Source organism: Cololabis saira, chromosome 8 (assembly GCF_033807715.1).
Source record: "Cololabis saira isolate AMF1-May2022 chromosome 8, fColSai1.1, whole genome shotgun sequence".
Classification (NCBI taxonomy): Eukaryota; Metazoa; Chordata; class Actinopteri; order Beloniformes; family Belonidae; genus Cololabis; species Cololabis saira.
In genome coordinates this window covers 27235518-27487900 of record NC_084594.1, presented here as the reverse complement: position 1 = coordinate 27487900, position 252383 = coordinate 27235518, and the positions used below count along the sequence as shown (strand labels likewise).

Here is a 252383-nt window from a genome sequence, read left to right as displayed (position 1 = left end):
GGGCCCTGGCTGCTGGGGTTCTCCCTCCTAACTGGTGTCTCATGTCCAGTCCTCTTTCCCTTCATAACGGCACAATTGTCCAGTAGGATACTTGTGACTTGTTTCCACTCAAGCTCATAAGACTGCATCTTGTAGTTCCAGCATAAGTGCTGAAGCATTGGCAAGATTAACTTTTCTGCTTACCAGATGTTGAGTTACTCTGGCCGTATAATATATATATATATATATATATATATATATATATATATATATATATATATATATATATATATATATATATATATATATATATATATATATATATATATATATATATATATATATATATAAATATATATATATATATATATTTATATATATATATAAATATATATACAGCATATACACACAGGCTATAAATGGTCATTTCTGTCACAGTAATCAGCTTTTAAAAGCACATTAAGAAATACTTTTGCACCTTTATTTTTTACAGTTTAAACATGCTTTGCTTCACATTTACAAAGACTGCATATCAGTACAAACTGTTAACGATACAACGCAAATAAACAGATTTTGCACACCTCACCCTGTATTTTATTTGTCGCCTCGGGCGCCACCTGCTGGAGGAGGCGCCGCTACAACCCCTCAAAAATAAATACATGAAATAAATCAGGATCATTTTCGGGCGGGGGGGCGGATGGAGTTTCAACATTGTTTCATACTGATTTTAGCATCTTAATGGTTACGGTACGGTAGGGGGGCTTGCACCCCGAGGTATTTGTATTTTAATGAATTTTATTTGTGGGTCTGCCGGGGTGTGCAAAACGCACAGCTTTTAAACCTCTTGTGTATTAAACAGTGCTTTTTTTTAGGCAACGACCGCCATTTGTTTTAATCTATCTATCTATCTATCTATCTATCTATCTATCTATCTATCTATCTATCTATCTATCTATCTATCTATCTATCTATCTATCTATCTATCTATCTATCTATCTATCTATCTATCTATCTATCTATCTATCTATCTATCTATCTATCTATCTATCTATGTGCGTGTCTATATGTATGTACTTTGTGTGTGTGTGTGTGTGTGTGTGTGTGTGTGTGTGTGTGTGTGTGTGTGTGTGTGTGTGTGTGTGTGTGTGTGTGTGTGTGTGTATAATTTAGTTTTTTTTGCATGCTACGCTTGTAATTTCTTATTTGTTCTTTTTGTTACTTGATTTTTATTTCGTACTCAGGGCATGCATGCATGTAGGCCTATGTATGTATGGAATTGTTGTTGCACATTGTATTAATGTGGTGGGGTTTTTTTATTTGAGGTGTGTTGGGTTCATATTTCTTTTGAATATGTAGTCCACTCCCAGTGTCCTAGCGGTGAATGGTTGGTGTCCCAGCCGTAGTATGACTGTCCTTCTTCTTGCCTGTGTTCTTAGAGATTTAGTTGCAGTAAAATAAATGGCATGTATGATGCAGACTGGCTGCTGCGGTCTCTTTATTGGAGCCTCTGCGTACTCTGTACCTTCCTAAAAGTTACACTCTGTTAAACTCATCAAGTAGTAATAGTTTCTTGCAGCTACATGTCATGCTTTAAGAGGTAAATCCACAGGTGAGACAGCTGGAAGCAAGTGAGTTCTGTGCTTGCATGTTACAGGACCATTTACTGAAAAGAAGCACATTTTATTGTTCAGATTTTATAACTATTGTTAACATTATTACAGCTACTTGTAATATTCAAAATACTCATCATAATTAACAATTGAGTACTGCCGTTTTGAATTTCAAAAAGGATTCAGATTACTTTATTCATCCCAAAAGGGAAATGTGTGTGTGTGAGTGATTTATTTTCCAAAGGAGAATGAAGGAGCCATTAAAATCACTGAATTGAGATAAGCAAAGAATCTCCTAGAAGTCTCAAGTATGACTAATTATTCTGTCTCAACTATTTCTCCTAGTGAATTTTAGGAGAAACATTTAAGACAAGATAGAAACTAAAATGAGGCAGAGATGAGAATCTCAAATTTGTCTCCCAAGCTCTAGACGAGCACGCTTTGAGCAGAACATTTTTCCTTTGGGGCAGCACGGTGGCTTAGTGTTGCCTCACAGTTCTCAGTTTGACTCCCTGGCCAGGCGGGGGTCTTTCTGTGTGGAGTTTGCATGTTCTCCCCATGCTTAAGTGGGTTCCCTCCAGGTACTCCGCGTACTAGGTTAACTGATGATTATAAATTGCCCTTAGGTTGTCTGTGTATCTATGTATCCCTGTGATAGACTGGTGACCTGTCCGGCCTCTCACCTGTAATGAGCTGGGATAGGCTCCAGCGACCCCCGTGACCCTGCACAGGATAAAGTGGGTATAGAAAATTGATGGATTTTTCCTCTGGGCAGTCATGTTTCTAATGTTAACCAAATCTAGACAGCTTTGGGTATAATTCAGACATTCACATGAGTTACATGCATCTCATCCTGGTCCAACTGCAATGTTTGTGTCCATTTGTCCCCACGTGGAGGCTTTTAAAGTCCATGTATGTAAGGTGTAGCTCACACACTGACTCAAAATTGTCATTTACATGCAATATTACCACAATTTCGTTTAGAGTCCAATTACGAATATTGACAGTATTAAAAGTCGTGTCATACTTTATAATTATGGTAAAGGAAGAGCAAGACTAATTATTCCTACTGTGGGAGCTGTCAGGACGGGATCTCTCCGGGGGCAGCAAAGTGGAAGCACTGACTTAATTTCGACTGGACACACACATTATCACATTATGGGATGGTTAACAGAGCAGCATCTATATAATATATAATATACGAGTGTCCCAGTCGAAAATGAGCCAACATCTGCAGCAGCTGCTGCGGTGTCGGAGCTTTCACTTTTGTTTTTGTGGAGTATTTTTCTGAGCCGGTCGCAGCGGTCAGTCATTGGTGGTGCCGGGTCGTGTGTGTGTGCAACCATCGGCTCTGAAGCGAGAGGTACAGTATGCGAGCGAAAGAAACGTCTTTATCGTGTTGCAATTACATTCAAACAACGACTATTAAGCCGGAATTGTGGTTCCGCGTTAAATCGACGCAGGCCCTACGCCGTAGGGTCGGCGTAGGGTACGCGGGGATGCGCAACGTACGGTGCGCGTCGCCGCGTACCTTACGCCGTAGGCTCTGCGTTGGTGTAACGCGGAACCATAAATTAAACTTTAGAGGTCGTTCGAACTTTATCAGCGGCGTTACTGACGCGAGTCCAGTTTCAGGATTCAGTATTTACTGCCATCTGCACCTCGAGGTGGAGTGGGCATTTAAAATAAGCGACATCTGTGTGGTTGCTTGTCTATGATGATTATGTATATATTTGCTTTGTTTAACAGAAACAAGAGATGACCGATCGATCACTTTGATCACCCATGTGAGCCTATGGACTTGACTCCGTCGGTCCATAGTGAAGTTGGTGGCACTAAAAGGGCTATTGCACTGTTTTTTTCTTTCCTTTTTCTCTTGGGTATGTAGACCAGTATTTAAGACCAGGTCCAGTTTAAAAAACATTATTCTTTGAGTGATCAGATCCGAATTACAATTTATTTTTTTGCAGCTAAGTTAATATGAAGCACTATTGTTTTAAAGCCTGTATTTCTGTCAACAGCATCCATGTCAATTTTTATGAATGAAAAAAAAAAAATGTATTGGTCACAACCAAAGGGTCAGGGCTGAAGCCTCGGCCTCGGCTCTTACATTTCAAAATGTTCTTTTGTCTGACATGTTTGAGACATTTTCCTTATATGAAATACAACAAATGAATAATAGCTAACAACAACAAAGAGCATATGCATACATGCATACCTATCTTATGACGTACCTACACATATATCCATACATGTACATACATATACAAATATACAAGCACATTACATATCCACATACATATTTACACTACACATGCTTACACTTACATAAATGCATGTATCTGTACACACATATGTTAAAAAAAGGATTACTTAAGTGTTTATCAAAATAATACTCAATGTACCCATTCTTTTGTTTCTTTTCTTTATGACATTATTCCATTACCCGGGAACAAGTCTGTACTTATCCATCATCATGTCTTTATACCTTTTTTAAAATTCAACACATTTCTGCTATATTTTAATTCTTCCGGTAATGCATTCCATAACCTCACGCCACAGACAGAAATGCACCTACTTTCACAACTGTATTCCAGATTGGTTGTTTCCTGTTGAATTGGCCTCTGAGGGCATAACCCCCCCCCCCCCCCCCCCCCCCCTCTCTCTCTCTCTCTCTCTGAACATGGTTTGTATGTTGGCAGGAAGTAGATTTGTTCTGGCTTTAAACATAAGCAAAGCTTTTTTCTGATCTATCAGGGCCATGAATTTGAGTGCTATTGACTTGATGAATAATAAATTGGTGTGATCATAAAAGCCAACATTATTCATGATTCGTATTGCTCTTTTCTGTATTGTACAAACTGTCTGTAGTTTATTTATTTAACATTTGCTTAAAGGTCTTTCTAAAGCACCTAGAGACAATTTGTATAATGATATGTGCTTTATAAATAAAATTAAATAACATTTGCATGCATCAAGATGTCTTTACTTTTTGATTATTTGACTTTTGTCTATTTACTGTTTGCTATTTAAATCTGGGTACAATGAGCGAAAGAACTGGAGTCAAATTCCCTGCCTTGCATTTTCAAACTTGGCTAATAAAGCTGATTCTGATTTACTTTTTAAGTTCCTTCAAAATAAAAACAAAAAGCTTGGACATTTTTCTCATCTTCTCAACTTTAACCGTTTCATGATGTCCATGTTTTCATGTTTTTGCCAGGCACATTCTAATTGCCTGTGTTTAACTTACTTTTTTCCACGTTCGCACACAAAAGATTTCACAAAATCCCAAAGCATATTTATATAGTTTAAACTATCTAACAGACAATGAAGTCCAGAACTGATGAGCCGGTGTATTGTGATTTTTGATGTGTCAAAGGTGGCCTAAATGCTTAAAAAAAAAAAAGGAAAAGTGGAATAGTGGGAAGTTGAACCCAATCAGACACTACAAATCGGAAATCAACTTCAGCATATATTTTGTTAGATACTTAAAACCCAGTGATATTACTTGTACAGATATGTTAGAAATTTAGTTGCTCCTCCTTTAATCCTATATAGTTTTTTGGGGAAAAACATATTAAGGAGTCTCAGTATTAGGCAAATAAAACCTCAGATGAACAACATGTTACTTTTTTTCAATATGCTATTATTGAAAAATTAAAAAAAAAAAAAAATGTTTTGTGGTGTGCACATTGAATATGAGCTTTAGGTTTGGTCGTATGACCTGACATTTTCCCCATAGACCATAGAGCCTGTCGTTAGTTTATGTTAATTTTGTAATTCATTCCCTACTTCTCAAAAGTATAAGCTTGAGCATTCATACATTTCTTCATACAGGACTCAGGTATTTTGATGTCTCGGAGATATATATTTATGTATTTAACTGCATGTATTAAGATTGCCAGACACTGTAATATCATTAACAACTACTATCTTACAAACACAATTTTTTGATTTATATCGAAAAGGTAATAAATGTCCTACCTTGTTCTTTTTTGTGTTTTCTATTTCTATTTTCTGTTGAGGCGTATTGAAATGCACTATGTTGCAAATTTCAAGAGTAGAAAAGTTTCAAACTAGAAGTGAGTGTTCCCTGATCCACGTCTTTAAGGGCCATTGGCCTGAATGTTTTTACATGTTTTCTTGCTCTGATGCACATGATTCAGATGAATAGATTACCATCAACGCGTGAGCAAGATCAGCAGAGTCTGATGACACCTTTTATGTGAGTTAGGTGTGTTGAAGCAGAGAAACTGTCACATCCACTCCAGCTCCATACCTGTCTTTCACCCTCACCTGCCTCTCTCACCTGCCAGCTCCTCCTCCTCATCTGTCACTATGGTTTCTCCCGCCTTCCACACCTGCTCCGCATCTGCAATCAGCCCTGGGCTGCTTCTTAAGCACCCCACCCCCCAGCCTGTCGCTGCCAGATTGTTCTTCGCATTATGCAAGTCTTTCCAGCACTCACCCTTGAGCTGATCACCCGGTTTCAAGCCTGCCTGTCCCCGACCTGGTAATCACCTCAGCCTTCTGTCCCCGAACACGAGTTCTGCCTGAGCGTCTCTGGTTTCTGTCTGGCTGCTCCCTGGGGTGCTCAGTGATTCCTCTGACTGATCGGCGTTTCAGTTCCTGTGTTCCAGCTTCCAGATCTGCTCAGCGATCACACCAGCTGTATTCTGGTATTCGCTCTCCTGCCACTCTGAGCGTTACCACGATCCTGAGTGTAGAAACAGTGTCACAGAAATGTTTATTCATTCAATAACAAGTCAATATTGGTTTGATTTATCACCATTTCCACTGCTTCTGATGTCTGTTTAGGATGTGATAGAATTGGCATAATTGCACATATATTGAATGGAAATTATTTTAAAAGCGGACATCTTTAGCTGGATACTTCAGGACTGAAGCCTATTATACTAATCTGGTGTTTTCTTACATTTTCAGGGTTGTAAGGATTTATGCCAGGGTGCAGATGAAGCTCTACTGTTTCTCATTAAAGTGGTCTGGTTGTCATCAGAGAAGAAAAGCACATCTATAGAAGTCTCTGCAGACTAGGTTTAATAAAAACATAAGGAAACTGGACTGCTCAGTTACAAGGATCTTGACAGACAGTGGTGATAAAGAGTAAACCTGCTCCAGGTGCAGTATACCATAACTCTGTTTTAACTTTGGCATTGATACAGTCAGGTCCTAAGTGACCATCTGATCACTTACCCTGGCTGTGTTTGAAACCATGTATTGTGCAGTGGTTCTCAGTCCTGGTCCCCAAGCGCCCAAGCTCTGCATGTTTTAGATGTTGCATTTCACCAACACACCGGTCCTCATTAGCTTGGTCTGCACAACTCTGTAGATGACACCGCTACTATCATTGTGTGCTGAAGCAGGGTAGCATCTAAAACATGCAGAGCAGGGGTTCTCGAGGAGCAGGATTGAGAAGCACTCTTAGTGCTTACTGATTTAACCAAAAGATAGTATGCAGTAAAACAACCACAGAATCAGCAGTATGTTATATTTAGTGTCTTTTCTTCTTTTGAAGGACTGAGTGATCTTCAGGAACTAAATTGTCAAACCACAAGAACTGGTAACGCGGTGACAATGTCAGTCAGTCTGGCACCTTTAGAGCCCACTTGTCCTGACTTGTATGAAGATGAGTCTCAAGAGGGTTGTTGCCTCACAGTGTTTCATTTCTGGTATGTGAACCAAATCTACAAGGAAAAAATGAAACGCATCGAGAGAAAGAATGGCGTTAAAACTGTAGCACAAGTCAAAGTGACATTTGAAACTGATGGGGAAGATGGAAGCCCACGTAAGGCCCTTTCTGAGTTTGCTACCCTGGTCCGGAGTAGCTTGGCTGAAGTCAAAAGCTCAGTCATTCCACTCAAGTTCGTAGATCCAGATCAGTGGAGCGATGCAGTGACAGTCATTCGAAAAAGCGAGAACAAGCTTTTGCTTCTTCTGTCTTCAGAGGAAGTTACCATAGGCGGGCCAAGCCAAAGTCAAGAAGCCTTCAGTGCAACCTTAAATGCAATGCAGAAAACAAATACCTCTTTGCAAGAGTATAAACTTACACCTCAAGATGCATCACTGAAGACAGGCCCAGCCATCAAAGACCCTCCCACTGGTGCAGGACTGACCACGCGGGAGAGCTGCTCAACTCGTACACAAGTACCAACAGTCAAAGCTCAGCATAATGTGGACTCCAATATCAACCAAGACAAAGTTGACATTAAAGATTCCTATCAAGGTCCTGATGGGAATGGCTCTAACAGTCCTAATCATCAATACAGAGAGACTACCACAATAGCCAAGCGTTACATTCAGCCTACCAAATCTATTAGTTTTAGTGGCTCACTGAAGCATCTGACCGCTGGAAGAGAGAAGCCGAGTATACTTAGACGGTATAACCGTCAAACACTGCTAGTCCCCAGAAAGTGCCCAGAAAATGTCAAGGAGGGGGGTCAACAGCAAGGGGGGAGCAAAGATGAAACCTGCCCTATATGCATGGACCTGTTTACCAATAAGAAACAACTGAAGTGTAAACATGCGTTTTGTGAGGAATGCCTGCAAAGCGCAGAGAAATTCAGTGGACCCATCTGTCCTGTTTGCAAAGACGTGTTTGGTGTGATGATTGGAGACCAGCCGGAGGGAACGATGACATGGAGGAGGGATGCTGCATCTCTTCCTGGATTCGAAGACTGCGGTCACATAGAAATCGCCTACAATATTCCACGTGGAATACAAACGGTACTTTTCTTCAGTATTTCAACATCTGTCACCTACCAGCCAGGGAACCATTTTTATGAAGTTTAGAGTGTATTAGCCACAACTACAAAAAAGGTTTTATCTCATGGAATTATTTAATTGACTGATTTAATTAGATTTCTGAACTCTCTAAATAGGGTAGGGAATGTTTCTTTGACGAAAAATTGCCCACATAAGTTTTACACTCCGTAATCCTAGTGAATCCCTCATGAATGAATGAAGTAAATAGGCTATGCTCTGATTGGCTCTCAGCAGTGTGAATGAGCTGTGTGCTGATTGGTTGGTTTATCAATGGAGGCATCCATTGTTCAGTAATATGTTTGAGCCTGTTTCTGATGAGGAATCAGGTGTTGAGGAGCAGCCAGAGATTGCCACACCTCCACTGTACACAAACGTTTTCATGTTGTGATTCAGATTTGCTACTTTTGATGGAGTGGATCAATTTAAAATTCAACCACATCACTGTCCCAGTAGACACAAGCAGGCTGCAAGGGATCATACACCAGAGGAAAACCTGCTACAGTCACATTGTTTAGTGTTTTATGAGTATAGGGGTTCACACTCAATACAGCTCCTAGAGCAGCGGGCCTGAGCCTTCCCCAATGCAATGATGCAGAGAGGGATGTCAACTGTGACTGGACAACGCCCTCATGCTGGATGCCTTCATTTGAATAAAGTTGAGCCAGCCGAGCGTCAAATTTCCAGATTGAGGCTCGAGCTAAAATGCGTTGCAGTTCCTTGACTGACCACTAGAGGGTGGCTCCAAAAGAGAGGCAATCTCCATTGACCTCCATGTTGAAATGTTCAACTTTAGAGCAGAAATAACGTATTTACAGCCTGGTTCAATAACTATTTTAATATAAATCATTTCATTTCATAACCATGACAATTTTGAGTGCTGAATATTTTTGTAGCTCGCCAGGAGTTTATGTAAAGCAATAAATGTATTTCTAATATTATTGATTGACTGTCGGCTCAGCCTATGACTAGTCATTATCAGTTCCTTATCCGTACTCATCATGCCAACGTGCTTGGTGAAGCAACCAGCCATTTGTACAGATCCAGCGTATGGTTAAACGTGACTTATTTTTCATTTTATCCCTGTGAACACGTTAAAGGAGCATGAGGCAGGATTGAGGCAGGATATGAAAAAAATTTGTATACGTTTTAAGTTTTCTAGTAATAATGTCAGATGAAGCGTTCCAAACCAAAACGATCTCTCCGTTGCCTTGAACAGGCTGTGTGCTGCAAAATGTGCTGCAATTCCGGGCCGGAATTTCCCGCGCTGTCCTGCGGATGTGACGTCACATGACGCTGCATGCGCGTTCTCCCCGTTCTCCCGTGCCGGCTTCGCTGTTGGCTGCAGTACCCCCAACGGCCGTCGTGGCGAAGGGTGGCGCTAGAGAGTCTCATTTCTTAAAAGGAGCCTCATGCTCCTTTAACCATAACCTCTGCTGTAAACGTCTGCCAGCAGGTCTGCAGATATTTTTGGCAGAGATCTGCCGAAGGAGCAGGTAGCCAAAGCTAACTTTGATTGACATACAGTGTTCCTGTCATTTTCCCACCAACATGGCTGCGCCCCCTACGAAGAAAAGGGCTGTAAAACCGCTCTTTAGAAACCAGTGGGTCACGTGACTTAATGCTTCCATCGTTTTTTACAGTCTGCGGGCTAGACTGTCAGCTAATTTTGGAAGCGTATCCAAACAAGTCAACGCAATGTGTTGTGAAACAAATCGCAGTATTTGGGTCTGGATTGTTTTTCAGCTGAATATTTAACTTGTCTGCTTTTGAAGGAAGTGACGATGGGATTTGAGTTTCACTGCATGCCCATTTGAGTTGTCTTTATTTAACTTTGCCTAGGTTAAACCTTAAACCAATGGGACCTTTAACAGGAGCAAGTAGCTACACAGAGAATACAATTCAGTCTAATCCTCAACTATCTTCATAGGATTTGGAAAATGGTTAAGGGAAAAAAAAGGTTTGATGCCAGGAACCCATTAAAAATACATTTAAAGAATGTCAGAGAAACAGAAGATTTCTGGAGCATTTTGTAATCAGCAAATTCATTTTGGAAAGGTGATTGTGGCAGCTACAAAGGAACATCTGTCCAACTCTTTAGTCTGTCCAAGAAAGGATGGCTTGTGGCTGACCATTTTTTTTCCGAACAGCACGTCTCGGTAGAGTCATCAATAGTTCAAAAGGAAAAACAATCTCTTTTTAAATATACAAGTAACTCTCTGTTGGCCTTTTTCACCGCTGTTCATAGATTTGCAGAAGGAGATTTAGGAGGTTTTGTGCAATTAACAGAAAAGGTGATATAACACAATAGTGAATAGGCCTCTCCCAAGTTCATTTTGGTTGTGTTGTCTGCAACAAATTGAAATGTCTATATAATTTCAGAATGAAGGCCACAGAAGATACTGTACACTTTTCTTTCCACTGATTTGGGGGGAGTAAAAGTTCAAATTAATTAAATAATTGATTTCAGTTTTACATTGCATTTTAGAAAATTTTTCCAACTTTTCTAGAATCAGGGTTTGTAATTTCTGACTGAGCTGTCAGTAAATGTCGTCTTCCATTCTCCCCGCGGCAGAAAAAGCATCCCAACCCGGGACAGCCCTACAACGGCACTGCCAGGACGGCATATCTCCCAGACAATAAAGAAGGCAACAAAGTGCTTCAACTGTTGAAGAAAGCGTTTGACCAGAGGCTGATTTTCACAGTCGGGACATCCATGACAACTGGGATTGAGAACCAGGTGACCTGGAGTGACATTTCCCACAAGACGTTCATATTAGGAGGACCGGCGTGGTACGGTAGCTCAGTGGGATTTCGTTGTCATTTATCTTCTTTGTCAGAGTTAAATTTGTGGAAAGTTTTTCCCATATGAATTTTCTTTTCTTTCTCCACAGTTTTGGATATCCTGACCTGAACTATATAGAACAAGTCAAGAGGGAGCTGAAGGCCAAGGGTGTTGAGTGAATTTGACACTGAGTGAAGTCAAATATCCTTTTCATTCAGATTTATTGAATATTATGCTCAGTATAAGCAAAAATAGGAAAATACCTTTTTATCTTTCTTTCAGAAAAATAATTTTAAGCATTTAAATGATTTTTTTCTCATTTGCTGCATCTGTTGCAGCTTCTCAAACATTGACGCTTTCATGATTCTGCTTTTGTAACAAATTATGTCAGTCAACAGCTGACAAAGGCTTGTTTTGATAGTATCATTATTTCATGTTACTTCATCACAAGCCTTAAATGGTGCTTGTCATTACTGTATTTGAAACATGTCGTGAATATGAAATGCAAAAGTCGATTGATATTAACAAATTAAATAAAATAGATTAGACAAACTAGGCCATATATTTTATTTTTAGTGTGAAGAATTAAATAAAATTCAAAATAAATGTATGCTTTTTTTAAGCATAAATGGTATCACCTCTCGTACGTCCAAACTTTCCTTTGGGCGAATGCCAAGCGAAAAAGGTTTCTTGGAATTCACACGTACCGGTAATTCATATCAGTAAGGGTTCCTGTGATGTGCACTACGACTCCTACAAGAATTTGAATAATGTTGGTTCGTGTCTTATCTTCTTTTTTTTTCAAATTCTGTTTATTGATTTTCATTCAAATAACCAACATACAAAACATTCATAACAACAAGCTCAACCCCCCCCCCCCCCCCCTCCCCCACAAGGTCCTCAGCAAAAGTACTCGACAGAAAATATGTGAATACATAAAATAAATAGTAATAATAATCAAAAGTAAAGAATAAAAGGACTTAACTCAGGTATAAATACATATATACATACAATACAATACATTTGTCAATTGCAATTACAATTAGCACATTTCCTGTATAAGAACAGCAAAGTCACAAGAAAAGGGGCATTGAAAATAAACAGCAATTAACTGTCATGTAATCTTTGTTCATGAGAATCATTGGGTAGATTCTCCATAAAATGTTAAAAGGGTGACCGCATGTCATTAAATTCTTCAACTTTACCTCTTAGAATGTATGTTAGTTTTTCTAATACTAGACATCTCTTTTAACCACTGAGTGGAATTAGGACTCTGAACATCCTTCCACTTCAAGGCTATTACTCTTTTGACTTGTAACAAACAAAAATCTATGAGCTTTCTTTGCATTTGCACCAAAATCTTCAGGGTATATATGTAATAGACATAATCTAGGTTCAACAGGAATTGTAAACTCTGTTAATCTTGAAATCAGGCAAAGAATTCCTGGAGTTTCTTACATTCCCATATACAATGAAGCAAGGTACCTCTTTCTATGTTACACTTAGGACAATTGTCTGGAATGTTGGGATTAAAATGATTTAGCTTAACGGGAGTAATGTAGGTTCTAAAGAGCCATTTGTCATGTGTTATCTTCTAATATTAAAAGTAGTTTTATTTATTGAAAAGTTTTTCTTTAAAATGCATGAACATAAAAAAATATGGTTTCAGATGAATGATCCTATATACTGTTTCCCTAACGAATTATTAAAACTATTTCCTATAGTTTGTATGAATGGCCTATTTATTCTTGATGTCCTTTATTATTGTACAGTGAAGTTTAAGTTCTGGATGGAAATGTTGAAATCTTGGTTTGGAGTCTGGTCAGCTCTTCTTACTAATATGGAACTTTACCAACAATAACTTAACCAAAAAGAGAAAGTTTTGTCCTTTCTGTATTCTAAACTTATAGTGTTTTTTTTTGTTTTTTTTTTTTAAAGTTGAATGGACTTTATAGTTTTTGTTTTTCCTAATATTTGCACTTTTACCCAAAATATTGTAGTATACATATGGTTAATATACAAATTACTAATTCTATATATATATATATATATATATATATATATATATATATATATATATATATATATATATATATATATATAAATAAGTGTGTGTGTGTGTGTGTGTGTGTGTGTGTGTGTGTGTATATATAATTTAGTTTTTTTTGCATGCTATGCTTGTAATTTCTTATTTGTTCTTTTTGTTTTTTGATTTTTATTTCGTACTCAGGGCATTCAGTTTGGATGGCAAAGTAAGAATTTCTTTACACAGGGAAACGTGTACTGTACTGAAACCTGTACATATGACAATAAATGCTTTGAATCTTGATGAATATTGAAAATAAAGAGCAAATCTCAGCTTTGGTACTGGGTGTTTAGAATTTATGCAGAGTACAATACAATACCAAGCTATCAAGGCATTCTGGAGCCAAATGTGATGTTCAGTGTCAAAAATCTAGGTCTCATTGCAGGTCAGGTTGATTCTCTTCTGAAGCTCCTCTCAGATTCAGCTGTAGTCACATAGGAGTTGTGATGATGATCTTCAGCAGAACCACAGTCTCTGAGAAGGAGTCCTGAAGATTGTTCCCCATGAAAAGCAATTACAGAGCCACAGAACTCATGATTGCTGTTGAGTCCCAGTTCAGTTTTCCACTTGTTCAGCAGAGGATAAACCTCCATGGTGGTGTTCAGAGCTGCTTCAGGGTTGTTGTACTGCTGGAATCTGTCAGCTTGTAGCTTGATGGAGAACCGGTCTTGTGCTCGGCCTATAATTGTGTCACAAACCTAAGGCAAGACAAGGCAAATGTATTTATATAGCACAATTCAACACAAGGTAATTCAAAGTGCTTTAAATTGACATTAAAAGCAGTAAGACATAATTAGACAGTAAATAACAAATAAGATTGAAAAAATTAAGAATAAGATGATAAGAAAAGAAGTAAAATAATAAAAAGCACAAGCTGTTAAAAATAAGGGCAGTAGAATACAGCAGGTAAGTTTAATTTAGGAGTACGCTTGAGTTAACAATGTTTTTAACCCTGATTTAAAGGAGCTGACAGTTGGAGCAGACCTCAGGTCTAAAACATGAATGCATCAATTTAATAGAATATGGAGATGGGTATAAGTCACTTTACAATATAAATGTTCTAATATATAAAAACAAATTATTTTATGAATTGTGTGTTCATTTAATTTAAGAGAAAATGCAAATGCACGTAGCACCTCTATAAAAGCAGACTATTATACATGATCTATTCTAAGGCGTGTTCCCCACTTTTCTGCACAATATACCAGTACGATTAAAAACATTGTAAAAGACCAACACCAAACATTTAGCTTCTATCTCACCTCTGTAGCTTCCTCTGAAGGTCACCTGAAGGTCACCTGGGCCCAGTGTGGGCGTGTCTTTGCCAGCTGAGATACACTGACACTGTTCTCCAGAGAAAGTAGGGAGGGAACCTGAACAGCTTTACTTTCCAGGTAAAATAACAAGAAAGGTTAAGTTCAAGCATCAGAAGGAATAACACAATATCAGAAATATTAAACAACACATATTAATTCACCTGATATTTTGTATGTTGTCTATGAACTGCTGCATGATTCCCTGGACAAAGACTGAGTCGATGGTCGATTGATAGCGATGTCTGGCTGATCAGGTCCAAGCTGTTTCACGTCAAGTTTAATTTCTCTTTCACCATTTTGCTTCTTCCTCCATTGTCCGTCTCCAACTCCAACTCACTCTGCTGTATTGTGACAGACAGACGTGACGTAGCGTAGTTTTGGGCAGGGCTGCGCCCCAACAAGCTCCAATCTCTTGTATTAAGAGAGGCAACTGCACGTGTACAATTTAGAACGAGTCTATGGACAAAGATTCCTCGCCCGGGGAGGAGACACGTGACCAATCAGTATAGACAACATAGATGAACATAAAAAGCTTTACTCACTAACTATATACTATATATATTATCTTGCTCATCTAAAAAAAATTATAAACATATTTCAAAGTATTTTATTCTTTTTCTTTTCTTGTGGTGAGTGGTGGGGCCCTGGCGCGCTCTATAGGCCAGCCGCCACTGCAGGAGTCTCATTTATAGTTACAGAAATAGCTATTTTTAGTGATTACTTCAAAAGATTGTACATTAATTGTACCAAAAATGCTGGGACCTGCAATCACTTGATTTATAGCTACCACAAATCACCACTGCGTTAATCCGACTCTTGGACCTGCAATCACTTGATTTATAGCTACCACAAATCACCACTGCGTTAATCCGACTCTTGGTTTGCGCAAACTGTGTTTTGTCCTCTAACCCTTCCGGCCGAGCCACAGCCAGTCACAACAGTCTGTTAGTAAAATGAATGCAATAAAACATATTTCTGCTGTAGAGATAGACACTTAAAGGGGACATATTATGGCATTTAATGTATATTTTAAACAGGCCTTGAATGTCTTAAAAACAATCTAAAGCTTGTTTTTTCTACATAAATCAGAAATCCAGCCTGTGGGCCCTGTCTCTAGTTTTACCGCTTCTAACCCCTTTTTCTGCGCCTCATTCTAAGGGAAGGGGGGGGGTATGAAAAATGAGGCTCTGTGCTGATTGGCTCCCTGAATGACGTGTAGCAGGGGAGGAGAATAAACCTCGCTCCGCCAGAGCAGCCCGAGCCTGTAAATAAATCACAACACAAATGGCAACTTTATTGTTAAAAAAATAAAATATGAGTTGTATATAAATTACATTTATGCACTATTTCAGCCGGATCTGCCCGGCGGATGCTGAACGCTGCCCCGGAGCCACGCCAGGCGCCCGGCGCATGGCTCCGGGGCGCATCGCCCGTTAACGGTGATCAAACCGACAGATTTCGCTGAAAATCTCAGAGGGTGAAGCTGGTCCAGCCTGGGACGGACCCCAGAAATCCCTGCTCCCAAAGCGGCTGGTAACCTGGACAATTTAGTCGGACGGACCCCGCTTTGGGGAACCAGGAAGTCGGGAGGAGCAGCGCGCATCACCGTGGCTTTAACCGGGGAATGTGACCGGTTCCGACCGGCCGGGACCGCAGGAACCGGCCTGGACTGGTAGCAGGGACTCCCGGGGACCGACCAGCGGAATTTCAGCCGGATCTGCCCGGGCGGATGTTGCGCGCTGGCGCTGCAACCCCACGGCGGGCGCACAGAGCGGCTCCGGAGCGCATCCGCGGCGCATCGCCCGTTACCGGTGATCAAACCGACAGATTTGGCTGAAAATCTCGGAGGGTGAAGCTGGTCCGACCTGGGACAGACCCCCGAGGACCCAGCTCCCAAACCACCCGGGAACCTGGATGATTTAACCCGGATCCGCTCCGCCGCGGCGCCGCGTCCGACAGGCTGAAGGAAGAACCGCTCCAGCCTGTGGAGAGAGCTGGTAGTGGGCGTGGTTTCAGCAGCGGAGGAGACCGAGGGAGTGGTTTGCATTTTGGTGACGTAAAGAAAATGCACAAATCCAAACGGCTCACAGAAACCACATGACACTGGGGGACTCTGTAAGGTGGGGGAGCAGACCTTGCAGATTTTCATGGGGTATCATCTTTTCTGTGTTGGCAGGGTGAGGGGAGACCACTTTATATATGTTAAAACAAGAAAAAACGTGTTTTTCATAATAGGTCCCCTTTAAACACGGAGGTCAAAGGCAGTTGACTTGCTTTGGAACCAGCCCCAGTGGTCAGTCAAGGAACTATATTTTTTTCTCACTTCCTTGTTGGCTTCATACTGGAAGCAGCAACATGGAGGGTGGGTGACTGTCTGGTTCCACCCATATCCACACTAAAAAGGAAATACATTGATTAAATTGGAAGATGATTTCACTTTTAAATGTGCTCAGTATTTGAAGAAATGTTCTCCTCCACCAAGTGATAAGTAAATGCCGATTTCTTTATGTTATAACCAAAATATAGACAGAGATATTACCTTGAAACATTCAAGTAAAATGAAAAGCAAGCAGATTTACTGTATAGCCTAATCGTAAGATACAAAAAGTTCAGTATGCTTCATTACATAAGTGTAAAGTAATATCAGGAACTGATCAAACTAGTAAACATATCTGTGAAAACAGGTTTATTTGCTGTCAGTGACGCAGCTCGATATGCTGAACATTTTCACTTTCGTTTCCTAACAAGAGTCGACGACGCAGCTGCCCCGGTGAGTCCTGCGCAAACACGGCAAATACACGGCTAAATTCCGCATTTAAGTTGGAATTGTAACAATAGTTTAGGCTTTAAGAATTGTTAGAATACTCGCTAAGAGCCAAGGACGTAAGAGAAGTGAGAAAAAAATGTGTATATATATATATATATATATATATATATATAAATAAACAATACATAAATACATTCAATTCAGTTCAATTCACACTTTATTAGAGACACATCTCGAGGAGAGGTCCATAGTACCATAAAAAGAAAATAAATATATATATATATATATATATATATATATATATATATGTGTGTGTGTGTGTGTGTGTGTGTGTGTGTGTGTGTGTGTGTGTGTGTGTGTGTGTAGCCTATATGTAATCATAAATGAGCTCTATACCAACTATCCCAACTGTCGCTGCTTACGTTAATGTTTGCTGTGTTTTAAAGGAAGAAGACGCTTAAAATGGCTGCATTCCTGGGGTATATCATGGGGAATAACCCGGGGAAAGAACCAGAACCTATGGATGTGGACGGCCCAGAGGTGTCAGTGGACAGCCCACAGGTGTCAGTGGACAGCCCACAGGTGTCAGTGGACAGCCCACAGGTGTCAGTGGACAGCCCACAGGTGTCAGTGGACAGCCCACAGGTGTCAGTGGACAGCCCACAGGTGTCAGTGGACAGCCCAGGACAGGTATCAGTGGGTTTAATAATTATTCATTGTTTATTCATCCTGTCCTCTCCTTGTTGTTGCAGAGTGTGCAAGGTGCAAGATTGTGTAAAAAGCACCACCCTGTAATAAACCTGCTGATTAGGATAAAAGGAACAAGGTCAACATTGTAATAGTTAACTTTCAGTTAACTTTCTCTGGGCATTATTCTATTATATTGTTTTACTGTCAACAGTTATTTATGTAAAGTTAAAATAGTTGCTGTTGAACTATGAAGTGAAAAAAACTTCTAAAAGAAGACTATTTCCAGTAAGTAAGTAGTAGTATAAGTATAAGCTTTGAACAATATGTTTTATATTTTATTACATATTTTCAGGATGCGACGGCTTCAGCAAAGGATACAGATGAAGTTCTACTCTATCTCACCTTAAAATGGTCAGAGTCTGATGTGCAAAAAAGAAAGAAAACAAGTCTAGAAATGTCTCTCCAGACTTGGTTCAGCACCAACACCAACACCAACACCAACAGACTGGACTGCAAAGTTAAAGAGGTCGGGAAAGACGGGAGTGCTGTGATAATGGTTAAACCTGCTCCAGGTGCAGTATGGCTGTTAAAGTTTAGATATTATTCAAACAGATCTCGTGTATCAAATTGATTTTAGTATTTTTCTTATTTTTAAGGTGTGATTGATCTTCAGAAACTGCACAATCAACGTCTCAGCCTGAGAGATGTTCCCCTGGTGACCATTGTGTCTGTTAATCTGGCACCATTAAAACCTGATGGCCAAACTTCAGGCAATGCTTCAGTGAGCCCCCGTCCTTCATCGGTGCTTCAATCTGTATGTCCTCTATCATAGATCATTTAAATATACAAAGATAATGCATATCTATCAACTTAATTGATGTGTTTTTGTTTAGGGTAATGCTGTGCAGATGGTGGATCATAGTGATCCAGGTTCTACAGCAGATCACACTTCTGATGAGGACAAAAAGAACCCTCTAGACAATTGTCTCCTCCCAGTGTTTCATTTCATGTATATGAGCAACATCTACAAGGAAGAAATTGCAAGTATAGAGAAGAAGCATGGAGTTAAAATGGAGGCACAGGCCACTGTGACGTTTTCCTCTGACCAGGAAGATGACCGACAAAAAGCCCTTACAGAGTTCACAAACCTTGTTCAGACGCGCTTATCTGAAGTCAGTAGCTCAGTTATCCCAACCAAGTTTGTCGACTCAGATCAGTGGAGTAGGGCACTGAAAATAAGTCAGAAAAATGAGAACAAGCTCATGCTTACTATGTTTTCAGAAGAAATTACCGTATTTGGACCAAGCCACTGTCAAGAAGCATTCAGTTCAACCTTAAATGCAACGCACAAAAAAAATGACACTTTAGAGGAGGAAGACCCTGAACACCAAGACCCATCTTTTAAGATAAAAACGACCTTCAACGACCGTCTAGCTTATACAGGGTTGACCATGGAGGAGAGCACCGGGAAGCTGCTGACTACGTCACTGACGAACATGAGTGATTATGATTATTCAGAGACCTCCAGAGGACCTGGGCAGGATACGCGTTCAACACAGCACGCTACAGCACGTTCAGGAGAGGGAGCGACAGCAGGAGACAGTAAAGATGAAACCTGCCCTATATGCATGGATCTGTTTACCAATAAGAAACAACTGAAGTGTAAACATGAGCTTTGTGAGGAATGCCTGCAAAATTTAGAGAAACACATTGGACCTATCTGTCCTGTTTGCAAAGATGTGTTTGGTGTGATGAAGGGAAACCAGCCGGAGGGAACGATGACATGTAAGAGAGATCCTGCATCTCTTCCTGGATTTGACAACCGTGGTACTATAGTCATCACGTATCGGATTCAAGATGGAATACAAACGGTACATTTCTTAAAAACCGAACATGTACCAGTTATGCATTAGTTGCTGTTTTTGAGTTTTTAGCGATGTTGTTAGGTCGTTCATTCCTTTATTCTCTTTGGCAGGAAAAGCATCCAAATCCTGGACAGCGGTACACTGGTACTCAGAGAACTGCATATCTCCCAGACAACACAGAGGGCAACGAAGTGCTACAACTGTTGAAGAAAGCGTTTGACCAGAAGCTGATTTTCACAGTTGGGGAATCCAGAACGACTGGGGTGGAGAACATGGTGACCTGGAATGACATTCACCACAAAACAAGCACGTCTGGTGGACCGTCGAGGTAATATGATGTCTTTGTGGCGTACTTTCTTCATCAGTATTAAATGTGCGGGAATGTTTCTCATGTTAACCCTCAAACATCTTCTGCTCCTACAGATATCGATACCCTGACCCGGATTATCTCAAAAGGGTCAAGGAGGAACTGAAGGCTAAAGGCATTATGTAAATTTGACATCAAGAGAAGTCCAATTTGACATTTATGCAAATATATTTACTCAAAAGTTTATGTTAAATGACTGTAAGTAATGATCATAATAAATACTTCACATGATCTCTAAGGGTTGCTAACTATGCAAGAAAAACTTGAAGGTGGGAGTAAAAGGCCAAAAAAAAAAGCTCCTGTGTGTTGTGACTGTAGCATATATTTGGCTGTAACTACTGAAATAAAAATGTAGCAAATAGCTAGAGGTAGGCTAGTAACCTCAGAAGACTAGATTCAGCCGAGGAGAACACGTATGATGCACAATGAATGACACAGAGGCAGATGGCTTCAGTTTAGGTACCTTGTATTAGAAAAAAACACAAATTAAAAATTACTCAAACGTTGAAAAATAAATATGGCCACGTAAAAAATAAACTTTCAAGTATTAGAATTCAAATGAACAAAAAAATATAAACAATGACTTCAGCTTAGTTAGCTTATGTCAGGTGCACCATTAGTTTCAATTCTGTTCTGTTCCACACTGTTTACTCAAGTGTGGAATAAAAGAAAATACATCAACTCAAAACCATCCCAAAAACAACAAAACAACCCACCAAAACGTAAACAAATTAATGTGGGTTCCCCACTCAAAAAATAAAGTTCACTGTTCAAATTAATGTGGGTTCCCCACTCAAAAAATAAAGTTCACTGTTCAAATTAATGTGGGTTCCCCACTCAAAAAATAAAGTTCACTGTTCTTCACAGTTCTGGTCCTCAGCACCGGTCAAAGCAGTCAGTCAGTCAATTAGTCAATCTGGGTGCTGGGTCCAAGCGTTTGGTTGAGTGAATGGGGCAGAAGAGATGAATGGGGGGGGGGAGTTTTGCTGCAGTGGCCTACCGCTGTGGCAGACACAATTACTGTTGAGTATGATTCCTGGTTCCTCCACGTGGACTCCTGATCACTGGATTCTGGAATAGCTCACCATCCGGGATCACAAAACCTGGCCTGGTCAAACATAAGGCCAGAGCTCTTATTACAGGTTATCATTAACACAGAAAATAATTATTTGCTGGTCATCTTATCATCCATAAATGTACTGATTAAATAGTTCAAGCATTTAAACTAAACAGTACTTGCGCACTGAATGTGCGTTCCTCACGCAGCATCAGCTGTTACCAATCAGCTGATTGACACGCTGCGTCAACATAAAACAAACATTTTAACAAAAGACCCGGTAATTAAACAAACAAAACAAACCAAAACAAAACATGCCTTACTGGAAGTGCTAAAGTTCAGGTAACTCAGTCATTTGGAAAAAGAAACTAAATGACTAAACTTAAAACACAACTCACCAATTCAGGCAGTCAAGTATTCACAGGTTTCAGACTTCGACAACCTCCCGACAGCCAGTGGACAATCTGCAGTTGGCAACAAAGTGGCTGTTAACCGTCATATAACACTTTATTGTGAAAACGCCAGCAACCGTTTACTAACCTGCAGCCGCTCCGCTCCGTGCATCAGCTCCCATTCATCCACAATGAGAGCGTCTGCTTCCTGTAAATAGCGGAGCGGCTCAGCTGATTGGCTGAACGCTAGTCACATGACGTCACACTGACGGGGTCTGAATGAGCTTGAAATGAGTTTATAAATATAAAACAAATATATATAAAAAAATATAAATATGAAATAACTGCTCATTTAGCACCTGGGTTACATCCTCCCCCTCTAAATCCATGCACGTCCCGTTGCATGCTAAGAGGCTATACTACATGGATCTTTGAAGTAGGAAAGGACTTGGAACCATTACTGTCACTCAAGGCTTCAGCGTAGGATGAAGACAAACTTTGGAAAAGAGACTGTACAATATTAATTAAAGGATGGCCTAACTGATGGTACTGAAACCTCTCTGGTTGTTTTCTGTCTCTTTGTGAACGTCTGAGGGAGCTTTCAGTCTCAGGGGTGTCACTTGGATTGGTAACAGGTTCAGTAGACATGTCAGCGGGGTCCAATACTAGTTCTCCAGGCACTTCATGTTCAGGTAGGTTTTCGTCGAGTAGGGTATCAGTGGGAAAGTTCTCCACAGAGTCAAATAAATTGTTTTCCTCCACAGATCCAGGTAAGTTGTTTTCCTCCACAGATCCAGGTAAGATGGTTTCCTCCACAGATCCAGGTAAGATGGTTTCCTCCACAGATCCAGGTAAGATGGTTTCCTCCACAGATCCAGGTAAGATGGTTTCCTCCACAGATCCAGGTAAGATGGTTTCCTCCACAGATCCAGGTAAGATGGTTTCCTCCACAGTAATGGGTTCAGGCAGATGCTCCGCTGTGGGCGGAGGGCCCAAGGGTGACGGTGATGAAAGTTTGGATGATAGAGAAGCAGGGTTGACAGCTTTGGGGGTATTAATCTCCTCTTCAGCATCGAAATGCCCTCCCACAGTAAACTTAGCTGTCGGCTGAAAATGACTTCTAGAGACCCAAGTGTTGAAAGTCTCGTCATCACAAAAGTCTAGATCAGCAGTGTCAGGTTCATAGTTGGCTGAATGACGACGTGTGCGTGGCCGGCTGACAGGCGTAGGCGGAGAGAGTTCTTCTGCTGTTGTCACAGGGAGGAACCCGCAAGGAAGAAGAAGGTCCCTATGCAGGGTGCGTTTAGGGCCGTCTTTGGTTTCCGGACATACAGTGTAGACTGGAAGCTTTCCAGCCCGCTTGATCACAACATAGATGTCAGCCTCCCACTTGTCCATGAGTTTGTGTTTGCCACGGATACGCACATTTCTGACCAAGACCCTGTCACCCACATCCAGTTCTGAAGTAGTCACCTTTTTGTCGAATCTGACTTTATTTCTTTCTGCTGATTTCAGAGCATTCCGAGAAGCTAGTTGGTAGCTTTCTTGCAACCGGCTTTTGAGATTTTGCACATATTGAGAGTGAGATTTGGGCTGATCTCTCAAAGGTAAACCAAAAGCTAAATCAACAGGAAGTCGAGGTGATCGTCCAAACATGAGCTCATAAGGAGTGAACCCAGTTACCTCATTACGAGTGCAGTTATAGGCATGGACCAAGGGCTTCACAAACTCTCGCCACTTTGATTTCTGCTTATTTTCCAAAGTCCAACATATTGAGCAATGTTCGGTTGAATCTTTCAACGGGATTTCCCCGAGGGTGATATGGGGTGGTTCGAACTTTCTGTATTCCAGAAACTTCACATAGTTCTTTAATCAAGCGAGATTCAAAATCGGGCCCTTGGTCAGTGTGCAACCTCTCCGGGATACCATAGTAAACAATAAAGTTATCCCACAAGCATTTTGCTACAGTCTTTGCTTTTTGGTTGGGAGTGGGAATAGCTACTGCAAACTTGGTGAAATGATCAGTTAACACAAGAATATCTTTAGTGTTGCTGGTATCGGGTTCAAGACTGAGAAAGTCCATGCACACTAACTCCAACGGACGGGTTGCTTTAATGTTCACCAGTGGAGCTGCTTTCTCAGGCAAAGCTTTCCTGCGTATACAGCGATCACAGGTCTTGATTTTGTGTTGCACAGCTGCTGCCATTTTGGGCCAAAAGAAACGTGTTCGGACAAGATCTAGAGTTCGCTCTATGCCCATGTGACCCATGTCATTGTGTAAGCTCTGTAAGACAAGTGCTCTCAGATCTTCCGGTAGAACAAGTTGATAAGAAATTTGTTCCCCTTCTTGCCTTCGCCGATACAGAATTTCATTCTGTAACTCAAGCTTGTTCAACTCCCTCAACAGAAGTGGAAGTTCGGGGAGTTCTGTCCTTACAGTTGGAGGGATCTTTTCTCCAGATTCCATTTGGAAGATGATTTCACGAATGCATGGATCAGCTCGCTGTTTTTCTTTGAGGTTGAGATGGGATAACGATGGAATGACAGGTAAACCAGTCAGATCCTCCGAGACATAACTGTCCGGAATTGCAGCTGCAGAAAGAGCAAGAGACTCCACCAGTGTAAGACTGCACTGACTGGAGACAGAATCAAGATTAGTTCTGACCAGGCAACCCTGGCAGATAGCATCGACAACATCTGAGGAGAGCACCTCGGTGGAATTGGCATCAGCCAGGTGTTCCTGAGTGAAGCGATTTATGCGATGCTGCTCTTTCCGAGACTGGCTATCATCCAGGTAAGTCCCATGAGGTTTCCGAGAGAGTCCATCAGCATCAAGATTTTGTTTTCCAGCGCGGTACTGAAGTTTGAAGTTGAAAGTTGACAGAGCAGCCAGCCATCTGTAGCTGGTTGCATCTAGCTTTGCAGAGGTGAGTATATATGTGAGGGGATTACTGTCTGTGACTACAGTAAACTGACCTCCATACAAGTAGTCATGAAACTTTTCAGTCACACTCCACTTGAGTGCCAGAAACTCAAGTTTATGTGCGGGATATCGTGATTCACTGTAAGACAGACCACGGCTGGCAAAAGCAATAACTCTCAGCTTTCCATCCTGCTCTTGATATAAGGCGGCTCCCAGCCCAGTAGTACTGGCATCAGTATGCAAGATGTACGGTTGCTTTGGGTCTGCAAACCCAAGGACTGGAGCAGTGGTGAGTTTGTCAATGAGAGTTAAGAAAGCATCTTGACACTGAGAGGTCCACCGACCTTCAAATGGCTGCTTCGGATCAGGATACTGATTGCTTGTCCCTTTAACCTTTGCAGTTTTTCGCAGTGGTGGATAACCACGAGTGAGTTCGTTAAGGGGTTTAACTATGACGGCGTAGTCTTTAATGAACCGTCGATAGTAGCCCGAGAAGCCTAAGAAGGACTTCAGCTCTTTCAAGTTTCGGGGAATTGGCCAAGTTTTTAAAGCATTGACTTTTTCAGGATCTGTTTCAACTCCATTCTCAGATACCACATGCCCTAGATATCGAACAGACGTCTGAAAGAACTTGCATTTCTCATGTGACAGTTTCAATCCATACTCCTTTAACCGAGTGAGTACTTTCATCAGCCGGATTTCATGCTCCTCTAGAGTGTCAGAGAAGATGATCAAGTCATCCAGAAAGACCAGCACTTCCTTCAGGTGTAATTTTCCCATGCATTTTTCCATCAATCGCTGGAACGTACTAGGTGCATTTGTTATGCCCTGTGGCATGCGATTGAACTCCCAAAAGCCAAGTGGAGTAACAAAGGCTGTCTTAGCCTTGTCTGCCTCTTCCACTTCAATCTGGTAATATCCAGACTTTAAATCAAGCACAGTAAACCATTTGGATCCTGTTAATGCTGAGAAAGTTTCTTCAAGGTTGGGTAGGGCATAGACATCTTTCACTGTTTGCAGATTCAACTTTCGGTAGTCTATACATAGACGTACAGCTCCATTTCGTTTTCTCACGACCACGATGGGTGAGGAAAAGGGTGACTCTGACTCTCTTATGACACCAGCCTCCAACAACTCATGAAGGTGCTGACGCACTGCCTCAATATCATGAGGATGAATAGGCCGGGCCCGATGCTTGAAAGGAGTGTCATCCTTTAGTTTGATGTGATGCTTTACTTTATCTGTACACCCAACGTCCAAGTCATGGTGAGAAAATACCTCAGGCATTTCAAGGAGCTTGTTGGTGATACGCTCCCTCCATTCTGATGGCAGTGGAGAGTCACCAAAGTGGAAGTTCAAGTCTGGCTTTGAGGGTTTCTCAGGAGCAGGCAAGTTTGTGACACTGTGCTGCAATATTATGCTGTGAAAAGCTCCAAGTTCTGCAATGACACTGAGGGATGGAAGAGTAATTGCTTGCTCTGTCTCATTAGTGACCATAACAGGTATTTTGTATGGTGCAGTAGAAGGAAAAGTAACAAGACAACTTTTGACACAAAGGCCACCAGGCAAGGATGACTGAGTGGGATGTTCCACCACTGTCCACCGGTCTGTCACAAGAGTATGAACTTTGGCTAATCCCTCAAGGATGACACTATGGCCGGCAGGGATGAGTATCGGTGTCTTGCTCAGCATCCTCACAACTCCCACATTGCCCTCTTTGTTCTGCTGGTGCCGTAATTCAAGCGTTTTTAGTAAGGCTTGGTAGCCATAAAGACTGGGCTGCTGATGTGTAGCGTCGCCATCAAGATATTGCTCATAGAGCACATCCAAAGTGTTTGTCCCTATCAAGACTTGAGATGGGGTTTCAGGGCGCAAATCTGGGACCACAAGAGCAAGGGTTGGTACGTCAATATCTGCTCCCAGAAAGTCTTTGGGAAAGCCAACTGTTAGCTCAACGTAGCCCAAATATGGCACAGACTGTCCAGCAGCACCCTCAACCTCTAACAGGTTGTTAAGAGGTTTTACTGGCTGATCTGACAGGTAGTGGTTGTAAAAAGACACTGGGACTGTAGTGACTTGAGAACCTGTATCCAAAAGGCAGTTGCGGTCAGCACCAGCTATTTTAACGACAGCTGTGCATCTTGAACCAACTAAACCTTTAGGCAGTTTAACAAGTGGGTGTTTTACCATTGACTGCTTATTAGCACAGCGCTTGTGCTGACTGTTAGCAGGACATTTTTCATCAGTTCCAGTCCCCATTCGTCCTGTAATAGGAACTGTGGTTAGTTTAAAGCACTGTTGGAAGCTGAGGGATGTTGAGTATCCCATTTGCGACACTTTTCATTGAATTCTCTTCTTTTTTCTGCAACTAATGCAGGATTTGGCTCACCATTGCACTGAGGTTTGATGTGGCCATCCTCCCCACACCTGAAACAGTAACCTGGTTTTGGTCTGAAAGTTGGAGTTTTCTGGGATAATGGCACATGTTTTGCAGATTTTTCAGTTTTTGGTCTCTCAACCTGCTTAGGATGTGATTTTGAAGTAAAAGCAGGTTTGGCATTGTGCTGGTTAGCTGTAAGAGCTGCTAACTGGCATTGAATATCTGCCATTTGCTTTGCCAATTGCTGGGTAAGTGTCGTTAGTGCAGCATAGGCTCCTTTCTCCTCTTCATCATCGTGAACAACATGACGATGAGATGCTACTTTCTGCTTGGTAACACCAAGATGTTGCTTCATGCGCAGATTTTTAGCTGCTTCACGATCTTCTGTTCGGAGAAGCAGTAAAAGTTCAGCAAAAGAAGGGGGGTTTGCTTTCTTTTGCTTCAGCTGAAGCTCTGAGATGAGTGAGTTATCCCAACAGCCTCTACAAAACTGATTTAGCAGATGTTTATTAACTTCCCTCACAGGTACACCACCTCTTTTCACAGTAAGGTTCAAAGCTACCTGCAGACGCTGCAAATAGACTGATGGCTTTTCACCTGCATCTTGGAATGTATCCATGAATTTAGCATACAACTCGTCACCATCTTGAACTGTGCCAAAAGCTGAGTCAAGTTGCTGTAAATATACAGCAGGCAAAGTGTCAGGACTTAAGTGCTTGACAACATCAGCGGCTGGTGGAAGAAGACTTTCAAGCAATTTTCTAGACCGCTGAAGATCTGATACAGCAGGGTCTTTCATAAGTAAGTCAACACTAGAACGCCATGTATCATAGGCCCAATCCCAATTCTCCTTCACTCGCCCTTCTTTTCTCCACTCGCACTTCTTTTCTTCCCTAAGCCCTAAAAAAGAAGGGGGAGATTTTAGGGCACTTGAGATCTAGGGCACTTGGCCCAGGTGCCTGTCCCATTTCTCCTACTCCCCCTCGTTTTCATCCCTAACCTGATCAGGAAGCAGAGAGCCAAAAGCTGTTTTAATTTCAGCTGTAGCGCTGTTAATATGGCACTTTATTAAGTTTGAATATTTTTTCAGGTATAATGGTAACCTTAAGATCCCCAACCGGGGCTCAGTTTATCCAAATAACGCCTGTTAAGAAATTTGACCCGATGTTTTCGGAGATGAGAAGAGCCGCCGCCCCCGGGGAGCAGCCTCAGCTCACAGCCCGAGAACAGACGTCTCCGCCGGGTCAGGCTGCTCCGTCAGCCCCGGGAGAGACACTCTCTCCCGGGACGCAGCTCTGTTGAGAATCACGCCGGCTGAAATAAATCATTTAGGAAGATGTTGGTTTAATAGATGAAATCTAACAGTTGTAGCTACGCCTGTTAAGAAATTTGCTCCGAAATTTAGAGATTTCTGTCTGCCGGGTCCGGAGCTTGGGTCCGCGTTAAATCGACGCAGAGCCTACGGCGGAGGTTGCGTAACCTCCGCCGTAGGATCTGCGTTGGTGTAACGCGGAACCATAAATCCCTTTATTCTGGCGTGATCTTCCGCAACTTTATCTGAAAGTGTGTAAATTACCCAGATAACAGCTGGATTACTTTGTGGTTTCTGAAGACTATTATATCAGAAACATCCAAAACAAATCTGACGAGTCACAGGATTATTTCTCTCCATTTCTCTGAGACCAGTCTGCCTGTTTGCCTTCGGTCGGCGAGTCAAATCGACGCAGAGCCTCTTTTTTTCATACCCCCTCGCTCGCCAAGTCAGCATCTGAAATCCCTCGATTTGAAGGGGCTATTCTCAGCCCCTAGCCCTCGTTATGCCCCCTCCCCCTAGGTGAAAAGAGGAATTGGGACACCACTACCTTCACGGGAACGCGCAAAAGTTAGGGTTAGGGAAGAAAAGGAGGGCGAGGGGGAGTATTGGGACGCACCCATAGTCTGCTTCCTGTGGAGGCCTCTGTATTTTGCCTGAAAAAACTCGAAGTCTCTGGGATGAAAGCATGTGCATAGAGGTATCTTCGCTCTTTACTATGTGCTCAACGACATACCGTTGGACTTCGGGTGGATTGACGTCATCAGCAGCGATAGTGTTAGATTTTATCCCAGCACTTTGAGCTCTGGGCAAGGGCTTGAAGACTGGATGGGCTGCACTTCCAGGAGAGATTTTCCAGGGTGACTGGGGTGGAGATTTAATCTCTGGGGCGCCGCCCTCCTCCTCTTCCTCCTCCTCCTCTTCTTCTTCAGCTGTAATGGCAGGTTCAAGAGCAGTGATGGATTTACTGATGTGAGACATCATGCCTTTAAGAACTTCAGCATAGTTCATGCCACTGACTTTAGCTAGTTGCTTCAGGTCTTCAAGATATGCTTGAGTCTTTTTGTCTCCTTCCCTCTCAGCATACATACTCGACAGGTCTCTGATCTGATAAGTATTTTTCCCATCTTTAGTGACAAATGTGTACGGTAGTAGGGACTCTAAGGTTATAACAGCAGTTCCTGAACTGTATTCTACAACCCAGTTTTCGTGAAAGTCGGACTCTATTGCATCCACTACTGTTGCTCTACCAATAATCCCATATTGTTTCAGAAAATCTATGACCTCTTCTACGTCAGATAGATCCTTAGTGTTTCCACTGACCAACACAGCATTAGGAATTTTAATACCAAGGTTGTCAAATACCTCCATCTTTTGATAGTGTTCTGACTGAATAAACTTACTGCTTATTCATAACTGTATTGTGAGGGTATCTTGATCATTGCACATCATAACTGGTTCTCCTGGCTAGCTCACCAGAATTGTGTAGCATATATTTGGCTGTAACTACTGAAATAAAAATGTAGCAAATAGCTAGAGGTAGGCTAGTAACCTCAGAAGACTAGATTCAGCCGAGGAGAACACGTATGATGCACAATGAATGACACAGAGGCAGATGGCTTCAGTTTAGGTACCTTGTATTAGAAAAAAACACAAATTAAATTACTCAAACGTTGAAAAATAAATATGGCCACGTAAAAAATAAACTTTCAAGTATTAGAATTCAAATGAACAAAAAAATATAAACAATGACTTCAGCTTAGTTAGCTTATGTCAGGTGCACCATTAGTTTCAATTCTGTTCTGTTCCACACTGTTTACTCAAGTGTGGAATAAAAGAAAATACATCAACTCAAAACCATCCCAAAAACAACAAAACAACCCACCAAAACGTAAACAAATTAATGTGGGTTCCCCACTCAAAAAATAAAGTTCACTGTTCAAATTAATGTGGGTTCCCCACTCAAAAAATAAAGTTCACTGTTCAAATTAATGTGGGTTCCCCACTCAAAAAATAAAGTTCACTGTTCTTCACAGTTCTGGTCCTCAGCACCGGTCAAAGCAGTCAGTCAGTCAGTCAATTAGTCAATCTGGGTGCTGGGTCCAAGCGTTTGGTTGAGTGAATGGGGCAGAAGAGATGAATGGGGGGGGGGAGTTTTGCTGCAGTGGCCTACCGCTGTGGCAGACACAATTACTGTTGAGTATGATTCCTGGTTCCTCCACGTGGACTCCTGATCACTGGATTCTGGAATAGCTCACCATCCGGGATCACAAAACCTGGCCTGGTCAAACATAAGGCCAGAGCTCTTATTACAGGTTATCATTAACACAGAAAATAATTATTTGCTGGTCATCTTATCATCCATAAATGTACTGATTAAATAGTTCAAGCATTTAAACTAAACAGTACTTGCGCACTGAATGTGCGTTCCTCACCGCAGCATCAGCTGTTACCAATCAGCTGATTGACACGCTGCGTCAACATAAAACAAACATTTTAACAAAAGACCCGGTAATTAAACAAACAAAACAAACCAAAACAAAACATGCCTTACTGGAAGTGCTAAAGTTCAGGTAACTCAGTCATTTGGAAAAAGAAACTAAATGACTAAACTTAAAACACAACTCACCAATTCAGGCAGTCAAGTATTCACAGGTTTCAGACTTCGACAACCTCCCGACAGCCAGTGGACAATCTGCAGTTGGCAACAAAGTGGCTGTTAACCGTCATATAACACTTTATTGTGAAAACGCCAGCAACCGTTTACTAACCTGCAGCCGCTCCGCTCCGTGCATCAGCTCCCATTCATCCACAATGAGAGCGTCTGCTTCCTGTAAATAGCGGAGCGGCTCAGCTGATTGGCTGAACGCTAGTCACATGACGTCACACTGACGGGGTCTGAATGAGCTTGAAATGAGTTTATAAATATAAAACAAATATATATAAAAAAATATAAATATGAAATAACTGCTCATTTAGCACCTGGGTTACATGACCGTAACAGAAGAATGAAACTTGTATTTAAATGTTATCTGATAAAACATTATGCATTAACTGATTTACTGGTATTAAATGTTGAAATTACCCAACACAAACTTTTACTCCAACAAAAATGAATGATTCTCTTTCCAGAAGAAAGTCCGAGCCTTCATGCATGTTGTACTATAAAAGCTATGTGAAATTTTTCATAAAAAAAGGACTAATCAAAAACACTTGACAGGTAAGCAAAGGAAAAACTTGTTAACGCAGTTACATTGAAGACTTGTACTTTTCACATGCATTTAGATATGACTGATGCATTTCTGACAGAAGCAGCATTTTGGGACAGAGGCTGAATGTAAGGACGTTGTCAGGGCGACCAGAATGGCATCATCAGCAGCAGCAGGGCACAGAGGAGAACAAGAGATCAGAAAGAGCTCAAGAACAACAGAAAACTGCTGAAGACACGATGAACATAATGCACTTCAGACTGAGTCGTTACAAAACAACATACAGACTTTGATTCTCGAAAGGCAGAAAGATAAATTTATTCACAAAGCCAGACAGGTATTATCTGGTCTCTACAAAAATGAAAAAGAACAAAAAAAAAATACAGCCAAATCTCTTTCTCCCTCACATTTTGTCTGAGCTGCAGCCTCCCTTTCCCTCTGGCGGAAGACCTTAGTAACAGCCAAATAGTGTAGACATGACACTATCATCAACAATCTTGTATGTACAACAGCATCCTCGCTCTGGGCCAGCTAAGGCCATCCTTTCTATCGCTTCACACCTGTAATCTCCATCCATGGAATGTTTAACCCATATCCGACTTCCTCTTTCTCCAGCTACACAATCACGCCGTCCTCTCACATCATCAACGTGTGAGTTCCAACTTTGTGATAAAAACAAACATATCGCGTTTACATCAAACGGTTAAAAGCCTAGATTACACACTATACCATAAGACGTGATATTCTGTGCAAGGAAGACGACACAATCATTTCATGAACATTGTTCTCTGAGAAAATATGTGGAAAATACTGTAGTTGCCATCGGGTATTGACATGTGGGTATTTCCATGTGCTATACGCAAACAGTCTCACACAGTCTTACTGAAAAATTCAGCAAAACAACACCAGTATTACCACATAGCACATTTTATTTGCAAAACACCTACAATGCTACAGTTGAACAATAAATGAGAGGAAATAACCTGACGGGCCCTGGCTGCTGGGGTTCTCCCTCCTAACTGGTGTCTCAAGTCCAGTCCTCTTTCCCTTCATAACGGCACAATTGTCCAGTAGGATACCTGTGACTTGTTTCCACTCAAGCTCATAAGACTGCAGGACATCTTGTAGTTCCTGTCACAGTCTGTCAGTGTCTGTGTCTTGTCTATTTGTTTGTGTGTGTTCTGTGGGCATATAGGCTTGGCTCCAGCTCTCAGCTTGGCACACCTGGTTCCAGTTCCCTCGTCTCCTCACCTGCATGGCGTCAGCTAATCATCCCCAGTCTACAAATGTTTGGAGATCCTGCGGCGCCGATGCCAGATCGTTTCACAACCCTAGTGTGTGGTAACGCTTCTAGTCTACCTGTCCAGTATATTCCCTAGTTTTGCATTTTTGGAAACTTTAGTTAGTGAGTGCAGATTTTATGCTTCTCGTGATTTTTGATTCCTGTCCTTCTCATCCTCAGAGAATCTCCGCCAGCCGTTTGCCTTGCCTGCCTGCCTGCCTACCTGCCACTCAGCCTCAGCCTGCTCATCGGCACACTAGAATCCCGCTGCCCTCCGGATTGCTTTTTTCCTGCCTTTTTTAATAAACACCCTTGGACTTTGACTTTGTTGTGTTCTGCTTTTGGGTCCGCCAGTTTAACTAATCGTGACAGAACGATCTGGCCTAATATGGACCCAGCGGAACTTGGTAGGGTGAAGGAGGCCGTTGCTAATCAGGGACAGCTTTTAGGCAACCATGATTCACTGCTTCAAAGACTTGTTGATCAGATGACTGTGATCTCCAACCAGCTTACTGCTCTCACCATTGCTTCGCAGGCTCAAGCTCCACCTCCTGAGGCACCTCCACCTGGACCTGCTGCTCCAGCTGCTGCTGCTGTTCCTCATGCAGAGCCACACATCCCCCCACCAGCTAAGTACTCTGGCAATCCTAACACTTGTCGGGACTTTTTAACCCAAGTTCAGCTGAGCTTTGAAGCTCAACCGTCTCGCTATGGTCGTGAGGAAGCTAAGATAGCCTATACTGCTAATCTGCTGGAGGGTCCTCCTCTCAGTTATTTCAATGCCCTCCGTGAGCAGCGTTCTCCTGCAGTCCAATCCTTTTCTGCCCTTGTCACTGAACTCAAGCGAGTCTATGACCACCCCATACGAGGACAGCAGGCAGCTCAACAGCTTCTGAGACTTCGCCAGGGCAGGCGCTCAGTAAGAGAGTTTGCATCTGAATTCCGGTCCCTTGCTGTGGAGTCGGGGTGGAACGACCAAGCCCTACTCACAGCTTTTCAAAATGGGCTCAGCCGTGCCATTGGGAGGGAAATTGCGCTTAGACATGGGCAGCTCTCTCTAGATGATGCCATTACAACGGCCATCAACATCTCTGACCAAATGTCCCAGTGGCAAGCCGAGCCTATTCTTCCTAGGTTTTTTCCCAGTAGCAGAGACCCACCAGCTGAGGTCAGACCTCCCGTGTCCCAAGCCTTGACCCCTAGTCCTCCTGATGCGGAGCCCATGCCGCTTCCTTCACCTCTGAGGGCCAATGCTCTGACTGGTCGCCTCCTCGCTCAAGTTACTCACCGATCCGAACCTGTGCACCTCCTGGTGTCAGGCAATCATCACGAACAGATCCAGTTCCACATAATCTCGTCCCCACACGCTCCCATAGTCCTTGGTCAGCCCTGGCTGGTTTTGCACAATCCTCTTATTGACTGGGCCACGGGTAAAATCGTGAGCTGGAGTCCCCACTGCCATTCCACCTGTCTGCGGTCCGCTCGCTCTCCTAATGAGGGTACCATTTCCCCTATTATCTCCGAGCCACCAGACCTTTCCAATGTACCTCCAGCATACCATGACTTAAGTGAAGCCTTCAGTAAGCAACGTGCCTTGTCTCTCCCTCCGCACCGCCCCTATGACTGTGCTATCAACCTTCTTTCTGGAGCTCCCCTGCCATCCAGCCGGTTATACAACCTGTCTCGTCCAGAGAGGGAGGCTATGGAGAAGTATATCCATGACTCATTGGCTGCCGGCATCATTCGACCCTCATCCTCCCCAGTGGGCGCAGGCTTCTTCTTTGTGAGCAAGAAAGATGGCTCTTTACGTCCCTGTATTGACTACAGAGGTCTCAATAACATCACCGTCCAAAACAAATACCCTTTACCTCTACTTGCCTCTGCCTTCGAGCCCCTACAAGGCGCCACCATTTTCTCCAAATTGGATCTCCGAAATGCTTACCACTTAATTAGAGTCCGAGCTGGAGACGAATGGAAGACGGCATTTAAAACACCACTCGGCCACTTCGAGTACCTTGTCATGCCTTTTGGCTTAACTAATGCCCCAGCTATGTTTCAAGCCTTGGTCAACGACGTTCTCCGTGACCTGCTTAACCGAACAGTCGTTGTGTACTTGGACGACATCCTGATTTTCTCCCGGAACCTAAAGGAACACGTGGGTCATGTCCGAGAGGTGCTCCAGCGTCTTCTAGAGAACAAGCTCTACATAAAGGCGGAGAAATGTGAATTCCATGTTCCATCTACTAGATTCCTGGGATTCATCGTGGAGAGTGGCCAGGTGAAGGCAGACCCTGAAAAGGTGCGTGCAGTCGTTGACTGGCCTCAACCAACCTCGGTCAAGCGTCTCCAGAGTTTCCTTGGGTTCGCAAATTTCTATAGACGTTTCATCAGGGACTATAGTCGTGTAGCCGAACCCCTCACCAGGCTCACCTCCCCGGCCAACCCTTTCACCTGGACCACCGAGGCTGAGGCAGCCTTCAAAGACCTAAAAACACGGTTTACCACAGCTCCTGTCCTCATCCACCCTGACCCCTCACGCCAGTTTATCGTCGAGGTTGATGCCTCTGAGTCAGGGGTGGGGGCCGTCCTTTCTCAAAGATCTGCCAAAGACCAGAAGCTCCACCCATGTGCGTTCTTTTCCTGTCGTCTCGAGCCCGCCGAACGCAATTACGACGTGGGAAATCGGGAGCTACTTGCTGTTAAACTTGCGCTAGAAGAATGGAGGCACTGGCTTGAGGGAGCTGAACACCCTTTCATCATTTGGACAGACCATAAGAACCTGACCTATATCCAGTCTGCGAAACGCCTTAACTCTCGTCAGGCCCGGTGGGCTCTGTTCTTTGGCCGGTTTTGCTTCACGCTGACCTACCGCCCAGGCTCCCGCAACGTCAAGCCGGATGCCTTGTCCCGTCAATTCACCTCTGAGGACCGCCCCAGTTCGGAGCCCATTATACCCCCATCCTGTATTGTGGCTGCAGTGACTTGGGACATTGAGTCATTGGTTCGAGGAGCCCAGCGAGACCACCCTGACCCGGGTAATGGCCCTGATGATTGCCTTTTTGTGCCTGACCCTGTCCGCTCCCAAGTCCTGTCCTGGGCACACACATCCCGGTTTGCCTGCCACCCAGGGGTTGGCCGTACCCTGTCCCTACTAAAGCGCCATTTTTGGTGGCCTGCTATGGAGGCCGACACTCGTGCCTTTGTGTCTGCCTGTTCGGTGTGTGCCCGAGGAAAGTCCTCCAACCAACCTCCTGCTGGCTTACTTCGTCCACTGCCTGTGCCCAGTCGACCTTGGTCCCATATTGCTCTGGACTTTGTAACCGGGCTCCCTCCGTCCCAGGGAAGATCTGTTATCCTTACCATAGTGGACAGGTTCTCTAAGTCTGCACATTTCGTGGCTCTTCCCAAGTTACCTACGGCATTGGAAACAGCTGACCTCCTGGTGCAACACGTGTTCCGTCTCCACGGCATCCCGGCTGACTTGGTTTCGGACAGAGGACCGCAGTTCGTGTCACAGGTCTGGAAAGCTTTCTGTCAAGCCCTTGGAGCTTCTGTCAGTTTAACATCTGGTTATCATCCCCAGTCTAATGGACAAACGGAACGAGCCAACCAGGACCTGGAAGCTGCGCTCCGTTGTGTTGCCTCCAAGAACCCTTCCTCCTGGAGCACCCACTTGGCCTGGGTTGAGTATGCCCACAACTCCCTGTCCTGTGCGGCCACGGGAATGTCGCCATTCGAGGGGTCCCTGGGTTACCAACCGCCTTTGTTCCCAGCGGAGGAGGACAACATCTCCGTTCCCTCTGTCCAGGCTCATATGCGGCGCTGCCGCAAGGTGTGGAAAGATGCTCGTTCGGCAATCCTCGGCTCTGTGGAGCGAAATCGGCGATACGCTGACCGGCGCCGGTCCAGAGCCCCTGTGTACCAACCAGGCCAGCGGGTGTGGCTTTCCTCCAAAGACCTCCCCCTGAAGGTGGACTCCAAGAAGCTTTCGCCCCGGTATGTTGGTCCATATGAAATCATTTCCATCATCAATCCTTCAGTGGTCAAGCTGAGGTTGCCTCCTCGCTGGAGGGTCCATCCCACCTTCCATGTCTCCCAGTTGAAGCCTGTGTCATCCAGTCCCCTGGCTCCGCCTGATGTTCCCCCCCCGCCCCCCCGTGTCATTGATGACCACCCTGCCTATACGGTCCGGCGGCTGCTGGATGTGCGGCGTCGTGGGAGGGGCTTGCAGTACTTGGTGGACTGGGAGGGGTACGGCCCTGAAGAGCGGTGCTGGGTGCCTCGGCGCTTCATCCTGGACCCTCCCCTCGTCTCTGCGTTCCACCGCAGTCACCCGGGCAAGCCTGGTGGGCCGCCTGGAGGCGTCCCTTGAGGGGGGGGCCCTGTCACAGTCTGTCAGTGTCTGTGTCTTGTCTATTTGTTTGTGTGTGTTCTGTGGGCATATAGGCTTGGCTCCAGCTCTCAGCTTGGCACACCTGGTTCCAGTTCCCTCGTCTCCTCACCTGCATGGCGTCAGCTAATCATCCCCAGTCTACAAATGTTTGGAGATCCTGCGGCGCCGATGCCAGATCGTTTCACAACCCTAGTGTGTGGTAACGCTTCTAGTCTACCTGTCCAGTATATTCCCTAGTTTTGCATTTTTGGAAACTTTAGTTAGTGAGTGCAGATTTTATGCTTCTCGTGATTTTTGATTCCTGTCCTTCTCATCCTCAGAGAATCTCCGCCAGCCGTTTGCCTTGCCTGCCTGCCTGCCTACCTGCCACTCAGCCTCAGCCTGCTCATCGGCACACTAGAATCCCGCTGCCCTCCGGATTGCTTTTTTCCTGCCTTTTTTAATAAACACCCTTGGACTTTGACTTTGTTGTGTTCTGCTTTTGGGTCCGCCAGTTTAACTAATCGTGACAGTTCCAGCATAAGTGCTGAAGCATTGGCAAGATTAACTTTTCTGCTTGCCAGATGTTGAGTTACTAAGGCCGTATAATATATATATATATATATATATATATATATATATATATATATATATATATATATATATATATATATATATATATATACAGTACTCGAGTTGAGGGGGGATGGCATCCCCCCTGAAATAAAAACGGTCCAAATCATCCCCCCAGTAAAACTGCCATCCCCCCTTTCCATCCCGTATGTCATTTCATCAATGAATGTGGTTTTACTGCTATTTCAACATTTAGAAACATCACCAGAAAAATAACACCAGAAAAATGTGACAATTCTCCCCTGTTCCAAGTAAATTTTCACTTGAAATAAGTAGGAAAATCTGCCAGTGGGACAAGATTTATCTTCTCATTACAAGCAAAAAAATCTTATTTGAAGTGAAAATCTACTTGAAACAGGTGAAAATTGTTGTTTTTTCCAGTGATGAGTCTTGTTTTAAGTGTAATGAGATTTTTTTTACTAAAATGAGACATTTTAACTAGAAATAAGAAAAATATTCTTGTTAAGATTTTGAGTTTTTGAAGTGATCCATTTTACTTATCCTGTGAAGGACAGAGTCATATTGATAAGTTCAGAAAACTGTTTTTTATTGTTGTTTTTATGTATTTGATGTAAGCTCAGTGGATATTTAAAGCTTACAGAAGGCTGCATTTAACTGCTGCTATGTCATTCCTGCAGTATTTCTGCAGGTGTTTTGGTCAGTGCTATTATTTGTAATATATTATATTATTTGTAATCAGCACAAATTATCTGTCCCCATATGATAAAATCCACCATCCCCCCTGATTTTCTTTTACAACTCGAGTACTGTATATATATATATATATATATATATATATATATATATATATATATACACATATACATATATATTTATATATATATATATATATATATATATATATAGTCCTTTACTGAATTAAATGGTTGCTAATCAATAATTCCACCAATTAATTAGCCTTATAACATTATGACCTTTAATTTAAAATGTTCATATTTGAGATTGTAGGTCATCTTATACCCCGTCATACACAATGACAACTAGCGAAAATAAAAAAATAATATTCAAATTATGTCTTTTTTTTTAACTTTAAGCCCTGCATACATGCATATATATATATATATATATATATATATATATATATATATATATATATATATATATATATATATATACAGTATATACACACAGGCTATAAATGGTCATTTATGTCCCAGCAAACAGCTTTTAAAAGCACATTAAGAAATACTTTTGTACGTTTATTTTTTACAGTTTTAACATGCTTTGCTTCACAGTTATCATATTTAAGGTGTGAAAATGTACAAAGACTGCATATCAGTACAAACAGATTTTGCACACCTCACCCTGTATTTTATTTGTCGCCTCGGGCGCCACCTGCTGGAGGAGGCGCCGCTACAACCCCTCAAAAATAAATACATGAAATAAATCAGGATCATTTTCGGGCGGGGGGGCGGATGGAGTTTCAACATTGTTTCATACTGATTTTAGCATCTTAATGGTTACGGTATGATAGGCCCGAATATTTGTATTTTAATGATTTTTATTTGTGGGTCTGCCGGGGTGTGTAAAATGCACAGCTTTTAAACCTCTTGTGTATCAAACAGGGGGTTTTTTTAGGCAACGACCGCCATTTGTTTTAGTCTGTCTGTCTATCTATCTATCTATCTATCTATCTATCTATCTATCTATCTATCTATCTATCTATCTATCTATCTATCTATCTATCTATCTATCTATCTATCTATCTATCTATCTATCTATCTATCTATCTATCTATCTATCCATCCATCCATCCATCCATCCATCCATCCATCCATCCATCCATCCATCCATCCATCCATCCATCCATCCATCCATCCATCCATCCATCCATCCATCCATCCGTCTATCTGTCTGTCTGTCTGTCTGTCTGTCTGTCTGTCTGTGTGTCTGTCTGTCTGTCTGTCTGTCTGTCTGTCTGTCTGTCTGTCTGTCTGTCTGTGTGTCTGTCTGTCTGTCTGTCTGTCTGTCTGTGTGTGTGCATGTAGGCCTATGTATGTATGGAATTGTTGTTGCACACTGTATTAATGTGGTGGGGTTTTTTTTATTTGAGGTGTGTTGGGTTTATATTTCTTTTGAATATGTAGTCCACTCCCAGTGTCCTAGCAGTGAATGGTTGGTGTCCCAGCAGTAGTATCACTGTCCTTCTTGCCTGTGTTCTTAGAGTTTTAGTTGCAATAAAATACATGTAAATGGCATGTATGATGCACACTGGCTGCAGCTACATGTCATGCTTTAAGAGGTAAATCCATAGGTGAGACAGCTGGAAGCAAGTGAGTTCTGTGCTTGCATGTTACAGGACCATTTACTGAAAAGAAGCACATTTTATTGTTCAGATTTTATGACTATTGTTAACATTATTACAGCTACTTGTAATATTCAAAATACTCATCGTAATTAGCAATTGAGTACTGCCGTTTTGAATTTCAAAAAGGATTCAGATTACTTTATTCATCCCAAAAGGGAAATGTGTGTGTGTGGGTGATTTATTTTCCAAAGGAGAATGAAGGAGCCATTAAAATCACTGAATTGAGATAAGCAAAGAATCTCCTAGAAGTCTCAAGTATGACTCCATCTAATTATTCTGTCTCAACTATTTCTCCTAGTGAATTTTAGGAGAAACATTTAAGACAAGATAGAAACTAAAATGAGGCAGAGATGAGAATCTCAAATTGTGTCTCCCAAGCTCTAGACGAGCACGCTTTGAGCAGAACATTTTTCCTTTGGGGCAGCACGGTGGCTTAGTGTTGCCTCACGGTTCCCGGTTTGACTCTCTGGCCAGGCGGGGGTCTTTCTGTGTGGAGTTTGTATGTTCTCCCCATGCATGCTTAAGTGGGTTCCCTCCAGGTACTCCGCGTACTAGGTTAACTGATGATTATAAATTGCCCTTAGGTTGTCTGTGTATCTATGTGGCCCTGTGATAGACTGGTGACCTGTCCGGCCTCTCACCTGTAATGAGCTGGGATAGACTCCAGCTGACCCCCGTGACCCTGCACAGGATAAAGTGGGTATAGAAAATGGATGGATTTTTTCTCTGGGCAGTCATCATGTTTCTAATGTTAACCAAATCTAGACAGCTTTGGGTATAATTCAGACATTCACATGAGTTACATGCATCTCATCCTGGTCCAACTGCAATGTTTGTGTCCATTTGTCCCCACGTGGAGGCTTTTAAAGTCCATGTATGTTGTAGCTCACACACTGACTCAAAATTGTCATTTAAATGCAATATTACCACAATTTCGTTTAGAGTCCAATTACGAATACTGACAGTATTAAAAGTCGTGACATACTTTATAATTATGGTAACAGTAGAGCAATTTATTCCTACTGTGGGAGCTGTCAGGACGGGATCTCTCCGACGGCACCAAAGTGGAAGCACTGACTTAATTTCGACTGGACACACATTATCACATTATGGGATGGTTAACAGAGCAGCATCTATATAATATATAATATACGAGTGTCCCAGTCGAAAATGAGTCCGCATCTGCAGCAGCTGCCGCGGTGTCGGAGCTTTCACTTTTGTTTATGTGGAGTATTTTTCTGAGCCGGTCGCAGCGGTCAGTCATTGGTGGTGCCAGGTCGTGTGTGTGCAACCATCGGCTCTGAAGTGAGAGGTAGAGTATGCAAGCGAAAGAAACGTCTTTATCGTGTTGCATTTACATTCAAACAACGACTATAAAGCCTGAATTGTGGTCCGCGTTAAATCGACGCAGACCTTACGCCGTAGGGTCGGCGTATGGTACGCGGCGACGCGCAACGTACGGTGCGCGTCTCCACTTACCTTGTAACGCGGAACCATAAATCAAACTTTAGAGGTCGTTCGAACTTTATCAGCCGCGTTACTAGTCAGGGCCGAAAATTGAAAAAGCCCCTTAGAAAACAACATGGTAGGCATTTTTGAGGAAAAGCACTTTCTCTATTGTTTCTGTATGATTTTTTTGTGCTGAATCCATTTCTGCCGTATGCTAAGCTGTCAAAGTTATCGTTTAGTCATAATTATTGATTAATTAGCACAACTATTGATTTGTCGTCTAAAGTTAGAAATGGTGATCAGTTTCCTATTTGTCAATAGTAGATATATGATTGTTTGGTATCAATGTAAAGGGGACCTTCTCAGCTTTTATCTGAGCCCATGGTTGTGTTTTTCTGACAAACATAGAGGTCCCACGGCCTCCTTAAACCATAAATTACACACATTTCCATACAATTTTTCGCCTAAACTATGTAGTTAATTTTATCTTCTGGGATCAAGAGATATCAACGACCCAAAAGACAACAACCACAATACCCAATGGACTTTGAGGAGTCAGGAAATGTATGATATAACCATACTTTTTCTTTGTGAGAAGTTATTATAAGGCTTGAAATAGCTGTAACCAGCTCAGTCCCATTCAACACCATTCATTCTTTGGACCAGCATTTTGTAAAGACTACCACATTATTAGTAAGCAACATTCAAAGGCCTGAGTGATTTTCATCAATTTAATTCATCAAAAATTTCACTGAACAATCACATTTTTCCCCTCCTTGAACCGCAACCTTACTGTGGTGTTTGTGTGCCCGAGTGATCCTAGGAGCTATGTTGTCGGGGGCACTTATGCCCCTTGTAGGGTCTCCCATGGCAAACAGGTCCTGGGTGACGGGTCAGACTAAGAGCGGTTCACAAGCCAAACATGGATAAAACAAGAGCAAGGACCGTTACGTCGCCCGGATCGGCGTCACCGGGGCCCCGCCCTGGAGCCAGGCCTGGGGTTGGGGCTCGTAGGCGAGCGCCTGGTGGCTGGGTCTCAGCCCGAAACGGCGACGTGGGCCCGCCTTCCTGTAGGCCCACCACCCGCAGGAAGGACCATGGCAGGCCGGTGCCTTGTGGGTTGGGTAGCAGTCGTGGCGGGGCCTCGACGACCCAACCCCTGGACCAAAACCCTCACAGTGGGGACATGGAATGTCACCTCGCTGGGGGGGAAGGAGCCGGAGCTTGTGCGTGAGGTTGAGAGATACCGGCTAGAGATAGTCGGGCTCACCTCCACACATAGCTTGGGCTCTGGAACCCAGCTCCTTGAAGGGGGATGGACCCTCCACTACTCTGGAGTTGCAAAGGGTGAGAGGCGGCGAGCTGGTGTGGGCTTGGTTATAGCCCCCCAGCTCAGTCGCCATGTGTTGGAGTTCTCCCCACTTAACGAGAGGGTCGCTTCCCTGCGCCTTCGGGTCGGGAAAAGGTCTCTCACTGTTGTTTGTGCCTACGGGCCGAACAGCAGTGCGGAGTACCCGGCCTTCTTGGGGTCCCTGGGAGGAGTACTTGATGGTGCTCCAACTGGGGACTCCATTGTTCTACTGGGGGACTTCAATGCTCACGTGGGCAGCGACAGTGTTACCTGGAGAGGTGTGATTGGGAGGAACGGCCTCCCCGATCTGAACCCGAGCGGTGTTTTGTTGTTGGACTTCTGTGCTAGTCACAGTTTGTCCATAACGAACACCATGTTCAAACATAAGGGTGTCCATCAGTGCACGTGGCACCAGGACACCCTAGGCCGGAGGTCAATGATCGACTTTGTTGTCGTTTCATCTGACCTTCGGCCGTATGTCTTGGACACTCGGGTGAAGAGAGGGGCTGAGCTGTCAACTGATCACCACCTGGTGGTGAGTTGGATGCGCTGGCGGAGGAGGAGGTTGGACAGACCGGGCAGACCCAAATGGATTGTGAGCGTCTGTTGGGAACGTCTGGCTGAGCCCTCTGTCAGGGACATCTTCAACTCCCACCTCCGAGAGAGCTTCTCTCAGATCCCGGGGGAGGCGGGGGACATTGAGTCCGAGTGGACCATGTTCTCTGCCTCCATTGTCGACGCGGCGGCTCGAAGTTGTGGTCGCAAGGTCTCCGGTGCCTGTCGTGGCGGCAATCCTAGAACCCGGTGGTGGACACCGGAAGTACAGGATGCCGTCAGACTGAAGAAGGAGTCTTACCGGGCTATGTTGGCTGGTGGGACTCCTGACGCAGTAGATGGGTACCGGCAGGCCAAGCGAGCCGCGGCTCGGGCAGTCCTGGAGGCAAAAACTCGGGTCTGGGAGGAGTTCGGGGAGGCCATGGAGGAAGACTTTCGGTCGGCCTCGAGGAAATTCTGGAGGACGTTGTCGGACGGTGGAAGGAATACTTCGAGGATCTCCTCAACCCGACTGACATGCCTTCCACTGAGGAAGCAGGGAGTGGGGACTCTGGGGCGTGCTCATCCATCACCTAAGCCAAGGTCACTGAGGTGGTTCATAAGCTCCTCAGTGGCAGGGCACCGGGGGTGGATGAGATTCGCCCTGAGTACCTCAAGTCTCTGGATGTCGTAGGGCTGTCTTGGTTGACACGCCTCTGCGACATTGCATGGAGGAAGGGGACAGTACCGTTGGGGTGGCAAACCGGGGTGGTGGTCCCTCTGTTTAAAAAGGGGGACCGGAGAGTGTGTTCCAACTACAGGGGGATCACACTTCTCAGCCTCCCGGGGAAAGTCTACGCCAGGGTGCTGGAGAGGAGAATACGGCCGATAGTTGAACCTCGGATTCAGGAGGAACAATGCAGTTTTCGCCCTGGCCGTGGAACACTGGACCAGCTCTATACCCTCCGCAGGGTGCTCGAGGGTTCGTGGGAATTTGCCCAACCAGTCTACATGTGTTTTGTGGCTCTGGAGAAGGCATTTGACCGTGTCCCTCGTGCCATTCTGTGGGGGGTGCTCAGTGAGTATGGAGTCCGGGGCCCTCTATTAAGGGCTGTCCGGTCTCTATATTATCGGAGCAGGAGTTTGGTTCGCATTGCCGGCAGTAAGTCAGACTTGTTCCCGGTGCATGTTGGACTCCGGCAGGGCTGCCCTTTGTCACCGGTCCTGTTCATAATTTTTATGGACAGGATTTCTAGGCGTAGCCAGGGGCCGGAGGGGATCCGGTTTGGGAACTTCAGGATTGCATCTCTGCTTTTTGCGGATGATGTTGTCCTGTTGGCTTCATCAGACCGGGACCTTCAGCATGTGCTGGGGCGGTTTGAGGCCGAGTGCGATGCGGCAGGGATGGGAATCAGCATCTTCAAAACCGAGGCCATGGTTCTCCATGGACCGTCGTGGTGAAGAAGGAGCTGAGTCGAAAGGCAAAGCTCTCGATTTACCGGTCAATCTACGCACCTACCTTCACCTATGTCATGAACTTTGGGTAATGACCGAAAGGACAAGATTGTGGATACAAGTGGCCGAGATGAGTTTCCTCTGCAGGGTGGCTGGACGCTCCCTTAGAGATAAGGTGAGGAGTTCGGTCACCCGGGAGGAGCTCGGAGTCGAGCCGCTGCTCCTTCACATTGAGAGGAGTCAGCTGAGGTGGCTTGGGCATCTGTACCGGATGCCTCCTGGACGCCTCCCTAGGGAGGTGTTCCAGGCATGTCCCTCCTCCCTAGGGAGGTGTTCCAGGCATGTCCCTCCGGGAGGAGACCCCGGGGAAGACCCAGGACACGCTGGAGAGACTATGTCTCTCGGCTGGCCTGGGAACGCCTTGGAGTCCCCCCGGAAGAGCTGGAGGAAGTGTCTGGGGTGAAGGAAGTCTGGGCATCCCTGCTGCCCCCGCGACCCGGGAACGGATAAGCGGAAGAAGATGAGTCACTTGACTTTTGGCACTGACAAGATGCAGTGCATGGGTTTGGTTTGCAACCGCATCGGGCTGTCTTGCATCCAGTTGTGCAACCACAGGTCATTAGCTCCTCACAGGCATCTGGAACCGCAGGAAGCAACATCAGTTTAGGAATGAGCACATTGTCCTCCATCTCCCATCCCATATTTTCAGCGGGCGGGAGTACCGGGTACTGCAAATGGGCCTGCCGCCAGACCAAGCTCTGGAAGTGAACGCGCTGAATATGAAAGCTCAAAGCATCTCTGGTGGGCAGTAGTCTCTCTATTACTTTAATCCAGGAAATTGGTTGATATTTTTTTTAAATGACTTGATTAACTTAAACACATGATTCATCTTTTCAAAATTATTGTTACTGTTACTCACCCTTAATAGAGGAGATGAACACCACCACATATATTTGCACTGGCAACATCCATTTTAGCTAGTTGTCTCGCTAACTCGTTGTTGTGGCAACTCACCACCTGCTGCTTGACTGCGGTATTTCAGCATCCTAACTGCCCACGAATTCCAGCACACAATCACCCACAAGATAGAAATAATATGGTGATATCATACATTTTCTGAAACTGTATATGAAAGTGAGTATTGCTGTACTTGTTTTTTATGTCTCTGGTATTCCTAGGTGTCACAGACTTAATACAAATAAAAATAACATAGGCGAAAATGGTGAAAACTTAACATTCTCTGGGGTTTCTGGAGCTCTATTGACCTCCAAGTATGTCAGAAAAGTTAAACTTTTGGTTTGAAAGACAGCTATAAATGTCTCCTTTAAAATGATACCAAACACAGTATTATTGGAACTTAGGAATTGCTTGATCTATGAGCCTAAACCAGGATAGGCAACAGCGTTTACAGTCCAATTTACCATAAGGGGTGGCCATCTTGAATGTGGGAATATAGAAAACCAGGGGTCTAATTTTTTTGGCATACGGTGGATTCTGGTTTGGGACACATTGATCTTTCAAAAAATGCTGTATGCCATCTTTTCCTCAAAAATGCCTACAGGGTTACATGATTCTGAAGTTACAGCCCAGTCTATACCGACGTGAGTCCAGTTTCAGGATTCAGTATTTACTGCCATCCGCACCTCGAGGTGGAGTGGGCATTTAAAATAAGCGACATCTGTGTGGTTGCTTGTCTATGATGATTATGTATATTATATTTGCTTTGTTTAACAGAAACGAGATGATCGATCACTTTGATCACGCATGTGAGCCTATGGACTTGACTCCATCGGTCCATAGTGAAGTTGGTTTACGACTGGTGCCGCGCTTAAAGGGCTATTGCACTGTTTTTTCTCTCGGGTGTGTAGACCAGTATTTAAGACCAGGTCCAGTTTAAAAACCATTATTCTTTGAGTGATCAGATCCGAATTACAATATATTTTTTTCCAACTAAGTTAATATGAAGCACATATTGTTTTTTTGTAAAGCCTGTATTTCTGTCAACAGCATCCATGTTAATGTTTATGAATGAAAAAAAAAATGTATTGGTCACCGCCAAGTATGAACACTTAGGTCACAACCAAAGGGTCATGTTTGAGACATTTTCCTTATATGATATACAACAAATGAATAATAGCTAACAACAACAAAGAGCATATGCACATATACATGCATCATGCATGCTATCTGCTTATGACGTACCTACACATATATCCATACATGTACATACAAGCACATTACATATCCACATACATATGTACACTACACATGCTTACACTTACATACATGCATGTATCTGTACACACATATGTAAAAAAAAAAAGGATTACTTTTCTAGTGTTATTACTAGTGTTTATCAAAATAATACTCAATGTACCCATCCTTTTGTTTCTTTTCTTTATGACATAATTCCATTACCCGGGAACAAGTCTGTACTTATCCATCATCATGTCTTTATACCTTTTATAAAATTCAATTTTGAGAAAATTCAATTTCTGCTATATTTTAATTCTTCCGGTAATGCATTCCATAACCTCACGCCACAGACAGAAATACACCTACTTTTCACAACTGTATTACAGATTGGTTGTTCCAGTTGAATTGGTCTCTGAGGGCATAACCCCCCTCTCTCTCTCTAAGAACATGGTTTGTATTCTGGGAGGAAGTAGATTTTTTCTGGCTTTAAACATAAGCAAAGCTGTTTTCTGATCTACCAGGTCCATGAATTTGAGTGCTATTGACTTGATGAATAATAAATTGATGTGATCATAAAAGCCAACATTATTCATGATTCGTATTGCTCTTTTCTGTATTACTGTCTGTAGTTTATTTATTTAACATTTGTTTAAGGGTCTTTCTAAAGCACCTAGAGACAATTTGTATAATGAATGATATGTGCTTTATAAATAAAATTAAATAACATTTGCATGCATCAAGATGTCTTTACTTTTTGATTATTTGACTTTTGTCTATTTACTGTTTGCTATTTAAATCTGGGTACAATGAGCGAAATAACCGGAGTCAAATTCCCTGTCTGGCGTTTTCAAACTTGGCTAATAAAGCTGATGCTGATTCTGATTCTGATTTACTTTTTAAGTTCCTTCAGAATAAAAACAAAAAGCTTGGGCATTTTTCTCATCTTCTCATGCTCTACTTCTCAACTTTAACTGTTTCATGATGTCCATGTTTCATGTTTTCGCCAGGCACCTTCTAATTGCCTGTGTTTAACTTTTTTTTTTTCCCCGTTCGCACACAAAAGATTTCACAAAATCCCAAAGCATATTTATATAGTTTAAACTATCTAACAGACAATGAAATCCAGAACTTATAAACCGGTGTATTGTGATTTTTGATGTGGACCTGGTCAAAGGTGGCCTAAATGCTTAAAAAAAAAGGAAAAGTGGAATAGCCCTTTAGCCATTACTTTTCAACTTCCCAATCAGACATTACAAATCGGAAATCAACTTCAGCATATATTTTGTTAGATACTTAAAACCCAGTGATATTACTTGTACAGATATGTTAGAAATGTAGTTGCTCCTCCTTTAATCCTATATAGTTTTTGGTGGAAAAACATATTAAGGAGTCTCAGTATTAGGCAAATAAAACCTCAGATGAACAACATGTTACTTTTTTTCAAGATGCTATTATTGAAAAATTAAAAAAAAAAAATGTTTTGTGGTGTGCACATTGAATATGAGCTTTAGGTTTGGTCGTATGACCTGACATTTTCCCCATAGACCATAGAGCCTGTCATTAGTTTATGTTTAGTTTAGTTTAGTTTATTTAAGGATCCCCATTAGAAGCACACAAATGTGCCTCTAGTCTTCCTGGGGTCCTAATTGTTAATTTAATTTATAAAAACTAAATGTTAATTTGGTTTTAATAAACATCACAAGCAATTATAATTAATTCCCTACTTCCCAAACAAGATTGAGCATTCATACATTTCTTCATACAGGACTCGGGTATTTTGATGTCTCGGAGATATACATTTATGTATTTAACTGCATGTATTAAGATTGCCAGACACTCTGTAATATCATTAACAACTGTACTATCTTACAAATACTATTTTTTGATTTACATCGAAAAGGTAATAAATGTCCTACCTTGTTCTTTTTTGTGTTTTCCATTTCTATTTTCTTTTGAGGCGTATTGAAACGCACTATGTTGCAAATTAGTAGAAAAGTTTCAAACTAGTAGTGAGTGTTCCCTGATCCACGTCTTTAAGGGCCATTGGCCTGAATGTTTTTACATGTTTTCTTGCTCTGATGCACATGATTCAGATGAATCAATAGATCACCATCAACGCGTGAGCAAGATCAGCAGAGTCTGATGACACCTTTTATGTGAGTTAGGTGTGTTGAAGCAGAGAAACTGTCACATCCACTCCAGCTCCATACCTGTCTTTCACACTCACCTGCCTCTCTCACCTGCCAGCTGCACCTCCTCATCTGTCACTATGGTTTCTCCCGCCTTCCACACCTGCTCCGCATCTGCAATCAGCCCTGGGCTGCTACTTAAGCCCCCCACTCCCAGCCAGTCGCTGCCAGATTGTTCTTCGCATTATGCAAGTCTTTCCAGCCCTCACCCTTGAACTGATCACCCGGTTTCAAGCCTGCCTGTCCCCGACCTGGTAATCACCTCAGCCTTCTGTCCCCGAACACGAGTTCTGCCTGAGTGTCTCTGGTTTCTGTCTGGCTGCTCCCTGGGGTGCTCGGTGATTCCTCTGACTGATCGGCGTTTCAGGTCCTGTGTTCCGGCTTCCAGATCTGCTCAGCGATCACACCAGTATTCGCTCTCCTGCTACTCTGAGCGTTACCACAATCCTGAGTGTAGAAACAGTGTCACAGAAATGTTTATTCATTCAATAACAAGTGAATATTGGTTTGATTTATCACCAATTCCACTGCCCCTGATGTCTGTTTAGGCTGTGATAGAATTGGCATAATTGCACATGATATTGAATGGAAATTATCTTAAAAGCGGACATCTTTAGCTAGATACTTCAGGACTGAAGCCTATTATACTAATCTGGTGTTTTCTTACATTTTCAGGGTTGTACGGATTTATGCCAGGGTGCAGATGAAGCTCTACTGTTTCTCATTAAAGTTGTCTGGTTCTCATCAGAGAAGAAAAGCACATCTATTGAAGTCTCTGCAGACTAGGTTTAATAAAAACATAAGGAAACTGGACTGCTCAGTTACAAGGATCTTGACAGACAGTGTTGATAAAGAGTAAACCTGCTCCAGGTGCAGTATACCATAACTCTCTTTTAACTTTGGCATTGATACAGTCAGGTCCTAAGTGACCATCTGATCACTTACCCTGGCTGTGTTTGAAACCCTGTACTGTGCAGTGGTTCTCAGTCCTGGTCCCCAAGCGACCATGCTCTGCATGTTTTAGATGTTGCATTTCACCAACACACCGGTCCTCATTAGCTTGTCATCATGGTCTGCACAACTCTGTAGATGACACCGCTACTATCATTGTGTGCTGAAGCAGGGTAGCATCTAAAACATGCAGAGCAGGGGTTCTCAAGGAGCAGGATTGAGAAGCACTCTTAGTGCTTACTGATTTAACCAAAAGATAGTATGCAGTAAAACAACCACAGCATCAGCAGTATGTGATATTTCGTGTCTTTTCTTCTTTTGAAGGACTGAGTGATCTTCAGAAACTAAATTGTCAAACCACAAGAACTGGTAACGCTGTGACAATGTCAGTCAGTCTGGCACCTTTAGAGCCCACTTGTCCTGACTTGTATGAAGATGAGTCTCAAGAGGGTTGTTGCCTCACAGTGTTTCATTTCTGGTATGTGAACCAAATCTACAAGGAAAAAATGAAACACATCGAGAGAAAGAATGGCGTTAAAACTGTAGCACAAGTCAAAGTGACATTTGAAACTGATGGGGAAGATGGAAGCCCACGCAAGGCCCTTTCTGAGTTTGCGAACCTGGTCCGGAGTAGCTTGGCTGAAGTCAAAAGCTCAGTCATTCCACTCAAGTTCGTAGATCCAGATCAGTGGAGCGATGCAGTGAAAGTCATTCGAAAAAACGAGAACAAGCTTTTGCTTCTTCTGTCTTCAGAGGAAGTTACCATAGGCGGGCCAAGCCAAAGTCAAGAAGCCTTCAGTGCAACCTTAAATGCAATGCAGAAAACAAATACCTCTTTGCAAGAGTATAAACTTACACCTCAAGATGCATCACTGAAGACAGGCACAGCCATCAAACACCCTTCCACTGGTGCAGGACTGACCACGCGGGAGAGCTGCTCGACTCGTACACAAGTACTAACAGTCAAAGCTCAGCATAATGTGGACTCCGATATCAACCAAGACAAAGTTGACATTAAAGATTCCTATCAAGGTCCTGATGGGAATGGCTCTAACAGTCCTAATCAGCAATACAGAGAGACTACCACAATAGCCAAGCGTTACATCCAGCCTACCAAATCTATTAGTTTTAGTGGCTCACTGAAGCATCTGACCGCTGGAAGAGAGAAGCCGAGTAGACTTAGACGGTATAACCGTCAAACACTGCTAGTGCCCAGAAAATGTCAAGGAGGGGGGTCAACAGCAAGGGGGGAGCAAAGATGAAACCTGCCCTATATGCATGGATCTGTTTACCAATAAGAAACAACTGAAGTGTAAACATGCGTTTTGTGAGGAATGCCTGCAAAGCGCAGAGAAATTCAGCGGACCCATCTGTCCTGTTTGCAAAGACGTGTTTGGTGTGATGATTGGAGACCAGCCGGAGGGAACGATGACATGGAGAAGAGATGCTGCATCTCTTCTTGGATTCGAAGACTGCGGTCACATAGAAATCGCCTACAATATTCCACGTGGAATACAAACGGTACTTTTCTTCAGTATTTCAACATCTGTCACCTACCAGCCAGGGAACCATTTTTATGAAGTTTAGAGTGTATTAGCCACAAGTACAAAAAAGGTTTTATCTCATGGAATTATTTCATTGACGGTTTTAATTCGTTTTCTGAACTCTCTAAATAGGGTAGGGAATGTTTCTTTGACGAAAAATTGCCCACATACGTTTTACACTTCGTAATCCCAGTGAATCCCTCATGAATGAATGAAGTAAATAGGCTATGCTCTGATTGGCTCTCAGCAGTGTGAATGAGCTGTGTGCTGATTGGTTGGTTTATCAATGGAGGCATCCATTGTTCAGTAATATGTTTGAGCCTGTTTCTGATGAGGAATCAGGTGTTGAGGAGCAGCCAGAGATTGCCACACCTCCACTGTACACAAACGTTTTCATGTTGTGATTCAGATTTGCTACTTTTGATGGAGTGGATCAATTTAAAATTCAACCACATCACTGTCCCAGTAGACACAAGCAGGCTGCAAGGGATCATACACCAGAGGAAAACCTGCTACAGTCACATTGTTTAGTGTTTTATGAGTATAGGGGTTCACACTCAATACAGCTCATAGAGCAGCGGGCCTGAGCCTTCCCCAATGCAATGATGCAGAGAGGGATGTCAACTGTGACTGGACAACGCCCTCATGCTGGATGCCTTCATTTGAATAAAGTTGAGCCAGCCGAGCGCCAAATTTCCAGATTGAGGCTCATGAGCTAAAATGCGTTGCAGTTCCTTGACTGACCACTAGAGGGTGGCACCAAAAGAGAGGCAATCTCCATTGACCTCCATGTTGAAATGTTCAACTTTAGAGCAGAAATAACGTATTTACAGCCTGGTTCAATAACTATTTTAATATAAATCGTTTCATTTCATAACCATGACAATTTTGAGTGCTGAATATTTTTGTAGCTCGCCAGGAGTTTATGTAAAGCAATAAATGTATTTCTAATATTATTGATTGACAGTCGGCTCAGCCTATGACTAGTCGTTATCAGTTCCTTATCCGTACTCATCATGCCAACGTGCTTGGTGAAGCAACCAGCCATTTGTACAGATCCAGCGTATGGTTAAACGTGACTTATTTTTCATTTTATCCCTGTGAACACGTTAAAGGAGTATGAGGCAGGATTGAGGCAGGATATGAAAAAAATCCGTATACATTTAAAGTTTTCTAGTAATAATGTCAGATTAAGCGTTCCAAACCAAAAAGAATGAGCCCTCTAGTGTTTATCTCTCCTTTGCCTTGAACAGGCTGTGTGCTGCAAAATGTGCTGCAATTCCGGGCCGGAATTTCCCGCGCTGTCCTGCGGATGTGACGTCACATGACGCTGCATGCGCTTTCTCCCCGTTCTCCCTGTTCTCCCGTGCCGGCTTCACTGTTGGCTGCAGTACCCCCAACGGCCGTCGTGGCGAAGGTTGGCGCTAGAGAGTCTCATTTCTTAAAAGGAGCCTCATGCTCCGTTAACCATAACATCTGCTGTAAACGTCTGCCAGCAGGTCTGCAGATATTTTTGGCAGAGATCTGCCGAAGGAGCAGGTAGCCAAAGCTAACTTTGATTGACATACAGTGTTCCTGTCATTTTCCCACCAACATGGCTGCGCCCCCTACGAAGAAAAGGGCTGTAAAACCGCTCTTTAGAAACCAGTGGGTCACGTGACCTAATGCTTCCATCGTTTTTTACAGTGTGCGGGCTAGACGGTCAGCTAATTTTGGAAGCGTATCCAAACAAGTCAACGCAATGTGTTGTGAAACAAATCGCAGTATTTGGGTCTGGATTGTTTTTCAGCTGAATATTTAACTTGTCTGCTTTTGAAGGAAGTGACGATGGGATTTGAGTTTCACTGCATGCCCATTTGAGTTGTCTTTATTTAACTTTGCCAAGGTTAAACCTTAAACCAATGGGACCTTTAACAGGAGCAAGTAGCTACACAGAGAATACAATTCAGTCTAATCCTCAACTATCTTCATAGGATTTGGAAAATGGTTAAGGGAAAAAAAAGGTTTGATGCCAGGAACCCATTAAAAATACATTTAGAGAATGTCAGAGAAACAGAAGATTTCTGGAGCATTTTGTAATCAGCAAATTCATTTTGGAAAGGTGATTGTGGCAGCTACAAAGGAACATCGGTCCAACTCTTTAGTCTGTCCAAGAAAGGATGGCTTGTGGCTGACCATTTTTTTTCCGAACAGCACGTCCCAGTAGAGTCATCAATAGTTCAAAAGGAAAAACAATCTCTTTTTAAATATACAAGTAACTCTCTGTTGGCCTTTTTCGCCGCTGTTCATAGATTTGCAGAAGGAGATTTAGGAGGTTTTGTGCAATTAACAGAAAAGGTGATATCACACAATAGTGAATAGGCCTCTCCCAAGTTCATTTTGGTTGTGTTGTCTGCAACAATTTTTAAATGTGTTCATAATTTCAGAATGAAGGCCACAGAAGATACTGTACACTTTTCTTTCCACTGATTTGGGGGGAGTAAAAGTTCAAATTAATTAAATAATTGATTTCAGTTTTACATTGCATTTTAGAAAATTTTTCCAACTTTTCTAGAATCAGGGTTTGTAATTTCTGACTGAGCTGTCAGTAAATGTCGTCTTCCATTCTCCCCGCGGCAGAAAAAGCATCCCAACCCGGGACAGCCCTACAACGGCACTGCCAGGACGGCATATCTCCCAGACAATAAAGAAGGCAACAAAGTGCTTCAACTGTTGAAGAAAGCGTTTGACCAGAGGCTGATTTTCACAGTTGGGACATCCATAACAACTGGTATTGAGAACCAAGTGACCTGGAGTGACATTTCCCACAAGACGTTCATATTAGGAGGACCGGCGTGGTACGGTAGCTCAGTGGGATTTCGTTGTCATTTATCTTCTTTGTCAGAGTTAAATTTGTGGAAAGTTTTTCCCATATGAATTTTCTTTTCTTTCTCCACAGTTTTGGATATCCTGACCTGAACTATATAGAACAAGTCAAGAGGGAGCTGAAGGCCAAGGGTGTTGAGTGAATTTGACACTGAGTGAAGTCAAATATCCTTTTCATTCAGATTTATTGAATATTATGCTCAGTATAAGCAAAAATAGGAAAATACCTTTTTATCTTTCTTTCAGAAAAATAATTTTAAGCATTTAAATGATTTTCTCTCATTTGCTGCATCTGTTGCAACTTCTCAAACATTGATGCTTTCATGATTCTGCTTTTGTAACAAATTATGTCAGTCAACAGCTAACAAAGGCTTGTTTTGATAGTATCATTATTTCATGTTACTTCATCACAAGCCTTAAATGGTGCTTGTCATTACTGTATTTGAAACATGTCGTGAATATGAAATGCAAAAGTTGATTGATATAAACAAATTAAATAAAATAGATTAGACAAACTAGGCCATATATTTGTGAAGAAGTGTGAAGAATTAAATAAAATTCCAAATAAATGTATGCTTTTTTTAAGCATAAATGGTATCACCTCTCGTACGTCCAAACTTTCCTTTGGCGAATGCCAAGCGAATTCACACGTAATTCACAAATAATCTTTCATATCAATAAGGGTTCCTTTGACGTGCACAACGACTCCTACAAGAATTTGAATAATGTTGGTTCGTGTCTTATCTTCTTTTTTTTTCAAATTCTGTTTATTGATTTTCATTCAAATAACCAACATACAAAACATTCATAACAACAAGCTCAACCCCCCCCCCCTCCCCCCACAAGGTCCTCAGCAAAAGTACTCGACAGAAAATATGTGAATACATACAATAAATAGTAATAATAATCAAAAGTAAAGAATAAAAGAAAATAAAAGGACTTAACTCAGGTATAAATACATATATACATACAATACATTTGTCAATTGCAATTACAATTAGCCCATTTCCTGTATAAGAACAGCAAAGTCACAAGAAAAGGGGCATTGAAAATAAACAGCAATTAACTGTCATGTAATCTTTGTTCATGAGAATCATTGGGTAGATTCTCCATAAAATGTTAAAAGGGTGACCGCATGTCATTAAATTCTTCAACTTTACCTCTTAGAATGTATGTTAGTTTTTCTAATACTAGACATCTCTTTTAACCACTGAGTGGAATTAGGACTCTGAACATCCTTCCACTTCAAGGCTATTACTCTTTTGACTTGTAACAAACAAAAATCTATGAGCTTTCTTTGCATTTGCACCAAAATCTTCAGGGTATATATGTAATAGACATAATCTAGGTTCAACAGGAATTGTACACTCTGTTAATCTTGAAATCAGGCAAAGGGTATCTTTCCAAAATTCCTGGAGTTTTTTACATTCCCATATACAATGAAGCAAGCTACCTCTTTCTATGTTACACTTAGGACAATTGTCTGGAATGTTGGGATTAAAATGATTTAGCTTAACGGGAGTAATGTAGGTTCTAAAGAGCCATTTGTCATGTGTTATCTTCTAATATTAAAAGTAGTTTTATTTATTGAAAAGTTTTTCTTTAAAATGCATGAACATAAAAAAATATGGTTTCAGATGAATGATCCTATATACTGTTTCCCTAACTAACGAATTATTAAAACTATTTCCTATAGTTTGTATGAATGGCCTATTTATTCTTGATGTCCTTTATTATTGTACAGTGAAGTTTAAGTTCTGGATGGAAATGTGGAAATCTTGGTTTGGAATCTGGTCAGCTCTTCTTACTGATATGGAACTTTACCAACAATAACTTAACCAAAAAGAGAAAGTTTTGTCCTTTCTGTATTCTAAACTTATAGTGTTTTTTTTTTGTTTTTGTTTTTAAGTTGAATGGACTTTATAGTTTTTGTTTTTCCTAATATTTGCACTTTTACCCAAAATATTGTAGTATACATATGGTTAATATACAAATTACTAATTATATATATGTGTGTGTATATATAATAATTTTGTTTTTTTTGCATGCTACGCTTGTAATTTCTTATTTGTTCTTTTTGTTATTTGATTTTTATTTCGTACTCAGGGCATTCAGTGTGGATGGCAAAGTAAGAATTTCTTTACGCAGGGAAACTTGTTTCCTTACTGTACTAATGACAATAAATGCTTTGAATCTTGATGAATATTGAAAATAAAGAGCAAATCTCAGCTTTGGTACTGGGTGTTTAGAATGTATGCAGAGTACAATACAATACCAAGCTATCAAGGCATTCTGGAGCCAAATGTGATGTTCAGTGTCAAAAATCTAGGTCTCATTGCAGGTCAGGTTGATTCTCTTCTGAAGCTCCTCTCAGATTCAGCTGTAGTCACATAGGAGTTGTGATGATGATCTTCAGCAGAACCACAGTCTCTGAGAAGGAGTCCTGAAGATTGTTCCCCATGAAAAGCAATTACAGAGCCACAGAACTCATGATTGCTGTTGAGTCCCAGTTCAGTTTTCCACTTGTTCAGCAGAGGATAAACCTCCATGGTGGTTTTCAGAGCTGCTTCAGGGTTGTTGTACTGCTGGAATCTGTCAGCTTGTAGCTTGATGGAGAACCGGTCTTGTGCTCGGCCTAAAATTGTGTCACAAACCTAAGGCAAGACAAGGCAAATTTATTTATATAGCACAATTCAACACAAGGTAAGTGCTTTACATTGACATTAAAAGCAGTAAGACATAATTAGACAGTAAATAACAAATAAGATTGAAAAAATTAAGAATAAGATGATAAGAAAAGAAGTAAAATAATAAAAAGCACAAGCTGTTAAAAATAAGGGCAGTAGAATACAGTAGGTAAGTTTAATTTAAGAGTACGCTTGAGTAAACATTAATGTTTTTAACCCTGATTTAAAGGAGCTGACAGTTGGAGCAGACCTCAGGTCTAAAACATGAATGCATCAATTTAATAGAATATGGAGATGGGTATAAGTCACTTTACAATATAAATGTTCTAATATATAAAAACAAATTATTTTATGAATTGTGTGTTCATTTAATTTAATAGAAAATGCAAATGCACGTAGCACCTCTATAAAAGCAGACTATTATACATGATCTATTCTAAGGCGTGTTCCCCACTTTTCTGCACAATGTACCACTACGATTAAAAACATTGTAAAAGACCAACACCAAACATTTAGCTTCTATCTCACCTCTGTAGCTTCCTCTGAAGGTCACCTGAAGGTCACCTGGGCCCAGTGTGGGCGTGTCTTTGCCAGCTGAGATACACTGACGCTGTTCTCCAGAGAAAGTAGGGAGGGAACCTGAACAGGACCAGAAGAGAAAAGTTCAGCTTTACTTTCCAGGTAAAATAACAAGAAAGGTTAAGTTCAAGTGTCAGAGGGAATAACACAATATCAGAAATATTAAACAACACATATTAATTCACCTGATATTTTGTATGTTGTCTATGAACTGCTGCATGATTCCCAGGACAAAGACTGAGTCAATGGTCGATTGATAGCGATGTCTGGCTGATCAGGTCCAAGCTGTTTCACGTCAAGTTTAATTTCTCTTTCACTATTTTGCTTCTTCCTCCATTGTCCGTCTCCAACTCCAACTCACTCTGCTGCACATTGTGACAGACGGACTTGACGTAGCGTAGTTTTGGGCAGGGCTGCGCCCCAACAAGATCCAATCTCTTGTATTAAGAGAGGCAACTGCACATGTACAACTTAGAACGAGTCTATGGGCAAAGATTCTTCGCCCGGGGAGGAGACACGTGACCAATCAGTATAGACAACATAGATAAACATAAAAAGCTTTACTCACTAACTATATACTATATATATTATCTTGCTCATCTAAAAAAAATTATAAACACATATTTCGAAGTATTTTATTCTTTTTCTTTTCTTGTGGTGAGTGGTGGGGCCCTAGTGCCCTCTATAGGCCAGCCGTCACTGCAGGAGTCTCATTTATAGTTACAGAAATAGCTATTTTTAGTGATTACTTCAAAAGATTGTACATGAATGGTACCAAAAATGCTGGGACCTGCAATCACTTGATTTATAGCTACCACAAATCACCACTGCGTTAATCCGACTCTTGATTTGCGCAAACTGTGTTTTGTCCTCTAACCCTTCCCGGCCGGGCCACAGCCAGTCACAACAGTCTTTTAGTAAAATTAATGCAATAAAACATATTTCTGCTGTAGAGGTAGACACTTAAACACGGAGGTCAAAGGCAGTTGACTTGCTTTGGAACCAGCCCCAGTGGTCAGTCGAGGAACTACATTTTTTTCTCACTTCCTTGTTGGCTTCATACTGGAAGCAGCAACACGGAGGGTGGGTGACTGTCTGGTTCCGCCCATATCCACACTAAAAAGGAAATACATTGATTAAATTGGAAAAAAGATGATTTCACTTTTAAATGTGCTCAGTATTTGAAGAAATGTTCTCCTCCACCAAGTGATAAGTAAATGCCGATTTCTTTATGTTATAACCAAAATATAGACAGAGATAATACCTTGAGACATTCAAGTAAAATGAAAAGCAAGCAGATTTACTGTAGCCTATAGCCTAATTATAAGATACAAAAAGTTCAGTATACTTCATTACATAAGTGTAAAGTAATATCAGGAACTGATCAAAGTGTCAGTGTAAGAGAAACAGGTTTGTTTGCCGTCAGTGACGCAGCTCGATATGCTGAACATTTTCACTTTCGTTTCCCAACAAGAGTCGACGACGCAGCTGCCCCGGTGAGTCCTGCGCAAACACGGCAAATACACGGCTAAATTCCGCATTTAAGTTGGAACTTTAACAATAGTTTAGGCTTTAAGAATTGTTAGAATACTCGCTAAGAGCCAAGGACGTAAGAGAAGTGAGAAAAAATGAGTTTGGTTCAAGAACGCATCGGGCTGCACGAACCGAAAGTAATTCTGTACGCATATATATATATATATATATATATATATATATATATATATATATATATGTGTGTGTGTGTGTGTGTGTGTGTGTGTGTGTGTGTGTGTGTGTGTGTGTGTGTGTGTGTGTAGCCTATATGTAATCATAAATGAGCTCTATCCCAACTATCCCAACTGTCGCTGCTTACGTTAATGTTTGCTGTGTTTTAAAGGAAGAAGACGCTTAAAATGGATGGGAATATCATGGCGAAAGAACCAGAAACACCTATGGAATGGGCCAGCCAAGAACAGGTGTCAGTAGACAGCCCACAGCTGTCAGTGGACAGCCCAGAGGTGTCAGTGGACAGCCAAGAACAGGTATCAGTGGGTTTAATAATTATTCATTTGTTTATTCATCCTGTCCTCTCCTTGTTGTTGCAGAGTGTGCAAGGTGCAAGATTGTGTAAAAAGCACCACCCTGTAATAAACCTGCTGATTAGGATAAAAGGAACAAGGTCAACATTGTAATAGTTAACTTTCAGTTAACTTTCTCTGGGGATTATTCTATTATATTGTTTTACTGTCAACAGTTACTTATTTAAAGTTAAAATAGTTGCTGTTGAACTATGAAATGGAAAAAAAACTTCTAAAAGAAGACTATTTCCAGTAAATAAGTAGTAGTATAAGTATAAGCTTTGAACAATATGTTTTATATTTTATTACATATTTTCAGGCTGCGACGGCTTCAGCAAAGGATACAGATGAAGTTCTACTCTATCTCACCTTAAAATGGTCAGAGTCTGATGTGCAAAAAAGAAAGAAAACAAGTCTAGAGAAGTCTCTCCAGACTTGGTTCAGCACCAACACCAACAAACTGGAATGCAAAGTTAAAGATGTCGGGGAAGACGGGAGTGCTGTGATAATGGTTAAACCTGCTCCAGGTGCAGTATGGCTGTTAAAGTTTAGATATTGTTCAAACAGATCTCGTGTATCAAATTGATTTTAGTATTTTTCTTATTTTTAAGGTGTGATTGATCTTCAGAAACTGCACAATCAACGTCTCAGCCTGAGAGATGTTCCCCTGGTGACCATTGTGTCTGTTAATCTGGCACCATTAAAACCTGATGGCCAAACTTCAGGCAATGCTTCAGTGAGCCCCCGTCCTTCATCGGTGCTTCAATCTGTATGTCCTCTATCATAGATCATTTAAATATACAAAGATAATGCATATCTATCAACTAAATTGATGTGTTTTTGTTTAGGGTAATGCTGTGCAGATGGTGGATCATAGTGATCCAGCTTCTACAGCAGATCACACTTCTGATGAGGACAAAAAGAACCCTCTAGACAAATGTCTCATCCCAGTGTTTCATTTCATGTATATGAGCAACATCTACAAGGAAGAAATTGCAAGTATAGAGAAGAAGCATGGAGTTAAAATGGATGCACAGGCCACTGTGACGTTTTCCTCTGACCGGGAAGATGACCAACAAAAAGCCCTTACAGAGTTCACAAACCTTGTTCAGACGCACTTATCTGAAGTCAGTAGCTCAGTTATCCCAGCCAAGTTTGTCGACTCAGATCAGTGGATTAGTGCACTGAAAATAAGTCAGAAAAATGAGAACAAGCTCATGCTTACTATGTTTTCAAAAGAAATTACCGTATTTGGACCAACCCACTGTCAAGAAGCATTCAGTTCAACCTTAACTGCAACGCACAAAACAAATGGCACTTTGGAGGAGGAAGACCCTGAACCCCAAGACCCATCTTTCAAGATAAAAACGACCTTCAAAGACCGTCTAGCTTATACAGGGTTGACCATGGAGGAGAGCACCTGGAAGCTGCTGACTACTCCTTATGATAAACAGGTTGCAAAGATCAAAGATAAGTTTGATGTGGACTTTAAAGAGTCCAACATCAGTGAAGGCAAAGTCAATGTTAAAGCTTCCTACAAAAGACCTGGAGGAAACGCCTCCATGGAGGTTCATGCCATCAGAGCTCTTCTACATCTGTACCAGAAGAACGCCACATCAGTCCTGAACTTCCCTCAGCCCCGGGGTGCCACCGGATTCAGTAGCTCACTGACAAACATCGAGAGTGGTAATGATTATTTAGAGACCTCCAGAGGACCTGGGCAGGATACGCGTTCAACACAGCACGCTACAGCAGGTTCAGGAGAGGGAGCGACAGCAGGAGACAGTAAAGATGAAATCTGCCCTATATGCAGGGATCCGTTTACCAATAAGAAACAACTGAAGTGTAAACATGAGCTTTGTGAGGAATGCCTGGAAAATTTAGAAAAACACAGTGGACCTATCTGTCCTATTTGCAAAGATGTGTTTGGTGTGATGATTGGAGACCAGCCGGAGGGAACCATGACATGGAAGAAAGATCCTGTATCTCTTCCTGGATTTGGATGGGATGGTACCATAGTCATCACGTATCGGTTTCAAAGTGGAATACAAACGGTACATTTCTTTAAAAACCGAGCATGTACCAGTTATGCATTAGTTGCTTTATTTGTGTTTTTAGCGATGTTTTTAGGTCATTCATTCCTTTATTCTCTTTGGCAGGAAAAGCATCCAAATCCTGGACAGCGGTACACTGGTACTGGCAGAACTGCATATCTCCCAGACAACAAAGAGGGCAACGAAGTGCTAAAACTGTTGAAGAAAGCGTTTGACCAGAAGCTGATTTTCACGGTTGGGGAATCCAGAATGACTGGGGACAAGAACACGGTGACCTGGAATGACATTCACCACAAAACAAGCATATATGGTGGACCGTCGAGGTAATATGATGTCTTTGTTGCGTACTTTTTTCATCAGTATTAAATCTGCGGGAATGTTTGTCATGTTAACCCTCAAACATCTTCTGCTCCTACAGCTATGGATACCCTGACCCGGATTATCTCAAAAGGGTCAAGGAGGAACTAAAGGCTAAAGGCATTATGTAAATTTGACATCAAGAGAAGTCCAATTTGACATTTATGCAAATATATTTACTCAAAAGTTTATGTTAAATGACTGTAAGTAATGATCATAATAAATACTTCACATGATCTCTAAGGGTTGCTAACTATGCAAGAAAAACATGAAGGTGGTAGTAAAAGGCCAAAAAAAAAAAGCTCCTGTTTGTTGTGTCGGTAACAGAAGAATGAAACTTGTATTTAAATGTGATCTGATAAAAAATATATTAACTGATTTACTGGTAATAAATGTTGAAATGACCCAACACAAACTCTCCTGTTTATTCTTCACTTTTTAATTGAAGGTTGTTTAAAAAAAAAAAAATCAAAAACACACACACAAAGGCTTTTTTCCTGTACATGTTTTTAAAATTTTATTTATAACAATATTTGTTTAGTTTGTAAAGTACTCCAGCAAAAATTAATGATTCTCTTTCCAGAAGAAAGTCTGAGCCTTCATGCATGTTGTACTATAAAAGCTATGTGAAATTTTTCATAAAAAAAGGACTAATCAAAAAAAAAATCTGAAAATGCATGTATGATTCTGCAAAAAAAAAGAAAAAGTTCTTTAGGTAAAATGATTGTACTTCTCACAATTAAAGACAAAACATATACAACAGCATAAAATAACACTTGACAGGTAAGCGAAGTAAAAACTTGTTAACGCAGTTACATTGAAGACTTGTACTTTTCACATGCATTTAGATATGACTGATGCATTTCTGACAGAAGCAGCATTTTGGGACAGAGGCTGAATGTAAGGACGTTGTCAGGGCGACCAGAATGGCAGCATCAGCAGCAGCAGGGCACAGAGGAGAACAAGAGATCAGAAAGAGCTCAAGAACAACAGAAAACTGCTGAAGACACGATGAACATAATGCACTTCAGACCGAGTCGTTACAAAACAACATACAGACTTTGATTCTCGAAAGGCAGAAAGATAAATTTATTCACAAAGCCAGACAGGTATTATCTGGTCTCTACAAAAATGAAAAAGAACAAAAAAAAATACAGCCAAATCTCTTTCTCCCTCACATTTTGTCTGAGCTGCAGCCTCCCTTTCCCTCTGGCGGAAGACCTTAGTAACAGCCAAATAGTGTAGACATGACACTATCATCCACAATCTTGTATGTACAACAGCATCCTCGCTCTGGGCCAGCTAAGGCCATCCTTTCTATCGCTTCACACCTGTAATCTCCATCCATGGAATGTTTAACCCATATCCGACTTCCTCTTTCTCCAGCTACAAAATCACGCCGTCCTCTCACATCATCAACGTGTGAGCTCCAACTTTGTGATAAAAACAAACATATCGCGTTTACATCAAACGGTTAAAAGCCTAGAGTACACACTATACCATAAGACGTGATATTCTGTGCAAGGAAGACGACACAATCATTTCATGAACATTGTTCTCTGAGAAAATATGTGGAAAATACTGTAGTTGCCATCGGGTATTGACATTTTGCATGTGCTATACGCAAACAGTCTCACACAGTCTTGCTGAAAAAAAAAATTCAGCAAGACGACACATGTACCGCTTTAGAAAACTTTGAGTTGTGCCTTTCCCGCTCAAAGTCAACACAAACAACAAACAGTTGGCACTGGTGAAATGGAAAAAAAAATGTTTTTTTTCTTCTCTCATCTATACAATTCATACAAAAATAAAAAATTAAAACTGCTCCAATGATAGCATCTTTTTCTTCTGATTTACTCATTTCCATTTCATTTTGTACAGAGGTAGTGGCTATTTAGGTAAAGGGTAAGGGACAAAGTGTAAATTAAAAATCTCTCATAGAAAATGTTATTTGTGTTTGACCAGAGGAATCTCCAAAGAACCAAATATAATACTGCAATCACATACAAAAGTAGTCCTTCATTTTTGTACATTTTATACAGTGTTCACACTTTTTTTTAAGCAATTTTCTCTCACTTTTAAAGGAATTTTGTAGTTTACTCTTTCTTTAAAAGGCAAGAAGAGGGGTGTGTTTGGAATTGTATGATCCAGGCTGATGGACAGTCTATGCCAGCGGATCCACGAGGGGCTCCTCATCTCCACGTGATAGTAGCTCCTTCTTCTCGTCTGTGCTGGCCAGAGAGTTGCGGCTGTTGTGAGCTCCCATGTACAGAGTGGCGTATACTGGGTTTGTGAAGTTGGTGGGCTAAAGACAGTGAAGCCAGCCGTTAGTTAATGTGTTTGAGCTCATTTGAGTAGATGTAAACGCATGCTAGTAGTTTTTTTTTTCTTCCTTACCTTGTCTGGGTCCAGTGTGAAGTCTGCATCTAGCAGTTCCCCAGCATCGTCATCAGGCTCACCCTCATAAATCTTGTACGCAGGATTTCCAATCTCAACATTCATTGCCCCGTTAGTCATCCTTTGGTGCTGGAAGCCCTTCGCCCTATACAAAATAAGCACAGCACAGTCATGCCTTTGTTTCTGAATACATATTGTGGGAGCGTGATGAGAGCAAGCAGGGACACAGCCACATTACGAAGGAATGGAAGAGGCACTGCATGACTTTCACTACCATCCAGGCAAAGCCACAGTACAGGCACCAACACAGAACCAGCATTCGTGTATCCCAGTGGGACTGGATACAGGACTTTAGAAATATTTACAACAGATGGTCCAAATTGTACTCTATGTGCAAAGACACAAATACATCTGAGTAAATGGAGTTTTTTTTTGCAGTTTCCAATCTGAGCCTCAGGGAATGCTTATGGACTCTCCATCTCAGTATGAGAAACACTCTCACACTAAAAAAACAACAACAACAACAAACCACAGTACAATATAACACAATATGAAGAATCATAATGAGGAATCTAAAGGACTAAGACATAGACAGATCTATTTCAATAGATCTGCCCAGGAGCTGCTCTGAAGAGACTCTGATACTATCTGAGTGAGACGACCCACAGCTCCAATGAACATCAGTCAAAAAAACAAATGGCGCAACATCGACAACAGGACCAAACACTGCTCAGCAACCAATACTTATGATTAAGAAAAAGAGAGGCCAACAGAGTGCATAACTGAAGAGAACATGTAACCCTGGCAACCATTACCGCAAGCGCCTGGAGCCGGTTTTTCCGGGCCGGCTAGACCTGAGGAGCAAAAGAGATGCCATTACGGAGAGGAGAGTTAAAAGGGAGAGAAAGAAAAGAAACCGGGAAGAAAAAAGAAAAAAATGCAAAAAAAAAAAAGAAGAAAGGAGGTCTCCACTCTCACATTTTGGATGCCCGAGTGTCAGACCGTTTACTCACCCTCTCATTCTCCTCCTGTACCACAACAGTGCTCCTGCAGCCAGGAGAACCAGCAGCAGCAGAATCAACACTGTGATCACAATGGTGGCCGTGCCTGCGTTCACACACACATACGGACTAAAGTTAGACTCACTTCGCCGTATCATGTGAAACTCAACTTCCAACGTTTATGTCATTAAAGCTAAAGGCGATGACTTACGTCCACTTGACCCTGAGTCGTCACTACTGCTGTCCACGGACTCGCAGCGATGCCCTGCCCAACCAGCTGAACATCTACCCAGACACCAAGGAGGATGTACAACTCAGACATTTTTATACGAAGGCACAGCTGAGATGTTAAGACTGACAACAAAGACGTTTCTTCCTCACCTGCACTCTGGAAGGCGAGTTAAGGTATTTATAAAGCATTGGCCATTTGCACAGTATTCATTTGTGTCACACGTGTAACAGCTGGGCTGGATCCTGCCATTCGTGCAGCTTTGGAAATCAGAACAAGAACATAAGTGGCAATGACAGATATTTGACTACTTCACATGCATACATTTGTGTCTGAAAGCGCTCTTACCGACAGGTGAATTTCATGGAGGATGAGAAGCCGTTACTGGGGATGCATTCGCCGTCACGACAGTAGTGACACATGTCAATCTCACATGTGCTGCCAGTGAACTGGGGCGGACATCGGCACAGTTTAGAGCCATTCTCACTCTGCAGGCATGTCCCTTTGTTCAGACAGTGACCTTCACAGCTCCCTGCAAACACACAATGAATAAATACTTCTTTTCAGAGGCATTTCAGTCTTTTTTACACATGCATGTCAGGCAGCCAGCATGAACACTCACTATACAGGCACTGGTCGCCCAGGAAGTCTGCGGGGCACTGACAGGTGGGCTGGTTTCCAACACTGACGGTACAATTGCCTCCATTCTTGCAGTAGTCCTTGCAAGTGTGCAGGTTACAATTCGGCCCTGTAAAGCCCGTCAGGCATCGACAGGTAGGAGATCCTGGTGGGAGGACACGTATATGAATGGATATGGAAAAGAAAAAAAGGTGGGCGAAAAGGAGTGATATCGGAAAAATACTCAGGTCAGATCAGGCCACATCTGAAACCTCATTTGCAATTACATATTTTTACCTGTAGGTGAAGGCGTGCACGTTCCTCCGTTCTTGCAATAGTCTCTGCATTGATCAATCTCGCACCGCTCCCCTCCGTAGTTAGGCTGGCAGCGACACTTGGGTTGCTTGTGGGCATTTAGGAAACAGCTGCCACCGTTCATGCACTGGATTATGCAAGGACCGCTGGGAGGAGCTGGGAGAGACAGACTCCGTCAGCCAACACAGAAGGCCTTGAAAAGGCCAGAATCGTGCACGTGTACATGTATATCTGTCTGCTCACTCACAGATGGGGGACAACGTCGGGGTAGGCTGCTCCACGCACGTGCCGTTGTCCAGTGTGCGTCCGTTGGGACAAGTGCACACTGGTCCGCTGGGGCTCAGCAGACAGAGCCATTCACATTTCTTCCTGTCGCAGGGGTTAGTCACTGAAGGGAAGACAGAGCGAGAGCAAATACTCAAAATAAGGAAGAAAGTTGTGCTTGAACTGTAAAGGATTTCATTTTTAAATTTACTCACCTTCTGGTTGTTTGAGTCGGTGGTGCAGAACTATGTCTGTGGCATGGTTGATCCCCGTCGTCAGGTTCTCAATGGGGCCTTTGCCAAACTTGTTTACTCTGAAGACGTAGTTGTTGATGTAGGTGACACCATAAACGTAGTCCTCAAACACATCAATGCTGAACGGGTGATGGAGCTCTGAGAGAGAAAAAAAAACAACACAAAAGGCAACTGAGTCCCTGCTGATCAAAAACTGCTACGGATTGCAACGTCTATGCGACTGTAGGCCACTCAACTGTTTTTAATGCCGTTTACAGCCACGGTGGCATCGCTGCCGTTCAGCCTCACACTACAGATCAAGGACAGTTTAGCGTCGGCCCAGTACAGACGCTCGTTGAAGTAGTCCACGGCCAGACCTGCACAGACACGCAGCATTATGGGAAAATGTTGAAATGATGAAAGTCGCATCTTGTGTTTACTAGATGATCAGGCAGAAGTGTTCGTTTTACCGGTTGGCCACTGAATGTTTTCTTCAACCAGTGTTTCTCTCATGGTCCCATCCATTGCAGCGGTTTCAATCTTGGGGTGGTTGCCCCAATCTGTCCAGTACATCTTCCTAAAAATTGAAAAAAAAAAATTGATCAGCTCCTCTGCGCTGATTGTATCTCAGTTTGTATTCTTCTTCCACTTATTCCACATTTCACTGCATTCCCCGGTCCCTCGCTCACCCTCTCTGGGGGTCAACTACAATAGCATGAGGCTCATCGATCATGCCGGAGATCAGGGTTTTGCGGTGGCGGCCGCCACTTATCTGAGCCACCTCGATGACATCTCTTCCAGAGTCAGTCCAGTACAAGTTCCCTGCCACCCAGTCCACAGCGATGCCACGAGGCATCTTCAGATCCGGAATCTGAATACGTCCCAAAAGAAAGGGCACACATGCATGAGCTTTATTTAGGATCTCTAACCTGAATGCCCACATGCAAAACAACAGTTACCTCAAGGTTGGTGACCCTGGAGTCACTCTGCCGTCTGTTACGGTTGCTGTTCTGGGGCGAGGAGGAGGATGAGGAAGGCAAATCATGGGAAGAAATGCGCCCTGTGTGCCAGTTTGTCCAGTAAATGCGATTCGTCTTCACATGCAGGTCCATGGCGTCGATGCGCACATTGGCGTCACCCTGCAGGATCTGATCGTAGCGCCAGTTTGGCGTGGAAGGGTCAAGGGTGCGGATCTCATTATCATCGGCGATATACAGCAAACCCTGAGCTGGAGATGCACAGGAAATAATCACAGAAGTATAAGAATGTGATTGGGCTTTTGGAGCGTTTTCATTGTTTGTCGTACATATTAATGTTTTAAACTACTTCCAGAAATGTGGATAAAACTAAAACCCACGATACGTGGTTGGAAACTTCACAACTGTGTCCCAGATACTCACCATCAGCCTTGCAGGTGTGATTTATTCTTCTGAAATTCTTGTGGCAAGTGCACTTGTAGGAACCCTTGGTGTTGTTGCACATGTGGGAACACACTCCGAACTCCTTACACTCGTTCTTGTCTGTGAAACAGCCCAAGGTCACATGGTACATGTTGCACATTTTCATTTCTTGGCGATTTAAACAACTTGCAGCCACAACAACAACAACAATGAAGGACAAAAAGAAATAATAAAAGAATAGATAAAGAAGGATCATCCAGCTCAGAGGAAACTGTACCTTCGCATCTGTTTTGTCCATTGGACTGGAACCCTGGCTTGCAGGAGCAGAAGGAGTCGGTGCCGTTCACCACACAATGCCCTTCGTCTCCGTCTCCGCACATGGTCCTGTTGCTGCGGCAGTCGTTCAGCACAGTGTCTGCAGGCAACGAGAGGAGCAGCATGCAGTCAACCTGAAGACCATGCACAATGCACAGCGGGGTCATCCGAACAGCAAACCTTTCTTGTTGCAGCTGATTTCATCCGAACCGTAGTCCTCGCAGTCATTGAAGTAGTTGCAGCGCAGAGAAGAGCTGATGCACCGGCCGGTGGAGCACTGGAACTCATTCTTCTGACAAACCGGTGTGGAGGGAAGTGTTGCTGCAAAATGACAGGGTGCCACAGAGCGGTTATTACACTGCTTATTAAGTGAGAATAATGGAAATAAAACCATCTACACAGTATTTCAACAAACTCACGACAGTTGAGTTCGTCACTGTTGTCCCCACAGTTGTTCACGCCATCACAACGTTTTGATACTGGCAGACAAACCCGGTCGTTATGACAGCGGAACTGCCTCGTGGGAGGACACTGGAATTCAACTAAAGGGACCAAAAAGAAAGGTTCATTTAGGCGGGAAGTGGATTGTATGCAAGCAGAATATTAACACATTAAATACAACAACTCACCACACTCTTCTGGGTTCTCATCAGAGTTGTCTCCACAGTCGTCCTCACCATCGCACTTCCAGCCAAGGGGCTTACAAAGAGTGTTATTACACTGGAACTCGTCCAGGGGGCAATGTCTACCCACTGAAACACCAGAATGAGAGACGACACGTTACAATAACGGCTGGATGCGTTGAATTCCTTCAGCTCATAACTTGAGAAGCACCTGGGAGGAAAAATAAATTCTCTCACCACCAGTGTCACATGTCTCCTCGTCACTGCCGTCCATGCAGTCGGCATCTGCATCACAGCGCCAGCGAATGGGAATGCAATGACCATTTTTGCACTGGAACTGATCACTGTCGCACTTCACATCACAACCATTCTGAGTAAAATAAAAAACAAAAAAACTGCATTTTATTCCCCACCACATCAACAACCGTGGCGTATAAGATTTTGGAGCTGATCATGAGGGGAAACGGATCAGTTATACCTCGTCTGAACCGTCAGCGCAATCGTGATCCCCGTCGCACTTCCAGCGTCCAGCTATGCAACGGCCATTCGTGCAGGAGAATTCGCTCTCCGAGCACTTCCGAGGCACTGAGGACAGAGACAAGACCGCTTAGCGGGCTGGAAGACGATCACTTAGAAAGCACAGAGGGGAGGAGCAAGGGCCGGCGTAAAGAAAAGAGAGGAGAAAAAGGTGGGAACAGAGTAGATTGGAAAAGTAACATAAGGTGCTCTGCTGAGAGCTGGGCATGTATGAACAAAATAAAACATAATTCACATCATAGGGGGGATCTCAGTGGGAACAGGGGTGGGGATGGTACACGGTGTGTAGTGGAAGAGCTACAAGACATGGAAGGATTTACAGAAGAAAAAGAAAGAAGCACAAGGCTTGCAAAACAAACAAAACAAGCTGGGGGAACCACAAGACCAGGTAGCTGAGACTGGGGGTTGAAACTGTGACAACACCTACCTCTGACTTACAGCAACTGGACAGTGTGAAATGCAAAACAGACATGAGATGATGTGAGATGTGCAAATGGTCAAAGAACTAATTAACTGAACGGGAGTGAAATCCCAACCACACGAGTAGCTGAGTAAATATAACAGACAGTGAACGGCGACGCATTGCTGACTGCTGTAACCTGCAGCTTTTGAACTGTCGTCTACGAACACAGTTACGGTTACGATGACGCTCGTCAGCCACTTTGTTAGGTACACCTGTTTCAACTGCTCATTGACACAAATATCTGTTTGGCCTGTTGCCTGGAGCTTCAAAATAGGCAGGAATGGTGATTTAATAGGGCTGGGCGATATATCGAGATTGTAATATATATCGATATATTTTCAAACGCGATATGGTACGAGACAATATCGTTTATATCGATTAAAAAAAAAAAGATTTTTTTTTTTTTTTGATTTTGATATAGCTTATTTTGTGACAAATTGACTTGAATGTTTTATTTGAGATTTGCACAACTGTTTTTTTATTTGCACAACTGTCAACCTTAGTGGAAAAGTCTGCCTGTTACTGTCTACATTGTATTAATTGCACAGTGTATTTTAATTTAATTGTTATGCAGGAAAGGGATATTTGTTTTATTTTATTCAAGAAGCATTTTATTCTATATATGCAGGCAGTTTATTTTTATTTCATTTGTTTTATACATTTTGACATTGTGCAGACCTCTGTTAATAAAGGAACCTGTGTGACATTTGCCACGAGGCTTTGTATTAAAACTGACTGTTTTTTTAAGGGTTTGCCTCAGAAAAAAATGAAGCTAACAGAGATGCTATGCTATAATGCCTTGGGGGAAACCCCAATTATGGCACAGAAAAAATATCGATATATATCGAGTATCGCCATTCAGCTAGAAAATATCGAGATATGACTTTTGGTCCATATCGCCCAGCCCTATGATTTAAGCAAATTTGAATGTGAAACGGCTCCTGGTGCCGGATAGGCTTGTCTGGGTATTTCACAACCTGCTGATTAACACACAAACATCACTAAAGGCTACAGCAAATATCTACTGTTAGAGTGTACCTATAAAAATGGCTGGTGGCTGTACATATCTTTGTTTTCTGGCAACACTGTGGGCTGTGTAAACCTGAGGTACGTACCACACTTGTCTTCATCGGAGTTGTCCCCGCAGTCGTTGTCATAGTCGCACTGCCAGCGGCCGGGCACGCAGCGGTTGTTTTTGCACCGAAACTGGTAAGGCTCACATGTCCGCTCATCTGTGCATGAACAAACAGAGTTCAGGTAACGGCTTAACCCAAGCCGTCCAGTTTTTGTCTCCTTACAAACATTCTGTCCTCACCGCACTCCTCCTGCGGTTCATCTGAAGCGTCTCCGCAGTCTGCTTCGCCGTCACACTTCCAGAGCGCAGGGATGCAGCGCCCCGAGTCCTTGCAGCGGAACTCATCCACGCCGCACGTCATCTGAGCTGTGCCGAGGAGAAGTTCAGGGGTTAGACACGAGCTCTCAGGCTAATTCATGTTCAGCTTTCATCTTTTTCTATCACAGGAGCTTTTTCATGAGCAGAAAAACGCCTTGTGTCTTACTGCAGTTGGCAGGCTCATCAGATCCATCCACGCAGTCGTTGTCCCTGTCACACACCCACACCCGTGGGATGCAGCGCTTACTGATGGCACACTGGAACTGGTTGGGGGCGCATGTAACTTCCGCTGGAGAGACACCCAGATAAAACCATTTACTCTGCAACGCTTAAACCATCGGTCATAAATGTCACATTTCAGGGAAACTGCAACGCTTTAGTCCTTCTGCTGCTTCCTAGAAACTGCTGCGCTCGGGAAACAACGCCACTGTGATTTCCTTTCTATACAGCCTTAAAGCAGCACAAAATAACTTTCAGCTTTTGTTGAGTTTGGCGGCTCCTTTGGACCAAAGCGGTAGTGCTTTACCAGAAAGAACACTACGTTTCCCATGAGCACCAGTGCGTACTGCCGGAAAACTCCTGTCCCCGTCGCGTGCATTTGTTTTGATAGTGAATGAAGACGGGACGGACTTTCAAAACTACTTTTCTGTTTCACCAAGTGAACAGACGGAACGCAAAAAAAAGATGTTAAACTGCTGGAAAGGAACTGGAATTTACAGGGATACCTTAAACAAGGAAGCCAGGGAGTGGTATATGGAGAAAATAATGATTATTAACGGTTTGGGTTCATATCAAATCCCTATCAAAGAGTGGAGCTCCGATGAGGATTTACTACCGCAGTTCTGCACAACCCACGTCTTAGGCTACCTTGTTTAGGAGTGTTTGGCAGCTGCTTTGGTAGATGTTTGACTCGCCATGTGTTTCAATAAATTTGTATAATAGTACAACATACAGTACATGTTTTGTATTACTCTTACTTTTCTTTTCTTTTTTTTTGACTGCTATATTATGTTGAAGAGGCTCCGAGGCGTGAGCAATATTTTTGTTTTCCTCGTGAGATTATTTTTTTCCTCTGCAGCTAGAAATAGTTAATATCTTTTCCTCAACAAACTAGTTTTATCTGAAGATTGGGGTTAATCGCACCACAGAGAGCTGGCCAGCAACTGCGTTTAGCTGGAGAAGTGGGGAATAAACTCGTGTTTTGATCCGACCCCGGTCTGTGTGAGTGTTTGTGGTTTACTGTGTGGAAAGTTATGTTTGGTTGTTACAGCCGCGATCCAACCGAGCCGACGACTCTTTGTTATCTCAGATACTCGGCCTCCGTGGTTCTTCCTCCGAGCAGGAAAGCGGTGAAAAGTTAAACCGTTAGCGATCTTTTCCCCACGTCTGTTGTGTGGAGCTGCTGCAGCAGCAACGGGTTACCAGCTTCTGCTGAGCTCTGAGCTCCAAGCCCCGCCCATTTTCGTCTCGACTACGAATCGGGAAGGAGGGGGAAGTGACGTATGCCGTAAAGCAGTCAAAGCTGTAAAGATTTGTAGTTTTTTAGTGTGGCAGGGTTCCTACCATGCTCCTCAAAGTTACATAGTGCCAGTGAAGGCGATACAGACCCCCCAGACCATGACAGAGGTTCATTAAACCTGTTGGAAGTTGATGTACCATCACAATGACTCTGGAAATATGATATTAAGGTGGAAAAGTTACATAGTGCTGCTTTAAAACGCCTTAAAACGTTGCTGACCTTGAGACACAAACAACTGAGCATTTCATGTAATCTCTCTCTGTGGAGCATGAATGTGCTCAATAAATGTCATGGTAATTACATTATGTCACATGTACTGGCTCATGGGCATTGCTAAAGGAAAGGTCAAAATGGACAAAGATGCTCTGGGGAGCATCAAACGGGTTAACAATTTCCTATGTGCTAATTAGATTCTGAGTTACAGCCTGTACGAGGGGAAATGATCGCAAAAAAGAAAAAGGTCACTGCGATCATTTGGGTAAAAACAAAATTCAGCGATGGGCCTACGTTTCTCTGAACGTTGCTTAGATAAACGTGGTATTATGGAAGACCACCATTCTTAGGCTGCCGGTCATTGCTGGGCAAAATGAAGAAAATCAGAAAACCTGAGTGCACTAGACAATCTATTTCAAGACTTACGGCAGTCTTTCTCATCCTCTCCATCTCCACAGTTGTCCTGCCCGTTGCAACGGAAGATGCCGGGGATGCAGCGACTGGGATGGCTGCACTTGAACTGACTGGGCAAGCACACGTGGATGTCTGAAAAAGAGAAAGTCAAAGAACAGAGGGTAACAAATGGTAACTTTTTGAATTTTGATCTCTGATCCTTAGGTGTCCGTACCGCAGTTGGCCTCGTCGGAGTTGTCCTGGCAGTCATTGTCTCCATCACAGATGTAGGCTGGGTTGGTGCAGATGCCGGTGCCGCACTGGAACTGGCCTGGTCTGCACTTGAACTCAGCTACAGGAAGAACAAGACCGTATTACCATTGAGAAAGCAACGGTAATCGATGTTCACGTTCCGGCGGCATTCATCACTTACGACAGTCGGCAGGTTCATCTGAACGGTCCCCACAGTCATCCTCCGTGTCACACTTCCACCAAAATGGGATGCACTTGTCATTTTTGCAAACAAACTGGAGAAGCAGATGAGAAAAAGCATACATTTTGTTTGATTATGTGTTAAAGTAGGCGTGAAACTAAAAACAACAGCCCCGGCGGGCCCAGACTCACCTGACTTGCGGTACAGTTGGACAGGCAGTGTTTACCATCGGCTGCTAGGTAGAAGTTAGTGGGGCATCCGCACTTGAAGCCCCCTCCAGGAGAGAGCAGACACAGGTTACTACAGCCGCCGTTGTTGGTCTGGCATGGGTGGCCGGCCACTGAGAAGCAGGAAACAAACATGTAAACAATGAGAATGAAGATGTGACGTAAAGCGATTTGAACGTGGACGTTATCGACAGATGTCTGTCCTGCACCTTCTGGCTGGCGGTATGGGTGGAAAATGTGGATGTCCATTGGTCTGTGCAGGGTGCTGATCAGCATGGTCTTGTTGGTCCCCAGCGTCTTGTGAGCTCTGTTGATGGACTTGGTCTCCCAGTCCGTCCAGTAGATGTACTCCTCGAACAGAGTCATGGCGAAGATGTGGGGGATGTCCTGAGTCAGGACTACAGGTGTGCAGGCACAAAGACAAATGCAGTGCAGAGTTATTATCGTTCAAGAAAACGAACGAAATAACGAAAAACTAAAATTGAAAAAACAATTTCGTTAACTGAACTAAATAAAAACGAAAATTAAAAGACAAAAACGATAACTAACTGAAACTATATTGCGTGTTTAACTAAAACAAACTGAAATTATAGATATAATTTCCTCCGTTTTCGTCCCTGTCAATATAAGCCTCTTGGTATGATCAATTTATTCCGCTCTGGCCGTTTATCTCCAACTGGCAGCGACGGCACCTTAACGCCTCACGGTCCGTGACGTCAAAACTAAAACTAATAAAAGCTAAACTAAAACTAAGCATTTTTGAAAATATAAAAACTAATAAAAATAGCAAACCCACACTAAAAACGAATTAAAACTAACTGAATTGAAGGAGAAAAAGTCAAAACGAAATAAAACTAAACTAAAATGAAAAATTCAAAACTATTATAACCCTGCAGTGGGTTAGTATGAACATCTGGAAAAAGTATTAAGAAAAAAAAGATGATGTGCTGATGTGAGTGATACCTATGTGTCTGCTGCTTCCGTCCAGGCTGGCAAACGCGATGTAGTCCTCCCGCGCGTCGGCCCAATAGATGCGGTCATTGATGAAGTCCAGGGTCAGGCCGTTGGGCCAGGTGATCTTGTCCTCTATGATGACACTCCGGTTGGTGCCGTCCATCCCAACCCTCCCAATGTGAGCGTTGTCCCCCCAGTCGGACCAGTACAAGTACCTGTCAAAGATGTCCGTGTTATTAGTTTGGTTCATCGGTTGCATGAAACCAGCACATAGAAAAATCTAACCCTGTGCTGAGTTTGAGCAGATTGTTAACAAAAACAATGAATTATAATCTTCATGAAAATACAGTTTTATTCAAAGTGTACAGCCCGTCTAATGTTAATACTTGTTTTGTTTGTTGTTTTGAAACAGGAAGGCCCTCATATCAGTGTTGCTGAAATCTTCTAGCTCTAAAAACCAAACCAAAACAGTTTTTTTTTGTGCTGCTCTTACCCATAACGCACATCCACAGCCACAGCACGCGGCTCCTTCAGGCCACTGTTGACCAGAACTGTCCGGTAGGCTCCGTTCAGCTTCGACACCTCAATAGTATCCCGTCCTTTATCACACCAGTACAAGTTTCCTGCCACCCAGTCAACTGCCAGACCGTCAGGATTGCTGAGTAAGGTGCGGTGAAGGACCTGATAAATGAGCAGGAAGAGTCAGAGTGAAGGATTTCATTAGTTCTCCGGTTTTTACTGCACACACACTTGCACAAAGAAGATGAATAATCATTTATACTACAATTCTGATGTTGAGAAAGCAGGTATTTGTTACTATCCCCTTTACACATGATGCTGTCACACTGACCTGAACATCGCTGCCGTTGATGTGCATGCGTCGGATCATGCTCCCCTGTGTGTTCACATCCGTCCAATAAATCATCTGCTGCCGATAGTCGAAGTCCAGAGCCACGGCATTATTTAATCCCTGTCAGAGGATGGGAGCTGGGTTAGTCGAGGATAAACTCTTGCATGATGGTTTACAGGATTTTTTTCTTCCATCCACGTCAAAAAGACATAAAGCCCTCACCTGTTTGATCAGCGTGTAGTTAGAGCCATCCAAGTTGAGCTTCCTCAGGTAGTAGCGGTTGGCAAAGATGAGGAAAGGCTCCTCCTCTGCAGGTTGACATAATACGAGTGGATTTTACATGAAAGACTCGGCTGAATGTTATTAATCTGTCACGTTTCTTACCAGAAGTGGATTTGCATATTGTTGGATTCTCGGGACTGAGGCGGTAACCCTTCACGCACAAACAGTGGAAACTGCCGTGCGTGTTGATGCAGCGCTGAGTGCAGGGGTAAGTGGTGGTGCATTCATCTACGTCGATGCACGTCTTCCCGTCGTCCTTCAGGTGGAAGCCAGGGTGGCATCTGCACTGTAAGGGACCAAAGCGAAGAGCAGCTAAAGCAAAAGGGCCATGCGTCTTATTGTCCCATGCACGTTTCTGAGTTTCTGAGCGTCTTTTTGCTTACTTTAAACCCTATTTTCAGGTCTTCACAGAGCTGCGAGCAGCCGCTCAGCTTGCTGTTCAGGCACTCATTGATGAAGCAGTTTAGCTCATCGGAGCCATCCCCGCAGTCGTCTTTATGGTCACAGAGCAACGTCTCGTTGATGCAGTTTCCATTTTTGCAGACGTAGGCGCTGTCATTGCATTTCTTCTCTGCTCGATGAAATCATGTAATGAAATGAGCAAATGTCAGCCAGTGCAGATGCATTTTAAACCCTCAGTAAGTTGTTTGAGGCTGTTTGGAGTGCTTTTCAGTTAATGATAAAAAATAAAAAGTATAGAGGTGTTGTTCTGATCATGAACATATTTACTTTGAGTAAAAATATCTTTTACATGCTTGTACTTTACAACGAATGAGAGGAAGATTAATTAGGTCAAAACATGTCTATTTTATAAAGAATAAACTACATACAGCTAAATGAGACTTCATAAACCAAAACAGACTTAAAAACAGGATTTGATGCTTTAAAAAAAATAATCACAAATTGAATAAATAATATTTAGACAAGTGAAAAAGAAAGAAAACTAAGAACTGGGTGTGTGTGCATCTAACCTGAGTCAGTGCAGTGTGGGTTTTTCGGCGCTTCGTCTGAGTGGTCGTGGCAGTCAAAGTCTCCGTCGCACTCCCAGGAACTCTGAATGAGACAGCGGCCGTTGGCACAGCGGAACTCGTTGCGTCCACATGTTGGATACTCTGAAGGGGGAAAAACAACCTGTGCTGTTAAAGGAAGAGCAAGGAGCGGGAGAGGGCTTTTTAACATCACCACGTCTGTGACGAGAGGCGGTGGATCCACCCACCACATTCCAGGGACTCGTCGGAACCATCGCTGCAGTCCTTGTCATGGTCGCACACGAAGTGCTTAGGGATGCACTGTCGGTTCTGGCACATGAACTCATTGCTGCTGCACGTGTTGTTGAAGACTGAGAGGAGGAAATATATGGTGAGTGAATGAGATGCTCCTGTTTTCTTCTTTCGACGCTCGGATTGCGGTATTGAGCAGATTTCTTTATTTTAGCTCACCACAGCCAGCTTTGACACTCTCATCAGCTCCATCTGGACAGTCTCTGTCGCCGTCGCACTTCCAATGGGAAGGAATGCACCTGTGAGAGCCGGGGCACTGGAAGGCATCTGGACTGCAGGTTTTACTTTCTGTGATGAAAAGGGGTTACTGGGGTTTTGCATTTCCTCTTTCAGATGTCTAAAACATCGTCAAGGAATCATAAAAGCGAATAGTAATAAACAAGCTTGTCCAACACCCACTGCACTTGCTGTCCTCGTCGGTGCCGTCCCCACAGTCGTCCGCCCCGTCGCAAAGCCAGCGGCTGGAAATGCAGCGGCGGTTCCCACACTCGAACTGGCTCGGTAAGCAAGACTTGTCTAAAAAGACCAGAGAGAAAGTACGGAGGGTGAAAAACCCAGCAGCAAAAACAAAGGGACAGTGTTCTGAACTTCTCGTCTGTTTAGCTTCTCACCGCAATGAGCTTCGTCCGCGCCGTTCTCACAGTCGTTCTCCTTATCGCACGTCCAGCTCATAGGGATGCAACGACCACTGGGACAGGAGAAGAAGGTCGTGGGACACGTTGTCTTCCCCTTCCCTGACAGAGAGAAAGACAAGCGACAGGTTTAACCTTCGTCTGTTGTTAGGGTCGCCACCAACCCGTTCTTAGGTCTTAAATTCATAAAACTACCACAAAAATGCGTTTATTGCATCAAGGCTTTTTGACTTTGTCAGGAACCTTTATTTCAACAAAATAATATCCAACATTTTTTTTTTCACTAAATTATAAAATGCTCTCGTTGAAATTGTTACCTTTTACTTTTTTTTCCATTTCCTTGAAGTAAATGGGTCGAAATGTACCCATAACACCATAGATGTTACTATAGTTAATAATATTAAAACGAAAAAATAACTGAAACAAATGTATTTATGATATGTGTTCTAATACCTCTCCGTAATAGCCAGGTAACACAACAACCTTTTATTTACTTTTATTTATTTCATTTTACCAGTTTTTAAAATTGAAATTAAGGGCTATACTGGCAAAAAAAGGCCCAGAGTCCCATACCAAAAATATTAAAACCAATATTTTCATGGATAAGGAAGCCTAACAATGTAACCAAGAGATGAGAAACAAATTGGATGATGGATAATTGCTTTTAGTGTATTTTAGAGATAATTTAAAACACGGGTCAAAACTGACCCGTTAACATCGGAGATGGTAACAGAATAACACCAGACAAAGGTTAAAATGACAAATTAATAAAATAGTTCATCCAAAACTTCTGGAGGAAATACCTGGGCAATTTCTTTCATCCGAGTAGTCTCCGCAGTCGTTGGCTCCATCACACTGCCACGAGGGTGCGTAGCAGAGGGCGGTGTACTCACACTTCTCAAAACTCACTCCCTTCACTCCCAAATGGAAGTATGTAGAACAGTCCGTGGCAGCTTCATGGCGGAGAAACAACACAGCCAACAATCTCTGAGCAACGGTTGGACTCTTGCAACATATTTGACTGTTCACACTGAGCTGATGGTTGGAACTTACTGCAGTTCATTTCATCGGTAGCGTCTTCACAGTCCACCTTCTGGTTACACTTGCTGGAGTTGGAGATGCAGCTGCCGTCTCTGCACTGGAACTGATCTGCTGAGCACATCGTGCCTGACACACGCGAGAGAAAGAGACCGCGTTTAGGCGAGTTAAATATGAAATGTCTCTTAATGGTTGAACATTTACAGAATATGTTATTCCTTCTTTCTTTTTGGAGGGTTTGGCTTTATTTCAGTGGGTAGATGTAGATTTTGGTGTTTAAAAAGAACTAAACTATTGTTCCTAAAGGCTGCGTTTCATACAGAAGCTGACAAGATGTCCAGCAGAAATACACAGACTGAGAAAATACTGTATTTGTAACATTAAAGTTAGTAAACTCATTTTAATGAATACAAATATTAATATCACAACCTTAAATACCTTTAAGTTTATGACATCATCATGTGAATCCCTAATATTACATTTGTTTAGCACCTATGTAATATTGTCATAATGAAGAAAAAAATGTATTTTTTACTTTAGAACTGCACAACTGCACTTTTTTTTATTATCACAACAAACTTCTCTGAAAAAGTCTCGTGGGAAATGCTGCAGCAAAGGATTTGATGAGAATTAGTGAGGGGAGGGGAATTATTTCTCTAATTTTAGCTTCTCTTCACTGGATCCCTGTTAAAACCAGGATCAAATCTTAAATCCTCACATAGAAAGCCTTTAGTGAACTGATAGTTCCACATCATCCTCATCACACCCCGCTCTCAGACTGCAGGTTCATTGGTGGTTCCTGGAGTTTCCAGAAGCCGAGCGCTCGGGTATGGGACTCTCCTGTGGCGGAAAAAGCCTCTCTATGCTTGAGATTAGACTTAGACTTTCCTTTTTAAAGAATGTTATAGTTACGACTGGCTTGGATGATCCTCAGCCATCCCTTTTGCTATGCTGCTATAGGCCTAGACTGCTGGAGGAACTCCCATGATGCACCAGCATCTCATCTAGCAGTTTTTTAATGCAAGTACATGCCACTGTTAAAGGGGACCCATTATGAAAAACACGTTTTTTCTTGCTTTAACATATATAAAGTGGTCTCCCCTCAGCCTGCCAACACAGAGAAGGAGTAAAGCACCCAAATTCTGCAGTGTCTGTTCACCCCGCCGGAGGATCCATCCAGTGTCATGTGACTTCTACGAGCCGTACAGATTCTGCTCCCGTCCTTACGCAACGACGGGAGCGATTTCCATAGGTCGGTCTCTGCTGCTGAAACCACGCCCACAACTAACTCCGCCAGCCATTGTTCCGAAGCGTATAAGTGTATCGTGTGGCTGTTTCAACAACGAGGGACAGTAAAAATTAGGTTTTGCATCGACACTTACCCTCATAAAAGGATCAGTACCAACAGTACGGACCCGGCAACTGCACACGAGTGACGTTAATTTTTTATGTTATTTATATTTGTCTACAAGTATGATCTTTGCATGGGCTAAGTATTTAGCTTAGCTCCGATGTTACTATTAGTAATACATTTTTTCTGTCGATGGTTTCAGATCTTCCAAGCACCTGAAGCTTTTCAACGACACCTTTAGAAGACGCACGGTCCTTCCTTGAGCCAGTAATAGTGCATAAATGTTTTTTAACAATAAAGTTGTCATTTGTGAACATTCAGTGTTTTCTTTACAGTTAACATGATTCATTTGTCTTGAAACATAAGAAATTAAATGATGAGGAATCGGAGTAAATAACTGTTAGTGTGAAGACGAGGTGACCCGGATCCCTCTTCAGGGAACTAAAGGCTGATTTATGGTTCCGCGTTTCACCAACGCAGAGCCTACAGCGTAGGGTACGCGTCGATTTAACGCAGAACCATAATTCAGGCTTTAAGATCCCAGGGAGTCGTTTACACCGTGTCATAACTGCATGTGAGCGTCCGTCTATCGCGTCAGGCTGCGTGACATCGGACGCTCTCTGTCCACACTGAAACCGTTAAACACGCGGCCAGTTAGGACAGTCTAATACAAAAAAAATAAAGCAATGGAATTGTTTTTTACGCTGAAGCTCGCTCGCATCGGACATGCTTTAATTGTGTACGGAGCCGGCCATTCTCCCCGGAGCAAGACTTTGTTCCCTCCCCTGCTACACGTCATTCAGGCAGCCAATCAGCACAGGCTTCATTATCATAGCCTCCCCTCCCTCAGAATCCCTCATAGAGAAGGTTAGAAGCGGTAAAAATAAAGACATGGCCCACAGGCTGAATTTCTGATTTATGTAGAAAAAACAAGCTTTTGATTGTTTTTAAGACATTCAAGGCCTGTTTAAAATATACATCAAATGCCATAATAGGTCTCCTTTAAGCTTATTATCTGTCCACTTCCTGAACCTGGTAGTTGTTTTCTCCCTCGGCAGAGGAAACACATCCTGGTGTTTCCAGAGGGGGAAGGTTTGATGCCACCTGTTGGTTTCCTCAGCCATGTTATTTTTTAAGAATCGTAATTATATAAATACAATTAGAATCCATCAGACCGAATGGAATGAACTGGAAAATAACAATCTGGGTATAATTGGATAATAATTGGACTGAAGTGAACTGTATTTAATTGGACTTGTGCTGAACCGGTTTGCGTTCTCTGTGAAGTGTCCTGATATGTTGTTTGTGATGAATTGGTGCGATACAAATAAAGTCAACAGAGCTGATTTGAGCGTGACGACTCACTGTTGCAGAACAGCTCATCAGAATTGTCCCCGCAGTCGTCCTGCCCATTGCACCAGGTACTGTGCTCCACACAGCGGGTGTTCACACATCGCCTGTAGCCCTTCTTGCACACGCGGGTGGCTGAAAACAGGACAGGCTCGCATTACAAACGTCAACAAGTAAAATTAGGTGAGTTCTGACAAATAAAAAGCTTCCACTCACTACAGTAGGACTGCTTCTCATCAGACTTGTCCTTGCAGTGCGCCATGCCATCACAGGTCAGCGCGTAGTGGATGCAGTCGCCATTTCCGCACTCAAACTCGTCAATGCTATTACATGTAGTGTTGAGGGCTGCAACACAATATAGAAAAAGGTTTTTGATTGCTTTTAAAGTCATTTAGTGGTGCCAGATTGCACTAGCTAAGAGGACTTTTGGCTTTGTTTGAATGAATTCAGCTCTCGTATTACCAATGCAAGTGCTGTCGTCCAAAAGCTTCCGATCGCCCCGACAACTACAGTTGACCCTTCCCTCCGAGGTGAGCAGACACAGGTCCTGACATCCTCCATTGTTGACACGACACAGCGAGAACTCACCTGTGCAGACATGTGGAAATGTTACATCTCAAACATGCACATATGTTCAGGAATTTAGACAACCTCCAGACCATATTCGCCCACAGATGTCATCGCCTCTCTGCCTCCGCAGTCAACTCTGGAGCAGCTTCCTTTTTCATCCGAGACCTGCTCAGACTATACAAACTGCTGCTGAATACCAACCTCTTCTCCCTGGCATCCGATTCAACAAGAGCTTTAAATATTAGCTTTGTTAAATCCCTTTGTTGTTATCGTGTCATTACTTCGTACTGTGTTCAGCGCATTTTATGGTCTGCCGTTTTAGGTTTGCAGCACTTGGCTCTGCTCCCGCTGTTTCTCGATGATCTCTTTAAATGAATCTAACATTGACCCTCCGTGCATGCACGCATGCAGGCGGGTGCGCTTGCATGAGCGTGGCGAGAGCTCAGCCTCTGGCTCGGTGCATAATTGTGTGCGACTCAATCTAAACAGGATTTGTAGCTGCTTCGGCAGGCTCTCTCTGCTCGCGTGGTCTCGTGGGTACCGGAGTGTGAGACGGTAAAGCAAATGAGGCAACGTGAGAGGGGAGATGTGGCAGAGAAAAAGAGACAGGCAAAGGCTAAAAGAAGAGGTAAATCTTTATATATGTGTTGTACTATGGACCTTTTCTCGAGATGTGTCTTCAATAAAGTGTGAATTGAATTGAATTGAATTGATATATCATCTCAATTTCTGCCATGTCAATTTTCTCTCAAATTATAAACATAAAGAGCGGTTTTACTGGGCAAAGTTGTGTGCTTGGTTCACATGCATTAGTGCAATACCGGATCATTTGTCAAGAAAATGAACACAATCTAAATCCAAATCCTAAAATTGCATGATTAAAAACTTGATCTGTGCATCATGCAGTCCTACACGTTATGTCCTTCATACAAGGAGATCACCACTCGAATAACACGAAAAGAAGAGAGAAAACTTACAGCTGTTAGTGTCATTGGCCACTGCAACAATGCCCATCGGCTGCTGGGGGATGTCGGCACGCAGCACCTTCATGTCTCCTCCGGTGTATTTGTCAGCCCGCAGCACGGCCCTCCTCACCCAGTCCGTCCAGAAGATGTAGTCTCCGTACACGGCCAGGCCGAACGGGTGGACCGGCTCGTTCTTCAGCACCACCTGCAGGGGGCAGCACAACCGCAATCAGAGCTGCAGACCAGTTGAAGAAATCACAGCCTCGCAAATGATGTGAAAGATCAGAACCAAGAGTTGTTATTACATAACCCCCCCCAGAGGTGGACAGAGTACTCGCCCCCGGTACTTGAGTAAGAGTACAAATACTACTGGTCAAAATGTACTCCGTTACAAGTAAAAGTAGCTCAGTCAAAATATTACTCGAGTAAGAGTAGAAAAGTACTTGCTTTTAAAGGTACTTAAGTATCCAAAAGTAAATGCTTTTAAATTTACTTTAAGTAAAAGTAAGAGTAAGAGTAAGAGTACATTTCTTATTTTCCACATCAGTAAATTACTATATTTTTTCTAAATTAATTTAAGGATCTTTTAACTCTTGTTTCTGAGAATTAACTCTTTGAAACCAGCTGCACTGATGTGCTGCTTTTAGAACCATAATGTTATATAAAACCTGCAGAAACACCAAAAACAAATCAAATGAATGGGATCATAAGAGGACAGCAGATGATGCAGAGTTTATTAACAATCATGAACTGAAACCAAATGAACCTGCACCATCCAACTAAGTCTGGATCCCCCTCAGAGACCACTGCTTTACAAAAAAAGCAGGCGTAGCCATTGTTGCGGCTCTGTCTTGACAAACGCAGGCTACTTTGGCGGTATCGTTTTGAGGAGGCTTGACGTATTTCCGCTTTACGTACATCCCAGTGGAGAGAGTGCACTGTGATAGGTCTCCTCCTTTGACAAAAACAGCTTGTGTCCAATAGGATTTTAGGGAAGAAGAAAAAAGAGCAGACCTGAAAGTAACGAGTACTTTTCAGCCTTCCTAGAAATTTACTCGAGTAAAGGTAAAAATATTTGTCTTGGAAATGTATTCAAGTAAGAGTAATAAGTACCAAAGAAATCTAATACTCAAGTAAAGTACAAATCCTCTGGAATTGTACTTAAGTACAGTACTCAAGTAAATTTACTCCGTTACTGTCCACCACTGTCCCCCCCCAAAATACAGCAGAAGAAAGAATTTATTCTATGGTTCCGTCACTCACGTAGCGCCGGCTGCCGTCGTACTCGCAGCGCTCAATCTTGTCCAGTGTGGCGTCAGAGAAGTAAAGTTTTTCAGCCCGGTGGTCTATGGCCAGGCCGTTAGGGGTTCTGATGTCAGTGCCGATGATCACAAGGACGTTGGCACCGTTCAGCGTGGCACGCATGATACTGGGAGACTGCTCATTCCAGTTGGTCCAAAACATCAGGCTGCATGAAGGGATGAAGGGACAATCAGGTGTGTGAACAGACAGAAAAACAGGTGGCGGTTTAATGGGACACGTGACTCAGCTCTAACCTTTGACACTCATCGAGAACGAAGGCCCGGGGGTGGTCGTCTCCAGACATGGTGACCACAGTGTGTCGGTCAACGGCCCCCCAGCTGCCCTGATCCACGGTGTGGCGGGTGATGGTTGAGGTCGTGTAGCTGGTCCAGTATAACATATCCCAGCCCCTGTGGTACGCCAAACCCTCCACTGAGCCCACATCTGGAAAAGAAAGAAGAAGGAAGGAAAAGGACAGAAGAGGAAGAAGGGCAAAGAGGTGAGAGGAGGAAAAAAAAAGCCCAGAAGATAAAAAGAGGGGAAGGAAAAGAAATACGTCAATTCCAACATCGTGTTAAAAGGCCAAGTGTGGACGATCTGGCAACGGCTCGGTGTTGGCTGACGGCTGCGTGGCAGCGCAGAGTCAGAGCTCTGAACATGACAGCTTGGTATTAATGACAAAGAACACTGTGTGATTCGAGGCTTTTATCCAGCAAATAGTTAAGTGAAAAGGTCAGCGACTGGCGTACTTATTTCCACTGCACTACCTCATCAACAGATGAAGAGTAAGAGGAATTTTTCGTTTTATACTGCTCCACAGCTTTGAAATGAGTAAGAGGTGGCGAGCGTCTTGCCTGCGAGCAGCAGGCCAGAGGACACGCGGGAGTCAGCCAAAATGGAGGAACACAAAGTTCTGTAGCAGCAGACAGAGCCCAGCTGCTCGGCTGCTCAGAGACAGTCTGCGCACACACATGTGCAGAGGTGGACAGAGTACTCGACCCCAGTACTTGAGTAAGAGTACAAATACTACTGGTTAAAATTTACTCCGTTACAAGTAAAAGTAGCTCAGTCAAAATATTACTCGAGTAAGAGTAGAAAAGTACTTGCTTTTAAAGGTACTTAAGTATCCAAAAGTAAATGCTTTTAAATTTACTTTAAGTAAAAGTAAGAGTAAATTTCTTATTTTCCACATCAGTAAATTACTATATTTTTTCTAAATTAATTTAAGGATCTTTTAACTCTTGTTTCTGAGAATTAACTCTTTGAAACCAGCTGCACTGATGTGCTGCTTTTAGAACCACAATGTTATATAAAACCTGCAGAAACACCAAAAACAAATCAAATGAATGGGATCATAAAAGGACAGCAGATGATGCAGAGTTTATTAACAATCATGAACTGAAACCAAATGAACCTGCACCATCCAACTAAGTCTGGATCCCCCTCAAACACCACTGCTTTACAAAAAACTACATCTCTGCTTTCAATAACTTAATGTTGTAGCCATTGTTGCGGCTCTGTCTTGACAAACGCAGGCTACTTTGGCGGTATCGTTTTGAGGAGGCTTGACGTATTTCCTCTTTACGTACATCCCAGTGGAGAGCGTGCACTGTGACAGGTGTCCTCCTTTGACAAAAACAGCTTGTGTCCAATAGGATTTTAGGGAAGAAGAAAAAAGAGCAGACCTGAAAGTAACGAGTACTTTTCAGCCTTCCTAGAAATTTACTCGAGTAAAAGTAAAAATATTTGTCTTGGAAATGTATTCAAGTAAGAGTAATAAGTACCAAAGAAATCTAATACTCAAGTAAAGTACAAATCCTCTGGATATGTGCTTAAGTACAGTACTCAAGTAAATTTACTCCGTTACTGTCCACCACTGCACATGTGCAGAACGTGGCCCATCGCTCCAGTAACAACTTATTAGTTATAGCCAATGACTTGCTACTGGAACGGACCCGCGAGCGCCTGAGCATCTGAGTGGCCCTTTCTCAGGGCTGGGTGTTAATATCACGCTATCACAGCTCTGGCTTGAAGGCGCGGCGAGGTTCACCCCCAGGTGAGACTCTTAACACCGCTCCTCAACATCTCCACCGCCACAGCACAGACGTGAAACCTCACCGGGGCCGTGCGTGCTGTGAGATCCTGAGAGAAGCAGAGCGCTGACGAAAAAAATGCAATGCATAGAAGAAAAAAAAACTGCCCAGTTTTCTTGCCCTCATAAATCACGGCACTCTAGAAATCGATGGGGTACAACACAAAATCCATTTCCTCCCATTTCCTATTTCTTTGCTGCTGTTAATGAATTCCAAATGGCTAGACGCATCGCTCCCCCTTTTTACTTAACCTCATCTCCACATTGTTCTTGACCCACGCCTGTGTATTTGTCCATTCATTTGCTTCTGTGAACAAAAACAGATGAGTGCAGTAAATAACTCTTGATGGTGGTTAAAGTAGCATTGACTTTATGACATTTATCAGTAGTAGGTGTGAGAGCAGCTCAACGTCCGCTATCAGGACACCAGTCAATAATTACCCAGACCAAGGTCAACACTATTTTACCCAGCCTTTTTGTGTTTTAGCAGCCTCTGTGTAGGTTTTGTAAATGTGTGTGTGTGTGTGTGTGTGTGTGTGTACAACGTGTCTAAACAGATCTGTTTCAGAAAAGGAGTTGGAACAGTGACGTTTGGGGAAAACCTTGTTAGACCCTCCTTCACCGGCCAATCTTCATTCTGCTCTATCAGAATCGGTCCAGAGTTCACCTTCCGTTTACTGGATTTAATCTCCTCTCTCACCGTCAAGCTCTGCACCTCCTCCGGCTGCCCGCGCTCCCTCACGCTTCCCCGGAGGAATGCCGACTACGGACCGATTGAGACGTTACGCGGAATAGCTGCCTTCTCGGAGGTGACGGGAAATCAAACTCTACAACTTTCACACTCGACCGAAACGGGAACCTAAAGAGGAATAACAAATGCCCCAGCGGCCAGGAGGAGGGGAGGACTGTGTCTTCAGCAGAGGAAGCCGATTGGACCTGATTAACATCCAGTACACGGGAAGGAGTTTTAACTACTAAAACGGCATTTTGATGTAACAAGGAAGAGGAATGTATGTAATGTGTACACATATTTAACAATCAGCTTCTTTTTAAACACCCTGGATCTCAAATGCTAAGAAATCTGTGTCATGTTATTCCTGAGTTCTCTTTTATTGTCCCACAGCTTGAGTAAGCATTCCTACGTGTATTATCAGCAGTTTTATGGCCGCGTACGTGTACTGAACCAACAAACCTCGTCTGTGTCTCGACAGTAGCAGAATGAGCGGAGCTGAGGACGGGACGCTGAACTCTACAAGTTTAGAGGGTCTGCCGGGGAACAGCAGCGACCCCGGCCCGGCCCACGTGGAGCAGATCCTCGTCCCGATACTGGACGCCGTGATTCTGGTTCTGGGAGTCAGCGGGCACACTCTCGTGATAGTGATTTTACGCGGGCGATGGAGGAGACGGTCTCCTCAGAGCCCGAGGGCGGGTGCAGGGACGGACATCCTCCTGCTGGCGCTGAGCGCTGCGGACCTGCTCTTGCTTTCCACGGTTCCCTTCCACACAGCTGCCATCGCCATGCAGGAGTGGCCGTTTGGGACATTCATGTGTCGCCTGCTTGGTTTCTTGGGTTCCGCCTGCTCCTCGGCCAGCGTCTTCACTCTGGCGACGCTAGCCGTGTGTCGGTACCTGACTGTCGTGAAGCCCAACAGGGCGTACAGCCTGCTCACCCCTCGCCGGGTGTCTGCAGTCGCTGTGCTGCTCTGGGTTCCGGCCCTCAGTCTTGGCGCTCCCCAGTTTGTCTTTCGCTCCCTCGGAACCCCAAAGAAAGACCCAGATGGACTCGCTTGCTTCGCTTTCCTGTCTCAGCGAGACCAGCTGATCTATGAACTGTTTCACTTTGTCATGGCCTTCCTGCTTCCACTGGTCACCATCGCGGTGGCGTACGGCAGCATCTACATCTTCCTGTGTGGGCGTCAGCACGCCGGCAGGGCCCCCCAGGTGGAGCGCTATCAGAGCAGAGTAACTCTGACGACGGCCATGCTGGTGCTGGCCTTCACCGTCTGCTGGCTGCCCTCCTACGGCCTCACTCTGGCCCGACTGACGGATAACAGCTCCACCGGAGCCTCGCCGCGTTACGGGCCCTTCAGTGTGTTTGCACGACTCATGGCAACCTCCTCGACAGTGATGAACCCCATCCTCTATGTGCTAATGTCCCAAAAGTTCAGACAGGACCTACTGAGGCTGTTCAAGAGGGACGGACAAACAGCAAATGTGGCGGTGGCCATGTCTGCTGCCTGACACTGTTACTGTATGGACCCGGAGGAAACCCTGAGAGCAACCACCCCCCTACTTGCATGTTAAACACTAACAGCACCATTACATTTCTTTGCATCCTCACTGCATTTACTGTTAGTCAGGATACTGTGTAAAAAGATCACAAGGTTTCCTCTGGGGGTTACTGCTTTACATGCACAGCAGGAGAAACCCTCCTGAATCACACACTCCTTGCAAAACAGACTAAAGTAGAGGCATGTTGGTAAAACATTAACACTGAAGCTGTGTTTTTTGTGCCAAGATAAGGTGAATAAAGTCTCTTTGTCTCTGGACCTCTTCATTTTTGCATGCACTATATTCTCAAAGCACAGATAAAAAACAAACTATCAGTGTTTTCTTCTTACTTTGGCAGCAACTTCAAGAAATAAAGTCTTCAGGTTTTGTTTTTTTTTAGATCAAGTAGACAAGCATTAGGAATGGGCGATATTTTACCGTTCACGATATACCGTCAAAAAAATTCCCCACGGTAAGAATTTGTCATCTTGTGGTAAAAACGATAAATTCCCGTTGATGATGTTTTTGTGTAAAGCTGATTTATGGTTCTGAGTTAAATCCACGCACAACTTATGTGAAGGAAGGAAGGAAGGAAGGAAGGAAGGAAGGAAGGAAGGAAGGAAGGAAGGAAGGAAGGAAGGAAGGAAGGAAGGAAGGAAGGAAGGAAGGAAGGAAGGGAGTAAAGAGGAAGGGAAGAAGGAAGGAGAGAGCAGGAGGAATGAAGGAAGAAAGGAAAGGAAGAAGGAAGGGAGAAAACAAGGAAAGGAGGAAGGAAGGGAGAAAAGAGGAAGGGAAGAAGGAAGGAGAGAGCAGGAGGAAAGAAGGAAGGAAGGAAGGAAGGAAGGAAGGAAGGAAGGAAGGAAAGGGGAGAAGGAAGGGAGAAAACAAGGAAAGGAGGAAGGAAGGAAGGAAAGAGGAAGGGAAGAAGGAAGGATAGAGCAGGAGGAAAGAAGGAAGGAAGGAAATGAGCCTGAAAGAAAGAAAGAAAGAAAGAAAGAAAGAAAGAAAGAAAGAAAGAAAGAAAGAAAGAAAGAAAGAAAGAAAGAAAGAAAGAAAGAAAGAAAGAAAGAAAGAAAAAAAGAAAGATAAATTCCCGTTGATGACGTTTTTGTGTAACAAACATGGCAGATCTGAGAGCGAGATACATTTATAGTTACAAAGGTGGAGTTGAATTGGTATTTTCTTTTATCGTCATTTTTATCGTTATCGGGATAAATGCCAGAAATTATCGTGATACATTTTTTAGTCCATACCGTCCATCCCTAACAAGCATACAGCCTTTTTTCTTTTCTACAGACAGATTTCTCATCCGGTGGGCAACATGAAATAATTTGACAAATGACAAGTCTGCTGAAGAAGCAGCGAGGGATGAACCGAGGAAGCAGCTGGGTGACAGATAACATGGGAAAAAAACAAACATCAGAATAAAAAAACTCACTCTCTACGACCGTCTTGCGGTCAGATCCGTTGTCGCTGATTTGCTGGATGTTGCCAAAGTGAATGTCGCTGAAGAAGATGCGGTTAGCTCCTTTCCCTCCTCCTCCTCTGTGGTCGAACGTGAGCGCGATGACGTTTTTCATGTGCTCCGGGTCCTCGAAGGGTTTTATGGGTGCGTTGAGGTTGTTTTCATCCGACAGGTGGACGCTCTTCAGTATGGTTCTCTCGGAGTAGAGGAGGTAGCCGTCGTAGTCGCGGCAGCTCCGACCGTCTTCGGCCAGCATGCCGTGAGCACAGGCGCACGTGCGCTGCTTGTCGCCACGGAAAAGACACAACTGCTGACATCCGCCATTGTTGTCTTTGCACACGTTTGTTCCTACAGACAGTCATAAAAATCACATTTACGTCACATATACAAAAAATAATTCCATATACCGTATTTTCTGGACTATAAGCCGCTACTTTTTTCATAGGTTTTCAACCATGCGGCTTATACAAAGGTGCGGCTATTCTGTGGATTTTTCTTCCACTGCTCGGGGCGCTCTAACCGGAATTAGAATCAAAACTAAGACCAAATAAATGCAAAGAAGAATACGCTACTTCTTCTTTAGCAGATAGAAGTAGGTAGAAGCAAACTTGCTGCCGCGTTAAAAGACACTGTTAGGGAAGGAGGTTTGCTTTTTCCTGGAGAGAGACTGAGGTTTCATCTACACAGTCTTGGATTAGGGAGATGGCAATGTGTATTACGATGGAAAAGCGGACTTATGTGATTAGAGGTAAAGCACGAGAATTCGAAGAAATATGGACATCTTTAATGGACTTTCTCAAGCAACAATAGAATATATATGTCTGTAGAACAAGTGTGACAATCTAAGTTTGTTTGTGAGACTATTGAGTGTGACATTTTTTATTTTATTTTTCTTAGTTTTTTTTTCCATTTAATTTTAATTATTTTATTTTTTTTGTCTTGTTTTCTGTCTTGTTTTATTTTTGTCTGTATGGACACGGCAGGACCTGCTTACATTTTGTTGGACAATTAATATGATACTTGCTGATTGCTTTGTTTTTTTTGTACATTTATATTGAAATTGAATAAAAATATTGTTCAAAAAAAAAAAAAAGACACTGTTAGGAAAGGATCTATTTAGGTACATACATGTACATCATTTACAGTTCAAAATCGTTCTTTACATGTAGTAAATATCTAATCTAACAACATAAATATCTATGGCTGGCAAATCTTTTTTTTTTTTTTAAATAGAGCGGATGCGGCTTGTATGCGGGTGCGGCTTATAGTCCAGAAAATACGGTATTTTTATCTGTTAAATTCAACTACATATCCTTTAGAAACCCAGAACTTGAGTGATTCGGATTGCACACATTTCCAACAGACTGAGTACCTTGCTGTCTGGCTCTGTTGAAGACCTTGATGTCTTTGAGCTGCACCCCGATGCCAGTTCTCAGGGAGACGGAGTCTGTGGCGTTATCCTTGCTGCCGCGCTTGATGGAGCCGTTTGCATGTGTCCTATGGGAAAAGCAGACACCCATGCAACATTAAAGAGCAGAAGATTGCAGATATATGTACACAGTCTCATCCTACTTCCTTCAAACCTAAGGATAAGACATACCTATCACTCCAGTAGATGTAGCTCTCAAACACAGACACAGAGAACATGTCCATGTTGTTGTTCGCCAGCACCACCTCCCTGTTTTCTCCAGTCTCCAGGTTAATGCGCTCAATCTTGTCTGTCCTGGCGTCACACCAGTATAGCAGACTTTCCTACATGCACACACAAAGTAATATGTTGATATGGGGCTCACTGATTGTAAAAAAAACAGAACAACAAAGGTCTGTATAGGTCAGAGGTCAGCAACCCAAAATGTTGAAAGAGCCATATTGGACCAAAAACGCAAAAAACAAATATGTCTGGAGCCGCAAAAAATGAAAAGTCTTGTATAAGCCTTAGAATGAAGACAACACATGCTGGGGGAGGATTATTTTTTTTCATTATGTACTTTGAGAAAAAAGTCGAAATGTCATGAAAAAAAGTCAAAATGTCGAGAAAAAAGTCAAAATGTCAAGATTAATGTTGAAATACAATCTTGAGAAAAAAGTCAAAATGTCGAGAAAAAAGTCAAAATATTGAGAAAAAAGTCACAATTTTGAGAAAAAAGTCAAACTGTTTAGAAAAAAGTCGAAATGTCGAAGAAATAGTCATAATTTCGTGAGAAAAGTCAAAATTTCGAGAGAAAAAAAGGAAAGGAAAAAGGAAGAAAAAAAAAGAAGCAGAAAAAAAGAAGGAAAAAAGAAAAAAAAGGTCAAACATTTTTGAAAAAGCTCCAGGAGCCACCAGGGCGGCGCTAAAGAGCCGCATGCGGCTCTGGAGCCGCGGGTTGCCAACCCCTGGTATAGGTGTACCTGATAATCAATGGAGATGCCGTTGGGCCAGCTGATACTGCCGTTGACCAGGACGGCCCTCTGCGTGCCGTCCAGGCGAGACCGCTCAATGCGGGGATACTGGCCCCACTCTGTCCAGAACAGATAGCTACAAGAAAAAAACCCCACACAAATTCAGAAGCAATTTCTAACAAAAATTGCAGATTAAAGCAGGGAGGTAAAAGTCGCACAACCCTGCTCTTCCTCACCCTTTTTCAGGATGGACGGTGATGGCACGTGGCTTGTCCAGGCCCTGGGAGATCACCACATAGCGGAAGGAGCCGTTGAGTCGCGCCACCTCAATGACGTCAAAACCTTGGTCAGTCCAGTAAATGTTTCCTGTGGTGGGTGGAGATGAAACAGTGATGCAGTGGGGAATCCGTGCACATGATACATGCATAGTTCAGAGATTGTAACCTTGCTTCCACGTTTGTGACATTAAATTTAACAAATAACTTATTTTTACTCATGCATGCTCTATGTATATCTCTGTGATGTTTTCTCAGCTCAGTAGGTTCATGTGCTGGCTTCTACTAGCAACAAGACACTGAAACAACATTCATGTACAATGTACAATGAAGCTGTGTGAAACTAAAGGAATATAGTATACACTTATAATTTACCTCCAATAATGTTACAGATGGGGTTCTAGTTTTTTTCCGGTAGTTTTCTAACATGAAACAACTTCTACAAAATATTTTTCTGCATCAAATTAAAGAAATATGTTTCTTAATGTAATAGCATTGTTGTGTCTCACCAGCTATCCAGTCAACAGCAATGCCCTCCACCCTGCCAATGCCATTGGTGACCACGTCCTCTCTCCACGTCTGGTCTCTCTTGGCCCTGCTGATGGTGCTTAGACCCATATCCACCCAGTAGATTGTGTCATTGTCTGCAGAAAAAGGAAACAAGTTGCAGCAGATATAGAAGCATTTATACAAGATACGTTAAACCTGAGAACTTACTGATTAACTAGAACTCTGGAGTAAACAAGGAAAAGAGTTCACTCAGAACAGAGCGGCACGCCTTGCTCTCCGCTGCTCTATCCGAAACAATGTTGAGAGTATGCATGCTGAGGTGTCTTGGATGATGGTGGAGGATCGACTAGCATGCAGCCTTATTATGTTTTTGAAGAATATCTGTATATTACGCAAACCTGGCTTCTTGTTTATGCAACTTCTACCAACAAATAATAGACACAGCTATGATACCAGACTGGCCCTAGCTAATCACTTTTCTCTGCCTATGCCCAGAACCAATGCTTTGAAAAAAACAGTAATGTATAGAGCAGTCGCACACTGGAACCATCTCCCCCCATGTATAGTTGCAATAAACAAGATGTCAGGTTTTAAAAGGAGACCTAAGCAGGCTGTAGTTCAGAAGGATTGGTCATAGGTATATACTGTGATTATTGTGCAAATTGTATGTATATTATATATATTATAAATTTAATAGTAAACATATTCTAAATCACTGCAGGCTATGAGTGTATATATAGTTTAGAAGTATGAGTATATTATAATGTATGAGTATATTATGATATGTAATATATTTATACTACTATAAATAGAGGTATGGGTATATTATAAATTATAAAGTCGTTGCAAATTATTTTGCTCAAAAGTGGATACAGATCTGGTGATAGTAGCAAATAATGCTACTTAAGATGTGGATGGTGGGTTACTTAATCTTTTATTTTTGGTTCAATTTATTATTTCAGGAATTGTAGTGAATGTTTTTCACCCTTTTTGAGTTGTATTATTGTTCTTTTGTATGTCTATGTGTGGACCCCAGGAAGAATAGTCTTCCCATGGTGAAGACTAATGGGGATCCTTTTTAATAAACAAATGAGATGCTGTTGTCAAAAGTCTTACCAGCATGGAAATCTATGCCCACAGCCAGGGAGGTGCCAGACACTGGAACCAGGGCATCAGACTTGTCAGATGGGTCCAAAGGAATCCCACGAATGCCCTCGTGGACTGAGTACAGCAGGAAAGATCCCACACCTGCAGAGAGCAAACAGAAAACGGGCCTTTCGAAAACTATGTCATTTTCATCAGATTCTGAGACTTGCGTTTGTTTAAAATCTAACTCCGTATGCGTGCTTGGATGCGTCGTACCTTCACAAGACTGCTGGCCTCTTCGCAGGCTGTATCCTGCCGTGCACATGCACGCTCTAGTGGTAGGGGAGGTGGGGAGGCACAGCTGGGAGCAGTCTCCATTGTTTTTACTGCAGAGATTGGTGCCTGGGAACACAAAATCACAAGGATAAATACACAAGATGAGTAATTCAGGCATAAACAGCTGGGCTTCAGATAAACATGCAGCCTAAAAGACCTTCAAACAGACAAAGATGTATTTTCTTTTTCTTTTGCCATGCAATCAAAAAAATGCTGCACAGGCTGATAATAAGCTAGCAGTAATGGTGCCACCTTTCTGTATGGTTTCATTGTAGATCTTCATGTGCATCATGGGAGAAGTGCTGTTCCTCAGGACTCTCCAGGTGCCCCCATCTTTTTTGTCACAGGTTCCTATCTGGTCAGTTCCTTGGTCTGCCCACCACAACTTATCTCCTAAAGCACACATTAGACAAGTCAGCAATTTTTGTATTAGAACTAGGACCGACTCTGAACTACGGTATTAAACGTCAAAAACACACCCCAAGAACAAAGTCCTATCCATGTCTGGCTTGAAATGATTGATTTATTTGTTTGTTTAAAGTCCTACCCATGATGGCCAGAGCAGTGGCCTTGACCAGCTTGCCCTTGACCCCCTCCAGCACTTCCAGCCCAGAGCCGTCCAGGTTACAGCGGCTGATGGTGCTGTTTCCCGAGCTGATCCAGTAAAGCTGCTCGGCATCAAAGTCGATGGAGAGACCTTGAAAGCGACAATAAAAGCACTTAAGCTTATTCACTTGCCCCGCCATTAGGAGGTGTTGTCTCATACGCTGTCACACAAAGAGGAGCATTAAAACCCTCTCACCAATGGGGCCTCTCTGGTTGGTGAAGAGGATGCTGCGGTTGGAGCCGTCTGTGTTGGCCATGCTGATGTTGTCTCCATCTGTCCAGTACAACTTTCTGATGGAGACAAAAAACCCAAGGTACGATCAGTTTTCCTTTGATCAAACTTAGACAACGTATCAGCTAATAGCATTCATGCCTCACAACTGAGCTGTTTTTTTTTTTATAATACTGTATTTAGAAAACAAATGGAGGCTTGCAACACACAGACAATAGACAGTAGGCCTGTGTTGAAAAAATCCATTTCCCAATTCTAAATCGATTCTCATATTAATTCCTAAAAATCGATTCATATGTCTAAAGATCGATTTTTTTTTTCTTTCTTTTATTTATTTATGTTTTTTTTTTTTCATCATTACATTACAACTTTTGGTTATTTTTTTGTTTATCCCCAAAAAAGGAATGTTTTGTTGGGCACGAGAATAACTGGTGCCATGTTTTTGCCTTTAAATATGTTTAAAGGTATGAAAACATTAAAGTGTTAGGTTATTTAATTGCATACATTGTCTATATTTCATTACTTTATATACTGTCTTGGGGTTACATTTGCAAAAAATGCTAAAAACCAAATGCTCAAAAATTAAAAACCAAAATAGACCGAAAATGGAACAAATAAAAACGGAATGTGGGAAAAAATAAAACCGATTTCATCCGTCTCTGTTTGCTGCCCTGGATCTGTTTGGTAATTCTGACCCACATGATGTTTCTGAAAGCAGTTCTATCAGCATTCTGGGAGCTGATTGGTCCTTACAGCATCATTAGCTGCCAATACTTGCTGTTTAATCTCAATATAATACTAGTAGTAATATTTTGCATAACCACAGTCATATAATTCATGCAACAGCTCAAAAAACAGTTTTAATAACACTAACCCAAATCAATATCGGAATAGAATCGGATCTAATCAAATCTTGATAATCGATTCTGAATCTTAAGAATCGCAATCGAATCGATTCTTGACATTTGAATCGATCCCCAGCCCTAATAGACAGCATCTTTAATAAAAGAATGAATAGCAAGCTGTTCACCAGGTAGCCTGGTTTATTTGCCTTGGCGTTTTCAAAGCTTTATTACATCATATTCGTCAGACTTGATGTTGTTGGAAGATGGTTAGATAACTGCTTCTATCTTTATCGCAATGTGATGATGTTTAGACAGCAGTTACTTTCTGTCCCAACCCCCACTTCCTGTCAAATCTAACCACATCCACCATATACCCTTTAATGGATTTGTTTGTTGTTGTCGTGAAATGAAGCCTCCGTGGCATTTAAGCTCCCACTTTGTACAGTTTCTGCGTAAACACAAGCAGAACATTTCTTCCCCCAGCCTTCTTTGATCCAACCCACTCTTAGTCGGGGTCAGGTTTGTTTTTCGGTGGCAGGAGGAGCAGGCAGCCCCAGCGTACGGATCTAGCATCTGCTTCTCATTTTCCCCTCAGATCGGAAGCATTCCTCACTTAACTGGGCTAAGTCCTTCAAAGAGAAGGACTTCATTAACCTCTATAGTTCAAAAGCACACATACGCCAGAAGAAGAGAACATTTACATACTGTACATACACACACACACACATATACATACATTATATATATATATATATACACACACACGCGCACACACACACACACACACACACACACACACACACACACACACACACACACACACACACACACACACACACACACACACACACACACACACACACACACACACACAGTACAGACCAAAAGTTTGGACACACTTCCCCATTTGTTTGAATGACAAGGTGTGTCCAAACTTTTGGTCTGTACTGTACATACATCCATATTTATATAATTCATGGCTCTCAGTGCTCTGCTGGACTGAGAGGAGACAGAAGAGAGAAGACAGAGCCCAGGTTTTGTTTGGAGGGGAGGATGTTACAGAAAGGGAGTTGGGAAAAGGAAAAATGGATGTTTAAAACAGGGAGGGAGGGGACAGGATGTCAGATAAACACAGAAAAGAAAACTAAAGAGAAAGTGAAAAGAAACAGAAAGGATGAGCAGCGCTGGCTCTGAATAATTCATATGAAGCTTATCCGAGCACAGAGACTTTCAAATTATAAAAAGAGCAACAGGGGAGGACATGAGGAGAGAAAAACTCAAGTCAATTCCTGAGTGACAAAACACTCAAAGGTTAGTAGCCACCTACTGCATTCCAAATAACTGAACGTGTGAGGAGTTGAAGCTGAAAGCTCCTCTTTGTATGTGTGTCCACTTGTGTGTGTATGAGAAGTAATAGGTGAGATCAGGATGGCGTCTGATAGTCATTTCTGAGAGCTTCAGTCCCACCTTTCACTCAATAAATATGATGGCGTGTGAGTGTGTGCAGGACCAACCCCAGTATTGGATGAAGCACTAAACAGTGTGGTTTGTCCAGGCCCTGGATGACGGCATTCTTGAAGGATCCATCCAGTCTGGCAACATTAATCTGTTTCTTATTGGCATCATAACTGGTCCAAAACAGGTTCCTGGACACCCAGTCCACTGCCAGGCCGTGCGTATTAGGCAGATCTGATGAAACACGATAGAACTTTTTACGAAAAAAAAAAAATAGTTTCCCAAATCTATCACAAACTTTAAGGATGACGAAACACTGGAATGCTAGGAAAGCACGATACACTAACGGAGGGGGGGATAGAGCAGATGCAGACATGGAACTGCAGCCTGTCCGCCAGCAGCATTTTAAAGGCATTAATAATCTAATCAATACATTTTTTTTATGCTGAGCCTTGCTACAGATATTGATCACATTTATTTGTTTGAAGAAAAAAAGAAAGTTAGCACTAATCCCTATGCCAGGGGTATTCAACTAGATTCGGCCGGGGGCCACATCTGCAAAAGGACTGTATGGAGAGGGCCGCACAATTTGAAAATGTGGGGGTTTTCAAAATGTATTTTGCACTCAAAGACGAAGACTTATGTATATATAATACATTTGTATTATACATTTGAATATATCTAGTTTACATATGAATTATGTATTAATTGTCTCCAGATTTAGTAATTGTGAATGTTAAATATAATATTCAGATAAAGAAATATTATTTTGAATGCAAGTTCATTTTGAAACCATGCATTGTGCAAACTTAATGAAATTGATATTGACCTACTTTTAATAAAACACACCATAATGACAAAGCACCACTTTCCACCAAGATTTCCTTATTTGAATATTATATTAAGCATTGAGCACAACCATTGTAGTCCATAGTAGCCAGTTATAAAAATATTATAAAAAAAAAAAAAATAAATAAATAATAATTTTCAACAAACACCCCCTTTTTTTAAATATGACCAGGGGCCACATAAAAGCTCCTGGCGGGCCGCCAATTGAATACCCCTGCCCTATGCAAAGGAAAGGATTCATATAAAGGGGACCATTTATGACAACCTTTTTTCTTTAAAACAAAAAAAAGGGGGGGGGGTGTTTTTACTTACTTTTAAATAACCTAACTGTGACATTTTCTCTTTAAAACAGGGGTTTAGATAGATAGTCTATTTATTAACAAATAATTCAACAGTAATGTACTCAAGAAGGGAAAACATATAGAAGCAGAACATAAAGATCAGTGCGAGTGGTGTTGCTGTGGAGGTATCATCGCTCCTAGAGGTAGAATCTCATCTGGAGCTCTGACGAACCCTACATTAAGCTCCTAGTTACTGTTGCTATGGCTGTCAGTTTTAACAGATAAAAGGTTGGCATTCACGGTCCTTTCTGACACAAATCATCTCAAACTTGTTTCCAGCAGATGAACGTTAAACTGTAATCTCAGTAATTGCAAGACAAAACAGCTTTAAAAAAAAAAATTCCATTAAAAATGTGTGGTTTGTTCTTGTTTTTAAATCAACAACTGATTTCTTATCTGTTATTATCTGTGCTTACCTGCAGAGACCACAGTCTCCACTCCTGTGCCATTGATGAAAGCTCTCTTGATTGTCTGAGTTCGGACATCTGACCAATAAATACGATGCTCAAGCGCGTCGTAGTCGACCACGGTCACGTTGTCGATGTCCGGCACAGTGAAGGAGATGATATAGTTGTAGTACGGGTTATCGATGTCCACTCCCCTGATCTCTATCTGACGGGCATACAGCAAAAACTGCCGAGACTCTGCCAGGGAGAAAAGACAAAACAGTATTTAGTGAGAATAAATGCGATTTAAACACACTGTCAAGTCAAAAGTAGAGCACCTGAGAACACAGTAAAAGCATATTTGTGGATAGATGCTTTCAGCATGGATGAGGAGCTTCTTCACGTTTTTCCTGCCACTTGAACAAACAGTTAATCCAGCTGCGCCTGTGACTTGAATGATTGCGTCTGGCAGGATAACTCAATATCGCAGCCATGACAGCAAGAGTGAATTAAATGAGAGCGGATTCATTACGAAGGCGACGGTCTCAACAGTCAACTATTGTTTACCTGTGTGCAGCCTAAACGATAAACAGAAACTAAGTGAAATAGAAATGGAGAGGGGAGACTAATGATGGCGCTGGGCTGTATCAGCCGGGCCAGACCCGGTGGTGGGTGTGCAGGGTTGCGGCTGATGCATGGATCAGTCAGAATGGGCCCTGCGTTCCATTACCCCTGGAGATAATAGAGAAAGCTGCTCAGAATACCAAATTCAAACGCTGAATAAACAGGCTGCTCCTTCCCACCACCACGCTCCTCACACAGCTGTAGCAGCTCCAAGTGGGAGGAAAATCTGGATTCACCACGAGAGCACTGCCAGTTAAACAGCAGCGATGCCCGGACAAAACCTGGGTTCTGTTTTGTTCCCGTCCTGACTGCCAGCGGCAGTAAACTAAGTAGATGTGACTTCTCTGACTCCGTGACAGGTCGAGTTTTTACATAAGCAATGTCACGAAAGTGACCTGTCGGCTACAGTCTCACATGATCTTCTGGTGACGAGAAGGAACCGAGCAACTGTTTAGTTTAGTTTTAGTTTATTTTCGGTCATGACACAAAAAAAATAATAAATAAAAAAACCAAGAATAAAACTGACAACAAGAAAACGTTCAATTGTTCAAAGAAAACATAACAAAAAAGTTTCCAGTATACAAATAAACAAATAACATCTAGACCGAAAAAGGGGTAGGCTGAAGCAAAGCTTATTATTTGCCTACCCTCAAAAAGATTAATTAAATTAATAAAATAAAAGCAAAAAGTAAGAGAAAGACTGCCCGTAAAACAAATTACCTCTGTAGGGATAACAAACATTCCTCAAAAAATAAAAGATTTTTAAAATAAAGGTGCAGTCTACATGTTACCTTCATCCTTAAAAAATCAAAGCAAATCACCAATTAAATAAATAAATACCCAAATCAACATCAAGCCACTCATTAATTTAATATAAGGAAATCATCCTTCTTTTCAATGTTTTTTTAAATAAAGTTAAAGTTCTACATAATTTCAAATCTATATCTAATTTATTCCTGTGTGACTGGCCGTCCTCCAGGGACTCACAGAACCATAGTTACCTAACCAACTCCCGTTTGCATCGGTAACTGGATGGATTTATGCGTGTTCAGGCTTACCGTAACACGTGCGCTTGTCAGGACCGAGCTTCATGAGGTGAGGACAAGCACACGAGAACGTTTGATTGTAGTTGATGAGACAAAGATGAGAGCAGGGATCCTTGCCATCTTTAGCTGCACACGGGTTAGGAACTGTGGAGAAGTGGGTACAGAGAGCAACAGCAACACATTATTATGGGATACAGAGGAGCTCACAGTCCATTCAGTGACTACATGGTGCCCAGGTACTAAAACCGCAAGCCAAATCGTGACTCCATAACCACTGTGCTCCACAAGGTAACTGTTTGTGCTGATATGCTGCGTTTGCTTCCCGTTAAATGTAGCGCTGGACTTCAAGACCAAACATCTCTACTTTGCTTTCGCTTATGCAAAGCACATTGTTCCAGAAATAGTGTGGCTTACTAAAAAGCAAAACTAAGCCATGAACAACATTTCTTCTCTCTGTGTTTGATAGTTTCATCCAGATTTTAGATGGGTACTTGCAGGAGAAGTGAGACGACAACAAATGACTGACCAGTTTCACCAGGGGCCAGTTGCAATAAACAGGAGGATCAAATCTAAGGAGTTTGGTATGTGTGTGTGTGTGTGTGTGTGTGTGTGTATGTGGGGGGGGGTGTTTTCAAGATCACGCTTTAGGAAAGAGGCCTTGCTGCCTTTATTCAAGCACTAAAAACAAAGATCGGGGAAAAAATGTTTCTTTCCGAACCAGCACAAGCTGTTTCCTCAGCTCCCACACTGACAGAATGCCCTCAGAAGAAAGGATGATGTAAGTCGGTACCCATATTTTTGAAATGCGCTGTGAATATCAAGTTCAAGTAGAGGATATATTGTTCAGTGAACAATAAAAGGATCAGTTCCAACATCTCACATATACTGTCTGCACCATTCTAAATTCAATATAGGGTTTGGATAAAAATAAAATAAATACAAAAAAAAAAAATCAGACTTTTTGCAGAATCTGTGTGTGTGTGTGTGTGTGTGTGTGTGTGTGTGTGTGTGTGTGTGTGTGTGTGTGTGTTACCCTGAGGCTGTCTGGATGGGTGGTAGACCTGCAGGTCAAAGGGCTGTGTGTTGGTTCTCTGCACCACAGTGACGTTGCTTCCTGTCCACTTGTTTGCCTTGGCTAATGTGTTTGTCCTCCAGTCCGTCCAGTAAACCTCCCCTCCATACATGGTGACAGCAAACGGATGCGACAGATACTCGTGGCCCCTCAGAACCTCAATTAGTCCGGAACCATCATACTTGGCTGAATAAATGGCATCAGACCTGTGAACAGCCCAGTTTCCTGTTAGTTTTCCACTAGAACTCAAGGGTAGTTTATGAAGACCCAAAGGTGCCTGTGTGTGTAAGTTTTGGCTCTCTGTTTGACCTGGCATCAATCCAGAGGATGCGTCGTTCCAGATAATCCACCGTGAGTCCGTTTGGCCAGCCTCCATTGCCAGTCTCCTTATGAATGGTCTTCCTGCCCTCTCCGCTCATGGATGCAGCTTCAATTCTTGGCAAACTGGCATCCCAGTCTGTCCAAAAGAGTATTCTGCAGGAGCGTGGCAACAATTCAATAAAACAGATTCACAATCAGCAGATGAAGCCAACCCTACAACAACTATTGTACAAAAATACAAAGCAATTTTTTTTTGTTTAATTGATCTGGAAGACGTAGAATGAAGACAGCAGCTGTTACCCATCCCGAGGGTCAAGAGCAATAGCTCGCGGGTGCTCCACCTCCCCAGCAAGCAGCGTGGTCCTCATTGTGCCGTCCAACTTGGCCACCTCGATTTGATCCAGGTTGCTTTCCACCCAGTAAATGTTTCCTGCTATCCAGTCCACTGCCAGGCCCTCTGGTGTAGCCAGCCCATACTGGATCACCACGTCAAAGCTGGTCAGAGCTAGAGGAGGGATTAGAAAGGTAGAACTGCTCAGACCTCTCTGTTTATCCATCAGCAATGTAAATAAGAAAGAACAGGCGCGACGTTGGGTAAATGACTCAACCATCTTTGTTTTAAACTCTTTAAAATCCAATCTATTCATATTTCACAGCATGGTTCCTAAAATAATCTCAGTGCTGATGGCTTTTATTGAATTTGCTGCCTGTTTTAATTGGTATGGTTAAAGGCCCTGCTGAATGGGAAATGCTGATGATAACTTTTTTAGACTGCGCTGTAGCCCAAAGCATTGATCTACTCGGCTTTTGTAATTAGAAATGATGTCACGGTATTCAGGCTATTTAGAATAAAAGCAAATGCTGCATCTCAAACGGTAATTCCTTTAATTGACTGTTTAGATACCACTTTGCGGAGAAAACACTTGTCGGTACAATACAAGAAACAAAAATACCACAATTGCAGAGTCTTACATACTTAATTTATAGTCCTAGGGCAAAAGAGACATTCCCCAACCCTCTTTTTCTTTTTAACCCTTTAATTTCCCACTGGGTCCCTAATCAGAGTGATGAGTAATTACGGAGGATGAGTCATTATCCTGTCTGGAACAATAAAAACACACACTTACTGTACCCTGTGGATGCGTAAACAAGGCACTCAACAATAAATAAATACAAAATGAATATACATTTTTTGGATGGTCCTGAAAATGTGATGTGGGAGGGATGTGTCAATCACTTCCATGTCTGTTGACAGCTGCTTGGTGACCAAAAAGCTTTCCAGAGACTGGTTAGCACATGTTAAGTAGTTGTTTTTTTTTATTTTGTTTTAAGTTGTACACTTGAATGCATGATAGTTTTCTACAAGTCAGTAAAAAAAAGACCTGGCTTTAGTTGTATCGATGATGGTGAGGAGGAGAGCTTCGGCAAAGAAGACGAGCTTTGAATGTTTCCAGATGCCCTTCAGGCTGAGTCAGGAGCGGTTTGACAGCGTGTCAGTCAGAACACGCTGAGACTCATGAAAATGAGGGCAAAACTTGAGACAGCCGCTTACTCCAGTAGAACTCCTGGCAATTTGTCTCAGGTGATGGATTGTGTGGCCTGTCAGGTTCTTTGTAGTTCGATGCAAATACATATCAGAGAATAGAGAACCCAGAGAATAGCACCCAAACTGAAGGCCTTTTCTACGCAGGACCATATCTGCATCAGCTGGGTGGAACACATAGAAGTGAACGGATTTGAAAGCAGAGCGCAAGGTCCACCGCATCCTATCTGACCGCGCCTCAACACACCATAAACTTATACTGCGTTCCCGCCGCCCTGACCTGACACAGATAATGTGCGGAGAGTCTAAAACTATTTTGCAACATCTCCACACTTAACAATATTTTCTTTTCTGTGTCGTGAGAAGAAACCACAATATTATATATTCAAATATTTTTCCTGTGTTGCAGGCCTAAAATGGAAAATTTCATGTATATAAACTGATGTATTCTAAGCCAGTGGTTCCCAACCTGGGGTCCGGGCCCCCCCTGGGGGGGCGCCAAAGATCTCTGGGGGGGCGCGAAACTTTGTCTGCTTTGAAATTATGCAGTTGTAAAAAATTATATTTGCGAATGAGTCATTCATAAGACATTGTTAGGAATAATTTATGAATGTCTTGAATATTTTTTGTGTTTTTTATACACTGGTGACAAACACAGGAAATTATTTCATTCCTTATTATCATATCATTACTCAATGTAAATGGAAAAATGTTAAAAATGTTGGTCTCATATTATAAGAGACATTTTTCACAAATATTTGTATGTCCTTTTATGTTCTTTTGTGCGTATTTTATACATTGGTGACATTGGAGAAAAACAAAGTCATATGTATACAGAGTAAACCAAAGAGAAATGTATAAAAAAAAACATAATTAATGTTAATTTTTTCAATTAAAGACTATTTTGCTGCTAGTACGTACGGGTCGGGGGGCCCGGCTGGTCTTAGACACAAGTAGGGGGGGAACAAGGAAAAAAGGTTGTGAACCACTGTTCTAAACAATAGAAAACATCTTGTATCTTTGGGTTCAGGGACACTATGAATACAAGTCATAGTGAATGTACAGTAAGAATCCTACTGTTTCCTTACTTTACCAACCTTTTCTGATTTAGGTGACAAGATTTTTGTAGTCTAAAAAACAGAAGTGTTTAGCACAACAGAACTGTGGTTGAGTTCAAAAATGTCATTAGGCAGGAATCTCCAGAAGAAAGCGTGTGGATACTTAAATCAACGTAGCAAAGGGTACGAAACAATATAGAGTAGGTTGAAAATGCTCACCTCCGTTCTCAGAAAGCTTCCCACGATAGATCTTATCTTCCACCACGTCTGTCCAGTAAAGGGAACTCTGGTTGAGATGGAAGTCAAGAGCAATGGTGTTTCTGAGGCCGGGCACCAACACGCTGAACTCGCCCTTATTCAGATCGATGCGGCGGATCTCATGGCGGTTTGAGAAAATGATGAAGGGTTTGAACGGGTCTGTAAAAAAAAAAAAAAGAGTAATTTTAATAAGAGCTAACTGTATGATCAAGGCTTCAAACATTTGCTTGATCACTGCTGACTGTTTTATGTTGGGTTTTTTTTCCACAGAGCTATTCCTGGTCTACCCTAACCACACCAACAGATCTGTACACTTCAAAAACATTGCAGCAGGCTATTCACGGCTCTCATTAGTTTATGCATTCCTAAAAATGCTGCAAAACACTCAAAACAAATGTGCTAATGACTGGGGGTTTGCACGCGTGGCTGCAAATGTTACAGTTGCCCATTTCTGCCTCTGATTTATCCTGTAACTACTGTGACAATCAAATAATCTTTATGTGTTTGACGGTTGTTATTTTTTTTCTGTAGTTAATTCACTATAAGTACATGCAATCACCTATTTTGTGTGCATAAAGTCCATGTGCACTGTTGTATGACTCCTGATCTGCGCTTCTTCAGGGCTTTTCCGGGGCACTCCAGTAAAAAAAGAAAAAAATATATAAAAAAATAAATCTAAAAAGCCCCATTTCCTGGTTAAATAAACAATACTCAGCTGAGCAGGCTGTCGGACACGGCAGCCGTGCTCCAGTGTGACTCGTCCAGGAAGAGACGGGGCCTGTTTGAAAGTGGCTTTAATCCTGGGTAATGAAAATGTAGTGTAAATAAGATGGGGGGGGGGTTATCTGCACCTAACAGGCAGCAGGATGAATGACAGGGTGCTGCTGGCTCGTCTCTAAGGCCTGGCAGTGAAGAGCAGCAGCGTGAATTCATTTTTTTTTTTTTTTCCCCTCACTGGCTACTTGCTGCAGGGTGATAAGTCCAGTATTTTTATGTGGACAATAAATTCAAAGCTGTTTTAGAGTGACTGCGCAGTTTCTTCTTGCCTTTTGGGTGACCTTAATGAAAAGCATTTCTGCTCTGCAGTTAGTTTTTTGGATGTAAAAATGTGTATCTCTGAATAAAAGGATGGCAGGGTAGCACCACTGAAGCTCTGTTGTGTTTTCTCATGTAAACCTTTGCACCCAGCATACGTTTGCATTAAAGGATAAAGCTTTGACTTTTTTTTGTCTCTGAGTTTTCTCCAGTCACACAGTTTTCTGAAATGGCCTCGTCTCCCTTACTTCATTTTTCTTCATTTGTCAAGGTCACTCCTGTAGCGTCCAACCATATTGTATAACCACCATCAATCAACGCTGACTTTCCTTGACCCCTCCACCCTTTCCATCTTCTCTTCATGTTCTGCTCGTTCGCTCGCTCGGTCTCTTACCGGTGCTCTTGCAGTTTTCCATGTCAGGCTCCAGTTCCCAGCCATCGTAACATGAGCATTTCACGCTGAACTTGTCCTGCTGGCAGCGCTGACTGCACTTGAGGTGTTTGGCGCAGAAGCTCTGGATCTGACAAGTCTTATTGTCGGAGCCCAGCTCCATGCCCAGCGGGCAGGAACAGATCACGCCCTCGCCGGGGGCCACGGTGCAGTTATGGCTGCAGCCGCCGTTGTCCAAAGAACACAGGTCTGAAAAACAGGGAGAACGGTCATTTAAGATGCGTTCCCTGCTCTGGAACACAGTTCGGGTACTGTTGTTTTCTTACCGCAGAGTTTCTCATCAGAGCCATCTGGGCAGTCATCAGTGCCATCGCAAAGTTTCTCCGCGGGCAGGCAGATGGTGGAGTCGTTGGCGCACACATGGTGCGACAGCTTACACACCAGCGCCTCGCAGTTTTCCTCATCCGAATTGTCCTCGCAGTCATTGTCGCCATCGCAGACCCAGGCCTTGCTGATACACCGTGCTGCGGACAGGAGGACAAGTTTCTTTGAGAATAAACACTTTAACTGTCTTTATGCACGTGACGTATTTCCGCGTGCCTCCTCACCAGAGTCTCTGCAGCCAAACTTGACAGCTGGATCGCACATGTGTGTGACGCCCTCACAGTTCTTCTCATCGCTCAAGTCCATGCAGTCGGTGTCGCCATCACAGCGCCAACGCAGGGGGATGCACAGACCGTCCATCTGACACTGGAATTCATCTGTGTGACACCCACCTGGAGGGCGTGTGGCTACGGCGGGGAAAAAGGGACATTTCAAGTCTCTTAAGTGACATTATTTTCAGTCATCTTCTGAATGAAATCAAACCACTCAATACACCGAGGACGGATGATGTGAAACACAAAAATACAGAAACTATGAGGCCTGTGGAAGAAACCTGAGAGACAGATTCAAGCGAACAGATTAAAGCACACGCCCAGAAGGTCAGTGTTTTAGTCATAACATCAGCTGACAGTGAATCATTTTATCCCCCTGTTGCTCTGGACGGGAAACTAAATTATAAACAGTTACAGGACGCTACGTCAGCGATGTTTAAAATGAAGCTATTACTTGATCAGAGGAAGGCGTTGTCGGCTGCACGTATTAGACTGCTGCCAGCGTGACAAAGAGTGACAAAAAAATAATTGAATTGTACATCTACTGAACAAAAACTGTCAGCACTTGCCTTCATTCTGGCGTTGAGCGCACTTGTGGGGATTAAAGGATAAATAAACAAAAGCAATAGTGAGCTGCACCCACCCATCCATCCATCATAAAAACATCTGCCACAGTTCTGCTCCTTAAACGCTGCAAAAGCTAAGCAAGTGCATTTCAGTGAGTCTCAGGAACACGACATCGCATCTGTAAGCTAGGATCTTGAAGGGCAACGTCTGATAAAACGCTCAGCCTTCCTAGTTTCTTGGAAGACACAAATAAACCCGGCTTTCATGATAACTTTAAAGTCGACTGTTTTACAAATTACAAAAAGTTCACAGTGATTCATAAAATTACTAGAAGAAGTCAGAACTATTTGGTGTATAAATTATAGGGAGAAAAAAAAGAAACGTGTGTGTCCGTCAGACGCTGATAAGAGCTGCAGCAGCAACTTATTTGCTTACAGAGTATTAGTCTTCCTCAGGTCCTCCCTCTTTTTTCTGATCTTGCTGCAGTTCAGATTTTGCACATCAAGTGGAACTTTTATCTCTCTAAAGATATCTATCTTCAAGGCAGCTTTCTTCAGCTGATTGCGCTGTAAAAACCACGTACTCAGTACGGGTGGAGTGTTACATTTCAGTGATTTTTGAATCACTGGCCTGGAGAATAGGACATCTTCTTAAGAGCAGCGTTGTTAGAAAACACCGGCTTTACCACCTCGTCAGGCTCACGTGCAACGGTGCTAAATGAAGGCAGATGTTGTGCAGTGAGTGTACAAAAATCCAACAGATCATCAGGTTCAGACACTGACTCTGATTGGTGCAGTTGGCGTTGGTCTCATCGCTGTAGTCCCCGCAGTCATTATCTCCGTCACAGGTCCAGTAGTCCGGGATGCAGCGGCCGCTGTTACACTTGAACTGAGCGCTGGAGCAGGAGTGACTGCAGCCGGCTTCGTCACTGTTATCCCCACAGTCGTTATCTGGAAAACAAGCATAGTCAAGAAGCACCTACTCTCTCACATTCTGAGGCAGACACTGCCTCACATGGTACCAATATTTATTAATATAAAAATGTGCAGGAAGAAATAGCTTTTAATCATTTCACAACTGACATTGACAGTGAAAACAAATAAGATGGAGAGCATATGAAAGGTGAGAGTTTAAATGACAGAAACTGCATAGATCAGACCATGCACCGTGAGGGAATGTACTCAGCACTGATACATTGAGCTTTGCAGCATAGCATCTTGAGCATAAAAATATTATTCAGAAATGCACCATAAGGTAACTTTCACTTCTTTTTGCACCACTTGACTGCACAGTCTTTGAGAAAAGAGCATTTATTATGTTATATATTCAATAAAAAAGTTCTAATAAATCCATAAAAGGTTAAATTATGTTTCATTAATGCACACAAATTTGAGTTTGCTTCATGATTCAAATTTGTGTGCAGCACCTCATATGCACTGCAGTGGTTAGGACCTCAGCCGAGGCCATCTTCAATTAGAAAAGCAGCCCTGACTTTCTCTGAGCCTGCCTGGTCAGTCCTAAAGCTTTGGCTAGCGTCTCGGCTGCTGTGGTGCATGCTGATCTATGCACTAACCGGTCAGGTTCGGACAATTCAACTCATCAGAGCCGTCCCCACAATCCTTTTCTGAAAGACAGAACCAACGGAAGACAGCAGAGTGGGCGAACAGCACAACACAGAACTTAAAAAAAAAAACCCAAACAACAAAAGATCTAATGCAGAAGATGACAAATAAGAACAACAAATGCAAATAAAAGCCAGGTGGCCAAATATGCACCGCAAAACCCTGACAAGCGGAAGAAAGGAGCTGCCACTGTGCGAGCACACCGACATGAAGAGAACAGACACTAACCATTATCACAGCGCCAGTTGATGTTGATGCAGCGCCCGTTGTTGCAGGTAAACTGAGTGAGCGGAAAACAGGTGGGGTAGGCTGCGGATATAGAGAGAGTTTTAAGCACACTGCTCATCATGCCAGGAACAACTGTGCACAGCTATAATGGGAGTGGAAGTTGACAAACCGCAGGAAGCAGGTTCATCCGATCGATCGCCACAGTCATCGTCCAGGTCACACGTCCAGGAAATGGGGATGCAGCGCCCGCTGGCACACGAGTACTGATTGGGAGGGCAGGTGCGGGCTAAAACACAACATAGCCATGCTCATATGACACGTGAAAAACAAAAGACGCATCAGATTTGCGCGTGGGAGTATGTTTGTGTACCAGAGCAGGTGGTGTTGGATTCGTCCTCATCGTTCCCACAGTCATTGTCCCCGTCGCACAGCCAGCGCAGAGGGATGCAACGGTTGTTCTTGCACTTAAATCTGTCTGTGGGGCAAGTGTGCTGGTCTGGAGAGGAGAAAGGCGGCGGTGCAAGTGGGAAACAGAGAGAAAGAGAAAAAAAAGGTGTCATCTACAGAGCTGGGGATGGAAAGGTGAAAGAGTGGAGAGATGTGAGGTGCAAATGAGGAAAAACAAGGACTGCTTTGGATGGGGTTTTGTTTTGTCTGGAAGGGAAACCTGTCTGCGCTTTGACCACAGACAGATGGAACGAGAGCTTTTCCAGATCCACAGACGTTGCTACATCGCTTCCTTGCACAAACACAGTCACGTATTCGGCACCCACATACATTTATAAACACACACATCAGATTCCAAATCTGCTTTCTCATTTCGTTGCGGCCTCAGCAGACTGTCGCATCCAGGCAGCTGGTGGTCGTGAGGAGGCTGGACGGTGTGTGTGTGTGTGTGTGTGTGTGTGTGTGTGTGTGTGTGTGTGTGTGTGTGTGTGTGTGTGTACGTGTGGACGTGCAGTAACTCACGACACAGCTCAGGAGCCTCATCGCTGTTGTCCAAACAGTCGTTGTCTCCATCACACTTCCAGCGCTCCTGGATGCAGCGGTTGTTTTTACAAGCAAACTCTCCCGTCTGACACTGAGGGGGAGGCACGTAAGACGGGTTGGCTGTGAAGAAGAAGAGGGAGAGGAAGAGGGGAAATGAAGACGGTGCGGAAAAGAGGTCACCACAGAGTTGGTTTCACAAGTCTGAAACTTTAGAATAAAATCTAGTAGAAGTGCAAACGTCTTCATTCCACCCTTTTCAATAACACAAGAAAAAAAATCTCATAACACATCCCGGTGTGATGGACTCGGGGTTACCTGGAGGGTTACATAAATAAAGCCTTCACATGGATTTAATCCTAAATTTTGTTTTCTAACTTGGTGGAAGAAAATAAAAAGTAGCACCCTCAGCCTCTCAAAACGCTGCATTTCTTGCTCTCGTTTTTATCATGCAGCTGCTTTTTGAAGGCACTTCTGGGTTTCATACGTCACATGTTGAAATATTTCAGGGCAAATCATGATTAGAAAAGCCTATCAATCCCGTCTGCATCTACCTTTGCAGCTGGTGTTGTCAGCTGGGTCCAGTATCTGGTCTTCTGCGCAGGCGCAGGTCCTGCTTCCTGGTATGGCCAGGCACAGACTGCTGCAGCCCCCGTTGTTCACGCGGCACGCGTTAGAGCCTGTCATTCGGGGAATACGCCGGTGAGATGCAAATGGTAACAGTTTCTAAACAACTTCAAAATGCACATTCATGTGCGGTACCTTGCTGCTGCTGAGCGTCGTACATCCGGATCTCAAAGATGGGTGGCCGCTCGCTGCGCAGAAGGGTGGCGATGCTGGTGGTGGTGTCCAGCTTGTAAATGCTGCCACTGCGGTACTCGTTCCAGAACAAGAAGTGTTTATAGTGACACAGACCAAAGGCGTGGCTCAGCTCCTGACCCTCATACACCGTCTATTGTTGACAGAAAAGGAGCCAGATGGCAAAGTATATTTTTACAGGAGACAACAGACTGCACGCGGTCATCCTGCTCCGGCACTGCTGGTGGTTTCTATACTGTACTAGAACAAAATGACGTGATGACCTTCTTTGTTTTCAATCGATGAAGACATGAATTCAATTTTACCCCAAATCCGTCACAGGAGCAGAGGTGGACAGAGTACTCGACCCCAGTACTTGAGTAAGAGTACAAATACTACTGGTCAAAATTTACTCCGTTACAAGTAAAAGTAGCTCAGTCACAATATTACTCGAGTAAGAGTAGAAAAGTACTTGCTTTTAAAGGTACTTAAGTATCCAAAAGTAAATGCTTTTAAATTTACTTTAGGTAAACGTAAGAGTAAGAGTAAGAGTAAATTTCTTATTTTCCACATCAGTAAATTACTATATTTTTTCTAAATTAATTGTTGCGGCTCTGTCTTGACAAACGCAGGCTACTTTGGCGGTATGGTTTTGAGGAGGCTTGACGTATTTCCGCTTTACGTACATCCCAGTGGAGAGCGTGCACTGTGATAGGTCTCCTCCTTTGACAAAAACAGCTTGTGTCCAATAGGATTTTAGGGAAGAAGAAAAAAGAGCAGACCTGAAAGTAACGAGTACTTTTCAGCCTTCCTAGAAATTTACTCGAGTAAAAGTAAAAATATTTGTCTTGGAAATGTATTCAAGTAAGAGTAATAAGTACCAAAGAAATCTAATACTCAAGTAAAGTACAAATCCTCTGGATATGTACTTAAGTACAGTACTCAAGTAAATTTACTCCGTTACTGTCCACCACTGCACAGGAGTCAGTCAGTAGCAAAAAGCAGTTTCTTATGTGGTGCTGTGATAATATTTAGATTTAATTTAATCTAGTTAATCATAACATTCCAACTTCTGCCTTATTTATTTTAATTGCAATGAATCTGACAAGATACGAACCACTGAACACCACATATAATCGATTTAACTGCGAGGAGAGAGCAGTATTTAAAAAAGCACAAGACTTGGGTTTATTGGACCACCCACATCCCTCCACTGCTTTGAAACTTCTTCCTTATTAGTGCACTAAGAGCCCTTCAAAGCCTCTGTGGACAAGCTCCCGTTCTGACCTGAGTGAACTACTCTGTAACTAGACTGCAGAAAAATAACATTTTCAGATGATGGCGGGGGCCAACCTTGCGCCCGGAGCTGTTGAGGTAGACCATCTCGATGCGGTCGTAGTAGGCATCCACCCAGTAGAGGATGCCCTGCGGGATGTCCAGACTCAGGCCGTTGGGCCACAGCACAGTTTTGCTGGTGAGGAAAACATTTCTGTTGGACCCGTCCATCCAAGCCCGCTCAATTTTGCCTCGCTTGCTCTCCTTAGGGTCTTCCTCCCAGTCCGTCCAATACATCCACCTGAGGAGTTGACAGAGACGTTGTCATGGATACACCTACTACAGTAAATGAAACAGAATATTTGTTTGGGAATTTTAAAGAAAGGCTCTGACATTTCATCAAGAAACTTGAAAGCAGACAACCCTCAACACAGCGCCCAGTGGGGAAGCACAGCAGTGATTCCTCAGACTGTCTGGCTAAAGATATTCCCCTGTTCTCGAGTAATCCTGGACTTCGCATCGAAGCTTGTGAGTACCGGCTCCCTATAATTATGCCCATCCAGGAACATCCTCCTTTGTGGAAATATCGCTGACGCTACCGTTAACATTTCCTATTTCCTTTTCAATCATCTCTGGCTCATTCTTCACTCCCTCCTCTCCCCACTCTCTTCTCTGAGCCTGACTGATTACAAGCATTGGTGGAGGCGAGAGTTTTTTTTTCCATGGGAGGCGTGTGGATTCGCATCATGCTGTCACAAGCCGTCCAAACAGAGTGTGTTTGTGTGTGTTCACGAGCTTGCGTCTCTCGAATAAGAGCCCAGTAGGTCTAATGGATAAGACACATCTACGCATGGCAACATTAAGTGCTTTATGAAGCTGAAAGAGCAGCGATGTGCCAGCATGGGAATCAGATGGTGGAGGAAATCTAGCAGGTAAATCTACAACATGCTCCATCTATTTTAATAAATAGTGTGTTATGCCTGAAAAGGGACTTTGCAATTCAAGGTGATAATGGTAAACAACACAGGCTGAAAAGTGGTAAAAGGATTTCTTCAGCACATTTTGAAGTGATGCACACCAGAAACTGTCTTTCAGACACCAGTAGAAAAGCTATGCGACTAATAAATGTGAAGCTACAAGGAGGCGGGATGACGGTGGAAAAAAACATGGTTTTGCAGAGACATGAGTTGCAGAGCATAAATTATTTTACTTGTCAAACAGATGAACCGATGGAATAACCGTGCGGTGAACCTCTTTCTCTGGAACAAAACCACCGAGCTCCAACCCGCCCATCTCTTACCCGTTAAGAGGGTCCACCACAATGGCACGTGGGTGAGTCATTTTTCCTTCGATGAGGGTTTTGCGGGTCTGTGAAGCCTTTTCAAGCCGCGCCACACTTATAGTTTTCTTGGGTCCATCATCTGTCCAGTACAAGTTGTCGGCCATCCAGTCCACAGCAATACCCTCCACTGTGTGGATCCCTGAGACAAAGCCAAACATGTTTTAACAAGTCAGAGTTGAACTTTTATACTTTAATCTGTAAATACACTTGTCCACTATGGAAAACAAAAGTCTTTGTGATACTATAAGCGTACAAATTTCCCTCATGTAATTAAGTTTCTTTTAGGCATTTACAAATGCTACCTCATTATCCTCTAGACCAGGGGTCGGCAACCCAAAATGTTGAAAGAGCCGTATTGGACCAAAAACGCAAAAAACAAATGTGTCTGAAGCCAACTAAAAAATGAAAAGTCTTGTATCAGCCTTAGAATGAAGACAACACATGCTGCATGTTTCTATATTAGTTAGAACTGGGGGGAGATTTTTTTTTTCATTATGCACTTCGAGAAAAAAGTCGAAATGTCGAGAAAAAGTCGAAATGTTGAGAAAAAAGTTGAAATGTTGAGAAAAAAGTCGAGAAAAAAGTCAAAATTTTGAGGAAAAAAATCTAAATTTCGAGAAAAAAGTCGAAATGTTGAGAAAAAAGTTAAAATTTCGAGAAAAAAAAATTGAAATGTCGCGATTAAAAAGGAAAGGGAAAAAGGAAGAAAAAAAGGTCAAACATTTTTGAAAAAGCTCCAGGAGCCACTAGGGCGGCGCTAAAGAGCCGCATGCGGCTCTAGAGCCGCGGGTTGCCGACCGCTGCTCTAGACGTATAATTCAGCACACACTGAGCTGTCCGTGGTACTGTTTCTCCCTCATCGTCACCGTACCTTCCTTCATAATTGTATCCCTCTCCGTTCCATCAATCTTCTGGCGACCGATGATGTAGCTGGTGGCGTCGGCAAAATAGATTAACTCGCTCTCGGCATGAAAGTCCAGAGCCCTGGGATTCATCAGATTCTCGATGGGGATCATGTACTCATCCGGCACCTTGGCGTTCATATCCATGCCCCTGATGACGCCTGGACGGCCCTTACCATAGACCAAGAAGAGCTCGTGCTCCGGTTCTGCAGCAAAACAAGACACAAAGATGTATTTTGCTATTGACAGTATAGTAGTTAAAATGGAGAGACATCTCCCAAAATGAGCTGAATCGAGGAGGATAGTGAAGAGCCAGACGTTGTGATGCTGCTCAACCTTGCAGTTTCCTTCTCAGTCCACAGCCCTGAGGACATCTGCATCCCTGATGCAACCTTGACTAGTTCAATAACAGCAACTCATCGTTGCACTCAAGTTTGCTGTTACTGTTGTACTGGAAAAATGGGAAAATCAATGCTGGATGTGTTCAATCTGCACTACATTTATGTGATTCCAACATTGCTGCCGAACATTAACCCACTTGGTATTCAAACTTCTCCATTCAAGCCCAGATTTGAACCATGAAAGGGAATAAAATTATAATATTTATTCTGCAAAACCAAATGATAGTAGTGAGGTCAGCTTGTTGATGTTAGTCTGAACCACCATTCAGCAAAAGCATGATCTGTGATCATTTAGCCAATACTTTCACAAGTACAAACAAGATGGTCAGTCTGTAAAAAAGTCATCTAAATATGCAGCAAATTATACTTTAACAATGGACCAAAGCAACAGGAAAAGAAGCAGATGGGTGAAGTGAGGTGAAACATAATTTACTCAAATAGGGGCACAGTTTTAGCACAGTTGGCCACGTGGAAAATGAGGCAGAAGTAAGCAAGTATAGCTTCATAGACTAATCAATATCCAGTTACAACTCAATTCACAGACCATTACACATTAGATCAATGGGGAAGTGGGAGAGTGCTAAAAATATGCTAAAAGATGAGACTAACAATACATTTGAAGAAAAGAAAAACAACAGAACAACAGCTTCTGGAAATGATGGATATTTGACTCAGATCTAAACATACAGGAGAAGTGAAATTCCAACTACACGGCTCTGTGTTCCACAGACGGAAATCCCTGGACTAACCTCCTTGTCTGTTCGTCTCTCTTTCCTGTCATCTCCGACCCCCAGCCGGCTGAGGCAGATGGGCACTCTCCCCGAGTCTGGTTCTGCTACAGGATTTTTTTTCCTCCCTGTTAATTAGTTTTTTTTCCCTCCTCACTGTTGCCTCATGCTTGCTCAGTATGGGGGATTGCACCGAAGTGAAGATTGGATACAATCTGTTGCTACTTTTTATGAATTGGGATTATATCAATTTTGAATCTGGAGTGTATTATAATGAATTGGATTAAGTGAAACACAATGAAGTGAATTGAACTAGAATATAACTGAAATAAATTGAATTGGACTGTTATATATTTTTTCTATGTAAAGTACCTTCAGATGAGTTGAATTAACACTATATATTAATATACATGAACTCCATCCAATAATAATTGTAATCACTATTAACATTTTAGTTACTCAGAAAACAGCATTATATTCTCATAAGTTTTAAGATATTAGTTATTTCCAAGCAGTTGGATGTATAGTATGGACACAGAAAAACATCTGTCTTGTCTAGAAAGCTACAGACCGTCTGATGGTGTGAGTAAAAGGATGCAAACCCTAATGTTGAAATGCTCGACTATTCATCCGATAGGTAATGATGATGTGTCATGATCCTGGTGAATAAATAATATGCTATTCTATGAATAATAATTTTTTCTGTTGATCCTTAATTTAAAAGTAGCACCCTGCAGTGAGTGTGTGGGGTGAGATCCATGCCACCTTGTGTTTAAGAAATGACATACTTGATATATGATACACTTTTCAACTGTATCGGGTTTCAGCAAATAAAGAGGTTGATGTGACTCAAAAATGTACTCAGAAAACCAGATGAATATAAAGTGTAATTATGGACTACTGGAGAAGTTTTACTTCTTTCGACCCCTTTTCAGACATGTTAAATGGGATTTATGTGTAATGTGTATCGTTATGCATGTGCATGTATATAGGTATGTATATAGATATGTGTGTACACATTGGGTATAGATTTATTTATTTTGTGTACATTAATTAAAAATGCACGTGTGTATGTGTATATCTATTTATATATCGATACATGTGTTAACGTTTTATGCTCTATAAAATGATTTTGACATGTCTGGAATGAATCAATAAATGAAATGTGAAATTTCTTATGGGAGCCGAGACTTAAGTCACTTTCTCTGCAGCTGCAGGTTAAACCAGAGGTGCAAACAACAACGCAGCAGCTCTTAGGAAGTGTCTTACATCACAAAAGGCATAAACATTGGGTTCATTTAAACCTCAGCCAAACTAGTTACAGTGCATTTGCCTCTACTGTGGATTTTAAATTAGCACACAAATATCAGACTTCTCAACAATCCTTCCAGGTATGACAAAGAAGACTGTAAATCGTCATAATGCACACTTGATAGGTACTAGAAAAAAAAGTACACAGTGAAAAGAAAATACATATATACACATACACACACACACACATATATATATATATACACTGTATATATATATATATACACACACACACAAACACACACAGACATACAGTATACAGACAGGACTAAAACAGAAGCAGTTGCACTCACTTTTGCAGGACTTGCCATCGCTTCCCAAGCTAAATCCTGAGCGACAGCGGCAGGTCCGGGTTTTGTGTCCGTTCCCCAGAAGACAGATGTCGGAGCAGCCTCCAGCTTTCCCGAACTGGTCCACCTCACATGCATGGCTGCGCACTGAGAACCAACAGGAGGAAAACATAAAATCTCCAAAGCAGAACAGCATAAACTGTGGATGGTGAAACTGTGTGTGTACCTGGAGGCTGGCGTCTCTGGTGATAGACGTGCAGCGCTCCTCCTTTGTCCACTCTGGTCACTACATGGAGGTCTGTGTTGTTGAAGCGGTTGACCTTGATCACGCTGGTCTTGGGCTGCACATTCGTGTTGTCCGAGTTGGTGGCGTACAAATAGTTTTCAAACACAGTCAGCCCGTACAGATGCTCGATCTGGAGAAAAAGGGGAAGATAGATAACAGTGGTTGTTCTGATTTAAGGTAACAGAATAAAGTTGTTCTAAATAAACAGTCACTGGCAGATAATAATCATCACTATATAAGAGTACATATACACCCGATTTATTTCCTTAGACTGATAAAAATATATATCACAAGTAATACATCAATACAGAATCACATCAGTGCTGCCTTTGTGATAAAATCCAGTGAAATAAAAAAAAAGAAGAAGCAATTTAACGTTGTTGAAATCTTGAATGAGTAAATATCTTTTTCAGCTGTAGAGAATAGTAGCTCCTTTATAGGAAAAACAAATATAAGGAAAAGAGGGACGACAACGTTCACCTCTGAGCAGACATGGATCAGACTCAGCGTCACACGAGGGTGTGACAGCATAGTCATGAAACCAGAGAGATGGTTGTGTGCTGCTCTGACACTCACAAACACTCACAGCCAGAAAGATACAGTCTCCCGCTGATGCAATCCAGCGGTTGGAAACCAATTAGCATGAGACTCGTGAGATGTGTCTGTGCATTAGAAGATCGATGCTCACGCCGCCAAAAACTAAGACAAACCTGACTAAAACATCCCATCTGGGAAAGTGTAATTCATTGCAATTTATTTTGAAATAACATTCCTTTCACACATTTTTTTCCCCCTGATGACAACCAGAACACATTTTCATTTAAACAAAAACCGCTCAGCACCATTAGCGTGACTATTTCTTTTTTACCTTTATGTGACAGGCCTGCACGCACTAATAGACCAACACAAAAACACACACACAGAACAAGAGACAGTGGTACCCATGCGTGGGTTTGTTTGTGTCTTTGAGCCTCATTTGGTGAAAGAAAAACCACGACTTCCCCACAGAACGCAGTAAAAGCCATGGTAACAGGCTTAAGAGCCACTATTCATCTTCATAGCTGCTACATTAACAGCCTAAGTATTGGACACCATTTATCAGCTTATCTAATGAAACGCAAATCTCCACCATCTTCTCTCTTCTCATGACTCACAAGGCCAACAGTGCATTACAGCGCTGCACCAGAGTAACAATGAGATGGATTATAGGTGCAAGTGGAGCTCAAAAGCCTGCTGGGGAGTTTTCTGCATCATAATGAAAAGCATACACGAATAAGAGTGATAATAATGTCTCACCAGCAAGCCTTGGATGATGGTGTGTCGGTTTCTGCCTTCATAGTCCACCACTTCAATGTAGTCCAGATAAGCATCTGCCCAGTACACCAGTCTGCTGACGAGGTCCAGCGTGATGCCGTGAGGGAATACAATCTTACTGTCTACAAGCTTGGTTCGGTTTTGGCCATCCATGTCGCAGCGCTCCACCTTAGGGATCTGACCGTAGTCTGTGAAGAAGACCTTCCTACAGGAGCAAAGGATCAAGCGTGAGTGGCGGTGACTGATTAGTGTATTGTGCTGTAATTACTTGACTAAGCTGGCCACATTGTTGAGTTTTCAGTCCCTCGGTTCGGTTGGCTTCATCGTCTTTTCTTCCATCCCAAAGAGGCAAATATACTTATGCTTTTCAGGAAAAAAAAAATGAGGGGGGGGAATATTCTGCAGGAAATCTCGTTCGTCAGAGTGGTTTAGTTATTTTTTCCAAGTAATAATTCTAACTAGTTTAATATTTTGTTTGGCCCACTTTTGCTTTGTTTCAATAAGCTTATGTAATGTCACAGCAATTATTTTCATCCCGATACGCATGAATGTTTTTCTTGCACTGATGATGGGAGAGTTGCACTGCTGCGTCTACTCTTCTCTCCAGCTCATCCCAGAGATCCTCAGTCTCTCCCTGAACCAGTCTCTCACTATTTGAGCTTTATGAATCCTGGCACTGTCATCTTGGGATAGGCCTAAGCCATCAGGGAAAACAAAAAAATATGTATAGTTGGAAAAACCTGGCCATTCAGTACGTTCAGATAGCCAGCTGACCTTTGTTTTTTCCTTTTTTAATGCACATTATTCTGCCGAGCCTACATCCAACCACCTGAAATCGCGTCTTTTGCTGCTCTTCTCACCCTGATATATGATGATGAATTATTCTACTGGCACCTTGCTTGTTTTTCTCCCCTTTAATGATATTGCATGCCAGAAAAGAGGCAAGCCACAGTGAATCCACACGATGTTGTTACTGGAAGAACGAACATCAGCTGAGGAAACTGCGTGGGATGGAAACGATACATTTACAAGCCTCTGCTTGTAGCTGCACTCTCACATCAGTGCGGTCGCTTTTTTTTTTTTCTTCCCTTGGCACACAAAGTCTTAAACACTTGCATGCACTCACCCTAACCATTCAGTTTTGTGCAGATATACAGCAACTGGCAGGAATGTAGTTGGAAAGTGCAGTTATAAACAAAAGAGCTGGAACAAAAACAATACTTCTACATTCAAAACCTACACAGTCAGTGTATTGTAGTGCTAAAAGAACATCTGTGCTCAATTACTCCAGCTTAAAAAAGATCCAGTTGGCCTTTTACACGCCCCTTATTACCCCATGATGCTTTAGAGTTGACCATGACAGATGACAGGAGCGCAGTCACCGTCATGGTACAGCGTTCGCACTAATAACCAGCACACATGCATGTTTAAGCAGAAAGCAGCAGCAGAGATATCAAACTGACCCCATGGTGGGGTCCAGGGCAATGCCCTTAGGGTTGTACAGCTCCTGGTCCAGGAGGGTGACGCAGGTCTGGCCGTCCTTGTCACACACGAATATCCTGTCGTCCACGTCATCCACAAAGTAGAAGTTTCCGGTGAGCCAATCAATGGCCATCTGCTCCACATCTGGAGAGAAAAACAACAAGGGAAGAGGATCTTGAACTTGTAGTGATGCACCTTGAAAAGTATGTATTCAAACAAGTGACGCCGGACACACTGATAATTGCATGGATGGATAAACAAGTCAGTTGTGTGAGCAGCTACGCCACAACCTCTCTCTCTCTCATGATTTGCAGGTTTTAGATGAATCTTGAAGACCATGAAGGCCAGCGCCCCACCCACAAGAAAAATCCAACACAGAGATGTACACACATGGCCCAACACGCATTAAAACTTTAATCATGTGCAACATAAACATGTTCACCACAGTTTGATTGAGAGGAAAAGCGAAGTGTAAAAAAAGACACAAACCCCCCCCCCCCCACAGGACAAAAATAGGACTCTACACATGCTTTAAGTCCTTTTCCTTTCCTAAAACTGAGTGTGAGCCAACAATCAGTGAAAGAAGACCATTGTTATAGCTACATTGTGGAAGTGAAGTATTTCCAGTGGACGTGTGCAGGGAATATCAGGAGAAATGTCGGTACTCTCTCTGTCTCTCAGTCACAACGGACTCTGATTGGGAAAGCCGACGCCGGGACAGCATGCATGTGCACATTTCTGCAATAGCTTTCTTAGATTTTTGGTCTTTGTGATAATCTGCCAATACCCAACTTCATAAATCAAAGACGCAAGTAAAGACAACATCACATAAAAGATAAGATGTTGATGGCTTTGGGGTTGTTGTTTTTTTTATATCCCTGCAGATCTGAAACAGCATTAGGATTCAGAAGCCCTTTTTCTTTTTTTATATCCTGCAGTTATTGTTTTTGGTTTTTACTCCAACTTCTGAGGGGGAAAATATAATTTGTCTATGAATCATGACGCTGCGCTCATGATTCACCGTGAGGTTTTAGAGCCTTTTCTATGAAAACAACCAGCTAATCTGTAAGAAGAGCAAATGAGGGTCAAAGTGGATAAAAACAAACATCTGCGGTTTGCTTTTTGTGCAACACTTTTATCTGGTGCTTTCCCTCTGTCGTGTGTCCTTGTTTCCTGTTTACTGTCAGTAACAACAAAGTGATAAATGCCAAAAGCAGAGATGAGACAAAACAGAACGCGTGCTGCAAATGTTGGAGATGAACGAAAAACAACGAGGCTCTGGAGCTGTAAAGTAAAAACAAAAAGCTGAGAGATCGTAAATCTAAGCAGAACTGGAAACCAGACATAAATGACCTATAGCTCTAAGATGACTGGTCCTGTGATGGATGCTTAATCTGAAAATACTTCTAATTGAGCTGGCCTTTGGATCTTTTTCTACTTTCAGTGATGTCAAAGATCAGATTAGATTCTTCCAGCACAGGCGATACCTTCATTACTGGCTTGCAGGGTGAAAACTATAATGCATCGGGATACAGTGCAAGCTCTCGGGGGTTAAAAAAAAAAAATGGTGAAAAGTAGGGCTTGACAAACCACAGGCGTTGTATTTTCACAGCTGCTGCAAGCTCAGCCTTCCACAGACCCGTCGTGACTCACACGAACGCTCCGCTGGTAGGGTTAGGGTCGTACTGTAGGGGTCCCTGCTCCTGCAGCGCTCAGAGCTAAAGGTGGCGGTCTAACATGGTGGATCGCTTTCCTGGGGGATCAGGTCACTGTGCTGATTGTTTTGGGGAGATCAATTCCTCCGACCAGAAAAAAAACTAAACAAAACAAGAAAACTTGCTTTGGTGCAGGAAATGGAGAAGAGGATTCCTCGGCTTCAGAGAGCAAATAAAAGTGCGCAGAGCAAAAGCTTAGCAGCTACGGACCAATAAATCTTACAGTAAATCCAGAGGAGGCCTCTCTGTTTAGAAAAGCTGACACATTTTTCTGCCGAGGCGAGGGACATGGAACGGTTTAAAATAGTTTGGGCCTGTGTGAAAAGCAGAAAATGGATAAAAGATAAATACGGCAAGATGGAGAGAAAAAGGAAGAAAAAGTGAGAAAAATCAGATGACGGAGAAGAAACAGGAAGCGAAAGAAAGAAAGAAAGAAAGAAAGAAAGAAAGAAAGAAAGAAAGAAAGAAAGAAAGAAAGAAAGAAAGAAAGAAAGAAAGAAAGAAAGAAAGAAAGAAAGAAAGAAAGAAAGAAAGAAAGAAAGAAAGAAAGAAAGAAAGAAAGAAAGAAAGAAAGAAAGAAAGAAAGAAGACAGGGGGAAACTTGGCTATTGTGCAGCAGCATTTCTGAGGTTTATGGGAATCTGGGGCCAGAGTCCCAAAGGTGCTCTCAATATTTAACACAGATTTCTCTGTTTTAATGCTTCCAGCTGCCCCTGAAACACATAGTCACTAATCAAGCCATGGAAAAAAACAAAAGAAAGTTCAAAAAATAAAAAGAAGTGAGCGTGCATTATTAAGAAAAGTGTGCTTGACACGATATGTCCCCTCTGCTCTCAGACGGCCTCTGATCACCATTTTCCTCCACTTCTGCTGAGCAAAAATGGCTCCAGCGAACCCAAAGACTTTTCTATCTCCTCCCATTCTCCTCTTTCTCCTCCTCCGTGCATCACGCCTCCCCTCCGTCTGTTCCCCAGAGGTGGGAAAACAGTCTGGATTCATTAACTGCAGCTCCGTCTGTCTGAAACTATGCTATAAAAACAGTGCAGCGTAATTGAAAAAACAAAACCAGCTGTTTTATTCACCATCCCCTCCTCTCGCAAAACAACTTATTTTTGACTTGTTTTCGTGCTTATCTCCCCGCTTTCCTCTAGTTTAAGACAAACAGGAGCATGTATAGGTAACATCTTTTGAGTAGAAATAGTGTAGCTGTACGACTGTAATCCCTTTTAACGAATCTGATGTTGCTAAACCCTCATGCACACCAGCAAGAGCGACAGAGAAATATGCTCTGACGAAATGGCTCCGACTCTAACTTGTAGACTGAATACTAAAATGTCCGAGGGGGGGAAAAAGTGGTTAGAAAAGGAAAGCTTAACGCTGAACAAGTGTTGAAGGGAATGAAGACTGGGAAATGTGCTGACTGGCTCGCCTTTTACCAGCACATGACCTCTTAAGGAGATTTCAGGCCAGTGTACGTCCTAAGCGGCACGGTGCAGCTCGTTGTGCAAGAGCAGCAAGTCCTGTGGCTCTTACAGCAAAAGCAGGAGCAGAGAGGCTTACTGGCAGCTCTGGGATCAGCCTCCCTGCGCTGGACGTGGAGCATCGTAGTGAATGTAAACCTGTCATGGTGTGTCTTCTAGGTTTTCCAGTGCTGTCATCCGAGTTCTTAGGCTCTTTTTTTATTATTAATAATAATAATAATAATAATAATAATAATAATAATAATAATAATAACTTGGTTTTATATAGCTCCCTTCAAGGCACCCAGAGCGCTTTACAGAGATCATTATTCATTCATACACATTCTCACCGGTGGTGGTAGCTACGTTTGTAGCCACAGCTGCCCTGCCCCTACTTGCTTTCCAACCATTTCACTAGTTGTATGAAATGTAAAGAAAAAAGAAAATGAAAAAATATGGCATTTATTCAAACCCTTTGGCTACATTTACGCTGCAGGTCTTGATGGCCAATTCCAATTTATCTGTTTTGTTTGTTTGGGGAAAACAAACTCACAATGAGCCTGGCTGATCTGGACAACGTTCTGCCGCAAAGGAGAAAAACAGGTGGCACTTTCAGTGCATGCAGGTGAAATATAAGATGTGGTGCATGGTGCCGTTTCCACTGACACTGACACGTGCATTTTTTACTGCGATGTTGTCAGGTGGTTCTGTAAAAGTTAATTGCTACAACAGACGCTCAGAGTCCGCCTCGTTATTCTTGAAACTGTGAAAGACAACCTGCTACTTGTGAAGCATTCTTGGAGGTCGGCAAAGGACTCATAATTTAAAGAGGAGAGCTCCTCCGCCTGTGTTTACTTCGCTCTTCGCGTCTTACTCGCATTAACTGGGAAAATCTGATCCGTCTGCTTAGGCGGCAGACACAAATGCGTACCTGATTCATTTCTACATATGAATGAGGCCTGACACTGATCTGAAAAATCTAATCCATGTGGGGTTTTATACTTATATCCACTGGTTGTATCCGATCTGCGCCACGTTGGAGAAAAGAAAAGAGAAGAAATCATCTGAATTGGGTCACTTGAAAATGTGGCCTTTTCGTGGACGTGCAGAGTCAGAAGTTACAAAGCCCAATGTTTATGTCTCTCCTATAGAGGACACAGCTCCCAGCCACATGGAAGGCCTCATTTGTAATTATCTTCTAATTGATATTTGTTTATTTAGATGAAAAAGTTCTAGCTGGCTTCCCAAAGTAAAAGGATAAAAAAAACAACATTTATGGGCAAGTCAAAACATCCAATTATGAAATGTGGAAACTGAAAATGTTGTTTATACAAAAAGGGCTTTGGAGTCCCCGGCAACTACCGTCATGTTCTTACTGTTGAATCCTTTAGTATATGTTTGCACAGAAGAAAAAAACTATTTAAGACCAAATGTCTGCCCTGTTCAGGTGACTATTCTTGAGCATCTCGAGCAAATAAGGATGCTTCATGTCATGACGAACACAATGGACAACACATCCTCTTCACAAGACACTAATTCAGCAATGCTGTCTTCAATAACAGACCGATACAGCACGTCCTTCCTCCCCACAGTCATAACCGCTGATAATTACTCTGAAGATACTTGCAACATATAATTTCCTGTAGGGGATTAATGAAATATAATTGAAGTGAACTGAATTGATTATGTACTGTACACTGTGGCCTGATGCTTTTCCTGACTGTTTTGCTTGCTTTTGAGCTGAATCCCGTGGGACCTTTGCTGGAGGATGTAACATCTACCTCCAATTAAAGCGACAGCATCCACAATTAGAAACTGATGAGCAGCAATCTAAAGCCAAGACGAAGCGGGATGGAGAACATATGAAGTATTTACCCACTACATCTACACAAGTTACAGGAAGAATGAACATGTTGCATTCACATGAAGTTAACTGATTTTCATCTTTAAATGGGTGTAAAAAATACATATTATCAACACAGAACCTCAACAACCAAAGAATTGTTTTCTAACCTCAGAGAACAAAAACAACCTCGTTGTGCTGTATTCCCGTAATATTTAGACAGAAGGGTGATTCCTATGCATCGTCAATGCTATTTCACCATTTGCTGTTGCTTTGAAAACGCTGTGAAAATATTTATGACTCCACTCCAAAAAAATCTTTTTACAGCCATTTTTAAAAGCTTTCGTTGAATTACTCTTTTCAGGAGTGCTGATGCAGAATGATTGTTCAGTTGACTTTTCAGAAGGAGGCAACTGGAATAAGACAAATCATCCCATCCTGTTTTCAGCTGCATTGTACACAACACAAAGTTCTATTTCTCCGTGTTTAATGTTTTCAAGACTAACTGGTACACACTGACAAGTTGTGTACGCTTCATGAACCTTAAAAATGCAAAAAGCCAGAAGGAATGTGTTGAAACTGAGCAAGTGAGAGTACAAGGGGGGGCGGGGGGCGGGGACACATCTGGACAACTCATCTGTTGCATACTGAGGTCATGAGTCACTCTGACCACACGTGCATCATTTCCTGCATGTTCACCCCAGCCACTGGTTGCCGTTGGCTCCTCACATGTTGACTGTAGGCATAAACCTGCAGTTCTTTTCTGTCACACTCAACCTGACTGGGAAAGATCAAGTGGGCTGTCTGGCAAGTGGCTTCAAATTATAGTTTGCAGCAGATTAAAAAAAACTATAATTTCTTTTCTTTATTTTTTCTTGCAAAAAACTAAACAAGCACTATTTGAATTCCTCTACCTCCACTTCTAAGTCATCAAACTCTATACATTATCTCCTATTTTGTAAGCTATATCTTATCATTTGTCCCTGAAACACACTTTTTGTTATTCTCCAAATCAGTCATGCTGCTTTCTAGGTTCGTATCAGTGACAATCAACATGCTTTCAAACAGTATCTCCATGCCTCACTTTTCAAGGTACTCTTCTGGTACACAGTGACATAGAAATCGTAGTGTTGTCAACGGGAAAGAGGAAGTGCAGTGCTCATCAATTACTTCCTCAGATGAGCAGCACAGGACTAATGCTTCATCATCTGTCAAGCACATCCCGTCCTTGTACCCGCTTCTGCATTTTGTTCATGTGTGGGTGTGCTAACGTGTGTCTCTCTGTGATTCTGCATGCGAGGGCTGCAGTGTGTGGGGTGTGCATGTGTGCAGGAAAAAGGAAAAGGAGAACTGGAATTTTCCTGCAAATTCTTCTCATTCCTATATTGGTGAGATGGTTGTGAGCCGTTGAGATTCTGGTCACAAGTGTGTTTTCAGAGAAATATTAATAATTCTTCAGTTTTAATCATTCTAATAATTATAAAGCACAAATGCATCACAGTTATGTATCAACATGGCACTGTTTCCGTCATTTCAAGAAGATGCTGGCTGATTATAAGTAATACTTTCTGATACAAATGCAAATGTAGCGTTAGAAAGAGACATAATATTGTATGCTTCATCGTCGTTTTAATAATATAATATGTGACAGCAAAAAACTTCTTCCCCCCGCCTGAGCTCCGCTGAAATTGCCTGGTTTAAAATGAACAGAATATATTTCTAATGACAGCTACACCACATCGTGCATGCGTGCGGGGGACAGAACTGCCTTGCTGTCAACATTCTGCCTTTTTATTTCTCTGATGGTCTCGACTCACATAGTCATTTCTGTCATGTTAAACCAATATTTAGTCACATGGAAAAACCACTGCAGACTGAGACAAAAAGAAAAAGGGAAAATGGGGGAGGGTGGTGGTCCTGATATTTGTGTGCGAGTTAAAAAGGGAATTACTATGGAGAGGAAGAATGAAAATTGGCTCTTCAATTCCATGCAATCACAGTATTTTCAACAGGTTATATTGGACGTCGCAGAAAAAACTGCTTCTCCACTGAAACAACCTGCTTTTTCTGAATTTACTGACTTCCCATCTAACAGCTTTGCTGGCTGGACTCCGAGCAGCTCTTTTCACCAGATGTAAAGGAAATATTCCCAAACTGCTTCACAGTTTTCTGACCACGTGTGCATCATTTCCTGTATGTTCACCTTTGCCTCCCTTATTTCCTAGGTGTAGCTGCCTGAGTGGTGAATGCACATCAGAAACTGCACCTTACCCTTTTTTTCATGACAATGTTGCCACAATCATGAGAATCCTAAATGTTAGCCAACAGCCTTATGTCAACAAGCCGGAGCTTTGTTAAGCTGTAATAGCGAAGGACTATCAAACCATATCGTAGGTCTGCCCAGGACCTCTGCCTGGTTGGAAATGCCCGAAACACCTCCCTAGAGAGGGGTCCAGGACGCATCCTGACCAGACGGCTAAATCACCTCAACCGGCATCTCTCGATGTGGAGAGACAGACCAGTAAAAGTCCATGTGAGTACAGACGCGGCACCAAACCACCCGTTCCTCCCTCACTCAGCGTATTTTGGCTTTAAAAGAAAGCTTTAACGTTATGCCTGACAAAGTATTAAATTAAGTCAGATATTTGGAGAAACTGCGTTTAGTGTCTGTGGCGCATCTTGGAAGAGAGATGCACGGGACCTCAGTCGGTCAGCAACATTCTCTCCCTCCACAGCAATGTAATGGCCAAGCGATTCATTTGTTAAATTAATTCGTTTCATTCTAAAATTTGTTTATTTTATGTTATTTATTGGTATTATTTGAGCCACTCATAGCTACTCTCGTTGCTATAACCTCAATCACATAATTGATGCAGCGCGAAAGCCAAAAAAAGGCTTGTGCACTGATTACAATAATGGATTTGCATCTAACTTTCAGTCAGGTGCCTATGAACTGTCAATTATCCATCAAACTCCACAATGATCATGTTAACATTAAATCAGATAGATTTGTCTGGACTTTTCTCTTGCGGGACGGGACAAGACACTAAATCAATGCATCTTATTGTGCGCCGTGCGGGCATGAATTCATGAGTTTTGCGGGCGGGGCGGGAGTGTAACACACGTTGGAGGCGGTAATGGTCAGAAATGCAGCGGGAGCAGGATGAAGAAAACAGTCCCGCTATAGCAGGGCTCTGGTGCCATCTTTCTTGTGTTTATTATCATTTGCCACATAATTAATCCAACCTCATACAAATTTTTTTTTTAAATTACTAATTATCCGATTAGTCGACTAATCGTTTCAATAGTCGGTGACTAGTCGACTATTAAAAAAGTCGTTAGTTGCAGCCCTAGTATAGACCTGGTCCAGCCTTCCACGGCCAGGACTAAACCCAAACTGTATCAATCTAACTAACACTCAATTTAGTGAAGTCAGACCCCCCCTCATATTGTCTTCTTCCACTCCCACTCCATCAGCTGACTGGAGGTCTTCATTTTTTTCAATCTCACCGGTCCACTTTTGCCACAGCCTCTGTCATTAAATCATTTTGCCTTTGCCAGATTCTAACAGATACTTTCTCTGCTGTGGTTTCTTCATAAAACCACCAACCACTGCTTTTTCCACGCCCTTTCCACTTCCATACAGCTCTTTAATTCACTTATTCAGATATTTTCCCGTTCAAAGAAGTGCAACGTCACAATGGGATTATATTCCTAAAGGCTTTCCTTTAATGTACCCTGTTGTGGAGATCATGTCAAATAAAAGCGCTACACTATCTTCCCAGCTCTCTCACATTGGAGTCTCTCCTGACTGGAGTAGAGCTAAGTACTGTAGGGAAGGGGATAAACACAGGGCAAACATATCAACACAGTCACTAAATTAGTAATAAATTCTGAAATCATTTGCTTAAATCCTTCCGTAATGTTTGCAAGTAAGTAATATCAAACCTCTCAAAGCATCTCTGAAGGCCTTGTGACAACAATAATATTGTTGTCAAGGCTCAGCTCCCATCTGACTCATCAAAACCAGGTCGCGGCATGTCTAGGAATACGGGGCTGGAAGCAAATAAATGATTAAGGATAATAGGGGAAGCGGGATGTGGGTGTGGATGTCTCCGACCTGTGGGCTGTTTACAATGGGGGATGTGAGGGTGCACACGTCTGCATTCACTGTAGTCTTTTGGATCTTTACCGCCTTTCTTTCAGTTTCATCTTTGTTGAAGAAAACACTTTTCCAGGGTGTTCTGACGGGAAACTTTCAGCCATGGAAAAACACAGCTGCTTTTCATATTTTCCCAGTGCATCTGTGACTCACAGCGCTGCGTGGGGGACCCAAGAAACTCAGTATTCACCTCAGAACTGATGTTCAGTCCAGCTTCAGATTCCTGCCTGTGTGTGCTCTTGTGTTTTTGTTTTTTCTTCATACAGGTATATAATTTGTTTTAGCTGAAAAAGCTATTTGACTCTTTAGGAAATACTTCACTGATTTCAGTTTCTGTTACAGAGCTTTTGGTGTCTTTTTCATATTTATACGGTTAGTTGCGTCAGCGCGTCACTTCATTTAAACCTCTAAGTGCATTTGAGTGTTACGCCCCTGTGTGTGAACCAAGACAAAAAGGACTAATTAATCTCTAAATACAACTGTTGTTTTTTTACATTTACAAATTTAAAAGGCCTATAGTAGCAAACCTTTAAACTTACCAGTTCCAGTGGGGTCCCTATGAATATTATATACCGACAAGGCCCCTGCTATACACACAAACATAATTCAAAACTCATGCTGCAACTTTAGCTGTATTTCTAATGTTCATTTATGCAGAACTGGACTATAATTTCTATTACACAGGAAATGCTGTGTTATGTATTTGATGAGCAAATGCAGCTGTTTACTAAATGTGAACCACTTGATGTACTCACGATGGAGGCTGAAGGAGATGTTGATGATTCTCTCTTCTGTGAAGATCTTCAGATTCGGGATAGAGGCACATTTGAGGTGTGTGGATGAGGGGGCGTCTCCCACGTGGATCCAGCAGACGGTTTCCTTGGCATAAACGAAGTCCATGGCTGTGGTTTGTTTGGTGCTGGTGGACAGCAGACTGTGGACAGAGGTGCGACTCAGGGAGGTAGCTTGGATGTTCTGGGAATTGGCAATCAGCAAGACAGGCAGACGATCTACTGGCACTGGAAATGCAACATGGAAAGAAAGACCAGTAAACAGGAGACACAAGAACGAGCAGATCTATCATATAATGTCCACCGACCAGGTGCGCATCCGCTCGCGCACGTCCGACACTCCTTACCATTCTTGGCCTTGCAGGAGCGGTTGTCTGGCTGCGACAAGTAGCCCTCCACACAGGAACAGGTGTAGGAGCCCTCGGTGTTGGTACAGGTCTGACTGCAGGTCCCATACATGCCACACTCATCGAAGTCTGAACCACAGAAACAACAGACGCTCGTGTTACTCAGTTAAAACAGAAGTGAAATAAATAAGACTATAAGAAAAAAAGTTAGTTGCATTACTAAAATCAATTGCACAAAAGAAGTGTGTAATAAGACTACAATAAGGCTACAATATCGTGTGGGCTGGTTGCAAGTTTAAGATGGTAAAAAAAAACACTATATCAGTGTGGTTTAAAAGCGTTGCTAAGCAGTTAATCCTCCATCTGTTTCTTTCAAAACCCCTTTTGCAGGAAATGCTCCACACTCTCAGGCCCTACCAACTTATTTAGTTTCCTAAGAACCTGAGTAAACACTGATGCTCCCACACACGAGTGCGTGCGTGCGCACACAGAAAAACAGAAAAAGCACATTCTGCACACATCCTGAGGTATTCCTATTCCTGCTCTTTGTCATTGCTTATAGTACTAAAATACAAGAATGTGTCAACAAACATGAATCATTGTCCGTGTTCTGACTGTGTATTTTTTTGTTCTTTTTTTTTTTAAGATTGCGTACTTGCAGCCCACACAGGCATCCCCGAGGGAGGTTGAGAAGCTCGTGCTCGAATCAGCTCACCTTTGCATGTCTTTCCATCAGAGCTGATCTCATAACCACTCTTGCAGTAACAAGCGGTACCGGTTGGAGTCACAGCACAGTTTTCCTGGCAGCTTACAATCGAGCAGTTGGACACATACTCTGAAGGGAAAAAAAGAGAGGACAATCAGTACTTCTAGTAACGAAACCATTTTACTCTGATGAAAACACTACATCACTGGTTCCAGTAGGGGTAATATTTGTAATAATTCTGTACTAAGGCAATCAACATTTCTCTATAAACTTATAGATGACACTGTGATCATCCAGGCTACATTCATCATGATGTTTGTGGCAGCAGACAAAGATTATATGTGCCTGGAGGTGCAGTAGGTGCTGCAGAAGCGAGATGAACATTGTAGTTTCACACCCTCTTCTGCAGCTTTCGTCGGACATGCATAGGTGGTGCAACAACCTTAGAGTGGTATATATTAAAAGTTGTTTCACAAATTCGGTTTCAGCCCAATTGTGAGTCGCAGTCTCTAAGTCCTCTCATTCCTGAGCTTACACCATATCATCAAGGCCAGAGAAGTATGTGCAGAACATTGCAACATTACAGTCGAGTTGGAGCTTTGACCCACTGGATGCAACATGTCAACACTTCATCATGTTTTAGGTTGTGGCTAGAAATGTCTTCTGAAGCCGCAGTGACTTTGACATTTAATCACCCAAATCTAATCTGCTCATACATGGCTCCCAGATAGTGTTCGTCCCCCTTTCCCTCAAGGCTACCAACAGATTATTTTTGTTTATGAGGATGTGGCTTACAGATAACATAATGCCTTCAGCCATGGCTGTCGCCAGCATGGAAACATAATTACTTGTCAGCTCAATTTCTCTCACAGGTAAACGCTGGAACTGACCAACGTGATCCGTGCCATATTGTTAATACGGTGTGTCTCGATAAGTCCCTGAAGGCAGATGAACCAACTTTTTCTTTTTCTTGGAAGAAGGATTTTAGCTCAGTACATGATGCTTTTAATGACATTTCATTCTTCAGAGTTTATGTACACGTGGTTAGTGTTTGGTAAAATTGCCATCAAACTGTTCAAAGTGGCTCACATGTTTCATCTGTTGTGTAAAGTGAATCAGTTCCACAGCATGAAGCTACCACAACCGTACTTCACAGCTGGGATGGTATTCTCTCCTCTGAACTTGGTAAATAGTTCCAATTTAGCCTCTTCAGACCACCAGCTGTGTTTCTAAACAATAATTTTTGTCCCCATGTGCAGCTGGAAGCTCAGCTGGCTTTTTAAAAACAGGCTTTTGAAGCAGTGTCACTGCCTTTCTGTGTGGCCTTTTAAACTCCTTGTGAATACTGTGAATAAAGACACACTTCCTGGTTGCAGCCAGCATCTTTATAGGCTCTTTTGTTGTTGTTTCGTGGGCTCGTGTGCACGTTTCACATGTTCATCTCCAGACAGGGAAGCTGTCTCCTTCCAGAGAAGTATGCCATGCTGTTCATGCTGGTGTATCTTTGCAGAGATGAACACGGGACATTTAGGCATCTGGAAATTTCACACAAGGATGAACCAGACTTGGGATGACCTCTGATTCCTTGCTTGATTTCTTAGCCTCTTTCTTTTGACTTTACCATGATGTCATGAAATGAGGCCCTAGTGCTTGAAGGTGTGCCTTTAAATACATCCACAGCTGTGCCTCAAATGAACTCAAATGATGTCAGTTAGCCTGTTACAAGCTCCCAATGCCAAAACATCATTATGTGGACTCCAAGCTATTCATAGCTACAGTCAATTTGGAGAATAAGAACATCTGACTTTGATGCATTATTCTTCTTACAAATAAAAAAAAATCAAATCTAACCGACCTACAAAAGCAGAAGTTTTAACATTACTGTGAGACATGGAGAAAAACTGTTCGTAAACTTCTCATTGCAACTGTAGGGGTCCAATACTTAGATAATGCAAAGTATTAGAGGGCTAAAAGACAACATAAGGCATTGACAAGCTAGGAGAGGAAAAGCGAAAAAAAAGAAGCATCAGAGCTCCGTCTCCAGTGCTCAATATACATTATATAGGAGCCCCTCCTTGAACCGCCACCTTACTGTGGTGGAGGGGTTTGTGTGCCCGAGTGATCCTAGGAGCTATGTTGTCGGGGGCATTACGCCCCTGGTAGGGTCTCCCATGGCAAACAGGTCCTAGGTGACGGGCCAGACTAAGAGCGGTTCACAAAGCCTATCATGAAGAGGAAGACAGCGAGGACCGTAACGTTGCTCGGACCGGTGTCACCGGGGCCCCTTCCTGGAGCCAGGCCCGGGGTTGGGGCTCGAAGCCGAGCACCTGGTGGCCGGGTCTTTGCCCATGGGACCCGGCCGGGCTCAGCCCGAAATGGCGACGTGGACCCACCTTCCCGTAGGCCCACCACCCGCAGGAAGGGCATGGCAGGCCGGTGCCATGTGGACTGGGTAGCAGTCGTGGCGGGGCCTCGACGACCCAATCCCTGGACATCAACCCTCACAGTGGGGACATGGAATGTCCCCTCGCTGGGGGGGAAGGAGCCGGAGCTTGTGCGTGAGGTTGAGAGATACCGGCTAGAGATAGTCGGGCTCACCTCCACACATAGCTTGGGCTCTGGAACCCAGCTCCTTGAAAGGGGCTGGACCCTCCACTACTCTGGAGTTGTCCAGGGTGAGAGGTGGCGGGCTGGTGTGGGCTTGGTTATAGCCCCTCAGCTCAGTCGCCATGTGTTGGAGTTCACCCCGGTGAACGAGAGGGTCGCTTCCCTGCGCCTTCGGGTCGGGAAAAGGTCTCTCACTGTTGTTTGTGCCTACGGGCCAAACAGCAGTGCGGAGTACCCGGCCTTCTTGGGGTCCCTGGGAGGAGTACTTGATAGTGCTCCAACCGGGGACTCCATTGTTCTACTGGGGGACTTCAACGCTCACGTGGGCAATGACAGTGATACCTGGAGAGGCGTGATTGGGAGGAACGGCCTCCCCGATCTGAACCAGAGCTGTGTTTTGTTGTTGGACTTCTGTGCTAGTCACGGTTTGTTCATAACGAACACCATGTTCAGGCATAAGGGTGTCCATCAGTGCACGTGGCACCAGGACACCCTAGGCCGGAGGTCAATGATCGACTTTGTTGTTGTTTCATCTGACCTTCACCGCATGTCTTGGACACTCGGGTGAAGAGAGGGGCTGAGCTGTCAACTGATCACCACCTGGTGGTGAGTTGGATGCGCTGGCGGAGGAGGAGGTTGGACAGACCGGGCAGACCCAAACGGATTGTGAGGGTCTGTTGGGAACGTCTGGCCGAGCCCTCTGTAAGGGACATCTTCAACTCTCACCTCCGAGAGAACTTCTCTCAGATCCCGGGGGAGGCGGGGGACATCGAGTCCGTGTGGACCATGTTCTCTGCCTCCATTGTCGACGCGGCGGCTCAAAGTTGTGGTCGCAAGGTCTCCGGTGCCTTTCGTGGCGGCAATCCTAGAACCCGGTGGTGGACACCGGAAGTACAGGATGCCGTCACTCTGCGACATTGCATGGAGGAAGGGGACAGTGCCGCTGGAGTGGCAAACCGGGGTGGTGGTCCCTCTGTTTAAAAAGGGGGACCGGAGAGTGTGCTACAAACTATAGGGGGATCACACTTCTCTGCTCCCCGGGAAAGTCTACGCCAGGGTACTGGAGAGGAGAATACGGCCGATAGTTGAACCTCGGATTCAGGAGGAACAATGCGGTTTTCGTCCTGGTCGCGGAAAACTGGACCAGCTCTATACCCTCCGCAGGGTGCTCGAGGGTTCGTGGGAATTTGCCCAACCAGTCTACGTGTGCTTTGTGGATCTGGAGAAGGCATTTGACCGTGTCCCTCGTGCCATTCTGTGGGGGGCGCTCAGTGAGTATGGAGTCCCTGGCCCTCTATTAAGGGCTGTCCGGTCTCTGTATGATCGAAGCAGGAGTCTGGTTCTCATTGCCAGCAGTAGATCAGACTTGTTCCCAGTGCATGTTGGACTCCGGCAGGGCTGCCCTTTGTCACCGGTCTTGTTCATAATTTCGCAGGGTGGCTGGACGCTCCCTTAGAGATAGGGTGAGGAGTTCGGTCACCCGGGAGGAGCTCGGAGTCGAGCCGCTGCTCCTTCACATTGAGAGGAGCCAGCTGAGGTGGCTTGGGCATCTGTACCGGATGCCTCCTGGACGCCTCCCTAGGGAGGTGTTCCAGGCATGTCCCTCCGGGAGGAGACCCCGGGGAAGACCCAGGACACGCTGGAGAGACTATGTCTCTCGGCTGGCCTGGGAACGCCTCGGACTCCCCCCGGAAGAGCTGGAGGAAGTGTCTGGGGTGAAGGGAGTCTGGGCATCTCTGTTGAGACTGCTGCCCCCGCGACCCGGGAATAGATAAGCGGCGGACGATGGATGGATGGATGGATGGATGGATGGATGGATGGATGGATGGATGGATGGATGGATGGATGGATGGATGGATGGATGGATGGATGGATGGATGGATGGATGGATGGATGGATGGATGGATGGATGGATGGATGGATGGATGGATGGATGAGCACTACAACCGCACTTTCCAGGGAGCTGACCATTTGCAGCGTTTCAGAGTTTCAGATGTGCTGCACATCTTTAGAGACATAAATCAAGACTCATTGAGTCATAGTCAAACACACAGTTGTGTCAAAGGAGCATGTGACTCACTCTGCCAAGAAAGACTGGTAAACAGTTCACAAACACACCACGACATCCGTCGGATGAGACGAGATCAAGATGCCACACTTCCAAGATAAAATGGCCACAATTATGTCAGTGAAACGTACGTGATACACATTTGCACTGCTGAAAATAACGATAATGAAGTTAAACTTGAGCGCAAACCACTCAAATCAGCAGATTCCGTCTGTTGGTGCATTTTTAGCCTATATTTAAAACTCGCTTTATGCTCTGCATGAGAATGACAATCAGTAGAAATGCACCATATAACCACTGCCTTGCCCCATCTCGACATAATTCGGTGACTCCACAAGTCTCCCCTCTGCACTCCAGAGGGCTGCTGGGACAACCGCAGCTCAAATTACACACATGCCCTGAATTTTCCAAAACAAGTCTGCACATCAAACAGCTCGGAGGACTTCAGAAAACCCACATAGGCAACAACGTGCACCACGTGCCGCGACACATACCACAGGATATTTATTTTGGGGCAAATCAAACTTCATGAGATGCTCCATTTTGAATGCAAACCACTCACATCCGTCACATGACCCTTAACCTCAACTTGAAACTTCCCTTGAATGTCATCAGAGTAATGAATGCTTGAGGAATGCTTGAGGAATACTTTCACGCTTGTATACTCATACTTCAGCAATAAAACCAACAACGAGTCACACCCCTAAACAAAACAAACACCTGTCAGCCCGGTTGTCTGAAAGCTGCTGCATCCTCACATTTGCTCAGTTTTGTCCCAACACTGAGAAGAACACACGCACACGCACACGCACGTGCACGCACAAGCACACGCACACAGACCTTGTACAGAGCTCTAGTCAGCCAAAAAAAGCATGAAAATTCTAGGTTTCTCTGTGTTTCTTTAATAAATATTTCACTGCAGCTCATTTTTCAGCCAAAGGTGCAGCAGGGAGATAATAAAATCGGAGGAGAGACGCCCACCAGACTGACAAAGACACTCGGCCTGGTTTGGCATTTAATTCTAAATCTAAGAAATGAAATGTAAGACTTATATTTATATGTTTTTTGATTCCGTTATACCAGAACCTTTTACAGGTTAGAGGTGAAAAAGGTGGAATTGGAAATACAAAATTTTCATAAAAAAAAAAAATACACCTGTACGATAAAGGTTAATGCAACCTCTAGAGTATGTATTAATAATCCAGGAGGGAGTATTGTCTGCTGGCCTCTCACACATTTACTTAACTTGAGTTAGGTCCATTTTTCATCAGTTTTATTTTTTAATCTTTGACAGACATGACATCTGTCAAAGATGGAAGTCCCCACACTGAGTTCCTTATACTTTTTTTAACCCATCCCTTCTAAGTTCCACTTATTTTTTTAATAAATATAATCCATTTCAGCTCACTCAGCACATTTTTTTAAAAGTTAACTGTACAGTATTACCTAGACTCATGATAAACTAGTTCCCCGTTTTTAAGGCTTGAAACAAAACTGCTTCCCCAAATTTAGAGTTGAAAATTGAGAGTCCTGTTTCAGGTCAGTCAGGATCACCAAAATTATTTCATTTTACTAAATGCCATAATAATGAGAGAGAGAATTTCTTAGAGAATTTTATATAACTTTCTTTGAGGTCAAAAGTTTACATACACTAAAAGTACTATGTTTATAAATAACGTGGGGAAGCCCAGATGATGATGTCATGGGTGAGTTAATGGAAGGCACACCTGGGGATCTATTTTAAGGCCACACCTCAAATACTCTGCTTCCTTGTTTGAAATCATGGGAAAAGAAATCAGCCCAAAAATTAGAAAGAGAATTGTGGAACTCCACAAGTCTGGCTCATCCTTGGGTGCAATTTCCAGATGTTTGGAGGTGCCATTATACGCACATATAAACATCATTTGAATGTCCAACCATCACACCACTCAGGAAGGAGATGGGCTCTGGGTCCCAGAGAATAACATGTTTTGGTCTGAAATGTGCGAATCAACCCTAAACCAAAAGCTAATGACCTCATGACGATGCTAAATGAAGCTGGTAAGAATGAGTCATTATCCACAGTGAAACGAGTCCTGCACTGACATGGGCTGAAAGGCCACTCAGCGTAAGGGAAGCCATTACTCGTGAAGAAACATAAAGAAAAGCCAGATTACAGTTTGCAAAAAGACACCAAGACAAACTTTAACTTCTGGACACATGTCCTGTGGTCTGATTAAACTAAAGTGGAGCTGTTTGGCCATAAGGACCAACGTTACATTTGGACGAAAAAGGGGGAAGTTTGTAGACCTGAGAACAACATACCAACTGTGAAGCACGGAGGTGGCAGCATCATGCTGTCTGGCTGTTCTCTTCATAAAATAGACAGCATCATAAAGAAAGAACTTTACATGGAAATATTAAGATCTCAAGGCATCAGCCAGGAAGCTAAAACTTTGGCGCAAATGGGTCTTCCAAATAGACACCGACCCTAAGCATACTGCCAAGATAGTTAAAAGTGGCTTAAGGAGAACAAAGTCAATGTGTTGGAGTGGCCATCACAAAGCGCTGATCTGAATCCCATGGAAAATTTGTGAGCAGATCTGAAAAGCTGTGCGCGAGCGAGGCAACTCAGTTACACCAGTCCTGTCATGAGGAATGGGCCAGAAGCTTCTGACAGAGTTCTGTCAGAGTTCTGTCAGAAGTGACCCAAGTCATGCAGTTCAAAGTCAATGCTACTAAATACTAAGGAAATGTATGTAAACCTTTGACCTTGAAGAAAGTCATATAAAATTCTCTAAGAAATTCTCTCTCTCATTGTACCAGCATTTAGCAAAATGAAATCATTTTGGGAATCCTGACTGACCTGAAACAGGAGAGGTTTAGTCTGATCTAATTTCAGACAGTTTTATGTGTCTTTTTGCAGAGTTTTTGCACAGAAGTATGCAAACTTCTGGTTTCAACTGTACACCAAATGGCTCCATTTTGTTCCAAATACACAGAATCCACATTTTTTTGCCTGGTTGGCAAACGCTACGGCAAAAAAACTGAGCTGTTGACAACACCCCACACTGCAGGCGGCGCGGTCCAATATAACAATATTGCTATGGTATAATCAGCATGCTAATGGGAACTCACTGAACATTCACACCGTGCAGATTGGAGTTGGAAGAACTGTGCAATAACCAAGCAAAAGAAATAGCAGAAATGCAGTCAGACTCTGCATTCACCATTGTCTCCCACAGATGCGCTAGAATGGGAACTGTGTTATTGACCTGCAAACTCTATTACATTCCCATCACACCATTCAAGAACAACATTCACATTTAGAGGCAACAGTGATGATGTGCAAGCAGCTACCTCTGCAGTGTGGTCCCTCGTCCCAGCCGTCGGTACAGTCCGGGGCCCCATTGCACAGTTTGCTCATGTGGATGCACAGCTCCGTCCCTCCACACTGGTACTCGTTGGGTGGGCAGTGTGATATGGTGCTGTGTGGACCTGGGGAAAGTGGAAACAAGCTAAGTTCATTGACAAGAAAGTCTCCGAGCAAACTTAGACGATATATTGCACTTTTTAAAGGGGAAACATGAAAGAATAACAATTTTACGTGCTTGAGAGCATAGATTTAGTTGTCTGAAGTGACCATGAAATCAAACAATACAACACTATCATTGAGGTGTACCTGAGTCTGAAAATATTCAGTACAGTGATTGGTTCATATTTGCAAGGTACTGCAATCCCTGTGATATTTTGAGCAGAGCATGGAACAGAAATGTCTTTAAAACTTTAGAAAATTGTTTCAGATTTTGAAAACAGGGTGTGATGTGCCTCCTTAAAAACCAGTCACATGCAACACGTTTTCCATGATTTTTGCAGCAGATCATGTAAATACTGCATGTACAACGCCAAAGTCTATTTAATAAATAAAAAAACCAAGAATATTGAATTCTTCAATGGTGTGCTCATATTTTTTATTCTGGTTATTATTTTCCTTCTCTTTTGTCTATGTCATGTATAAAAGTAAACAAGTCAATGCATGAATTACATACTGCATTTACAACGTGCGAGTAAAAAGTTAAAATAAATTATAGACTTCCAAGAGGTCGGTGTCTATTTAAGTCAACCCAAGTCATTAAAATTCCCATTGACAAACAGTTCAGACAAACAAAACCGCAGATTTATACCAGAGCTGCTCTGCATCGCCTCCAGATGTGCCACTCCACATACCTTGTTGCAAGCAGTTTAGTCTGAAGCCATGCAGGCTGGATCTCAAAGAATAGTTGCTAACTTCTGTCTTTGTCTGCTGCTTTCTCCCTTCATCCATTTCATTCAGTTTTGATTGCCTATAAACTCCTACTTTTCTAAAACGCCATCCGTCCTTTCGGTCTATCAGCAGATGATGGATTTTCAGACAGACCCGTGCGCTCTGTGTGGCTCACCATGTATTTGTCTCTCTGAAGCAGCACCAATATTCCTTTGCCATCTCCTCTAGACAGCTCACATAAGCACACCATCTATTTTGTTATAGTGCTGTGGGTTTAAAGATAAACGATACATATCTATGTCCACAGACAAAGTGCACACTCCATCTAGAAGTGAACTCAAATAGAAGACATGAAGACTAAATCACCCTCATCCTTTATTGGAGTTTAATTTACAAACATAATAATGAGCAGAACCCTTTTAGATAATGACTTGAAAAAAGGAGCATTATGCTGTGATAAAGGGACAGTTCTGTTTCTGCGGCGCAACGTCACATCAGCCTCATACAAAACGCTCCTGAATGGAACAAAGCTGAAAAAAGAAACAGGATTACTCGTGACGATGCCAGCGATGCTGATTGACCCTCAGAGAGAGAGACGGGGCCGTCGTCTCCAATCGCACCATGTGGGTAAAAGAGAAAAAAATAAAATCTAATAATAAAAACCCCGACGCTACAACAGCCAAAATGTTTAACTAATCTGTTAAAGTTTTCCTCTTCCAGATATTGCTGATGTTAAAGAAAAAGAGAATGAAATTATTTGCACATTTTATAAACAGACATTTTGCCTTTTCATGAAGAATATTTGCTCATTTTGAATTTGATTTGATTTGAATTTCACACATCTCAATGAAGTTGGGACGGCGAGATGTCTACCATTGTGTAGCATCCCTTTTCTTTTAACAACTGTCTTTAAGGATCTGGAAAGTAAAGAGACCATTGTTTGGAGTTTTAAGAGAGGAATGTTTTCCCAGTCCCTGATGGGTTAAAAGGTCTGGACTGCAGGGAGGCCAGTTCAACACCTGGACTCTTGTTTTGCAGAGCCTTCCTGCTGTGATGGATGCAGTATATCGTTTAGCATTGTCATATGCAAGGCCTTCCCTGAAAGAGACGGTTGTCTGAATGGGAACATATGTTGCTCTTAAACATCTATGTATTTCAACATTGATGTTGACTTTCCAGATTTGTCCGCGTCATAGGCACTAATACAACCCCGTAAAATTATAGATGCAGGATTTTGAACAGAAAACAAGCTGGATGATACCTCTCTGCTGGAGTCCATCAGAAACGGCACCCTCTAAATGAGCAGAGAAAATCATCTCTGAATTGTGTTCTCATATGGTTTCTTCTTTTTTTTTTAAGATTTTTGTGTCTCTAATGGCCCATATTTCAAAATTGGAAGCTGGACAGGGACTGTTACAGCAGAAAGAAGAGCAAGGCACAGAAAAGTGTCACAGGCGGGGATTCAAACCTGGACTGCCTCCAAAAGGACGATGCCCTCTAAGCATGGTCCACCTGCTCAACCAAGCGAGTCGCCCCACCCCCCGTGGTTTCTGATTTGCAAGATAGAGCTGTAAGCTGCATTTGTGGATTGCAAGGTTTACAGACGGTGATCTCTGGAAGTCTTCCTGAGTCCATGCAGTGATTTGTCCTCTTGCACGGTGTTTTCTTCCGATTCTGTGATATCTTTTGATAATATTATTAACTGTAGATGGTGGGAATGTCAAAGATTTTGCAAATTCAAATGGAGGAGCATTTTATAAATTATTCCACAATTTTTTCACACAGCGTTTGTAGACTCTCAGCACATCTTAACATCTGAGAAGTTCTGCGTCTCTGAAATGCTCCTTTTCTATCCTTTTATAGCTCCTCCACTGTTTCTGATTGGTGCCAATTACGTTTCCAGTCTTTTGTTCCCCCGTTCAAACTTTTCTGTGATGTGTTCTCGTCAACAAATTAGAAATTAGCTCATATTTTCCACGTACAGTAATGGCAAAATGGTGGTTTTGGAGATGGTTTCAACATCTGATATGTTGCTTATATTCTTCTGAGAATAAAATAGGGTTTATGAGATTTGCAAATCATTTAACTCTGTTTTTATTTACATTTCACACAGCATCCCAATTTTGGGGGGAATAGAGGTTGTGGGAAAATAAAGTAAGTTTGTCAATTTCTGCTCTCCTCTTTTTTAGTTGTTACTGTTCTGTTTGCCAATCGTTATGCCTTCTCCTTTCACCTTCCACTTTTGTTCCTGCTTGCCAACTGGACCGGCAGAACCACAAGGCAGCCCTCCAAAGAGCAGTTGTAGCAGAAAAAAAGAGGGTCGGTGGAGAAAAACTAGCAGGAACTCCAAATACACCATTATACTGGCTTGGACGAGCCAAATGACTACCCTCACTGCCTGTGCAGTGTGCACACATCCATCCCTGAGGAAAACAAAACAAAAACACCAACAATAAGCACGCTAGTGTACCAGCGTGTTGGTCTGGTATCAAAAAGGACTATGGGAGATCTGGGAAAGAAAACACTGTACATGCTGTGAGTATGAGATTGAGTCAAAACTGTTCCCTCTGGAACTGGATATAGAGGTGAGTATAGGGCTAAATATTTTCCCAAGCACAGAAGGCTTTTGTCCTTAATGACCTTATTATTGAACTCTTTTTTGGATGAAGTTTCCGGCCTTGTGACTCTGACTAGACTCTTACCCACAGTCTAATGACTCAGCAAACCCTGCGCACAACCCGTCTATGCACGCCTACCACTTTGTGCGGCAACTGCTGTCACCACACTTTGAGGGATTAGTTCAAATTTTAACCACAGTAGTTGTTTGTTTTTTTAATAGCAATAAGCATCATATATCATTACAATTCAGATAATAAACTGCAAATCAACTTCGGAGGCCGTTTCACCTGTTTTAAACATGTAAATAAATCCTACGTTAGGACTTGAAATGTGGTAAACAGTGGGATGTTTCATTGACATTTAAAGAACCCCTTTTTCTTTCCAAGAATGTGGTGAAGAGGAAATCAATACCACTTTCACATCTGTGAGTTAACCATGACGCTTGAGCCAGGAGAGAGTTGGCTTAGCCTAAATACTTGCAGTGAAGAAACAACTCAACGTCCAAAGCAGAAAAAAAAAAAAAGGTCTGCTCCCCAGTAAAGGTCTGCTCACCAGTAAAGGTCTGCTCACCAGTAAAGGTCTGCTCACCAGTAAAGGTCTGCTCACCAGTAAAGGTCTGCTCACCAGTAAAGGTCTGCTCACCAGTAAAGGTCTGCTCACCAGTAAAGGTCTGCTCACCAGTAAAGGTCTGCTCACCAGTAAAGGTCTGCTCACCAGTAAAGGTCTGCTCACCAGTAAAGGTCTGCTCACCAGTAAAGGTCTGCTCACCAGTAAAGGTCTGCTCACCAGTAGCTCTGACGCTCTGAAGTTTTCAGCATTTTTGTTTTTTCAAAGCAGTAAAATGTAAAAATGGCTTTGTTGTTTCACAGTACCAATGTGTTAGCATCCAGTTGCTTGGCAACCAAACAGAGAAAGTAAAACTTTCTGTCTTGTTTCTGGAAAATTGTCTTTATTTATTTTTTGTATATTTATCATTAAGTAAAAGCAAATGTAAGCCATATGCAGTAAGAGAGAGACTTGATCTTGACCCAACCTTATTTTAGGTTCAATTATTCTAATCTATGTTATTTTAATAAGTCTGTATTTTGTACTTGCACTAAGTGCTTTAAATGTTAACCTTTTATTGTGGTTTCAGGACATTGTACAGTAGTCTGTTTCTTGTATTTGTATTTGAGCACTGTCATTGTAAACCCTAATGTGTAGTATTTATGTTTGTCAAGGACTACAGATGGAAATTAGCTTGTGGCTAACTCTGGTGCAGGCATCTTTTTAATGTACCTACACATTGTCCTTTAAATAAATAAATAAATAAATGATGTAACCAATCAGGTCTTTTTAAGTCACATTAGTTTTCCTGTGTCAAAGTCACTAAAAGTAAGGAGGAACTGCAAAGGAAAGCATTTCTTTTTTTTTTTTTAATATATTTTTATCCCGGTTTTTTCCCCATTTTTATCACCCAGTGCTCCTACCTAGACAGTCCTGGGTATTGCCATCCTCTACCAACCCCGGGAGGGCCCTGCACTGAGCTCAGGTCTCCTCCTTAACCTGAGGAGTGAGCAGGCCGCATCTTTCCACCAGACAGGGTGGGGCTTCTCCGGCCGGACGTAGCGCGTGGAAGGATCACGTTATTCTGGCCGGATCCTCCCCACCCCATCTGGCGCCCCGGTTGGCCAGAGGGGGCATGTATAGCCCAGGACTGTTGCATGTTTTTGTGAGGGTAGCTCACATTGCTACCCAAGGGAACACGGGTGTGGGTGAACCAGGGTGTGGGTGCTGAAGTCATGGGGGAACTAACACGCACTTCAGCGCCCACAGCGTCCCCGGCGGGAACCTTCTTGCTGTGAGACGGCTGCACTACCTGCTGCGCCACCGTGCCCCCCAAGGAAAGCATTTCTAATTCCAATTGAACAATGCATTTCATCCCTCTTCTACTGCAAGTGAGCCAGATTAGTGGGTACAAGCATTTATTCTTTGTAAAGGTTCTATTTTCTCCATTTCTCTACACAGTCCAACTTCTAATCTCTATCTTGCTGCCTCTGTCCCTGACCCATACAAAGTATCTTCGTGATGATGCCGGTGGTGCAAATTTGACCGTCCATCTCCATCTGAAGATTGTTCCAAGGCTTCATTTCTGCACAACAGACGTCACGGAGATGCAAACAAATACCAGGACAGATTGCACTCTTTTTTTCAAAACAATTTAGACTGCATAGCGATATTTGTATCAGCTGAAGCGGTATAAGTCATGATTAGAGCCCAACAGATCTATTTTTCCACGTATGTACCAAAACAAGATTGGGGCAATTCAGGATTTCAGAAGCCTTGTACGAATGGAGTCTCTAAGCCGCCACACACAGAAGCAGATCACATGCCCCCTTCGCCGTCCCAGTAACCGAGGGCAGAGGGGGTGGAGGTGGTGCGATGGAGGACAAGAGAACCAAGGGCATTGTTTGAATCACACAAATCGGCTGTGACCCGCCCGAGTACAAGAAAATAAGGCAGGTTGAGCCGCAGGATCGTAAGCAGCATTACGTGAGAAGCCTGATCTGAACAGAGGGACAGCAAAATGAGCTGAGGTTTAGGGGTAACAAAGAGGCCACTGGGCTCCAGCCACCAAAGTGATAAAAGGACATTGAGAACTTTATTACTGCAGCTCTTTTGGGTTTAATAATTTAAGACGTACACATGTGACAAATCACAAGGAAACTAGAAGTGTTTTTATACATGTTAGCGTCCCAATGGTTCAGTTTTAATGAGGCTTGGCATTTTAACATTCTTCTAAAAGATACACTTTCATTTGCTATTTTAATGATGGGGACTGGACACTGGTCCGAAACCTCCCAAAGGTGCTAATTTCTTTGTGATCTAGTGACTTAAGGCCATAACATCACATTACTCGTGTTGATCATGCTTTATAGTACGGGGACTAACGGACCCTAGCAGAGGATAAAATAAATAAAAGAAGTCCTCCAAAGCATAACATCACGTCCTCAGTGCAAAGAAGACAGGTTCAGCGTTTCCTTTAACTTGTCAGGTCTTCTGTACACTAAAACATGTGCAAGTGGCAAGATCTCCTTTATAACTGTTCTGAAAGTGGCTGTCCAGCTTCAAAAAAAAGTGCCTCCCATCATTTTAATTTTCTCTCCAGTAGTAGAAAGAGACCCAGGGGACCGAGACATAGTCGGGCTCTGGGTCTGGATCAGGCTGTCCAACAGCTCAAAGCTGGTTAAGCTGTGGGGATTTTCCATTCACTAGTTCATGCCTTTCGTCCATGTGCTGGTCAACACAATGCTTATTCAACCAACAACAAACACACAAGCAAATAAAAAGCAGCCTGAGCTACAGCGGAGCATGAAAGGGTATTTTATGCGAGCCAGAACGCGGCCAACTCCGGAGAACAATGGGACTGCCTACTGCACCGAGTTTGATCGTGACTATCACAGAGGCTGCAGTGTGTGAAACCATGGCACATTTAAATATCCACTAACAGTTCGTAAATATGAAGAGCTATATTTCCTAAAATCTTTCCCCAATGCAAATTCCTTTATTTTAAAAGGCCGTAAATCTTGACCTCCATGTTTGTTATTGCAAATGTAGCTTTCCTAAGTTTATTATTCCCCATCCCAAGTGTATACGAGTATGAACGCACACTGAACTGAAAATAATTTTGTTAATTAAATCCAAACCCGCAACTGTCCACCGATTACTCCCATCACAAAAATAAACCTCATGAATAATGTTGCATAAGCACAAAAATACAGTCTGACTGTATTATCCACAGAGCGGCAGCCCTCTAGCGTTCTGATCTCGGCCCACACGACACATTCTTGGAAAAGGCACCCAAAACCGACCAAGCAGCCCGGTTGACCCTCCAACCCCTATTGCGTGACCTGCCAAAACAAATGAATAAATACATAAAATGAACAACTGGGATGCAGCGCCAAAAAACAAAATGCAACAACATCACCGCTCCACTGAGTACAAGGGAGGCGTTGCTTCCAAACCGGTCTCACAGCAAAACCAAAAAGTCACCAAAAACATCATCTACAGAGTCAGAGGGTTTTTTTTTTCTTCTGCTGAGCTCTTCAAAAATGGACTGTTGCATCATATTTAAAAAGGCACAGTCAACATTTGCGGGTCCGTTCGGGTGGTTTGGCGACTAATGCTGCCGTCACAATGAAGGGCGCTAGCTAATTCTCTTCCCAACCACTGATGATTTACACTAGCTTTACTGTGAAATGTTATATTTTGATTTTATTGCCCTTTACACAATACAATTAAGTTGTTTACAGCCAGCTACGCGGGACGATGGAAGTTTCTGATGTGAGATTGCTCCGTGTATCAGAAATATTACTCAAGTTTATGGGCATCATAGCAGGGAAAAGAACAATGTTGATGAGGAATATCTTATAAACACTTCCCTCTCCAGACCAAGAACGACACACGGACCTGCCATCCAAATAGCGCCTGTTGGCACCTCACAAATAGTCAGTTAATCACAACTTCCTGTGTCTTCACAACTCAGTATTCTGTTTTTACCAACATTTACAGCATAAATGTTGTTTATTGCAACTATTTCCGGCTTAAACACCTGGTGAGGGTCTGTGAGCCCGCCCTGCTTGTTCCACTTGATGGTTGGATCTTTGGCTCCGTGCCTAATCCTTTCCTTCCAAGATATCAACACCGCATTTTCATTCCTGCATGGGGGGGCCTCTGGGGCGACTGGCAGGATGACAAGCAAAGCAGGAAGGCTAAATCCAGCCCCCTTGCAAGCACAACAAACTGAGCTTTTTTCCAAACATACCAGCACCAGAGCTCCTTGGGGGCAGAGCAGCCACCGACTTTAATCAGCCAGCTTTTCAATCAGTAAAGGCCCCCACGAAATTCACGAAGTTCAACACCATGTGAATAAACTGAAACTTAGTTATGTACTGTAAGTAGGGAAGTTTCTAAAAACTGTTTTTCCTGGTGAAACATGGCACGTAAGGAACCAGGCTGCTGCCTCAGACTGACTGAATATCTGTATCTGTCCGTTTTGAGGCAGGCCTCTTATACAGAAAACTCAAGTAACATTTAATCATCACAAATTAACCGCAATCCCACTCCAGACGGTGCTTTTGCCTCATGAAGTACTGGGAAATTGGAGTTGGAGGACAGATGACTAATCATCGCATAGAGAAACAGCTTTGCCGAGACTCGAGGGCGGTCGGGGAGGAAGTTGGGACCGATTGTCGGCGTAAGAGCCGAGAAACCAGTGGAGACATAAGTTAAGCAGCCACTGCTGGAGACAGGCTGGATGCTCAATAATGCATCTCACACACAGGTTGTGGTAGTTTGTTACTGCTAATCGGAGGCTTTAGCTGACAGTGTGGAAGATGAGCCGCAAGGCAAAGCCAGGTGTTGAATCATCTGTTCGTCTCCATCTTGAAGATACAAATTTCATTATTGTTCATGTTCCTTTTGTATCCCAGAGGCTGTTTCTGCCTCCCCTTAATGGGTGCCTCTGGCCTGACCCGCGCCGTCTGTGGAGCAACCTGCTGAGATTACAAAATGGTCTCTTTTTTTTTTTCTAGTTTAAACCCCTGACACGCTTTTCTTGGCTAAGCACAGAGCAGACTCTCTTGTCCTGCTTCAAGGGGCCTGCTTCACCCCCCTCCAGAGCACCGACCTCAACCTCCTCATCTAAAAATTGCCAACTGGAAGTTTGTGAATCACACCCAACTCACCGCACTTAAATAGAGTAGAGATATATATACAGAATATGCATTCCTTCGATGTGGAAACAAAAGCCAAACAACTCTGGTATGCACAAAAACACAAGAACGTTTGTGTCGAAAAAAGAGACTCAAAACTTTAAATATTTGCTTTTAACAGAGGAAAGCTTGTTCACCGAAGGCCGGGAGTAACACAAGGATAAGCAAAAGACGATGGAGGTCCCTGTTTGAAACTGCATGTCTTCTTTTTTTTTTGTCACTTTGTTTTTATTAGATTTTCAGTTTTTTTTTTTTTTACAACTGCACATTTTTACCAGATCACAAAAATGATCTGTATATTCACCGTGCAACAAACAAACAAACAAATAAAAATAAAAAGTAGAAAAACAAACATAAACTTGTGGGTTACCACATTAATAATCTATCCAATAAAAAGAAAAGAGGAAGAGAAAAAAAAGTAAAGTAAAGTAAGTAAAATGTCCACTTTTGCCATCTCTTCTCAAATAGTCCTTCCCTCAAACGAGGATATGGGCCAGTCTTTCCATAGTCAATATTTCTTTAATAATATCCAGCCACTGTTTAAAAGTAGGCGATTCAGGTTTATACCAAGCTCTAGTGATGGTTTTCCTAGCAGCTGTAAGGAGTGTCTTAACCAACCAGTGATCCTCTGCCTGCACTACCGTTACAATATGACACAAGTATAAGACAGTACATGTTAATGGAATCTCATATCCATGATCCAACTGCATGTCTTCTAATAAGGATGATGTTGTTGAAGTGTTGGAATTGGCGAGGCTTCATATGCAGGCCGCAGTCGTGAGAAGCATCTTCAGTGACACTCAGACCAAGTAACTGTGTAACAGCTGGAATGACTCCCTCCAACGCCCTGATCCTTACGTCATGGAAATGATGAAAAAGCAAGTTCTCCAGAATACTTGGAAGAAAAAGGGTGCCCACAGAGAGAAGGAGAGAGAGCAGGACTGAACTGATCAATATGTTTTAATGGTTCTCACTCTCATGTGTTGTTATTGGTGAGAACACGACCACCATGCAGAGGTCACAAACTAAAAATGTCCCAAGTGCTGCTTTCCCTAAAGAAATACACCAGCGCACACTTTTAGGGGACCGTGGCTGACTCATGTTGAGTAATTCATGGTGATGGCAATCGAGTTATTTATTAATTTAAATAAATATGTTTTTATGAACAAATTGTGTGTCATTAACCAAATGTGTGTTTTTATGTCTGGAATCATTTTTGCCAAATGCATTTTATTTAAATGCAATGCAAAAGAAGCTCACTGTTAATGTATTATCTGAGATGGCTGGTGCCTCCTTTTAAGAGACAGTAAAATAAAATACAAATTACACCAAATATATGCCAAAATCAGTCTTTTAGTCATTTTGAGTTAATGGGACACATATTACGTCATTAAAAATGAATGTATTTGTCAAAAATTGGGAGCTGAGGAGCTGAGAAGGTCCAGGAATTGAGCATGAAACTGATGTTACCATAATCCCAGAGGCAAGGGGCATCACTGAAGAGTTGAGCACTTCCTGTCCCTGGAAATCACAGCTCTGCATCCTATCTGAACATTAGGGACCACTCAGAATGAAAGTCGCATTTAACACCGTCACACAGCTTTTGAGTGGTCATTGATCAGAAATGGAGATCCATAAAGATTTTGTTTTTGTTTTACTCTCTGGGTATCCCTCTGACCCAGCCACCCGGCGTACAAAGAACAGCATTATGAGGGTTACACAGCTGCAGTGGACAGTGACTGACTTCACTGGCAATGGCCAGAAGCCCAACAAAGGCGACTGTGAAGGCCCATCCACATGAGTGAATAAATAAAACAGCCCTTATGCATCTTTCGATCAAAAGCATTTGAAAAAGCCCCTGCAACAAGGAGTGCATTTATCACCAGAACAAACCTACAAGCTACTAATCAGATATTGTTGCTGTACAGTGAGTTGGGGACGTGGGTCTATGTACTGTTTGTGCATAGCAAGGTGTTCATGTCGTTTAGAGAACATGATTCTGGAGGTGAGGCGTCTGATGGAGGTTAGAAGCAACTGAACTGGCAGAGTCCTTAAAAAAAAAACACAATTGTGAACTAAAAGTTCTCATTTGCACATTTTGGGGAGCATTTACAATCCTCAAGTATTGTGATCATTCCCATTTTAATTCAGGAGAAAGAAACCACAGAGTCCTTCTAAAGCCTGGAGGGGCAATGTACTCTGCTTTTGGTAGCAGGGAAATTTAAAAAATGAGTTTTGTATTCATCGCTGCTTCATTAGTACTAGATCAGAATCAAAATCAGCTTTATTGGCCAGGTTCAAACGTTGTCCAACAAGGAATTTGACTCTGGTAATTTCGCTCTTTCGCAGTAGATAAACAATAAACAAATAAACAAATGTGTTGTATTTTTGACATATGTACAGATAAACATCTAAGGTGCAGCAGTTTGAGGTAGGGAAAAAGAAAAAGAAAAAAGAACAGCTCTGAGTAAAATAAAATAAAATAACCTATTTACAATTTTACCATTTTACAAAACAAAATTATTTTACAAAAAATTATACAAAAGAAATACAAAAGGTGAGAAGTGCAGCAGAGTGAGGCAGACTAAATATTTTTGACTTGTGAAAATAAGTGTTTGTTGGGGGGGGGGGGCGGGGGAACTCTCTCACAACAGCAGAAACATGTAATGCAATGGCAAAAAAGAAAAGTAAATGTATTCTTCATGTAATCTGTGGAACCTCAAGTACAAATGTCAACTGAAGTTAATCCACTTATGTTGTGTTCACCACTCACCTACAGCAATGTAAGAAACAAGTTAAAAGTTAACAGTTTGATAAGAATTATTAGTAATTACAGAAAAACCTTCATGCCAAATGTAAAACATAGTGTTGACTTTAACTGGCTCATTTTAACTTTGACCAGCAAAACCAACAGCAGCAGTTTGTAACATCGGGGGGGTATTCAAACGCCTTTAAACCAAAATCTTACTCCTTTCTGAGTTGTCGTACTTTCTTGTTTTTTGTATTTTTTTCCAAATGCACCAGCATATGATGAGCAATGTTTTATTATAAAACAGCTGCAGGTAAATTTATCTTTTTTATAAAAAAAAAAAAAAAAGGAAATACTAAGTCTTTTCTAATTCACGGTGAAAAACTTTGCGAACACAAAGAACCAGACCTGGCAGATTAGAACTTTGCAATCATCAAAAATTGGAACGTGTCAAGAAAATTGCATTTGATCCCCCTAAAATTATTGGTTTTTGGCAACCATTTTAAACTTGAATTATTGCTGCCTACTTATCATGGCATATTTTATCAAAATGCCGGCGTATTCCAAGTCTGTAATCAGCAAATTTACAGAGCAGTCTTTTTTTTCTTTTACTTTTTTTTTTCAGTGAAAATATGTGGAACCACTTCCAAATATGGCTATATATGGGGTGTCATACAGAGCCGCAGGAGGAAGTAGCAGGTAGTGAAAAACTGCTGATTTCTCCATCCCTCTGGGCGAGTCTTTAATGAGTTCCAGGCCTACCCTCTTTCAGGCTCGTGCGTCTAGACTGCAGCTACAGCTCTCCATCCTGGCCCTGCACGCTGCTCAGGTCAACCTCTCCAAATATGCACACATGTATCCACACACTGACGCACACTGTTACCCCACCCACCCAGAGCCCTTTGTCCTCTTAGGAAACTACAGACATTTTAGTCTCAATGGCTGGCCAAAATGACTTTGCTGCTTTCATCCTACCAGCGGGGATTCAAAACACCTCCACTCTAATGAAGACTTTAGAAAGATCTCTTTGGAGTTTTTTTAATTCTTTTTGAAGGGTTTTTTTTGTCATGACAGCATCCTCTGTGGTCATGAATGCAACAGGAAATCACATCTAAGCAAGCAAAGACAAACTTTGTAAATCTCCTAATTGGGCATGACCGAAGTGTTTAGCAGCAGAATGAGCTCTTCAGCTCGCTGATAGAACGGGCCTTTGTCCTGTCTGCTCCTGCTGTTGCTGGCCAAATAAACTCAATATTCATCAATCACAGTCTATACGATTACAGTTGTTCTGAGAGTGTGTTTAAAAGGGATCAAATACTTCAGTGACCCATCGTTATAACCTAAAGAAAGTACTTTAATATATACTAATGTAGTTTTCAGGTCAATTTCTCCATTTCACCTATGGATTATGTACAAACTGTGAAGAAGTTCATCACAGATAGTTTGATGGTGTTATATATTCCAAGAATACGTTTGTGTTTTTCTAAGAATGAATGCAACCAAAGCTTTACCAAAGACTGCATTTTATAACTGTATGAGCTACAGCTGCATTATAGCCACTCGCGTCAAAGAAAGGCAGGAAACACATTTATTCCACAGAAGCAAAATTCAACATTTCCCGTTCCTTCACTACGAACTATCCTACAAAGTCCTAATTCCCTTATCTAACCAGCAGCAATAGATCGTTACTCTGTTATTCGGTCCAATTTACTAGTGGAAATAAAAGATCTAAAATCTTCTTTAGTAAACTACATCTACTGGATTTATGCAAAGTAACATATAAGTACTTGATATGCATTTTTAAAGAAAACATTTAAGATATTTAAGTAGGTTTGGCTTGTTTCTTTTTTATTGTTCTCTTATGTTTATAATTATTTACTATGTCTTTAAATATGGTAGCAAAGGAATTGCTATAAAGTCATCACTACAGGCAGAAAATGGACAAAACAGCCTTGAAACTTTACAATGTGCCCATAAACATTTGCTATGAAGTAGGGAAAAGAAATTCTAACTAAATATCTTGGTAACTTTGGAAAAAGTGTACTTTTGGGATGGAAGTGTTTGGACTCATCATCTGGGCTGTAAATGCAGTGAAATGCAGCATCTTTGGAGACCAAGCACAATATCAGTCCCCTGGAGCAAAATGATGGATATTTCACATAAGAAGTCTGTTTAATTCCCCTAAACTTGCTCAATAATTATAAATCTAACACCCAACTTGATACATAATTCCACAAAGACAAAATTGAAAAAAAAATACTAAAAGTCTTATATACTTGTCTTCCTTGTCTAAAAATATAGTGAATTTAAGATGCAGCAGTTTCATTTATGTGGGTGCATTATATTGGGCTTTTTAAAATGAGCATTTTTTGAGAAACTTACAAACATCAGGGTCCTCATCAGAGCCATCTGGGCAGTCCTTCTCACGATCGCAGCGCCAGCCCTTAGAGATGCACGTCACCCCATCCTTGCACACAAACTGCTTTGTGCTGCAGCTCCTCGGGGCTAAAAAGAGACAAAGAAGCAACAAAGAAGCAAATGAGCAGGTTTCTGAACAAAAAACAGTGTCAGTGATCTTTATCCACGAGGTCTCATTAGCAAGCACTGTTTCTTGTTTTTAGACTCAATAGCGGCCCTCGCTGGCCCTAATTAGGTTCTGGAAAGTTGCTTCTTGATATTAGGAGAAGGAGAAAAGTTACAAAAAACCCAATCCCTTGAGCAGGACAGGAAAACTTTTGCAAAAAGATGTTGCTGCAACTAAATATCCAGGACAGATTTCCCAGGATGAAGGCAGTGAAGCAAGTCTTAGTGTTATTTAAAAAAACAACTTCCTTTTCAGTAAATTACCATCCCATCTTCCATCTACCCTGACATTTACCTATTAGGATGACAACTGACTAAACAGGACATGTAAAAATAGGCTGGACATTTTCCAACATGGATCCTCCCTCCCGATTCCCCCAGTGGCTCAAACTCGCGCTCGTGTTAGTCTTTTACTCGTGCACGAGTTACTTTAAGCTGGCAACTGCACCGATTCGATCCAAATATCAGTATCGGGGCTGATACTGACATCATTCTCTGATTGAACGTCAGAATGATGGCACTGATGAAACAAATTCAATTCAAGTTCGAACCTTTCACACTCGGCTGTTGCTATAGCATTATATGACTTATCCTGTTCAGATGAAGCAATTAATTATTCTAATCAAACCAAAGGGAACCTTAAAGGGATTGTGACATGAAAAACAAATTTTTCTTGATTTTTTGTGTTTTGTTGGGTGTCTTGACATCAATTACAACCAAAAAACCCGACGCCGCTGTGAGCGTATGGCTGGAGGAGGAGGAGGTTTGGAGGAGGAGCGGGGCAATGATTGACAGGAAAGGGGGGAAAGGAATCGTTTTTCACGGCGCAAAAAAACACTGTAATAAAAAGCCAGGAATAGAGTACTAGAGTGAAGTTTTTCTTGTTACACTTTTTTAGACACATTTGAGGGATGTTGGCCAAGACTTTTAATAGTGTTAAAAGCATGTTAAAAATGATGTCACAATACCTTTAAGGGATCAATTGTGCTCGGGCACTGTGCATGTTATAACGGCCATCGTGTGCAGCCAAATATTTGGTAACTATTTGGACAGGAGGGAAAAAAAAAAAAAAAAAAACTTCTTCACTAGGAGCAAAAGAACAACATGGATGCTCGCTTTGAGAAGAGGGTTTACAGGAGAATCACCTGTTATCCAGACTTCTACAACCTGCTGCAGTGATTACAAATCTATGCACGGAAAACTTTGATGCAACTGATCCAGAAGACACCGATGAGTTCACACATGGAGACTCGGGAACCAATCAGGAAGCATTTAAACAGCGCTCATGTATACAACCCAGATTCACTTAAGCCTCCAGGGGAAGAACATGGTTAGCTGTCACTCAACACTGCCAACATGTATGTGATATGAGACACTGCACTTTTATACTTCTAAACGCTTTACATATGCAGTCTGTTGCTCAAAAAGTTGTAAATAACCACAAAATGAATTGAAGAATTTACAGTGATATGTTGTGATTGTCATCGCGGGAAAAGAATTTATAATTTGTTGTGTTTTTATTCATGGTTTGCATTTTGAGATAAATATTGACTTTAACGCACAGTCACCCCACGGACTGTGGATAAAAGACAAATACTAATATGTGTCAAAAGTGAAGCCCATGTGGATATACTTCAAAACTGTTACTTAAAACCTTCAATACAAACTATTCAAACCTATCAAAAACATTTCAACCTCTGTCAAGAAATCAATAAGTGGTTGTGTTATGTCATATACCAAGTTTAAATCTTCTAATCAGTAACTTGGTAGCGTTATGACTTGTGACTAATTTTCCTTCAAATGCAATTCAATCATTACTTTTCCATATACATGGTCGCTCTGTGAGCTACTTTTCTTGTGTCTTGCATGCTTTAGATGTTTCCCTGCTTTAACACACCTGATTCTAATTAATCATCGTCATCAGCTTGTGATCAAGGTCTGCACAATTGTGTTAAGGACACAGTCACTTGTATCATGGTGCAATGAAGCAGGGAGACATCTAAAACCTTGAGGACCAGGATTGCCCACCCCTGGTCTAGAGGAAGGCGCATGGGGAACTAAGATTCGTTGCAGCTCCAAACTGGCCACTAGAGGGTGGCTCCAAAAACGAGTCCATCTTCATTGACTCTCATGTTAAAATGTCCAACTTTAGAACAGAAATAAACATATTTACAGCCTGGTGGAAAAAAAACAACATACATTTTGGTCTCAATCGTTTGATTTCACACCCATGACAACTCGGAGGGAGGTAAATTATTTTGTACAGGACAGTTTTTATCAAGCAATAAATTCATTTCTAGTGTGATTGATTTACAGTCAGGGCCATATATGGTTACAAATAAGGCACATCCATCCTGTGAGAAAATTTTAAATCGTACATATTCTCCTTTAATTAAAAAAAAAATGTATCAATCGCCCCAATGAATTTTTGGTTTTTATCAATGGTTTCAAATGTTACTTACGATGTACAAGCTACCACTCAAGCTGCTGCCACTGGAAGCAGCTTGGGGCTCAGTCGTGTCCAGGGACACCTCAACATTGGAGAGGATGTGGGCTGCAAACCTTGAGCGAGCTGTTCTCCCACCCTGAGAGCCCATAAGTGTGTGGGTGTGTGTGGGTTCTAGGTTTGTAACTCAAAATACATGTCTGCAACCCAAGAAAGAGCTGGCTAAAACCCTAAAGCAGAGGCCTCACAATGTTAGTTTTACCAAGAAGTAACATTATAGTACCTACATCTATTATATATATATATATATATATATATATATATATATATATATATATATATATATACATATACATACATATATATATAAATATGTATTTTATGTGAATGACATTCTGCTGGCTGAAACTATTATTTTAGAAACTAACCTGTATCCTTTAAAAAACAGAATAATCAGTAGAATGTTTTCCTATCGATTCTGTTTTTCCCCCTAATTCTCATACAAACTTTTTATTTGAATAACCACTTCAGTCCTATTTAAGGTCAACTTGTCACCGCAAATCACTAAACAAGCTGCAGGAATCTGTTTTAACATTTTTCATCACTTTCATTAAAACTGGTTACATTAGTAGACGTTGACAACTTTCCAGAACTGGAGAACATGTTTTCCAACAACCACACATCATTCATAAACAAGTGAAGCTTTATTGTGGTCTAACAGCCAGCAGCCTACCTTTTTGTCTGTGTTTATGAATTTCCAGACTTCTGAAAAACTTCTGCAGCTCAATATTTTTTTTTCCCACCTGATGACATTTCATATCTTCCCTTCTCCAGATTCCACATCCAAACTCATTTATGGCAGTAAGATATTAGCCACATCTTACTGCCATCCATCCTGGAAAATTGTGCTGTCACTGAACAAATGTAAAATCCGGGGGTTTAAGGAACCTTCCCAAGTTAAATCAGTGCTATGTCTATAATTAGATGGTAAACAGTGTCAAATTTTGATGGATATCAAAACAAAGTCAAATCGAAGCAATTTTTTATGAGAATGGAAGATATTTTTGCAGTAAAATGTCAATGAATGTTAACAATTAAAATAAATAGCTATTCCCAGCCTCTGAAATAACTTAAATGTCATCCCACTGAGGGCCAGTGCGGATTTATTTATTTATTGGTTTATTTGATAGAGACAGTGCACGTTAACGGATGTCTATAAACAACAGATGTAAACACGCCGGATTATAGCCAACAAGCTCATTTGCATCTGTAGTCCCATAGGCAGTTAAAAGAGAAATACACAATACAACAAGACAATAAAACAAATAATGCATGAAATAAATGTTTACACATTAAAAATGATCACAAAACTGGTTTCTATTTAAGAAGCCAGAAATGTGATTTCATCCATTCTCGTATTGTGAGCTGTAGAGTGCTCCAGAATTTACTGCCCTTCACAGAAAGTGTATTTTGTTCAAAGGCAGTTCTTCTGTGGGGAATTTCACAGTCCCCTCTAGAAGAGGCCCTGGTCCTGAGTCCACTACAAGTTCCCAGCCAAAGAAAACACAACAAAATCAGACATGGGAGGTGGAGCATGTAAAATTCTCAAAGCCGAACAGATGTGTTAAACTAAGATGTTACAGTAGCCCCTTTCACACAGAGATTCCGCAATATTGGTGTAAAGAAGTCCTGCCAATACGCCGCCTTTGTTGGTTCACACAGAACCATACAACGCCGGCATAACGCCGCTCCCGTCTGTAAATTCACACAGCATGCCGGCGTTCCGCAATCAGAGGCGTGACGACAGCGTCAGCGTCTAGTGGCATGCCGGCATGCCGGCTGTGTCATTCACACAGACCCCGTTTCGGCTCTGTGACGGCTCTGTGACTACCTCCGCTGCCGGCTTATTGGTGGGGCCACTTGGCCCCCCCATTCCGCCTCCGTGACTTTCACACAGAACAGCGAGGCGGCTTAAAGGCGCAACGTTCCCGCCTCGAACTGGCTGTGTGAAAGGGGCTAGTGATGAAATGAGGGTGGATAGGATCCCTACTGAGTAATTCTAACTTTGTAAGTGTAAAGAAATTCAACAAAAATGTCCTTTGAGTCCCAAACATCTAATGTCTGGAAGCAGAAGCCATGAACGGACATCCAATAAAGAAGGGAGTAACATTCAGCTCTGAGTAGGGGTGGGTATTGGGCAGGACCTCACGATACGATACGCATCACGATACTTGAGCCACGATACGATACAATATTGCGATATCCCGATATTTCACGATATTCTACATAGTTCACCGAAAAATTTAAAAATGCATTACACATCTTAAAATCAAAGTTGTATATATGTACATCAGATGTTAGTGATAATTCATTGGAGTCAAAACAATGTAATTCAAACTTTCCATTTTAATTATGCAACATTTTTGCATAAAAAAACACACTGAAACACAATGAAAAGTGCAGTGTGTGCATTATTCTTAGATACAAAATACTCTAAATAAAATGCAGTGTCTCACCCACACTGAAATCACAAAATAAAGTGCAGCTAGGGGTGGGCAAAAATATTGATACGGCAATATATCGCGATACATACATTGAATATCGATATCGTATCGGGAGACTATGTATCGCGATATATTGCCGTATCAATATTTTTGCCCACCCCTAGCTCTGAGACAATAGCAGAGGCAGTCACAGCCACTGAATCCACATCTGAGTGAGGGAGATTCATGATGAAGGTCTCCCTGTAAACACCTGGATTCAGCAACACAGGCATGTTATCTGAAAGCACGCAGTGAAACCTGCGTGCTGCTACGACACCACCATTTGATCACACGAACAAGCAGATGGCACCGTCGCCGAGTGAAAATGACAGTTGTGACAGAGCAGGCCGCCAGCTGAAGCAACTTTGACATAGAGGGGCCAAAACTTTAAGACCTTTTAATAGCAAACATGATGTGAATGTCATCATTAGAAAATGTGCACACAAACCTTGATAGACATAAACCAAGCAATTTGTCTGCAGGCTTGATTTCTAACAGCGTTCTGCACAAGCTGCTCCAAATTTGTTTACACATTAAAATTCATTACATAAACCTAACATGTTGCCAGTTCTCATTAGAAGCAATCTACAAGCAAACCAAAATGTAAATGAAATTTACTCGTGAATTGTCGAGTGTTTGCATCGCGGGGCTAATGATAAACTGATGTTTTCTTTCATGCCATGTTTTCTTTCATGTGAGAGAATGATATTTATCTCTGGGTCTCCCTGAACACACTCCCTTCTTTTTATTATGTTGATACCAGCAGTTAGAGGTTATTCTTCCAACATCTTTGCTGCCTCTGAATCAATGCCCGACTAAAGCCCTCTGACACAAGCGACCATATTTCAAAAGGAGAGGCCACACATCACCGATGTGCGAACACAGACGTCTCTATACGTTGCAGCAAACTGATCCCTGATGACTGAAGACGAAGAGACTAGCAGTGCAGCAAGACGAATGAAACAGTTCAAGATGGTATAGGTCTGGATGAGGGGATGAAGCAGAATAAACAGGACGAGTTTATTTACTTATGGAGTAATTAAGGGAATCTTGAAATGAGGCTCAACATAATGACATGAATTAAATCTGGCATATCCCTGGACACAAGCGCACACTCCTGCGGCAGCGTCCTCTCCGTGATTCTGGGGATTGTGTGCATATATGTGTGAGCAGAGGAGCGTCTTTTTATCTCTCTCAGAAGTCACAGGGGTCTTGAATTATTCATGAACTGCAGCCAGGCTTGCACTGAATTCCTGCTTCACCTCTCGTCTTCCCTCTTTACCGTCCGTTTGTTTTAGGAGTAACGACATCAGCTGGAGGAGGCGACAGGTTTCCGTATCTGTTTCGTTTTTGCTTGGATGTTGACATATGCAACTGTTTGACCCCGCTTCCAATAATGACTGTGGGAGGAGTTCGCACTCAGCCACGAGCTGCTGCCGCTGACAGCAGGGAGGGGGGGAAGTAGGTCAAGAGGTTAGCGAGCTGGACGTGACGCCTCGCAGGGACAGGTAGACGAGAGAAAAAGGAAAGGAAGCATAGACAAAGGCCGTGATCAAACTCACCGTGGTCATTCTCACGGACGATCCGATCACATATAAACTGAATAAATATACAAATGAAAACCCATTTTTCCAAACAGAAAAGAGAAAAATTAGTGGAAATTAGGAATGGGTGATATTTTACCGTTCACGATAAACCGTCAAAAAAATTCCCCACGGTAAGAATTTGTCATCTCGCGGTAAAAACAATAAATTCCTGTTGATGATGTTTTTGTGTAAAACTGATTTATGGTTCTGTGTTAAATCCACGCACAATGTACGGGAAGGAAGGAAGGAAGGAAGGAAGGAAGGAAGGAAGGAAGGAAGGAAGGAAGGAAGGAAGGAAGGAGAGAGCAGGAGGAAAGAAGGAAGGAAAAAAAGAAGGAAGGAAGGAAGGAAGGTAGGAAGGAAGGAAGGAAGGAAGGAAGGAAGGAAGGAAAGGAGGAAGGAAGGAAGGAAGGAAGGAAGGAAGGAAGGAAGGAAGGAAGGAAGGAAGGAAGGAAGGAAGGAAGGAAGGAAGGAAGGAAATGAGCCTGAAAGAAAGAAAGAAAGAAAGAAAGAAAGAAAGAAAGAAAGAAAGAAAGAAAGAAAGAAAGAAAGAAAGAAAGAAAGAAAGAAAGAAAGAAAGAAAGAAAGAAAGAAAGAAAGAAAGAAAGAAAGAAAGAAAGAAAGCGAAATAGATTTATAGTTACAAAGATGGAGTTGAATTGGTATTTTTTTTATCGTCATTTTTATCGTTATCGGGATAAATGCCAGAAATTATCGTGATACATTTTTTAGTCCATACCGCCCATCCCTAGTGGAAATGACTTGTTTCATCAAGGGAAAAGAAGTTGATGGTGACTTAAAGAGAATGGAGGTGAGCTGTACGGTGAAGAGATGAGCAGGTCTGACTAGACTGTAGCAGTGAGAGCAAAGAGAGCGGTCAGCGAGCCACCGCTCACAGGGGGAAGGGCTTTCACAGCTACAGCAGGCCTGAAGATCTGAGGACTCGCCCAGCTCGGCTGGACTATTGAGAAGGGATGGAGGAATGTCACACATGCTATCAATAAGCGACTGTATCTTTACCAAATCTGAGGCTGTGTGAAGACGATGTGGGTCATTGCCACTTGGGCCAGACCACAAATTCACTGCCGTCTGCACCCTGTTGCTGTCTGCTGGTCCCCTGGGAAGAACCCTAGCCAGTTTGAGAGGAAGAGTCCTTTGAGGCCAACGTGAGCCTAACCCCCCCAACACCACCAGCCGCTGCATCATTTCCTCTGACACCAACGGGAGAGCTATAAATAAGTTGGAGGACTGTCCTCTGAGATCAACCGGGCACTACAAAGCTCCAGCACACACTGAGACTGCTGCCTCTGTCACACACACCAGTGTTTGAAAGGATGGCATGCGTTAAAAAAATAATCATCTTAAACTTGTAGAAAACCAAAGTCACCAGTGTTGCTGAATGCGACTTGAACGGCATCTCACTGGTATTCTTAGACTGGGCAGCTATCGTTCAAGTGTCAATGAGCTGGATATTCCCACCTCGGGGCTTTTCTCTACAGTAAACCTGAGCACAACGGAGTTTGAAATAGTGTAGTTTTGAGGAAGTGCGCAGTCGCAGATGTGCAGGACATCGTCCGGAGCCACAGCTGTGACCGGGATGATGAAATCACGGGACTTTGATTCATGAGACCCAACAGGATAATCTTGGCTCATTATTTTCCACTTATTCTGCTTTCAAGCACAAAACCAATTTATTTAAAACTTTATCAACACAGCAGGACAGAGAAAACGCGATCATTCAGACAGGACTTTAAATACCATTGAATTAACATTTTCCAACATTTAGACTAATTTAGACTAACATCTCGCTGCTCCTGTCACCGAAGTCTTCATGTCCAAACCCCTCACAGAGCTGGAAAACTTTTTTTAAATCAAATGTTTCTCTCATTGATCTGATTTAGATGCTCAGAAAAATGTATGTGATGCTGCAGCTAATCCTTGTAAGTAAAAAGAAACACTGCTGTTAGGGATGTGATGATCCATCACTTTACCTCAATATATCAGTTTTTTTTAAAATGATGAATGATCCGAAAGCATTGATTCAAAATGAAAATAATCAATCAGAAATCAATATACGTGACCTTTTTGTCATCTATTTTTTATTAAAGGATTTTCATTTAACTGTCTAATTTAGGCCAGAAATAAAATGTTAATATATTTTTTGTTACTGTGATATAATGAATGTGGTTGGTAACTGTAATTGTGTGTCAAAATGTTGTCATCAAAAGCAATATAAATAAACAAGACTGCAACAATAAAATATAAATATAAAACAAATACTGTAGCAGATTTTCTGATACAGTCCAACATTGACCTGCCATCCAGCTAATCGATGTAATATTGTGTCGCGATGAAACTTGCCGAAGCTCTTACAGCCACGCCAGTGTGCGCGTCTCTCAGATAATACGAGACAAAATAAACGCTTGAAACGGCAAATCCCATCCAGTGATGGTCGAAGCCGCATCACCCCGGCGAGGATGTCGAGGCCTGTGAAGATTAATGCAGGTTAGAGGCTAAACTAAAGGTCATAAAGCACAGCGCGCAGCCTTCATCTGTCACTGGTGTCAGCAGTGAAGACATGAAGCCAACGACAAAGACAAGTCATGGGATTCCTGGCCCGAGGAAAAAAAAAAGGCTTTAGTTGGCACCAAGCGGGAAATACTTTGATGTTGCATCAGCGGGACGTTTTAGATCTGGTTTCTTGCCAAACGAACAACCGTCCCAATTAGGGCTGTTCGATTAATCGATTTTAAAACGTAATCGCGATTATGTAATTAGAACGATGTTAAAACGTGAAAATCGTAAAATCGATTTTTCACTTTTTTTTTTTTTTTTAACCTTGTCTGCACACATATTAATGATTGATACCATATTAATGATTGATGGAAATACCTCTCAATACCTGCGACAAGTGCCCCATCGGAGAGGCTCTTTAGTGTAGGAGGGGGCGTTGTAACATGCATCCCTCAAGCCAGATGCGGTAGACCGGCTCGTGTTCCTTGCAAAAAACTTGCAAATGTGAATAGCAAATGTAATGACTGACATTACACACCTCTACCTCCTTCATGGGTTGCATTATTATTTAGCATGCAAAGACCCAGTTTAGTTTAATTAGAAAATGTCTTGTTTTATTTAATTGGAAATATAACTTACTGTATGTTTGCAAGTGCTGATTTGCTGATTTTTTTTCAGAGATAAAGCTTTATATTTTATTATATTTTTTAAAACTTTTTTTCAAGTTATTTTACAGAGTTTTGCACTTTATTCATTCATTTTTGGTTTAATAAGAGCAAATTTTGCACCTAAAGCCCAATGGGGCAAATGTTCAATAAAAAAACAGCAAATTTGAAATCATTTCTTTGCCTTTTGTCAATTCACAAAATAATCGTAATCGTAATCGAAAATCGGATTTTGAGAGAAAAAAATCGAGATTTTATTTTTGGGCAAAATCGAACAGCCCTAGTCCCAATGCAGGAGTACGTTTTCGACCAGACTTGGACATCTGATATCAACTGATATTTATTTATTACCCCTGTTTTGATTTGCAGAAGCATAAATGGATGATGTAGGAGATTGTAACATTGCTTTGGTTGTGATCTCGACAAAGGAAAGGGCGCCAGCGACCTCTGCGTCGTCACTTGTGACCAGCTGGTATCTGAGCGGGACCAGCGCCACTGGTGGCCAGAGCGAGAACTGCAGGCCGCGTACGTGTTCAGTGTCTTTTTGAGAACGTACAAGTCGACACGTCAAATGAACGCAGGATACACTGGGCGGCCATGATGCGTACACGGTCTGAACTGCAAGTACATCCCAGGCTTTAAGGGGGCTATATTCTAATTTGAACAAATACCTCTATGTTGTCACCTGGAAACCCTTATTTGGGGATTTCCTGCGACACAAAGAGAAAAAGGCCGTTTAACATTTTGAACTATTGGAGAAACTGTCAAAGTTGTTTACGGTCACTCTTTGTTTCTTCTTCTTTTTTTTATTAATGACCTTATTTTTAAATTAAACAAAAATCCTAACTTCTTGAAAGAAAATGTGAAACTTTCAAGAAGAAAAAACAAGCAAGTCCCTGTTAAACTGAATAATACATTGTTGTTTCATCCAAAAGCTAAAAAGAGTTTGATAAAGCTGGAGGGCAGTGTGAAGGCACAACGTGGGAATGTCGGCTAAATGCACAGTGAAGTTATTAAAACATCCCCAGTGGATGCTGAATCATTTAATGGGAAAAGATACAGAGTTTAGTCTACTGAAGATAGGGCGGACCGGGTTGAATAAAACACCTCAGCAGGCTCTCAAGGGGACAAGACGGTTGAGAAAGACACACAAAAGCTTAATCATGTTTTAAATATTTAGGAGAGAGACAGATTTATATGACAGCAAGAGATAAAACACCAACTCTGTTTTTCTTTTTCAAACTAAAGGCCAGAGACCAACACTGACCCATTGCTGAACCTCTTAACAAAATATAATAAGGAATAACCCATCAGGAATTCTTCATGGGGATTAATGATAAACTGAGAAAAAACTTTTCTAAACATTTCTCAGATAACGAAAGACGAAGTGTTTAATGTTTCTTTTTTTCCTTCCTCCTCTGAACATCCATCCCATTCCAGACAATGGCCCGATGAGCAGATCGAAAAATGAGACAGCAAACTGCAGTGAGAGTCAGACGGGATCACACAGGACCGTCTGAGAGAGAAGACGCAGAGAGGGACTCTTGTTTATCTTGTTGACCTTTCAGGGGAACTGCAAAGCATTTAAAAAAAATGTGGGAAGAGGAAATTGGCCTGTTTTTGCTGTGGTCTGCCACCTCCTCATCCACCTCTGCAGCTGAGGCATGAATGCTTCAGGATTTTGTAATAGGAGAGAGAGAGAGAGAGAGAGTTGAGGAGGAAGGGAAAAACTTTTCACAACTTTTCATGTTGCAAAACAGAGAAAAAGAGGCCCCAGCTGCGCCTCATCAATCAAACTTTCCAGCAGAAGCTGCGAAAGGCCGGCCTGTGGTGAACAGATAACGATAGACAAGAACAAAAGTTCAGAGAAGAAACACAGATCAGCACCGAGAATAGGAGATAAAGAAAATGCACGTTCAAGACGGATGTTCTCGACATTATGAAGTGTGAATTTATCAAAAAACAGCAAAGCAAATGGCTCATTAGGTCCACCCTCCAGATGAATATTAGAATCAGCCTCGCTCAGGATGGTTTTTCTGCTCTCAGTTGTGTTATTTATGCATTTAAAATGAAGAGAATTAACATCAGGAATACAAGCAACACCGGGCTTCACCTTGAAGTGCAACGTGAGGGAAGAGTACCAATCAAACTTCATTAAGAGTTATTTGGATGTCTGGCTGAGATTTCACCACGTCTCGAGTTCCGAGCGGTAACCAACCATGTCAGCTGTTTGTACTTCGGCCCAGTTTTATTTTGGGAGCTGTGAGGCAGGAGACCAGCACGTCTTTCACCTCCACACAAATATCAAACAGTAGGGACACGAAGCAAAAGGTGTGATCCGTGATTATCAGTCCGCTTAGACAAATCCCTTCGCTGAACCACCACCAGCGCACACGCTGCACGCAGCAGAGAGAAAATGACAATTAAGCCTTCTTAGTATGCTACCAAGGGAAACATATTAAAGGAGATTATGTGAAATTCTTTAGTGCCTTTTCATAAGACCAGTACAAATTTCAAGTCTCAGTAGGTCACTTGAGCTCTGTGCATCAAGACTACATTCTCTGGAAATGTCTGTTTTTGCCATCCATGTGAAGAAAGGGGAACCTTGAAATATTTATCTGTTAATGGGGGTGGCGGGAAGGCTGCTCTTTGCAGAAATTCTGTGGTAAAGAGAGCTCAACCAAGATGTTTGAGAAGTAGCAACTAAACTCAATCTGCCTCTTCCACTGACTTCCTGTGGGAGTCAAGTCAAGATTCATGTCACAGGACTGTCCAATACCGGGGCTTTCGTATCGTCTTTAAAATGTAAGCAATCCATAGGCTATTGCTTTCTGGGGTTAAAACAGAAAAACAAAGTGCTGCAAAGAAAAAAGATTAGTTTTGGTTTTACTGCATTTTTTATTTTGTACCGGTAGTTGTGTTTCCTAAAGAGCCATTCTGCACCTCAGTGAACACCTGAAACAGAGCGAATGAATGAACCGGGCTGCCTCTGAATAAAAGGTGATGCCATCTCCTGACCTGAACCCGCGTTAAACTCTTAAGGACACTGTCAAATGCCTTTGTTTGCTACCATTGATGAAACTCAGAGTGACTACTGCACCGTGCAAAGAATGATGCCTGTCCTCTTGAGTATTTGTTTCAAATGTCCAACTGTCCCTGTAAGAAATTTAGGTCACCCCGATAGCCATTTCACCCAATTTAGCATGCAAATAAACAAGTTATGCATATTATATAAATACAGACGTGTCAAGGGACGTTTATGAAATCTATTGCATTTAGTTGTGGTCTGTGTCGGCTAATAATAGCGGAGCAAACAACCACCCGCTCACTTCCCAGAAGCTCAAACTACCAACATAACAGAAGAGACCGCACAACCCTAAACACAAAGTGTGAGGATAAACTACACTAATCCTCACATTATTTTTACACTGTTTCCAGTGGACTTCAGTTATATTCAAAGTAAAACACTGCACATAATATCACCTGAGAATGCTTGTCAAGCATGGAGAGCCATGGACATCTCTCCAATGTCGGTGTTTGCTGGGTGTACTGAGTCATTTTTCATTAGAGATTTCTGCCACAGAATGAAAACTGATCGGAGGTCTGGTGTCACATTGGCGCTACGGCTAAATCTAAGGCTGTGTACTTTGTGTTTTAGACAAAGAGTTTGGAAGTAAATCCAAATCCCCATTACATGATGCAAAATAATGTTTCATTGTGTGTGTGTGTGTGTGTGTGTGTGTGTGTGTCTGTGTGTGTGTGTGTGTGTGTGTGTGTGTGTGTGTTTTGGAATAGTTCAATGAGTGAAGCAGTTATATCAAAAAAGGTCAGGAAATTATTTCACAATAAAAAGTGTTTTCTCTATCATTCTTGTCATTCTTGAGGAAAAAATATATATCAAATTATTTTTAAATTAATAACGATAAAAAAAAAACTAAAAAAAAACACAGCAACCAAGATTGGAAAAATAAAGAGGGGAAAAAGTTTTTTTTTTTAAACTGAATGAAATCCCTTTTCCTTCGGTTGGAGTGGAATAATATGTTCTACATGCGACTAAAGGAATTTATCAAGTGCAATAATGAACTGAAACTAGTCATAGAAACATATTCTATTTTGCATGGAAATAATCTCTCACCTGACCTTCATTATGGATTACGTGACCAGGAAAGCTCGGCCCAGTCTGCTAAATCTGGATCACATCCTGACACATGTTCTCAAGATTCACTCAGGAGACATCAGTTTAGGGTTATGGGATAAATCCCATGAATGGTAGAACCCACGAAGCTAAAAGGAAAAGGACCCCTGTAAACTGGCATATTTTTGTGGCTTTTTTTTTTTTTTTTAATGAATGAGGTGTTGGGAAAGGTGTTTATTATTCTGCTTCACACACAGATTCCAGGTGTGAATGTTTCATGTGACTTATGCAGCTGAAGCGTTTAATCATTTATTTTTATCCACAAAGAATATTTGAACTTTCACCTGGATCGGCCCGGGATCAAACAGATATTTGGGGAGTTACAGGTTTAACTGTTTAAACGTGTTCTCCCATGTGCTTTACAGAAAGGAGAGACGTATGGTTTCACTTACAGATGGGCTTTTAAACTTGAGGCTTTTCTTTTTCTATATAATTATTTGACTTGTAGCAACAACATAAAACAAGTTGCAGTGTTTTTAGATTTTTCTTTTTAACAGTATAATCTCATGATTACTTGTGGTGATTTTTTTTGTGATCAATCCACACAGAACTGTCACCTGACTGGGCTGATCTCTTCCCCTCTTCGAGAGCTTTCCACCGTTATTCGGCCCATTGTTTTGGTTTTCCAGCCCGCGGCTGAATTTGGGTCACCGTCTGCTTTTGTTGTGCCACTTTGTAAAGCTGCAAGAAAAAGTAATCTCCTACCTATCCGACAATAAACTGCCGATAAACAAAATGAACTAAGAGCTAACTGGACACAATGCTGAAGTTCTGCATTTTGGCTCCAAAGTTGGAGAAGCGTTTAAACCCAGCCCCAAAAGAAAGTTAGTCTAGACCTGAACCCACCAGGTACTTTTAAAAAAGGACGCTACTCATCAAAGAGACTGGAAGTCATTTATAAGATCATTTGCAGGTGTGAAATTGCAAACACACCAGCTAATTTTCAATGTGACATTTAGTCAGAACCCTTTACTGCATCGGGTAAACAACTGAGCTGTCCCCCAGCTCACGTGAGGCTCTTTCACCTGCTCCATCTTTCCTAATCTAACTCTCATTACAAAAGGTGTTTGGAGGACTTTGTTTTCAAAATTACTTTTAATCGCTGCAATGTAAAAATAGGTCTCTCTCTTTCTCTCTCTCTCTCTCCATTAAGCACAATCCCATGGTGTTAAATGATTAAACGTTAAACCTTTTGGTCATCACGCAGGAAGGATTTCTGTCATTTTGTCCCAGGAGAGCTAATAACTTAGGAATGAGACAGATTTTCCAGGCAATGCATTCGGTCTGCGCAACAAATCAAAGAATTCTGGCAGAGGCAGCTTTGCATTTTTCTAAGCTTGCATTCATTAGGGAGTTTCTTTATCCTGACAAAGTTGCTGGCTTATCTGCGGTGAGCATACTAAAGTTACATGTTAATGATATTCCTGAGTAGATTCAGTCTTATTCTTTCAAGTGGCACCCAAGTCTGTCCATCATCCTCGGTCCCTAAATAGCCCCATCTAGATCGCGTATCTCGATCAGCGGGTCAGGAGCCTTAAAGTGGGTCACAGGGCTGTTCTAGCACGTTAGACCACATACATCCAGCACACAGGGGCTACGTACATGCCAGCTTCTCAAAGAATGTGTTTTCATGCTTGATTTTCTATGAATGAATGTCTGCGTTATGAGAGCATCTTACGGCACTCGTTTTACAAACACAGTAAAACAACTTTTTTTTTACTTTTACAAAACATGCCATTTTCCACCCATTTTCAGAAGTAAAGCCTCCCCAGACAGATCCAAATCTTGGTCATAGTTGCCCCTTCACATATGTACCAGACAACAGAGGATCGTCTGTGTGAGAAGGATTCATTGGACTGGAAATACACCAGAGGAGTACTACCTGGGCAGAGCGTACGAAGATTTGATGAGAACAGTGATGTAAAAGCCGGTGTTTTATACAGCGCACTGAGCATAACTGACGAGATTAAGAATCCTGCAGGATTAACGGTAATTATGACTGCTTTTTTGGGGGTTTGCTTGTTTGTTTTTTTAATTTCAATTAATGTGTTGGATACAATTCAGGAAGTCCACGATATCAATTTAAGAGAGAAAGCCAACATACAGGCAGGCAGAATAACCATGAGGTGGCATCTGCCATCAACGTAAATGCACTTATATTGGCGTATCTATTAATATTTTTGAAAAAAAAAAAGAAAAAGAAATACCCATAATCCAGCACCTCCCAATATTGCACATCCTTGTCTTTCTAAACCTGAAGCATAAAGTGAGCAAACAGCTGAAGCACCTTTGTCTTTAAATGTTTGAATAGAATTTACTTTCAAGCCACAGAAGAGACTTAAGTGATGACCCGAACAAACATTCTTGACCTACATAGACACCATGCTGAAATGTAAGCGGCGCTTCTTCCACAGAAACCTGTGGACCCGAGGATAACTACTCTGGACAAAACCACCTTCAAGCTGCCGTCTACCTAATGGCCCTTTTCCACTAGTACCTACTCAGCTCGCTTCTACTCGCCACGCCCCCGTCTTGTGCTTCTCCACTACGGGCCGAGGCGGGTGGAGCCGGGCCAAGCAGATACTTTTTCTGTACCGAGGCTGCCGAGGTTCTAAGCGTGCTGAGTCGGCCCTGGATCTGACGTCATCACAATACACGCCACCGATTGGTCGGGGGGCGGGGCCGTCAGACGTTTGAATCAGGAAGCGGGAGTCAGCGCGAGAGTGACTCGCTGCGATTTTATTATACAGCGCAAAACGTCTGTTTGGTGATCCAACTCTGAGGTGCAGATGTTCATAAACCTGGTGGCTGACGAGAGAATTAAAAAAGGGATGTAGACGGGTGATAAGGAACGATCAGATCCACCAGGAGCTCTGTTTTACTCTCAGCCGCTCGCGGCTCCAGCTGATTTCTCATCTGCGCCGACACAAACAAAGGGGTTGCGCAATCGAGTACGTCACAGCAGCTTCACCCCAACCCCCCCACTTCTCACCTGGCTGTGGAAAAACAAACGAGGACAAAGCGGGTGGAGGCGATACGAGGCAGGGCGAGCCGTCCCGAGCCGACCCGAGCCGGGGCGCGCCGAGTAGGTACTAGTGGAAAAGCGCCATATTTCAGTGGTGCAGTTTGTTTGCCAAGAGCTGCACTCTTACAGTGATGTTGAAACCCAAGATTCACACTAATGGTGAATATGATGGAACCACTTCATCGTATCCCAACTGACATATACATGATGGTCGTAGCAGTGTTCAAGATCATGAATTAAGAAAACTGTTAAAACATCTCTTCACATGCTACCGATTAACATCCGGAGCCACGGCATCGTACGTCGCAATTAAATCTCACCACATTTCCAAGAACTGGGGGCTGATACCTCAGGTTTTGAAGACAATCCATGCACGAGAGCCATATTGGGGGAAACATTGCAGAGTTCTTGTGAACAGTGCTGGAGGAGTGGGATATAACAGCCAAAGACCCGGCCACTGTCATAAACAACAGATCTGACATGAGCGGGGCAGCAGAGCTACAGTAGCTGGTACGTTGCAGTTCAACCCTAACCCTAGTGCTTTGCACACGCCTTTAATCAGGCTTCACAGCGTATTTGTACACAAAAATGTTGAATAGCATTTGACAATTGAGCAAAAATACTTTCGGTCAACTCTGTTAAAATATAACAAGACGTGGCTACCAAACATTAAATTATCTAAGTGCCGGTACACAGAAAGTTGTTTTTTTAAGCACTATTTTTGAGTTTTGAGTTTCCCATTCCATATTGTTATCGTTACCGCACTGTATCAAGATATTCATGTTATCAGGACCCATGTATTCTGAGGTAAATATTGTATCTTGATGTCCTTGATGACACCCAGCCTTAGACCGGAGATATATTCGCAGTTTATACAAGCATTTATGTTGATTTACATACACAACAAACTGTGTTATGAACATTCCTTGCTTCAACACTACATGGGGAGTATACAAAATACTGTAAGTCTAAGCTTGGAGGCAGAATCCATACCCAGAGTTGGGCAAAGCAAAAAATAGGGTGCAGTGTTTTTGGTGAAATCCTTGAGACTGGTGTCCACATCTGGACTGAACTGCTCACGTAGCTGTCCTGGCAAAGAACACTCCGGCGTCATCGGAAATAGTTAAGTTATTAAACCAATGCCATTGTGATGACGAGGGACACCTAACAGTTGTCTGGCACTGTAGTTGCTCTTTGAGGACTTGTTGCATCCGATTTCCCCCCTTGTGCAACAGAACAGCACATGCAGTGATCCATAGCTGCAGCAGAGCTCCCTGTCCGCCCACTTGCGCTCAACTACTGCACCTACCTAGCGCCTCTAGCGTTTAAATTAATCTTGCATCATGTGCGTGTCGCATATTTTTTCCAAGGATGTGCACGGCCGACGTGCCAAGTTAACGCAGGATACACACGGCAGCCAAGATGCTTTACCGAATGTGTCATAGATAGCAAGTACATTCCAGGCTTAACTCAGCTGGAGAGCATCCACTCTCTGAGCCAGAAAACTGGGAGGGTAAAGGAAAGTTTGCAAGTTGTGCAGTCAAACTGATTCAGATAAGTGTGTTGAATGGGTTTGGGTCAAACTTCCCTTGTCTTCCAGAGAGAAACTGAGGAATCAGGAGCCCGTTAGAGGATACCTTCAGCGGACCTTTCTCCTGTTGCAGTGACAATGCAGAAGCAGTGCCTAGAAAACTAAATACATCTCGTCATTCAAATTTAACTTCAGCAGCATTTTTGGTATGACATTATCCATCTCTGATGTCATTGTAGACGACTTTTGACCCTCACTTTACGATATTCCTTCTTTTCATTGAGGTTTCCTACTACAGACCAGGACTTCATTGTTACTGCTTCGGTGAAATTACTCCTGCAACCCAGCTTTACTTAACACCAACCAGTGAACAAATCACAACCACCTATTTATAGTGCCTTTAAATAAAGCCTTCCTCAACTCGTTCACTTTTAAATGTGGTATACGTGACACAAGGTGAACAGCAGGAAGGATCTGGCAAATGTACTCCAGATTTCCTGTTTCCCTTAGATGGCAGCAAACGGTAACGTGGTACACTTTTGGCCTCGTAGATGTCACTGATGTCACAGTCACCCCACTAACAGCCAAATGCGCCCACCAAATGTAGCAGCAACGCTAGGGGAAGAAAACCACTGCTTGGTGAGTTAATTAAGAAAGAAGGAGCCTGTACTTCTTCAAAAGATGAGGTTTAATGTTCAAATGATTCAAGTTGGAAAAAAATACATTATTTTCTGGCGATGGAATTTATGCCTGAAACCTTTGGGGAAAACTCTATAACATTTGTAAGGGGCCACTAATCTCTTTTTTGCAATGACATCACTTTCATAGAGTGAAGCGATGTGAATTATTTTATTAGGGCTTTTTGAACTGGGAGCCCAATTAGCAGAACTCTCTGAACAAGCTGTGACTGTTCGTAGAGGTCTGTCCTGGGCAACAAAGAGCAGCTTAGACCCAATTAAACGTCAGGGGTTGTTGCAACCCCAAAGCCTTTCTGCTGCGTACAGGCCAGCAAAACTAGAGGAAAAATCTTTAGAAGTCTGAAAAATGGAAGAAACTGTTGAAGGAAAGTCTTAAAAAAAAAAAGTTTTTAAATTGCAGTACATGTGGTTCAAGGGAACCTGAAAATAGGAAACAATCGAATAGTTTAAAAAACAGTCTCACTGTGCTTGAAAAGGAGGGATTCAGTTTAATGTCGTACAAAACATGAAGCTTGTTGGTTAAACTGATTTGTGCTCACTAGGGCAGCACAATTGATCAATTAGAATCGATACAGAGGGGGAAAAAAGTTTGGCCGAATAAAAAGGGACACATTGTGACAAATATACGTCCTATTTGCTTAAACGCATATATTTGCATGCCTGAAGTGACTGACACATCAAAAACTCTGACATGACATAATTCTGTCACTTTTTTTTTGTGGTAACAATCTGAAAAGTCATCTTTCAGTGAGTCATTCTAATTTCCACCTTACAGTAACGCGACATATCCAGATCAGAGCAAAAATATCTCTAGCCAGCTTCCCATAAAGCTGACGCACGGAGCTGGAACCAACTGGTAGTGTGAATGGGTCTAAAGTGAGCAGTAAAAAAATTGTAACACCAATTTCTAAAAGAGGCACACCCTGCAAAAGATGGAGTGGAGTATCTTACGCTGCCCCTACAACCAGCTGCATCAGCTTACCGAAGAAAAAAAAAATCTGTTTCTTACCAAATCTTCAAATTAGATAAAATGACCTCAGATGAACAAAAACATATGACATATAGTATGCCAAAATACAGATGTGTGGAAAATCTAGCAAATCAATTGGTTTTGATATATTGGTCATAATCAAATAGGGCTACACAATACTAGGAAAACATGCAATATTATAGTTAAGAATAGCAATTACAATATGATTGTGAATTTCAAACCAATAATTTACCCCTGACAGTAAATTAAAAGCCAAGGCGGCATAAAAAAGTGAAATGTAATATTTCTGTTCCAACAACATGGTTTTATTAAAAAAAAAAAAAAAAAAAACCTGAAACAACTGCAGTAACCTTCCACGTAGGAATGGGCGATATTTTACCGTTCACGATAAACCGTCAAAAAAATTCCCCACGGTAAGAATTTGTCATCTTGCGGTAAAAACGATAAATTCCTGTTGATGATGTTTTTGTGTAAAGCTGATTTATGGTTCTGTGTTAAATCCACGCACAGTGTACGTGAAGGAAGGAAGGAAGGAAGGAAGGAAGGAAGGAAGGAAGGAAGGAAGGAAGGAAGGAGCAGGAGGAAAGAAGGAAGGAAGGGAAAAAAGAAGGAAGGAAGGAAGGAAAGGGGAGAAGGAGAGAGCAGGAAGAAAGAAGGAAGGAAAAAAGGAAGGAAATGAGCCTGAAAGAAAGAAAGAAAGAAAGAAAGAAAGAAAGAAAGAAAGAAAGAAAGAAAGAAAGAAAGAAAGAAAGAAAGAAAGAAAGAAAGAAAGAAAGAAAGAAAGAAAGAAAGAAAGAAAGAAAGAAACATTTTTTTATCGTCATTTTTATCATTATCGGGATAAATGCCAGAAATTATCGTGATACATTTTTTAGTCCATACCGCCCATCCCTACTTCCACGTAGCCTGTTGTTTACCAAATGTATTAATGACATTCTGAGTGTGAATATACTGGAGCTGGAAAGTAACAGACTACAGTTTACTGTAACATTTAGTCTTTGTGATACCGATGTTACTGGTGTTATTGTGATAATACATTTTTAGTATGTTATGCAACATCAACAAGTGTGATAATCTAGATAAAAGCAGACTTTTATTGGCAGTTTGTTGGTCTGGAGTATTCAAGTGTGTGTTAACACAATAACAAAGGGAAAAGATATTAGTAATAATCTTAGAGAGACATTTTTGCTCTCCATCACTCTGGGAAGGGTTGTGGGGAAATTTCCAACAGTGAGAAATACTATTCACAAGTGGAAAACTTTTGGGACAGCTGCCAGTCTTCCCAGGAGTGGACAGCCCAAGAATTCAACCCAAGGTTATGCAACCCAATGCTCAGAGACAATTTAGAAACGCAGAAGCTACATCTCATTCTCAGTCCAACGTTTGTCACAGTACAAATAAACACTTTCATTTAGACAGACCAGGCCAAAGTGGATATGTTTGGCGCCAATAAAACCAAACGCAGCATATCAAAAACATATCATACCAACTGTCAAGCATGGTGGTGGAGGGGTCATGAATTGGCAACAACTCAATCCAGTTACTAAGTCTTTCATGGACTCTGGAGTGCAACAGCTAAGGCATGACTGAAAATAGAAAAATGATCTTAAAGATACATGCATATATTAAACCAAATGGCTGTTAAAAGAAGAAGATGAGGAATCAAGGTGTTTAGACATCTAGACGTCTACCTGAAGAAAAGATTCAGATGGGAACTGTCCAGAAATACTTGGAAAACTCAAAGAGGCAAGACAAAAATGTAACCACAACAACAAATACTGATAGCATCATACAGAAAATAATTAGTTCGACTTACTGTTGCTAAAGGTGGTTTCACAAGTTATTAAATCATGATAAGGACCTTTTAAGCCCCGATAAGGACGAGATGATCTTTTTTGTGAACTGATATGTAAAAGCTTAGAATTAAAAGAGGTTGTACTTTTTTCACATGATCGTGTCTTTTACTAAATCTCACAAAAAGGTAAGCTTATCCCACTATGCACCTCTGCATCCCAGTGGGATGGAAAACTCCTCTGTTATACTGCACGAGGCTGACTCATCAGTTCAAAAACAATGCAACTAATGTGACTCAGAGTGAAGAAGATTTCACTAAACCAATAGCTGTGAATCCAAGCAGGAGTTGTTTGTTTTTCCGGGCAGGATTTCTCAGTCATTAGTTTAGGCTGGTGAGGGGGGAGCAACTATAGGTGATTGCAGGCTACCTAAGTCGAACTTCAAGGCTTTAATTTATGTGGATTTTGCTCCCTAAGAACCTCACAGCACGGGGTTGCCAGCTGAAGTGAGATGACTTCAAAGGCATCGGGAAGCATTTATGACTTGATGATGAATCTTCCAAAACAAGCAGCTTGTGGTTTAAACATGTCTTGCTGTTTAAACTCCTACTGGATTAACTGAAATTTAAAAGTCTTACAACAGCAAAATAGTCTTGCGCATTTGATATTCCTTTTTATTTCCAAGACAACCTCTTTGCAAGAAAAAAAAAAAATAACACTTTCCTTGAATCTTCAAACTATTTAATAAATCTGTCTCCACCAAATCCTCTTAGATAACACTCTTTATCCATCTTACAAAACGCAGGAATGCGCAAGTTGGACAGTAAAGCTTAATGGTTTCCAGAACTTGCTCCACTCTGTGAAGGTGCGTGTGTTTGTGTGTGTGGCCACAAGGTCGTGGGGGGAGCCTTGAACTGCTCACTATCTGTCTGCAAATTACAATATAACTATTGGCTCCCAGGCTGCTTTCGGTTGCTAACACCAGACAGTATAATCAGACTGAAACACAACAGCTGAGCCTTGTGTACTTGCCTGTTGCTCACAGGCCATTTGATGGTATGGAGTAAACACAAGTGGATGTAAAGGCTTTTTTTTTTTAGCCATACCTGATAATAAAAGTATCCCAGTGCTGCTTCACTTGGGGGAGCTACTGTCATCACATCAGTACACTGAGAAAATGAAAATAAATCTCATGAACTGATTGAAACCAGAGAGGGTTGGTGACTGACCATTTGCCTCTATGTGACCAAAGCAGATGTCTGGACCTATTAGTCCGTGGACCAGAGCCCAAAATTTCACTTGTCAGTACCACTCAAGGTGACAAAACTTACTTATGAAAAGATCCATGTCTGTAGATGATATTTTGGTATGATAACCCTTCCTGAGTGGCAGCTGTATCATAGTTATCAGCTCATGAAGTTACCCACCCCCTTTAAAATTACATTTTAGATGCTGGTGCATATCCTGGTTTAGACTCATGTACAGGATATCTGTCAATGTTTCACAATATTGTCTTTGGTGTCATTTTAAAGGGGACCATAAGCATTCATTCAAGCTAAGATGTGAATCTTTCTGACCAACATAGAGTTCACTGCAGCTCTTTAAACTATAAACACACATTTTTACACAATTTTCGCCTAAATGGTATACTATCTTTTAGCCCTGTGTCATCTAGGAACAACAGAGACACAAAATACAAAAACTGGAATACTCACAGGACCATAAGGATTCAGGAAATGTATAATATACCCCTACTATATCATTGTTACAGGTCATTGTGAGCCTTAAACTAGAGGAGCATCATTAGGCTCATATGAAACTATAACAGCCACTAGGCTGATGTCACAAACTGGTCTTTATCATGCAAATACAGGACATTAAAAACACCATGAGATAAAGAACCAGCTTAGTTTTATAAACAAGCATCTAAAATGTAATTTTCTGAAGGGGGTGGGTAACTTCATGAGCTGATAACTATGATACAGCTGCCACTCAGGAAGGGTTATCATACCAAAATATCATCTATAGACATGGATCTTTTCAAAAATTATAAGCAAGTTTGTCACCTTGAGTGGTGCTGATATCTGGTCTGGCCCATGGACTATATACAGTACTCAAGTTGTAAAAAAAGATCAGGGGGGATGGTGGATTTTATCATATGTGAAAAGATAATTTGTGCTGATTACAAATATTATAATATATTTCAAATAATAGCACTGACCAAAACACCAGCAGAAATACTGCAGGAATGACATAGCAGCAGTTAAATGCAGCCTTCTGTAAGCTTTAAATATCCACTGGGCTTACATAAAGTACATCAAAACACAAGAATAAAAAACAGTTTCCTGAACTTATCAATATGACTCTGTCCTTCACAGGATAAGTAAAATGGATCACTGCAAAAACTCAAAATCTTAACAAGAATATTTATCTTATTTCTAGTTAAAATGTCTCATTTTAGTAAAAAAAAAATCTCATTACACTTAAAACAAGACTCATCACTGGAAAAAACAACAATTTTCATCTGTTTCACTTAAAATAAGTAGAAAAATCTGCATGTGGAACAAGATTTTATTGCTTGTAATGAGAGGATAAATCTTGTCCCATTGGCAGATTTTTCTACTTATTTCAAGTGAAAATTTACTTGAAACAGGTGAAAATTGTCAAATAAGTTATTTTTCTGGGAATGACTCTAAATGTTGAAATAGCACATTCATTGATGAAATGACATAAGGGATGGAAAGGGGGGATGATTTTGACCGTTTTTATATGAGGGGGGATGCCATCCCCCCTCATCCCCCCTCAACTCGAGTACTGACTAAATAAGCAGGAGGTTCTCACAGGTGATCGGGCCTGTCTGTGCTGCAGACAATTTCAACACTGTAAATGTGAGGGGCTTGTTGTCCGATCACTGCTGTGACAGAAACAAAAGAACCGGCTTGATTGTCTGCTCTCGGTTTCCCCCGCTGCTGCTGCACGCCGCCAGGCTGCCGTCCACTCTCACCTCTCTCACGCATGCAAGACGACACACACACACAAACCAGCACGACCAAAGCGTGCAATCCCTCTCAGACAGACTCAGTGGCTTTTTTTTTTTACCTCAATAATCACACTTACCATCAATAGCCCTTGCAGGAGCGCTTACTTCCAAACTGTGCAAAAATCCCAGGAAAAGCAGCCCGGCCGCCAGCGCGTCGGCCGCGGTGCGCAACATCGTGTCTGCTCTCAGAGCAGCGCAGGCATCCACGTCCTCTCGCTGCTGTCAGGCTGGAGCTGCAGACGGACGGACAGACAGACGCACCGGGAATGGATGTTGCCCCCACCGGAGATCTGCCTCTGGGGGCTTTTCCGAGGGTGACAAGGTAAAAAAAAAAAAAAAAAGGGGGGGAGAAATGAGAAGGGGAAGGAGAAAGTGGGGTCGGTCCCAGCCCGGGCTGAATTAGGGGGTCCCTGGGTGCAGAAAGGCCAGCAGGCTGGACCAAAGCGGGGGGATAGTCCCGCTGTTCTTTCACAGGCGGTGGTGATGATGGAGGAGCTCCCACAGCCCGGAATCATGCACTTGTTTCGCCTTTTGTTCTCCCTAATCCCGAGAAGGAGCCCCCGGGGGGAAGTGGAGACGTGGATCAGACCTCAGCGAGGGGAGCTGAGCTGCTGCTGCTGCTGCTGCTGCTGGCTGCAGATTGAGCCTCAAGTCTGGAGCTCAGTCAAGCCTCAATTTATGGTTCCGCGTTAAATCGACGCAGAGCATGCGCCGTAGGGTACGGCGTAGGCTCTGCGTTGATGTAACGCGGAACCATAAATCAGCCTTCAGTCTTTAGTGACGTCGCAACATCAGCGGCTCAGCTGGCCCTCCCCTCCATCCATCCATCCATCCACCCATCCATCCACCCCCCTCTTTCTCCCTAGCACCGACATCCCACCTTTCACCTCCACCAAATCACACTCACATGTAAAGAGAGCTGTCCCGGTTATATACTGTAAAAAAAAAACAAAGGAAACCCTCCTTTTTTTACAGAATAAAAACTACATAGATGGACCCACATTTGATGACCCACATGGCAAGGCAAGTTTATTTGTATAGCACAATTCAACACAAGGTAATTCAAAGTGCTTTACATCAACATTAAAAGCAGCAAGACACAATTAATCAGTAAATAACAAATAAAGAAAAGAGGTAAAATAATAAAAAGCACAAGTTGTTAAAAAGTAAGGGCAGTAGAATACCGAAGGTAAGTATTTAATTTAATAGTACGCTTCAGTAAACAGTAATGTTTTTAACCCTGATTTGAAGGAGATGACAGTTGGAGCAGACCTCAGGTCTACAGGAAGTTTGTTCCACTGGTGAGGAGCAGAATAACTGAATGCTGCCTCACACAACAAACTTGAATTCATTAAGATGAGCCACTGACAGCTACCGGCCAAGCATCGACAACTGTCCACACCTTTTCTCAGAATAATTCACAAAACCAATCTTAAAAATACACATCGGAAAAATGTTTTCCAGGATTTCAAAAAAGTAGAATTTTTATTTCAATTTTCTGTTGAAATGAACTGATTTAAATTTTAATTACATGTACAAAGCTGTTTCATAAAAGAGTATTAGTAAAAAATATGCATAAGAATAGAATAAGGGATAACCTCTGTAAAATGTGTTATATTAAAAAAAAAACGCTAATCTGAATTAAGATATTACACATACTAATGGATACTGTGTACACACCTGTATGTATTTATTGTACATCTAAATCCAAATGAGAGAGCATATTAAGCATTTAGTTTGGTCCAATTTATCCCAAATCCAGAAATGTTGGATTTTCCATAGCTGCTAAGCAGCTGGCCCCCACACTCTACCTGTGTCCTCTAGCGACCAGGTGGACCAGGTCAAACAGACCTCTGCTGTGGCGCTCCATCCAGTCGTTCGTTCCAGTTGTCTCTCGTTTCTAGAAAGGCCATCGTACAAGACTGCGGTTCACGATGGTTGCTTGTGTTTGGAGCCCGTGCAGTCTTGGCGTAGAGTGTTGAACTGGTTATCAAGGCTTTCTGAGGGTTATGGGGACAGAAGAGTTCCCCCAAAAGATGCAATTTTTCCAAAGCCATGTTCTATTGTTGTATTCACCTCACATGTAGGACAGATGAAGTCACGTAACAGAATGTTGGTATCTGGTAGACTGCTTTCTCCATCACATATCAGCTCAAATACCCCAGGCTTCACTGTTGCTCCACTCCTGTCTTGATACTCTCATAGAAGCGAACATTAAGAACTGTTGTTTATATAGTTTACTTATTCCCAGTTTTTTTTATTATGGTGGGCTCCAGTGTTGACTTACATGTTACACTTTTCTTGTGCAGTGTCCACTGTTGTGTCAGATGGTTTCCCTCATACTGGGAAAGCTCCCACTCTGAAGAGGAGCTTAAAATTAATCTATAAAAACAATTTGATGAACTACAATCAGCTGCTGTTGCTGTAGTGTGGACACACATACACAAAAGGAACATCTCCAGCACATATAAGGACTTTGAAATGGTTCTTGAGGTCCAAAAGCATATTTGAGGATTTTTAGAGGATCCTCCACATGGCCAAATAAATCAATCATGATGCATCATGTTTGTGGCAAACGTACACATATCATGGTGATAACAAGAAAGGGTAAGTAGGTAGAGCATTCAAATATGATGTCTCCCTCCTCTTTAAGCTGTGAGGGCTATAGAGGAGGAAGAATGATAGGATTACACTGAAGCTGATGGTCTGGCCAACCTGTAGGAGTTAGTACCGTATAGCAGCGAACACTGCTTCCCCTTCTCAAACTGAAGACCACTGAGACTCAAGATTCTTGGCAGGAACAGCCGTTACTGCCGGATTCTGCCTGTATTTTTAGATTCACTGTGACTTTACAGCTATCTCTTACAAGCTGCCTGCTCCTGGATAGAGATGAAAACCGAGTCTAGTGAATGATGATCTCCAGCTCTGAGTGAAGAAAGTGGAATATCTGCAATAACTGGTTTGCTGTTTTATTTGTATTTCTTTACTTTTTTCGAAACCAAACCTGTGCGTCAAAGCAAACCTCATGGTGTGAGATGTTTGAGACTCTAGACTTATATAAGACCTTTTTAACCCCTCTGGGTTTTGCCAGACACTTCACACATTCAGTAATGCAGTAATGGTTTTGTTTCTACAACCACACAGCAGTGGACATAGAGGGGATTCAGTGGGCGCTTTAATCAGCTCGACACAAAAACGACCAACCTCCTGATTCAGAGGGAACCGGTCCACCATCTGAGCCATGACCTCCAGATTATCGGATTCACCAAAGAATCTGCGATAAAAGTTGGGGATTTTAAGATATATCATATTGCTTGATGTTTCATCTTTGATTGCTTTTATGTACTTGATTGTTTATATGAAACTACATGTAATTGTAAGGGGGTTCTGAAATGAAACTTTAAATAAGAATACGACAACTTTTATTTGTTAAAGGCAAGTTGGATTATTCAATGAGCACTGCTGAATTTCTCAAGGAGGACATAAACCGTGACGTATGCGGTTCAAACTTCATAATGACGACCTTCTAAAACAGCTTCAATGAAAATATCAAGTCCAAGGACAAAAACCCTTTTTTCAAACAGCAGATAACTCTTATCCTGGTTTTGATTGCATTGTTTTGACATGTTACACAGCAAGACTGCAAAAGAAATGCAACCAGGGAGACTGCTTTAAATTATGTTGATGAGGTGGCGAGTATAAACGTGTCCAGTTCTCTGTCTGGATTTCTGTTTTCTGTTTTCTCAGGTCACAAACCATTTCCTATTCTCAAGCCTCAAGGACATCAGTGTTTTGGGTTTTTTTTAAATTTCTCATCAACATATTCTCTAAAAATACACAAAATTCATAAAAAGCACTGACTAAGCTCCAGTGGGAGGATGATCAAGATTACATAAAGTGTAAATATTTTCGTAAATGGATTTCTTGCAATTAAACAAAGAATGCAAATCGTTCTGCTGTCCAAACAAAACAGAACAAATGCCAGTAATAAAAGTCAAATGGAGGACTAAACATTTATCAGAAGAACAACAGAGATATGTGCAAGTTCACTCTCACCCAGGACTTTCTATCTCTCAACCAGGCAAAGAAACAAAAAAAAACAGTCATCAACAGCTTATTTGCTGATAATCGCTTCATATCGAGTGCTGCAAGCCTTCAGCTTTCAAACATTGGCCTTAACCTCTGCTTGAAACATTTTGCTGGTAATTATTTCTCCCTCTGTTGAGTCTGGGAAAGCAACAAATACAAGGTTATTCGAGGCTGACTGGGCAATGCATTGGAAGACATTTGAGATTATATCCATGTCGGAAATTTGTGATTCAAATTTGACTTCATGTCAAACCTCATGATTGGGCTTTTACTTTCTGTGCTATGTAAATCCTACACATTGAAGTCATTTGGTAAATCAGTGTGAACTCACGACTGAAGCCTTCTGAAGCTGCCTTTTTATATTTCTGTCCAGTACTGACATCTAGTGGGTCTGTAGCGGCATCTTCATCCAGATACAAAGAACAAAAGGTCTTTGTGTCAAAGGGGGGGAAAAACCCAAAACAAAACAGCCTGGTTATGAAATACTACCAAAGCAACTCATGGCCTTCATTATTCTTTTTTTTTTTTTTTACCTGATCAGCCTTTTTCAAGCTTTATAAAATGATAAAATACAAAAAAAATTGCCACATTTTCAGGACATAATGAGCTGGAGCACAAAATAATATCCTACAAAACACTTCACAGAGCTGTTTTGAGAAGGAAAGAATGTTACGCGCCACTTGTCAGGATCATCTCGGTCCCCGGTAAATGCCAGGCCCATTATTCTCACTGAGCTGAACTTCTGCAGGAAGCTCGAAAATTGCCGTCTTCATGGAGCAGCTTCATTTGCTGAAATGAGGCTGTGACACTTAATGAGGCAGATGCTTGATATGCCACTTCAAGCAGAACTGTTTGATGTTACCTCAGTGGGGATTGTTAGCGTACCCCTCCTCCTGTCTGGTTCCATTCAAACCCAATGCTGCGGCAGCTGTAACTAAAAAACCAACATCAAAGCTGGGAATGACTCAGAGGTACGAAAACCTTTCAAACAAATGCACAAAACATCTAATTCTTGGACGTCAACTGAAACAAACCACGGGGATGTGGTAGTACAGGCTGCTCTTCCACAGGTTTAGATAATTATGTAACCTTTCTGTAAGAATGGGATTCTTCTCCCAGCTACAATTGGATTTTTTTTAATGTGTTTTTAATGTTCTCATCAAATCTCACGTAGATTAAATCACTCCATGACAGAAGCGAGTTAATTAAATACTCCCAAGATTAGTATGTCTTAGGTATTTCTTCATATTTTAAGCATGCATGAACCAATTAACTCATTCAAAAACTGCACAAGATGAAGCAGAATTTATTTTCACAAAGGTTTTCCTCTGATATTTGTCATAATTGTGTTAAATTCCTGTCTATCTTCAATATGGGAGCTGCTTTGTCTGTCCTTTTTTCTGATATTGAACAAAAGTTCTTAGGAAAACACCACGTGTGACTGTTCTTTCTATGTGAAATCTGTGGATGCAAAGTATGTTCCTTACCTAAAGTGGACATTTTGACCCATGTCAGCAGGGGAAGATGAAGTGGTGTTAGTGAACATTTACCAGCAGATGGAAGCAAAACACAGACAGCAGGAATCCTGCTGCAGTCTGTTTCATTTCAGTCACACTTTTATGCATTATCATTTGGGGGATTTTTTGCATTATCTATCAACATCTCATCCCAATTCTATCTCTGACAAAAAAACTGAGGAAGTCATAACATTGCAGGTATCTCATGTGTAAGCCTGTGACTTCCATCCACTTCACAGCATCCTGTTCACTCATTTTTCTCCAGCTCAGACCCGTATTAAAGGTATAGAGGGACATGCGGGTCAAAGAGTTCAGCTCTAATGAACGATTCTCACAGAAATCTTCTATCTGCAGAGTCCTGTGTAGTAATCTGCACTTTGCCATCATCATATTGTAACAGAATGATCCGTCTCGTGTTGTCAGCCCTTGTTGTCTGGGATAAAGATGCGCTGATTTGATCAAAATTAATATATTTTAACCCAGTTTTCTGACCCAGTCACTAGTAAGGTGACATGATAACTGTAGTTTGTCTGGTTTCACATCTTTCCACCCTCTGATAAAACCTCCAAATGTTGTTGAACGGAAATGTGACAGAAAAATCAACATTTCAATATTTGTACTGAAAATAAAAAAAAAATAAAAAAAAATGTCATGAATGTGATAACAACAAAGAATCCTATTTTAAGTCAGATACCCATAAACCAAAGTGTCTGAGGTTTTCCTCCTCTTGTAAAACTGATGGTCATATGTTTGGATGGAAGTTGGTTGGTGTTACTTATCAGGGAGCAGCTGGTTGTTGCTCTCCCACGTAAAGACCTCCGCTGCTCTGTCGGTAAGGTTCTTTCCAGTGAATTTTTTATCGCTGGAACAAGTGAAAACACCATTCATCTGGTCTGTGTCACTTCTGGCGCAAGTATTTCATGCGTCATTCTTTCGTCCACAAGCGGAGGACGGTGATGCACCTCCACCCAGTTTACTGCTGCTGTGATGGAAGCCAGGTTCAAGTCCAGGGGCGAGAAACAGGTCAGCGCTGGCTGGTTCTCACACAGTGTGAGGACTTGATTGCAAACAAACTAATGAAAAATATGCTAACCGATCATTTGAAAGCAATAACTGGTGCTTTAGGCCAATAGTAGATTTTTTTTTTTAGTTCTGACGCATACAGCACGGATCAGTCCCTGATCTACATCATAGTTTGGAGCTACATCATTACTCATCTTCTGCTTTCCCTTCTCTGGTGCACTCTAGCCTTCCCTCCCTTGCTTCAGAGCCAGTTGGATTACCTCATCAATCAAAGTTCCCAGAATCACATCCTGTGCGTGTGTGCGTGTGTACGTGTGCGTCACACCAATGCAGCGTCTCCCTTCTGATGGAAGACAGTCTGAGGCGCTCGCTGCAGCCATTTTGAGTGGAAAAATGAGATATTTGGAGTAATTACTTTATCATTCACGTCTCCAGGAAGCAGCTAAACTTTCTCACACAGAAAAGACTTCTACTGCTGGCTGTCACAGATAATAGTCCTTTCTTTTTCCATTTTTTATTGTTTCCAATGCATTTTATTGAGAACAACAGCGATAAAGCCAAACATGCTCCATAACTCTGGTCTCCAGTATTGCCGGAGTCAAAAATGTCAGCGTTAAAGTTCAAAGATCTTAATTAGTCATGCTAAGTCCTGTAACCCAACCGAAGGAACTTTACAGTGCTGTACAGTGTCTCTATTTTTTTTCTCCTTCCTCGAAAGGAACAATTATGAAGCGGGCAATGCTGATAACACCTAAAGAATTTGAAGCATGCACAAACAGCCCTTCCCCCATCCGCTCAGCTCTTTCTCCCCATCCCCCTGCCCTCATCCCCTTCTCTCCTTTCCTCCCACTCCGTCACCAGGCTTTCTGTCTGCCTCTATACATACAAATCTGTTGCTCAGATTACTTCCAGGCAGGACTCAAGGTAAAGTGCGCTCTCAAAGTTTGTGAAACCTGATCAAGAGAAAAACTTTTCTTTTTTTTTAAAGCAAAGAGGAACAGTCAGAAAGTTTGGATTTCCCAGCAGGTCATGCTACAACCATTACAGGGTTTACATTTCTTTTGCAAACAATGGTGTGTCTGAAGACCTGCTACGATGATAGAAAGAACAGACATGTATGTTTTTGCTGATCTAGGAAATAGCAGAAACCAAGTTTTCAATGAAGCATCCAGAGGATGGACCCCCCCAAAATCAATAAATCTCTTTGGGTCGCATTGATGCAAACTCTCACAGTTGTACTGCATGTCAGAGACACAGTTGTTGCTTTGTGGACCTGTTTTGACTCACACTTACTGTACATCAACCCAGAATAGAAACCATAAAAACCATGTTCAAACTTGCTGAAGGGGAAGCAGAAGAAAAAAAAACAACCCCAAAACAGAAACTGTTTAGATGATTTTAATGCTCTCTGCACTGTCACAAACTAGGTTAGTGGTAAATTTACACATTTTTAAATGCTAACTTAAAGCATGAGCTTATCATCTAAAAAAAGAGAACGTTCTTAAAAACATAAAGGGTCCATTTAAAATGCATGCCTCACACATTTCTTATTTTATGTTCTTTTTATTCTTTATTTTAAAACTGACTCAGTTAAATTAACAGAAATGGTTCTGAAAAAGTGAGAAAAAATGCAACTGCGGTTCATTTAAAGTCATGTTGACATTAAACACTCAACGATGCATTAAAGACGGGTTCAGAGGGGTGGGGAATTTACCAGTCAAGGGTCTGATAATTGCCTTTCTCAAGAGCGCCCAAAACCCTGCTTGAAATGCTTTTGTTAAGCTGTTTGCAGAGTCTCTGAAAGGGAGACGGGGGGCAATCAGGGACCAGATGCTTAAATACATTTCCCCACAAGAAAAGTTCAGAATCTAGAAAGAATTTTATGTTTCATTTATAAACAAGAGCAAATCTCTTATTTCACTGCAGGCTCATGTTGTCACACACAAAAATGTGAGCAAACTATATCTGTAGTCACACATGAAAATGGAAAAGACTTCCTCCTTGTGCAAATACCATGCACACATGTATATATTTATTTATTTTTTCTACCATTCCCCCAAAGTCTTTCTTCCTTCCCTTTTCACACTCTGCCCGAAAAAAACACACATTCCAACCGCGGGGAATGCTTGGCTGATTGTCTGATGAATATGAGGGTGTGTGTGTGTGTGTGTGTGTGTGTGTCTGTGTGTGTGTGGTCTGTTCTGCAGACATGTTAAGTAACTATTCTCACGTGAAGCAAACATCCATTTGTTTGTCTGCGCTTCAGAGCACATTTTATTGCTTGTCGTCCTCTAAAACATGGCAGGGAGCAGAGCCAGAACATCCCTCCCTTTGCTGTTGAGAATACGCGAGATCTCAAACGCACATGTGCAAACCATTATTTTAAGGAGCTAATTAAAACTCTACTTAGGATCAATCGTTAGCTGCCTTTTATGAGATCAGAGTTGCACTTTTTTTTAAATGGCTTCTTTGGTATATGTTCATTATCCTGAAATACATAATATTTTTAAATCTAAACCCCTTTCAGTGGCACTAGCCAGTCAGGTAGATGCCAAGCAAAACTACTGTTGGTGGCTAGATGGTTCGTGACCAATGAAAACCGTCATGGATAAATGTAAATATGGGTTTTATAGTTTGTTTGACACAGTTAACGGTGTGGTGCATTGCAGCATTACGCAGTTAACTGCTCTCTGATGGAAAACAGGTGTCAAATGCAGCCTGGCAGGCTTCTGGTAAAAGTACAAATATTTTAAAAATGAAGTTTGATTTCAGTTGTTATCCTCTTAATTGAGACTTTTGCTTCTTCCTCTCCTCTGCATGCTTCTCACTGGCTGCCATTCTCCCTCAGCGAGCCATACTGACCTTGAACCCCCCACAGCTACGATGACAATGACCGAGACCCTCACAAACACATGAACCCCCTGAACCCTTCCACACCATTCATGTCCACTTTTCTCCTCACAGGCTCCCCTTCCCCTCAGACAGCCCTTGCGATGACGGAGGTTTTACCCCCTTCTGCACTGATGCTGTTTTGTATACATGTGCATGTGTGTATGTGGTTGGACATATTGGTTGTAAACGCAGGCGACATGGGAATTTCCAAGACATATGTTGTTTTGCTGAAATAGCTCATTAAAGAATTGCAGCTGCAGCTACTCTGCTGTGTTTTGAGCTTCAATGTTAAATAATTGTCTCATATCAGCTGTGACTATGTGACCACACACACACATACACATAAAGGCTCACGTGCACAAATAGCATGCACACAAACAGCTTCACTGCTCTGGAAGAAACAAGTATGGATTCACAGGCGAGAGCCCTAGGTGTGGAAAGGGCTGGGTTACTTAGCAACCAGCCTGTTGATATCCAAACAATGTACATGTCGTCAAAGTGGCTGGTTGTGCCAGACCGAGGTTCTGCTGAGTGTAACAATGTCACTTGTCTGCTCCTGAATGTCAGTGAATGAACAAACACAGTCTGCTAGAATGAGAAATACAAAAAGAAGCACAGTGCTCGCTGCTGAAGTTTATAAAGATCCTTTTCAAATGAACATTTTGCCTTTTTGTTGTCTGCAACGAGGGTATGCAGTGTGCAGTGTCAGCAAAGTGGACAGTCTTCGGAGAAAAGACAGACTTCTGCTGACTAGACTGGAAAAGGATGCTAAAATTGTGCAGCATGTTTAGCAATTTTATGAAATGTGCCAAGACCAAAGTGTGAACTCGCCATAAAAATTATAGATTGCATTTATTAAAGAGAGAACATGCAAAAATGGTTTTAATTTACTTAATTGATTGATTGTTCTTTATGCCAATACTTTATTTGCATAAAAAAAACAATACAGCTGAATGGCAGCCACACTTCTTTGAGGTAAAGTCATTTTTATGTGTGAGTTAGAAATATACTGGGATGATGAAGTCTTGAGAAGCCTATTTTTGGATTTCCAAACCAGGATCTAAGATATTATACCAAATACTGGAAGGGGATGATTAGATCATTTCTTTTTTTAAGTTTAATGAACTTTATAACTACTGACAAGATTGAGCTTTTAATAGCAATCCAAAGAAAAGGAAGAGCAAAAGTTTCAACTTCCCACTTCAGGGGTATATTGCACTCGATGACACTTCAGCACTTGTAGCAAGATTTGGATTTGGTGTCTATCTATCTATCTATCTATCTATCTATCTATCTATCTATCTATCTATCTATCTATCTATCTATCTATCTATCTATCTATCTATCTATCTATCTATCTATCTATCTATCTATCTATCAACATAACAAAGAAGTAAAGACATGTTTGTTTGGTAAATCACTGCTTCTTGATCTTCTTTAATTTGCCGTTTAAAAAGCGCCACATTTTTAAGGAACAAGTGTGGGATGACCAGCAGTGCTGAGTATGTGGGTTGCCAATGCCAAACAGCTTATTTTGCTGTTGCTATTGACTCTTGTTTTGAGCTTCTGGTGCCTCCAGTTGCTGCCAATCTGACACTTATGGCGCTTTTCCACTAGTACCTACTCAGCGCGCCTCTACTGGCCACGCCCCCGTCTTGCGCTTTTCCACTACGGGCCGAGGCGGGTGGAGGCGTGCCGAGTAGATACTTTTTCTGTACCGAGGCTGCCGAGGTTCTAAGTGTGCTGAGTCTGCCCTGGATCTGACGTCATCACAATACAAGCCACCGATTGGTCGGGGGGCGGGGCCATCAGAGGTTTGAATCAGGAAGCGGGAATCAGCGCGAGAGTGACTTGCGGCTCGCAGCGATTTTATTCAACAGGCAATGGCAGCGCAAACGTCTGTTTCGTGATCCAACTCTGAGGTGCAGATGTTCATAAACCTGATGGCTGAGGAAAGAATTAAAAAGGGATCTAGACGGGCGATAAGGAACGATCAGATCTACCAGGAGCTCTGTCACTTCTCAGCCGCTTGCAGCTCCCAGCTGATTTCTCAGCAGCGCTGAGACAAACAGACAAAAGAAAAGCGTCGCCGCTTGAAGCTTTTTTCACTCTCATTTTTTAACTTGATATCTAACACAAGCCACAGAGCAAGCAGCACATATATCATCTCCTCCAGGTTCTACATCTTTAGTGTTGTCTTTGTTTCTGTCTCTGTTTAGATCATACAATCAAATACGTCACAGCAGCTTCGCTCCAACCCTCCCACTTCTCACCTGGGTGTTTAAAAACAAACGAGGACGAGGCGAGTGGGGGCGGGACGAGTCGAGGCGCGCTGAGTAACCCCTCGTTCACACTGAAAGAGTCACGGGCGTCCCGACGCCAGCATCTCGCCGCTTGGTGCAGTCACACTGAAAGCGTCAGTGCCTGCAGCGGGTGGGCGGGGTTTCAAGCTGCGCTGCAGAACTGGAGGGAACAGTGGAAACAGCCTACACATCTTCAGTTTCCTATTTCACCATAGATCACACTTTGAGACGCCTTCTTTATATCTTAGCGTTATTTCCGCGTAGATAAGAGTGAGTTTGATGCTGCTTAACAAGTTTGGTCCGCGGATCAACATCAACCGCCAGAGCCCTTGCTCCCGGTGAACCATAAATCCGTCTAGGCTGATTTATGGTTCCGCGTCACACCAACGCAGAACCTACGGCGTAGGGTACGCGGCGACGCACACCGCACCGCACCATAAGTAGTCTGTCTTCTACAGATTTGCAGTCAACGTTTGCAGGACGATATGGCCGACGGCTCTCTTCCCAGACAATCTGGAACAGACTGCACCACCTAATCTCTGGTCTCATTCGGCTGCCAGGAGGCCTGCCATGACTGCCCTTCATCATCAGACCCATTTGCGCGGCTGTCTGCAACATGCACACTGGAACCTGAACATCTGGAGGAATCTTATGTTCAGCAATGATTCCAGATTGTGCCTATGGCAGTTGAATTGTAGGGTCATGGTATGGAGAAGACGCGGAACCGCTATGCTGATTGTTGCACCGACAAAGTAACATCTTTTGGTGGAGGCATTGTGATGTGTGGGGCGGCATCTCCCCCAGTGGAAACACGAGGCTCGTCATAATTGGAGGAAATGTCAGTGCAGAAAGATATCAAGAAGAGATTCTGCAACCAGTGGCAAGCCACACCGCTCTCCCCCACAGAGCGGGTTTATCAAAGACTACCTCTAGAATTTGGGAGTGGAGAGGATGGAATGGCCTGCCAGCAGTCCTGACCTCAACCCCACTGAACACATGTGGGATTAGCTTGGGCGTGCTGTTCATGCCAACACAAGTGACTAACACAACCACGATGGTTAGCTTGCATGTGTTGCTGTGAAGTGCTTTATCTTATCAATAACCGTTACAAATCATTTAAAATCCCAGTATTTTAAGAGTCAGTATTGGGGTGCACAGTCTAGACACACTTGTTTTAAAGGGTTAAGGGGTTTTTAAATATAACAGCTGTCAATCAATAGCCAAAGTCTGTGATGATGCAGCCATGAATAAGATATGAAAGGTCATTTCAAGACACCACTCATTCACACTCTGATGGGAAACATTTAGGTACCTTGTATGTGCGACTGTGACTTAAAAGCCTTGGTCTGTTGACCTTCAGGGGAAATAACAGGAAACTGCATTGTTACAGGGAGGAACAGATGCATTTGACCCAAAGCACAGTGACCATTCCAGATCACTGGATCGTGCTGTTTATTTTATTAGACTGTGTCTTGCAATAAGATGTGCATAGCTGATGGTATCCGCTGACTTCATCTTGAAGACTTTCAGTGTGTTTTTCTTCTTTCAGTTCTGTGGACGTCTTCAGCGCAATAGAGAGGACGGGGAAATGTTTGGACATAAGGGAGAAAACAGCCAAAGAATATACAACAAAAGAAAGCTTGATACGACAGTCTGTAAAACATTAATTATAGAACCAGTACAACATTATTGTATCACTTCTTTCTTAATCTAAGTGAACCTTATAATTGCTGAGAACTGTGATTTCACTTTACCTTGAAAATATGCACAAGCCTCAAGATAGGACATTTTCAAACATAGGTGGCTCAAAACAAAGGGACAGGGATGGGTTATGTTTGTGTTTTTTAGGTGGTCATCGCTTAAGACAATCAATTCTAAGCGCACAAGTATTATTACTATGATTGTTATTATTTTCATACCTTCATATGGTCATGGGTGTGGTTTTTGCTCCACTATAAATGGAGAGTGGGAGCAGGGGTTCAGGGAACAGCCCCATCCCTCACTTCTTCTAACAGCCTGCCTTTCTCCTTAAAGAGAGCATGCTGGGACCAGGGGGAGAGGCCAGATACCAGCATTCTTGAATTCTTAATAAACATACACTCATCAACCACTTCAGGTACATTTTGTATACCTAATAAAGTGGCGAATGCAAGTATATAAATATAGTCCCAATACTGTAATAGGTATACCAGGTGTACCTAACAGTTTGGGGCTTTGATTCTTTCTGAAGCCAATATAGAACTTGTTCCATCCATCCATCCATCCATCCATCCATCCATCCATCCATCCATCTATCCATCCTCTACACCCAGCTTGTTTTGTTCAGGTTCAGGGTTGGAAATACCAACATAAAATACCAAAATTAGCACACACGAAAAAAGAAAAAAAAATGTATTGGACCATGGAAGGAAGCTGGAGTACCTGAAGAAAATCAATCCTGCAGGGCGCAAACATAAAAAAACCCATGCAGAAAAGTCTAAGAGACAATTCAAACTGTGAGCTTTTTTGCTGTAAGGACTGATCATCAAACAAACAAAGTTAATTTAGTACTCAAAGGTATTTTAGCCTTATTTTCCATGACAACACACCTGTGATGTCCTGGTGGCAACATAGAGGACTCAAGTACAACTAATCTTTGCTCCTGTGTTATACATAGAGACATTTGGGTAGCTAAGGTGTTACTTGTACCTAGCAATGTAAATTTGGTTGCATGGGGTTTTATATCAATGCATTCAACTTAGTGACATTTAGACAGCTGCAAGGACCCCGCTCTCTGGACCCTATGAGCTAAATCTTATCTTCATTTGGCCTGAATCTGTTAGTGGAAGAAAAAGACTGAAGATATTACTTGGCATCTAAAATGAAGCTGATTACAGAGGTGGAAAAGTGAGAGTAAAGCAAAATGTATTTGTGGTGTCAGTTAAAGAAGATCTGAGACAAAAAAAAAGAAAAAAAGGCACATTGAATAATTTTCTTAAAAAGCATTCTTTTTAATCACTGATAGAAAAAAAAGAAAAAAATTTGTAGCCGCTGCTGCAGATCGACAGCGCCAACTTCACACATTTTTGTCCATGAATGAAAATGTGTATAAAGTAGAAGCATGTTTAATCATGCAATGATCCTCAAACCTCAAACTTCCCTGAAGGGTATTTGAAATAAGTACCAGAAGTCTGCATTTATCAGGAACAGTTTTGTTCTGAGGCAAAACTATTCAATTAAAAATAATTTTAAGGCATTAGGTGAGGAATGCTCATGACTTTCCTACTTATGGAATAGGTAAAACAATTTAGTTTGATTAAAAAAGCACAGGTCATAGAATGTAGATAACTTTAATATGGTACATACAGTATAATTTCCAATATATCATAATATATTGGACAATTTTATGATAATATGTATTGGGAAAAGTTTGCACCATTTACATTCCCTTTTAAAATTTTATTTGCTGGAATAAAAATGATGATGATGATGATGATGAATTGATGCATGGTGCCTTTTGCATACCTTCAAAAATACAAACCGGATTCGGTTGAAGTTGGGAAATTGCGTTAAACAAAATACAACGATTTGAAAATCCTTCTCAACCTATATTCAGTTGAATACACTGCAAAGACAACATATTTAATGTTCAAACTGATAAACTTAATTGTTTTGTGCCAAATAATAATTAACTTAGAATTTCATGGCTGCAACACGTCCAGTAGAAGTTGGGAAAGGTGGCAAAAAATACTGAGAAAGCTGAGAAAAGCTCATCAAACACCTATTTGGAACATCCCACATGTGATCAGGCTAATTGGGAACAGGTGGGTACCATGATTGGGTATAAAAGGAGCCTCCCCAAACATGCTTAGTCATTCACAAGCAAGGATGGGGCGAGGGTCACCACTTTGTCCACAACTGTGTGAGAAAATAGTTGAACAGTTTAAGAACAACATTTCTCAAAGCAAAATTGCAAGGAATTTAGGGATTTCAACTATGGAGGATTTTTTGTGCCAAAATTAAATAAATAAATACATCATTAATTAATTAAAATGGGAATGAAATATATCATTAATTAATTAAATGTGTCATTAATTAATTAAAATACAATTCATTTTAAGTAAAAATATATATTTATTATCTCAGCATTTAATTAATTAATGACACATTTAATTAATGATTTCGTGTTACGTGTGAATCATGAAATGTAAAACTGCATTTAATTAATTAATGACACATTTAATTAATGATTTCGTGTTGCTGAATCATGAAATGTAAATGTAAAACTGTCAGTTTCACTCGTCAAACTCAGTGGGCGGAGCTAACGCGAATCCAGTGGAATCCACTGTCTGCTTTGGTCTGAAACTGGAGGTGGAAGGGGAAGCCTTTCTAAACATGACAGCTGTGAGTTCGGAGGATTTTCGTGAACTTTGTAGAGAGTTGGTGAGCGATATCTTCAACCTTGCAGAGTATGTGGACCTGCTGACCCCGAGCATGTAGCGTGTAAAGCAGAGGAAGTTCCTCTGCTTCCTCTGCTGGATTCGCGTTAGCCCCGCCCACTGAGTTTGACGAGTGAAACTGACAGTTTTACATTTACATTTCATGATTCAGCAACACGAAATCATTAATTAAATGTGTCATTAATTAATTAAATGCAGTTTTACATTTCATGATTCACACGCAACACGAAATCATTAATTAAATGTGTCATTAATTAATTAAATGCTGAGATAATAAATATATATTTTTACTTAAAATGAATTGTATTTTAATTAATTAATGACATATTTCATTCTAATTTTAATTAATTAATGACACATTTAATTAATTAATGATATATTTCATTCCCATTTTAATTAATTTATGATGTATTTATTTATTTAATTTTGGCACAAAAAATCCTCCATATTCAACATCTACGGTCTATAATATCATCAAAAGATTCAGAGAATCTGGTGAAATCACTGCACGTAAGCGCCACGGCCGGAAACCAAGACTGATTGACCGTGACCTTCGATCTCTCAGACGGCACTGCCTTAAAAACTGACGTGTGTAACGGATATCACCAAATGGGCTCAGGAAAACTTCAGAAAACCACTCTCAGTAAATACAGTTCGTCACTACATCAGTAAGTGCGGGTTAAAACTCTACCATGCAAAGCAAAAGCCGTTTATGAACAACATCCAGAAACGCCGGCGGGTTATCTGGGCCCGAGCTCATGAAAAATGGACTGATGCACAATGGAAAAGTGTTTTGTGGTCTGATGAGTCCACTTTTCAAATTGTTTTTGGAAACACTGGAGGTCGTGTCCTCCGGACCAAAGAGGAAGCGGAACCATCCGGACTGTTATCAACGCAAAGTTCAAAAGCAGCATCTGTGATGGTATGGGGGTGCATTAGTTCCCATGGCATGGGTGACTTACATTTCTGTGAAGGCAACATAAATGCTGAAAAGTACATACAGATTTTGGAGCAACATATGCTGCCATCCAAGCGACGTCTTTTTCATGGACGCCGCTGCTTATTTCAGCAAGACAACGCCAAGCCACATTCTGCACGTGTTACAACAGCGTGGCTTCGAAGTCAAAGAGTCCAGGTTCTCCCCTGGCCCGCTTGCAGTCCAGACCTGTCTCCCATTGAAAATGTGTGGCACATTATGAAGCGTAAAATACGACAGAGAAGACCCCGGACTGTTGAACAACTGAAGCGGTTCATCAAGCAAGAATGGGAAAGAATTCCACATGAGAAACTAAGAGAATTAGTCCCCTCTCTTCCAAAACGTTTGAGTGTTATTAAAAGGAAAGGTGATGTAACGAAGTGGTAAACATGCCCTTTCCCAACTTCTACTGGACGTGTTGCAGCCATGAAATTCTAAGTTAATTATTATTTGAAAAATAAAATAAAGTTCATGAGTTTGAGCATTAAATATGTTGTCTTTGTAGTGTATTCAATTGAATATAGGTTGAGAAGGATTTTCAAATCGTTGTATTTTGTTTTTATTTACATTTTACGGAATTTCCCAACTTCAACCGAATCCGGTTTGTATATCCATTCTTATTTTGTTCCTCAAAATGCTTTTATCATTTGACAAAGTCAAAAGTGATGAAATTTGAACTGCAGTTCAAACCTTTCACATGAAATGTGTACCTTTGGACAAAGCTTTTGCAAAAATGTAGCCCCAAATTGAGCTAATTAGTTGCAACAGTTTCCATGTATTGCTATTCTTCCTTTTTTGTCTTTTTTGCATAACTGATTTTAGATTAAAATTAGATTCACACTCTGTTATGCCATGTTTACCTTTATATTTTCACCTTTGCACACACACATACACACTTAAATCAGGCAGCTCTGCAATATAATGCATTAGCTATTGTTGTATATACTTTTTTCAATACACTTTTACACTGTTCTTAAATATATACCAGTAGTTTTGTTAGATTAAATGTGTTTACATATTTAAATTCAGAAGTTGTTCTCTGCATACAGTGAGTGTATGCAAACGTGGCCAATAGAGCTGAATCTGATTATGTAAAAAGGATTAATATGTGCAACAAATATTATATTGCCCATTTGTAATTAGGGCCCGAGCACTTACAGTGCGAAGGCCCTATTGTATCTGTAGGAAATGTTTTTATTCTCGTTTTCCTCGTTTTTATTTTTCCGACAAAATGAGGGCCTTTTTGCCCCGCTAAACGTGCCCCAAAAGTCACCAAATTTTGCACGCAAGCTAAGCCTGGTGAAAAATTTTATATTTAATGGTTTGCATTAATGGGCGTGGCCTAATGGCTCAACAGCGCCCCCCTAGAAAACTTTGTGCCCCACAATACGGTTTGACGTACATGCACGAAAATCGGTACACACCTGTATCATGTCGCAACTTAAAGAAAAGTCTCTTGGTGCCATGGCCGAAACCGAACAGGAAGTCAGCCATTTTGAATTAATCGTGTAATTTTGGCGCAATTTATGCCATTTCTTCGATCGCTTCTTCGCCCAAACTGTAACGTGCACCCAGGTGGGTTATACATCAAAATGTGCGTCTCGATCCTGCGACGATGCGCATTACTTTTCTCAGTCAAAAGCGTTACCTTGGCGATGATAGACGCCAAAAAGCGCGGCCCCCCTTCATCTGATTGGTCCATATTTGATAGTTCCTACTTTCTGTCATAACTTTTGAATGGTTTGACATAGAGTCGTGGGTGGTGTCATCGGACTCGGTTTTGAGTACTTGACCTTCATTGGCATGAATTAGCCCCGCCCCTTCTTCTGATTGGTCGATATCTGATAGTTCCTACTTTCTGCCATAACTTTTGAATGGTTTGATATAGAGAGTCATGGCTGGTGTCATCCGCTAAATGTCCAGACCTGAAGACATCTACATGCAAGTCATCCAAGCGCTTTCGCTGCAGCACGCCTGAACGTGCACAAGGGTGTGCGAGGGCCCGTTCATCGCTGCTTGCATCTTTAATTAATGTGTTTTCTCTGGTGTGTATGTGATTTGAATGCTTTTGTTTAAGGACATGCCTAATTCAGAAAAAAAATGCATGTAATGGCCATAAAAAAAGTCTATGGGTCTATATGTCTGTGACATAAATTGATGTTTTCATCCTACACAAAACCACTTTTGGTGTCGTTATATTTCTACTACAATCCCCTGGTGAGTGAAATAACACTGGGCGGTGAATGCATGTGAACTAATCCCCTTTTCTCTGAGGACCCCCCTCCTGGAGCAGCCAGCGTGCAGGACCCCTGCTGGGGCCCCGGGGGGGCCGCCCCAGCCCTGCAGCAGCGGCAGCAGCAGCTCCAGCAGCAGCAGCAGCAGCACCACTCGCAGTCAAGCAACGGGACTCCAGCTCTCACTTCCCCAGCTGCTGACGTCAGCTGGCAGCCTGGGCTGTGCTCGCCGCTCCGGACATAGCGCCGAGAAAAAATGCTGCTCTCCGTACCGCCAAGGGCAGGAATCAACCCGTACAACGGCTATAACAACAGAAACAGCAAAAAGGTAAACGCTTTCGGGATTTTTCGATTTAATTTATTTTGATAATTTTTTTTTTTTTTTTTTTTTTTTACTCATATAAGGCTTGTTCACCCTGCAGGACAACAAACCCGTGTCTGTGGCGACAAAAAAAAAAAAAAAAAAGAAAGGCTAGTGACAGTGAGCTGCAGTGTCCTTGAGAAGCAAAACGTATTGAATTTAAGTTAAGACTTGCTGGAGTAAATATATTCAAGGTCCCGGAGCGGCGGCGCTCCGCCGTGCGTCCAGGTGGGGTTTTTTTCACCGCTCCGTCCACGACATGCTGCTTTTATTTAGTAGTATTTCTCTGCGCGGGCGCTACAGTCAGGATGTCGATATGGCTCTGCTCACTCATTTGAAAAAGTCAATGGTGGGAGAGCAACTTTGATGGGTGACTGTGCGCCGTGCTGGGATAGCGCGTCCGTCGGTGTGTAAAGGCTGATTTATGGTTCCGCGTTACACCAACGCAGAGCCTACGGCGTAGGGTACGCGGAGACGCGCACCCCTACGCCGTCAATTTAACGCAGAACCATAATTCAGGCTTCAGTGTGTGTGTGTGCGTAAGTGGAGGGGGGGGTTAGGATGTTACAAAATCATTTCTGCCCCCGCTTCCTTCGGACACACGCTCATATCTGCAGTTAAATCAGCTCTTCATTGTCTCCACTGCCGAGTAACTTCGCAAAGTTTTTTTTCTCCTTATTTCCCATCTGAAAGCGGAATATGCCCCACCCCTGCACAAGAAAAAAAAAAAAAAAAAAAAAAAACACCAGACCACGATGACTGCGTTCCCAGAATTATGAATCGCGCTTTCGTGGTTACATTCACTGTTGACACTGTCACTTTTTGCATATCACGTGAAGGAAACACCGACTCCTCCGTCACCCTTTGAAAATGTAACCAGAAGCGCAACGATGACTTATTCACTAAACTGGCTCATTAAGAGCTGAACGGATGGAGGACACTGATTTTATGTATTTTTCAAGGGGAAACATTTGCCTTACTGGTGTATATCTGTTTAGCCATGCATATCATGTCCCTCCTCTCTGTGGACCTTTTAATTAGATTATACATGCTTTATTGTTACTTTACATTCACTGGCCCCGTCTCCCCTTCCCCTTCTGCTTCCTACTGCCTAAGCTCCGGAGGCCTCTTGAATTGTGAAAGGCATTTTGAAAATGCATATTGACATATTGTCTTTCTGGGATCCTGGGCACTGCCTGGCTGCTCATCCTCACACATCAGATGTCAACATTTCTGCTTGTCTGAGGAAAACACTGTTGTCTTTGGATTGTTTGTTCTTGCTTGCATGCGTCTGAAATTTGCAGTTTTATTTTGACAGAATCATTTTGGGATTTTAACTGAATATACATTGTGATGCAGTCTTTCACTGAAGCTTTTATTCATTAGGGCTATGTTCAGTTGCTGGGAGAAGACTCTCAAAATCATCACAGCACACTATTATTATATCACGAGAGACTAATAAAGGTGTGATACAACACTCTGAAAGGGAGTATGTGACAAATCAAGGGTGTGGATGCCAGCTCTTTACCACTTTTAGTCATTTCATTCAGGCCTTTTGTGTTAGTTTGATATATGTATAATAATTCTATGAAGCAGCAGCCTGTTATGTACAAACGTCATCTGAAACAAACATGTAGGATTTTCCATATTAGCATCGCAGAGCATTTTTCCTTTCAAGAAGAGTAAGAAAAAAATCTACATCAGGAGGATAGAGAAGTGGAAAGTTCAGGCCTCAGGAGCAAGCAACCAGAGTTTAAGAATTGGGGTCACATTGTTTTGTTTCACTTGCTCTTACACCAAAAATAAGAAAGCATTTGCATAAGGAATTGAATCGAATGGTTTGCTTTAGGCAACAAAAACATTTGGTTAGGGTTTGGAAAAGATCATAGTTTATGTAACTGGCATGTTTTACCTCGACCGTGTCTGAGATCCAGTTGGCTCAATGTGCCCTAAATGTCATCATCAGACGCCGTCCATGTGGTTTGAGACTGTATGTCTGGCAGTTTTCTGCGTTATTCACCGATTTTATTTGTACTATAGTGCATAAGTAGTCAGTATGTCTTTCAGTAGATGTCATCTACTGGAATGTGGTTCTTCAAACAAATAATAATAAGAGCAAATACTGGTCCAAGGTGCCTGCACTTGTCCATGTGTGTTCGAACACAAAGACATGCTCATATGTCTTATTTTCACATACCGGTATATGGCATGTTTGAAAGCTGCCATCGGCGATGAGTCGACCACATGAGTTCACATATGCTTTTGCGTACAGCTTTCTTTTTAAGCCATACTCTAATTTGTGATAAATGACTTAAGGGCTTCAGATTCCAACTTTTCACATGAAAGCTTTTCCACTTTTTCAAATATATTGTGAAACAAGATAAACATGGAATGCACAAAAATGTCATTGAAAAGTCATCCTGTTTGTTTTTTTTTTTACATTTTACAGACTTAACTGACTTTAATAAAAAAAATATATATAGAACTACTTTTTAAGGGTGATTGAACATTTACAGTGTCTGATGTGGTCAGTGTTTTTGTTGCCCACTGTTGACAGTTTTTGGACATTGTGATCAGATTTAACCAGTTTATTCTGTGGAGCCCAAGTTCACAAGGAGGTCAAGTTCAACATTTCACCCTTCTGCCTATGCACCCTTCTGATCTTTTCTTGTTTATTTTTTCTATCCATGAGATACCCAAATGCACAAAGTGAAAGCCTGACTCCAAAATAAACACACCAGGGTTTGAGAAAAAGCGCCATTTTTGTGTGCAAGGTGATTGCCGCAACTGAAAAGGCGTTGGGTTTCTGTTGTGCTTAAAGCCAGCTGCTCCGCCCCTGACTCAGCACCTCATTTCCTCCCTTAAATAAATAGAATTAATGTTCTCAAATCAAATTTGCTTGGTTTCCGTGTAAAGCTTCCTGGGTGGAAAAAAAACAGGAGGCGCCCTTCCGCTTCTTAAGGTATCACGGGTCTCACTCAGGGCCTCATTGAATGGCATGGTTTTTTTTTGTTTTTTTTTAACTTTTCATTCAGATTTTTGTTCTCTTCCTGGCTGGAGTCCTTTTCAACAAATGTCAACTTACTGCTGTGATCTAAAGCTGTGGATGCCTCGGCATAGATTCTGCTCTGCCAAAGAGTGACTATAGATGAAAAGAAATGAAAGAAACACAAAGTACGGAGCATTAAGCTGCATGGCAGAGTTAAAGGGTTGCACTTAAAGGTCACTTCATTGGAAATATCCTTTTGACTTTTTAGTCTTCCGCTTTTACCTCCACAACTTTTCAAATGTCTGCAACCTTACCTGTCTGAAGTGAGACTCTGGTTACTTGTTTCCTCAGAAGCTGAAGTTCTAGTTCATAAGAACGCTCATTGAACTAGTCTGAGTGTAGTCGGTAAGATGGGATTGTGCTATTAGCAAGAACTAGCAAATGGCAAGTAATGGAGAAATAGTTTTCTTTTCTTTCTCATATTATCTTTTAGCATCACTATCTATATATATATATATAGGCATTAAGCCATGAATTCAGACAGAGGGCATCCAGGGGCTTGTGACATTAAATGTCTGTATTTTGTTGATGTGTAGGGTTTTAATTGTGGAAGTTCCTTTTGAAATTGACCATGAAATGTGAACCTGCCAATAACTCCAAGAGCAGTAAAGGTCACAGCAGTCAGACTCTGCTCTCCTAACGGTTTTATATGATTGTGGAGTAATAATTGAAGAATAGTTGCAACAACTATATTTTCAACATTGTGTTTGGCTACTCCAATCAAAACTTAACAAAATATTACAGGTACATTTGGTTCGATATAAGACAGGACAAATGGAATTTCACATTCGTTTAATTCATTTTATTATCTGTCTACTTTAAAACTGCACTTATTACGGTAACAAGCCCTTCCTTTGGTTGAACTGCCCCGACGTATTAAGGAAATTAAAGCATACTATTTAGTGGTGTGAAAAATGCATCTCAAGGAACGCTACTATACAATAAAAATAAATAATATATTATTCCATTAACTGGATTATTCATCACTGTGGATACTTGCAATCTAAGCTATGGATGAAAACACAGTGAAGATCATTTTAGTCAAAACGGTAGACACCTGAATTTATGAATCAATCAATCAAACCTGTAATTAACCAGGAAGAGATTATTGGGATTTAAAATCTATTTTACAAGAGCGCCCTAGCCAAAGGGCAGCAACTAAAACACATCTCCAGGGACAAATATATCATTTACATTAAAAACATTAGCACAAAATATTCGGGACATAGTAAAATAATACAATAAAGATTTGTATGATTGAAAACAACCAAACAATATGAGACTGGTGCAGAGGTTAATCCAACAAAGCATCTATGCACATAGATGAGTCCCCTAACTTGAAAATGTCCAATGAATCCAATTCAGTCCACTTCAGCATCTTTCGCAGGTTGTTCCAAGCAAATGGAGCTGTATATTTAAAAGCCTTTTTTCCCAGATTCGGTTCCACCTTTGGCACAGTCAATAAAATTATATTTTGGGACCGAAGGCTGCATCGCTCCGTATGATTTCTACAGATGTTAGTCTGGAGATAAAAAGGGAGCAGAGCAAGAATAGATGTGTAAATCAAAATAACTGTTTTATACGCTTAAGTTGGATAGTGTTCATTGTCAGCACGCAGAATGAAACATGGGCATATTTTTCAGTGAGGTCGCAAAGAAGAAGGTTTATTCCTGAAGTGCCTGTAGTGACACGAGAAACAGGGCAAACGTGATTTCCTACAAAAACCTACCTACGGTAAATTTCTACAGAATGTCAAACTAATTTTCTTGCTGTTGAAGTCTGGGAAGAAAGACGTATGTCATAAAAAAAAATAAAAAATATGTGTAATATTGTCTGCAGTCATGATTTATGTGTAAGGTTTTATGGCATATTTGCAAAAGACAGAAAAACAGGTCCCATTGTTACTTGAAACGAACTATAAATGATTTCACCTCCAATGTGCTATTTCTAAACAAAACTGACCCTCATCCAGAAAAGATCTCCATCTGCATTAAACCCCCCTAAACTGATGTTACACACCCACCGTGCATGCATGAGTGGAAGATATCTGAAGGGGTCCTGGAAGTAACGTTTGTCGCAGATTGCTCTTGTGACGATTTCCCTTGCATGCGTGAAGTCACTTCCAGTGTTGTTATTACCTACAGACTTTGTCTGCATAACAGCTGATAACAAGGACAACAAAGTCAAGAGTGCTTGCTACTCCATCTTCGTGTTTTTGTTTACACAATCGTTAAGGTGCGTCTGAATTATATTATAGTGATGGTCACATGACACACCTTTGGCAAATCTGGGCGGGAAACATACGGCACAGAAAAGAAAATCTTTCCAACTTCGTCATCATTTTCAAATGTTTGTGTTTTCCTCCTCCCACATTAGACCACTACTGTTGCGTTTATACTGAAACCAAAGCTAACCAAAACCTTCAAGAATTTGCATTTCAAAATTTAAAAAAACAATGTGGACCTAATCAAAGTTTGACAAATACTGGTTTTAAATATTGCTATCGGTTCCTAGTTGGGAAGGTTTTATTGCACTGACAGTAACACTTGTCGCTACCGCTGCCTCTTGGCTGTATGCTGCGCATGTGTCAGACAGAGAGGAGAGGCTGAATAATAAGGATTTCCTGTTTATATGTCTCAGGTTCTGTGAAAAAAATAGACTCTGCAACTGGTAAAAGTAGGAAAAAAATGTTTGAACAGCAATGTTTTTATTATTTAACAATGCGAATCCAGATCATTGTCCAAAGTTAGATTTGCACCTACAGTACCACTCAGAAGTCTGGACACAGCAACCTACCGCTTATAATAAGCAGTTATGTCCCAATTTTTTGACTGGCACTGTAGTTGCAGATCTTCCCTTGGAAAATGATGATGGTGATGTGCTTGTTTGATTGTGTGAACTTCACATTCGTGAACGTTAACATCGACACAAAAATGCTGGGAGTTTTCTTGGGAATTCTTCCACAGAAAAGTGCTCATTTAGACACAAATTCAAAACATCCAAATTGGAACAGGTTGATGGAAAGTGGCAAATGTTTGAAATGGACAAACCTGACAAGTGACAAACCTGTCACTGGTATTGAGAACTATGTAAAAATTGTGCAAGCCTTAAACTTCCATTAATCATTGTTTGTGTATTCAAGCAGGCTGGTATCAAGACTGAATCAAATATTTCTGTTGTGTGACAAAAAAGAGATTGTGTTGGAGGGTTGCAGTCCATACATGCACCTTGTGGTTGAGTCTTGCAGGTCTCATTAATCCCGCCGCAGCTGGTTTCAACAAAGAAACCTCGACAAAACCACTACAAAACCAGCCAAACCCCAAAACACAGATAAATATCAAAGCAAATATTTGACATCAGAAAGCTCACAAGACCATGAATGAGGTAGTTGGTACCACTTCCACTCATTCTGTCTGTACATGTGTTATTTGGCCCTAAATTTCCTGGACATTTAATACAAAAACACTGAACAGAATAGTAATGTTAGCTTATTTCTGAGCTATTCCGATGTTGGTCTAAAAACAACTGTTTGGTGTTGTGAAGATTGTTTATTAAAGCCTTAGTTTAAAAAGACACTACTGCAATTTGCAAACAATAATGATAACATTTTGCTGATGCCAGTATAAACGTACAAGCTGAAAGCCACTCAGCTTGAATTATGGCCAGCATTCGATCTGATAAAATAGTTTTATGTTTTCTCTACTTTCAGGCGAAATTCTTTGTAACGCCCTTTCCATTCCATTCCTATTACCGTTTAAAATCTGTAGTATTTTATTGCATTTAACTTGTCTGTTCCTTTGGCACCGTGGTATTTGTTTTTGTGACATACTGAACATGATAAACAAGAATAGATCCAGTGTTTCTCTCCTTGTATGTTTTTATCCATCTTAAAAAGCTCTACCACTAACTGAGTCAAACCTTTTGCGGTTGCTGTGAAACAAGAGCGAGAGCTACGGGCTGCTTGAGGGTTTCCAACTTTGGTTTCACTTTTGGTTTTGATTCCATTTGATTTGGTCTGAGATTCTGCAGCTTCAGTTTAAAATCCAGTGCTGGTGTAAGACTTCATAGTGTGTCTTTGTGGTAGAAGAAGAGTTTGATGTTACTGGCAGCTGGCAGTAATATCAACGATGTGCAACCCCTGCAGTTCAGCTCTCCATCACCAATGTGGTATTTTTGTGATTTAAACGTAAAACCAAATAAACTTAAATGCGACAGATGTACACTGAAAGTGTAAGTCTTGGATTGCTTTGCTGGATTAGTCAGTGTGTTACAAGCACTGCAAGTGACAAGATGGTTTCAATAAGATGTAATATGAAGAAAATGTTTTCAAGATGAATGGGCACTGACCTAAGCCATTTTCAGACGTGGGTTATTTTCACATAAAAGGCTTCAGTTTCAAGTTCTGGGTCTCTGGAAAGCGCCTAGAGACAACTTTTGTTGTATTAGACGCTATATAAATAAAATTGAATCAAATTGAATGTCTGATTCATGTCTAGGATGCTTTTCTGTACAAAGTTGTGGTGGCTCTCTTACAGCATAAGAACTGCAACATTTTTAGATTTGGAAAATGTCGCAATATGTAACATGGTCTGACTCTCTCTCTCTCTCTCACACACACACACACACACACACACACACACACACACAGACCAGAGACCCACACACACAATCCCACTGACCACAGAGATCAGTGGCAAAACTGCGTCTTGATTTCACTTGTTATGGTAAAAAATATAAGTGTGCGTGTATATGTCAGTGTGCAAAAATGATTATGTAGATCATTTTTGAGCATATAAAGTGTTTAAAACATATGCTAATGAAGGCATGTTCGTATAAACTCCACATGGAGATGTTGGCTGAGCTGAATTAGAGTTCATGTGTAAACCCAGCTGCTCCACTGCAGCGACTCTATACCCACTGAACTTTGGTGTACAGCCACCTTTGTCCCTCTGGCCTTATGCCAGGTATATGTTTATCCGGCTCTTTGTTTACCATGTCAGATGTTTTGGATCGGTCTCAGTTGTGCCAAGTTGCATCAGCCAGCCAAGGTGAACAGGTATGAAGGGAGACAGAGTCCTTGGAGAAAAGCAAAGCTGTCAGAAACCGGACGCCGAGTGCTGCAGTCGATGCCGGACTCTCGATGTGTCTCACATTTTGTTTGATCTCTGGCAAAGCTGTGGGCCGGGGTTTTCAGATATCTGATTCCTTGCCATTTGACCCCGCTTGAAAGACATGCATGCATGTGCATTTGCCCTGTGCATGTGCATCAAAGTGTGACCAACAGCATTCAGACGCAGACACTATAAAGGTTACGAGGTGCCGTAGGTGCACTGCTGCTGGAATGCGCTGGAACGTCGCTCGGCCACTTTTATTCGCCAGGTGAAATGCCCTTGCAAAATGTGCCTCTTAATTCATAGAATTGTGCTAAAAGATTCAGTCGTCACCTGTCAGACGCGTCGCACACAGAAGAGACTATGAAAACAAACAGTCAGAGCTGTCATGTTCATTCTTAAGGTATTTGATTGATTCAGAGCAGTAAAAGCTGTTTTAATACATGAAAACTGTGAAACAAGACAACTTTTCTGCCAGAGGACAAGAGCTACGTAACGCTAAAAGCAGCCAATGATTACTGCGTGTGTGCAGATGTGCGCCTTTCATCTGTGTGCGTTCAGGTACTTTAACACGCAGCACTACACCCCTGGCCGGGCGCTTCTAAACACACAAAAGAAAGATAAAGGCTGGAAACAGAACGGAAGGAGGATTCAGTCGAGACGTGAAATTGGTGTCCCTGTCACCTGGCTGGAATGCAGAGCTTCTCATTCAGACGGCTGCTTGATAAGATCAGGAACAGACACACAGGATTTCCTGCTTGCTGCCAGCGGCGTAGCTGCAGTTTACTCGCTGTACAGTCCTGACCCAGCCCTGAGCCAACAGCAGATTGCTTTATACGTTTCAGGGATGATCAGAAGGCTACTCTTCATGTTTGTTTTCAACAGATGGTACCGTTGATGAGACAGAGGATTTGACTGGGCCATCTATCAACATGGCAAAAACAAAAACTTGTTCTCTCGCAATCATTTATAGTATTTGTGGATGCGTGCAAATTTAAAATCTCATTTTTATTTACTTATTTATTTATTTTCGTGTGTCCTAAAGTAAAGTGGATGCAAAGCAGCTGCTCAGGCATGTAAAATCACGAACCTCAAAGCTTTGTCCTCATTCTGGTGGGGGGGCCATATATTTGCCCATGAGCGTGTACTGTAAGTCGGTCAGCTGGTCAGACAGTAATGGCTCTTTCCTGCCTGAGGAAAAGAGAGGAGTTTCATTCGGGTGCAGTGCAGGGGAAGCAGGCAGACCTCCCGGCAGCCAGGAAATCCATGGAATCCCATGGGTCAAAGTGGGGTCAACCTGGGAAGTCCTACAGGGAGGGACGGAGATAAAAACAGAGGTGGAGAGAAACTAAAATGAGGGTGAGGGACTGACACTCAATCCTCTGACATGCAGTTTATCCACTGAAACACGGCTGTTTGCGAATAATAACTTAGAAGATATTTTACTATCACCACATATAAATGGTTTGTGTTTGAATATTTTGGGAGGCTCAAGCCATTGTTATGCACTGGGTGGCTTTAATCAACGGTTGACACAGTTTTTGGCACATAAATATCTCTGCGCCGTCAGAGGCTTGATGAAAGTTGACGCAAAGGTGCACTGTATGGTTTTATTTATAGAGTTGTTCTTGATTTTTTTTATCATATGAGCTTGGCCCCTAAAAATAATCGCTCAAGGTTTTCAGTACCAAAGGAAGAGAAATTAAGTGTGAAGGTTTTGAAGCAAAATCAATGAAACGGCCTAAAAAGGCAATAAAAAAACAAATGTCGCAAACTCTGTTTATAGCTTTTGAATTTCAAATTTAATTTGTTTGATCTTTGAAAATAAAAGATTCTTAAAGAAGTATAGAAAGCATTCTGGAGAGACCAACTTAACTTTAGAGTCATCGTTCGCCGTTGTCTAGCTTTCGAACTCGACAAGAGCTTACAAACCGAATCAAGCGTAAAGTACAAGTAAAGTTTAAAGTTAAATAAAGGCTTTTAGCATCACACAAACCTCCTGTAACTGTCTGTTTTACTGACATTAGTTCATCAGTTTCCTTGAATCAAGAAGAGATTCCAACTTTGGAAGGAAGTACATGCATGCGTGTGTTTTTACATTCTTCTTAAAGAGATTTTTTTTGAACCAGCATACACTGAAGGTGCACGTGAGGGGCTGTAAACGGGTGATTTACGGGCTGCTGCAGCAATGTGCTTCCAGCTCTGTCTGGACCAAGACTGAGATTTGACACTTTGGCAAAGAGTGTATGAGATTCTTTTTTTTTTTTTGCACACATCAGAATGTACACACTGTCCTGGACGACATTTTTCATGCCCTGCATACTTGCGCGGTATGAAAAATATGATGACACGTCTTTTTTTTCCCATTTCCATTTGGAAAGATAGTGTTAACTATGAAAAAATAACAACCCACAAGTTGAGGTTGAGGGTTTCCCTCGGAGGAATGGTTCGTGTTTTGACTGAAGTTATTGCCATCTTGCTGACAAAGGAGAGGTCCAGGGCCTTTGTCTAAGGGGCTCCATGCCTTATGGTATCTAATTAGCAGAATTGGTTGCTATTGTATGTGGTGTCCGTTTGACCATTTCTTCCTGTTGGGCTTTTCCTAAACACCAGCAGGCAGATCAGTGACCCTTTCCTCCTTATTAAATTAACTCATTGTCCTCCTTTTGCCTCTGTCCAATCAGTTCCTCAACATACCCTTCCAACGTCAGCGTTTTCATACCGAGCATCTCATACATGGAACACAGAACCAAATGTCATACGAGACATACCCACCTCACCTCCTTCATAAAACACTTAAGAACAAGCTCCTAGAGAATCAAGTCTGCACTCATATTACATCTTAGTGTATTTTATTGTATTTTCTTCTATTGTGTATTTATTAGTGTATTTTACTGCTGTGTGTCATCATTTCTTGGACTGTATGTAATGTATGTGTGTCCGGAACCTGTCTTTTACATCAACCTGCCCCAGGGACTAAAGATGCAAATTAGCCACTGGCTATAATCTAGCATATTTACATGAAAATATTATTATTAATATGCACTGTCCCTGGTTCTTTTCCTTAAAATACAATACAACTTCACAGCCTGCACTCTTATTTGTTTAAATTCCTTCATATACAACATCAAATTAATCCTAATTATCAGGATTAAACTAATACATATGCCAATCTTCTTAACAGGCAAAGTAATAATGAAGCCACATTTATTTATTCTGTTAGAATAAAAGGCATCTGCATGGTCACACAGTATTTTTGCTTGATGTCCCTGAGGACAGCCGTAGTCCCATGGTGATGAGATCAGATGATGAACGGGTTGTTCCGCAACATCCTCTCACGTTCTCAGTGGTGAGTCATCGACTAGTTGGCTGCTGTTCCCAGTCAGCGTTCGCTGAAGCTTCGTCCTTGTGAGCTGATGAAACAGAGCAATTAAAAGTGCGATATGAGGCAGAGGACAGTGCAGGCGATTGTAATGTGCTGTCACGATGCACAGTGAAGTGCATGAAGAAGCTTTTCATCCATTAAAATTGCCTTAGAATGAAATGACATAAAGATGTGTTGCGCTTGAGGTTTTAGAAGTTTTAAAATAGGAATAAAGTATGGCCTATTTTGTTAAAAATGTTTTCTATCAATTTATTCTGCATCACGAGACTGAATAAATGCTGGTTTGAGATCTTTAAATCATAGGTTTTTGTCCTGGCTAATACAAAAGTAAAAAGAAGTTACTCAACATCGAGAAAGCATGAGAGGCCCCTTTTCCCTATGTGAGTAGTCGGCCAAGAGGCCCCACATTCCCCTCAGAAAGCAGTATTAGTGAGTGTTGACATAAAGGCTGTATGATATCAATTTTCACAGCTCCCGCATAATCAACTGTTTGATGCTCTCAACATCTTAAAAAAAAAAAAAAAAGACTCCTCTGGGTTTTCTTTAAATAACAACATTAATATCCACTCAAGTTAAAGTATTTTGACAATGACATCTGTTTCTGTCCAGTGTTCATGTACAGTACAGTAAATGTTTGTTTCTTCTTTGTATTTCTTCATACAGCAAACCTATGTGTCCTCCGGCCACCAGATGGCGCCCCCCAGTCCCAACACCAACAGCAATAGTAACAGCAGCGGGGGAGGGGAACAGCTGAGTAAAACTAACCTGTATATTCGCGGCCTCCATCCTGGGACTACAGATCAGGATTTGGTTAAGCTCTGCCAACCGTGAGTGATTATGGACCTTTCTCTAAATATCTGACTCCTAAGACCTGGTGCAATTTTTTTTTTTTTTTTTTTTTTTTTTTTTTTATTGCTTTAATTTTAAGTTTTTTAGCAATATGTGAATCTTCATTTGTCACTTGATTAGATTACATTGTGAAAATTTTAGGCAGATTCTCGATTCAAATCGCGCGTAAATTCAAAGCCAATTCAACGTTTTCAATTCATTTCAGAAGGGTTCTAATTTTAGTATTTGTATATATTTACATTTAAGTCTACTGTGTGCATAAATCGCTGGAGTAGTCTGAAAGCAAAGCAAGGTGCATACAATAATTTCTAAATATATTGGTAAAGGTTTATAATAAAAGGTAAAAATATTTAATTGCTTACAAACTATACTGTAACATTGCTGTTTCTTAATTAAAATAAGTAGGCGTAAGTTATCTATCTGTAGAAATGTGGGTTCTTCATGTAAAATTCCTTAAAAATAAATAAGAAATACAGTGTTGGATTTGCATTTGAATATGGGTGTTGCCATACTGTATGTGTCTTTCTGCAGACAAAGATAGCATTTGCAGTTATTGTAAACAAGATTCCCTTTCTCACTATGTAATAAATGCATGTTTTATTATATTCAAGGCAAAATTTATGAACTGTACACCAATCATTCATGTGTACTATTTCCATATGTTTAAGACTGTTGCCTCTTTATTGATTGATTGTCAAAACCTTTAGTCATTTTCTGAAAAGACTGATTTTCTTAACTACTTTTGCAACAAAAGATGCTGCCCCTAATGTTCATTACAAAGAATGCAGGCACTTGTGCATGGGCTTCACTTTTCAGACCCAGATGTTCGTCTCTGGCTGTCCCCTTAATGCCTGATGTATTATATTTGATATATACCTTTCTGAAACATCTGCATCACTGCATCATCTGCATAATCAAAACAATAAAGAAAACCTGTTTCGTGCAATTTTAAAAAACATTAAAAAAAATTATTGATTAAATTAAAAAAATAGATAAAATTAGCCAATGTGTTCATAGAGATGCACAAAAACATGAATGAGAAACCTGTTAAAGACAACATTGGGACTGTTTTTAATTTCAAAATGTAATAAACATTTTATCAAATTTAGCAAAATATAGATAATTTTCTGTGTATTTTTTCATATATCAGGCATTAAGGGGCTATACAATTTACACCAGTGAATTACATTTTAAAACATCTGTGGACTTTCCACATTTTGACTCGAATCTTTGTGAAAGTTGTTTATACTTGTTCTTGGTTGTGAGTGAGATGAAAACATTAATACTACCAGTGTTGGTCAAGTTACTTGGAAAAAGTAATTAGTTACTGATTACTGAACCAAAAAAGTAATCCTGTTACTTAACTGATTACTTATTTTCAAAAGTAATTAGTTACATTACTAGTTACTTTACTTAGTTACTTTTCAAAAACATGATGCACAACCTGAATACACTTTACTGGAACAATATAAAACAATATAACTTTCAGTTTAATTCTATTCTTTGTGCACATTCCACCTTATAAAATTAAATGACAATAAGTAAATGAAACGGTCTATTTTTAAACTTGTTTTTATTATTTTCAGTCTTAAATGTATGCACATTGCGTCGGGCAAAATACAGCTCTCTCTGACTTGAACTACAATATAACCTGCGACAAGCTTCTTCAATTCAGCTGCACTAAGTCCCGTTGGTCTTCCATCTAGTTTCACCTGTTTAGCAGCAGAGGGGGAGTCTGATGAGGCAGCCGGCGCTGCAGCCCCAGTGGGGGAGGAGGAATCCGGGGGTCTCGCAACGAGCTTTCCTCCCACACAGACTTTACAGCGGACGAGAATGTTTTTATCACTTTTGACCGAGTCAAACTCAAAATAATGTCTGTAATTCCAGGCGTTAAACGCCGCATGCTCCTGCTCTCTCTCGCACTCCATGTCGTCTCTGGTTTACCACTGACTTTGCACCGCCGGCACAAAGTCATGAGATATTTCACAAAACTGCATTTAGTAACGCAGTAACGCAGCCTTCTTTCAGAAAAGTAAAGGTAATCTAATTACTGTTTTTGCAATTGTAATCCCTTACTTTACTTGTTACTTGAAAAAGTAATCGGATTACAGTAACACGTTACTTCTAACGCGTTTCTGCCCATTACTGAATACTACTGTCACATCTGTCAAAGAAGTATGAACCGATGGAGCCGATACATGTTAGTGCCACAAGGCATGTTTGCTGGAAGAGGGAAGAAAAAGGTTCATACATTTTAGAGACGCACTCTTAAACAGTCCTGAAACTCTGTTAACAACAACACATAAGAAGTTAAAAAGAAATGTGAAGCTGTTATGCAACTATTTCAAGAACAACAACTCAGGGTTAGACATTAAAAACAATATGTAACTTCTTTTGAGCATTTCTTCATTTTTGCTAAACTAAACAAATATTTATATGGCAATAAGAGGGCTAATAGCCCCCAACTGGATTGGCAGCACAGCATGTTTGTCTCCCAAAAATGTTGAACAATTTTTCTAGCTAGTAAACTGATTAGTCAAATGATAACCACACAAGTACAATATTCAAAAGGTGCTTTGAGGCTTTTAAGTTTTGGATGTTCTTTTTTTTTGTTGAGGGAAGACTTGTAATAGTTTTTGCACAGCTCTCTGAAAGTTATACAATGTGTCCAGTCTTATTTAGATCAAAGGCCGTGGACTCTCTGTGCTTGTTTATTTCTTCATGATGAATGAGATAAACGTCTGCCCATAGCTGGTTGTACGTTCCAGTCTACATAAACCGGAACGAGCTTTAACTTTGATACTAAATCTGAGAAAGAGTCACACAGAGCGTTTCTGCAAGCAGAAAACAACTGTGCCATTCAGATCCGCGCTCTTAATGTGCAATCGCCCATCAACGAGAAATTGTCTGCAAAATGGTCATGACTTGCAGGGAACCGAGGAATAGGAGATCAGTTGCAGACGGTCGTGATGCAAACGCATAGAACGCTGCTGAATCTTGTCACATGTCCATGCAGTTTACACTGAAGTGAATTGGCTCTAATGCACGAACATTCTAGTCTGCATCGTTGCCCTTACAAACACACACACAGAGCTGATTATAAAGCAGCCAAACTGGTTTTAGCAACCTCAGGTCAGGGCTACACTGTACGTCATGGAGGTGATTCGTGATCTTTGGTCATGCTTTCCAGGGTTCAATCACAGCAACAGCACAACTCTGAGGAAGGTCAGACCTGTTCTAATCAACCCTAACCTTCAAATGTACATGGGTTGTGAGCACACGCACGTATATTTCAAGTTGCAATCAAAGGAAATCTAAACTCTTCAGTTGGTATGTGAAACAGGAACTTGGATGTAAAAGCAGGAAAGTTACAGAGACGTCATTGTGGAGTGGCACAGAAGTGAAGAGGAGTGGGGCCTTAAAAGTGACTCAGAGAGCTGCCGTTGAGAGGAGAACTTAAACGAGTTGGAAAAAAGTGGCATGGCTTGCTGGAAAGAAATGTCAGCTGGTCATATATGGGTGAGGGCTGTGTAAGTCAGGCAGTGGGCTGAGGTTCTCCTGCAGAGGTTAGAGCGAGCGCTGATTCACACAGATTGCCTTTTGACAATTAAACTCTCAAGGTCTCTGCGCTGGCAAAAACACGAAACACAGTTTTTGATATGTGTGCCATGCCTCTAATAAAAAAATAAATAAATTTAACAAAAAAAGCTGAATCAATAGTGTTTCAGGCTTCAGACGCGTGTGCCAGATCCAGTGCTATGTGTTCATGTTCACGCCGTGCCACACGTGTGTGGAAAAATAAGAACTTTTTTTTTTTTTAAATCACCAACAAAGACTTTTACTGGGAAATTTAGTAAAAAGAAACAAAATACATACAGTAAGACATCTGTCCCTCTTTACAGACTTTTAATTTAAAGTTTAAAAAAAAAATCACATCAATTTTTTCTTGTCATCTGCAACCAGAGTACAGCAACATTTCTCCAATCAAATAGAATCAATGAATCTGTTTTGACTCCAAACAAGTGAAACACTTCAAGAGCTGTGTCTCAAGACACATCTTATGCTCGTTGAAAAGATGTTACTGTCCCAGAGTGGTTAAATTGTTGGTCTGCATTAAGTAAATAAAACAGCTAAGGAGATTACTGACTTTACTAAAACTGGGTTAAGAACTGTCCAACCTCATTATTAAAACCCTGAAGGATAGCGGTGAATCACGGAAAAAAAACGTGGTTTGGAAAATAAATCTTTAAAAGTTGTGATGGGAGATCCCTAATACACTCGGTTGAAATCCGCAGCAGAAGTCAAAGCATTTGTTTCACAGTGAAAGGAAGAATTTTTTCTACACACACAGAAGAGAACTCGTGGTATTGGGTCTCAACAACTGTGTAGCCACAAGAAAAACCACTTACCAAAGAGACTGATTGGGGGGAAAATAGTCTTTACTTCACTTGGATAAAGATTGGACTCAATAGCATTGAAAAACTGTCACGAGTCTGCAGTGTTGACCCCATGGTGTCATTATTATATTAGGTGAAAGTGTTAGGATTCATTAACCTCAAATTATTTGTTCATTTATTGTTTATTTCCACCAAAAACCTACTTGCATGTTTTCTGATGGGACGAACAATGACTTTCTATATCAGTTGTGCCCATGCCAGCCTAGAAAACTGTCATAACATTTCTGCTGGATTTGGATACAAAGGTTTTCTGCTTGTGTGTACGTTTGTGTTTTAACCCGCTGCTGGGCAGCTCATAGATGCCTGTGCCAAACTATGAAAGACCTATGCAACATCACCTGGCTAGTTGGTGATGGATATTGTATTCATTTCATTTTCATTTTCATTTCATTTTATTCTTTATTTCATTCAAAAAACAAAACAATTTAATACAAACACAAATACAAATGTTCCTAACTTATGAATGAAAAGGGAGCAGAAAGAAGAAGAATCTTATCTGATCTGCCCCTTTCACAAATAACATAAATTAATAATAATAAAAAAAAAAAACTAAGTGAACAACTAAAATAAAATTAAAATAACATTAAAATAAAATTACCACCGCCTACGGGTATGTCAATCAAACTCAACATTTTTCGTTATATTTCCTTAACATACAGGTTTTAATTGTTCTTTTGAATGTAATGTTTGATTTGGATTCTTTGTTTTCTTTGTTCAGATTGTTCCATAAATTGATTCCTTTCACAGAAACACAACGTTCCATCAATTTTGTCCCTGCATCTTGGTTTTATAAAAATCTCTGTTCCTTTTAAGTTATACTTGCTTTTTCTTTTTTCAAATCTTTTCTGAATGTTGATTGGTAAAGTTTTTTATGAGCTTTAAACATAATTTGCAGAATACTATGGTCTACTAGTTCATGAAATTTCAACAAATTTAACTGAAGGAATAATGGATTTGTTGGATCTCTATATCGTTTTCTACTAATTATCCTTATGGCTTATGGATTATATATGTTGTATTATATTGTTTGCGATGAAGAAATCAGTATTTTGAGTACATTGTGTTATTGGTCTGTATATAAATCCCTTAGGCTTAAATGTTCATGCAGTTCCCATGCTGAGAGGAAGCGCTCTTTGAGTGACTAAAGAACACACTGTTATAAAGAATAATGTCCTGCATGTGGATGCACACTTCAGCAATCAGCAGGCTAAAAAAACAAACAGTCTAAACTTTAGAGCCAAGTGTTGTCTGTGAAACAGGTCTCTGTTGTCTAGTCAGGTCTGAGTCATATGGTTTAATGTCCACTTCCACTAACAAGGCGGGACTGTAGGACCCAGCGGTGCGCTGTGATCCGGGGGTGGAAAAACAGACAGAGGGAGAGGGAAGTGGTGGGAAGGAAGGCAAACCGGAGGGGTGAAGCATCAGGTTACAGCGCACATTCCGCCCAGACGCCATGTCGCCCAAACAGAGGAACAGCAGCTTCCCTCACTGGCTGAATGCACCAGACATGGGCTGGTCTATCATACTGTAGCGCTGATGTGCTGTCTTATAACAGTGCGTTCCATCAGTCTACAAATCTTGCATAATACCTCTCGTTTCCTACTCTTAACTTTCACACAACTCATAATGATTAAACTGTATTAATGCAGGAACTGCTTACTGAAACTACTCTTTCACAGATTGGTCTTGTTATTTTTCTTTTTTTTTGACAGCCACAATCTAAAATAAGAGGCGAGGACAGGAGGTTATGTTTGAAGCGCCTTATTTTTTTTCGTTTATAGGCATATTACTTCCCTTAAGAGACAGCGTCTCGATTTGTGACGGCCCTTTTAAGAATCATTTGAGCCAAAAATATCCGAAAGCAGAGCTGTATTTAGAAGAGGGGTGTTTGTGTCTTATGCTGCGTGTCTGGTAACGACAGACCTGTTATAAATTGCTTTTGGCCCTGCGGTGCTGTCTCCTGTCTGTCAAAAACAACATCGGGGCAGAGAGTTACTGTACCGCCTCCGCAGGCGGACAAACACAGAAGGGTGGAGGCAGCCAAAGTTTTCTACTGCAATTAAGATCGCATTAAGGAAGCACAGTTGCTCACAGGAAGGAGAGAGTATGTGTTCATGTTTACACCTGTAGTTGGGCTCAGATAGGTAAGGTGGAGAGGTTGGTATGCATGTTGAATGAGCAGCTCCGCCTCTTTGCCCTACAGTCACCTCAGCTGTCATTGATCTGTTTTCTGTATTCTCCCCCCGAAGGTATGGCAAAATCGTGTCAACTAAGGCCATCTTGGATAAAACCACCAACAAATGTAAAGGTGAATAAAGGTTTCTTACTTTAAATTTGGGCATTTTGATCATTTTTCGATATTCTGTGTTTTAATATGCAGAAAAGTCCTTCCACTGGCTTCCAAACTTTCTTCTACACTCAGCTGCCATCTGGCTTTTGCTTCATTTTACTAAATCACATCATTTCTCTTTTTTTCCAGGATATGGATTTGTGGACTTTGATAGTCCAGCAGCAGCACAAAAAGCTGTCACAGCTCTGAAATCCAGTGGGGTCCAGGCCCAGATGGCCAAAGTAAGAATTACACTATTGATCACTTCTTTGAAACTACTAACTTCTTTTTATTTCTTGTCCTGACGAGGTATAAACAGTCCAGGTCACTTCATCTTCTTGTTTACTTTTACCGCTCTATTCGTCAATTCAGTTTGCTGTATTTGTACTGGGTTAGTTCAGAACCAAATTAATCTGGATGCACTTCACACAGAAGTAGGGCTGTTCGATTTTGCCCAAAAATAAAATCTCGATTTTTTTCTCTCAAAATCCGATTTTCGATTACGATTATTTTGTGAATTGACAAAAGGCAAAGAAATGATTTCAAATATGCAGTTTTTTTATTGAACATTTGCCCCAAAATGAATGAATAAAGTGCAAAACTCAGTAAAATAAGTTGAAAAAAAGTTTTAAAAAAATATAATAAAATATAAAGTTTTATCTCTGAAAAAAAATCAGCAAATCAGCACTTGCAAACATACAGTAAGTTATATTTCCAATTAAAAAAAAAATAAAAAATAAAAAAGAAGTGAAAAATCGATTTTACGAGTTTCACGTTTTAACATCGTTCTAATTACATAATCGCGATTACGATTTAAAATCGATTAATCGAACAGCCCTACACAGAAGGTAAGAAAAAATTCAGTTTAATTACAGACAATCCGGTTATGGTCCAAATATAATCCATTTTAATCCAAGTCATTGCAATGTTATTTGTAAACTAACTAACTGATTCAGATTCAATGCAATTTAAATTAATTTAATGACAGTTCGTAAAACAACACAAAACAGAAAGTCAGCCTAACTAAGGGACCCAGTGAAATGCATCACGTTTTGATCCTGAGCACACATAAAGGGACATCAGAAGGTTAATGTCACTGATTAACAGGAACAGCTCTACATCAGAAGCAGGCTGATGACAGACAGTCCAGTAAACACAGACTGGTTTAAGGATATATGCTTCATCTTGAAGTGAAACACTAAGTTAATAAATGGAACTAGTTCAGGATCTGGTTCAAATAGACATCTCAAGTTCTTGCTCACCCCTCTACGTGGTTTACTCCAGTTACTCCATCATGTTCATTGGTCTATTCATGGGCAGCGATGGCGTATACATACACAGAGTAAAGAGAGCAGAGTGGGGAGAGTGCCTATTGCATGATGGGAAGAACTCAAGGAATCTGGTCCTACAGCTGGTTCAAGACACCTGAGCGTGATCTCCGCAGAGCCATCTCCTCAGCTGAACCATCCAGTCGTGGTCCTTTTCCATGCGCGCACACTAGGGGTGGGCAAAAATATCGATATGGCAATATATCGCGATACTTTTCCAGCCGATTCAATATTCAATATAATAATATTAATATTTTTTTTGATCAAAGTCTTTTTATTAGTTTTTTATCATTAAAACAGGACTGTACAGTCAAACAGAAAAGAGAAACAAAAACAAGAAAAATAACCCCCAAAAACCAGACAAAAAAAAAAAAGAAAAGGAAATTAAATAACATATTGCCAGATAACCATCAGACACAGGGCCAACACAAATGAAAATGAATGAAGACTCTTACATTATATTATCAGCATCCATACCCTCCACAAAGTTCAGGAAAGGCTGCCAGATCCTATAAAATGTCTCAGTGGAACCCCGAACAGTGTACCTGATCTTTTCCAGTTTGAGATGAGCCATGACTTCCCTTATCCAGTGATTAGATGATGGTGGGGCAGAGTCTTTCCATTTAAACAAAATCAGTCTCCTAGCCAGGAGGGAACAAAAGGCCATCATGTTGGTTTCCCGCTGCATAAGTAAAGGAGAGTCCACAGGAGCCACGCCAAACAGAGCAATATATGGTGACGGCAGGATTGTCTTCCCACATATTGTAGAAAAAGTCTCAAAAATGTTCTGCCAAAATGAAAAAAGTTTAGGACAAGTCCAAAACATGTGCAGAAGAGTAGCAGGGGCCCGGCTGCATCTATCACATGTGGGATCTATGTCAGCATTGATCCTTGAGAGCTTGACCTTAGACCAGTGTAAACGGTGAACAATTTTGAACTGGATTACAGCATATCTTAGACATATGGAGGACGAAAAAATATTCTTAATTATTTTCTGCCAGGTTCCTTCTGGGATTGCCTCATCAAAGTCAGTCTCCCACTTACCTCTAAGGAAGTTTAAAGCTGTCTGATTGTGGGTGTTGAGGTGATCATAAATCAGACTGATAGCCCGCTTTGTGGTTGATTTCCAAGTAAAAACTGTATCTAACAGAGAATCGGGAGGGGACATTGGGAAGCAACCTGAGTTTGAGGTTACAAAGTTCCGAAGCTGCAGATACCTATAGAAATGTGATCTGGGGATATTGTACTTCTGCACCAACTGCTCAAAAGAGGAAAAAGTGCCATTTGTGTAGAGATCAGACAGTGAGATCAAACCTCTTCTACACCAAACATCAAAAGAATCATCAATCACTGATGGGGTAAACATATGATTTTTTGCGATCGGTGCAGCTTGCGGTATGTCTTTAAGGGAGAAGGACCTTCTAAATTGATTCCAAATCTTAATTGAGTGTATAATAACTGGGTTAGAGGTGAAGTGAGAGAGAGGCTGCGCGAATGGCAATTTGGCACACAACAAGGCTGACAGAGAGGTAGTTCTAACTGAGGCTCCCTCCAGGACCGTCCACGCAGGGGCCGTGATGTCACTGTTCACCCAGTACAACATGGCTCTAATGTTAGCTGCCCAGTAATAACACATAAAGTTTGGGAGAGCCATGCCCCCCATTGTACGAGCTCTCTGCAACACACTTCTCTTAATTCGAGGTGGTTTTTTATGCCAGATAAAAGTCGAAATATAATTGTTCAGTTTGGAGAAGAAAGATTTTGTCAAAAAAATAGGAAGGCACTGGAAGACATATAAAAATTTGGGCAATACAGTCATCTTCACGGTATTAATTCTACCACCTAAGGAGAGAGGCAAGGGATCCCAACGCTCAATATCACTACTAAGGTTAGACAGAAGAGGCTGATAATTTGCAGTGTATAAATCTTTATGATTGTGGGTGATCCAAATTCCAAGATATTTGAATTTCTTAAGGCTAATTCGGAATGGGAATGAATCCAAAGCTATCTGACTAGTACCAATTGGCATTAACTCGCTCTTCTGAAAATTTACTTTGTAACCAGATATTTGGCCGAATTCTTTAAGTAGAACCATTAATTTGGGGAGGCTGGAAAGTGGTTGCGAAATGTACAGTAACATATCGTCCGCATAAAGCGAAACTTTGTGTTCCAGTCCAGCACGCTGAATACCCTTGATATCAGTATTCTGTCTCAGAGCAAGAGCAAGCGGTTCCATTGCAACTGCAAACAGGAGGGGCGACAGAGGGCAGCCTTGTCTTGTGCCTCGTTGGAGCTCAAAGTAGGAGGACAGGTTATTGTTAGTGCGTACAGCAGCCATGGGGGATGTATACAACATTTTTATCCATGATACAAACTTAGGCCCAAACGCAAATTTCCTCAGCGTAGTGAAAAGATAACCCCACCCGATCCGGTCAAAAGCTTTCTCAGCGTCAAGTGAAAGCACTATCTCTGGAGTTCCGGGTGGAGAGGGGCCATAAAGGACATTTAGAAGACGCCTAACATTAAAAAAAGAATAGCGGTTCTTAATAAAACCAGTTTGGTCAGGTGATATAATGGAGGGAAGAACCACTTCCAAGCGGCGCGCCAGCACCTTAGCAAGAATTTTAGCATCTGTATTAATAAGGGAAATTGGACGGAATGAGCTGCATTCTAGAGGGTTTTTGTCCTTTTTCAGTAACAATGAGATAACAGCCTGACGCATCGTTGGAGGGAGGGACTCCGACGCTAATGATTCTCTGAAAACTAACAGTAACAAGGGCGAAAGCTGGGTGGAGAATTTCTTATAGAAGTCTGTCGGAAAACCATCTGGGCCCGGAGATTTGCCAGTTTGCATAGAGCTAATTGCAGACGCTATCTCCGCGGCCGAGAGGTCTCCCTCCAGGCCATCAGCCATCTCCTGATCTATAGATGGAATACGTAAAGGGTTAAAAAAGTCATCAAGTTCAGAGGGGCTTGCAGAGGAATCTGGCGTATATAACAACTGATAAAAATTTTGAAAGCAAGAATTTATTTGCAGACTGTCCGTGGTTTTAGCACCATACTGATCATTAATTTCAGGGATGGTCTGGTAGGCTGTTCTTTGGCGCAGCTGGTGAGCGAGTATCCGTCCTGCCTTTTCTCCATGTTCATAGCAGCCATGTCGGGATTTAGAGATGAGGTATTCTGCCTGTTGTGTTGATAAGAGATCAAACTCAGCTTGGAGTAATAAGCGCCTCTTCATAATGTCAGGTGATGAAGATTGACTAAATAACCTATCCAGATCCAAAATCTCATCTGCCAGCTCTTTCAAGCGAGTATTGTTCACTTTTTTCTTATTTGCACAATATGAAATAACCTGTCCACGTAAATATGCCTTCAGTGATTCCCAAATAGTTAAAAAAGACATTCCCGGAGTTCGATTGATATCAATAAACGACGTAATCTCAGATGCAATAAAATTGTTAAAAGCTTCCTCTGATAAGAGCAATGAATTTAATCTCCAAGGGCGGTAAATAGACTGAGTGTTGGGAATACGTACTGACAGAGTCAAAGGACCATGATCTGAAATAACAATCGCACCGTAGTTGCACTTTGAAACAAGGGGGAGAAGCCTATTATCAAGAAAAAAATTGTCAATACGCGAGTAGGTCTTATGAACAGGGGAATAGAAAGAATATTCCCTGGCAGTAGGATTACGGAATCGCCACACATCGGAAACACCGTATGAGTCGAGAAATAGCTGGATAGAACGAGCGGACTTGGACATGGACGAAATATTGCGTGAGCTACGGTCTAAGGTAGGGGAAAGTGTACAGTTCATGTCACCCCCGAGAATGAGATGATGCGTTGTCATGTTTGGCAGTCTGGAGAATAAATTAGAAAAAAACATGGGATTGTCCCAGTTTGGCGCGTAAATGTTTACTAGAATAACAGGAAACGCATAAAGCAGTCCCACTACAACAATATATCGCCCAGCAGAGTCAGCCTCTACACTCGTCATTGTGAAAGGGGTGTTTGAGTCAATCAATATTGCAGCCCCCCTGGCCTTAGACTGAAAATTGGAATGGTATATCTGCCCCGCCCAGGCTCCCTTCAGTCGAAAATGATCAGATGTGCGCAAGTGAGTCTCCTGGAGAAATGCAATATTTATTTTGAGCTGTTTTAGATGTGTAAATATCCTTTTACGCTTTACCGGATGATTTAGCGATTTAACATTCCAACTTACAAAGTTGACCACACAGCCATCGAGCCCGCTGGGAGTGGAAATGCTACTCATGTTGGTTGACTATAGGTTGAAATTAGGAGCTGACATTTTAAAGACCACAACTTAAAAGCAAGTAAAAAAAAACAATAGATATCTGGCAATCCCACAAATGAAAAAGTCTGGTTAAACCCCCCCTCCCCACCCATAACACCTAGAACGAGGTGAGCAAAATACCCTACCAAAACAAATCCACACATCAAAGTGTTTGTGTTGGGGAACTTTAGAGAGCTAAGCACTCAAAAGCTCCCACTGGACCTTCCTTATAGGATAATTCAAATAGCACGTATGAAATCACACATATCAAAAACCCTGCTATATACCAAAATAAACTGAAATAACCACACATTGTCTTATCAGAAACAAATTTGTAAAATGCTGGGTGTTTCATCAATACAATGAAAACACCAGTGGAACCCACCACTATTTTTCCTAAGACACTGACAGCATAGCAGTGGCAATAGAGAAAGAAAAAAAAAAGAGAGTAGTATGTAAATAGCTAACCAAAATATATTATCCAGCAATCCAAGTTTTGCCTTTGATTAAGAAATTATCACTGACGCATACAGCCTGTGTCTCCAAATATTGAACAGTAACAGTAGCAGACACTGAAGATTAGGCAAAGAACATACCTCCACTTAGTTCAGGAAATAATATTAATAGTCAATAATTTGGTGTCCGCTGAGGCAGGCTGCCGAGGAGGAAAAAGAGAAAAAAAGGCAACAAAAAAAAATCCAGAAGCGTTCAGTGTAATCCTGTTACACAGCAACGTCAGACTCATCGGGCAATTTTCTCCTTGACGTAAGACAAGGCTTCCGCTGCGTCAGTGAAATCCTTCTGCACTCCGCCGTGCGTAATCCGGAGACGCGCCGGGAACAGGATGCCAAACCGGACTCCTTGGCAGCCGTGCAGCAGTTTCCTCACCTCCGTAAACGCAGCACGGGCCTTGGCGACGCTTGTAGTGAAGTCGGGAAATATATTGATCCTCTGCCCGTTGAATGTGAGCGGCTTTCGGTCGCGCGCCATGGCGCGCGCCCGGCTCAATACCTCGGCGCAGTCCCGGTCATAGTGGAGCTTGGCGATGATGGCGCGCGTCCTCCCGTCCTGCCTTGTAGCCAAACTTCTGTGCGAGCGGTCCACAAGCACGTCTCTATCCAGCTGTAACGTCTCTTTAAGCAGCGATGAGACCGCAGCGGCGGAGCAGGACCCATCAGCCTCTGGAACTCCAATTATCCTAATATTACACCGCCGCTGCCTCCCCTCCATGTCTTCACATTTAGCTTTAAGCGCAGTCACCTCGGCGCCCAGGGCAGTTACCGTAGACTTTAAACCAGCCACCTCGTCAGACCATGTATTCAGCCCGTCTTCAACCTCCCGGATAGAAGTCTTCATCCGGTCAATGTCGGAATGCAGCGCCGCCGTGTTGCTCGCCAGCTCAGTCTTAACAGCCTGCAGCTCACTTTTAATAAAGTCGAAGTCATCGGCGAGCGCACTTTTTAATTCCCTCTTGAGTTCTGACTTAATCACGGTTTGCATCTCCGACTTTATCGCCTCAGAAATGTCAGTTCTTAGCGCCTGGAGAATATCCGCTTTCACGGCATCCATCTTCTCTTTCTCAAGCCGCGCGGGGGTTCTTGCCGTCGGGGTAGCTTTGGCGCTGGTTGCCGAGGCGGTGTCGGGCCCGGCGGTGGAAGATCCTTTGTATGCAAATTTCCGGAGATTCGACGCCATCAATCCATCAAAACTCGACCGGTCAGGTTACAGCAATGTTATAAGTCCGATTTATCAAAAGTTCTGTGCATGAAGCGCTTTTAAATATAAATAAAGCAGAGGTCCAGCGGGAGCTCAGGCCAAGCACGTCTTATTCCATTGCCGCTCTCGAGCGCCCCCTCAAAAAAAAAAAAAATAAAAAAATAAAAAAATAAAAAAAAAAAAAAAATAAAAAAAAAAATGATAATATTAATATTGAATAATATTCAATATCGATATTCAAAATTTGAATATCGATTTTTTTTTTTTTTTTTTTTTTTTTTTTTTTTTTTCTCCCCGATCTTTTCCCCATTATATCACCCAGTGCTCCTACCTAAGTGACAGTCCTGGGCATTGCCACTCTCTACCAACCCTGGGAGGGCCCTGCACTGAGCTCAGGTTTTATTTCACGTTTTATTTCATTTTATAATTTATTTTTTATATAACACAATTGCCTGTCCTTAAAAAATGAAAAATAATGGACAGAGGTTTATTTATTTATGGATTTATATCTATACTGACTGATCACTGTGCCTGTCCTTGGTTTTAGTACCCATCTTTCTTGTGTTTATTATCATTTGCCACATAATTAAAGCAACCTCATACTAAATTTAATGTTAATTTCATATGATGTAAATAATATGAAAAACATATACAAATATGTTGTAACTTTAGCTTGTATAGTTATAATAAAACATTGTTTTGACTCAGTTTGTCCCATGAATTGTCACTATAATCTGATGAACGTGCAACTCGGATTTTAAGATCCATCACTATCATCTGATGTACATATATACAACTTGGATTTTAAGATGTGTAATGCATTTTTACATTTTTCGGTGAACTATGTAGAATATAATAATCGGGATATCGCATAATCGGGATATCGCAATGTGTATCGTATCGTGGCTCAAGTATCGTGATGCGTATCGTATCGTGAGGTCCTTCCCAATACCCACCCCTAGCGCACACGCCTATCCACGCTTGGCAATGGCCCAATATTAACTCACGTATAGGGAGGAGTGTACTCTGCCCTTGGTCAAACTCAGACTGGACTTGTTATGAGCAGCAACAGTCTTGTTGTCTTTCATACTCATTATGTCCCCACCAGCTTCTTTGCCACCCGTCACCGCTTTTTCTCTCCTTTCATGCGCGCCCTGTGCATGTTGCTAACCTGCTCCTGTTGTAGCGCTTGTTCTGAGCTCTTTGTCGAAGTGTCTTCAGTCAAAGCAACTCTTGTCGGCCCATTAAGCTGATCCCTCTGGCTCTCAGGCTCCCTCTTTGAGGGAAACCAGGGGAGGGTGCCACTACACCCACTGTCAATAGGACAGGCACAAAGAACTGGCATTGTCCATCAACTGGGTCCAGGCCTGGGGCTGACACTGCCACTTAATACACTCCACCCGAGTGTCCCTGCCCCCTCCCCCTGTCCCGCACACAAACATACCCGCTGCAATGCAACACCACAGTGGCATCGCAGGTTTCCCATAGCCCAACTCTGGAAACCTGTAACAGATCCTTTGCTGCCAGCTGACCCGAACCGGTCCACTGCAACTTAACCCAGAGTCTAAGCTCGCTGGAGCTGCTCTGTGAGAGTGCCACACAATCCCGTATATCTCAACACTCGACAAGTGCAACTGGACACCCAGACTTGACTCACCCAGACAGCATGTGCTCAGTCAGAGGTGTTGATAACCACTATATCAATCTAAATACGCCCGGCTGCTCACAGGAAATGGGTTATGTAAGGTCAGAAAAAAAAAAAAACAAGCGGTAGTCTAAAGTCAGTTTGCTATCATTACGGAGTGCAGTTTCACCTGCATGCATCTTCACCATGGTTGCTGCAGAGTGTTGTTCGCAAACACACGCAGCCACACCTTGCGCTCACTGTCCTTGGAGTACGCTCTGTCCCTGAGCGGGCCGCGGCGGCCTCCAGGCTGCGAGCCCAGAGGAGCTGCATGCGTAGGGGCAGGGGAACAATGGCAGAGATAAAAATAGACTCTTTCTTACCACCCTGCACCTCCCTGCTCAAACTCAGACGTCAAACTCACGCTCGTGCTTGACACGAACGCCGGCGTATTTGTCAACACGAGGCAAACGCTGACATCTCAGCAAAGCATGATCATGTGCTTGAGATTGTTCAATGTGAAATGAGAGAAATGGGTCATCGTACGAACTTGCGTCATAGTATGAACTTGCAGATGGGAGCCGTAAACAAAGGGGGGAGATTTCTTTTCTGTTCCTTTTGTATTAGACTTTCCTCGTTTCATCTGAGCTCTGTGTTATGTAGGGGACAAGCTACCCAGAGCGACTGCAGTCGGAGAAAATAGGTAATTTCTGGTCCCCGTCGGAGGACTGACGCGATGAATCTTCATTTACGAGAGCTGTTGACACAATTTAATGTCATAAATGCTCTCAGGAAGTCTTCATCATTATTTCAACACCGTGTCAACCTCGCCTTGAACAGCTGCGGCTCTCCCCCGCCCGTATAGGATACGGATGCTGGATGTCCTCTCCCATTTTTTCCTTGGATCAGCACCACTCAAATTCTGTAACTTAAGCTTTTTCTGTTAAATCTAACATATTCTTCTCTGCATTATGAAAAACTCTCCTACTGTCTCATAGTAGTAAACACTGTAGCGACAAAATGGTGAATGAAACAAATGAATAACATATTGACAAAAGGGAGGAGCGTGTTAATCAATAAGCAGTTATCATGCTTTCCTGTTTTGCTCTTGTCCCTCATTTCCTTTTCAATTACGCAAGCTACAGTCCTGGCTCCTAAATATCAGTCTTTTAAGCTACAAATTCTTCCCTCCCCTCCCCCCCTCCCCTCTATCATCTTCCTTCACTCTTTGTTTTTCCTTCCCCTCTTTTTTTGGTCCAGCCTCCTTCCTCTTAGTTGCCAGGCTCCTGTTGCTCTGTGAACTCTTAAACTTCATGCCTGGCTTCCTGTGTGCTTCTGCACAGTCACACAAGTTTTCACGTTCAAGCCTGTGCCACAAAATGAGTCTCTGAACCCCCCCCACCCAAAAACATCAAGTCGCGGCTATGAATCAGACTAAATTCACCCAACAAGCGTGACGTCATCCTTCCACACATATTCATACTTGTATTTGTTCTGCATGAGGCAGTCGGAAGGCAAGGGTGACAAATTATTCAGGGCTTCAGTTTTTGTTTGTTTTTTTTGTTTGTTTTTAGTGAAGCACTAATTAAGGACTATTCACCCATATTTGTTCCTGTTACAAAATGATGCTGCAAAATGGAAAGACAAGCCATGGTGTTACTTCGAGAAAAATGTATCGGATCATGGCATGAAAATGTTCTATCTCTAAATACAGATGCATTAACAGAATTGCCAGAAAAATTGCTAAAAAAAAAAGAGACAAAGAAAGTATAAATGTTGCTTTGAAGCTGAAACACTTGGCTTCTTGTGTGTTATCCTGCTGAGACTGTTATGCAAAGTTCTTACTGCTTTTACACCAACAGATGGTGTCACTGTAAAAAAAAAAAAAAAAAAAAAAAAAAACCATCACTAACTATCATCATTTATGGCGTTAAAAGATGGTTAAGAGGTGACATTTTTCTGTCATCTGGTTGTGCAGCAACAGGAGCAGGACCCCACCAACCTCTACATCTCCAACCTGCCAGTGTCGATGGATGAGCAGGAGCTGGAGAGCATGCTCAAGTCCTTTGGGCAGGTCATTTCTACACGCGTCCTTCGAGATGCCAATGGGACCAGCCGCGGCGTTGGATTTGCAAGGTTAGAGTGTAACATTTTCCAGCATAGTTCAAATTATATCAGGTCTTAGTTTGCATATATGATGGAAACGCCTCTGGGAAGATAAAATTAACCTTTCGTTTCAGAATGGAGTCCACAGAGAAGTGTGAGGCCATAATTCAACATTTCAATGGAAAATTCATCAAGACTCCCCCTGGAGTGCCCGGTGCGTTGAGTGTTTAGTATTATAGAAACCTGATATTTGGAGTTGAGCGTTTTGATTCCCTACTGTGATCAGTGAATTCACTCTCATGTTTGATCTGTCGCTTTCTCAGCGCCCACAGAGCCCTTATTATGTAAGTTTGCAGACGGGGGTCAGAAGAAGAGGCAGAGCCAGGGGAAGTATCTCCAGAACGGGAGGCCTTGGGCTCGAGACGGAGATACGGTAACATGGATCATTTTTTGCTCATCAGCATTGTAGTTAATGCAGTTTCACCTTCTTTAGCTGTTTCGAGATATAATGAAGCAAAACCCCAGAAGTTTTGTTTTTGGTGGACAGCTGCTTTAGAACATGCTGTGCTGCAGCAATGTTTGCATAGCCTCACAAGTTTTGAATTCTGTGTATTGTTTTCCCAGGGAGGAATGACGCTTGCATATGACCCTGCCTTACAAAATGGGTGAGTGAGTGGTATGCACAGACCGACTGAAAACAGTCCCAACCCTACAGAAAACAATCAGAGCACACGAACTGTGGTGGAAGGCCGCCCTCTGCTGGGCAGCACGTAAACAAAGCGTTATTGCTGATTTAGCTGGAGACAAGCTGTTTGATTGATGGTTGACATGGTATGGCTGTCTTCATGTTTTCTTCTCACTATGCTCTGTCTGTTTGGCAGCTTCTACCCCTCACCTTACAGTCTGGCTCCAAACCGAATGATTGCTCAGACTTCCCTCTCGCCCTACATGCATTCTCCTGTCTCATCCTACCAGGTGGGACATTTCACCGTGTTCAAAATAAAAATACTTTTTTTTTTTTTTTTTTGCTTTTAGCCTTACTGGCTTTGTACAATCTGCATGTGTGTGTGAATAATTCATTTTTCGTTGCTTTTCTGTGCCGAACCCCTCATTAAGCACACATTATGTAAGTCAAGAGTTTTGCAGGAAGGACTTCTGCCTGCATTTCTTCAGGTTCTGCCTCTTGTTGTGACTTTTCTTTGCAAGTTTAAATATCAAGAGCTCAGAGGAAACCATGAAAGCAATGGGTTAAAAAAAAAACAGCAAAACAAATGATGCTTTCCCTGATCTACAGGTACACAGCCCGTCCTGGATGCACCATCAGTCATACCTCATGCAGCCAACTGTGAGTATCCCGTCTTCTGTTTCCCTCCTGTGTATGCTGTGGATCCAAAATGGCTAAGTGTTTATTGTGAAACCAACACTGAGATTCAAGTCAGAGAATCACTGAGATGACTCTAAAATTAGCCAGTGTTTCTTATTTTACATCTAAAGGAACAGAAACCCAGTAGAGACCACATCCTTCCCCAAGAGTAATGTCCTCATTTGCAGTTTTAAGTAACTTTTGTCTGCACCACAGTTTAATTTCTCAATCCTTTCCTCTTGCGCAAACTTGCACTTCAGTCTTTTTGTGATATAACCTGATACAACCAGTGGATATAAAGATATTTTTTGAGTTTGCCCTTGAACCTGAAATCTCTGAATCTCTGATATCATACTACCAAAATCTATACTTAACTGCAGCAGTTGACACCGTGTAAGAGAGATACTTCAAGTACCTTATTCATTTCACTCATTTACTGTCTCAGTTATTCAGAGATTGGCATTCTTTTTTTTTTTTTTTTAATATCTTTTTATTTCACAATAATTTTCACAATTCACATTTTCACATGCATGATTTCTATTATACCCACATTCCTACCCTCCCCATAATTACCCTAGGGAAAAAAAAACAAAAAAAAACATACATTAAGGGAGAACAAAATTAAATAAATATTTTAAAAAATATATATATATATATAATGGCAGCAACAGCGATATCAAACTATATATATATACCCATATATACATACAAACATACATACATATAAGGCACAAGTTCGAAAATAAAGATACTCATTGGTCCCCTTTGGAAAAATTATCCAGTTTTGAGAATAATGGGAACCAAAATTCTTGAAAAATATGAGCATGGTTGTATTTTTCTAAAGTTAATTTTTCCAATGGTAAAAAAAACTGAAATTTGATCCAAAAAAAAAAAAAAACTTGAAAGTTGGAGGGAAATCATCTTTCCAAAGTAAAAGTATACATTTCTTAGCGAAGTATGTGATCATAATTAATATCCTGCTTTTTTTCCGGTCTATCTGAAGATCCAGTGTGTCATTTAATAAATACAAATTGGAGCTTAACTCAAAATTAATTTCTAATACTGATTGTGTGAAGGAATGAATTGATTTCCAGAAACTTATTAAAAGATCACATTCCCAAAACATATGTACAAATGTTCCATCGATTCTTTTACATCTTGGACATTTTGAAGAGATATCCTTTGATATTTTGTGCATTTTAATTGGAGTTAAATAAAATTTGTGAATAAATTTAAAATTTGCCTCTTTAATTTTATTACTAGTAAAAGGAAAATGTATATTTTCACATATATTTAACCAAGTATTTTCTTCAAAGACCATCCCCAACTCCTTCTCCCATATCTTCACTAAAGTTTGGAAAGATGACAAACCTCCTTGTGATAAAAAAAAAGAGATTGGCATTCTGACACCTAAGTGTGTGTTTCTTTTCGTCCAAAGGGTACAGTTCTTACCCCAACAATGGATCATGGCATGTCCATCCAGCCCACGTCCATGATGGGACCTCTCACGCAGCAATTAAGCCACCTGTCGCTGGGCAGCACAGGCACAGTCAGTATCACACATATATAAACACACACACACAAGTTTGTCCCATAGCTTCTGCTCCTGAATTCCTTGAGCTCATTTAGTGATTTTGTTGACTGGACTAAAGTGTTTCTCCTCTGCTCCTCCGTCTACAGTATATTCCGGCCAACACTACTATGCAGGGGACCTACATCCCCCAGTACACCCCAGTGCCTCCCTCCAGTGTCCAAGTAGAGGTATGAAGCTTTCGTCTGTGAAGTGGATAACTAATAATTCCCGCTCAGACAGGGACATGTACTCTGACTAAACTATGTTTCTGGAAGTAACTGAGATAAGAAACCAAAGTCAAAAAGGTGAATGTTCAAACTGAGAGATGAGCTAACCTGCCATTCTCCATTCATCATTCGTCACATCAACCCATATAATCTAGATTTCATAGGACTTATTACACATTTTTCAGCCATGGAACATCATTATTTCTTATTGGTACTAATTCCAGTTATTTTATTATCTTCAGTTTTGTCTAATTTTATTTTGTATCTTGGCCAATCCTTTTTTTTTTTTTTTTTTACTTTTAAGGGGACCTATTATGAGAAACACGTTTTTTCTTGCTTTAACACATATAAAGTGGTCTCCCCTCAGCCTGCCAACTCAAAGAAGGAGGAAAGAAACCAAATTCTGCAGTGTCTGTACAGCCGCCCGGATGAGCCGTCCAGTGTGATGTGGATCTACGAGCCGTTCAGATTCTGCTCCCGTCGTTACGTAATGACGGGCGCGATGCGTGAAACCACGCCCACAACTAACTCCGCCGGCCGGAGCTTCCGCCATTTTTTCGTAGCGGTGTATCGCGTCATCAGCACAGTGCCTCATTATCATAGCCTCCACGCCCACTCAGAATCCAGCATAGAGAAGGAGGTTAGAGAATGGGAAGATAAAGACATGGCTCAGAGGCTGAATATCTAATTTATTTAGCACAAACAATCAAAAGCTTGTTTTTAAGACATTCAAAGCCTGTTTAAAATAGGTATTACCGTAGATGCCATAATAGGTCCCCTTTAAGTTACTGCAGTTATATGTCTGTTGAAGCTATATTTTCTAATACCAATAAATCAATAAATAATAAATACAATAAATACATCTTGGTTGATGGGTTTAAATAGTTTTGTGTCTTAAAAAGGACACAAATTATAGCATAAATCTGTATTTAATTTGGCTAACTTGAGAAATGTCTTGCTTCAAATTTAGATCAGACTCTACTGTTATTCTCGTTATTTCTCAAGGTGTCATTTATCAACACTCAACAACATATTATATATAGCATAAGCACTAAAAACCCTGGAATGCGATATTTGTTTTCTTCTTTATGTTTTGGCTAAGATCTGACCTTTTTTTTCTCAGGAAAACGGTGGTCAACAGCAACAGGTTGCTATGGAAAGTTCCACAGAACATACAAACTACTCGTACCAACACACCAAGTGAAGCTAAGGTAAGATAGTAAGATTTATACTACACCGTCCCATTTATCTGAGTTATGTGTGCTGAAAAAACGCACTTTATCTCCTTCATCAAAACTGTCTTCTACTTCAAAGCCCTTTTCAGACGTAGGATGAATAACATTAATACGTTTGTAGATTAATTAAAGTGACAGCACTCAGGCGTACATTCGTACGTACCAGCGACAGAAAGCGGTATGAGTTTCAGATGATACATAAGGGAGGTATGATAAAAACCCCATTTGCTAAAAAGAAAAACTTGAACCCACAACTTGTTAATTCATCTGAACCCACAACCAACACGACAACAAATGAAATTTCACAGAGCAGCCTCTAATCTACAATTTGATCCCAGCAACACTCTCAAGGAAAATCATTTTATTGCATTGCTCTTCTTTTTAATTACACTTTTTGATCGTTTGGGGGGGGGTTGTCACCTTGAAGGCAGTCTCTCCAATGTCTCTCCACTGATTCTCTTACATGCAGGTCACTCACACAGTTAACACTGAAGTCTCCCCGCCCCCCGCACCATCCCAGATGTTGGCCTTTGCTGAAAACATACTGGTTGTTATTTTTCCTCATAACACCCCAAGCCCATCTGGCCCCAAAACACGCTGACACTTTGAGAGTATGTCCTCTGGCTTTCTGTCCATCTGAGATTTGCTCCCGGAGAACTTGGCAGAGTTACTGTCAACATGACATATTACTTCCTCCCCGTGTAATACAGCTTCATGTTACATTTCTGGATACAGTCGGGAATTGCGATGAGTGGCTTTCCAAAGTACTTTCTAAAGTACTGCCGAGCCCAAATAACTGATAAACAGGGATACATGGTCACAACGTTAAAATAAAGACATTTAGGAGTTAGACTTGATTGTTGGACAAGCAGAGAAAAGACTGAGCTAATTCCCTAAATGTTGCTGTTTCCCTTTAACTGATCAATATTTCTTTTGTTGGAGTTTTTCACAAATCTGCGCTTTGCCCTTCTGTCTCTTTCACAACTTTCTTTGGAGTGTATCGCTGCTATCAACATCTATTTGTTTATACTTTTTATTTTATGTTCTCAGAACATTGCATATACAATTGTATAATCCTTATATAAAACTCCAGCTGGTTTTTGATGTTGCCTGTATAGACACATCAATAGGGAACAAATCTGAAGCCAGTGTTTGATATTACACAACTCCAGGAAAAAAACTGTTACTCTGAAACAGTTTTCCCTCAAACCTCCTCTGTACTTGTGTAACAGCCTCACTGCTATTCTGCCTAAAGCTCAGACAAAGGTGTTGTAGACACAAACTTTTGTTTTAGTAAACCAGCACCTAACATTACATATATCATTTAAGAAAAACTTGTCTCTTGTTAGACATTAATCTGACTGTCATCCTGCGCACAACAGGCTTAAAACCACTACAACAGATTCAGACAAGTGAACACTGGCGTCCTCTTTCTGGTTTGTTGTCATGGGAAGAAACCTTTGACACAACTTGATGTATTTGCTGTAAATGCAAAAACGTTTAACAGATTAACTTTACTGTTGCGACCTTTTCTTAAAGAGGGCCGCCTGTTCATTCATCGTCACTCGCATTCAGATTGATGAAATTTGCTCATGTCTGAGAGGGGTTTTATGATCTTGTGTACCTGCAACACGCAGCTTTTCTCTGGCTCTTCCTCACAGTCACAATAATCACACTGACTTCATGTTTTCCACTGCTTGTTGACTTCTATCATCTATTATCTCTACTGTTGCCCAAGCGACATATGCATGTTTTCTAGGCTGTTCCTAATGGATGTCGACCAGATTCAGAGTGTGAACCCCGTGTTTTGCAGCTCCCGGGAGGGTTGGGCCAAGGGCACCGAACGAATCCGTCACACCGGATTCAGCTGGACGAGATCTGTGCTCCTTACCACCACAAGGCACCTGAACTTGAACATGGATTACAAAAGGAAAACATGTGTGCCTGTGAGTGTGTTTGTTTATACGCGTGAGTGTATGTCTGATTTTTCTCTTTTTTTGGTTCTTTTTTTTTTTTTTAAAAAGGACATCACTTAACGTCATTGGACAATTCTGCTCAGATCCTCAAGAGTTGATCAACCAAAGGGGGAAATCTTCTTAAGAGAAGTTTTGATCTATTTTGATAAGTGAACTAGAAACACACACAAAAGATTTAAAAAATAAAAACAACCAAAAAAAAAAATAAGTGGAGGAAAAGACACAGAGCATTATTTTTGTGCATGTGATTTTGCAAATTCTTATTTTTAACAAAGCATTCTGGACGTTTCAGAGTGATTCAAGAAAGAGTTGAAACACAATGTGTCTTTTATTTTGTGTTTTTCTTTTGTAAAATATGCAATTTTTTTTTCAGATGTCTGTTTTTGGACATTCTATTTGCAGCAGCAACAATTTGTACAGATTTCAAGCTTTAGAAAGACTTTTGCTGGTCTGATGTGAGGAGTCGTTCTATCTGTGGGAGGTAAACCGTTTAAAGCTACTTCTTCCTGCTGCAGAGATTTCTGTTCATGCGCAGACTTAAGGCAAATTATTATTATTGTTATTTTTACATTAGTTCAATCTTTAATAAGAAAACAAAAGACAATCAATTATTTATATTTATCTTTGAATCATAGTTCTATTTTTTCGACTTTTTAATAATTGAAACCTACATTTATATTAAAAAAAGAAGTTATTTAATACTGTCGTCCATGAAGACAAGCTAAAACGGACATAAAAGACCTTTACCCCACACATTGATAAGCTCATGAAAGTAGGAATATTTTTAAAGATTGGGTGGCTTTCAGTCCTGTGTTTACCATCTAAAAAAACAAATGAAAACACCAAAATGACACATGTCCATATTAATATTCGTCCTGTTTTGTTAGAATGTAACCTCACGCTACGTCCCTGTCCATGAGAAGTGGTTTTAAGCGGTTTTATGATGCGAACCATCAGGAATCTTAAGTGATCCTACGAGGATAGGATGAAGCATGCTTTAGAAAGGAGCAGTTAGATATTATGTGTACAAAGAAGAATGCAGTTACTAAATTAAAGTGTAGTTTAGCAGAAAAGCAATGAGGGAAACTAAAATTAAGACTTAGAAAACCCTGAGAAAACAAAGTGTGATTGGAAAGGGAGCTGTAAGTCTTTTTTTTTTCAATGCTGCTGTCACTTGAGTTTGATTCGTTGTTAGAGATTCTTTGTAGAAATTGAAATGTCGTCTGTGTTTTTCTTTTGTCTGTCACTTGAAAATCTTTGAGCTAGTTTGCCTTATTTTTTGATGAATTAATCTTAGATTAGATTTTAGTTGTAGAGTTTAGCTTTTTACGGCGATTAGGTGTTGTTGTTTTTCTGTTGGAATGGGTTGATTCTGTTTGCTAGTGCACATCTAGTTTTCTCTTCTTTTTTTTTTACATTTCACGTGAATTTCCGTTCCAAGCCGCGTCACCTGTCCCTCCTGAAACTGTGTCTGCTGTGTTTGTTTGAGGCGAGCCTTTAGGAGGCGAGCCTTTCGGAGGCGAGCCTTTCGGAGTCGCTCATAGGATTCACAGCGCAGACGTGTCGGTGTTGTGGCTCCAACTCGCCGTACAAATCTCAGTCAGCTCATCAAGTGAAGCTCATGACACCATGTTCATTCAGATATGTTGAACTGTAATTTATACCGACACCAGAAACTGTAGATATGTAGATAATAAAGATAATGCTTTTTTTTATTTCTTTTTTTTTTTTATTTTACAAAGGACTGCTCACAAGACCATGAAAGTGCCATTAAAGATAAATCCTTAAAGCCTTTAGTGAGACAGCAAGTCTGAATGAATTTGTGAGGTATCCAAAATTCTGCAAAAACAATTTTTTTATCTTAGCCTTAATATCTCCTCTCTGGGTGAACTGCCTGATTTGTGAGAGGATTGAATTTCATTTTATACCACAAAGAGGTTTGTTTGAAGGCTTTAGTTTTAGCGGTCGGGTTTATTACTGTTCTGCAACCATTCACGTTTAAGAAGCAGCGTCAAGGCTCACAGCTTGATGATTTTGTTTCCTTTTTGGTCCTTTTTGCTGTTTGTTGTATATTTCTGCAACCAAAGATGTTGTAGCCACCCACCTTTTAGCTCTGTGCGACAGATAAACTGCTGTTGGATACAAAAAACTTTTTTTCATGTTTGTTTTTTTTTGTGGTCTTGCTCTGATTCAGATGAGAGAAAGTCGGCGATAAGGGTGTATAAACACACTCAATATTCCACATTGTGACTACAGTTTAAGGTTTTCACAGGAGATTTTTCTCCTATAAAGTAAACGTCTATGTCACGTCTATAACATGTTACTTAAGTGGAGTTTCTCATGATGTGTTTAGAGGATTGTCGGAGGACATCTAGGCAGGTTCATGAACTTTAGTGGCCCCAGTAGACATCCAGGAGGAACACAAACTGCAGCTTTTGTCCTGGTGGTGTCAAACATGAGCGTTTTCAGACACAAGAGATTATTTTGTAAATAGCTTTTATTTTTCTTTGCTCTTTTCACCATTCTGTTTGTTTTCTTTTGTGTGTTCTCTTAATTTTCTTTTTCTTTTGTATGATTTATGACCTGTCCAGATAATAGTGACTTTCAAGTTTTCGGTTTCAGTGCGCCATGAAGGAAATGTCCAGAGAAATGATATTCCATGTATTAGCCATCACTTTTAATACAAAAACAAGATTTTGGAACTATGAAATGAAAATATGTTACACTACAGTGTTTTGTTTTTTTTCATTTGTTTTTTTGACAGCACAAATAATATTACAGGAAATCATGACGTTTCTAAATAAATTGGCATTTTAGTTAAATTAAGATTTAAGAAATACAAAGAGTTATAGTGTACTCTGTAAATAGTACACAGTATTTTGAAATTTAGAAAAAAAATTCCTTGCACTTACTTTGATTCCATGTTGATTTAAAAATGTTCTTTTTATTTTGTCCATCCAAACAATCTGATAGTTTGTTTCATAGTTTCAAATGGTTTTGCTGCTAAAACAGGATTTCCAATCAGGTGGTTGGCTGCTGTCTAGTCTGAATTTTTATGATGTTTACTTCATATTTTGATTCGGTTGATAGAAGTACACAAACTTGCTTCATTCGGGGGGGGGGTGAACATTCTTAATATATAGCAAAATATGTAGTGTTTATTTTGCTAGTGGACAGTTTAAAGGCCCAGTGTGTGCGATGTACTGACATCAAGCTCCACAAATTGCAAACTGCAACTCCACAACTTCCTTTCTCCTTCCAAAAAAATGTAGGAAAATCTGCGGTGAAAACAAAGTCATAGTTGGGAGTGGGTGTTTGTTTAGACTACTGTAATAACATGGTGAGAAAGGTAGGAGCACCCCCTGTGGCGTCAGTGGCTGTAATTAGCTTGATCCTAGACGATTACAAAACAATTCTAATTTTTACATGATCATTAAAAGAACGCTAAGAACTGCTTATTGGTTTGCATTCCTGCAATAGATTTCATAAAATTTTACACACTGTACCTTTAAATTGTGAAATTTGAAACGGTTGTGGTGCAGAAACCTCCAAACTGTTTGTACCAAGTTTGTGTGAGTTATAAACATTCTGAAAATCCTCTGGGCTCATCTGACTTCCTGCTTGTGAACAGTTTTCTTATTTATACAAGAACTCATTTTGTACAGTTTTGTTAGAGGAAAGAGGTTTTGATATTTGGTTATTTTGCAAATGCCACTTGGCTACTTTTGTCTTCCTGTGCCAGAGTTGCTAAATTGTCTGTAACTTGTGTTTTTTATTGATTGAGATAAGATTTTACTTCTTCCTTGGTGTTTTCTTTGAATTTGAATAAGTTTTTTGTTTTGTTTTGTTTTTTGTTTTTTAATAAAAGCATTGTTCCAATGTTTGAGTGAACTGTTTATTCTCTGTGTTTTTGTAGACATTTGTTCATGCAGTTGGTCAAAAATATATTTTGTCATAGATGTATCAATGTACTAATTTCCTAATGTAGGCAACTTATTTTAAAGGGTGTAATTGCAAAGTGAGGCTGTCTTTTTTTTTAAACCAAAACAACTCTACTATAAAATCATTGGATTCTTTTAGATTTCTATGCATTCAAGCGTTTTGTGTGTACTTGTACAATTTTCAATGAAATAATATAGTTTAGGTTTGAAGTCAAAATTAAAGACATGGAAAGTAAGTAGACAGGAGGTTGTGGAAGGAGCCAGAACTTCATAATTTTTCTTTTTTAATTTTTTATTTCAAATATCAATTGATGTAAAACCCTTACCCTACCTTTAAAGGCAAGACATCAATAACTAACGTTACTTGGTGTACTATCATAAGAGTAAAGAAAAATTAGTCTCCATAAACTTCAGTTGTGCATTTTACAAACTGCACAATATAGTACCTACATACTTTTCTTTTGATCATAATTTTGCTTAAAAAAAAACGTTTTATTGTCTCTACTTTCAACTTATTTTTTTTAATTATCAAAGTTCCTAATTGTATCTGCCTTTTCTTATGTTTTTGCTCAGTTAGAGTAAACAGCTCTTTTTTTATATTTCCCTCATCTAAGTAAATGTCAAATTAAGTAAACAGACTAAACTTTGGCACAGATAACCAGATAATCACAGGCTAAAACGCCCTCACAACATCTCATACTGGCTAAGTTCACGCAGAAATTAGTCAGTGGGGACATGCAAATCCTTAACAGAAGAACCCCAAAACAGACTATTTCAAATCTGTGATCCCATAAATGTGCATCTGATGTTGTATATGTGAAATATAATGTGTGAAAACATGTTAAAATTACATGTAAAATATATGGGACACATGTGAAACAAAAACTTTGCTTGGGAAATCGTGGTCTTGGGACATTTTCAGTTGTGTGAAGCACATGAAAGAAATTGGTTATCATGTGAAACCTGGGAGATCAATGTCAGGGTTCAGGTGAAGAAGATACAAATGCAGGAGACTGGAGGTCAGGAGAAACAAATACAGTAACTAATAATAGGCAGGAGTAATGAATAATATTCAAACTGCTTGATAACACAAAAATCCAAAACAAACTAGCATGAGGAGAAAGACCAGCACAACAGAACAGAATGACGATGGACCAAAAGGATGGGAAGGACTAGCAGGGCAGTGTGTAAGCCTCATTCACACAGCCGGTTTGTTCTGGCCCTGTAGTCCCTTCACTCCGTCAAAACATGCTGTGTGAACTGCACTGAGGTGGAAAGGTGTAATAGTTTGCTCTGCTGCTGTTAAAACTAGAGACATTAACTGAGGTGGAACAGACGGGAAATGGATGCTATCTGTAATAGGAATGTAGTACGGCACAATTGGGGCATGTGGAAGGGGTGGACAGGCTGTGTTACAAACTTTGTCAATCAAATTGGGGCAGTGGCTAATCAGCAAACACTGCAGCTGTGTCTCTCCAGCTGCAGTGTCACTCCAAACCACCAACAGAGACCAGTAAGCTGAGGCCGGCGCTGCAGAAATCTGTACTGATTTATGAAAGCACACGCTGGAGAGGGAATATTGCGCTTGGATCACTGTGAATGCACAAAGAGAGGGGAGGAAGTCTGAAGAGGGGATCCCCACTGCATCTTTATACCGCAGGGTCAGTGTGAAAATAACTATCGACTCATAGACTTTCAAGTCACAGGTGTGAACAATCAGGACACAGGAGAACAATGGCAGTCAAACCTGAACCAACACACATGTAATGACACTTATAAAAAGTAAGTAAAATCAACCAGTTACCAGAAAAAGGAACACAAAAGGCAAAGGTGAAACTATACTGAAGAAAAGAGGTATCACTTAGGTCTCCTTGTTCTTTCCTCCTGCTATCCTCCCCACTGTGTCCTCTCTCTCCCGCTGCATGAGGGGGCGCTCAGCTCCTGTGAGCTGTGGTGGGATGGGTTGTCCCTCAGACCTGTTGGTGTTGCTGCTACGAGAGCAGTTTTGCTGTGGTGGTGAGTCCACATGAGATTTGGTGAGATTTGGTGAGCAGGGAGGTTTATGTCGAGTGGCTCTGGACATGATCCTGGAGATCTGGGGCCTCATGTACTAAGAGTGCGTGGATTTCAACGTGAATCCGTACGTGGAATTAACAAAACCGCAAAAATTCATATGTACAAAGCTGTGCGTACGCCCAAATCCACGCAGGTTTCTCTGTACATCCCAATCAGCGTGGATTTGAGCGCACATGCGGGAACACAACACTCCGCCTTGTCTCCTCCCTCAAATATATGTTTGAATATGATATGAAGATAATTATCCATTAAAAACCGCTCATCCTAACAAGAAAATGCTCTGAGCTGGAATAAATAATTCATTTTGGGGCATTTAGGGGTGTCGGACTCCGGTCCTCGAGGGCCGGTGTCCCTGCAGGTTTTAGATGTTTCTCTGCTTCATTGCACCATGATACAAGTGACTGTGTCATCAACAGAACTATCCAGACTTTGATGACAAGTTGGTGATGATGATTAATTAGAATCAGGTGTGTTAAAGCAGGGAAACATCTAAAACATGCAGGACACCGGCCCTTCTGGGATTCAGTTTGACACCTACATTATGGTGTTCTTTGCTCTGCGTTGCGTTCCGTGAAGAGTTTTGGTTTTATTATGATCGTACGGGTTTGTGAATGTTTATGGGCAGCGTTAGTGAATCATTACAACCTGCTTTTCTTGTTTGTATTTTAAGAACCGTCACCAGAATTTTTGGTGGATGAAAAACGGCTCCTCGTTCTGCTTTATTGTCATGCATAGCCTATTATATACTGACGGATTAAGACCAATGTACACGTTTATTGAGTTTTACACATTATGGATGTCCGCGATCACCTCTCTCATAAGTATAACAATGTGAACAAAATACATTTATATTTAAAACATGAAGCATTACGATCTGATTCCTCCGCTGCAGAAATAAAGACAATTTGTGCCGACGGGATTATCGAGGTGCAAACGTGAGAAATAAAGAGCAAAGTTGCTGTAACTCGGAGTGTTGCATCCGCAGGAGGAGGGACAGTCGTGCCAAAAAGTGATTGAAGGCCAAATACAGTTAATGAAAGGTTGTTTCTGCCTAAATATGACTTGATCTCATTCTTGAGCTTCATAATCTGAAATCTGACTGTTTAGCGCTCTCGCTCAACGGGCTGCTGTGCGCGCTCCCGCGGCCACAAATCAGAAGAAATCAGATTCTGGCAGACAATCACTTTTTGGCACAACACCGGTTTTTGCTTCAAAATTAATTTGAATGTATTTCTGTCCAGACACAGTTATGGGATGTTTAGGATCTGGCTTTTATCTCCAGTAGTCCTCCCATACGGTCGTCATGACGACAGACAGATGTCCGACCTGCAGCTCCAGCTGAAGCATCCTGTTGGTCTGAACCGGAGCAGCTGGTCCAGTTCAGGAGAGAGATCCAGAAGATCCTCTTGGTACCTGAACCAGCTGATGGTCCAGTCTTAGTCCTGGACCAGCAGATCCAGACTAAACCAGACTAAACCAGCTGATGGCCCAGTCTCCTGGACCAGCAGATCAGTTTGGTGCCTGAGGACTCGCTCCTGATCCTGCATCAGCAGGTTCCTCTAACGGAGCCAAAGCTCCATCAGGATTTGCAGGTTCCATCTTGAGCTCCTTTAGTTGTTTGTTCAGATCATGTGGTTGATTGTGAGATTTTTGCAGCTCCATTCTTGTGTAACTTATCTGGTGATGTCGGGACTCTCCTTCACGTGGTCGTGAACTTATTGTTGACGTTATGTTTCCTCATATTCTGCACTTCACTGCATCACCAGTGAGTGTCGCCAACGGACAAAACCTCAGAAAAGTGCGTACAAAAGCCTTAATGTGTGAGTGAAGGACCGCAGCTTTCTACGTTCACGTCATTCTTTGTACATCCGACCGTGAGCGTTGAAAGTGGCGTACGCACGTTTTTTGTGCGCCGCACTCTTAGTACATAAGGCCCCTGGTTCCTTTCTGCTTTGTGCCTTGCCCTCTAGTGGCTGGTACCCTCCCTAGATGTTGGGCTGGTCCACTTTCCACATGGCCTGGGGACTGGTGGCCTTACGGGGAGGCTGACTAACTGGATGGATCCTGATGGGCTGGAGAGGAAATCCAGTACACCGATGGAGGTCTGCTGCATGATGCTGACCCGAACACACCAGTACCAACTGTGATTAAGGGCCAATCCCAATTCTCCTTCACTCGCCCTTCTTTTCTCCACTCGCACTTCTTTTCTTCCCCAGACCCTAAAAAAGAAGGGGGAGATTTTAGGGCACTTGAGATCTAGGGGCACTTTGCCCAGGTGCCTGTCCCATTTCGCCCACTCCCCTTCGTTTTCATCCCTAATCTGATCAGGAAGCAGAGAGCCAAAAGCTGCTTTAATTTCAGCTGTAGCGCTGTTAATATGGCACTTTATTAAGTTTTGATATTTTTTCAGGCATAAAGGTAACCTTAAGATCCCCTACCTGGGCACAGTTTATCCAAATAACGCCTGTTAAGAAATTTGACCCGATGTTTTCGGAGATGAGAAGAGCCGCCGCCCCCGGGGAGCAGCAGCAGCTCACAGCCCGAAAACAGACGTGTCCGCCGGGTCAAGCTAATCCGTCAGCCCCGGGAGAGAAACTCTCTCCTGGGACGCAGCTCTGTTGAGAATTATGCTGGCTGAAATAAATCATTTAGGAAGATGTTGGTTTAATAAATAAAATCTAACAGTTGTAGCTACGCCTGTTAAGAAATTTGCTCCGAAATTTAGAGATTTCTGCCGGCTCCGGAGTTTGGGTCCGCGTTAAATCGACGCAGAGCCTACGGCGTAGGGTACGGCGTAGGGTACGGCGTAGGGTACGGCGTACGGCGTGCGTCGCCGCGTACATCGACGCAGACCTTACGCCGTAGGTTGCGTAACCTCCGCCGTAGGTTCTGCGTTGGTGTAACGCGGAACCATAAATCACTTTATTCTGCCGTGATGATCGGCAACTTTATCTGAAAGTGTTTAAATTACCCAGATAACAGCTGGATTACTTTGTGGTTTCTGAAAACTATTATATCAGAAACATCCAAAACAAATCTGACGAGTCACAGGATTATTTCTCTCTATTTCTCTGAGACGAGTCTGCCTGTTTGCCTTCGGTCGGTGAGTCAAATCGACGCAGAGCCTACGGCAAAAGCATTCTGGGAAATCTTCATACCCCCTCGCTCGCCAAGTCAGCATCTGAAATCCCTCGATCCGTAGGGGCTATTCTCAGCCCCTAGCCCTCGTTATGCCCCCTCCCCCTAGGTGAAAAGAGGAATTGGGACACCACTACCTTCACGGGAACGCGCAAAAGTTAGGGTTAGTGAAGAAAACGAGGGCGAGGGGGAGTATTGGGACGCAGCCTAAGCCTCAAGTAGTGGCTGCAGTTAGTTACTGCTGAAATAGCGCTGGGGGCTAACACCAATGCTTTATGTATCCCTGCTGGACTGCTTCAGCTCTGTTACATCCATTATAACCACACAACCATCATACACTCATTCACACACATCACTGCTATACCAACAGCACACACCACAGCCTTCACTGTCTAAAGCAGTACCTTGTAACACACACACTAATAATAATAATAATAATAATAATAGGCTCCAGCAGACCCCCATGACCCTGCAAAGGATAAAGCGGGTATAGAAAATGGATGGATGGATAATGATAATAATAATCAAATGAAAATTGCAAAGTGTTTCACAAGTCACTTTAATTGCAGTGTCAGAAATAAATGTACATAGCTGTTTGTCTTAAAAGTAAATAACTGTCTCACAACGTTTCTAGTGCACGGAAAACTTGTTAATGTGAAATCATTTTTCTACCACGCCTACAAGGCCACAATCAATCCACAAAAGACATTTAAATAAATCTCTAATAACATAAATGTACTGCATCCTGCTCTGTGTATAATTTCCCTTTGTGATCAATGTTCACTTTAAGTCAGTGGAAATATCCAAGTTCAGGTTTCACATATCAAATATTTACCCCCAAAAAGTTTGTTTAAGAATGTCTTGGACAAATACAGTACACGCTTGCAAAACACTGAAAAGTAAAAAAGTTATTTAATGCTTTGTTTTTTTTAATCTTTTTTATTTAGCAAACTCAACTCTGCTGACTTTGAAACTGCAGAGTTCCTGAATCTCAGTTTTATGGCTCAATGATGCTGATTGTTCCCAACTCTTTTTGTAGATGCTCTGATCCACTTCTGGGTCTACTGACACTGAATGACGACATGTTCAAAGTGGATCTCGCGGAGCATTTCACCAATGTTTAAACAGAGATGGACAGGACGCAGTAGACAAATACTGAATGATATTAGGCAGGTGTGTGGCTGCACAATGACATAACTAGCATCGGGATTGTAAAGAGTGTCTTTGTACTTAAGGGGGTCAACTCAAGCTGGTTGTTGAGTTTGTTAGGAGTCCACATTTAGCAGTGGCACAGTCACTTCAGTCACGGCCTCCTCCTGTGAGCTGCAGCAGGAAGCTGAACAGGTAAATAATGTCCAGGTAGAGGCTGAGGGTGGCAAAAATATATTCCTCTGGGCTTATAGCATATCGCTTGTTTCCTAACAGCAGCTGGGTGTCAAAAGCCAAGAACTGTGGGTAAAAAGGGGGACACAAGAAGGAAAAATTAGTGCAAAAAGCACAAAAAAAGTGGATAATGTTAAAGTTAAGTTGAAGTATCTGATTATTACCAGGGTAAAGAGGATGGCTCCTACCACAGCATAGATAGCATGTAACCAAGGAACCTGGGATGCAAGATTAAAATTTTGAAAAAAGCATTACAAAACAGTTAAGGAGGAAAGCGACATGCTAATTTAAGCAAGACAGAGCAGTGTTAGATCATCTGTGAGGGTAATCGCCTCTCGCTGCCTGGACACTGCCAGCAGCACCTGAGCAGTAAGCTGTTGTTTATGTCAACATTGAACTTAGCTCATCTAATCTCCTTCCAGAAGGCTCTGTGCAGGAATGGATGGTGCTAAAAGAAGAGAAAGAGGGGAACTTACATAACCGAATGGGACGACAATGGAGATGGTGATGGCACAGAGAAGCATGACCATGCACAGAGAAAACAGAACCCCCTGGCAGGATGTGACGTCAACCTGAAACAGAGCAGAGAGAGGAGTGAGGTCACACTGGTCCTGTTGTTGTGCTGCTCCAACGAGGGGTGAAGGAGTTCATCTTACTTTGCTCTGGAAGCTGAAGATGGTGACGGAAAGACACACCAGAGCTGTGATCCCCAGACACAGCAGCACCGATTTGGTGTTGTAGAAGCTGCAAGAAGCACAAGCACATGCGTATCAAAAGTTTAATGGTTAAAAAGGACTGTCCAAGACAGAAATGCATAAGCATGCCCTGGCATCACAGATTATATTTATTTACCTGGACACAAACCCCATCATGAAGGCCATGCTCAAAGTCTGTCAGGTGAAGACCCAAAAGATAATCAGTTACAGTTAGGTATATGCAGATGAAAGAAAGATGCAGTTTGATTGGGAGTGTTTCATGTCGCTGAATACTCACAAAAAGAACTAACAGAATGGCATTCCAGGGAAACTGCCTCCTGTTCAGGTCGGAAGAGAAATACATCGTCAACATTTTGGACAATAAAACCAGCAGTAATCCACGTTTTAATCATACAGACTGCAAGGAAAGTTTACCTCAAGTTTCCACAGCAGGACAGAGCGATGTAGGTGGCAAAAAACATCATACTAAAAAAATAAAAGACAAGTTTTAAAAAGAGTGACAAAACAAGATGAGAGATGGTGTGAAGGATGGGTTTGCACTTACTAAGATGCCATGTACAAACCAGGATGAGTCTGAATGTAAAACCTCATAGGTGCGCTAAAAGAGGCAGAAATTACTCTTTTTCAATTACATATCCTTCAAAATAAAAGTGACCAAATCAAAAAGAAATGGATTATGGAAAACAACCAAATGAAAAACCAGCGGCAATTACCAAAATGTGAAGAGACAGACGATTCCAACGGTGACAAACAGCTGAAGCATGAGGATGGCGTAAACCTGCAGGTAGACAAGTCAGTCACAATCACAACACTCAGGTGTGTCCTCTGCTGTGCTGGTGTGATTTGTTTCGTACAAAAAGTTTTCAGTACCTTTCTGATGAAAGTCCGCCTGATGGTTTTGTCATCCCAGGAAAACTGGGCCTCCATCTCATCATAGCCTGAAGAAAGGAAAGAGATGGAAGGGGGTTAATCTTCAGCCTGACTGCCACAGACATTGTATCAAGAAAAAATAAATGTTTTACAGTGTGTATGAAAGGTTTGTGGACTCTAATCTAATTTGTCTAATTTGCACATCTGATGACAGCATACTGTGTCAAACTAGAAGGATGTTGTTCCTCTCACCTGCTGTTGCTTCCTGATAGCTGGGAGGCTCATTGTTATTGCTCACCTGCTGGGACATCAAGGCAGACAGAGGAAACATTACAATCCATCGAGCCACTGGCAAACAGACGCAATGCAGCCGGTACATTCGTTACACAGGCTTTGATGGTTGCTTTTCCTCACGCATTACTCATTTTCCTTTTATAACAGATAAAACTTTCAGAGTTGAAACTGGCTGCAGAACTGCCTCTTTGTTTGATCAGCTCCCACAATCACCATGATCTCTTTGTTTTGATTGCCACCAAAATTAACACAGAGAAAAGTAATGTTTTTTCAGCAATTTAGAAAAATAATCATAAATCAGTTGATTTCCCATATCTTTACCGTCCTCTACCAATGATACAACTTTAACATTTCATCCTCTTCACGATAGGCATTCAAATGCATTCAAGAAATTTCAATTTGTAGGTTTAACTTTATATAAAATCAATATACTAACTACTTGTAGTGTTAAAAAAAAGTATAACTTTAAAACATACCTTTTCTTTTTTCATGATTTTCTCTTTTTTGCTCCTCTAAACTGCCGATTTGAACAAAAACTGCTGCTCTGAATCTGATTTAAATCCAAAAACTGTAAAACGCCTCAGCAAGCTGAACTAAATGTGGTTCATGTGGCTCCAAAACAGTCTGAAAGTGTGAGCAAAGACAGTAGCTGGTGCTCTGAATTTGTGTGCAGTGTGCAGATTACACAGGAGCTTTATAGGCCTCCATTTAGTTAATCTCTGTCTAACCCCGATCCCACAGCACCCCTGTCCTCGGTCAAATGAGGTTGCTCCCACAACACTGAGATCTTGCTGGGCTGTACCACTGCTGTCGCCAAACAGGGGCGACATGTACGTCTGTATTTGCTGCACAGAGCTTCTTAACAGTTTTGGGACTCGTAATCATTCCACTGCTCACCAGATCAACCCAAAGGACTTACATTGCTGAATTACATATGCATTACCTAACAACTTTAATCCACTTTTGGGGAATCTGAAGGAAAAAAATTGGAAGGCATTTGGTCAGAATATGAATTTTCAAACTGTATATTACCAATATATATGTATGTATAATATATATATATATATATATATATATATATATATATATATATATATATATATATATATATATATATATATATATATATATATGAATAAGAAAATAAATCAACAATCAGTGAGAATTTTATTGATACGCTTTTGGATCTTAAACTGAAAGATGTTCACTCTTGCCACCTCCACCCCACATTAGTTAGCATTTATTAACAGTAAGTAAATTATTACCAATCACCATTAGTCACTCTCAACAATCTATCAATGATTTTGCATCTGTGGCTTGTACATATGAACCTTTGAGCAAAGCTGGAGCAATATAGTTCACTCTGCTTTTCATTCAATTAAATTTGTGTTACACACTTGAGACAAAGGTCCTCTAACACGTCAGACTATTCAGGTGAACATATGATATCATGTTTTTTTTTTGTTTGTTTATTTTATGTAAGTGAGTGCTTAAGTAACAAGCATCTGAGGATAATTAGCACAAAGTTAAGACCATTATGGAGCACACATAGAGATTTACCGTCAAGTCTTGACCTTTGACCTGCTTTAACTCTCTTATATCTAATACTGTCTGCTTTAACAACTAATCTGTTATTAACAAAGCCAAGTAGAAGCATTTCCGGAAACAATCTGTCAAATATATAGGATTCAAAAACCTGAATAAGAAATCCATGTTAAAAGTCTTATACAAGTATAACCTTCCACGATATGATGTCAGACTGAAATGCATGATGACACTGTCATGTCAGTCATGGTGTGCCTGACATAAAGTACAGATTTCAATTTCCTTGGCAGTGGAAAATTATTTTGTCAAAAAGGAAACAAAATGAATTACTTCAGGTCATCCGGACCAACTGGCTTCAGGCAGCGGTTAAAAAGAATAGAAGGAATGAAAATAAACGTATACTAATAATTTCCATTCTAAAACCTTTAATGGCTTTATTTATTTTTTATTTATTTTGTTTTGACTATAGTGGAAAAAACCACTGGTTCATTATTAGACATGTGACTTGTGGAGCTGTACCTCCCCACGTGGCCACTGGGTGGCAGTAGAGACAAACAATAGTTGAAGCGAAGGCAGTCGAGAAGTTTCTCATCAAAAATAGTTAACCTAGATAGTTACGTTTGAATAACTTTGCTTCAGAATTTGACGAAAGGCATAAAGGGAAGACAATAACTAAACCTTATATTTTCAAATACTGCAAATAATCCATTTTCACTTCTTTTTGTTTGTGTGTTAGTTTTTTTCTTGCATCTGACACGTGTGATGAACCAGGGAGACGTCACACAGGCAGCAGTGCAGTGGGTTTTCAGGGTCACCATTGGAAAACACCAGTGGTGGACAGTAACGGATTAAATTTACTTGAGTACTGTACTTAAGTACATATCCAGAGGATTTGTACTTTACTTGAGTATTAGATTTCTTTGGTACTTATTACTCTTACTTGAATACATTTCCAAGACAAATATTTTTACTTTTACTCGAGTACATTTCTAGGAAGGCTGAAAAGTAGGCTACTCGTTACTTTCAGGTCTGCTCTTTTTTCTTCTTCCCTAAAATCCTATTGGACACAAG

The 252383-nt window shown here is 41.8% G+C and overlaps 8 protein-coding genes across 11 annotated transcripts; 6 read left to right on the top strand and 2 right to left on the bottom strand.

Annotated features, from left to right (window-relative positions):
* Positions 1-7307: 7307 nt before the first annotated feature.
* LOC133449159 (E3 ubiquitin-protein ligase DTX3L-like) lies at positions 7308-11397 on the top strand. Its single transcript, XM_061728293.1, has 3 exons — positions 7308-8333; positions 10945-11162; positions 11264-11397. The coding sequence occupies exons 1-3, from the start codon at positions 7308-7310 to the stop codon at positions 11331-11333; spliced, it is 1314 nt and encodes a 437-aa protein (XP_061584277.1). The 3' UTR covers positions 11334-11397.
* Positions 11398-18508: 7111 nt separating this feature from the next.
* LOC133448727 (uncharacterized) lies at positions 18509-20551 on the top strand. Of its 2 annotated transcripts, none has more exons than XM_061727536.1 (5): positions 18509-18585; positions 18670-18815; positions 18907-19884; positions 19989-20206; positions 20302-20551. In XM_061727536.1, exons 1-5 carry the CDS (start codon positions 18567-18569, stop codon positions 20369-20371), a joined length of 1431 nt encoding a protein of 476 aa, XP_061583520.1. In that variant the 5' UTR covers positions 18509-18566; the 3' UTR covers positions 20372-20551. The 2 variants fall into 2 exon arrangements, with proteins under 2 accessions (XP_061583520.1, XP_061583519.1); XM_061727535.1 differs by having other exon boundaries at positions 18670-18827; positions 20302-20550.
* A 30033-nt stretch (positions 20552-50584) lies between these two features.
* LOC133449158 (E3 ubiquitin-protein ligase DTX3L-like) lies at positions 50585-54875 on the top strand. The gene is made up of 4 exons (XM_061728291.1): positions 50585-51212; positions 51469-51780; positions 54423-54640; positions 54742-54875. The coding sequence occupies exons 1-4, from the start codon at positions 50643-50645 to the stop codon at positions 54809-54811; spliced, it is 1170 nt and encodes a 389-aa protein (XP_061584275.1). The 5' UTR covers positions 50585-50642; the 3' UTR covers positions 54812-54875.
* Positions 54876-60206: 5331 nt separating this feature from the next.
* On the top strand, positions 60207-62805 carry LOC133448726 (E3 ubiquitin-protein ligase DTX3L-like). 2 transcript variants are annotated; one of them, XM_061727534.1, is made up of 6 exons: positions 60207-60518; positions 60603-60760; positions 60840-61776; positions 61912-62045; positions 62151-62368; positions 62464-62805. In XM_061727534.1, exons 1-6 carry the CDS (start codon positions 60500-60502, stop codon positions 62531-62533), a joined length of 1536 nt encoding a protein of 511 aa, XP_061583518.1. In that variant the 5' UTR covers positions 60207-60499; the 3' UTR covers positions 62534-62805. The 2 variants fall into 2 exon arrangements, with proteins under 2 accessions (XP_061583518.1, XP_061583517.1); XM_061727533.1 differs by having other exon boundaries at positions 60840-62045.
* Positions 62806-62892: 87 nt separating this feature from the next.
* Positions 62893-181516, bottom strand: LOC133448724 (low-density lipoprotein receptor-related protein 1-like). Its single transcript, XM_061727530.1, has 89 exons — positions 180968-181516; positions 155663-155785; positions 141256-141393; positions 133251-133370; positions 132536-132664; positions 132153-132416; positions 122199-122361; positions 120718-120940; positions 119362-119551; positions 119139-119282; positions 116375-116611; positions 115462-115642; positions 114240-114462; positions 112851-113040; positions 112643-112768; positions 112071-112211; positions 111472-111597; positions 111271-111387; positions 111102-111182; positions 110034-110201; positions 108637-108819; positions 108355-108552; positions 108032-108277; positions 106564-106761; positions 104044-104248; positions 103732-103896; positions 103384-103628; positions 102363-102494; positions 100711-100938; positions 99164-99338; positions 96769-96863; positions 96514-96663; positions 96219-96359; positions 95907-96032; positions 95661-95792; positions 94544-94678; positions 93996-94125; positions 93769-93895; positions 92978-93129; positions 92750-92874; positions 91351-91725; positions 85804-85993; positions 85511-85715; positions 84260-84452; positions 83175-83300; positions 82929-83057; positions 82728-82847; positions 80027-80140; positions 79777-79926; positions 78953-79075; positions 78741-78857; positions 78501-78629; positions 78278-78400; positions 78033-78173; positions 77445-77632; positions 77164-77347; positions 77002-77087; positions 76780-76899; positions 76423-76610; positions 75939-76144; positions 75185-75373; positions 74940-75088; positions 74749-74842; positions 74551-74667; positions 74349-74468; positions 72357-72479; positions 72113-72238; positions 71913-72029; positions 70276-70382; positions 70035-70167; positions 69804-69926; positions 69594-69716; positions 69355-69495; positions 69137-69274; positions 68860-68979; positions 68419-68687; positions 68149-68330; positions 67930-68036; positions 67717-67836; positions 67442-67618; positions 67210-67350; positions 66945-67118; positions 66652-66813; positions 66378-66561; positions 66182-66289; positions 66012-66085; positions 65813-65906; positions 64800-64944; positions 62893-64707 (listed from the first exon to the last, which is right to left on the bottom strand). Exons 1-89 carry the CDS (start codon positions 181062-181064, stop codon positions 64567-64569), a joined length of 13674 nt encoding a protein of 4557 aa, XP_061583514.1. The 5' UTR covers positions 181065-181516; the 3' UTR covers positions 62893-64566.
* On the top strand, positions 88198-90361 carry LOC133448725 (delta-type opioid receptor). The gene has a single exon (XM_061727532.1). It carries the CDS (start codon positions 88860-88862, stop codon positions 89880-89882), a length of 1023 nt encoding a protein of 340 aa, XP_061583516.1. The 5' UTR covers positions 88198-88859; the 3' UTR covers positions 89883-90361.
* Positions 181517-200543: 19027 nt separating the features above from the next.
* LOC133448723 (RNA-binding motif, single-stranded-interacting protein 2-like) lies at positions 200544-241228 on the top strand. Its single transcript, XM_061727529.1, has 14 exons — positions 200544-200691; positions 212933-213096; positions 219825-219883; positions 220055-220146; positions 230848-231005; positions 231110-231189; positions 231299-231408; positions 231600-231640; positions 231857-231950; positions 232270-232320; positions 233777-233887; positions 234019-234099; positions 235262-235349; positions 237187-241228. The coding sequence occupies exons 1-13, from the start codon at positions 200620-200622 to the stop codon at positions 235340-235342; spliced, it is 1194 nt and encodes a 397-aa protein (XP_061583513.1). The 5' UTR covers positions 200544-200619; the 3' UTR covers positions 235343-235349; positions 237187-241228.
* Positions 241229-247052: 5824 nt separating this feature from the next.
* faim2b (Fas apoptotic inhibitory molecule 2b) lies at positions 247053-250487 on the bottom strand. Of its 2 annotated transcripts, none has more exons than XM_061728590.1 (12): positions 250244-250487; positions 249726-249771; positions 249474-249541; positions 249317-249381; positions 249148-249201; positions 249018-249068; positions 248881-248920; positions 248740-248777; positions 248544-248631; positions 248364-248459; positions 248052-248105; positions 247053-247953 (listed from the first exon to the last, which is right to left on the bottom strand). In XM_061728590.1, the coding sequence occupies exons 1-12, from the start codon at positions 250256-250258 to the stop codon at positions 247804-247806; spliced, it is 765 nt and encodes a 254-aa protein (XP_061584574.1). In that variant the 5' UTR covers positions 250259-250487; the 3' UTR covers positions 247053-247803. The 2 variants fall into 2 exon arrangements, with proteins under 2 accessions (XP_061584574.1, XP_061584573.1); XM_061728589.1 differs by having other exon boundaries at positions 249726-249774; positions 250244-250485.
* Positions 250488-252383: the final 1896 nt, after the last annotated feature.

Coding starts and splice junctions, on each gene's coding strand:
- LOC133449159 (XM_061728293.1), top strand. CDS start 7,308: ATGAAACGCATCGAGAGAAAGAATGGCGTTAAAACTGTAGCACAAGTC. Junction 8,334..10,944: donor TTCCACGTGGAATACAAACG/GTACTTTTCTTC, acceptor TCCCCGCGGCAG/AAAAAGCATCCCAACCCGGG. Junction 11,163..11,263: donor ATATTAGGAGGACCGGCGTG/GTACGGTAGCTC, acceptor CTTTCTCCACAG/TTTTGGATATCCTGACCTGA.
- LOC133448727 (XM_061727535.1), top strand. Junction 18,828..18,906: donor CTTCATCGGTGCTTCAATCT/GTATGTCCTCTA, acceptor GTTTTTGTTTAG/GGTAATGCTGTGCAGATGGT. Junction 20,207..20,301: donor ACGTCTGGTGGACCGTCGAG/GTAATATGATGT, acceptor CTGCTCCTACAG/ATATCGATACCCTGACCCGG.
- LOC133449158 (XM_061728291.1), top strand. CDS start 50,643: ATGTCAGTCAGTCTGGCACCTTTAGAGCCCACTTGTCCTGACTTGTAT. Junction 51,781..54,422: donor TTCCACGTGGAATACAAACG/GTACTTTTCTTC, acceptor TCCCCGCGGCAG/AAAAAGCATCCCAACCCGGG. Junction 54,641..54,741: donor ATATTAGGAGGACCGGCGTG/GTACGGTAGCTC, acceptor CTTTCTCCACAG/TTTTGGATATCCTGACCTGA.
- LOC133448726 (XM_061727533.1), top strand. Junction 62,046..62,150: donor TTCAAAGTGGAATACAAACG/GTACATTTCTTT, acceptor TCTCTTTGGCAG/GAAAAGCATCCAAATCCTGG. Junction 62,369..62,463: donor ATATATGGTGGACCGTCGAG/GTAATATGATGT, acceptor CTGCTCCTACAG/CTATGGATACCCTGACCCGG.
- LOC133448725 (XM_061727532.1), top strand. CDS start 88,860: ATGAGCGGAGCTGAGGACGGGACGCTGAACTCTACAAGTTTAGAGGGT.
- LOC133448724 (XM_061727530.1), bottom strand. CDS start 181,064: ATGTTGCGCACCGCGGCCGACGCGCTGGCGGCCGGGCTGCTTTTCCTG. Junction 78,174..78,277: donor CGACGAGTCCCTGGAATGTG/GTGGGTGGATCC, acceptor TTCCCCCTTCAG/AGTATCCAACATGTGGACGC. Junction 68,980..69,136: donor TGGACAAAACAGATGCGAAG/GTACAGTTTCCT, acceptor GCTGTTTCACAG/ACAAGAACGAGTGTAAGGAG.
- LOC133448723 (XM_061727529.1), top strand. CDS start 200,620: ATGCTGCTCTCCGTACCGCCAAGGGCAGGAATCAACCCGTACAACGGC. Junction 231,641..231,856: donor GACCCTGCCTTACAAAATGG/GTGAGTGAGTGG, acceptor TCTGTTTGGCAG/CTTCTACCCCTCACCTTACA. Junction 231,951..232,269: donor CTCCTGTCTCATCCTACCAG/GTGGGACATTTC, acceptor CCTGATCTACAG/GTACACAGCCCGTCCTGGAT.
- faim2b (XM_061728589.1), bottom strand. Junction 249,542..249,725: donor CTATCAGGAAGCAACAGCAG/GTGAGAGGAACA, acceptor TCCTTTCTTCAG/GCTATGATGAGATGGAGGCC. Junction 248,106..248,363: donor TTGTCGTCCCATTCGGTTAT/GTAAGTTCCCCT, acceptor CTTGCATCCCAG/GTTCCTTGGTTACATGCTAT.